The sequence below is a fragment of the Hemitrygon akajei genome, unplaced genomic scaffold, assembly GCF_048418815.1.
Source record: "Hemitrygon akajei unplaced genomic scaffold, sHemAka1.3 Scf000087, whole genome shotgun sequence".
Lineage (NCBI taxonomy): Eukaryota > Metazoa > Chordata > Chondrichthyes > Myliobatiformes > Dasyatidae > Hemitrygon > Hemitrygon akajei.
The window spans coordinates 893,779-1,180,834 of record NW_027331973.1 but is presented as its reverse complement, the minus strand read 5'-3'; positions in this window follow the sequence as shown (position 1 = coordinate 1,180,834).

Sequence of the window (287,056 nt, the reverse complement as noted above, 5' to 3'; positions counted from 1 at the left end):
TTCCAGTGAGACAGGGAGGTTATGGAGGGGTACAGGTTCAGGGCATATTTGTGTGGAGTTCTGCAGTGGGACGTTCCAGTGAGACATGAGGTTATGGACCAGTACAGGTTCAGGGCACATTTGTGTGGAGTTCTGCATTGGTACGTTCCAGTGAGACTGGGAGGTTATGGAGGGGTACAGGTTCAGGGCATATTTGTGTGGAGCTCTGCATTGGTACGTTCCAGTGAGACAGGGAGGTTATGGAGGGGTACAGGTTCAGGGCAAATTTGTGTGGAGTTCTGCATTGGTAATTTCCAGTGAGAAAGGGAGGTTATGGAGGGGTACAGGTTCAGGGCATATTTGTGTGGAGTTCTGCATTGGTACGTTCCAGTGAGACAGGGAGGTTATGGAGGGGTACAGGTACAGGGCATATTTGTGTGGTGTTCTGAAATGGTACGTACCAGTGAGACAGTGAGGTTATGGAGGGTACAGGTTCAGGGCATATTTGTGTGGAGTTCTGCATTGGTACGTTACAGTGACACAGGGAGGTTATGGAGGGGTACAGGTTCAGGGCATATTTGTGTAGAGTTCTGCATTGGTACGTTCCAGTGAGACAGGGAGGTTATGGAGGGTAGAAGTTCAGGGCATATTTGTGTGGAATTCTGCAGTGGGACGTTCCAGTGAGACAGGGAGTTTATGGACGTGTACCGGTTCAGGGCATATTTGTGTGGAATACTGCATTGGTACGTTCCAGTGAGACAGGGAGGTTTTGGACGGGTACAGGTTCAGTGCATATTTGTGTGGTGTTCTGCAATGGTACGTTCCAGTGAGACAGGGAGGTTATGCACGGTACAGGTTCAGGGCATATTTGTGTGAATTTCTGCTTTGGTACGTTCCAGTGAGACAGGGAGGTTATGGAGAGGTACAGGTTCAGGGCATATTTGTGTGGAATTCTGCATTGGTACGTTCCGGTGAGACAGGGAGGTTATGGAGGGTACAGTTTCAGGGCATATTTGTGTGGAGTTCTGCATTGGTTCGTTCCAGTGAGACAGGGAGGTTATGGAGGGTACAGGTTCAGGGCAAATTTGAGTGTAGTTCTGCATTGGTACGTTCCAGTGAGACAGGGAGGTTATGGTGGACTACAGCTTCAGGGCATATTTTTGTGGATTTCTGCATTGGTACGTTCCAGTGAGACAGGGAGGTTATGGAGGGGTACAGGTTCAGGGCATATTTGTGTGGAGTTCTGCAATGGTACGTTCCAGTGAGACAGGGAGGTTAAGGTGGAGTACAGGTTCAGGGCATATTTGTGTGGATTTCTGCATTGGTACGTTCCAGTGAGACAGGGAGGTTATGGAGGGGTACAGGTTCAGGGCAAATTTGTGTGGAGTTCTGCATTGGTACATTCCAGTGAGACAAGGAGGTTCTGGGTGTGTACAGGTCCAGGGCATATTTGTGTGGAATTCTGCATTGGTACGTTCCAGTGAGACAGGGAGTTTATGGAGGGTTCAGGTTCAGGGCATATTTGTGTGGAGTTCTGCATTGGTACGTTCCAGTGAGACAGGGAGGTTATGGAGGGGTACAGGTTCAGTGTATATTTGTGTGGAGTTCTGCGTTGGTACGTTCCAGTGAGACAGGGAGGTTATGGAGGGGTACAGGTTCAGGGCATATTTGTGTGGAGTTCTGCAGTGGGACGTTCCAGTGAGACATGAGGTTATGGACCAGTACAGGTTCAGGGCACATTTGTGTGGAGTTCTGCATTGGTACGTTCCAGTGAGACTGGGAGGTTATGGAGGGGTACAGGTTCAGGGCATATTTGTGTGGAGCTCTGCATTGGTACGTTCCAGTTAGACAGGGAGGTTATGGAGGGGTACAGGTTCAGGGCAAATTTGTGTGGAGTTCTGCATTGGTAATTTCCAGTGAGACAGGGAGGTTATGGAGGGTACAGGTTCATGGCATAATTGTGTGGAGTTCTGCAGTGGGACGTTCCAGTGAGACAGGGAGGTTATGGACGGGTACAGGTTCAGGGCATATTTGTGTGGAGTTCTGCATTGGTACGTTCCAGTGAGACAGGGAAGTTATGGAGGGGTACAGGTTCAGGGCATATTTGTGTGGAGTTCTGCATTGGTACGTTCCAGTGAGACAGGGAGGTTATGGAGGGGTACAGGTACAGGGCATATTTGTGTGGTGTTCTGAAATGGTACGTACCAGTGAGACAGTGAGGTTATGGAGGGTACAGGTTCAGGGCATATTTGTGTGGAGTTCTGCGTTGGGACGTTCCAGTGACACAGGGAGGTTATGGAGGGGTACAGGTTCAGGGCATATTTGTGTAGAGTTCTGCATTGGTACGTTCCAGTGAGACAGGGAGGTTATGGAGGGTAGAAGTTCAGGGCATATTTGTGTGGAATTCTGCAGTGGAACGTTCCAGTGAGACAGGGAGTTTATGGACGTGTACCGGTTCAGGGCATATTTGTGTGGAATACTGCATTGGTACGTTCCAGTGAGACAGGGAGGTTTTGGACGGGTACAGGTTCAGTGCATATTTGTGTGGTGTTCTGCAATGGTACGTTCCAGTGAGACAGGGAGGTTATGCACGGTACAGGTTCAGGGCATATTTGTGTGAATTTCTGCTTTGGTACGTTCCAGTGAGACAGGGAGGTTATGGAGAGGTACAGGTTCAGGGCATATTTGTGTGGAATTCTGCATTGGTACGTTCCGGTGAGACAGGGAGGTTATGGAGGGTACAGGTTCAGGGCATATTTGTGTGGAGTTCTGCATTGGTTCGTTCCAGTGAGACAGGGAGTTTATGGCGGGTACAGGTTCAGGGCATATTTGTGCGGAGTTCTGCATTGGTACGTTCCAGTGAGACAGGGAGGTTTTGGAGGGGTACAGGTTTCAGGGTATATTTGTTTGGAGTTCTGCGTTGGTACGTTCCAGTGTGACTGGGAGGTTATGGAGGGGTACAGGTTCAGGGCATATTTGTGTGGTGTTCTGCAATGGTACGTTCCAGTGAGACAGGGAGGTTATGCACGGTACAGGTTCAGGGCATATTTGTGTGAATTTCTGCTTTGGTACGTTCCAGTGAGACAGGGAAGTTATGGAGGGTACAGGTTCAGGGCATATTTGTGTGGAGTTCTGCATTGGTTCGTTCCAGTGAGACAGGGAGTTTATGGCGGGTACAGGTTCAGGGCATATTTGTGCGGAGTTCTGCATTGGTACGTTCCAGTGAGACAGGGAGGTTTTGGAGGGGTACAGGTTTCAGGGTATATTTGTTTGGAGTTCTGCGTTGGTACGTTCCAGTGTGACTGGGAGGTTATGGAGCGGTACAGGTTCAGGGCATATTTGTTTGGAGTTCTGCATTGGTACGTTCCAGTGTGACTGGGAGGTTATGGAGCTTACACGTTCAGGGCATATTTGTGTGGAATACTGCATTGGTACGTTCCAGTGAGACAGGGAGGTTTTGGACGGGTACAGGTTCAGTGCATATTTGTGTGGTGTTCTGCAATGGTACGTTCCAGTGAGACCGGGAGGTTATGCACGGTACAGGTTCAGGGCATATTTGTGTGAATTTCTGCTTTGGTACGTTCCAGTGAGACAGGGAGGTTATGGAGGGTACAGGTTCAGGGCATATTTGTGTGGAGTTCTGCATTGGTTCGTTCCAGTGAGACAGGGAGTTTATGGCGGGTACAGGTTCAGGGCATATTTGTGCGGAGTTCTGCATTGGTACGTTCCAGTGAGACAGGGAGGTTTTGGAGGGGTACAGGTTTCAGGGTATATTTGTTTGGAGTTCTGCGTTGGTACGTTCCAGTGTGACTGGGAGGTTATGGAGGGGTACAGGTTCAGGGCATATTTGTTTGGAGTTCTGCATTGGTACGTTCCAGTGTGACTGGGAGGTTATGCACGGTACAGGTTCAGGGCATATTTGTGTGAATTTCTGCTTTGGTACGTTCCAGTGAGACAGGGAGGTTATGGAGGGTACAGGTTCAGGGCATATTTGTGTGGAGTTCTGCATTGGTTCGTTCCAGTGAGACAGGGAGTTTATGGCGGGTACAGGTTCAGGGCATATTTGTGCGGAGTTCTGCATTGGTACGTTCCAGTGAGACAGGGAGGTTTTGGAGGGGTACAGGTTTCAGGGTATATTTGTTTGGAGTTCTGCGTTGGTACGTTCCAGTGTGACTGGGAGGTTATGGAGGGGTACAGGTTCAGGGCATATTTGTTTGGAGTTCTGCATTGGTACGTTCCAGTGTGACTGGGAGGTTATGGAGCTTACACGTTCAGGGCATATTTGTGTGGAATACTGCATTGGTACGTTCCAGTGAGACAGGGAGGTTTTGGACGGGTACAGGTTCAGTGCATATTTGTGTGGTGTTCTGCAATGGTACGTTCCAGTGAGACAGGGAGGTTATGCACGGTACAGGTTCAGGGCATATTTGTGTGAATTTCTGCTTTGGTACGTTCCAGTGAGACAGGGAGGTTATGGAGGGTACAGGTTCAGGGCATATTTGTGTGGAGTTCTGCATTGGTTCGTTCCAGTGAGACAGGGAGTTTATGGCGGGTACAGGTTCAGGGCATATTTGTGCGGAGTTCTGCATTGGTACGTTCCAGTGAGACAGGGAGGTTTTGGAGGGGTACAGGTTTCAGGGTATATTTGTTTGGAGTTCTGCGTTGGTACGTTCCAGTGTGACTGGGAGGTTATGGAGGGGTACAGGTTCAGGGCATATTTGTTTGGAGTTCTGCATTGGTACGTTCCAGTGTGACTGGGAGGTTATGGAGCTTACACGTTCAGGGCATATTTGTGTGGAGTTCTGCAGTGGGACGTTCCAGTGAGACAAGGAGGTTATGGACGTGTACCGGTTCAGGGCATATTTGTGTGGAATACTGCATTGGTACGTTCCAGTGAGACAGGGAGGTTTTGGACGGGTACAGGTTCAGTGCATATTTGTGTGGTGTTCTGCAATGGTACGTTCCAGTGAGACAGGGAGGTTATGCACGGTACAGGTTCAGGGCATATTTGTGTGAATTTCTGCTTTGGTACGTTCCAGTGAGACAGGGAGGTTATGGAGGGTACAGGTTCAGGGCATATTTGTGTGGAGTTCTGCATTGGTTCGTTCCAGTGAGACAGGGAGTTTATGGCGGGTACAGGTTCAGGGCATATTTGTGCGGAGTTCTGCATTGGTACGTTCCAGTGAGACAGGGAGGTTTTGGAGGGGTACAGGTTTCAGGGTATATTTGTTTGGAGTTCTGCGTTGGTACGTTCCAGTGTGACTGGGAGGTTATGGAGGGGTACAGGTTCAGGGCATATTTGTTTGGAGTTCTGCATTGGTACGTTCCAGTGTGACTGGGAGGTTATGGAGCTTACACGTTCAGGGCATATTTGTGTGGAGTTCTGCAGTGGGACGTTCCAGTGAGACAAGGAGGTTATGGACGGGTAGAGGTTCAGGGCACATTTGTGTGGAGTTCTGCATTGGTACGATCCAGTGAGACAGGGAGGTTATGGAGGGGTACAGGTTTAGGGCATATTTGTCTGGAGTTCTGCATTGCTACGTTCCTGTGAGACAGGGAGGTTATGGAGGGGTACAGGTTCAGGGCATATTTGTGTGGAGTTCTGAATTGGTACGTTCCAGTGAGACAGTCAGGTTATGGTGGAGTACAGGTTCAGGGCATATTTTTGTGGACTTCTGCATTGGTACGTTCCAGTGAGACCGGGAGGTTATGGAGGGGTACAGGTTCAGGGCATATTTGTGTGGAGTTCTGCATTTGTATGTTCCAGTGAGACAGGGAGGTAATGGAGGGGTACAGGTTCAGGGCAAATTTGTGTGTAGTTCTGCATTGGTACGTTCCAGTGAGACAGGGACTTTATGGAGGGTACAGGTTCAGGGCATATTTCTGTGGGGTTCTGCAGTTGTACGTTCCAGTGAGACAGGGAGGTTATGGACGGGTACAGGTTCAGGGCATATCTGTGTGGAGTTCTGCAGTGGGACGTTCCAGTGAGACAGGGAGGTTATTGACGTGTACAGGTTCACGGCATATTTGTGTGGAGTTCTGCATTGGTACGTTCCAGTGAGACAGTGAGGTTATGGAGGGTGCAGGTTCAGGGCATATTTTTGTGGAGTTCTGCATTGGTACGATCCAGTGAGACAAGGACTTTCTGGGTGGGTACAGGTTCAGGGCATATTTGTGTGGAATTCTGCATTGGTACTTTCCAGTGAGATAGGGAGTTTATGGAGGGGTACAGGTTCAGGGCATATTTGTGTGGAGTTCTGCATTGGTACGTTCCAGTGAGACAGGGAGGTTATGGAGGGGTACAGGTTCAGGGCATATTTGTGTGAGTTCTGCAATGGTACGTTCCAGTGAGACAGTGAGGCTATGGAGGGTACAGGTTCAGGGCATATTTGTGTGGAGTTCTGCGTTGGGACGTTCCAGTGAGACAGGGAGGTTATGGACGGGTACAGGTTCAGGGCATATTTGTGTGGAGTTCAGCATTGGGTCGTTCCAGTGACACAGGGAGGTTATGGAGGGGTACAGGTACAGGGCATATTTGTGTGGAGTTCTGTATTGGTAAGTTCCAGTGAGACAGGGAGATTATGGAGGGGTACAGGCTCAGGGCATATTTGTTTGGAGTTCTGCATTGGTACGTTCCAGTATGACTGGGAGGTTATGGAGGTTACACGTTCAGGGCATATTTGTGTGGAGTTCTGCAGTGGGACGTTCCAGTGAGACAGGGAGGTTATGGACGGGTACAGGATCAGGGCACATTTGTGTGGAGTTCTGCAGTGGTACGTTACAGTGAGACAGGGAAGTTATGGAGGGGTACAGGTTCAGGGCATATTTGTGTGAATTTCTGCTTTGGTACGTTCCAGTGAGACAGGGAGGTTATGGAGGGGTAAAGGTTCAGGGCATATTTCTGTGGAGTTCTGCATTGGTACGTTCCACTGAGACAGGGAGGTTATGGAGGGGTACAGGTTCAGGGCATATTTGTTTGGAGTTCTGCATTGGTACGTTCCAGTGTGACTGGGAGGTTATGGAGGGTACACGTTCAGGGCTTATTTGTGTGGAGTTCTGCAGTGGGACGTTCCAGTGAGAAAGGAAGGTTATGCACGGGTACAGGTTCAGGGGACATTTGTGTGGAGTTCTGCATTGGTACGTTCCAGTGAGACAGGGAGGTTATGGAGGGGTACAGGTTCAGGGCATATTTGTGTGGAGTTCTGCATTGGTACGTTCCTGTGAGACAGGGAGGTTATGGAGGGGTACAGGTTCAGGGCATATTTGTGTGGCTTCTGCATTGCTACGTTCCAGTGAGACAGGGAGGTTATGGAGGGTACAGGTTCAGGGCAAATTTGAGTGTAGTTCTGCATTGGTACGTTCCAGTGAGACAGGGAGGTTATGGTGGAGTACAGCTTCAGGGCATATTTTTGTGGATTTCTGCATTGGTACGTTCCAGTGAGACAGGGAGGTTATGGAGGGGTACAGGTTCAGGGCATATTTGTGTTGAGTTCTGCAGTGGTACGTTCCAGTGAGACAGGGAGGTTAAGGTGGAGTACAGGTTCAGGGCATATTTGTGTGGATTTCTGCATTGGTACGTTCCAGTGAGACAGGGAGGTTATGGAGGGGTACAGGTTCAGGGCAAATTTGTGTGGAGTTCTGCATTGGTACATTCCAGTGAGACAAGGAGGTTCTGGGTGTGTACAGGTCCAGGGCATATTTGTGTGGAATTCTGCATTGGTACGTTCCAGAGAGACAGGGAGTTTATGGAGGGTTCAGGTTCAGGGCATATTTGTGTGGAGTTCTGCATTGGTACGTTCCAGTGAGACAGGGAGGTTATGGAGGGGTACAGGTTCAGTGTATATTTGTGTGGAGTTCTGCGTTGGTACGTTCCAGTGAGACAGGGAGGTTATGGAGGGGTACAGGTTCAGGGCATATTTGTGTGGAGTTCTGCAGTGGGACGTTCCAGTGAGACATGAGGTTATGGACCAGTACAGGTTCAGGGCACATTTGTGTGGAGTTCTGCATTGGTACGTTCCAGTGAGACTGGGAGGTTATGGAGGGGTACAGGTTCAGGGCATATTTGTGTGGAGCTCTGCATTGGTACGTTCCAGTGAGACTGGGAGGTTATGGAGGGGTACAGGTTCAGGGCAAATTTGTGTGGAGTTCTGCATTGGTAATTTCCAGTGAGACAGGGAGGTTATGGAGGGTACAGGTTCATGGCATATTTGTGTGGAGTTCTGCAGTGGGACGTTCCAGTGAGACAGGGAGGTTATGGACGGGTACAGGTTCAGGGCATATTTGTGTGGAGTTCTGCATTGGTACGTTCCAGTGAGACAGGGAAGTTATGGAGGGGTACAGGTTCAGGGCATATTTGTGTGGAGTTCTGCATTGGTACGTTCCAGTGAGACAGGGAGGTTATGGAGGGGTACAGGTACAGGGCATATTTGTGTGGTGTTCTGAAATGGTACGTACCAGTGAGACAGTGAGGTTATGGAGGGTACAGGTTCAGGGCATATTTGTGTGGAGTTCTGCGTTGGGACGTTCCAGTGAGACAGGGAGGTTATGGACGGGTACAGGTTCAGGGCTTATTTGTGTGGAGTTCTGCATTGGTACGTTACAGTGACACAGGGAGGTTATGGAGGGGTACAGGTTCAGGGCAAATTTGTGTGGAGTTCTGCATTGGTACATTCCAGTGAGACAAGGAGGTTCTGGGTGTGTACAGGTCCAGGGCATATTTGTGTGGAATACTGCATTGGTACGTTCCAGTGAGACAGGGAGGTTTTGGACGGGTACAGGTTCAGTGCATATTTGTGTGGTGTTCTGCAATGGTACGTTCCAGTGAGACAGGGAGGTTATGCACGGTACAGGTTCAGGGCATATTTGTGTGAATTTCTGCTTTGGTACGTTCCAGTGAGACAGGGAGGTTATGGAGAGGTACAGGTTCAGGGCATATTTGTGTGGAATTCTGCATTGGTACGTTCCGGTGAGACAGGGAGGTTATGGAGGGTACAGGTTCAGGGCATATTTGTGTGGAGTTCTGCATTGGTTCGTTCCAGTGAGACAGGGAGGTTATGGCGGGTACAGGTTCAGGGCATATTTGTGCGGAGTTCTGCATTGGTACGTTCCAGTGAGACAGGGAGGTTTTGGAGGGGTACAGGTTTCAGGGTATATTTGTTTGGAGTTCTGCGTTGGTACGTTCCAGTGTGACTGGGAGATTATGGAGGGGTACAGGTTCAGGGCATATTTGTTTGGAGTTCTGCATTGGTACGTTCCAGTGTGACTGGGAGGTTATGGAGCTTACACGTTCAGGGCATATTTGTGTGGAGTTCTGCAGTAGGACGTTCCAGTGAGACAAGGAGGTTATGGACGGGTACAGGTTCAGGGCACATTTGTGTGGAGTTCTGCATTGGTACGATCCAGTGAGACAGGGAGGTTATGGAGGGGTACAGGTTTAGGGCATATTTGTCTGGAGTTCTGCATTGCTACGTTCCTGTGAGACAGGGAGGTTATGGAGGGGTACAGGTTCAGGGCATATTTGTGTGGAGTTCTGCATTGGTACGTTCCAGTGAGACAGTCAGGTTATGGTGGAGTACAGGTTCAGGGCATATTTTTGTGGACTTCTGCATTGGTACGTTCCAGTGAGACCGGGAGGTTATGGAGGGGTACAGGTTCAGGGCATATTTGTGTGGAGTTCTGCATTTGTATGTTCCAGTGAGACAGGGAGGTACTGGAGGGGTACAGGTTCAGGGCAAATTTGTGTGTAGTTCTGCATTGGTACGTTCCAGTGAGACAGGGACGTTATGGAGGGTACAGGTTCAGGGCATATTTCTGTGGGGTTCTGCAGTTGTACGTTCCAGTGAGACAGGGAGGTTATGGACGGGTACAGGTTCAGGGCATATCTGTGTGGAGTTCTGCAGTGGGACGTTCCAGTGAGACAGGGAGGTTATTGACGTGTACAGGTTCACGGCATATTTGTGTGGAGTTCTGCATTGGTACGTTCCAGTGAGACAGTGAGGTTATGGAGGGTACAGGTTCAGGGTATATTTTTGTGGAGTTCTGCGTTGGGACGTTCCAGTGAGACTGGGAGGTTAAGGTGGAGTACAGGTTCAGGGCATATTTGTGTGGATTTCTGCATTGGTACGGTCCAGTGAGACAAGGACTTTCTGGGTGGGTACAGGTTCAGGGCATATTTGTGTGGAATTCTGCATTGGTACATTCCAGTGAGATAGGGAGTTTATGGAGGGGTACAGGTTCAGGGCATATTTGTGTGGAGTTCTGCATTGGTACGTTCCAGTGAGACAGGGAGGTTATGGAGGGGTACAGGTTCAGGGCATATTTGTGTGGAGTTCTGCAATGGTACGTTCCAGTGAGACAGTGAGGTTATGGAGGGTACAGTTTCAGGGCATATTTGTGTGGAGTTCTGCGTTGGGACGTTCCAGTGAGACAGGGAGGTTATGGACGGGTACAGGTTCAGGGCATATTTGTGTGGAGTTCAGCATTGGGTCGTTCCAGTGACACAGGGAGGTTATGGAGGGGTACAGGTACAGGGCATATTTGTGTGGAGTTCTGCATTGGTAAGTTCCAGTGAGACAGGGAGGTTATGGAGGGGTACAGGCTCAGGGCATATTTGTTTGGAGTTCTGCATTGGTACGTTCCAGTATGACTGGGAGGTTATGGAGGTTACACGTTCAGGGCATATTTGTGTGGAGTTCTGCAGTGGGACGTTCCAGTGAGACAGGGAGGTTATGGACGGGTACAGGTTCAGGGCACATTTGTGTGGAGTTCTGCAGTGGTACGTTCCAGTGAGACAGGGAAGTTATGGAGGAGTACAGGTTTAGGCCATATTTGTGTGGAGTTCTGCATTGGTACGTTCCAGTGAGACAGGGAGGTTATGGAGGGGTACAGGTTTAGGGCATATTTGTCTGGAGATCTGCATTGCTACGTTCCTGTGAGACAGGGAGGTTATGGAGGGGTACAGGTTCAGGGCATATTTGTGTGGAGTTCTGCATTGGTACGTTCCAGTGAGACAGTCAGGTTATGGTGGAGTACAGGTTCAGGGCATATTTTTGTGGACTTCTGCATTGGTACGTTCCAGTGAGACGGGGAGGTTATGGAGGGGTACAGGTTCAGGGCATATTTGTGTGGAGTTCTGCATTTGTATGTTCCAGTGAGACAGGGAGGTAATGGAGGGGTACAGGTTCAGGGCAAATTTGTGTGTAGTTCTGCATTGGTACGTTCCAGTGAGACAGGGACGTTATGGAGGGTACAGGTTCAGGGCTTATTTCTGTGGAGTTCTGCAGTTGTACGTTCCAGTGAGACAGGGAGGTTATGGACGGGTACAGGTTCAGGGCATATCTGTGTGGAGTTCTGCAGTGGGACGTTCCAGTGAGACAGGGAGGTTATGGACGGGTACAGGTTCAGGGCAAATTTGTGTGTAGTTCTGCATTGGTACGTTCCAGTGAGACAGGGACGTTATGGAGGGTACAGATTCAGGGCATATTTCTGTGGAGTTCTGCAGTTGTACGTTCCAGTGAGACGGGGAGGTTATGGACGGGTACAGGTTCAGGGCATATCTGTGTGGAGTTCTGCAGTGGGACGTTCCAGTGAGACAGGGAGGTTATGGACGTGTACAGGTTCAGGGCATATTTGTGTGGAGTTCTGCATTGGTACGTTCCAGTGAGACAGGGAAGTTATGGCGGGGTACAGGTTCAGGGCATATTTGTGTGGAGTTCTGCATTGGTACGTTCCAGTGAGACAGGGAGGTTATGGAGGGGTACAGGTTCAGGGCATATTTGTGTGGTGTTCTGCAATGGTACGTTCCAGTGAGACAGTGAGGTTATGGAGGGTACAGGTTCAGGGCATATTTTTGTGGAGTTCTGCGTTGGGACGTTCCAGTGAGACTGGGAGGTTAAGGTGGAGTACAGGTTCAGGGCATATTTGTGTTGATTTCTGCATTGGTACGGTCCAGTGAGACAAGGACTTTCTGGGTGGGTACAGGTTCAGGGCATATTTCTGTGGAGTTCTGCAGTTGTACGTTCCAGTGAGACAGGGAGGTTATGGACGGGTACAGGTTCAGGGCATATCTGTGTGGAGTTCTGCAGTGGGACGTTCCAGTGAGACAGGGAGGTTATTGACGTGTACAGGTTCAGGGCATATTTGTGTGGAGTTCTGCATTGGTACGTTCCAGTGAGACAGGGAGGTTATGGAGGGGTACAGGTTCAGGGCATATTTGTGTGGAGTTCTGCAATGGTACGTTCCAGTGAGACAGTGAGGTTATGGAGGGTACAGGTTCAGGGCATATTTGTGTGGAGTTCTGCGTTGGGACGTTCCAGTGAGACAGGGAGGTTATGGACGGGTACAGGTTCAGGGCATATTTGTGTGGAGTTCAGCATTGGGTCGTTCCAGTGACACAGGGAGTTTATGGAGGGGTACAGGTACAGGGCATATTTGTGTGGAGTTCTGCATTGGTAAGTTCCAGTGAGACAGGGAGGTTATGGAGGGGTACAGGCTCAGGGCATATTTGTTTGGAGTTCTGCATTGGTACGTTCCAGTATGACTGGGAGGTTATGGAGGTTACACGTTCAGGGCATATTTGTGTGGAGTTCTGCAGTGGGACGTTCCAGTGAGACAGGGAGGTTATGGACGGGTACAGGTTCAGGGCACATTTGTGTGGAGTTCTGCAGTGGTACGTTCCAGTGAGACAGGGAAGTTATGGAGGAGTACAGGTTTAGGCCATATTTGTGTGGAGTTCTGCATTGGTACGTTCCAGTGAGACAGGGAGGTTATGGAGGGGTACAGGTTTAGGGCATATTTGTCTGGAGATCTGCATTGCTACGTTCCTGTGAGACAGGGAGGTTATGGACGGGTACAGGTTCAGGGCATATCTGTGTGGAGTTCTGCAGTGGGACGTTCCAGTGAGACAGGGAGGTTATGGACGGGTACAGGTTCAGGGCAAATTTGTGTGTAGTTCTGCATTGGTACGTTCCAGTGAGACAGGGACGTTATGGAGGGTACAGATTCAGGGCATATTTCTGTGGAGTTCTGCAGTTGTACGTTCCAGTGAGACGGGGAGGTTATGGACGGGTATAGGTTCAGGGCATATCTGTTTGGAGTTCTGCAGTGGGACGTTCCAGTGAGACAGGGAGGTTATGGACGTGTACAGGTTCAGGGCATATTTGTGTGGAGTTCTGCATTGGTACGTTCCAGTGAGACAGGGAAGTTATGGCGGGGTACAGGTTCAGGGCATATTTGTGTGGAGTTCTGCATTGGTACGTTCCAGTGAGACAGGGTGGTTATGGAGGGGTACAGGTTCAGGGCATATTTGTGTGGTGTTCTGCAATGGTACGTTCCAGTGAGACAGTGAGGTTATGGAGGGTACAGGTTCAGGGCATATTTTTGTGGAGTTCTGCGTTGGGACGTTCCAGTGAGACTGGGAGGTTAAGGTGGAGTACAGGTTCAGGGCATATTTGTGTGGATTTCTGCATTGGTACGGTCCAGTGAGACAAGGACTTTCTGGGTGGGTACAGGTTCAGGGCATATTTCTGTGGAGTTCTGCAGTTGTACGTTCCAGTGAGACAGGGAGGTTATGGACGGGTACAGGTTCAGGGCATATCTGTGTGGAGTTCTGCAGTGGGACGTTCCAGTGAGACAAGGAGGTTATTGACGTGTACAGGTTCAGGGCATATTTGTGTGGAGTTCTGCATTGGTACGTTCCAGTGAGACAGGGAGGTTATGGAGGGGTACAGGTTCAGGGCATATTTGTGTGGAGTTCTGCAATGGTACGTTCCAGTGAGACAGTGAGGTTATGGAGGGTACAGGTTCAGGGCATATTTGTGTGGAGTTCTGCGTTGGGACGTTCCAGTGAGACAGGGAGGTTATGGACGGGTACAGGTTCAGGGCATATTTGTGTGGAGTTCAGCATTGGGTCGTTCCAGTGACACAGGGAGGTTATGGAGGGGTACAGGTACAGGGCATATTTGTGTGGAGTTCTGCATTGGTAAGTTCCAGTGAGACAGGGAGGTTATGGAGGGGTACAGGCTCAGGGCATATTTGTTTGGAGTTCTGCATTGGTACGTTCCAGTATGACTGGGAGGTTATGGAGGTTACACGTTCAGGGCATATTTGTGTGGAGTTCTGCAGTGGGACGTTCCAGTGAGACAGGGAGGTTATGGACGGGTACAGGTTCAGGGCACATTTGTGTGGAGTTCTGCAGTGGTACGTTCCAGTGAGACAGGGAAGTTATGGAGGAGTACAGGTTTAGGCCATATTTGTGTGGAGTTCTGCATTGGTACGTTCCAGTGAGACAGGGAGGTTATGGAGGGGTACAGGTTTAGGGCATATTTGTCTGGAGATCTGCATTGCTACGTTCCTGTGAGACAGGGAGGTTATGGAGGGGTACAGGTTCAGGGCATATTTGTGTGGAGTTCTGCATTGGTACGTTCCAGTGAGACAGTCAGGTTATGGTGGAGTACAGGTTCAGGGCATATTTTTGTGGACTTCTGCATTGGTACGTTCCAGTGAGACCGGGAGGTTATGGAGGGGTACAGGTTCAGGGCATATTTGTGTGGAGTTCTGCATTTGTATGTTCCAGTGAGACAGGGAGGTAATGGAGGGGTACAGGTTCAGGGCAAATTTGTGTGTAGTTCTGCATTGGTACGTTCCAGTGAGACAGGGACGTTATGGAGGGTACAGGTTCAGGGCATATTTCTGTGGAGTTCTGCAGTTGTACGTTCCAGTGAGACAGGGAGGTTATGGACGGGTACAGGTTCAGGGCATATCTGTGTGGAGTTCTGCAGTGGGACGTTCCAGTGAGACAGGGAGGTTATGGACGTGTACAGGTTCAGGGCATATTTGTGTGGAGTTCTGCATTGGTACGTTCCAGTGAGACAGTGAGGTTATGGAGGGTACAGGTTCAGGGCATATTTTTGTGGAGTTCTGCGTTGGGACGTTCCAGTGAGACTGGGAGGTTAAGGTGGAGTACAGTTTCAGGGCATATTTGTGTGGATTTCTGCATTGGTACGGTCCAGTGAGACAAGGACTTTCTGGGTGGGTACAGGTTCAGGGCATATTTGTGTGGAATTCTGCATTGGTACTTTCCAGTGAGATAGGGAGGTTATGGAGGGTACAGGTTCAGGGCATATTTGTGTGGAGTTCTGCAGTGGTACGTTCCAGTGAGACATGGAAGTTATGGAGGGGTACAGGTTCAGGGCATATTTGTGTGGAGTTCTGCATTGGTACGTTCCAGTGAGACAGGGAGGTTATGGAGGGGTACAGGTTCAGGGCATAATTGTGTGGAGTTCTGCAATGGTACGTTCCAGTGAGACAGTGAGGTTATGGAGGGTACAGGTTCAGGGCATATTTGTGTGGAGTTCTGCGTTGGGACGTTCCAGTGAGACAGGGAGGTTATGGACGGGTACAGGTTCAGGGCATATTTGTGTGGAGTTCTGCATTGGGTCGTTCCAGTGACACAGGGAGGTTATGGAGGGGTACAGGTACAGGGCATATTTGTGTGGAGTTCTGCATTGGTAAGTTCCAGTGAGACAGGGAGGTTATGGAGGGGTACAGTTTCAGGGCATATTTGTTTGGAGTTCTGCATTGGTACGTTCCAGTGTGACTGGGAGGTTATGGAGTTTACACGCTCAGGGCATATTTGTGTGGAGTTCTGCAGTGGGACGTTCCAGTGAGACAGGGAGGTTATGGACGGGTACAGGTTCAGGGCACATTTGTGTGGAGTTCTGCAGTGGTACGTTCCAGTGAGACAGGGAAGTTATGGAGGAGTACAGGTTTAGGCCATATTTGTGTGGAGTTCTGCATTGGTACGTTCCAGTGAGACAGGGAGGTTATGGACGGGTACAGGTTCAGGGCATATTTGTGTGGAGTTCAGCATTGGGTCGTTCCTGTGACACAGGGAGGTTATGGAGGGGTACAGGTACAGGGCATATTTGTGTGGAGTTCTGCATTGGTAAGTTCCAGTGAGACAGGGAGGTTATGGAGGGGTACAGGCTCAGGGCATATTTGTTTGGAGTTCTGCATTGGTACGTTCCAGTATGACTGGGAGGTTATGGAGGTTACACGTTCAGGGCATATTTGTGTGGAGTTCTGCAGTGGGACGTTCCAGTGAGACAGGGAGGTTATGGACGGGTACAGGTTCAGGGCACATTTGTGTGGAGTTCTGCAGTGGTACGTTCCAGTGAGACAGGGAAGTTATGGAGGAGTACAGGTTTAGGCCATATTTGTGTGGAGTTCTGCATTGGTACGTTCCAGTGAGACAGGGAGGTTATGGAGGGGTACAGGTTTAGGGCATATTTGTCTGGAGATCTGCATTGCTACGTTCCTGTGAGACAGGGAGGTTATGGAGGGGTACAGGTTCAGGGCATATTTGTGTGGAGTTCTGCATTGGTACGTTCCAGTGAGACAGTCAGGTTATGGTGGAGTACAGGTTCAGGGCATATTTTTGTGGACTTCTGCATTGGTACGTTCCAGTGAGACCGGGAGGTTATGGAGGGGTACAGGTTCAGGGCATATTTGTGTGGAGTTCTGCATTTGTATGTTCCAGTGAGACAGGGAGGTAATGGAGGGGTATAGTTTCAGGGCAAATTTGTGTGTAGTTCTGCATTGGTACGTTCCAGTGAGACAGGGACGTTATGGAGGGTACAGGTTCAGGGCATATTTCTGTGGAGTTCTGCAGTTGTACGTTCCAGTGAGACAGGGAGGTTATGGACGTGTACAGGTTCAGGGCATATTTGTGTGGAGTTCTGCATTGGTACGTTCCAGTGAGACAGTGAGGTTATGGAGGGTACAGGTTCAGGGCATATTTTTGTGGAGTTCTGCGTTGGGACGTTCCAGTGAGACTGGGAGGTTAAGGTGGAGTACAGTTTCAGGGCATATTTGTGTGGATTTCTGCATTGGTACGGTCCAGTGAGACAAGGACTTTCTGGGTGGGTACAGGTTCAGGGCATATTTGTGTGGAATTCTGCATTGGTACTTTCCAGTGAGATAGGGAGGTTATGGAGGGTACAGGTTCAGGTCATATTTGTGTGGAGTTCTGCAGTGGTACGTTCCAGTGAGACATGGAAGTTATGGAGGGGTACAGGTTCAGGGCATATTTGTGTGGAGTTCTGCATTGGTACGTTCCAGTGAGACAGGGAGGTTATGGAGGGGTACAGGTTCAGGGCATAATTGTGTGGAGTTCTGCAATGGTACGTTCCAGTGAGACAGTGAGGTTATGGAGGGTACAGGTTCAGGGCATATTTGTGTGGAGTTCTGCGTTGGGACGTTCCAGTGAGACAGGGAGGTTATGGACGGGTACAGGTTCAGGGCATATTTGTGTGGAGTTCTGCATTGGGTCGTTCCAGTGACACAGGGAGGTTATGGAGGGGTACAGGTACAGGGCATATTTGTGTGGAGTTCTGCATTGGTAAGTTCCAGTGAGACAGGGAGGTTATGGAGGGGTACAGTTTCAGGGCATATTTGTTTGGAGTTCTGCATTGGTACGTTCCAGTGTGACTGGGAGGTTATGGAGGTTACACGTTCAGGGCATATTTGTGTGGAGTTCTGCAGTGGGACGTTCCAGTGAGACAGGGAGGTTATGGACGGGTACAGGTTCAGGGCACATTTGTGTGGAGTTCTGCAGTGGTACGTTCCAGTGAGACAGGGAAGTTATGGAGGAGTACAGGTTTAGGCCATATTTGTGTGGAGTTCTGCATTGGTACGTTCCAGCGAGACAGGGAGGTTATGGAGGGGTACAGGTTTAGGGCATATTTGTCTGGAGATCTGCATTGCTACGTTCCTGTGAGACAGGGAGGTTATGGAGGGGTACAGGTTCAGGGCATATTTGTGTGGAGTTCTGCATTGGTACGTTCCAGTGAGACAGTCAGGTTATGGTGGAGTACAGGTTCAGGGCATATTTTTGTGGACTTCTGCATTGGTACGTTCCAGTGAGACCGGGAGGTTATGGAGGGGTACAGGTTCACGGCATATTTGTGTGGAGTTCTGCATTTGTATGTTCCAGTGAGACAGGGAGGTAATGGAGGGGTACAGGTTCAGGGCATATTTCTGTGGAGTTCTGCAGTTGTACGTTCCAGTGAGACAGGGAGGTTATGGACGGGTACAGGTTCAGGGCATATCTGTGTGGAGTTCTGCAGTGGGACGTTCCAGTGAGACAGCGAGGTTATGGACGTGTACAGGTTCAGGGCATATTTGTGTGGAGTTCTGCATTGGTACGTTCCAGTGAGACAGTGAGGTTATGGAGGGTACAGGTTCAGGGCATATTTTTGTGGAGTTCTGCGTTGGGACGTTCCAGTGAGACTGGGAGGTTAAGGTGGAGTACAGGTTCAGGGCATATTTGTGTGGATTTCTGCATTGGTACGGTCCAGTTAGACAAGGACTTTCTGGGTGGGTACAGGTTCAGGGCATATTGGTGTGGAATTCTGCATTGGTACTTTCCAGTGAGACAGGGAGGTAATGGAGGGGTACAGGTTCAGGGCATATTTGTGTGGAGTTCTGCAGTGGTACGTTCCAGTGAGACATGGAAGTTATGGAGGGGTACAGGTTCAGGGCATATTTGTGTGGAGTTCTGCATTGGTACGTTCCAGTGAGACAGGGAGGTTATGGAGGGGTACAGGTTCAGGGCATAATTGTGTGGAGTTCTGCAATGGTACGTTCCAGTGTGACAGTGAGGTTATGGAGGGTACAGGTTCAGGGCATATTTGTGTGGAGTTCTGCGTTGGGACGTTCCAGTGAGACAGGGAGGTTATGGACGGGTACAGGTTCAGGGCATATTTGTGTGGAGTTCTGCATTGGGTCGCTCCAGTGACACAGGGAGGTTATGGAGGGGTACAGGTACAGGGCATATTTGTGTGGAGTTCTGCATTGGTAAGTTCCAGTGAGACAGGGAGGTTATGGAGGGGTACAGTTTCAGGGCATATTTGTTTGGAGTTCTGCATTGGTACGTTCCAGTGTGACTGGGAGGTTATGGAGGTTACACGTTCAGGGCATATTTGTGTGGAGTTCTGCAGTGGGACGTTCCAGTGAGACAGGGAGGTTATGGACGGGTACAGGTTCAGGGCACATTTGAGTGGAGTTCTGCAGTGGTACGTTCCAGTGAGACAGGGAAGTTATGGAGGAGTACAGGTTCAGGCCATATTTGTGTGGAGTTCTGCATTGGTACGTTCCAGTGAGACAGGGTTATGGAGGGGTACAGGTTCAGGGCATATTTGTGTGGAATTCTGCATTGGTACGTTCCAGTGAGATAGGGAGGTTATGGAGGGTACAGGTTCAGGGCATATTTGTGTGGAGTTCTGCAGTGGTACGTTCCAGTGAGACAGGGAAGTTATGGAGGGGTACAGGTTCAGGGCATATTTGTGTGGAGTTCTGCATTGGTACGTTCCAGTGAAACAGGGAGGTTATGGAGGGGTACAGGTTCAGGGCATATTTGTGTGGAGTTCTGCAATGGTACGTTCCAGTGAGACAGTGAGGTTATGGATGGGTACAGGTTCAGAGCATATTTGTGTGGAGTTCTGCATTGGTATTTTACAGTGGGACAGGGAGGTTATGGAGAGTACCGGTTCATGGCATATTTGTGTGGAATTCTGCAGTGGGACGTTCCAGTGAGACAGGGAGTTTATGGACGTGAACAGGTTCAGGGCATATTTGTGTGGAATTCTGCATTGGTACGTTCCAGTGAGACAGGGAGGTTTTGGAGGGGTACAGGTTCAGGGCATATTTGTGTGGTGTTCTGTAATGGTTCGTTCCAGTGAGACAGGGAGGTTATGCACGGTACAGGATCAGGGCATATTTGAGTAGAGTTCGGCATTGGTGCGTTCCAGTGAGACAGGGAGGTTATGGAGGGGTACAGGTTCAGGGCATATTTGTGTGAATTTCTGCTTTGGTACGTTCCAGTGAGACAGGGAGGTTATGGAGGGGTAAAGGTTCAGGGCATATTTCTGTGGAGTTCTGCATTGGTACGTTCCAGTGAGACAGGGAGGTTATGGAGGGTACAGGTTCAGGGCATATTTGTTTGGAGTTCTGCGTTGGTACGTTCCAGTGTAACTGGGAGGTTATGGAGTGGTACAGGTTCAGGGCATATTTGTTTGGAGTTCTGCATTTGTACGTTCCAGTGTGACTGGGAGGTTATGGAGGGTACACGTTCAGGGCATATTTGTGTGGAGTTCTGCAGTGGGACGTTCCAGTGAGACAGGAAGGTTATGGACGGGTACAGGTTCAGGGCACATTTGTGTGGAGTTCTGCAGTGGTACGTTCCAGTGAGACATGGAAGTTATGGAGGGGTACAGGTTCAGGGCATATTTGTGTGGAATTCTGCATTGGTACTTTCCAGTGAGATAGGGAGGTTATGGAGGGTACAGGTTCAGGGCATATTTGTGTGGAGTTCTGCAGTGGTACGTTCCAGTGAGACATGGAAGTTTTGGAGCGGTACAGGTTCAGGGCATATTTGTGTGGAGTTCTGCATTGGTACGTTCCAGTGAGACAGGGAGTTTATGGATGGGTACAGGTTCAGGGCATATTTGTGTGGAGTTCTGCAATGGTACGTTCCAGTGAGACAGTGAGGTTATGGTGGGTACAGGTTCAGGGCATATTTGTGTGGAGTTCTGCATTGGGTCGTTCCAGTGACACAGGGAGGTTATGGAGTTGTACAGGTACAGGGCATGTTTGTGTGGAGTTCTGCATTGGTAAGTTCCAGTGAGACAGGGAGGTTATGGAGGGGTACAGTTTCAGGGCATATTTGTTTGGAGTTCTGCATTGGTACGTTCCAGTGTGACAGGGAAGTTATGGAGGAGTACAGGTTCAGGCCATATTTGTGTGGAGTTCTGCATTGTTACGTTCCAGTGAGACAGGGAGGTTATGGAGGGGTACAGGTTCAGGGCATATTTGTGTGGAATTCTGCATTGGTACGTTCCAGTGAGATAGGGAGGTTATGGAGGGTACAGGTTCAGGGCATATTTGTGTGGAGTTCTGCAGTGGTACGTTCCAGTGAGACAGGAGAGTTATAGAGGGGTACAGGTTCAGGGCATATTTGTGTGGAGTTCTGCATTGGTACGTTCCAGTGAAACAGGGAGGTTATGGAGGGGTACAGGTTCAGGGCATATTTGTGTGGAGTTCTGCAATGGTACGTTCCAGTGAGACAGTGAGGTTTTGGATGGGTACAGGTTCAGAGCATATTTGTGTGGAGTTCTGCTTTGGTACTTTACAGTGGGACAGGGAGGTTATGGAGAGTACCGGTTCATGGCATATTTGTGTGGAATTCTGCAGTGGGACGTTCCAGTGAGACAGGGAGTTTATGGACGTGAACAGGTTCAGGGCATATTTGTGTGGAATTCTGCATTGGTACGTTCCAGTGAGACAGGGAGGTTATGGACGGGTACAGGTTCAGGGCACATTTGTGTGGAGTTCTACATTGGTACGTTCCAGTGAGACAGGGAGGTTATGGAGGGGTACAGGTTCAGGGCATATTTGTGTGGAGTTCTGCATTGGTACGTTCCTGTGAGACAGGGAGGTTATGGAGGGGTACAGGTTCAGGGCATATTTGTGTGGCTTCTGCATTGGTACGTTCCAGTGAGACAGGGAGGTTATGGAGGGTACAGGTTCAGGGCAAATTTGAGTGTAGTTCTGCATTGGTACGTTCCAGTGAGACAGGGAGGTTATGGAGTTTACAGGTTCAGGGCATATTTGTGTGGAGTACTGCAGTGGTACGTTCCAGTGAGACAGGGAGGTTATGGTGGAGTACAGCTTCAGGGCATATTTTTGTGGATTTCTGCATTGGTACGTTCTAGTGAGACAGGGAGGTTATGGAGGGGTACAGGTTCAGGGCATATTTGTGTTGAGTTCTGCAGTGGTACGTTCCAGTGAGACAGGGAGGTTAAAGGTGGAGTACAGGTTCAGGGCATATTTGTGTGGATTTCTGCTTTGGTAGGTTCCAGTGAGACTGGGAGGTTATGGAGGGGTACAGGTTCAGGGCAAATTTGTGTGGAGTTCTGCATTGGTACGTTCCAGTGAGACAGGGAGGTTATGGAGGGGTACAGGTTCAGGGTATATTTTTGTGGAGTTCTGCGTTGGTACGTTCCAGTGAGACAGGGAGGTTATGGAGGGGTACAGGTTCAGGGCATATTTGTGTGGAGTTCTGCAGTGGGACGTTCCAGTGAGACATGAGGTTATGGACCAGTACAGGTTCAGGGCACATTTGTGTGGAGTTCTGCATTGGTACGTTCCAGTTAGACTGGGAGGTTATGGAGGGGAATAGGTTCAGGGCATATTTGTGTGGAGCTCTGCATTGGTACGTTCCAGTGAGACAGGGAGGTTATGGAGCGGTACAGGTTCAGGGCACATTTGTGTGGAGTTCTGCAGTGGTACGTTCCAGTGAGACAGGGAAGTTATGGAGGAGTACAGGTTTAGGCCATATTTGTGTGGAGTTCTGCATTGGTACGTTCCAGTGAGACAGGGAGGTTATGGAGGGGTACAGGTTTAGGGCATATTTGTCTGGAGATCTGCATTGCTACGTTCCTGTGAGACAGGGAGGTTATGGAGGGGTACAGGTTCAGGGCATATTTGTGTGGAGTTCTGCATTGGTACGTTCCAGTGAGACAGTCAGGTTATGGTGGAGTACAGGTTCAGGGCATATTTTTGTGGACTTCTGCATTGGTACGTTCCAGTGAGACCGGGAGGTTATGGAGGGGTACAGGTTCAGGGCATATTTGTGTGGAGTTCTGCATTTGTATGTTCCAGTGAGACAGGGAGGTAATGGAGGGGTATAGGTTCAGGGCAAATTTGTGTGTAGTTCTGCATTGGTACGTTCCAGTGAGACAGGGACGTTATGGAGGGTACAGGTTCAGGGCATATTTCTGTGGAGTTCTGCAGTTGTACGTTCCAGTGAGACAGGGAGGTTATGGACGTGTACAGGTTCAGGGCATATTTGTGTGGAGTTCTGCATTGGTACGTTCCAGTGAGACAGTGAGGTTATGGAGGGTACAGGTTCAGGGCATATTTTTGTGGAGTTCTGCGTTGGGACGTTCCAGTGAGACTGGGAGGTTAAGGTGGAGTACAGTTTCAGGGCATATTTGTGTGGATTTCTGCAGTGGTACGTTCCAGTGAGACATGGAAGTTATGGAGGGGTACAGGTTCAGGGCATATTTGTGTGGAGTTCTGCATTGGTACTTTCCAGTGAGATAGGGAGGTTATGGAGGGTACAGGTTCAGGTCATATTTGTGTGGAGTTCTGCAGTGGTACGTTCCAGTGAGACATGGAAGTTATGGAGGGGTACAGGTTCAGGGCATATTTGTGTGGAGTTCTGCATTGGTACGTTCCAGTGAGACAGGGAGGTTATGGAGGGGTACAGGTTCAGGGCATAATTGTGTGGAGTTCTGCAATGGTACGTTCCAGTGAGACAGTGAGGTTATGGAGGGTACAGGTTCAGGGCATATTTGTGTGGAGTTCTGCGTTGGGACGTTCCAGTGAGACAGGGAGGTTATGGACGGGTACAGGTTCAGGGCATATTTGTGTGGAGTTCTGCATTGGGTCGTTCCAGTGACACAGGGAGGTTATGGAGGGGTACAGGTACAGGGCATATTTGTGTGGAGTTCTGCATTGGTAAGTTCCAGTGAGACAGGGAGGTTATGGAGGGGTACAGTTTCAGGGCATATTTGTTTGGAGTTCTGCATTGGTACGTTCCAGTGTGACTGGGAGGTTATGGAGGTTACACGTTCAGGGCATATTTGTGTGGAGTTCTGCAGTGGGACGTTCCAGTGAGACAGGGAGGTTATGGACGGGTACAGGTTCAGGGCACATTTGTGTGGAGTTCTGCAGTGGTACGTTCCAGTGAGACAGGGAAGTTATGGAGGAGTACAGGTTTAGGCCATATTTGTGTGGAGTTCTGCATTGGTACGTTCCAGTGAGACAGGGAGGTTATGGAGGGGTACAGGTTTAGGGCATATTTGTCTGGAGATCTGCATTGCTACGTTCCTGTGAGACAGGGAGGTTATGGAGGGGTACAGGTTCAGGGCATATTTGTGTGGAGTTCTGCATTGGTACGTTCCAGTGAGACAGTCAGGTTATGGTGGAGTACAGGTTCAGGGCATATTTTTGTGGACTTCTGCATTGGTACGTTCCAGTGAGACCGGGAGGTTATGGAGGGGTACAGGTTCACGGCATATTTGTGTGGAGTTCTGCATTTGTATGTTCCAGTGAGACAGGGAGGTAATGGAGGGGTACAGGTTCAGGGCATATTTCTGTGGAGTTCTGCAGTTGTACGTTCCAGTGAGACAGGGAGGTTATGGACGGGTACAGGTTCAGGGCATATCTGTGTGGAGTTCTGCAGTGGGACGTTCCAGTGAGACAGCGAGGTTATGGACGTGTACAGGTTCAGGGCATATTTGTGTGGAGTTCTGCATTGGTACGTTCCAGTGAGACAGTGAGGTTATGGAGGGTACAGGTTCAGGGCATATTTTTGTGGAGTTCTGCGTTGGGACGTTCCAGTGAGACTGGGAGGTTAAGGTGGAGTACAGGTTCAGGGCATATTTGTGTGGATTTCTGCATTGGTACCGTCCAGTTAGACAAGGACTTTCTGGGTGGGTACAGGTTCAGGGCATATTGGTGTGGAATTCTGCATTGGTACTTTCCAGTGAGACAGGGAGGTAATGGAGGGGTACAGGTTCAGGGCATATTTGTGTGGAGTTCTGCAGTGGTACGTTCCAGTGAGACATGGAAGTTATGGAGGGGTACAGGTTCAGGGCATATTTGTGTGGAGTTCTGCATTGGTACGTTCCAGTGAGACAGGGAGGTTATGGAGGGGTACAGGTTCAGGGCATAATTGTGTGGAGTTCTGCAATGGTACGTTCCAGTGTGACAGTGAGGTTATGGAGGGTACAGGTTCAGGGCATATTTGTGTGGAGTTCTGCGTTGGGACGTTCCAGTGAGACAGGGAGGTTATGGACGGGTACAGGTTCAGGGCATATTTGTGTGGAGTTCTGCATTGGGTCGCTCCAGTGACACAGGGAGGTTATGGAGGGGTACAGGTACAGGGCATATTTGTGTGGAGTTCTGCATTGGTAAGTTCCAGTGAGACAGGGAGGTTATGGAGGGGTACAGTTTCAGGGCATATTTGTTTGGAGTTCTGCATTGGTACGTTCCAGTGTGACTGGGAGGTTATGGAGGTTACACGTTCAGGGCATATTTGTGTGGAGTTCTGCAGTGGGACGTTCCAGTGAGACAGGGAGGTTATGGACGGGTACAGGTTCAGGGCACATTTGAGTGGAGTTCTGCAGTGGTACGTTCCAGTGAGACAGGGAAGTTATGGAGGAGTACAGGTTCAGGCCATATTTGTGTGGAGTTCTGCATTGGTACGTTCCAGTGAGACAGGGTTATGGAGGGGTACAGGTTCAGGGCATATTTGTGTGGAATTCTGCATTGGTACGTTCCAGTGAGATAGGGAGGTTATGGAGGGTACAGGTTCAGGGCATATTTGTGTGGAGTTCTGCAGTGGTACGTTCCAGTGAGACAGGGAAGTTATGGAGGGGTACAGGTTCAGGGCATATTTGTGTGGAGTTCTGCATTGGTACGTTCCAGTGAAACAGGGAGGTTATGGAGGGGTACAGGTTCAGGGCATATTTGTGTGGAGTTCTGCAATGGTACGTTCCAGTGAGACAGTGAGGTTATGGATGGGTACAGGTTCAGAGCATATTTGTGTGGAGTTCTGCATTGGTGTTTTACAGTGGGACAGGGAGGTTATGGAGAGTACCGGTTCATGGCATATTTGTGTGGAATTCTGCAGTGGGACGTTCCAGTGAGACAGGGAGTTTATGGACGTGAACAGGTTCAGGGCATATTTGTGTGGAATTCTGCATTGGTACGTTCCAGTGAGACAGGGAGGTTTTGGAGGGGTACAGGTTCAGGGCATATTTGTGTGGTGTTCTGTAATGGTTCGTTCCAGTGAGACAGGGAGGTTATGCACGGTACAGGATCAGGGCATATTTGAGTAGAGTTCGGCATTGGTGCGTTCCAGTGAGACAGGGAGGTTATGGAGGGGTACAGGTTCAGGGCATATTTGTGTGAATTTCTGCTTTGGTACGTTCCAGTGAGACAGGGAGGTTATGGAGGGGTAAAGGTTCAGGGCATATTTCTGTGGAGTTCTGCATTGGTACGTTCCAGTGAGACAGGGAGGTTATGGAGGGTACAGGTTCAGGGCATATTTGTTTGGAGTTCTGCGTTGGTACGTTCCAGTGTAACTGGGAGGTTATGGAGTGGTACAGGTTCAGGGCATATTTGTTTGGAGTTCTGCATTTGTACGTTCCAGTGTGACTGGGAGGTTATGGAGGGTACACGTTCAGGGCATATTTGTGTGGAGTTCTGCAGTGGGACGTTCCAGTGAGACAGGAAGGTTATGGACGGGTACAGGTTCAGGGCACATTTGTGTGGAGTTCTGCAGTGGTACGTTCCAGTGAGACATGGAAGTTATGGAGGGGTACAGGTTCAGGGCATATTTGTGTGGAATTCTGCATTGGTACTTTCCAGTGAGATAGGGAGGTTATGGAGGGTACAGGTTCAGGGCATATTTGTGTGGAGTTCTGCAGTGGTACGTTCCAGTGAGACATGGAAGTTTTGGAGCGGTACAGGTTCAGGGCATATTTGTGTGGAGTTCTGCATTGGTACGTTCCAGTGAGACAGGGAGTTTATGGATGGGTACAGGTTCAGGGCATATTTGTGTGGAGTTCTGCAATGGTACGTTCCAGTGAGACAGTGAGGTTATGGTGGGTACAGGTTCAGGGCATATTTGTGTGGAGTTCTGCATTGGGTCGTTCCAGTGACACAGGGAGGTTATGGAGTTGTACAGGTACAGGGCATGTTTGTGTGGAGTTCTGCATTGGTAAGTTCCAGTGAGACAGGGAGGTTATGGAGGGGTACAGTTTCAGGGCATATTTGTTTGGAGTTCTGCATTGGTACGTTCCAGTGTGACAGGGAAGTTATGGAGGAGTACAGGTTCAGGCCATATTTGTGTGGAGTTCTGCATTGTTACGTTCCAGTGAGACAGGGAGGTTATGGAGGGGTACAGGTTCAGGGCATATTTGTGTGGAATTCTGCATTGGTACGTTCCAGTGAGATAGGGAGGTTATGGAGGGTACAGGTTCAGGGCATATTTGTGTGGAGTTCTGCAGTGGTACGTTCCAGTGAGACAGGAGAGTTATAGAGGGGTACAGGTTCAGGGCATATTTGTGTGGAGTTCTGCATTGGTACGTTCCAGTGAAACAGGGAGGTTATGGAGGGGTACAGGTTCAGGGCATATTTGTGTGGAGTTCTGCAATGGTACGTTCCAGTGAGACAGTGAGGTTATGGATGGGTACAGGTTCAGAGCATATTTGTGTGGAGTTCTGCTTTGGTACTTTACAGTGGGACAGGGAGGTTATGGAGAGTACCGGTTCATGGCATATTTGTGTGGAATTCTGCAGTGGGACGTTCCAGTGAGACAGGGAGTTTATGGACGTGAACAGGTTCAGGGCATATTTGTGTGGAATTCTGCATTGGTACGTTCCAGTGAGACAGGGAGGTTATGGACGGGTACAGGTTCAGGGCACATTTGTGTGGAGTTCTACATTGGTACGTTCCAGTGAGACAGGGAGGTTATGGAGGGGTACAGGTTCAGGGCATATTTGTGTGGAGTTCTGCATTGGTACGTTCCTGTGAGACAGGGAGGCTATGGAGGGGTACAGGTTCAGGGCATATTTGTGTGGCTTCTGCATTGGTACGTTCCAGTGAGACAGGGAGGTTATGGAGGGTACAGGTTCAGGGCAAATTTGAGTGTAGTTCTGCATTGGTACGTTCCAGTGAGACAGGGAGGTTATGGAGTTTACAGGTTCAGGGCATATTTGTGTGGAGTACTGCAGTGGTACGTTCCAGTGAGACAGGGAGGTTATGGTGGAGTACAGCTTCAGGGCATATTTTTGTGGATTTCTGCATTGGTACGTTCTAGTGAGACAGGGAGGTTATGGAGGGGTACAGGTTCAGGGCATATTTGTGTTGAGTTCTGCAGTGGTACGTTCCAGTGAGACAGGGAGGTTAAGGTGGAGTACAGGTTCAGGGCATATTTGTGTGGATTTCTGCTTTGGTAGGTTCCAGTGAGACTGGGAGGTTATGGAGGGGTACAGGTTCAGGGCAAATTTGTGTGGAGTTCTGCATTGGTACGTTCCAGTGAGACAGGGAGGTTATGGAGGGGTACAGGTTCAGGGTATATTTGTGTGGAGTTCTGCGTTGGTACGTTCCAGTGAGACAGGGAGGTTATGGAGGGGTACAGGTTCAGGGCATATTTGTGTGGAGTTCTGCAGTGGGACGTTCCAGTGAGACATGAGGTTATGGACCAGTACAGGTTCAGGGCACATTTGTGTGGAGTTCTGCATTGGTACGTTCCAGTTAGACTGGGAGGTTATGGAGGGGAATAGGTTCAGGGCATATTTGTGTGGAGCTCTGCATTGGTACGTTCCAGTGAGACAGGGAGGTTATGGAGCGGTACAGGTTCAGGGCAAATTTGTGTGGAGTTCTGCATTGGTAATTTCCAGTGAGACAGGGAGGTTATGGAGGGTACAGGTTCATGGCATATTTGTGTGGAGTTCTGCAGTGGGACGTTCCAGTGAGACAGGGAGTTATGGACGGGTACAGGTTCAGGGCATATTTGTGTGGAGTTCTGCATTGGTAAGTTCCAGTGAGACAGGGAGGTTATGGAGGGGTACAGGTTCAGGGCATATTTGTTTGGAGTTCTGCATTGGTACGTTCCAGTGTGACTGGGAGGTTATGGAGGTTAGACGTTCAGGGCATATTTGTGTGGAGTTCTGCAGTGGGACGTTCCAGTGAGACAGGGAGGTTGTGGACGGGTACAGGTTCAGGGCACATTTGTGTGGAGTTCTGCAGTGGTACGTTCCAGTGAGACAGGGAAGTTATGGAGGAGTACAGGTTCAGGCCATATTTGTGTGGAGTTCTGCATTGGTACGTTCCAGTGAGACAGGGAGGTTATGGAGGGGTACAGGATCAGGGCATATTTGTGTGGAATTCTGCATTGGTACGTTCCAGTGAGATAGGGAGGTTATGGAGGGTACAGGTTCAGGGCATATTTGTGTGGAGTTCTGCAGTGGTACGTTCCAGTGAGACAGGGAAGTTATGGAGGGGTACAGGTTCAGGGCATATTTGTGTGGAGTTCTGCATTGGTACGTTCCAGTGAAACAGGGAGGTTATGGAGGGGTACAGGTTCAGGGCTTATTTGTGTGGAGTTCTGCAATGGTACGTTCCAGTGAGACAGTGAGGATATGGATGGGTACAGGTTCAGAGCATATTTGTGTGGAGTTCTGCATTGGTACTTTACAGTGGGACAGGGAGGTTATGGAGAGTACCGGTTCATGGCATATTTGTGTGGAATTCTGCAGTGGGACGTTCCAGTGAGACAGGGTGTTTATGGACGTGAACAGGTTCAGGGCATATTTGTGTGGAATTCTGCATTGGTACGTTCCAGTGAGACAGGGAGGTTTTGGAGGGGTACAGGTTCAGGGCATATTTGTGTGGTGTTCTGTAATGGTTCGTTCCAGTGAGACAGGGAGGTTATGCACGGTACAGGATCAGGGCATATTTGAGTAGAGTTCGGCATTGGTGCGTTCCAGTGAGACAGGGAGGTTATGGAGGGGTACAGGTTCAGGTCATATTTGTGTGAATTTCTGCTTTGGTACGTTCCAGTGAGACAGGGAGGTTATGGAGGGGTAAAGGTTCAGGGCATATTTCTGTGGAGTTCTGCATTGGTACGTTCCAGTGAGACAGGGAGGTTATTGAGGGTACAGGTTCAGGGCATATTTGTTTAGAGTTCTGCGTTGGTACGTTCCAGTGTGACTGGGAGGTTATGGAGGGGTACAGGTTCAGGGCATATTTGTTTGGAGTTCTGCATTGGTACGTTCCAGTGTGACTGGGAGGTTATGGAGGGTACACTTTCAGGGCATATTTGTGTGGAGTTCTGCAGTGGGACGTTCCAGTGAGACAGGAAGGTTATTGACGGGTACAGGTTCAAGGCACATTTGTGTGGAGTTCTGCATTGGTACGTTCCAGTGAGACAGGGAGGTTATGGAGGGGTACAGGTTCAGGGCATATTTGTGTGGAGTTCTGCATTGGTACGTTCCTGTGAGACAGGGAGGTTATGGAGGGGTACAGGTTCAGGGCATATTTGTGTGGCTTCTGCATTGGTACGTTCCAGTGAGACAGGGAGGTTATGGAGGGTACAGGTTCAGGGCAAATTTGAGTGTAGTTCTGCATTGGTACGTTCCAGTGAGACAGGGAGGTTATGGAGTTTACAGGTTCAGGGCATATTTGTGTGGAGTTCTGCAGTGGTACGTTCCAGTGAGACAGGGAGGTTATGGTGGAGTACAGCTTCAGGGCATATTTTTGTGGATTTCTGCATTGGTACGTTCCAGTGAGACAGGGAGGTTATGGAGGGGTACAGGTTCCGGGCATATTTGTGTGGATTTCTGCTTTGGTACCTTCCAGTGAGACAGGGAGGTTATGGAGGGGTACAGGTTCAGGGCAAATTTGTGTGGAGTTCTGCATTGGTACATTCCAGTGAGACAAGGAGGTTCTGGGTGTGTACAGGTCCAGGGCATATTTGTGTGGAATTCTGCATTGGTACGTTCCAGTGAGACAGGGAGTTTATGGAGGGTTCAGGTTCAGGGCATATTTGTGTGGAGTTCTGCATTGGTACGTTCCACTGAGACAGGGAGGTTATGGAGGGGTACAGGTTCAGGGCATATTTGTGTGGAGTTCTGCAGTGGGACGTTCCAGTGAGACATGAGGTTATGGACCAGTACAGGTTCAGGGCACATTTGTGTGGAGTTCTGCATTGGTACGTTCCAGTGAGACTGGGAGGTTATGGAGGGGTACAGGTTCAGGGCATATTTGTTTGGAGTTCTGCGTTGGTACGTTCCACTGAGACAGGGAGGTTATGGAGGGGTACAGGTTCAGGGCATATTTGTGTGGAGTTCTGCAGTGGGACGTTCCAGTGAGACATGAGGTTATGGACCAGTACAGGTTCAGGGCACATTTGTGTGGAGTTCTGCGTTGGTACGTTCCAGTGTGACTGGGAGGTTATGGAGGGGTACAGGTTCAGGGCATATTTGTTTGGAGTTCTGCATTGGTACGTTCCAGTGTGACTGGGAGGTTATGGAGGGTACACGTTCAGGGCATATTTGTGTGGAGTTCTGCAGTGGGACGTTCCAGTGAGACAGGAAGGTTATGGACGGGTACAGGTTCAGGGCACATTTGTGTGGAGTTCTGCATTGGTACGTTCCAGTGAGACAGGGAGGTTATGGAGGGGTACAGGTTCAGGGCATATTTGTGTGGAGTTCTGCATTGGTACGTTCCTGTGAGACAGGGAGGTTATGGAGGGGTACAGGTTCAGGGCATATTTGTGTGGCTTCTGCATTGGTACGTTCCAGTGAGACAGGGAGGTTATGGAGGGTACAGGTTCAGGGCAAATTTGAGTGTAGTTCTGCATTGGTACGTTCCAGTGAGACAGGGAGGTTATGGAGTTTACAGGTTCAGGGCATATTTGTGTGGAGTTCTGCAGTGGTACGTTCCAGTGAGACAGGGAGGTTATGGTGGAGTACAGCTTCAGGGCATATTTTTGTGGATTTCTGCATTGGTACGTTCCAGTGAGACAGGGAGGTTATGGAGGGGTACAGGTTCAGGGCATATTTGTGTTGAGTTCTGCAGTGGTACGTTCCAGTGAGACAGGGAGGTTAAGGTGGAGTACAGGTTCAGGGCATATTTGTGTGGATTTCTGCTTTGGTACCTTCCAGTGAGACAGGGAGGTTATGGAGGGGTACAGGTTCAGGGCAAATTTGTGTGGAGTTCTGCATTGGTACATTCCAGTGAGACAAGGAGGTTCTGGGTGTGTACAGGTCCAGGGCATATTTGTGTGGAGTTCTGCATTGGTAAGTTCCAGTGAGACAGGGAGGTTATGGAGGGGTACAGGTTCAGGGCATATTTGTTTGGAGTTCTGCATTGGTACGTTCCAGTGTGACTGGGAGATTATGGAGGTTAGACGTTCAGGGCATATTTGTGTGGAGTTCTGCAGTGGGACGTTCCAGTGAGACAGGGAGGTTATGGACGGGTACAGGTTCAGGGCACATTTGTGTGGAGTTCTGCAGTGGTACGTTCCAGTGAGACAGGGAAGTTATGGAGGAGTACAGGTTCAGGCCATATTTGTGTGGAGTTCTGCATTGGTACGTTCCAGTGAGACAGGGAGGTTATGGAGGGGTACAGGATCAGGGCATATTTGTGTGGAATTCTGCATTGGTACGTTCCAGTGAGATAGGGAGGTTATGGAGGGTACAGGTTCAGGGCATATTTGTGTGGAGTTCTGCAGTGGTACGTTCCAGTGAGACAGGGAAGTTATGGAGGGGTACAGGTTCAGGGCATATTTGTGTGGAGTTCTGCATTGGTACGTTCCAGTGAAACAGGGAGGTTATGGAGGGGTACAGGTTCAGGGCTTATTTGTGTGGAGTTCTGCAATGGTACGTTCCAGTGAGACAGTGAGGATATGGATGGGTACAGGTTCAGAGCATATTTGTGTGGAGTTCTGCATTGGTACTTTACAGTGGGACAGGGAGGTTATGGAGAGTACCGGTTCATGGCATATTTGTGTGGAATTCTGCAGTGGGACGTTCCAGTGAGACAGGGTGTTTATGGACGTGAACAGGTTCACGGCATATTTGTGTGGAATTCTGCATTGGTACGTTCCAGTGAGACAGGGAGGTTTTGGAGGGGTACAGGTTCAGGGCATATTTGTGTGGTGTTCTGTAATGGTTCGTTCCAGTGAGACAGGGAGGTTATGCACGGTACAGGATCAGGGCATATTTGAGTAGAGTTCGGCATTGGTGCGTTCCAGTGAGACAGGGAGGTTATGGAGGGGTACAGGTTCAGGTCATATTTGTGTGAATTTCTGCTTTGGTACGTTCCAGTGAGACAGGGAGGTTATGGAGGGGTAAAGGTTCAGGGCATATTTCTGTGGAGTTCTGCATTGGTACGTTCCAGTGAGACAGGGAGGTTATTGAGGGTACAGGTTCAGGGCATATTTGTTTAGAGTTCTGCGTTGGTACGTTCCAGTGTGACTGGGAGGTTATGGAGGGGTACAGGTTCAGGGCATATTTGTTTGGAGTTCTGCATTGGTACGTTCCAGTGTGACTGGGAGGTTATGGAGGGTACACTTTCAGGGCATATTTGTGTGGAGTTCTGCAGTGGGACGTTCCAGTGAGACAGGAAGGTTATTGACGGGTACAGGTTCAGGGCACATTTGTGTGGAGTTCTGCATTGGTACGTTCCAGTGAGACAGGGAGGTTATGGAGGGGTACAGGTTCAGGGCATATTTGTGTGGAGTTCTGCATTGGTACGTTCCTGTGAGACAGGGAGGTTATGGAGGGGTACAGGTTCAGGGCATATTTGTGTGGCTTCTGCATTGGTACGTTCCAGTGAGACAGGGAGGTTATGGAGGGTACAGGTTCAGGGCAAATTTGAGTGTAGTTCTGCATTGGTACGTTCCAGTGAGACAGGGAGGTTATGGAGTTTACAGGTTCAGGGCATATTTGTGTGGAGTTCTGCAGTGGTACGTTCCAGTGAGACAGGGAGGTTATGGTGGAGTACAGCTTCAGGGCATATTTTTGTGGATTTCTGCATTGGTACGTTCCAGTGAGACAGGGAGGTTATGGAGGGGTACAGGTTCAGGGCATATTTGTGTGGATTTCTGCTTTGGTACCTTCCAGTGAGACAGGGAGGTTATGGAGGGGTACAGGTTCAGGGCAAATTTGTGTGGAGTTCTGCATTGGTACATTCCAGTGAGACAAGGAGGTTCTGGGTGTGTACAGGTCCAGGGCATATTTGTGTGGAATTCTGCATTGGTACGTTCCAGTGAGACAGGGAGTTTATGGAGGGTTCAGGTTCAGGGCATATTTGTGTGGAGTTCTGCATTGGTACGTTCCAGTGAGACATGGAGGTTATGGAGGGGTACAGGTTCAGGGTATATTTGTGTGGAGTTCTGCGTTGGTACGTTCCACTGAGACAGGGAGGTTATGGAGGGGTACAGGTTCAGGGCATATTTGTGTGGAGTTCTGCAGTGGGACGTTCCAGTGAGACATGAGGTTATGGACCAGTACAGGTTCAGGGCACATTTGTGTGGAGTTCTGCATTGGTACGTTCCAGTGAGACTGGGAGGTTATGGAGGGGTACAGGTTCAGGGCATATTTGTTTGGAGTTCTGCGTTGGTACGTTCCACTGAGACAGGGAGGTTATGGAGGGGTACAGGTTCAGGGCATATTTGTGTGGAGTTCTGCAGTGGGACGTTCCAGTGAGACATGAGGTTATGGACCAGTACAGGTTCAGGGCACATTTGTGTGGAGTTCTGCGTTGGTACGTTCCAGTGTGACTGGGAGGTTATGGAGGGGTACAGGTTCAGGGCATATTTGTTTGGAGTTCTGCATTGGTACGTTCCAGTGTGACTGGGAGGTTATGGAGGGTACACGTTCAGGGCATATTTGTGTGGAGTTCTGCAGTGGGACGTTCCAGTGAGACAGGAAGGTTATGGACGGGTACAGGTTCAGGGCACATTTGTGTGGAGTTCTGCATTGGTACGTTCCAGTGAGACAGGGAGGTTATGGAGGGGTACAGGTTCAGGGCATATTTGTGTGGAGTTCTGCATTGGTACGTTCCTGTGAGACAGGGAGGTTATGGAGGGGTACAGGTTCAGGGCATATTTGTGTGGCTTCTGCATTGGTACGTTCCAGTGAGACAGGGAGGTTATGGAGGGTACAGGTTCAGGGCAAATTTGAGTGTAGTTCTGCATTGGTACGTTCCAGTGAGACAGGGAGGTTATGGAGTTTACAGGTTCAGGGCATATTTGTGTGGAGTTCTGCAGTGGTACGTTCCAGTGAGACAGGGAGGTTATGGTGGAGTACAGCTTCAGGGCATATTTTTGTGGATTTCTGCATTGGTACGTTCCAGTGAGACAGGGAGGTTATGGAGGGGTACAGGTTCAGGGCATATTTGTGTTGAGTTCTGCAGTGGTACGTTCCAGTGAGACAGGGAGGTTAAGGTGGAGTACAGGTTCAGGGCATATTTGTGTGGATTTCTGCTTTGGTACCTTCCAGTGAGACAGGGAGGTTATGGAGGGGTACAGGTTCAGGGCAAATTTGTGTGGAGTTCTGCATTGGTACATTCCAGTGAGACAAGGAGGTTCTGGGTGTGTACAGGTCCAGGGCATATTTGTGTGGAATTCTGCATTGGTACGTTCCAGTGAGACAGGGAGTTTATGGAGGGTTCAGGTTCAGGGCATATTTGTGTGGAGTTCTGCATTGGTACGTTCCAGTGAGACATGGAGGTTATGGAGGGGTACAGGTTCAGGGTATATTTGTGTGGAGTTCTGCGTTGGTACGTTCCACTGAGACAGGGAGGTTATGGAGGGGTACAGGTTCAGGGCATATTTGTGGGGAGTTCTGCAGTGGGACGTTCCAGTGAGACATGAGGTTATGGACCAGTACAGGTTCAGGGCACATTTGTGTGGAGTTCTGCATTGGTACGTTCCAGTGAGACTGGGAGGTTATGGAGGGTACAGGTTCAGGGCATATTTGTGTGGAGTTCTGCAATGGTACGTTCCAGTGAGACAGTGAGGTTATGGATGGGTACAGGTTCAGAGCATATTTGTGTGGAGTTCTGCAATGGTACTTTACAGTGGGACAGGGAGGTTATGGAGAGTACCGGTTCATGGCATATTTGTGTGGAATTCTGCAGTGGGACGTTCCAGTGAGACAGGGAGTTTATGGACGTGAATATGTTCAGGGCATATTTGTGTAGAATTCTGCATTGGTACGTTCCAGTGAGACAGGGAGGTTTTGGAGGGGTACAGGTTCAGGGCATATTTGTGTGGTGTTCTGTAATGGTTCGTTCCAGTGAGACAGGGAGGTTATGCACGGTACAGGATCAGGGCATATTTGAGTAGAGTTCGGCATTGGTGCGTTCCAGTGAGACAGGGAGGTTATGGAGGGGTACAGGTTCAGGGCATATTTGTGTGAATTTCTGCTTTGGTATGTTCCAGTGAGACAGGGAGGTTATGTAGGGGTAAAGGTTCAGGGCATATTTCTGTGGAGTTCTGCATTGGTACGTTCCAGTGAGACAGGGAGGTTATGGAGGGTACAGGTTCAGGGCATATTTGTTTGGAGTTCTGCATTGGTACGTTCCAGTGACACAGGGAGGTTATGGAGTTGTACAGGTACAGGGCATGTTTGTGTGGAGTTCTGCATTGGTACGTTCCAGTGAGACAGGGAGTTTATGGAGGGGTACAGGTTCAGGGCATATTTGTGTGGAGTTCTGCAATGGTACGTTCCAGTGAGACAGTGAGGTTATGGTGGGTACAGGTTCAGGGCATATTTGTGTGGAGTTCTGCATTGCGTCGTTCCAGTGACACAGGGAGGTTATGGAGTTGTACAGGTACAGGGCATGTTTGTGTGGAGTTCTGCATTGGTAAGTTCCAGTGAGATAGGGAGGTTATGGAGGGTACAGGTTCAGGGCATATTTGTGTGGAGTTCTGCAGTGGTACGTTCCAGTGAGACAGGAGAGTTATAGAGGGGTACAGGTTCAGGGCATATTTGTGTGGAGTTCTGCATTGGTACGTTCCAGTGAAACAGGGAGGTTATGGAGGGGTACAGGTTCAGGGCATATTTGTGTGGAGTTCTGCAATGGTACGTTCCAGTGAGACAGTGAGGTTATGGATGGGTACAGGTTCAGAGCATATTTGTGTGGAGTTCTGCTTTGGTACTTTACAGTGGGACAGGGAGGTTATGGAGAGTACCGGTTCATGGCATATTTGTGTGGAATTCTGCAGTGGGACGTTCCAGTGAGACAGGGAGTTTATGGACGTGAACAGGTTCAGGGCATATTTGTGTGGAATTCTGCATTGGTACGTTCCAGTGAGACAGGGAGGTTATGGACGGGTACAGGTTCAGGGCACATTTGTGTGGAGTTCTACATTGGTACGTTCCAGTGAGACAGGGAGGTTATGGAGGGGTACAGGTTCAGGGCATATTTGTGTGGAGTTCTGCATTGGTACGTTCCTGTGAGACAGGGAGGCTATGGAGGGGTACAGGTTCAGGGCATATTTGTGTGGCTTCTGCATTGGTACGTTCCAGTGAGACAGGGAGGTTATGGAGGGTACAGGTTCAGGGCAAATTTGAGTGTAGTTCTGCATTGGTACGTTCCAGTGAGACAGGGAGGTTATGGAGTTTACAGGTTCAGGGCATATTTGTGTGGAGTACTGCAGTGGTACGTTCCAGTGAGACAGGGAGGTTATGGTGGAGTACAGCTTCAGGGCATATTTTTGTGGATTTCTGCATTGGTACGTTCTAGTGAGACAGGGAGGTTATGGAGGGGTACAGGTTCAGGGCATATTTGTGTTGAGTTCTGCAGTGGTACGTTCCAGTGAGACAGGGAGGTTAAGGTGGAGTACAGGTTCAGGGCATATTTGTGTGGATTTCTGCTTTGGTAGGTTCCAGTGAGACTGGGAGGTTATGGAGGGGTACAGGTTCAGGGCAAATTTGTGTGGAGTTCTGCATTGGTACGTTCCAGTGAGACAGGGAGGTTATGGAGGGGTACAGGTTCAGGGTATATTTGTGTGGAGTTCTGCGTTGGTACGTTCCAGTGAGACAGGGAGGTTATGGAGGGGTACAGGTTCAGGGCATATTTGTGTGGAGTTCTGCAGTGGGACGTTCCAGTGAGACATGAGGTTATGGACCAGTACAGGTTCAGGGCACATTTGTGTGGAGTTCTGCATTGGTACGTTCCAGTTAGACTGGGAGGTTATGGAGGGGAATAGGTTCAGGGCATATTTGTGTGGAGCTCTGCATTGGTACGTTCCAGTGAGACAGGGAGGTTATGGAGCGGTACAGGTTCAGGGCAAATTTGTGTGGAGTTCTGCATTGGTAATTTCCAGTGAGACAGGGAGGTTATGGAGGGTACAGGTTCATGGCATATTTGTGTGGAGTTCTGCAGTGGGACGTTCCAGTGAGACAGGGAGTTATGGACGGGTACAGGTTCAGGGCATATTTGTGTGGAGTTCTGCATTGGTAAGTTCCAGTGAGACAGGGAGGTTATGGAGGGGTACAGGTTCAGGGCATATTTGTTTGGAGTTCTGCATTGGTACGTTCCAGTGTGACTGGGAGGTTATGGAGGTTAGACGTTCAGGGCATATTTGTGTGGAGTTCTGCAGTGGGACGTTCCAGTGAGACCGGGAGGTTGTGGACGGGTACAGGTTCAGGGCACATTTGTGTGGAGTTCTGCAGTGGTACGTTCCAGTGAGACAGGGAAGTTATGGAGGAGTACAGGTTCAGGCCATATTTGTGTGGAGTTCTGCATTGGTACGTTCCAGTGAGACAGGGAGGTTATGGAGGGGTACAGGATCAGGGCATATTTGTGTGGAATTCTGCATTGGTACGTTCCAGTGAGATAGGGAGGTTATGGAGGGTACAGGTTCAGGGCATATTTGTGTGGAGTTCTGCAGTGGTACGTTCCAGTGAGACAGGGAAGTTATGGAGGGGTACAGGTTCAGGGCATATTTGTGTGGAGTTCTGCATTGGTACGTTCCAGTGAAACAGGGAGGTTATGGAGGGGTACAGGTTCAGGGCTTATTTGTGTGGAGTTCTGCAATGGTACGTTCCAGTGAGACAGTGAGGATATGGATGGGTACAGGTTCAGAGCATATTTGTGTGGAGTTCTGCATTGGTACTTTACAGTGGGACAGGGAGGTTATGGAGAGTACCGGTTCATGGCATATTTGTGTGGAATTCTGCAGTGGGACGTTCCAGTGAGACAGGGTGTTTATGGACGTGAACAGGTTCAGGGCATATTTGTGTGGAATTCTGCATTGGTACGTTCCAGTGAGACAGGGAGGTTTTGGAGGGGTACAGGTTCAGGGCATATTTGTGTGGTGTTCTGTAATGGTTCGTTCCAGTGAGACAGGGAGGTTATGCACGGTACAGGATCAGGGCATATTTGAGTAGAGTTCGGCATTGGTGCGTTCCAGTGAGACAGGGAGGTTATGGAGGGGTACAGGTTCAGGTCATATTTGTGTGAATTTCTGCTTTGGTACGTTCCAGTGAGACAGGGAGGTTATGGAGGGGTAAAGGTTCAGGGCATCTTTCTGTGGAGTTCTGCATTGGTACGTTCCAGTGAGACAGGGAGGTTATTGAGGGTACAGGTTCAGGGCATATTTGTTTAGAGTTCTGCGTTGGTACGTTCCAGTGTGACTGGGAGGTTATGGAGGGGTACAGGTTCAGGGCATATTTGTTTGGAGTTCTGCATTGGTACGTTCCAGTGTGACTGGGAGGTTATGGAGGGTACACTTTCAGGGCATATTTGTGTGGAGTTCTGCAGTGGGACGTTCCAGTGAGACAGGAAGGTTATTGACGGGTACAGGTTCAGGGCACATTTGTGTGGAGTTCTGCATTGGTACGTTCCAGTGAGACAGGGAGGTTATGGAGGGGTACAGGTTCAGGGCATATTTGTTTGGAGTTCTGCATTGGTACGTTCCAGTGTGACTGGGAGGTTATGGAGGTTAGACGTTCAGGGCATATTTGTGTGGAGTTCTGCAGTGGGACGTTCCAGTGAGACCGGGAGGTTGTGGACGGGTACAGGTTCAGGGCACATTTGTGTGGAGTTCTGCAGTGGTACGTTCCAGTGAGACAGGGAAGTTATGGAGGAGTACTGGTTCAGGCCATATTTGTGTGGAGTTCTGCATTGGTACGTTCCAGTGAGACAGGGAGGTTATGGAGGGGTACAGGATCAGGGCATATTTGTGTGGAATTCTGCATTGGTACGTTCCAGTGAGATAGGGAGGTTATGGAGGGTACAGGTTCAGGGCATATTTGTGTGGAGTTCTGCAGTGGTACGTTCCAGTGAGACAGGGAAGTTATGGAGGGGTACAGGTTCAGGGCATATTTGTGTGGAGTTCTGCATTGGTACGTTCCAGTGAAACAGGGAGGTTATGGAGGGGTACAGGTTCAGGGCTTATTTGTGTGGAGTTCTGCAATGGTACGTTCCAGTGAGACAGTGAGGATATGGATGGGTACAGGTTCAGAGCATATTTGTGTGGAGTTCTGCATTGGTACTTTACAGTGGGACAGGGAGGTTATGGAGAGTACCGGTTCATGGCATATTTGTGTGGAATTCTGCAGTGGGACGTTCCAGTGAGACAGGGTGTTTATGGACGTGAACAGGTTCAGGGCATATTTGTGTGGAATTCTGCATTGGTACGTTCCAGTGAGACAGGGAGGTTTTGGAGGGGTACAGGTTCAGGGCATATTTGTGTGGTGTTCTGTAATGGTTCGTTCCAGTGAGACAGGGAGGTTATGCACGGTACAGGATCAGGGCATATTTGAGTAGAGTTCGGCATTGGTGCGTTCCAGTGAGACAGGGAGGTTATGGAGGGGTACAGGTTCAGGTCATATTTGTGTGAATTTCTGCTTTGGTACGTTCCAGTGAGACAGGGAGGTTATGGAGGGGTAAAGGTTCAGGGCATCTTTCTGTGGAGTTCTGCATTGGTACGTTCCAGTGAGACAGGGAGGTTATTGAGGGTACAGGTTCAGGGCATATTTGTTTAGAGTTCTGCGTTGGTACGTTCCAGTGTGACTGGGAGGTTATGGAGGGGTACAGGTTCAGGGCATATTTGTTTGGAGTTCTGCATTGGTACGTTCCAGTGTGACTGGGAGGTTATGGAGGGTACACTTTCAGGGCATATTTGTGTGGAGTTCTGCAGTGGGACGTTCCAGTGAGACAGGAAGGTTATTGACGGGTACAGGTTCAGGGCACATTTGTGTGGAGTTCTGCATTGGTACGTTCCAGTGAGACAGGGAGGTTATGGAGGGGTACAGGTTCAGGGCATATTTGTGTGGAGTTCTGCATTGGTACGTTCCTGTGAGACAGGGAGGTTATGGAGGGGTACAGGTTCAGGGCATATTTGTGTGGCTTCTGCATTGGTACGTTCCAGTGAGACAGGGAGGTTATGGAGGGTACAGGTTCAGGGCAAATTTGAGTGTAGTTCTGCATTGGTACGTTCCAGTGAGACAGGGAGGTTATGGAGTTTACAGGTTCAGGGCATATTTGTGTGGAGTTCTGCAGTGGTACGTTCCAGTGAGACAGGGAGGTTATGGTGGAGTACAGCTTCAGGGCATATTTTTGTGGATTTCTGCATTGGTACGTTCCAGTGAGACAGGGAGGTTATGGAGGGGTACAGGTTCAGGGCATATTTGTGTTGAGTTCTGCAGTGGTACGTTCCAGTGAGACAGGGAGTTTATGGAGGGGTACAGGTTCAGGGCATATTTGTGTGGAGTTCTGCAATGGTACGTTCCAGTGAGACAGTGAGGTTATGGTGGGTACAGGTTCAGGGCATATTTGTGTGGAGTTCTGCATTGCGTCGTTCCAGTGACACAGGGAGGTTATGGAGTTGTACAGGTACAGGGCATGTTTGTGTGGAGTTCTGCATTGGTAAGTTCCAGTGAGACAGGGAGGTTATGGAGGGGTACAGTTTCAGGGCATATTTGTTTGGAGTTCTGCATTGGTACGTTCCAGTGTGACAGGGAAGTTATGGAGGAGTACAGGTTCAGGCCATATTTGTGTGGAGTTCTGCATTGTTACGTTCCAGTGAGACAGGGAGGTTATGGAGGGGTACAGGTTCAGGGCATATTTGTGTGGAATTCTGCATTGGTACGTTCCAGTGAGATAGGGAGGTTATGGAGGGTACAGGTTCAGGGCATATTTGTGTGGAGTTCTGCAGTGGTACGTTCCAGTGAGACAGGAGAGTTATAGAGGGGTACAGGTTCAGGGCATATTTGTGTGGAGTTCTGCATTGGTACGTTCCAGTGAAACAGGGAGGTTATGGAGGGGTACAGGTTCAGGGCATATTTGTGTGGAGTTCTGCAATGGTACGTTCCAGTGAGACAGTGAGGTTATGGATGGGTACAGGTTCAGAGCATATTTGTGTGGAGTTCTGCTTTGGTACTTTACAGTGGGACAGGGAGGTTATGGAGAGTACCGGTTCATGGCATATTTGTGTGGAATTCTGCAGTGGGACGTTCCAGTGAGACAGGGAGTTTATGGACGTGAACAGGTTCAGGGCATATTTGTGTGGAATTCTGCATTGGTACGTTCCAGTGAGACAGGGAGGTTATGGACGGGTACAGGTTCAGGGCACATTTGTGTGGAGTTCTACATTGGTACGTTCCAGTGAGACAGGGAGGTTATGGAGGGGTACAGGTTCAGGGCATATTTGTGTGGAGTTCTGCATTGGTACGTTCCTGTGAGACAGGGAGGTTATGGAGGGGTACAGGTTCAGGGCATATTTGTGTGGCTTCTGCATTGGTACGTTCCAGTGAGACAGGGAGGTTATGGAGGGTACAGGTTCAGGGCAAATTTGAGTGTAGTTCTGCATTGGTACTTTCCAGTGAGACAGGGAGGTTATGGAGTTTACAGGTTCAGGGCATATTTGTGTGGAGTACTGCAGTGGTACGTTCCAGTGAGACAGGGAGGTTATGGTGGAGTACAGCTTCAGGGCATATTTTTGTGGATTTCTGCATTGGTACGTTCTAGTGAGACAGGGAGGTTATGGAGGGGTACAGGTTCAGGGCATATTTGTGTTGAGTTCTGCAGTGGTACGTTCCAGTGAGACAGGGAGGTTAAGGTGGAGTACAGGTTCAGGGCATATTTGTGTGGATTTCTGCTTTGGTAGGTTCCAGTGAGACTGGGAGGTTATGGAGGGGTACAGGTTCAGGGCAAATTTGTGTGGAGTTCTGCATTGGTACGTTCCAGTGAGACAGGGAGGTTATGGAGGGGTACAGGTTCAGGGTATATTTGTGTGGAGTTCTGCGTTGGTACGTTCCAGTGAGACAGGGAGGTTATGGAGGGGTACAGGTTCAGGGCATATTTGTGTGGAGTTCTGCAGTGGGACGTTCCAGTGAGACATGAGGTTATGGACCAGTACAGGTTCAGGGCACATTTGTGTGGAGTTCTGCATTGGTACGTTCCAGTTAGACTGGGAGGTTATGGAGGGGAATAGGTTCAGGGCATATTTGTGTGGAGCTCTGCATTGGTACGTTCCAGTGAGACAGGGAGGTTATGGAGCGGTACAGGTTCAGGGCAAATTTGTGTGGAGTTCTGCATTGGTAATTTCCAGTGAGACAGGGAGGTTATGGAGGGTACAGGTTCATGGCATATTTGTGTGGAGTTCTGCAGTGGGACGTTCCAGTGAGACAGGGAGTTATGGACGGGTACAGGTTCAGGGCATATTTGTGTGGAGTTCTGCATTGGTAAGTTCCAGTGAGACAGGGAGGTTATGGAGGGGTACAGGTTCAGGGCATATTTGTTTGGAGTTCTGCATTGGTACGTTCCAGTGTGACTGGGAGGTTATGGAGGTTAGACGTTCAGGGCATATTTGTGTGGAGTTCTGCAGTGGGACGTTCCAGTGAGACAGGGAGGTTGTGGACGGGTACAGGTTCAGGGCACATTTGTGTGGAGTTCTGCAGTGGTACGTTCCAGTGAGACAGGGAAGTTATGGAGGAGTACAGGTTCAGGCCATATTTGTGTGGAGTTCTGCATTGGTACGTTCCAGTGAGACAGGGAGGTTATGGAGGGGTACAGGATCAGGGCATATTTGTGTGGAATTCTGCATTGGTACGTTCCAGTGAGATAGGGAGGTTATGGAGGGTACAGGTTCAGGGCATATTTGTGTGGAGTTCTGCAGTGGTACGTTCCAGTGAGACAGGGAAGTTATGGAGGGGTACAGGTTCAGGGCATATTTGTGTGGAGTTCTGCATTGGTACGTTCCAGTGAAACAGGGAGGTTATGGAGGGGTACAGGTTCAGGGCTTATTTGTGTGGAGTTCTGCAATGGTACGTTCCAGTGAGACAGTGAGGATATGGATGGGTACAGGTTCAGAGCATATTTGTGTGGAGTTCTGCATTGGTACTTTACAGTGGGACAGGGAGGTTATGGAGAGTACCGGTTCATGGCATATTTGTGTGGAATTCTGCAGTGGGACGTTCCAGTGAGACAGGGTGTTTATGGACGTGAACAGGTTCAGGGCATATTTGTGTGGAATTCTGCATTGGTACGTTCCAGTGAGACAGGGAGGTTTTGGAGGGGTACAGGTTCAGGGCATATTTGTGTGGTGTTCTGTAATGGTTCGTTCCAGTGAGACAGGGAGGTTATGCACGGTACAGGATCAGGGCATATTTGAGTAGAGTTCGGCATTGGTGCGTTCCAGTGAGACAGGGAGGTTATGGAGGGGTACAGGTTCAGGTCATATTTGTGTGAATTTCTGCTTTGGTACGTTCCAGTGAGACAGGGAGGTTATGGAGGGGTAAAGGTTCAGGGCATCTTTCTGTGGAGTTCTGCATTGGTACGTTCCAGTGAGACAGGGAGGTTATTGAGGGTACAGGTTCAGGGCATATTTGTTTAGAGTTCTGCGTTGGTACGTTCCAGTGTGACTGGGAGGTTATGGAGGGGTACAGGTTCAGGGCATATTTGTTTGGAGTTCTGCATTGGTACGTTCCAGTGTGACTGGGAGGTTATGGAGGGTACACTTTCAGGGCATATTTGTGTGGAGTTCTGCAGTGGGACGTTCCAGTGAGACAGGAAGGTTATTGACGGGTACAGGTTCAGGGCACATTTGTGTGGAGTTCTGCATTGGTACGTTCCAGTGAGACAGGGAGGTTATGGAGGGGTACAGGTTCAGGGCATATTTGTGTGGAGTTCTGCATTGGTACGTTCCTGTGAGACAGGGAGGTTATGGAGGGGTACAGGTTCAGGGCATATTTGTGTGGCTTCTGCATTGGTACGTTCCAGTGAGACAGGGAGGTTATGGAGGGTACAGGTTCAGGGCAAATTTGAGTGTAGTTCTGCATTGGTACGTTCCAGTGAGACAGGGAGGTTATGGAGTTTACAGGTTCAGGGCATATTTGTGTGGAGTTCTGCAGTGGTACGTTCCAGTGAGACAGGGAGGTTATGGTGGAGTACAGCTTCAGGGCATATTTTTGTGGATTTCTGCATTGGTACGTTCCAGTGAGACAGGGAGGTTATGGAGGGGTACAGGTTCAGGGCATATTTGTGTTGAGTTCTGCAGTGGTACGTTCCAGTGAGACAGGGAGGTTAAGGTGGAGTACAGGTTCAGGGCATATTTGTGTGGATTTCTGCTTTGGTACCTTCCAGTGAGACAGGGAGGTTATGGAGGGGTACAGGTTCAGGGCAAATTTGTGTGGAGTTCTGCATTGGTACATTCCAGTGAGACAAGGAGGTTCTGGGTGTGTACAGGTCCAGGGCATATTTGTGTGGAATTCTGCATTGGTACGTTCCAGTGAGACAGGGAGTTTATGGAGGGTTCAGGTTCAGGGCATATTTGTGTGGAGTTCTGCATTGGTACGTTCCAGTGAGACAGGGAGGTTATGGAGGGGTACAGGATCAGGGCATATTTGTGTGGAATTCTGCATTGGTACGTTCCAGTGAGATAGGGAGGTTATGGAGGGTACAGGTTCAGGGCATATTTGTGTGGAGTTCTGCAGTGGTACGTTCCAGTGAGACAGGGAAGTTATGGAGGGGTACAGGTTCAGGGCATATTTGTGTGGAGTTCTGCATTGGTACGTTCCAGTGAAACAGGGAGGTTATGGAGGGGTACAGGTTCAGGGCTTATTTGTGTGGAGTTCTGCAATGGTACGTTCCAGTGAGACAGTGAGGATATGGATGGGTACAGGTTCAGAGCATATTTGTGTGGAGTTCTGCATTGGTACTTTACAGTGGGACAGGGAGGTTATGGAGAGTACCGGTTCATGGCATATTTGTGTGGAATTCTGCAGTGGGACGTTCCAGTGAGACAGGGTGTTTATGGACGTGAACAGGTTCAGGGCATATTTGTGTGGAATTCTGCATTGGTACGTTCCAGTGAGACAGGGAGGTTTTGGAGGGGTACAGGTTCAGGGCATATTTGTGTGGTGTTCTGTAATGGTTCGTTCCAGTGAGACAGGGAGGTTATGCACGGTACAGGATCAGGGCATATTTGAGTAGAGTTCGGCATTGGTGCGTTCCAGTGAGACAGGGAGGTTATGGAGGGGTACAGGTTCAGGTCATATTTGTGTGAATTTCTGCTTTGGTACGTTCCAGTGAGACAGGGAGGTTATGGAGGGGTAAAGGTTCAGGGCATCTTTCTGTGGAGTTCTGCATTGGTACGTTCCAGTGAGACAGGGAGGTTATTGAGGGTACAGGTTCAGGGCATATTTGTTTAGAGTTCTGCGTTGGTACGTTCCAGTGTGACTGGGAGGTTATGGAGGGGTACAGGTTCAGGGCATATTTGTTTGGAGTTCTGCATTGGTACGTTCCAGTGTGACTGGGAGGTTATGGAGGGTACACTTTCAGGGCATATTTGTGTGGAGTTCTGCAGTGGGACGTTCCAGTGAGACAGGAAGGTTATTGACGGGTACAGGTTCAGGGCACATTTGTGTGGAGTTCTGCATTGGTACGTTCCAGTGAGACAGGGAGGTTATGGAGGGGTACAGGTTCAGGGCATATTTGTGTGGAGTTCTGCATTGGTACGTTCCTGTGAGACAGGGAGGTTATGGAGGGGTACAGGTTCAGGGCATATTTGTGTGGCTTCTGCATTGGTACGTTCCAGTGAGACAGGGAGGTTATGGAGGGTACAGGTTCAGGGCAAATTTGAGTGTAGTTCTGCATTGGTACGTTCCAGTGAGACAGGGAGGTTATGGAGTTTACAGGTTCAGGGCATATTTGTGTGGAGTTCTGCAGTGGTACGTTCCAGTGAGACAGGGAGGTTATGGTGGAGTACAGCTTCAGGGCATATTTTTGTGGATTTCTGCATTGGTACGTTCCAGTGAGACAGGGAGGTTATGGAGGGGTACAGGTTCAGGGCATATTTGTGTTGAGTTCTGCAGTGGTACGTTCCAGTGAGACAGGGAGGTTAAGGTGGAGTACAGGTTCAGGGCATATTTGTGTGGATTTCTGCTTTGGTACCTTCCAGTGAGACAGGGAGGTTATGGAGGGGTACAGGTTCAGGGCAAATTTGTGTGGAGTTCTGCATTGGTACATTCCAGTGAGACAAGGAGGTTCTGGGTGTGTACAGGTCCAGGGCATATTTGTGTGGAATTCTGCATTGGTACGTTCCAGTGAGACAGGGAGTTTATGGAGGGTTCAGGTTCAGGGCATATTTGTGTGGAGTTCTGCATTGGTACGTTCCAGTGAGACATGGAGGTTATGGAGGGGTACAGGTTCAGGGTATATTTGTGTGGAGTTCTGCGTTGGTACGTTCCACTGAGACAGGGAGGTTATGGAGGGGTACAGGTTCAGGGCATATTTGTGTGGAGTTCTGCAGTGGGACGTTCCAGTGAGACATGAGGTTATGGACCAGTACAGGTTCAGGGCACATTTGTGTGGAGTTCTGCATTGGTACGTTCCAGTGAGACTGGGAGGTTATGGAGGGGTACAGGTTCAGGGCATATTTGTTTGGAGTTCTGCGTTGGTACGTTCCACTGAGACAGGGAGGTTATGGAGGGGTACAGGTTCAGGGCATATTTGTGTGGAGTTCTGCAGTGGGACGTTCCAGTGAGACATGAGGTTATGGACCAGTACAGGTTCAGGGCACATTTGTGTGGAGTTCTGCGTTGGTACGTTCCAGTGTGACTGGGAGGTTATGGAGGGGTACAGGTTCAGGGCATATTTGTTTGGAGTTCTGCATTGGTACGTTCCAGTGTGACTGGGAGGTTATGGAGGGTACACGTTCAGGGCATATTTGTGTGGAGTTCTGCAGTGGGACGTTCCAGTGAGACAGGAAGGTTATGGACGGGTACAGGTTCAGGGCACATTTGTGTGGAGTTCTGCATTGGTACGTTCCAGTGAGACAGGGAGGTTATGGAGGGGTACAGGTTCAGGGCATATTTGTGTGGAGTTCTGCATTGGTACGTTCCTGTGAGACAGGGAGGTTATGGAGGGGTACAGGTTCAGGGCATATTTGTGTGGCTTCTGCATTGGTACGTTCCAGTGAGACAGGGAGGTTATGGAGGGTACAGGTTCAGGGCAAATTTGAGTGTAGTTCTGCATTGGTACGTTCCAGTGAGACAGGGAGGTTATGGAGTTTACAGGTTCAGGGCATATTTGTGTGGAGTTCTGCAGTGGTACGTTCCAGTGAGACAGGGAGGTTATGGTGGAGTACAGCTTCAGGGCATATTTTTGTGGATTTCTGCATTGGTACGTTCCAGTGAGACAGGGAGGTTATGGAGGGGTACAGGTTCAGGGCATATTTGTGATGAGTTCTGCAGTGGTACGTTCCAGTGAGACAGGGAGGTTAAGGTGGAGTACAGGTTCAGGGCATATTTGTGTGGATTTCTGCTTTGGTAGGTTCCAGTGAGACTGGGAGGTTATGGAGGGGTACAGGTTCAGGGCAAATTTGTGTGGAGTTCTGCATTGGTACGTTCCAGTGAGACAGGGAGGTTATGGAGGGGTACAGGTTCAGGGTATATTTGTGTGGAGTTCTGCGTTGGTACGTTCCAGTGAGACAGGGAGGTTATGGAGGGGTACAGGTTCAGGGCATATTTGTGTGGAGTTCTGCAGTGGGACGTTCCAGTGAGACATGAGGTTATGGACCAGTACAGGTTCAGGGCACATTTGTGTGGAGTTCTGCATTGGTACGTTCCAGTTAGACTGGGAGGTTATGGAGGGGAATAGGTTCAGGGCATATTTGTGTGGAGCTCTGCATTGGTACGTTCCAGTGAGACAGGGAGGTTATGGAGCGGTACAGGTTCAGGGCAAATTTGTGTGGAGTTCTGCATTGGTAATTTCCAGTGAGACAGGGAGGTTATGGAGGGTACAGGTTCATGGCATATTTGTGTGGAGTTCTGCAGTGGGACGTTCCAGTGAGACAGGGAGTTATGGACGGGTACAGGTTCAGGGCATATTTGTGTGGAGTTCTGCATTGGTAAGTTCCAGTGAGACAGGGAGGTTATGGAGGGGTACAGGTTCAGGGCATATTTGTTTGGAGTTCTGCATTGGTACGTTCCAGTGTGACTGGGAGATTATGGAGGTTAGACGTTCAGGGCATATTTGTGTGGAGTTCTGCAGTGGGACGTTCCAGTGAGACAGGGAGGTTATGGACGGGTACAGGTTCAGGGCACATTTGTGTGGAGTTCTGCAGTGGTACGTTCCAGTGAGACAGGGAAGTTATGGAGGAGTACAGGTTCAGGCCATATTTGTGTGGAGTTCTGCATTGGTACGTTCCAGTGAGACAGGGAGGTTATGGAGGGGTACAGGATCAGGGCATATTTGTGTGGAATTCTGCATTGGTACGTTCCAGTGAGATAGGGAGGTTATGGAGGGTACAGGTTCAGGGCATATTTGTGTGGAGTTCTGCAGTGGTACGTTCCAGTGAGACAGGGAAGTTATGGAGGGGTACAGGTTCAGGGCATATTTGTGTGGAGTTCTGCATTGGTACGTTCCAGTGAAACAGGGAGGTTATGGAGGGGTACAGGTTCAGGGCTTATTTGTGTGGAGTTCTGCAATGGTACGTTCCAGTGAGACAGTGAGGATATGGATGGGTACAGGTTCAGAGCATATTTGTGTGGAGTTCTGCATTGGTACTTTACAGTGGGACAGGGAGGTTATGGAGAGTACCGGTTCATGGCATATTTGTGTGGAATTCTGCAGTGGGACGTTCCAGTGAGACAGGGTGTTTATGGACGTGAACAGGTTCAGGGCATATTTGTGTGGAATTCTGCATTGGTACGTTCCAGTGAGACAGGGAGGTTTTGGAGGGGTACAGGTTCAGGGCATATTTGTGTGGTGTTCTGTAATGGTTCGTTCCAGTGAGACAGGGAGGTTATGCACGGTACAGGATCAGGGCATATTTGAGTAGAGTTCGGCATTGGTGCGTTCCAGTGAGACAGGGAGGTTATGGAGGGGTACAGGTTCAGGTCATATTTGTGTGAATTTCTGCTTTGGTACGTTCCAGTGAGACAGGGAGGTTATGGAGGGGTAAAGGTTCAGGGCATATTTCTGTGGAGTTCTGCATTGGTACGTTCCAGTGAGACAGGGAGGTTATTGAGGGTACAGGTTCAGGGCATATTTGTTTAGAGTTCTGCGTTGGTACGTTCCAGTGTGACTGGGAGGTTATGGAGGGGTACAGGTTCAGGGCATATTTGTTTGGAGTTCTGCATTGGTACGTTCCAGTGTGACTGGGAGGTTATGGAGGGTACACTTTCAGGGCATATTTGTGTGGAGTTCTGCAGTGGGACGTTCCAGTGAGACAGGAAGGTTATTGACGGGTACAGGTTCAGGGCACATTTGTGTGGAGTTCTGCATTGGTACGTTCCAGTGAGACAGGGAGGTTATGGAGGGGTACAGGTTCAGGGCATATTTGTGTGGAGTTCTGCATTGGTACGTTCCTGTGAGACAGGGAGGTTATGGAGGGGTACAGGTTCAGGGCATATTTGTGTGGCTTCTGCATTGGTACGTTCCAGTGAGACAGGGAGGTTATGGAGGGTACAGGTTCAGGGCAAATTTGAGTGTAGTTCTGCATTGGTACGTTCCAGTGAGACAGGGAGGTTATGGAGTTTACAGGTTCAGGGCATATTTGTGTGGAGTTCTGCAGTGGTACGTTCCAGTGAGACAGGGAGGTTATGGTGGAGTACAGCTTCAGGGCATATTTTTGTGGATTTCTGCATTGGTACGTTCCAGTGAGACAGGGAGGTTATGGAGGGGTACAGGTTCAGGGCATATTTGTGTGGATTTCTGCTTTGGTACCTTCCAGTGAGACAGGGAGGTTATGGAGGGGTACAGGTTCAGGGCAAATTTGTGTGGAGTTCTGCATTGGTACATTCCAGTGAGACAAGGAGGTTCTGGGTGTGTACAGGTCCAGGGCATATTTGTGTGGAATTCTGCATTGGTACGTTCCAGTGAGACAGGGAGTTTATGGAGGGTTCAGGTTCAGGGCATATTTGTGTGGAGTTCTGCATTGGTACGTTCCAGTGAGACATGGAGGTTATGGAGGGGTACAGGTTCAGGGTATATTTGTGTGGAGTTCTGCGTTGGTACGTTCCACTGAGACAGGGAGGTTATGGAGGGGTACAGGTTCAGGGCATATTTGTGTGGAGTTCTGCAGTGGGACGTTCCAGTGAGACATGAGGTTATGGACCAGTACAGGTTCAGGGCACATTTGTGTGGAGTTCTGCATTGGTACGTTCCAGTGAGACTGGGAGGTTATGGAGGGGTACAGGTTCAGGGCATATTTGTTTGGAGTTCTGCGTTGGTACGTTCCACTGAGACAGGGAGGATATGGAGGGGTACAGGTTCAGGGCATATTTGTGTGGAGTTCTGCAGTGGGACGTTCCAGTGAGACATGAGGTTATGGACCAGTACAGGTTCAGGGCACATTTGTGTGGAGTTCTGCGTTGGTACGTTCCAGTGTGACTGGGAGGTTATGGAGGGGTACAGGTTCAGGGCATATTTGTTTGGAGTTCTGCATTGGTACGTTCCAGTGTGACTGGGAGGTTATGGAGGGTACACGTTCAGGGCATATTTGTGTGGAGTTCTGCAGTGGGACGTTCCAGTGAGACAGGAAGGTTATGGACGGGTACAGGTTCAGGGCACATTTGTGTGGAGTTCTGCATTGGTACGTTCCAGTGAGACAGGGAGGTTATGGAGGGGTACAGGTTCAGGGCATATTTGTGTGGAGTTCTGCATTGGTACGTTCCTGTGAGACAGGGAGGTTATGGAGGGGTACAGGTTCAGGGCATATTTGTGTGGCTTCTGCATTGGTACGTTCCAGTGAGACAGTGAGGTTATGGAGGGTACAGGTTCAGGGCAAATTTGAGTGTAGTTCTGCATTGGTACGTTCCAGTGAGACAGGGAGGTTATGGAGTTTACAGGTTCAGGGCATATTTGTGTGGAGTTCTGCAGTGGTACGTTCCAGTGAGACAGGGAGTTTATGGTGGAGTAAAGCTTCAGGGCATATTTTTGTGGATTTCTGCATTGGTACGTTCCAGTGAGACAGGGAGGTTATGGAGGGGTACAGGTTCAGGGCATATTTGTGTTGAGTTCTGCAGTGGTACGTTCCAGTGAGACCGGGAGGTTAAGGTGGAGTACAGGTTCAGGGCATATTTGTGTGGAATTCTGCATTGGTACGTTCCAGTGAGACAGGGAGTTTATGGAGGGTTCAGGTTCAGGGCATATTTGTGTGGAGTTCTGCATTGGTACGTTCCAGTGAGACATGGAGGTTATGGAGGGGTACAGGTTCACTGTATATTTGTGTGGAGTTCTGCGTTGGTACGTTCCACTGAGACAGGGAGGTTATGGAGGGGTACAGGTTCAGGGCATATTTGTGTGGAGTTCTGCAGTGGGACGTTCCAGTGAGACATGAGGTTATGGACCAGTACAGGTTCAGGGCACATTTGTGTGGAGTTCTGCATTGGTACGTTCCAGTGAGACTGGGAGGTTATGGAGGGGTACAGGTTCAGGGCATATTTGTGTGGAGCTCTGCATTGGTACGTTCCAGTGAGACAGGGAGGTTATGGAGGGGTACAGGTTCAGGGCAAATTTGTGTGGAGTTCTGCATTGGTAATTTCCAGTGAGACAGGGAGGTTATGGAGGGTACAGGTTCATGGCATATTTGTGTGGAGTTCTGCAGTGGGACGTTCCAGTGAGACAGGGAGTTATGGACGGGTACAGGTTCAGGGCATATTTGTGTGGAGTTCTGCATTGGTACGTTCCAGTGAGACAGGGAAGTTATGGAGGGGTACAGGTTCAGGGCATATTTGTGTGGAGTTCTGCATTGGTACGTTCCAATGAGACAGGGAGGTTATGGAGGGGTACAGGTACAGGGCATATTTGTGTGGTGTTCTGAAATGGTACGTACCAGTGAGACAGTGAGGTTATGGAGGGTACAGGTTCAGGGCATATTTGTGTGGAGTTCTGCATTGGTACGTTACAGTGACACAGGGAGGCTATGGAGGGGTACAGGTTCAGGGCATATTTGTGTAGAGTTCTGCATTGGTACGTTCCAGTGAGACAGGGAGGTTATGGAGGGTAGAAGTTCAGGGCATATTTGTGTGGACTTCTGCAGTGGGACGTTCCAGTGAGACAGGGAGTTTATGGACGTGTACCGGTTCAGGGCATATTTGTGTGGAATACTGCATTGGTACGTTCCAGTGAGACAGGGAGGTTTTGGACGGGTACAGGTTCAGTGCATATTTGTGTGGTGTTCTGCAATGGTACGTTCCAGTGAGACAGGGATGTTATGCACGGTACAGGATCAGGGCATATTTGAGTGGTGTTCGGTATTGGTACGTTCCGGTGAGACAGGGAGGTTATGGAGGGTACAAGTTCAGGGCATATTTGTGTGGAGTTCTGCATTGGTTCGTTCCAGTGAGACAGGGAGGTTATGGAGGGTACAGGTTCAGGGCATATTTGTGTGGAGTTCTGCATTGGTACGTTCCAGTGAGACATGGAGGTTTTGGAGGGGTACAGGTTCAGGGTATATTTGTTTGGAGTTCTGCGTTGGTACGTTCCAGTGTGACTGGGAGGTTATGGAGGGGTACAGGTTCAGGGCATATTTGTTTGGAGTTTCGCATTGGTACGTTCCAGTGTGACTGGGAGGTTATGGAGCTTACACGTTCAGGGCATATTTCTGTGGAGTTCTGCTGTGGGACGTTCCAGTGAGACAAGGAGGTTACGGACGGGTACAGGTTCAGGGCACATTTGTGTGGAGTTCTGCATTGGTACGATCCAGTGAGACAGGGAGGTTATGGAGGGGTACAGGTTTAGGGCATATTTGTCTGGAGTTCTGCATTGCTACGTTCCTGTGAGACAGGGAGGTTATGGAGGGGTACAGGTTCAGGGCATATTTGTGTTGAGTTCTGCATTGGTACGTTCAGTGAGACAGTCAGGTTATGGTGGAGTACAGGTTCAGGGCATATTTTTGTGGACTTCTGCATTGGTACGTTCCAGTGTGACTGGGAGGTTATGGAGGGTACACGTTCAGGGCATATTTGTGTGGAGTTCTGCAGTGGGACGTTCCAGTGAGACAGGAAGGTTATGGACGGGTACAGGTTCAGGGCACATTTGTGTGGAGTTCTGCATTGGTACGTTCCAGTGAGACAGGGAGGTTATGGAGGGGTACAGGTTCAGGGCATATTTGTGTGGAGTTCTGCATTGGTACGTTCCTGTGAGACAGGGAGGATATGGAGGGGTACAGGTTCAGGGCATATTTGTGTGGCTTCTGCATTGGTACGTTCCAGTGAGACAGGGAGGTTATGGAGGGTACAGGTTCAGGGCAAATTTGAGTGTAGTTCTGCAATGGTACGTTCCAGTGAGACAGTGAGGTTATGGAGGGTACAGGTTCAGGGCATATTTGTGTGGAGTTCTGCGTTGGGACGTTCCAGTGAGACAGGGAGGTTATGGAAGGGTACAGGTTCAGGGCATATTTGTGTGGAGTTCAGCATTGGGTCGTTCCAGTGACACAGGGAGGTTATGGAGGGTATAGGTACAGGGCATATTTGTGTTGAGTTCTGCATTGGTAAGTTCCAGTGAGACAGGGAGGTTATGGAGGGGTACAGGCTCAGGGCATATTTGTTTGGAGTTCTGCATTGGTACGTTCCAGTATGACTGGGAGGTTATGGAGGTTACACGTTCAGGGCATATTTGTGTGGAGTTCTGCAGTGGGACGTTCCAGTGAGACAGGGAGTTATGGACGGGTACAGGTTCAGGGCATATTTGTGTGGAGTTCTGCATTGGTACGTTCCAGTGAGACATGGAGGTTTTGGAGGGGTACAGGTTCAGGGTATATTTGTTTGGAGTTCTGCGTTGGTACGTTCCAGTGTGACTGGGAGGTTATGGAGGGGTACAGGTTCAGGGCATATTTGTTTGGAGTTTCGCATTGGTACGTTCCAGTGTGACTGGGAGGTTATGGAGCTTACACGTTCAGGGCATATTTCTGTCGAGTTCTGCTGTGGGACGTTCCAGTGAGACAAGGAGGTTACGGACGGGTACAGGTTCAGGGCACATTTGTGTGGAGTTCTGCATTGGTACGATCCAGTGAGACAGGGAGGTTATGGAGGGGTACAGGTTTAGGGCATATTTGTCTGGAGTTCTGCATTGCTACGTTCCTGTGAGACAGGGAGGTTATGGAGGGGTACAGGTTCAGGGCATATTTGTGTTGAGTTCTGCATTGGTACGTTCAGTGAGACAGTCAGGTTATGGTGGAGTACAGGTTCAGGGCATATTTTTGTGGACTTCTGCATTGGTACGTTCCAGTGTGACTGGGAGGTTATGGAGGGTACACGTTCAGGGCATATTTGTGTGGAGTTCTGCAGTGGGACGTTCCAGTGAGACAGGAAGGTTATGGACGGGTACAGGTTCAGGGCACATTTGTGTGGAGTTCTGCATTGGTACGTTCCAGTGAGACAGGGAGGTTATGGAGGGGTACAGGTTCAGGGCATATTTGTGTGGAGTTCTGCATTGGTACGTTCCTGTGAGACAGGGAGGATATGGAGGGGTACAGGTTCAGGGCATATTTGTGTGGCTTCTGCATTGGTACGTTCCAGTGAGACAGGGAGGTTATGGAGGGTACAGGTTCAGGGCAAATTTGAGTGTAGTTCTGCAATGGTACGTTCCAGTGAGACAGTGAGGTTATGGAGGGTACAGGTTCAGGGCATATTTGTGTGGAGTTCTGCGTTGGGACGTTCCAGTGAGACAGGGAGGTTATGGAAGGGTACAGGTTCAGGGCATATTTGTGTGGAGTTCAGCATTGGGTCGTTCCAGTGACACAGGGAGGTTATGGAGGGTATAGGTACAGGGCATATTTGTGTTGAGTTCTGCATTGGTAAGTTCCAGTGAGACAGGGAGGTTATGGAGGGGTACAGGCTCAGGGCATATTTGTTTGGAGTTCTGCATTGGTACGTTCCAGTATGACTGGGAGGTTATGGAGGTTACACGTTCAGGGCATATTTGTGTGGAGTTCTGCAGTGGGACGTTCCAGTGAGACAGGGAGTTATGGACGGGTACAGGTTCAGGGCATATTTGTGTGGAGTTCTGCATTGGTACGTTCCAGTGAGACAGGGAAGTTATGGAGCGGTACAGGTTCAGGGCATATTTGTGTGGAGTTCTGCATTGGTACGTTCCAATGAGACAGGGAGGTTATGGAGGGGTACAGGTACAGGGCATATTTGTGTGGTGTTCTGAAATGGTACGTACCAGTGAGACAGTGAGGTTATGGAGGGTACAGGTTCAGGGCATATTTGTGTGGAGTTCTGCATTGGTACGTTACAGTGACACAGGGAGGCTATGGAGGGGTACAGGTTCAGGGCATATTTGTGTAGAGTTCTGCATTGGTACGTTCCAGTGAGACAGGGAGGTTATGGAGGGTAGAAGTTCAGGGCATATTTGTGTGGACTTCTGCAGTGGGACGTTCCAGTGAGACAGGGAGTTTATGGACGTGTACCGGTTCAGGGCATATTTGTGTGGAATACTGCATTGGTACGTTCCAGTGAGACAGGGAGGTTTTGGACGGGTACAGGTTCAGTGCATATTTGTGAGGTGTTCTGCAATGGTACGTTCCAGTGAGACAGGGATGTTATGCACGGTACAGGATCAGGGCATATTTGAGTGGAGTTCGGTATTGGTACGTTCCGGTGAGACAGGGAGGTTATGGAGGGTACAGGTTCAGGGCATATTTGTGTGGAGTTCTGCATTGGTTCGTTCCAGTGAGACAGGGAGGTTATGGAGGGTACAGGTTCAGGGCATATTTGTGTGGAGTTCTGCATTGGTACGTTCCAGTGAGACATGGAGGTTTTGGAGGGGTACAGGTTCAGGGTATATTTGTTTGGAGTTCTGCGTTGGTACGTTCCAGTGTGACTGGGAGGTTATGGAGGGGTACAGGTTCAGAGCATATTTGTTTGGAGTTTCGCATTGGTACGTTCCAGTGTGACTGGGAGGTTATGGAGCTTACACGTTCAGGGCATATTTCTGTGGAGTTCTGCTGTGGGACGTTCCAGTGAGACAAGGAGGTCATGGACGGGTACAGGTTCAGGGCACATTTGTGTGGAGTTCTGCATTGGTACGATCCAGTGAGACAGGGAGGTTATGGAGGGGTACAGGTTCAGGGCATATTTGTGTGGAGCTCTGCATTGGTACGTTCCAGTGAGACAGGGAGGTTATGGAAGGGTACAGGTTCAGGGCAAATTTGTGTGGAGTTCTGCATTGGTAATTTCCAGTGAGACAGGGAGGTTATGGAGGGTACAGGTTCATGGCATATTTGTGTGGAGTTCTGCAATGGTACGTTCCAGTGAGACAGGGAAGTTATGGAGGGGTACAGGTTCAGGGCATATTTGTGTGGAGTTCTGCATTGGTACGTTCCAGTGAAACAGGGAGGTTATGGAGGGGTACAGGTTCAGGGCTTATTTGTGTGGAGTTCTGCAATGGTACGTTCCAGTGAGACAGTGAGGTTATGGATGGGTACAGGTTCAGGGCATATTTGTGTGGAGTTCTGCATTGGTACGTTCCAGTGAAACAGGGAGGTTATGGAGAGTACCGGTTCATGGCATATTTGTGTGGAATTCTGCAGTGGGAAGTTCCAGTGAGACAGGGAGTTTATGGACGTGAACATGTTCAGGGCATATTTGTGTGGAATTCTGCATTGGTACGTTCCAGTGAGACAGGGAGGTTTTGGAGGGGTACAGGTTCAGGGCATATTTGTGTGGTGTTCTGTAATGGTTCGTTCCAGTGAGACAGGGAGGTTATGCACGGTACAGGATCAGGGCATATTTGAGTAGAGTTCGGCATTGGTGCGTTCCAGTGAGACAGGGAGGTTATGGAGGGGTACAGGTTCAGGGCATATTTGTGTGAATTTCTGCTTTGGTATGTTCCAGTGAGACGGGGAGGTTATGGAGGGGTAAAGGTTCAGGGCATATTTCTGTGGAGTTCTGCATTGGTACGTTCCAGTGAGACAGGGAGGTTATGGAGGGTACAGGTTCAGGGCATATTTGTTTGGAGTTCTGCGTTGGTACGTTCCAGTGTGACTGGGAGGTTATGGAGGTGTACAGGTTCAGGGCATATTTGTTTGGAGTTCTGCATTGGTACGTTCCAGTGTGACTGGGAGGTTATGGAGGGTACACGTTCAGGGCATATTTGTGTGGAGTTCTGCAGTGGGACGTTCCAGTGAGACAGGAAGGTTATGGACGGGTACAGGTTCAGGGCACATTTGTGTGGAGTTCTGCATTGGTACGTTCCAGTGAGACAGGGAGGTTATGGAGGGGTACAGGTTCAGGGCATATTTGTGTGGAGTTCTGCATTGGTACGTTCCTGTGAGACAGGGAGGTTATGGAGGGGTACAGGTTCAGGGCATATTTGTGTGGCTTCTGCATTGGTACGTTCCAGTGAGACAGGGAGGTTATGGAGGGTACAGGTTCAGGGCAAATTTGAGTGTAGTTCTGCATTGGTACGTTCCAGTGAGACAGGGAGGTTATGGAGTTTACAGGTTCAGGGCATATTTGTGTGGAGTTCTGCAGTGGTACGTTCCAGTGAGACAGGGAGTTTATGGTGGAGTAAAGCTTCAGGGCATATTTTTGTGGATTTCTGCATTGGTACGTTCCAGTGAGACAGGGAGGTTATGGAGGGGTACAGGTTCAGGGCATATTTGTGTTGAGTTCTGCAGTGGTACGTTCCAGTGAGACAGGGAGGTTAAGGTGGAGTACAGGTTCAGGGCATATTTGTGTGGAATTCTGCATTGGTACGTTCCAGTGAGACAGGGAGTTTATGGAGGGTTCAGGTTCAGGGCATATTTGTGTGGAGTTCTGCATTGGTACGTTCCAGTGAGACATGGAGGTTATGGAGGGGTACAGGTTCAGGGTATATTTGTGTGGAGTTCTGCGTTGGTACGTTCCACTGAGACAGGGAGGTTATGGAGGGGTACAGGTTCAGGGCATATTTGTGTGGAGTTCTGCAGTGGGACGTTCCAGTGAGACATGAGGTTTCTGGACCAGTACAGGTTCAGGGCACATTTGTGTGGAGTTCTGCATTGGTACGTTCCAGTGAGACTGGGAGGTTATGGAGGGGTACAGGTTCAGGGCATATTTGTGTGGAGCTCTGCATTGGTACGTTCCAGTGAGACAGGGAGGTTATGGAGGGGTACAGGTTCAGGGCAAATTTGTGTGGAGTTCTGCATTGGTAATTTCCAGTGAGACAGGGAGGTTATGGAGGGTACAGGTTCATGGCATATTTGTGTGGAGTTCTGCAGTGGGACGTTCCAGTGAGACAGGGAGTTATGGACGGGTACAGGTTCAGGGCATATTTGTGTGGAGTTCTGCATTGGTACGTTCCAGTGAGACAGGGAAGTTATGGAGGGGTACAGGTTCAGGGCATATTTGTGTGGAGTTCTGCATTGGTACGTTCCAATGAGACAGGGAGGTTATGGAGGGGTACAGGTACAGGGCATATTTGTGTGGTGTTCTGAAATGGTACGTACCAGTGAGACAGTGAGGTTATGGAGGGTACAGGTTCAGGGCATATTTGTGTGGAGTTCTGCATTGGTACGTTACAGTGACACAGGGAGGCTATGGAGGGGTACAGGATCAGGGCATATTTGTGTAGAGTTCTGCATTGGTACGTTCCAGTGAGACAGGGAGGTTATGGAGGGTAGAAGTTCAGGGCATATTTGTGTGGTGTTCTGCAATGGTACGTTCCAGTGAGACAGGGATGTTATGCACGGTACAGGATCAGGGCATATTTGAGTGGAGTTCGGTATTGGTACGTTCCGGTGAGACAGGGAGGTTATGGAGGGTACAGGTTCAGGGCATATTTGTGTGGAGTTCTGCATTGGTTCGTTCCAGTGAGACAGGGAGGTTATGGAGGGTACAGGTTCAGGGCATATTTGTGTGGAGTTCTGCATTGGTACGTTCCAGTGAGACATGGAGGTTTTGGAGGGGTACAGGTTCAGGGTATATTTGTTTGGAGTTCTGCGTTGGTACGTTCCAGTGTGACTGGGAGGTTATGGAGGGGTACAGGTTCAGAGCATATTTGTTTGGAGTTTCGCATTGGTACGTTCCAGTGTGACTGGGAGGTTATGGAGCTTACACGTTCAGGGCATATTTCTGTGGAGTTCTGATGTGGGACGTTCCAGTGAGACAAGGAGGTTATGGACGGGTACAGGTTCAGGGCACATTTGTGTGGAGTTCTGCATTGGTACGATCCAGTGAGACAGGGAGGTTATGGAGGGGTACAGGTTCAGGGCATATTTGTGTGGAGCTCTGCATTGGTACGTTCCAGTGAGACAGGGAGGTTATGGAGGGGTACAGGTTCAGGGCAAATTTGTGTGGAGTTCTGCATTGGTAATTTCCAGTGAGACAGGGAGGTTATGGAGGGTACAGGTTCATGGCATATTTGTGTGGAGTTCTGCAATGGTACGTTCCAGTGAGACAGGGAAGTTATGGAGGGGTACAGGTTCAGGGCATATTTGTGTGGAGTTCTGCATTGGTACGTTCCAGTGAAACAGGGAGGTTATGGAGGGGTTCAGGTTCAGGGCTTATTTGTGTGGAGTTCTGCAATGGTACGTTCCAGTGAGACAGTGAGGTTATGGATGGGTACAGGTTCAGAGCATATTTGTGTGGAGTTCTGCATTGGTACTTTACAGTGGGACAGGGAGGTTATGGAGAGTACCGGTTCATGGCATATTTGTGTGGAATTCTGCAGTGGGAAGTTCCAGTGAGACAGGGAGTTTATGGACGTGAACATGTTCAGGGCATATTTGTGTGGAATTCTGCATTGGTACGTTCCAGTGAGACAGGGAGGTTTTGGAGGGGTACAGGTTCAGGGCATATTTGTGTGGTGTTCTGTAATGGTTCGTTCCAGTGAGACAGGGAGGTTATGCACGGTACAGGATCAGGGCATATTTGAGTAGAGTTCGGCATTGGTGCGTTCCAGTGAGACAGGGAGGTTATGGAGGGGTACAGGTTCAGGGCATATTTGTGTGAATTTCTGCTTTGGTATGTTCCAGTGAGACAGGGAGGTTATGGAGGGGTAAAGGTTCAGGGCATATTTCTGTGGAGTTCTGCATTGGTACGTTCCAGTGAGACAGGGAGGTTATGGAGGGTACAGGTTCAGGGCATATTTGTTTGGAGTTCTGCGTTGGTACGTTCCAGTGTGACTGGGAGGTTATGGAGGGGTACAGGTTCAGGGCATATTTGTTTGGAGTTCTGCATTGGTACGTTCCAGTGTGACTGGGAGGTTATGGAGGGTACACGTTCAGGGCATATTTGTGTGGAGTTCTGCAGTGGGACGTTCCAGTGAGACAGGAAGGTTATGGACGGGTACAGGTTCAGGGCACATTTGTGTGGAGTTCTGCATTGGTACGTTCCAGTGAGACAGGGAGGTTATGGAGGGGTACAGGTTCAGGGCATATTTGTGTGGAGTTCTGCATTGGTACGTTCCTGTGAGACAGGGAGGTTATGGAGGGGTACAGGTTCAGGGCATATTTGTGTGGCTTCTGCATTGGTACGTTCCAGTGAGACAGGGAGGTTATGGAGGGTACAGGTTCAGGGCAAATTTGAGTGTAGTTCTGCATTGGTACGTTCCAGTGAGACAGGGAGGTTATGGAGTTTACAGGTTCAGGGCATATTTGTGTGGAGTTCTGCAGTGGTACGTTCCAGTGAGACAGGGAGTTTATGGTGGAGTAAAGCTTCAGGGCATATTTTTGTGGATTTCTGCATTGGTACGTTCCAGTGAGACAGGGAGGTTATGGAGGGGTACAGGTTCAGGGCATATTTGTGTTGAGTTCTGCAGTGGTACGTTCCAGTGAGACCGGGAGGTTAAGGTGGAGTACAGGTTCAGGGCATATTTGTGTGGAATTCTGCATTGGTACGTTCCAGTGAGACAGGGAGTTTATGGAGGGTTCAGGTTCAGGGCATATTTGTGTGGAGTTCTGCATTGGTACGTTCCAGTGAGACATGGAGGTTATGGAGGGGTACAGGTTCAGGGTATATTTGTGTGGAGTTCTGCGTTGGTACGTTCCACTGAGACAGGGAGGTTATGGAGGGGTACAGGTTCAGGGCATATTTGTGTGGAGTTCTGCAGTGGGACGTTCCAGTGAGACATGAGGTTATGGACCAGTACAGGTTCAGGGCACATTTGTGTGGAGTTCTGCATTGGTACGTTCCAGTGAGACTGGGAGGTTATGGAGGGGTACAGGTTCAGGGCATATTTGTGTGGAGCTCTGCATTGGTACGTTCCAGTGAGACAGGGAGGTTATGGAGGGGTACAGGTTCAGGGCAAATTTGTGTGGAGTTCTGCATTGGTAATTTCCAGTGAGACAGGGAGGTTATGGAGGGTACAGGTTCATGGCATATTTGTGTGGAGTTCTGCAGTGGGACGTTCCAGTGAGACAGGGAGTTATGGACGGGTACAGGTTCAGGGCATATTTGTGTGGAGTTCTGCATTGGTACGTTCCAGTGAGACAGGGAAGTTATGGAGGGGTACAGGTTCAGGGCATATTTGTGTGGAGTTCTGCATTGGTACGTTCCAATGAGACAGGGAGGTTATGGAGGGGTACAGGTACAGGGCATATTTGTGTGGTGTTCTGAAATGGTACGTACCAGTGAGACAGTGAGGTTATGGAGGGTACAGGTTCAGGGCATATTTGTGTGGAGTTCTGCATTGGTACGTTACAGTGACACAGGGAGGCTATGGAGGGGTACAGGTTCAGGGCATATTTGTGTAGAGTTCTGCATTGGTACGTTCCAGTGAGACAGGGAGGTTATGGAGGGTAGAAGTTCAGGGCATATTTGTGTGGACTTCTGCAGTGGGACGTTCCAGTGAGACAGGGAGGTTAAGGTGGAGTACAGGTTCAGGGCATATTTGTGTGGAATTCTGCATTGGTACGTTCCAGTGAGACAGGGAGTTTATGGAGGGTTCAGGTTCAGGGCATATTTGTGTGGAGTTCTGCATTGGTACGTTCCAGTGAGACATGGAGGTTATGGAGGGGTACAGGTTCAGGGTATATTTGTGTGGAGTTCTGCGTTGGTACGTTCCACTGAGACAGGGAGGTTATGGAGGGGTACAGGTTCAGGGCATATTTGTGTGGAGTTCTGCAGTGGGACGTTCCAGTGAGACATGAGGTTTCTGGACCAGTACAGGTTCAGGGCACATTTGTGTGGAGTTCTGCATTGGTACGTTCCAGTGAGACTGGGAGGTTATGGAGGGGTACAGGTTCAGGGCATATTTGTGTGGAGCTCTGCATTGGTACGTTCCAGTGAGACAGGGAGGTTATGGAGGGGTACAGGTTCAGGGCAAATTTGTGTGGAGTTCTGCATTGGTAATTTCCAGTGAGACAGGGAGGTTATGGAGGGTACAGGTTCATGGCATATTTGTGTGGAGTTCTGCAGTGGGACGTTCCAGTGAGACAGGGAGTTATGGACGGGTACAGGTTCAGGGCATATTTGTGTGGAGTTCTGCATTGGTACGTTCCAGTGAGACAGGGAAGTTATGGAGGGGTACAGGTTCAGGGCATATTTGTGTGGAGTTCTGCATTGGTACGTTCCAATGAGACAGGGAGGTTATGGAGGGGTACAGGTACAGGGCATATTTGTGTGGTGTTCTGAAATGGTACGTACCAGTGAGACAGTGAGGTTATGGAGGGTACAGGTTCAGGGCATATTTGTGTGGAGTTCTGCATTGGTACGTTACAGTGACACAGGGAGGCTATGGAGGGGTACAGGATCAGGGCATATTTGTGTAGAGTTCTGCATTGGTACGTTCCAGTGAGACAGGGAGGTTATGGAGGGTAGAAGTTCAGGGCATATTTGTGTGGTGTTCTGCAATGGTACGTTCCAGTGAGACAGGGATGTTATGCACGGTACAGGATCAGGGCATATTTGAGTGGAGTTCGGTATTGGTACGTTCCGGTGAGACAGGGAGGTTATGGAGGGTACAGGTTCAGGGCATATTTGTGTGGAGTTCTGCATTGGTTCGTTCCAGTGAGACAGGGAGGTTATGGAGGGTACAGGTTCAGGGCATATTTGTGTGGAGTTCTGCATTGGTACGTTCCAGTGAGACATGGAGGTTTTGGAGGGGTACAGGTTCAGGGTATATTTGTTTGGAGTTCTGCGTTGGTACGTTCCAGTGTGACTGGGAGGTTATGGAGGGGTACAGGTTCAGAGCATATTTGTTTGGAGTTTCGCATTGGTACGTTCCAGTGTGACTGGGAGGTTATGGAGCTTACACGTTCAGGGCATATTTCTGTGGAGTTCTGATGTGGGACGTTCCAGTGAGACAAGGAGGTTATGGACGGGTACAGGTTCAGGGCACATTTGTGTGGAGTTCTGCATTGGTACGATCCAGTGAGACAGGGAGGTTATGGAGGGGTACAGGTTCAGGGCATATTTGTGTGGAGCTCTGCATTGGTACGTTCCAGTGAGACAGGGAGGTTATGGAGGGGTACAGGTTCAGGGCAAATTTGTGTGGAGTTCTGCATTGGTAATTTCCAGTGAGACAGGGAGGTTATGGAGGGTACAGGTTCATGGCATATTTGTGTGGAGTTCTGCAATGGTACGTTCCAGTGAGACAGGGAAGTTATGGAGGGGTACAGGTTCAGGGCATATTTGTGTGGAGTTCTGCATTGGTACGTTCCAGTGAAACAGGGAGGTTATGGAGGGGTTCAGGTTCAGGGCTTATTTGTGTGGAGTTCTGCAATGGTACGTTCCAGTGAGACAGTGAGGTTATGGATGGGTACAGGTTCAGAGCATATTTGTGTGGAGTTCTGCATTGGTACTTTACAGTGGGACAGGGAGGTTATGGAGAGTACCGGTTCATGGCATATTTGTGTGGAATTCTGCAGTGGGAAGTTCCAGTGAGACAGGGAGTTTATGGACGTGAACATGTTCAGGGCATATTTGTGTGGAATTCTGCATTGGTACGTTCCAGTGAGACAGGGAGGTTTTGGAGGGGTACAGGTTCAGGGCATATTTGTGTGGTGTTCTGTAATGGTTCGTTCCAGTGAGACAGGGAGGTTATGCACGGTACAGGATCAGGGCATATTTGAGTAGAGTTCGGCATTGGTGCGTTCCAGTGAGACAGGGAGGTTATGGAGGGGTACAGGTTCAGGGCATATTTGTGTGAATTTCTGCTTTGGTATGTTCCAGTGAGACAGGGAGGTTATGGAGGGGTAAAGGTTCAGGGCATATTTCTGTGGAGTTCTGCATTGGTACGTTCCAGTGAGACAGGGAGGTTATGGAGGGTACAGGTTCAGGGCATATTTGTTTGGAGTTCTGCGTTGGTACGTTCCAGTGTGACTGGGAGGTTATGGAGGGGTACAGGTTCAGGGCATATTTGTTTGGAGTTCTGCATTGGTACGTTCCAGTGTGACTGGGAGGTTATGGAGGGTACACGTTCAGGGCATATTTGTGTGGAGTTCTGCAGTGGGACGTTCCAGTGAGACAGGAAGGTTATGGACGGGTACAGGTTCAGGGCACATTTGTGTGGAGTTCTGCATTGGTACGTTCCAGTGAGACAGGGAGGTTATGGAGGGGTACAGGTTCAGGGCATATTTGTGTGGAGTTCTGCATTGGTACGTTCCTGTGAGACAGGGAGGTTATGGAGGGGTACAGGTTCAGGGCATATTTGTGTGGCTTCTGCATTGGTACGTTCCAGTGAGACAGGGAGGTTATGGAGGGTACAGGTTCAGGGCAAATTTGAGTGTAGTTCTGCATTGGTACGTTCCAGTGAGACAGGGAGGTTATGGAGTTTACAGGTTCAGGGCATATTTGTGTGGAGTTCTGCAGTGGTACGTTCCAGTGAGACAGGGAGTTTATGGTGGAGTAAAGCTTCAGGGCATATTTTTGTGGATTTCTGCATTGGTACGTTCCAGTGAGACAGGGAGGTTATGGAGGGGTACAGGTTCAGGGCATATTTGTGTTGAGTTCTGCAGTGGTACGTTCCAGTGAGACCGGGAGGTTAAGGTGGAGTACAGGTTCAGGGCATATTTGTGTGGAATTCTGCATTGGTACGTTCCAGTGAGACAGGGAGTTTATGGAGGGTTCAGGTTCAGGGCATATTTGTGTGGAGTTCTGCATTGGTACGTTCCAGTGAGACATGGAGGTTATGGAGGGGTACAGGTTCAGGGTATATTTGTGTGGAGTTCTGCGTTGGTACGTTCCACTGAGACAGGGAGGTTATGGAGGGGTACAGGTTCAGGGCATATTTGTGTGGAGTTCTGCAGTGGGACGTTCCAGTGAGACATGAGGTTATGGACCAGTACAGGTTCAGGGCACATTTGTGTGGAGTTCTGCATTGGTACGTTCCAGTGAGACTGGGAGGTTATGGAGGGGTACAGGTTCAGGGCATATTTGTGTGGAGCTCTGCATTGGTACGTTCCAGTGAGACAGGGAGGTTATGGAGGGGTACAGGTTCAGGGCAAATTTGTGTGGAGTTCTGCATTGGTAATTTCCAGTGAGACAGGGAGGTTATGGAGGGTACAGGTTCATGGCATATTTGTGTGGAGTTCTGCAGTGGGACGTTCCAGTGAGACAGGGAGTTATGGACGGGTACAGGTTCAGGGCATATTTGTGTGGAGTTCTGCATTGGTACGTTCCAGTGAGACAGGGAAGTTATGGAGGGGTACAGGTTCAGGGCATATTTGTGTGGAGTTCTGCATTGGTACGTTCCAATGAGACAGGGAGGTTATGGAGGGGTACAGGTACAGGGCATATTTGTGTGGTGTTCTGAAATGGTACGTACCAGTGAGACAGTGAGGTTATGGAGGGTACAGGTTCAGGGCATATTTGTGTGGAGTTCTGCATTGGTACGTTACAGTGACACAGGGAGGCTATGGAGGGGTACAGGTTCAGGGCATATTTGTGTAGAGTTCTGCATTGGTACGTTCCAGTGAGACAGGGAGGTTATGGAGGGTAGAAGTTCAGGGCATATTTGTGTGGACTTCTGCAGTGGGACGTTCCAGTGAGACAGGGAGTTTATGGACGTGTACCGGTTCAGGGCATATTTGTGTGGAATACTGCATTGGTACGTTCCAGTGAGACAGGGAGGTTTTGGACGGGTACAGGTTCAGTGCATATTTGTGTGGTGTTCTGCAATGGTACGTTCCAGTGAGACAGGGATGTTATGCACGGTACAGGATCAGGGCATATTTGAGTGGTGTTCGGTATTGGTACGTTCCGGTGAGACAGGGAGGTTATGGAGGGTACAGGTTCAGGGCATATTTGTGTGGAGTTCTGCATTGGTTCGTTCCAGTGAGACAGGGAGGTTATGGAGGGTACAGGTTCAGGGCATATTTGTGTGGAGTTCTGCATTGGTACGTTCCAGTGAGACATGGAGGTTTTGGAGGGGTACAGGTTCAGGGTATATTTGTTTGGAGTTCTGCGTTGGTACGTTCCAGTGTGACTGGGAGGTTATGGAGGGGTACAGGTTCAGGGCATATTTGTTTGGAGTTTCGCATTGGTACGTTCCAGTGTGACTGGGAGGTTATGGAGCTTACACGTTCAGGGCATATTTCTGTGGAGTTCTGCTGTGGGACGTTCCAGTGAGACAAGGAGGTTACGGACGGGTACAGGTTCAGGGCACATTTGTGTGGAGTTCTGCATTGGTACGATCCAGTGAGACAGGGAGGTTATGGAGGGGTACAGGTTTAGGGCATATTTGTCTGGAGTTCTGCATTGCTACGTTCCTGTGAGACAGGGAGGTTATGGAGGGGTACAGGTTCAGGGCATATTTGTGTTGAGTTCTGCATTGGTACGTTCCAGTGAGACAGTCAGGTTATGGTGGAGTACAGGTTCAGGGCATATTTTTGTGGACTTCTGCATTGGTACGTTCCAGTGTGACTGGGAGGTTATGGAGGGTACACGTTCAGGGCATATTTGTGTGGAGTTCTGCAGTGGGACGTTCCAGTGAGACAGGAAGGTTATGGACGGGTACAGGTTCAGGGCACATTTGTGTGGAGTTCTGCATTGGTACGTTCCAGTGAGACAGGGAGGTTATGGAGGGGTACAGGTTCAGGGCATATTTGTGTGGAGTTCTGCATTGGTACGTTCCTGTGAGACAGGGAGGATATGGAGGGGTACAGGTTCAGGGCATATTTGTGTGGCTTCTGCATTGGTACGTTCCAGTGAGACAGGGAGGTTATGGAGGGTACAGGTTCAGGGCAAATTTGAGTGTAGTTCTGCAATGGTACGTTCCAGTGAGACAGTGAGGTTATGGAGGGTACAGGTTCAGGGCATATTTGTGTGGAGTTCTGCGTTGGGACGTTCCAGTGAGACAGGGAGGTTATGGAAGGGTACAGGTTCAGGGCATATTTGTGTGGAGTTCAGCATTGGGTCGTTCCAGTGACACAGGGAGGTTATGGAGGGTATAGGTACAGGGCATATTTGTGTGGAGTTCTGCATTGGTAAGTTCCAGTGAGACAGGGAGGTTATGGAGGGGTACAGGCTCAGGGCATATTTGTTTGGTGTTCTGCATTGGTACGTTCCAGTATGACTGGGAGGTTATGGAGGTTACACGTTCAGGGCATATTTGTGTGGAGTTCTGCAGTGGGACGTTCCAGTGAGACAGGGAGGTTATGGACGGGTACATGTTCAGGGCACATTTGTGTGGAGTTCTGCAGTGGTACGTTCCAGTGAGACAGGGAAGTTATGGAGGAGTACAGGTTTAGGCCATATTTGTGTGGAGTTCTGCATTGGTACGTTCCAGTGAGACAGGGAGGTTATGGAGGGTTACAGGTTTAGGGCATGTTTGTCTGGAGATCTGCATTGCTACGTTCCTGTGAGACAGGGAGGTTATGGAGGGGTACAGGTTCAGGGCATATTTGTGTGGAGTTCTGCATTGGTACGTTCCAGTGAGACAGTCAGGTTATGGTGGAGTACAGGTTCAGGGCATATTTTTGTGGACTTCTGCATTGGTACGTTCCAGTGAGACCGGGAGGTTATGGAGGGGTACAGGTTCAGGGCAAATTTGTGTGTAGTTCTGCATTGGTACGTTCCAGTGAGACAGGGACGTTATGGAGGGTACAGGTTCAGGGCATATTTCTGTGGAGTTCTGCAGTTGTACGTTCCAGTGAGACAGGGAGGTTATGGACGGGTACAGGTTCAGGGCATATCTGTGTGGAGTTCTGCAGTGGGACGTTCCAGTGAGACAGGGAGGTTATGGACGGGTACAGGTTCAGGGCAAATTTGTGTGTAGTTCTGCATTGGTACGTTCCAGTGAGACAGGGACGTTATGGAGGGTACAGATTCAGGGCATATTTCTGTGGAGTTCTGCAGTTGTACGTTCCAGTGAGACAGGGAGGTTATGGACGGGTACAGGTTCAGGGCATATCTGTGTGGAGTTCTGCAGTGGGACGTTCCAGTGAGACAGGGAGGTTATGGACGTGTACAGGTTCAGGGCATATTTGTGTGGAGTTCTGCATTGGTACGTTCCAGTGAGACAGGGAAGTTATGGCGGGGTACAGGTTCAGGGCATATTTGTGTGGAGTTCTGCATTGGTACGTTCCAGTGAGACAGGGAGGTTATGGAGGGGTACAGGTTCAGGGCATATTTGTGTAGTGTTCTGCAATGGTACGTTCCAGTGAGACAGTGAGGTTATGGAGGGTACAGGTTCAGGGCATATTTTTGTGGAGTTCTGCGTTGGGACGTTCCAGTGAGACTGGGAGGTTAAGGTGGAGTACAGGTTCAGGGCATATTTGTGTGGATTTCTGCATTGGTACGGTCCAGTGAGACAAGGACTTTCTGGGTGGGTACAGGTTCAGGGCATATTTCTGTGGAGTTCTGCAGTTGTACGTTCCAGTGAGACAGGGAGGTTATGGACGGGTACAGGTTCAGGGCATATCTGTGTGGAGTTCTGCAGTGGGACGTTCCAGTGAGACAGGGAGGTTATTGACGTGTACAGGTTCAGGGCATATTTGTGTGGAGTTCTGCAATGGTACGTTCCAGTGAGACAGTGAGGTTATGGAGAGTACAGGTTCAGGGCATATTTGTGTGGAGTTCTGCGTTGGGACGTTCCAGTGAGACAGGGAGGTTATGGACGGGTACAGCTTCAGGGCATATTTGTGTGGAGTTCAGCATTGGGTCGTTCCAGTGGCACAGGGAGGTTATGGAGGGGTACAGGTACAGGGCATATTTGTGTGGAGTTCTGCATTGGTAAGTTCCAGTGAGACAGGGAGGTTATGGAGGGGTACAGGCTCAGGGCATATTTGTTTGGAGTTCTGCATTGGTACGTTCCAGTATGACTGGGAGGTTATGGAGGTTACACGTTCAGGGCATATTTGTGTGGAGTTCTGCAGTGGGACGTTCCAGTGAGACAGGGAGGTTATGGACGGGTACAGGTTCAGGGCATATTTGTGTGGAGTTCTGCAGTGGTACGTTCCAGTGAGACAGGGAAGTTATGGAGGAGTACAGGTTTAGGCCATATTTGTGTGGAGTTCTGCATTGGTACGTTCCAGTGAGACAGGGAGGTTATGGAGGGGTACAGGTTTAGGGCATATTTGTCTGGAGATCTGCATTGCTACGTTCCTGTGAGACAGGGAGGTTATGGAGGGGTACAGGTTCAGGGCATATTTGTGTGGAGTTCTGCATTGGTACGTTCCAGTGAGACATTCAGGTTATGGTGGAGTACAGGTTCAGGGCATATTTTTGTGGACTTCTGCATTGGTACGTTCCAGTGAGACCGGGAGGTTATGGAGGGGTACAGGTTCAGGGCATATTTGTGTGGAGTTCTGCATTTGTATGTTCCAGTGAGACAGGGACGTTATGGAGGGTACAGGTTCAGCGCATATTTCTGTGGAGTTCTGCAGTTGTACGTTCCAGTGAGACAGGGAGGTTATGGACGGGTACAGGTTCAGGGCATATCTGTGTGGAGTTCTGCAGTTGAACGTTCCCGTGAGACAGGGAGGTTATGGACGTGTACAGGTTCAGGGCATATTTGTGTGGAGTTCTGCATTGGTACGTTCCTGTGAGACAGGGAGGATATGGAGGGGTACAGGTTCAGGGCATATTTGTGTGGCTTCTGCATTGGTACATTCCAGTGAGACAGGGAGGTTATGGAGGGTACAGGTTCAGGGCAAATTTGAGTGTAGTTCTGCAATGGTACGTTCCAGTGAGACAGTGAGGTTATGGACGGGTACAGGTTCAGGGCATATTTGTGTGGAGTTCAGCATTGGGTCGTTCCAGTGACACAGGGAGGTTATGGAGGGGTACAGGTACAGGGCATATTTGTGTGGAGTTCTGCATTGGTAAGTTCCAGTGAGACAGGGAAGTTATGGAGGGGTACAGGCTCAGGGCATATTTGTTTGGAGTTCTGCATTGGTACGTTCCAGTATGACTGGGAGGTTATGGAGGTTACACGTTCAGGGCATATTTGTGTGGAGTTCTGCAGTGGGACGTTCCAGTGAGACAGGGAGGTTATGGACGGGTACATGTTCAGGGCACATTTGTGTGGAGTTCTGCAGTGGTACGTTCCAGTGAGACAGGGAAGTTATGGAGGAGTACAGGTTTAGGCCATATTTGTGTGGAGTTCTGCATTGGTACGTTCCAGTGAGACAGGGAGGTTATGGAGGGGTACAGGTTTAGGGCATGTTTGTCTGGATTTCTGCATTGCTACGTTCCTTTGAGACAGGGAGGTTATGGAGGGGTACAGGTTCAGGGCATATTTGTGTGGAGTTCTGCATTGGTACGTTCCAGTGAGACAGTCAGGTTATGGTGGAGTACAGGTTCAGGGCATATTTTTGTGGACTTCTGCATTGGTACGTTACAGTGAGACCGGGAGGTTATGGAGGGGTACAGGTTCAGGGCATATTTGTGTGGAGTTCTGCATTTGTATGTTCCAGTGAGACAGGGAGGTAACGGAGGGGTACAGGTTCAGGGCAAATTTGTGTGTAGTTCTGCATTGGTACGTTCCAGTGAGACAGGGACGTTATGGAGGGTACAGGTTCAGGGCATATTTCTGTGGAGTTCTGCAGTTGTACGTTCCAGTGAGACAGGGAGGTTATGGACGGGTACAGGTTCAGGGCATATCTGTGTGGAGTTCTGCAGTGGGACGTTCCAGTGAGACAGGGAGGTTATGGACGGGTACAGGTTCAGGGCAAATTTGTGTGTAGTTCTGCATTGGTACGTTCCAGTGAGACAGGGACGTTATGGAGGGTACAGATTCAGGGCATATTTCTGTGGAGTTCTGCAGTTGTACGTTCCAGTGAGACAGGGAGGTTATGGACGGGTACAGGTTCAGGGCATATCTGTGTGGAGTTCTGCAGTGGGACGTTCCAGTGAGACAGGGAGGTTATGGACGTGTACAGGTTCAGGGCATATTTGTGTGGAGTTCTGCATTGGTACGTTCCAGTGAGACAGGGAAGTTATGGCGGGGTACAGGTTCAGGGCATATTTGTGTGGAGTTCTGCATTGGTACGTTCCAGTGAGACAGGGAGGTTATGGAGGGGTACAGGTTCAGGGCATATTTGTGTGGTGTTCTGCAATGGTACGTTCCAGTGAGACAGTGAGGTTATGGAGGGTACAGGTTCAGGGCATATTTTTGTGGAGTTCTGCGTTGGGACGTTCCAGTGAGACTGGGAGGTTAAGGTGGAGTACAGGTTCAGGGCATATTTGTGTGGATTTCTGCATTGGTACGGTCCAGTGAGACAAGGACTTTCTGGGTGGGTACAGGTTCAGGGCATATTTCTGTGGAGTTCTGCAGTTGTACGTTCCAGTGAGACAGGGAGGTTATGGACGGGTACAGGTTCAGGGCATATCTGTGTGGAGTTCTGCAGTGGGACGTTCCAGTGAGACAGGGAGGTTATTGACGTGTACAGGTTCAGGGCATATTTGTGTGGAGTTCTGCATTGGTACGTTCCAGTGAGACAGGGAGGTTATGGAGGGGTACAGGTTCAGGGCATATTTGTGTGGAGTTCTGCAATGGTACGTTCCAGTGAGACAGTGAGGTTATGGAGAGTACAGGTTCAGGGCATATTTGTGTGGAGTTCTGCGTTGGGACGTTCCAGTGAGACAGGGAGGTTATGGACGGGTACAGCTTCAGGGCATATTTGTGTGGAGTTCTGCATTGGTAAGTTCCAGTGAGACAGGGAGGTTATGGAGGGGTACAGGCTCAGGGCATATTTGTTTGGAGTTCTGCATTGGTACGTTCCAGTATGACTGGGAGGTTATGGAGGTTACACGTTCAGGGCATATTTGTGTGGAGTTCTGCAGTGGGACGTTCCAGTGAGACAGGGAGGTTATGGACGGGTACAGGTTCAGGGCACATTTGTGTGGAGTTCTGCAGTGGTACGTTCCAGTGAGACAGTCAGGTTATGGTGGAGTACAGGTTCAGGGCATATTTTTGTGGACTTCTGCATTGGTACGTTCCAGTGAGACCGGGAGGTTATGGAGGGGTACAGGTTCAGGGCATATTTGTGTGGAGTTCTGCATTTGTATGTTCCAGTGAGACAGGGACGTTATGGAGGGTACAGGTTCAGGGCATATTTCTGTGGAGTTCTGCAGTTGTACGTTCCAGTGAGACAGGGAATTTATGGACGGGTACAGGTTCAGGGCATATCTGTGTGGAGTTCTGCATTGGTACGTTCCAGTGAGACAGTGAGGTTATGGAGGGTACAGGTTCAGGGCATATTTTTGTGGAGTTCTGCGTTGGGACGTTCCAGTGAGACTGGGAGGTTAAGGCGGAGTACAGGTTCAGGGCATATTTGTGTGGATTTCTGCATTGGTACGGTCCAGTGATACAAGGACTTTCTGGGTGGGTACAGGTTCAGGGCATATTTGTGTGGAATTCTGCATTGGTACTTTCCAGTGAGATAGGGAGGTTATGGAGGGTACAGGTTCAGGGCATATTTGTGTAGAGTTCTGCAGTGGTACGTTCCAGTGAGACATTGAAGTTATGGAGGGGTACAGGTTCAGGGCATATTTGTGTGGAGTTCTGCATTGGTACGTTCCAGTGAGACAGGGAGGTTATGGAGGGGTACAGGTTCAGGGCATAATTGTGTGGAGTTCTGCAATGGTACGTTCCAGTGAGACAGTGAGGTTATGGAGGGTACAGGTTCAGGGCATATTTGTGTGGAGTTCTGGGTTGGGACGTTCCAGTGAGACACGGAGGTTATGGACGGGTACAGGTTCAGGGCATATTTGTGTGGAGTTCTGCATTGGGTCGTTCCAGTGACACAGGGAGGTTATGGAGGGGTACAGGTACAGGGCATATTTGTGTGGAGTTCTGCATTGGTAAGTTCCAGTGAGACAGGGAGGTTATGGAGGGGTACAGTTTCAGGGCATATTTGTTTGGAGTTCTGCATTGGTACGTTCCAGTGTGACTGGGAGGTTATGGAGGTTACACGTTCAGGGCATATTTGTGTGGAGTTCTGCAGTGGGACGTTCCAGTGAGACAGGGAGGTTATGGACGGGTACAGGTTCAGGGCACATTTGAGTGGAGTTCTGCAGTGGTACGTTCCAGTGAGACAGGGAAGTTATGGAGGAGTACAGGTTCAGGCCATATTTGTGTGGAGTTCTGCATTGGTACGTTCCAGTGAGACAGGGAGGTTATGGAGGGGTACAGGTTCAGGGCATATTTGTGTGGAATTCTGCATTGGTACGTTCCAGTGAGATAGGGAGGTTATGGAGGGTACAGGTTCAGGGCATATTTGTGTGGAGTTCTGCAGTGGTACGTTCCAGTGAGACAGGGAAGTTATGGAGGGGTACAGGTTCAGGGCATATTTGTGTGGAGTTCTGCATTGGTACGTTCCAGTGAAACAGGGAGGTTATGGAGGGGTACAGGTTCAGGGCATATTTGTGTGGAGTTCTGCAATGGTACGTTCCAGTGAGACAGTGAGGTTATGGATGGGTACAGGTTCAGAGCATATTTGTGTGGAGTTCTGCATTGGTACTTTACAGTGGGACAGGGAGGTTATGGAGAGTACCGGTTCATGGCATATTTGTGTGGAATTCTGCAGTGGGACGTTCCAGTGAGACAGGGAGTTTATGGACGTGAACAGGTTCAGGGCATATTTGTGTGGAATTCTGCATTGGTACGTTCCAGTGAGACAGGGAGGTTATGGAGGGGTAAAGGTTCAGGGCATATTTCTGTGGAGTTCTGCATTGGTACGTTCCAGTGAGACAGGGAGGTTATGGAGGGTACAGGTTCAGGGCATATTTGTTTGGAGTTCTGCGTTGGTACGTTCCAGTGTGACTGGGAGGTTATGGAGGGGTACAGGTTCAGGGCATATTTGTTTGGAGTTCTGCATTTGTACGTTCCAGTGTGACTGGGAGGTTATGGAGGGTACACGTTCAGGGCATATTTGTGTGGAGTTCTGCAGTGGGACGTTCCAGTGAGACAGGAAGGTTATGGACGGGTACAGGTTCAGGGCACATTTGTGTGGAGTTCTGCAGTGGTACGTTCCAGTGAGACATGGAAGTTATGGAGGGGTACAGGTTCAGGGCATATCTGTGTGGAGTTCTGCAGTTGAACGTTCCAGTGAGACAGGGAGGTTATGGACGTGTACAGGTTCAGGGCATATTTGTGTGGAGTTCTGCATTGGTACGTTCCTGTGAGACAGGGAGGATATGGAGGGGTACAGGTTCAGGGCATATTTGTGTGGCTTCTGCATTGGTACATTCCAGTGAGACAGGGAGGTTATGGAGGGTACAGGTTCAGGGCAAATTTGTGTGTAGTTCTGCATTGGTACGTTCCAGTGAGACAGGGACGTTATGGAGGGTACAGATTCAGGGCATATTTCTGTGGAGTTCTGCAGTTGTACGTTCCAGTGAGACAGGGAGGTTATGGACGGGTACAGGTTCAGGGCATATCTGTGTGGAGTTCTGCAGTGGGACGTTCCAGTGAGACAGGGAGGTTATGGACGTGTACAGGTTCAGGGCATATTTGTGTGGAGTTCTGCATTGGTACGTTCCAGTGAGACAGGGAAGTTATGGCGGGGTACAGGTTCAGGGCATATTTGTGTGGAGTTCTGCATTGGTACGTTCCAGTGAGACAGGGAGGTTATGGAGGGGTACAGGTTCAGGGCATATTTGTGTAGTGTTCTGCAATGGTACGTTCCAGTGAGACAGTGAGGTTATGGAGGGTACAGGTTCAGGGCATATTTTTGTGGAGTTCTGCGTTGGGACGTTCCAGTGAGACTGGGAGGTTAAGGTGGAGTACAGGTTCAGGGCATATTTGTGTGGATTTCTGCATTGGTACGGTCCAGTGAGACAAGGACTTTCTGGGTGGGTACAGGTTCAGGGCATATTTCTGTGGAGTTCTGCAGTTGTACGTTCCAGTGAGACAGGGAGGTTATGGACGGGTACAGGTTCAGGGCATATCTGTGTGGAGTTCTGCAGTGGGACGTTCCAGTGAGACAGGGAGGTTATTGACGTGTACAGGTTCAGGGCATATTTGTGTGGAGTTCTGCAATGGTACGTTCCAGTGAGACAGTGAGGTTATGGAGAGTACAGGTTCAGGGCATATTTGTGTGGAGTTCTGCGTTGGGACGTTCCAGTGAGACAGGGAGGTTATGGACGGGTACAGCTTCAGGGCATATTTGTGTGGAGTTCAGCATTGGGTCGTTCCAGTGGCACAGGGAGGTTATGGAGGGGTACAGGTACAGGGCATATTTGTGTGGAGTTCTGCATTGGTAAGTTCCAGTGAGACAGGGAGGTTATGGAGGGGTACAGGCTCAGGGCATATTTGTTTGGAGTTCTGCATTGGTACGTTCCAGTATGACTGGGAGGTTATGGAGGTTACACGTTCAGGGCATATTTGTGTGGAGTTCTGCAGTGGGACGTTCCAGTGAGACAGGGAGGTTATGGACGGGTACAGGTTCAGGGCATATTTGTGTGGAGTTCTGCAGTGGTACGTTCCAGTGAGACAGGGAAGTTATGGAGGAGTACAGGTTTAGGCCATATTTGTGTGGAGTTCTGCATTGGTACGTTCCAGTGTGACAGGGAGGTTATGGAGGGGTACAGGTTTAGGGCATATTTGTCTGGAGATCTGCATTGCTACGTTCCTGTGAGACAGGGAGGTTATGGAGGGGTACAGGTTCAGGGCATATTTGTGTGGAGTTCTGCATTGGTACGTTCCAGTGAGACAGTCAGGTTATGGTGGAGTACAGGTTCAGGGCATATTTTTGTGGACTTCTGCATTGGTACGTTCCAGTGAGACCGGGAGGTTATGGAGGGGTACAGGTTCAGGGCATATTTGTGTGGAGTTCTGCATTTGTATGTTCCAGTGAGACAGGGACGTTATGGAGGGTACAGGTTCAGCGCATATTTCTGTGGAGTTCTGCAGTTGTACGTTCCAGTGAGACAGGGAGGTTATGGACGGGTACAGGTTCAGGGCATATCTGTGTGGAGTTCTGCAGTTGAACGTTCCCGTGAGACAGGGAGGTTATGGACGTGTACAGGTTCAGGGCATATTTGTGTGGAGTTCTGCATTGGTACGTTCCTGTGAGACAGGGAGGATATGGAGGGGTACAGGTTCAGGGCATATTTGTGTGGCTTCTGCATTGGTACATTCCAGTGAGACAGGGAGGTTATGGAGGGTACAGGTTCAGGGCAAATTTGAGTGTAGTTCTGCAATGGTACGTTCCAGTGAGACAGTGAGGTTATGGACGGGTACAGGTTCAGGGCATATTTGTGTGGAGTTCAGCATTGGGTCGTTCCAGTGACACAGGGAGGTTATGGAGGGGTACAGGTACAGGGCATATTTGTGTGGAGTTCTGCATTGGTAAGTTCCAGTGAGACAGGGAAGTTATGGAGGGGTACAGGCTCAGGGCATATTTGTTTGGAGTTCTGCATTGGTACGTTCCAGTATGACTGGGAGGTTATGGAGGTTACACGTTCAGGGCATATTTGTGTGGAGTTCTGCAGTGGGACGTTCCAGTGAGACAGGGAGGTTATGGACGGGTACATGTTCAGGGCACATTTGTGTGGAGTTCTGCAGTGGTACGTTCCAGTGAGACAGGGAAGTTATGGAGGAGTACAGGTTTAGGCCATATTTGTGTGGAGTTCTGCATTGGTACGTTCCAGTGAGACAGGGAGGTTATGGAGGGGTACAGGTTTAGGGCATGTTTGTCTGGATTTCTGCATTGCTACGTTCCTTTGAGACAGGGAGGTTATGGAGGGGTACAGGTTCAGGGCATATTTGTGTGGAGTTCTGCATTGGTACGTTCCAGTGAGACAGTCAGGTTATGGTGGAGTACAGGTTCAGGGCATATTTTTGTGGACTTCTGCATTGGTACGTTACAGTGAGACCGGGAGGTTATGGAGGGGTACAGGTTCAGGGCATATTTGTGTGGAGTTCTGCATTTGTATGTTCCAGTGAGACAGGGAGGTAACGGAGGGGTACAGGTTCAGGGCAAATTTGTGTGTAGTTCTGCATTGGTACGTTCCAGTGAGACAGGGACGTTATGGAGGGTACAGGTTCAGGGCATATTTCTGTGGAGTTCTGCAGTTGTACGTTCCAGTGAGACAGGGAGGTTATGGACGGGTACAGGTTCAGGGCATATCTGTGTGGAGTTCTGCAGTGGGACGTTCCAGTGAGACAGGGAGGTTATGGACGGGTACAGGTTCAGGGCAAATTTGTGTGTAGTTCTGCATTGGTACGTTCCAGTGAGACAGGGACGTTATGGAGGGTACAGATTCAGGGCATATTTCTGTGGAGTTCTGCAGTTGTACGTTCCAGTGAGACAGGGAGGTTATGGACGGGTACAGGTTCAGGGCATATCTGTGTGGAGTTCTGCAGTGGGACGTTCCAGTGAGACAGGGAGGTTATGGACGTGTACAGGTTCAGGGCATATTTGTGTGGAGTTCTGCATTGGTACGTTCCAGTGAGACAGGGAAGTTATGGCGGGGTACAGGTTCAGGGCATATTTGTGTGGAGTTCTGCATTGGTACGTTCCAGTGAGACAGGGAGGTTATGGAGGGGTACAGGTTCAGGGCATATTTGTGTGGTGTTCTGCAATGGTACGTTCCAGTGAGACAGTGAGGTTATGGAGGGTACAGGTTCAGGGCATATTTTTGTGGAGTTCTGCGTTGGGACGTTCCAGTGAGACTGGGAGGTTAAGGTGGAGTACAGGTTCAGGGCATATTTGTATGGATTTCTGCATTGGTACGGTCCAGTGAGACAAGGACTTTCTGGGTGGGTACAGGTTCAGGGCATATTTCTGTGGAGTTCTGCAGTTGTACGTTCCAGTGAGACAGGGAGGTTATGGACGGGTACAGGTTCAGGGCATATCTGTGTGGAGTTCTGCAGTGGGACGTTCCAGTGAGACAGGGAGGTTATTGACGTGTACAGGTTCAGGGCATATTTGTGTGGAGTTCTGCATTGGTACGTTCCAGTGAGACAGGGAGGTTATGGAGGGGTACAGGTTCAGGGCATATTTGTGTGGAGTTCTGCAATGGTACGTTCCAGTGAGACAGTGAGGTTATGGAGAGTACAGGTTCAGGGCATATTTGTGTGGAGTTCTGCGTTGGGACGTTCCAGTGAGACAGGGAGGTTATGGACGGGTACAGCTTCAGGGCATATTTGTGTGGAGTTCAGCATTGGGTCGTTCCAGTGACACAGGGAGGTTATGGAGGGGTACAGGTACAGGGCATATTTGTGTGGAGTTCTGCATTGGTAAGTTCCAGTGAGACAGGGAGGTTATGGAGGGGTACAGGCTCAGGGCATATTTGTTTGGAGTTCTGCATTGGTACGTTCCAGTATGACTGGGAGGTTATGGAGGTTACACGTTCAGGGCATATTTGTGTGGAGTTCTGCAGTGGGACGTTCCAGTGAGACAGGGAGGTTATGGACGGGTACAGGTTCAGGGCACATTTGTGTGGAGTTCTGCAGTGGTACGTTCCAGTGAGACAGTCAGGTTATGGTGGAGTACAGGTTCAGGGCATATTTTTGTGGACTTCTGCATTGGTACGTTCCAGTGAGACCGGGAGGTTATGGAGGGGTACAGGTTCAGGGCATATTTGTGTGGAGTTCTGCATTTGTATGTTCCAGTGAGACAGGGACGTTATGGAGGGTACAGGTTCAGGGCATATTTCTGTGGAGTTCTGCAGTTGTACGTTCCAGTGAGACAGGGAGTTTATGGACGGGTACAGGTTCAGGGCATATCTGTGTGGAGTTCTGCATTGGTACGTTCCAGTGAGACAGTGAGGTTATGGAGGGTACAGGTTCAGGGCATATTTTTGTGGAGTTCTGCGTTGGGACGTTCCAGTGAGACTGGGAGGTTAAGGCGGAGTACAGGTTCAGGGCATATTTGTGTGGATTTCTGCATTGGTACGGTCCAGTGATACAAGGACTTTCTGGGTGGGTACAGGTTCAGGGCATATTTGTGTGGAATTCTGCATTGGTACTTTCCAGTGAGATAGGGAGGTTATGGAGGGTACAGGTTCAGGGCATATTTGTGTAGAGTTCTGCAGTGGTACGTTCCAGTGAGACATTGAAGTTATGGAGGGGTACAGGTTCAGGGCATATTTGTGTGGAGTTCTGCATTGGTACGTTCCAGTGAGACAGGGAGGTTATGGAGGGGTACAGGTTCAGGGCATAATTGTGTGGAGTTCTGCAATGGTACGTTCCAGTGAGACAGTGAGGTTATGGAGGGTACAGGTTCAGGGCATATTTGTGTGGAGTTCTGGGTTGGGACGTTCCAGTGAGACACGGAGGTTATGGACGGGTACAGGTTCAGGGCATATTTGTGTGGAGTTCTGCATTGGGTCGTTCCAGTGACACAGGGAGGTTATGGAGGGGTACAGGTACAGGGCATATTTGTGTGGAGTTCTGCATTGGTAAGTTCCAGTGAGACAGGGAGGTTATGGAGGGGTACAGTTTCAGGGCACATTTGAGTGGAGTTCTGCAGTGGTACGTTCCAGTGAGACAGGGAAGTTATGGAGGAGTACAGGTTCAGGCCATATTTGTGTGGAGTTCTGCATTGGTACGTTCCAGTGAGACAGGGAGGTTATGGAGGGGTACAGGTTCAGGGCATATTTGTGTGGAATTCTGCATTGGTACGTTCCAGTGAGATAGGGAGGTTATGGAGGGTACAGGTTCAGGGCATATTTGTGTGGAGTTCTGCAGTGGTACGTTCCAGTGAGACAGGGAAGTTATGGAGGGGTACAGGTTCAGGGCATATTTGTGTGGAGTTCTGCATTGGTACGTTCCAGTGAAACAGGGAGGTTATGGAGGGGTACAGGTTCAGGGCATATTTGTGTGGAGTTCTGCAATGGTACGTTCCAGTGAGACAGTGAGGTTATGGATGGGTACAGGTTCAGAGCATATTTGTGTGGAGTTCTGCATTGGTACTTTACAGTGGGACAGGGAGGTTATGGAGAGTACCGGTTCATGGCATATTTGTGTGGAATTCTGCAGTGGGACGTTCCAGTGAGACAGGGAGTTTATGGACGTGAACAGGTTCAGGGCATATTTGTGTGGAATTCTGCATTGGTACGTTCCAGTGAGACAGGGAGGTTATGGAGGGGTAAAGGTTCAGGGCATATTTCTGTGGAGTTCTGCATTGGTACGTTCCAGTGAGACAGGGAGGTTATGGAGGGTACAGGTTCAGGGCATATTTGTTTGGAGTTCTGCGTTGGTACGTTCCAGTGTGACTGGGAGGTTATGGAGGGGTACAGGTTCAGGGCATATTTGTTTGGAGTTCTGCATTTGTACGTTCCAGTGTGACTGGGAGGTTATGGAGGGTACACGTTCAGGGCATATTTGTGTGGAGTTCTGCAGTGGGACGTTCCAGTGAGACAGGAAGGTTATGGACGGGTACAGGTTCAGGGCACATTTGTGTGGAGTTCTGCAGTGGTACGTTCCAGTGAGACATGGAAGTTATGGAGGGGTACAGGTTCAGGGCATATCTGTGTGGAGTTCTGCAGTTGAACGTTCCAGTGAGACAGGGAGGTTATGGACGTGTACAGGTTCAGGGCATATTTGTGTGGAGTTCTGCATTGGTACGTTCCTGTGAGACAGGGAGGATATGGAGGGGTACAGGTTCAGGGCATATTTGTGTGGCTTCTGCATTGGTACATTCCAGTGAGACAGGGAGGTTATGGAGGGTACAGGTTCAGGGCAAATTTGAGTGTAGTTCTGCATTGGTACGTTCCAGTGAGACAGGGAGGTTATGGAGTTTACAGGTTCAGGGCATATTTGTATGGAGTTCTGCAGTGGTACGTTCCAGTGAGACAGGGAGTTTATGGTGGAGTAAAGCTTCAGGGCATATTTTTGTGGATTTCTGCATTGGTACGTTCCAGTGAGACAGGGAGGTTATGGAGGGGTACATGTTCAGGGCATATTTGTGTTGAGTTCTGCAGTGGTACGTTCCAGTGAGACCGGGAGGTTAAGGTGGAGTACAGGTTCAGGGCATATTTGTGTGGAATTCTGCATTGGTACGTTCCTGTGAGACAGGGAGTTTATGGAGGGTTCAGGTTCAGGGCATATTTGTGTGGAGTTCTGCATTGGTACGTTCCAGTGAGACATGGTGGTTATGGAGGGGTACAGGTTCAGGGTATATTTGTGTGGAGTTCTGCGTTGGTACGTTCCACTGAGACAGGGAGTTTATGGAGGGGTACAGGTTCAGGGCATATTTGTGTGGAGTTCTGCAGTGGGACGTTCCAGTGAGACATGAGGTTATGGACCAGTACAGGTTCAGGGCACATTTGTGTGGAGTTCTGCATTGGTACGTTCCAGTGAGACTGGGAGGTTATGGAGGGGTACAGGTTCAGGGCATATTTGTGTGGAGCTCTGCATTGGTACGTTCCAGTGAGACAGGGAGGTTATGGAGGGGTACAGGTTCAGGGCAAATTTGTGTGGAGTTCTGCATTGGTAATTTCCAGTGAGACAGGGAGGTTATGGAGGGTACAGGTTCATGGCATATTTGTGTGGAGTTCTGCAGTGGGACGTTCCAGTGAGACAGGGAGTTATGGACGGGTACAGGTTCAGGGCATATTTGTGTGGAGTTCTGCATTGGTACGTTCCAGTGAGACAGGGAAGTTATGGAGGGGTACAGGTTCAGGGCATATTTGTGTGGAGTTCTGCATTGGTACGTTCCAATGAGACAGGGAGGTTATGGAGGGGTACAGGTACAGGGCATATTTGTGTGGTGTTCTGAAATGGTACGTACCAGTGAGACAGTGAGGTTATGGAGGGTACAGGTTCAGGGCATATTTGTGTGGAGTTCTGCATTGGTACGTTACAGTGACACAGGGAGGCTATGGAGGGGTACAGGTTCAGGGCATATTTGTGTAGAGTTCTGCATTGGTACGTTCCAGTGAGACAGGGAGGTTATGGAGGGTAGAAGTTCAGGGCATATTTGTGTGGACTTCTGCAGTGGGACGTTCCAGTGAGACAGGGAGTTTATGGACGTGTACCGGTTCAGGGCATATTTGTGTGGAATACTGCATTGGTACGTTCCAGTGAGACAGGGAGGTTTTGGACGGGTACAGGTTCAGAGCATATTTGTGTGGTGTTCTGCAATGGTACGTTCCAGTGAGACAGGGATGTTATGCACGGTACAGGATCAGGGCATATTTGAGTGGTGTTCGGTATTGGTACGTTCCGGTGAGACAGGGAGGTTATGGAAGGTACAGGTTCAGGGCATATTTGTGTGGAGTTCTGCATTGGTTCGTTCCAGTGAGACAGGGAGGTTATGGAGGGTACAGGTTCAGGGCATATTTGTGTGGAGTTCTGCATTGGTACGTTCCAGTGAGACATGGAGGTTTTGGAGGGGTACAGGTTCAGGGTATATTTGTTTGGAGTTCTGCGTTGGTACTTTCCAGTGTGACTGGGAGGTTATGGAGGGGTACAGGTTCAGGGCATATTTGTTTGGAGTTTCGCATTGGTACGTTCCAGTGTGACTGGGAGGTTATGGAGCTTACACGTTCAGGGCATATTTCTGTGGAGTTCTGCTGTGGGACGTTCCAGTGAGACAAGGAGGTTACGGACGGGTACAGGTTCAGGGCACATTTGTGTGGAGTTCTGCATTGGTACGATCCAGTGAGACAGGGAGGTTATGGAGGGGTACAGGTTTAGGGCATATTTGTCTGGAGTTCTGCATTGCTACGTTCCTGTGAGACAGGGAGGTTATGGAGGGGTACAGGTTCAGGGCATATTTGTGTTGAGTTCTGCATTGGTACGTTCCAGTGAGACAGTCAGGTTATGGTGGAGTACAGGTTCAGGGCATATTTTTGTGGACTTCTGCATTGGTACGTTCCAGTGTGACTGGGAGGTTATGGAGGGTACACGTTCAGGGCATATTTGTGTGGAGTTCTGCAGTGGGACGTTCCAGTGAGACAGGATGGTTATGGACGGGTACAGGTTCAGGGCACATTTGTGTGGAGTTCTGCATTGGTACGTTCTAGTGAGACAGGGAGGTTATGGAGGTGTACAGGTTCAGGGCATATTTGTGTGGAGTTCTGCATTGGTACGTTCCTGTGAGACAGGGAGGATATGGAGGGGTACAGGTTCAGGGCATATTTGTGTGGCTTCTGCATTGGTACGTTCCAGTGAGACAGGGAGGTTATGGAGGGTACAGGTTCAGTGCAAATTTGAGTGTAGTTCTGCAATGGTACGTTCCAGTGAGACAGTGAGGTTATGGAGGGTACATGTTCAGGGCATATTTGTGTGGAGTTCTGCGTTGGGACGTTCCAGTGAGACAGGGAGGTTATGGAAGGGTACAGGTTCAGGGCATATTTGTGTGGAGTTCAGCATTGGGTCGTTCCAGTGACACAGGGAGGTTATGGAGGGTATAGGTACAGGGCATATTTGTGTGGAGTTCTGCATTGGTAAGTTCCAGTGAGACAGGGAGGTTATGGAGGGGTACAGGCTCAGGGCATATTTGTTTGGAGTTCTGCATTGGTACGTTCCAGTATGACTGGGAGGTTATGGAGGTTACACGTTCAGGGCATATTTGTGTGGAGTTCTGCAGTGGGACGTTCCAGTGAGACAGGGAGGTTATGGACGGGTACATGTTCAGGGCACATTTGTGTGGAGTTCTGCAGTGGTACGTTCCAGTGAGACAGGGAAGTTATGGAGGAGTACAGGTTTAGGCCATATTTGTGTGGAGTTCTGCATTGGTACGTTCCAGTGAGACAGGGAGGTTATGGAGGGTTACAGGTTTAGGGCATGTTTGTCTGGAGATCTGCATTGCTACGTTCCTGTGAGACAGGGAGGTTATGGAGGGGTACAGGTTCAGGGCATATTTGTGTGGAGTTCTGCATTGGTACGTTCCAGTGAGACAGTCAGGTTATGGTGGAGTACAGGTTCAGGGCATATTTTTGTGGACTTCTGCATTGGTACGTTCCAGTGAGACAGGGACGTTATGGAGGGTACAGGTTCAGGGCATATTTCTGTGGAGTTCTGCAGTTGTACGTTCCAGTGAGACAGGGAGGTTATGGACGGGTACAGGTTCAGGGCATATCTGTGTGGAGTTCTGCAGTGGGACGTTCCAGTGAGACAGGGAGGTTATGGACGGGTACAGGTTCAGGGCAAATTTGTGTGTAGTTCTGCATTGGTACGTTCCAGTGAGACAGGGACGTTATGGAGGGTACAGATTCAGGGCATATTTCTGTGGAGTTCTGCAGTTGTACGTTCCAGTGAGACAGGGAGGTTATGGACGGGTACAGGTTCAGGGCATATCTGTGTGGAGTTCTGCAGTGGGACGTTCCAGTGAGACAGGGAGGTTATGGACGTGTACAGGTTCAGGGCATATTTGTGTGGAGTTCTGCATTGGTACGTTCCAGTGAGACAGGGAAGTTATGGCGGGGTACAGGTTCAGGGCATATTTGTGTGGAGTTCTGCATTGGTACGTTCCAGTGAGACAGGGAGGTTATGGAGGGGTACAGGTTCAGGGCATATTTGTGTGGTGTTCTGCAATGGTACGTTCCAGTGAGACAGTGAGGTTATGGAGGGTACAGGTTCAGGGCATATTTTTGTGGAGTTCTGCGTTGGGACGTTCCAGTGAGACTGGGAGGTTAAGGTGGAGTACAGGTTCAGGGCATATTTGTGTGGATTTCTGCATTGGTACGGTCCAGTGAGACAAGGACTTTCTGGGTGGGTACAGGTTCAGGGCATATTTCTGTGGAGTTCTGCAGTTGTACGTTCCAGTGAGACAGGGAGGTTATGGACGGGTACAGGTTCAGGGCATATCTGTGTGGAGTTCTGCAGTGGGACGTTCCAGTGAGACAGGGAGGTTATGGACGGGTACAGCTTCAGGGCATATTTGTGTGGAGTTCAGCATTGGGTCGTTCCAGTGGCACAGGGAGGTTATGGAGGGGTACAGGTACAGGGCATATTTGTGTGGAGTTCTGCATTGGTAAGTTCCAGTGAGACAGGGAGGTTATGGAGGGGTACAGGTTCAGGGCATATTTGTGTGGATTTCTGCATTGGTACGGTCCAGTGAGACAAGGACTTTCTGGGTGGGTACAGGTTCAGGGCATATTTCTGTGGAGTTCTGCAGTTGTACGTTCCAGTGAGACAGGGAGGTTATGGACGGGTACAGGTTCAGGGCATATCTGTGTGGAGTTCTGCAGTGGGACGTTCCAGTGAGACTGGGAGGTTATTGACGTGTACAGGTTCAGGGCATATTTGTGTGGAGTTCTGCAATGGTACGTTCCAGTGAGACAGTGAGGTTATGGAGAGTACAGGTTCAGGGCATATTTGTGTGGAGTTCTGCGTTGGGACGTTCCAGTGAGACAGGGAGGTTATGGACGGGTACAGCTTCAGGGCATATTTGTGTGGAGTTCAGCATTGGGTCGTTCCAGTGGCACAGGGAGGTTATGGAGGGGTACAGGTACAGGGCATATTTGTGTGGAGTTCTGCATTGGTAAGTTCCAGTGAGACAGGGAGGTTAAGGAGGGGTACAGGCTCAGGGCATATTTGTTTGGAGTTCTGCATTGGTACGTTCCAGTATGACTGGGAGGTTATGGAGGTTACACGTTCAGGGCATATTTGTGTGGAGTTCTGCAGTGGGACGTTCCAGTGAGACAGGGAGGTTATGGACGGGTACAGGTTCAGGGCACATTTGTGTGGAGTTTTGCAGTGGTACGTTCCAGTGAGACAGGGAAGTTATGGAGGAGTACAGGTTTAGGCCATATTTGTGTGGAGTTCTGCATTGGTACGTTCCAGTGAGACAGGGAGGTTATGGAGGGGTACAGGTTTAGGGCATATTTGTCTGGAGATCTGCATTGCTACGTTCCTGTGAGACAGGGAGGTTATGGAGGGGTACAGGTTCAGGGCATATTTGTGTGGAGTTCTGCATTGGTACGTTCCAGTGAGACAGTCAGGTTATGGTGGAGTACAGGTTCAGGGCATATTTTTGTGGACTTCTGCATTGGTACGTTCCAGTGAGACCGGGAGGTTATGGAGGGGTACAGGTTCAGGGCATATTTGTGTGGAGTTCTGCATTTGTATGTTCCAGTGAGACAGGGACGTTATGGAGGGTACAGGTTCAGCGCATATTTCTGTGGAGTTCTGCAGTTGTACGTTCCAGTGAGACAGGGAGGTTATGGACGGGTACAGGTTCAGGGCATATCTGTGTGGAGTTCTGCAGTTGAACGTTCCCGTGAGACAGGGAGGTTATGGACGTGTACAGGTTCAGGGCATATTTGTGTGGAGTTCTGCATTGGTACGTTCCTGTGAGACAGGGAGGATATGGAGGGGTACAGGTTCAGGGCATATTTGTGTGGCTTCTGCATTAGTACATTCCAGTGAGACAGGGAGGTTATGGAGGGTACAGGTTCAGGGCAAATTTGAGTGTAGTTCTGCAATGGTACGTTCCAGTGAGACAGTGAGGTTATGGAGGGTACAGGTTCAGGGCATATTTGTGTGGAGTTCTGCGTTGGGACGTTCCAGTGAGACAGGGAGGTTATGGACGGGTACAGGTTCAGGGCATATTTGTGTGGAGTTCAGCATTGGGTCGTTCCAGTGACACAGGGAGGTTATGGAGGGGTACAGGTACAGGGCATATTTGTGTGGAGTTCTGCATTGGTAAGTTCCAGTGAGACAGGGAGGTTATGGAGGGGTACAGGCTCAGGGCATATTTGTTTGGAGTTCTGCATTGGTACGTTCCAGTATGACTGGGAGGTTATGGAGGGTACAGGTTCAGGGCATATTTGTGTGGAGTTCTGCAGTGGGACGTTCCAGTGAGACAGGGAGGTTATGGACGGGTACATGTTCAGGGCACATTTGTGTGGAGTTCTGCAGTGGTACGTTCCAGTGAGACAGGGAAGTTATGGAGGAGTACAGGTTTAGGCCATATTTGTGTGGAGTTCTGCATTGGTACGTTCCAGTGAGACAGGGAGGTTATGGAGGGGTACAGGTTTAGGGCATGTTTGTCTGGATTTCTGCATTGCTACGTTCCTGTGAGACAGGGAGGTTATGGAGGGGTACAGGTTCAGGGCATATTTGTGTGGAGTTCTGCATTGGTACGTTCCAGTGAGACAGTCAGGTTATGGTGGAGTACAGGTTCAGGGCATATTTTTGTGGACTTCTGCATTGGTACGTTACAGTGAGACCGGGAGGTTATGGAGGGGTACAGGTTCAGGGCATATTTGTGTGGAGTTCTGCATTTGTATGTTCCAGTGAGACAGGGAGGTAATGGAGGGGTACAGGTTCAGGGCAAATTTGTGTGTAGTTCTGCATTGGTACGTTCCAGTGAGACAGGGACGTTATGGAGGGTACAGGTTCAGGGCATATTTCTGTGGAGTTCTGCAGTTGTACGTTCCAGTGAGACAGGGAGGTTAATGACGGGTACAGGTTCAGGGCATATCTGTGTGGAGTTCTGCAGTGGGACGTTCCAGTGAGACAGGGAGGTTATGGACGGGTACAGGTTCAGGGCAAATTTGTGTGTAGTTCTGCATTGGTACGTTCCAGTGAGACAGGGACGTTATGGAGGGTACAGATTCAGGGCATATTTCTGTGGAGTTCTGCAGTTGTACGTTCCAGTGAGACAGGGAGGTTATGGACGGGTACAGGTTCAGGGCATATTTGTGTGGTGTTCTGCAATGGTACGTTCCGGTGAGACAGTGAGGTTATGGAGGGTACAGGTTCAGGGCATATTTTTGTGGAGTTCTGCGTTGGGACGTTCCAGTGAGACTGGGAGGTTAAGGTGGAGTACAGGTTCAGGGCATATTTGTGTGGATTTCTGCATTGGTACGGTCCAGTGAGACAAGGACTTTCTGGGTGGGTACAGGTTCAGGGCATATTTCTGTGGAGTTCTGCAGTTGTACGTTCCAGTGAGACAGGGAGGTTATGGACGGGTACAGGTTCAGGGCATATCTGTGTGGAGTTCTGCAGTGGGACGTTCCAGTGAGACAGGGAGGTTATTGACGTGTACAGGTTCAGGGCATATTTGTGTGGAGTTCTGCATTGGTACGTTCCAGTGAGACAGGGAGGTTATGGAGGGGTACAGGTTCAGGGCATATTTGTGTGGAGTTCTGCAATGGTACGTTCCAGTGAGACAGTGAGGTTATGGAGAGTACAGGTTCAGGGCATATTTGTGTGGAGTTCTGCGTTGGGACGTTCCAGTGAGACAGGGAGGTTATGGACGGGTACAGCTTCAGGGCATATTTGTGTGGAGTTCAGCATTGGGTCGTTCCAGTGACACAGGGAGGTTATGGAGGGGTACAGGTACAGGGCATATTTGTGTGGAGTTCTGCATTGGTAAGTTCCAGTGAGACAGGGAGGTTATGGAGGGGTACAGGCTCAGGGCATATTTGTTTGGAGTTCTGCATTGGTACGTTCCAGTATGACTGGGAGGTTATGGAGGTTACACGTTCAGGGCATATTTGTGTGGAGTTCTGCAGTGGGACGTTCCAGTGAGACAGGGAGGTTATGGACGGGTACAGGTTCAGGGCACATTTGTGTGGAGTTCTGCAGTGGTACGTTCCAGTGAGACAGGGAGGTTATGGAGGAGTACAGGTTTAGGCCATATTTGTGTGGAGTTCTGCATTGGTACGTTCCAGTGAGACAGGGAGGTAATGGAGGGGTACAGGTTTAGGGCATATTTGTCTGTAGATCTGCATTGCTACGTTCCTGTGAGACAGGGAGGTTATGGAGGGGTACAGGTTCAGGGCATATTTGTGTGGAGTTCTGCATTGGTACGTTCCAGTGAGACAGTCAGGTTATGGTGGAGTACAGGTTCAAGGCATATTTTTGTGGACTTCTGCATTGGTACGTTCCAGTGAGACCGGGAGGTTATGGAGGGGTACAGGTTCAGGGCATATTTGTGTGGAGTTCTGCATTTGTATGTTCCAGTGAGACAGGGACGTTATGGAGGGTACAGGTTCAGGGCATATTTCTGTGGAGTTCTGCAGTTGTACGTTCCAGTGAGACAGGGAGTTTATGGACGGGTACAGGTTCAGGGCATATCTGTGTGGAGTTCTGCAGTGGAACGTTCCAGTGAGACAGGGAGGTTATGGACGTGTACAGGTTCAGGGCATATTTGTGTGGAGTTCTGCATTGGTACGTTCCAGTGAGACAGTGAGGTTATGGAGGGTACAGGTTCAGGGCATATTTTTGTGGAGTTCTGCTTTGGGACGTTCCAGTGAGACTGGGAGGTTAAGGTGGAGTACAGGTTCAGGGCATATTTGTGTGGATTTCTGCATTGGTACGGTCCAGTGATACAAGGACATTCTGGGTGGGTACAGGTTCAGGGCATATTTGTGTGGAATTCTGCATTGGTACTTTCCAGTGAGATAGGGAGGTTATGGAGGGTACAGGTTCAGGGCATATTTGTGTAGAGTTCTGCAGTGGTACGTTCCAGTGAGACATTGAAGTTATGGAGGGGTACAGGTTCAGGGCATATTTGTGTGGAGTTCTGCATTGGTACGTTCCAGTGAGACAGGGAGGTTATGGAGGGGTACAGGTTCAGGGCATAATTGTGTGGAGTTCTGCAATGGTACGTTCCAGTGAGACAGTGAGGTTATGGAGGGTACAGGTTCAGGGCATATTTGTGTGGAGTTCTGGGTTGGGACGTTCCAGTGAGACACGGAGGTTATGGACGGGTACAGGTTCAGGGCATATTTGTGTGGAGTTCTGCATTGGGTCGTTCCAGTGACACAGGGAGGTTATGGAGGGGTACAGGTACAGGGCATATTTGTGTGGAGTTCTGCATTGGTAAGCTCCAGTGAGACAGGGAGGTTATGGAGGGGTACAGTTTCAGGGCATATTTGTGTGGAGTTCTGCATTGGTACGTTCCAGTGAGACAGGGAGGTTATGGAGGGGTACAGGTTCAGGGCATATTTGTGTGGAATTCTGCATTGGTACGTTCCAGTGAGATAGGGAGGTTATGGAGGGTACAGGTTCAGGGCATATTTGTGTGGAGTTCTGCAGTGGTACGTTCCAGTGAGACAGGGAAGTTATGGAGGGGTACAGGTTCAGGGCATATTTGTGTGGAGTTCTGCATTGGTACGTTCCAGTGAGACAGGGAGGTTATGGAGGGGTACAGGTTCAGGGCATATTTGTGTGGAATTCTGCATTGGTACGTTCCAGTGAGATAGGGAGGTTATGGTGGGTACAGGTTCAGGGCATATTTGTGTGGAGTTCTGCAGTGGTACGTTCCAGTGAGACAGGGAAGTTATGGAGGGGTACAGGTTCAGGGCATATTTGTGTGGAGTTCTGCATTGGTACGTTCCAGTGAAACAGGGAGGTTATGGAGGGGTACAGGTTCAGGGCATATTTGTGTGGAGTTCTGCAATGGTACGTTCCAGTGAGACAGTGAGGTTATGGATGGGTACAGGTTCAGAGCATATTTGTGTGGAGTTCTGCATTGGTACTTTACAGTGGGACAGGGAGGTTATGGAGAGTACCGGTTCATGGCATATTTGTGTGGAATTCTGCAGTGGGACGTTCCAGTGAGACAGGGAGTTTATGGACGTGAACAGGTTCAGGGCATATTTGTGTGGAATTCTGCATTGGTACGTTCCAGTGAGACAGGGAGGTTATGGAGGGGTAAAGGTTCAGGGCATATTTCTGTGGAGTTCTGCATTGGTACGTTCCAGTGAGACAGGGAGGTTATGGAGGGTACAGGTTCAGGGCATATTTGTTTGGAGTTCTGCGTTGGTACGTTCCAGTGTGACTGGGAGGTTATGGAGGGGTACAGGTTCAGGGCATATTTGTTTGGAGTTCTGCATTTGTACGTTCCAGTGTGACTGGGAGGTTATGGAGGTTACACGTTCAGGGCATATTTGTGTGGAGTTCTGCAGTGGGACGTTCCAGTGAGACAGGAAGGTTATGGACGGGTACAGGTTCAGGGCACATTTGTGTGGAGTTCTGCAGTGGTACGTTCCAGTGAGACATGGAAGTTATGGAGGGGTACAGGTTCAGGGCATATCTGTGTGGAGTTCTGCAGTTGAACGTTCCAGTGAGACAGGGAGGTTATGGACGTGTACAGGTTCAGGGCATATTTGTGTGGAGTTCTGCATTGGTACGTTCCTGTGAGACAGGGAGGATATGGAGGGGTACAGGTTCAGGGCATATTTGTGTGGCTTCTGCATTGGTACATTCCAGTGAGACAGGGAGGTTATGGAGGGTACAGGTTCAGGGCAAATTTGAGTGTAGTTCTGCAATGGTACGTTCCAGTGAGACAGTGAGGTTATGGAGGATACAGGTTCAGGGCATATTTGTGCGGAGTTCTGCGTTGGGACGTTCCAGTGAGACAGGGAGGTTATGGACGGGTACAGGTTCAGGGCATATTTGTGTGGAGTTCAGCATTGGGTCGTTCCAGTGACACAGGGAGGTTATGGAGGGGTACAGGTACAGGGCATATTTGTGTGGAGTTCTGCATTGGTAAGTTCCAGTGAGACAGGGAGGTTATGGAGGGGTACAGGCTCAGGGCATATTTGTTTGGAGTTCTGCATTGGTACGTTCCAGTATGACTGGGAGGTTATGGAGGTTACACGTTCAGGGCATATTTGTGTGGAGTTCTGCAGTGGGAAGTTCCAGTGAGACAGGGAGGTTATGGACGGGTACATGTTCAGGGCACATTTGTGTGGAGTTCTGCAGTGGTACGTTCCAGTGAGACAGGGAAGTTATGGAGGAGTACAGGTTTAGGCCATATTTGTGTGGAGTTCTGCATTGGTACGTTCCAGTGAGACAGGGAGGTTATGGAGGGGTACAGGTTTAGGGCATGTTTGTCTGGAGATCTGCATTGCTACGTTCCTGTGAGACAGGGAGGTTATGGAGGGGTACAGGTTCAGGGCATATTTGTGTGGAGTTCTGCATTGGTACGTTCCAGTGAGACAGTCAGGTTATGGTGGAGTACAGGTTCAGGGCATATTTTTGTGGACTTCTGCATTGGTACGTTCCAGTGAGACCGGGAGGTTATGGAGGGGTACAGGTTCAGGGCATATTTGTATGTAGTTCTGCATTGGTACGTTCCAGTGAGACAGGGACGTTTTGAAGGGTACAGGTTCAGGGCATATTTCTGTGGAGTTCTGCAGTTGTACGTTCCAGTGAGACAGGGAGGTTATGGACGGGTACAGGTTCAGGGCATATCTGTGTGGAGTTCTGCAGTGGGACGTTCCAGTGAGACAGGGAGGTTATGGACGGGTACAGGTTCAGGGCAAATTTGTGTGTAGTTCTGCATTGGTACGTTCCAGTGAGACAGGGACGTTATGGAGGGTACAGATTCAGGGCATATTTCTGTGGAGTTCTGCAGTTGTACGTTCCAGTGAGACAGGGAGGTTATGGACGGGTACAGGTTCAGGGCATATCTGTGTGGAGTTCTGCAGTGGGACGTTCCAGTGAGACAGGGAGGTTATGGACGTGAACAGGTTCAGGGCATATTTGTGTGGAGTTCTGCATTGGTACGTTCCAGTGAGACAGGGAAGTTATGGCGGGGTACAGGTTCAGGGCATATTTGTGTGGAGTTCTGCATTGGTACGTTCCAGTGAGACAGGGAGGTTATGGAGGGGTACAGGTTCAGGGCATATTTGTGTGGTGTTCTGCAATGGTACGTTCCAGTGAGACAGTGAGGTTATGGAGGGTACAGGTTCAGGGCATATTTTTGTGGAGTTCTGCGTTGGGACGTTCCAGTGAGACTGGGAGGTTAAGGTGGAGTACAGGTTCAGGGCATATTTGTGTGGATTTCTGCATTGGTACGGTCCAGTGAGACAAGGACTTTCTGGGTGGGTACAGGTTCAGGGCATATTTCTGTGGAGTTCTGCAGTTGTACGTTCCAGTGAGACAGGGAGGTTATGGACGGGTACAGGTTCAGGGCATATCTGTGTGGAGTTCTGCAGTGGGACGTTCCAGTGAGACAGGGAGGTTATTGACGTGTACAGGTTCAGGGCATATTTGTGTGGAGTTCTGCATTGGTACGTTCCAGTGAGACAGGGAGGTTATGGAGGGGTACAGGTTCAGGGCATATTTGTGTGGAGTTCTGCAATGGTACGTTCCAGTGAGACAGTGAGGTTATGGAGAGTACAGGTTCAGGGCATATTTGTGTGGAGTTCTGCGTTGGGACGTTCCAGTGAGACAGGGAGGTTATGGACGGGTACAGCTTCAGGGCATATTTGTGTGGAGTTCAGCATTGGGTCGTTCCAGTGACACAGGGAGGTTATGGAGGGGTACAGGTACAGGGCATATTTGTGTGGAGTTCTGCATTGGTAAGTTCCAGTGAGACAGGGAGGTTATGGAGGGGTACAGGCTCAGGGCATATTTGTTTGGAGTCCTGCATTGGTACGTTCCAGTATGACTGGGAGGTTATGGAGGTTACACGTTCAGGGCATATTTGTGTGGAGTTCTGCAGTGGGACGTTCCAGTGAGACAGGGAGGTTATGGACGGGTACAGGTTCAGGGCACATTTGTGTGGAGTTCTGCAGTGGTACGTTCCAGTGAGACTGGGAAGTTATGGAGGAGTACAGGTTTAGGCCATATTTGTGTGGAGTTCTGCATTGGTACGTTCCAGTGAGACAGGGAGGTAATGGAGGGGTACAGGTTTAGGGCATATTTGTCTGGAGATCTGCATTGCTACGTTCCTGTGAGACAGGGAGGTTATTGAGGGGTACAGGTTCAGGGCATATTTGTGTGGAGTTCTGCATTGGTACGTTCCAGTGAGACAGTCAGGTTATGGTGGAGTACAGGTTCAGGGCATATTTTTGTGGACTTCTGCATTGGTACGTTCCAGTGAGACCGGGAGGTTATGGAGGGGTACAGGTTCAGGGCATATTTGTGTGGAGTTCTGCATTTGTATGTTCCAGTGAGACAGGGACGTTATGGAGGGTACAGGTTCAGGGCATATTTCTGTGGAGTTCTGCAGTTGTACGTTCCAGTGAGACAGGGAGTTTATGGACGGGTACAGGTTCAGGGCATATCTGTGTGGAGTTCTGCAGTGGAACGTTCCAGTGAGACAGGGAGGTTATGGACGTGTACAGGTTCAGGGCATATTTGTGTGGAGTTCTGCATTGGTACGTTCCAGTGAGACAGTGAGGTTATGGAGGGTACAGGTTCAGGGCATATTTTTGTGGAGTTCTGCGTTGGGACGTTCCAGTGAGACTGGGAGGTTAAGGTGGAGTACAGGTTCAGGGCATATTTGTGTGGATTTCTGCATTGGTACGGTCCAGTGAGACAAGGACTTTCTGGGTGGGTACAGGTTCAGGGCATATTTGTGTGGAATTCTGCATTGGTACTTTCCAGTGAGATAGGGAGGTTATGGAGGGTACAGGTTCAGGGCATATTTGTGTAGAGTTCTGCAGTGGTACGTTCCAGTGAGACATTGAAGTTATGGAGGGGTACAGGTTCAGGGCATATTTGTGTGGAGTTCTGCATTGGTACGTTCCAGTGAGACAGGGAGGTTATGGAGGGGTACAGGTTCAGGGCATAATTGTGTGGAGTTCTGCAATGGTACGTTCCAGTGAGACAGTGAGGTTATGGAGTGTACAGGTTCAGGGCATATTTGTGTGGAGTTCTGCGTTGGGACGTTCCAGTGAGACACGCAGGTTATGGACGGGTACAGGTTCAGGGCATATTTGTGTGGAGTTCTGCATTGGGTCGTTCCAGTGACACAGGGAGGTTATGGAGGGGTACAGGTACAGGGCATATTTGTGTGGAGTTCTGCATTGGTAAGTTCCAGTGAGACAGGGAGGTTATGGAGGGGTACAGTTTCAGGGCATATTTGTTTGGAGTTCTGCATTGGTACGTTCAAGTGTGACTGGGAGGTTATGGAGGTTACACGTTCAGGGCATATTTGTGTGGAGTTCTGCAGTGGGACGTTCCAGTGAGACAGGGAGGTTATGGACGGGTACAGGTTCAGGGCACATTTGAGTGGAGTTCTGCAGTGGTACGTTCCAGTGAGACAGGGAAGTTATGGAGGAGTACAGGTTCAGGCCATATTTGTGTGGAGTTCTGCATTGGTACGTTCCAGTGAGACAGGGAGGTTATGGAGGGGTACAGGTTCAGGGCATATTTGTGTGGAATTCTGCATTGGTACGTTCCAGTGAGATAGGGAGGTTATGGAGGGTACAGGTTCAGGGCATATTTGTGTGGAGTTCTGCAGTGGTACGTTCCAGTGAGACAGGGAAGTTATGGAGGGGTACAGGTTCAGGGCATATTTGTGTGGAGTTCTGCATTGGTACGTTCCAGTGAAACAGGGAGGTTATGGAGGGGTACAGGTTCAGGGCATATTTGTGTGGAGTTCTGCAATGGTACGTTCCAGTGAGACAGTGAGGTTATGGATGGGTACAGGTTCAGAGCATATTTGTGTGGAGTTCTGCATTGGTACTTTACAGTGGGACAGGGAGGTTATGGAGAGTACCGGTTCATGGCATATTTGTGTGGAATTCTGCAGTGGGACGTTCCAGTGAGACAGGGAGTTTATGGACGTGAACAGGTTCAGGGCATATTTGTGTGGAATTCTGCATTGGTACGTTCCAGTGAGACAGGGAGGTTTTGGAGGGGTGCAGGTTCAGGGCATATTTGTGTGGTGTTCTGTAATGGTTCGTTCCAGTGAGACAGGGAGGTTATGCACGGTACAGGATCAGGGCATATTTGAGTAGAGTTCGGCATTGGTGCGTTCCAGTGAGACAGGGAGGTTATGGAGGGGTACAGGTTCAGGGCATATTTGTGTGAATTTCTGCTTTGGTACGTTCCAGTGAGACAGGGAGGTTATGGAGGGGTAAAGGTTCAGGGCATATTTCTGTGGAGTTCTGCATTGGTACGTTCCAGTGAGACAGGGAGGTTATGGAGGGTACAGGTTCAGGGCATATTTGTTTGGAGTTCTGCGTTGGTACGTTCCAGTGTGACTGGGAGGTTATGGAGGGGTACAGGTTCAGTGCATATTTGTTTGGAGTTCTGCATTTGTACGTTCCAGTGTGACTGGGAGGTTATGGAGGGTACACGTTCAGGGCATATTTGTGTGGAGTTCTGCAGTGGGACGTTCCAGTGAGACAGGAAGGTTATGGACGGGTACAGGTTCAGGGCACATTTGTGTGGAGTTCTGCAGTGGTACGTTCCAGTGAGACATGGAAGTTATGGAGGGGTACAGGTTCAGGGCATATCTGTGTGGAGTTCTGCAGTTGAACGTTCCAGTGAGACAGGGAGGTTATGGACGTGTACAGGTTCAGGGCATATTTGTGTGGAGTTCTGCATTGGTACGTTCCTGTGAGACAGGGAGGATATGGAGGGGTACAGGTTCAGGGCATATTTGTGTGGCTTCTGCATTGGTACATTCCAGTGAGACAGGGAGGTTATGGAGGGTACAGGTTCAGGGCAAATTTGAGTGTAGTTCTGCAATGGTACGTTCCAGTGAGACAGTGAGGTTATGGAGGATACAGGTTCAGGGCATATTTGTGTGGAGTTCTGCGTTGGGACGTTCCAGTGAGACAGGGAGGTTATGGACGGGTACAGGTTCAGGGCATATTTGTGTGGAGTTCAGCATTGGGTCGTTCCAGTGACACAGGGAGGTTATGGAGGGGTACAGGTACAGGGCATATTTGTGTGGAGTTCTGCATTGGTAAGTTCCAGTGAGACAGGGAGGTTATGGAGGGGTACAGGCTCAGGGCATATTTGTTTGGAGTTCTGCATTGGTACGTTCCAGTATGACTGGGAGGTTATGGAGGTTACACGTTCAGGGCATATTTGTGTGGAGTTCTGCAGTGGGACGTTCCAGTGAGACAGGGAGGTTATGGACGGGTACATGTTCAGGGCACATTTGTGTGGAGTTCTGCAGTGGTACGTTCCAGTGAGACAGGGAAGTTATGGAGGAGTACAGGTTTAGGCCATATTTGTGTGGAGTTCTGCATTGGTACGTTCCAGTGAGACAGGGAGGTTATGGAGGGGTACAGGTTTAGGGCATGTTTGTCTGGAGATCTGCATTGCTACGTTCCTGTGAGACAGGGAGGTTATGGAGGGGTACAGGTTCAGGGCATATTTGTGTGGAGTTCTGCATTGGTACGTTCCAGTGAGACAGTCAGGTTATGGTGGAGTACAGGTTCAGGGCATATTTTTGTGGACTTCTGCATTGGTACGTTCCAGTGAGACCGGGAGGTTATGGAGGGGTACAGGTTCAGGGCATATTTGTATGTAGTTCTGCATTGGTACGTTCCAGTGAGACAGGGACGTTATGAAGGGTACAGGTTCAGGGCATATTTCTGTGGAGTTCTGCAGTTGTACGTTCCAGTGAGACAGGGAGGTTATGGACGGGTACAGGTTCAGGGCATATCTGTGTGGAGTTCTGCAGTGGGACGTTCCAGTGAGACAGGGAGGTTATGGACGGGTACAGGTTCAGGGCAAATTTGTGTGTAGTTCTGCATTGGTACGTTCCAGTGAGACAGGGACGTTATGGAGGGTACAGATTCAGGGCATATTTCTGTGGAGTTCTGCAGTTGTACGTTCCAGTGAGACAGGGAGGTTATGGACGGGTACAGGTTCAGGGCATATCTGTGTGGAGTTCTGCAGTGGGACGTTCCAGTGAGACAGGGAGGTTATGGAAGTGTACAGGTTCAGGGCATATTTGTGTGGAGTTCTGCATTGGTACGTTCCAGTGAGACAGGGAAGTTATGGCGGGGTACAGGTTCAGGGCATATTTGTGTGGAGTTCTGCATTGGTACGTTCCAGTGAGACAGGGAGGTTATGGAGGGGTACAGGTTCAGGGCATATTTGTGTGGTGTTCTGCAATGGTACGTTCCAGTGAGACAGTGAGGTTATGGAGGGTACAGGTTCAGGGCATATTTTTGTGGAGTTCTGCGTTGGGACGTTCCAGTGAGACTGGGAGGTTAAGGTGGAGTACAGGTTCAGGGCATATTTGTGTGGATTTCTGCATTGGTACGATCCAGTGAGACAAGGACTTTCTGGGTGGGTACAGGTTCAGGGCATATTTCTGTGGAGTTCTGCAGTTGTACGTTCCAGTGAGACAGGGAGGTTATGGACGGGTACAGGTTCAGGGCATATCTGTGTGGAGTTCTGCAGTGGGACGTTCCAGTGAGACAGGGAGGTTATTGACGTGTACAGGTTCAGGGCATATTTGTGTGGAGTTCTGCAATGGTACGTTCCAGTGAGACAGTGAGGTTATGGAGAGTACAGGTTCAGGGCATATTTGTGTGGAGTTCTGCGTTGGGACGTTCCAGTGAGACAGGGAGGTTATGGACGGGTACAGCTTCAGGGCATATTTGTGTGGAGTTCAGCATTGGGTCGTTCCAGTGACACAGGGAGGTTATGGAGGGGTACAGGTACAGGGCATATTTGTGTGGAGTTCTGCATTGGTAAGTTCCAGTGAGACAGGGAGGTTATGGAGGGGTACAGGCTCAGGGCATATTTGTTTGGAGTTCTGCATTGGTACGTTCCAGTATGACTGGGAGGTTATGGAGGTTACACGTTCAGGGCATATTTGTGTGGAGTTCTGCAGTGGGACGTTCCAGTGAGACAGTGAGGTTATGGAGGGTACAGGTTCAGGGCATATTTTTGTGGAGTTCTGCGTTGGGACGTTCCAGTGAGACTGGGAGGTTAAGGTGGAGTACAGGTTCAGGGCATATTTGTGTGGATTTCTGCATTGGTACGGTCCAGTGAGACAAGGACTTTCTGGGTGGGTACAGGTTCAGGGCATATTTGTGTGGAATTCTGCATTGGTACTTTCCAGTGAGATAGGGAGGTTATGGAGGGTACAGGTTCAGGGCATATTTGTGTAGAGTTCTGCAGTGGTACGTTCCAGTGAGACATTGAAGTTATGGAGGGGTACAGGTTCAGGGCATATTTGTGTGGAGTTCTGCATTGGTACGTTCCAGTGAGACAGGGAGGTTATGGAGGGGTACAGGTTCAGGGCATAATTGTGTGGAGTTCTGCAATGGTACGTTCCAGTGAGACAGTGAGGTTATGGAGTGTACAGGTTCAGGGCATATTTGTGTGGAGTTCTGCGTTGGGACGTTCCAGTGAGACACGGAGGTTATGGACGGGTACAGGTTCAGGGCATATTTGTGTGGAGTTCTGCATTGGGTCGTTCCAGTGACACAGGGAGGTTATGGAGGGGTACAGGTACAGGGCATATTTGTGTGGAGTTCTGCATTGGTAAGTTCCAGTGAGACAGGGAGGTTATGGAGGGGTACAGTTTCAGGGCATATTTGTTTGGAGTTCTGCATTGGTACGTTCAAGTGTGACTGGGAGGTTATGGAGGTTACACGTTCAGGGCATATTTGTGTGGAGTTCTGCAGTGGGACGTTCCAGTGAGACAGGGAGGTTATGGACGGGTACAGGTTCAGGGCACATTTGAGTGGAGTTCTGCAGTGGTACGTTCCAGTGAGACAGGGAAGTTATGGAGGAGTACAGGTTCAGGCCATATTTGTGTGGAGTTCTGCATTGGTACGTTCCAGTGAGACAGGGAGGTTATGGAGGGGTACAGGTTCAGGGCATATTTGTGTGGAATTCTGCATTGGTACGTTCCAGTGAGATAGGGAGGTTATGGAGGGTACAGGTTCAGGGCATATTTGTGTGGAGTTCTGCAGTGGTACGTTCCAGTGAGACAGGGAAGTTATGGAGGGGTACAGGTTCAGGGCATATTTGTGTGGAGTTCTGCATTGGTACGTTCCAGTGAAACAGGGAGGTTATGGAGGGGTACAGGTTCAGGGCATATTTGTGTGGAGTTCTGCAATGGTACGTTCCAGTGAGACAGTGAGGTTATGGATGGGTACAGGTTCAGAGCATATTTGTGTGGAGTTCTGCATTGGTACTTTACAGTGGGACAGGGAGGTTATGGAGAGTACCGGTTCATGGCATATTTGTGTGGAATTCTGCAGTGGGACGTTCCAGTGAGACAGGGAGTTTATGGACGTGAACAGGTTCAGGGCATATTTGTGTGGAATTCTGCATTGGTACGTTCCAGTGAGACAGGGAGGTTTTGGAGGGGTACAGGTTCAGGGCATATTTGTGTGGTGTTCTGTAATGGTTCGTTCCAGTGAGACAGGGAGGTTATGCACGGTACAGGATCAGGGCATATTTGAGTAGAGTTCGGCATTGGTGCGTTCCAGTGAGACAGGGAGGTTATGGAGGGGTACAGGTTCAGGGCATATTTGTGTGAATTTCTGCTTTGGTACGTTCCAGTGAGACAGGGAGGTTATGGAGGGGTAAAGGTTCAGGGCATATTTCTGTGGAGTTCTGCATTGGTACGTTCCAGTGAGACAGGGAGGTTATGGAGGGTACAGGTTCAGGGCATATTTGTTTGGAGTTCTGCGTTGGTACGTTCCAGTGTGACTGGGAGGTTATGGAGGGGTACAGGTTCAGTGCATATTTGTTTGGAGTTCTGCATTTGTACGTTCCAGTGTGACTGGGAGGTTATGGAGGGTACACGTTCAGGGCATATTTGTGTGGAGTTCTGCAGTGGGACGTTCCAGTGAGACAGGAAGGTTATGGACGGGTACAGGTTCAGGGCACATTTGTGTGGAGTTCTGCAGTGGTACGTTCCAGTGAGACATGGAAGTTATGGAGGGGTACAGGTTCAGGGCATATCTGTGTGGAGTTCTGCAGTTGAACGTTCCAGTGAGACAGGGAGGTTATGGACGTGTACAGGTTCAGGGCATATTTGTGTGGAGTTCTGCATTGGTACGTTCCTGTGAGACAGGGAGGATATGGAGGGGTACAGGTTCAGGGCATATTTGTGTGGCTTCTGCATTGGTACATTCCAGTGAGACAGGGAGGTTATGGAGGGTACAGGTTCAGGGCAAATTTGAGTGTAGTTCTGCAATGGTACGTTCCAGTGAGACAGTGAGGTTATGGAGGATACAGGTTCAGGGCATATTTGTGTGGAGTTCTGCGTTGGGACGTTCCAGTGAGACAGGGAGGTTATGGACGGGTACAGGTTCAGGGCATATTTGTGTGGAGTTCAGCATTGGGTCGTTCCAGTGACACAGGGAGGTTATGGAGGGGTACAGGTACAGGGCATATTTGTGTGGAGTTCTGCATTGGTAAGTTCCAGTGAGACAGGGAGGTTATGGAGGGGTACAGGCTCAGGGCATATTTGTTTGGAGTTCTGCAGTGGTACGTTCCAGTGAGACAGGGAAGTTATGGAGGAGTACAGGTTTAGGCCATATTTGTGTGGAGTTCTGCATTGGTACGTTCCAGTGAGACAGGGAGGTTATGGAGGGGTACAGGTTTAGGGCATGTTTGTCTGGAGATCTGCATTGCTACGTTCCTGTGAGACAGGGAGGTTATGGAGGGGTACAGGTTCAGGGCATATTTGTGTGGAGTTCTGCATTGGTACGTTCCAGTGAGACAGTCAGGTTATGGTGGAGTACAGGTTCAGGGCATATTTTTGTGGACTTCTGCATTGGTACGTTCCAGTGAGACCGGGAGGTTATGGAGGGGTACAGGTTCAGGGCATATTTGTATGTAGTTCTGCATTGGTACGTTCCAGTGAGACAGGGACGTTATGAAGGGTACAGGTTCAGGGCATATTTCTGTGGAGTTCTGCAGTTGTACGTTCCAGTGAGACAGGGAGGTTATGGACGGGTACAGGTTCAGGGCATATCTGTGTGGAGTTCTGCAGTGGGACGTTCCAGTGAGACAGGGAGGTTATGGACGGGTACAGGTTCAGGGCAAATTTGTGTGTAGTTCTGCATTGGTACGTTCCAGTGAGACAGGGACGTTATGGAGGGTACAGATTCAGGGCATATTTCTGTGGAGTTCTGCAGTTGTACGTTCCAGTGAGACAGGGAGGTTATGGACGGGTACAGGTTCAGGGCATATCTGTGTGGAGTTCTGCAGTGGGACGTTCCAGTGAGACAGGGAGGTTATGGAAGTGTACAGGTTCAGGGCATATTTGTGTGGAGTTCTGCATTGGTACGTTCCAGTGAGACAGGGAAGTTATGGCGGGGTACAGGTTCAGGGCATATTTGTGTGGAGTTCTGCATTGGTACGTTCCAGTGAGACAGGGAGGTTATGGAGGGGTACAGGTTCAGGGCATATTTGTGTGGTGTTCTGCAATGGTACGTTCCAGTGAGACAGTGAGGTTATGGAGGGTACAGGTTCAGGGCATATTTTTGTGGAGTTCTGCGTTGGGACGTTCCAGTGAGACTGGGAGGTTAAGGTGGAGTACAGGTTCAGGGCATATTTGTGTGGATTTCTGCATTGGTACGGTCCAGTGAGACAAGGACTTTCTGGGTGGGTACAGGTTCAGGGCATATTTCTGTGGAGTTCTGCAGTTGTACGTTCCAGTGAGACAGGGAGGTTATGGACGGGTACAGGTTCAGGGCATATCTGTGTGGAGTTCTGCAGTGGGACGTTCCAGTGAGACAGGGAGGTTATTGACGTGTACAGGTTCAGGGCATATTTGTGTGGAGTTCTGCATTGGTACGTTCCAGTGAGACAGGGAGGTTATGGAGGGGTACAGGTTCAGGGCATATTTGTGTGGAGTTCTGCAATGGTACGTTCCAGTGAGACAGTGAGGTTATGGAGAGTACAGGTTCAGGGCATATTTGTGTGGAGTTCTGCGTTGGGACGTTCCAGTGAGACAGGGAGGTTATGGACGGGTACAGCTTCAGGGCATATTTGTGTGGAGTTCAGCATTGGGTCGTTCCAGTGACACAGGGAGGTTATGGAGGGGTACAGGTACAGGGCATATTTGTGTGGAGTTCTGCATTGGTAAGTTCCAGTGAGACAGGGAGGTTATGGAGGGGTACAGGCTCAGGGCATATTTGTTTGGAGTTCTGCATTGGTACGTTCCAGTATGACTGGGAGGTTATGGAGGTTACACGTTCAGGGCATATTTGTGTGGAGTTCTGCAGTGGGACGTTCCAGTGAGACAGGGAGGTTATGGACGGGTACAGGTTCAGGGCACATTTGTGTGGAGTTCTGCAGTGGTACGTTCCAGTGAGACAGGGAAGTTATGGAGGAGTACAGGTTTAGGCCATATTTGTGTGGAGTTCTGCATTGGTACGTTCCAGTGAGACAGGGAGGTAATGGAGGGGTACAGGTTTAGGGCATATTTGTCTGGAGATCTGCATTGCTACGTTCTTGTGAGACAGGGAGGTTATGGAGGGGTACAGGTTCAGGGCATATTTGTGTGGAGTTCTGCATTGGTACGTTCCAGTGAGACAGTCAGGTTATGGTGGAGTACAGGTTCAGGGCATATTTTTGTGGACTTCTGCATTGGTACGTTCCAGTGAGACCGGGAGGTTATGGAGGGGTACAGGTTCAGGGCATATTTGTGTGGAGTTCTGCATTTGTATGTTCCAGTGAGACAGGGACGTTATGGAGGGTACAGGTTCAGGGCATATTTCTGTGGAGTTCTGCAGTTGTACGTTCCAGTGAGACAGGGAGTTTATGGACGGGTACAGGTTCAGGGCATATCTGTGTGGAGTTCTGCAGTGGAACGTTCCAGTGAGACAGGGAGGTTATGGACGTGTACAGGTTCAGGGCATATTTGTGTGGAGTTCTGCATTGGTACGTTCCAGTGAGACAGTGAGGTTATGGAGGGTACAGGTTCAGGGCATATTTTTGTGGAGTTCTGCGTTGGGACGTTCCAGTGAGACTGGGAGGTTAAGGTGGAGTACAGGTTCAGGGCATATTTGTGTGGATTTCTGCATTGGTACGGTCCAGTGAGACAAGGACTTTCTGGGTGGGTACAGGTTCAGGGCATATTTGTGTGGAATTCTGCATTGGTACTTTCCAGTGAGATAGGGAGGTTATGGAGGGTACAGGTTCAGGGCATATTTGTGTAGAGTTCTGCAGTGGTACGTTCCAGTGAGACATTGAAGTTATGGAGGGGTACAGGTTCAGGGCATATTTGTGTGGAGTTCTGCATTGGTACGTTCCAGTGAGACAGGGAGGTTATGGAGGGGTACAGGTTCAGGGCATAATTGTGTGGAGTTCTGCAATGGTACGTTCCAGTGAGACAGTGAGGTTATGGAGGGTACAGGTTCAGGGCATATTTGTGTGGAGTTCTGCGTTGGGACGTTCCAGTGAGACACGGAGGTTATGGACGGGTACAGGTTCAGGGCATATTTGTGTGGAGTTCTGCATTGGGTCGTTCCAGTGACACAGGGAGGTTATGGAGGGGTACAGGTACAGGGCATATTTGTGTGGAGTTCTGCATTGGTAAGTTCCAGTGAGACAGGGAGGTTATGGAGGGGTACAGTTTCAGGGCATATTTGTTTGGAGTTCTGCATTGGTACGTTCCAGTGTGACTGGGAGGTTATGGAGGTTACACGTTCAGGGCATATTTGTGTGGAGTTCTGCAGTGGGACGTTCCAGTGAGACAGGGAGGTTATGGACGGGTACAGGTTCAGGGCACATTTGAGTGGAGCTCTGCAGTGGTACGTTCCAGTGAGACAGGGAAGTTATGGAGGAGTACAGGTTCAGGCCATATTTGTGTGGAGTTCTGCATTGGTACGTTCCAGTGAGACAGGGAGGTTATGGAGGGGTACAGGTTCAGGGCATATTTGTGTGGAATTCTGCATTGGTACGTTCCAGTGAGATAGGGAGGTTATGGAGGGTACAGGTTCAGGGCATATTTGTGTGGAGTTCTGCAGTGGTACGTTCCAGTGAGACAGGGAAGTTATGGAGGGGTACAGGTTCAGGGCATATTTGTGTGGAGTTCTGCATTGGTACGTTCCAGTGAAACAGGGAGGTTATGGAGGGGTACAGGTTCAGGGCATATTTGTGTGGAGTTCTGCAATGGTACGTTCCAGTGAGACAGTGAGGTTATGGATGGGTACAGGTTCAGAGCATATTTGTGTGGAGTTCTGCATTGGTACTTTACAGTGGGACAGGGAGGTTATGGAGAGTACCGGTTCATGGCATATTTGTGTGGAATTCTGCAGTGGGACGTTCCAGTGAGACAGGGAGGTTTTGGAGGGGTACAGGTTCAGGGCATATTTGTGTGGTGTTCTGTAATGGTTCGTTCCAGTGAGACAGGGAGGTTATGCACGGTACAGGATCAGGGCATATTTGAGTAGAGTTCGGCATTGGTGCGTTCCAGTGAGACAGGGAGGTTATGGAGGGGTACAGGTTCAGGGCATATTTGTGTGAATTTCTGCTTTGGTACGTTCCAGTGAGACAGGGAGGTTATGGAGGGGTAAAGGTTCAGGGCATATTTCTGTGGAGTTCTGCATTGGTACGTTCCAGTGAGACAAGGAGGTTATGGAGGGTACAGGTTCAGGGCACATTTGTGTGGAGTTCTGCAGTGGTACGTTCCAGTGAGACTGGGAAGTTATGGAGGAGTACAGGTTTAGGCCATATTTGTGTGGAGTTCTGCATTGGTACGTTCCAGTGAGACAGGGAGGTAATGGAGGGGTACAGGTTTAGGGCATATTTGTCTGGAGATCTGCATTGCTACGTTCCTGTGAGACAGGGAGGTTATGGAGGGGTACAGGTTCAGGGCATATTTGTGTGGAGTTCTGCATTGGTACGTTCTAGTGAGACAGTCAGGTTATGGTGGAGTACAGGTTCAGGGCATATTTTTGTGGACTTCTGCATTGGTACGTTCCAGTGAGACCGGGAGGTTATGGAGGGGTACAGGTTCAGGGCATATTTGTGTGGAGTTCTGCATTTGTATGTTCCAGTGAGACAGGGACGTTATGGAGGGTACAGGTTCAGGGCATATTTCTGTGGAGTTCTGCAGTTGTACGTTCCAGTGAGACAGGGAGTTTATGGACGGGTACAGGTTCAGGGCATATCTGTGTGGAGTTCTGCAGTGGAACGTTCCAGTGAGACAGGGAGGTTATGGACGTGTACAGGTTCAGGGCATATTTGTGTGGAGTTCTGCATTGGTACGTTCCAGTGAGACAGTGAGGTTATGGAGGGTACAGGTTCAGGGCATATTTTTGTGGAGTTCTGCGTTGGGACGTTCCAGTGAGACTGGGAGGTTAAGGTGGAGTACAGGTTCAGGGCATATTTGTGTGGATTTCTGCATTGGTACGGTCCAGTGAGACAAGGACTTTCTGGGTGGGTACAGGTTCAGGGCATATTTGTGTGGAATTCTGCATTGGTACTTTCCAGTGAGATAGGGAGGTTATGGAGGGTACAGGTTCAGGGCATATTTGTGTAGAGTTCTGCAGTGGTACGTTCCAGTGAGACATTGAAGTTATGGAGGGGTACAGGTTCAGGGCATATTTGTGTGGAGTTCTGCATTGGTACGTTCCAGTGAGACAGGGAGGTTATGGAGGGGTACAGGTTCAGGGCATAATTGTGTGGAGTTCTGCAATGGTACGTTCCAGTGAGACAGTGAGGTTATGGAGTGTACAGGTTCAGGGCATATTTGTGTGGAGTTCTGCGTTGGGACGTTCCAGTGAGACACGGAGGTTATGGACGGGTACAGGTTCAGGGCATATTTGTGTGGAGTTCTGCATTGGGTCGTTCCAGTGACACAGGGAGGTTATGGAGGGGTACAGGTACAGGGCATATTTGTGTGGAGTTCTGCATTGGTAAGTTCCAGTGAGACAGGGAGGTTATGGAGGGGTACAGTTTCAGGGCATATTTGTTTGGAGTTCTGCATTGGTACGTTCAAGTGTGACTGGGAGGTTATGGAGGTTACACGTTCAGGGCATATTTGTGTGGAGTTCTGCAGTGGGACGTTCCAGTGAGACAGGGAGGTTATGGACGGGTACAGGTTCAGGGCACATTTGAGTGGAGTTCTGCAGTGGTACGTTCCAGTGAGACAGGGAAGTTATGGAGGAGTACAGGTTCAGGCCATATTTGTGTGGAGTTCTGCATTGGTACGTTCCAGTGAGACAGGGAGGTTATGGAGGGGTACAGGTTCAGGGCATATTTGTGTGGAATTCTGCATTGGTACGTTCCAGTGAGATAGGGAGGTTATGGAGGGTACAGGTTCAGGGCATATTTGTGTGGAGTTCTGCAGTGGTACGTTCCAGTGAGACAGGGAAGTTATGGAGGGGTACAGGTTCAGGGCATATTTGTGTGGAGTTCTGCATTGGTACGTTCCAGTGAAACAGGGAGGTTATGGAGGGGTACAGGTTCAGGGCATATTTGTGTGGAGTTCTGCAATGGTACGTTCCAGTGAGACAGTGAGGTTATGGATGGGTACAGGTTCAGAGCATATTTGTGTGGAGTTCTGCATTGGTACTTTACAGTGGGACAGGGAGGTTATGGAGAGTACCGGTTCATGGCATATTTGTGTGGAATTCTGCAGTGGGACGTTCCAGTGAGACAGGGAGTTTATGGACGTGAACAGGGTCAGGGCATATTTGTGTGGAATTCTGCATTGGTACGTTCCAGTGAGACAGGGAGGTTTTGGAGGGGTACAGGTTCAGGGCATATTTGTGTGGTGTTCTGTAATGGTTCGTTCCAGTGAGACAGGGAGGTTATGCACGGTACAGGATCAGGGCATATTTGAGTAGAGTTCGGCATTGGTGCGTTCCAGTGAGACAGGGAGGTTATGGAGGGGTACAGGTTCAGGGCATATTTGTGTGAATTTCTGCTTTGGTACGTTCCAGTGAGACAGGGAGGTTATGGAGGGGTAAAGGTTCAGGGCATATTTCTGTGGAGTTCTGCATTGGTACGTTCCAGTGAGACAGGGAGGTTATGGAGGGTACAGGTTCAGGGCATATTTGTTTGGAGTTCTGCGTTGGTACGTTCCAGTGTGACTGGGAGGTTATGGAGGGGTACAGGTTCAGGGCATATTTGTTTGGAGTTCTGCATTTGTACGTTCCAGTGTGACTGGGAGGTTATGGAGGGTACACGTTCAGGGCATATTTGTGTGGAGTTCTGCAGTGGGACGTTCCAGTGAGACAGGAAGGTTATGGACGGGTACAGGTTCAGGGCACATTTGTGTGGAGTTCTGCAGTGGTACGTTCCAGTGAGACATGGAAGTTATGGAGGGGTACAGGTTCAGGTCATATCTGTGTGGAGTTCTGCAGTTGAACGTTCCAGTGAGACAGGGAGGTTATGGACGTGTACAGGTTCAGGGCATATTTGTGTGGAGTTCTGCATTGGTACGTTCCTGTGAGACAGGGAGGATATGGAGGGGTACAGGTTCAGGGCATATTTGTGTGGCTTCTGCATTGGTACATTCCAGTGAGACAGGGAGGTTATGGAGGGTACAGGTTCAGGGCAAATTTGAGTGTAGTTCTGCAATGGTACGTTCCAGTGAGACAGTGAGGTTATGGAGGATACAGGTTCAGGGCATATTTGTGTGGAGTTCTGCGTTGGGACGTTCCAGTGAGACAGGGAGGTTATGGGCGGGTACAGGTTCAGGGCATATTTGTGTGGAGTTCAGCATTGGGTCGTTCCAGTGACACAGGGAGGTTATGGAGGGGTACAGGTACAGGGCATATTTGTGTGGAGTTCTGCATTGGTAAGTTCCAGTGAGACAGGGAGGTTATGGAGGGGTACAGGCTCAGGGCATATTTGTTTGGAGTTCTGCATTGGTACGTTCCAGTATGACTGGGAGGTTATGGAGGTTACACGTTCAGGGCATATTTGTGTGGAGTTCTGCAGTGGGACGTTCCAGTGAGACAGGGAGGTTATGGACGGGTACATGTTCAGGGCACATTTGTGTGGAGTTCTGCAGTGGTACGTTCCAGTGAGACAGGGAAGTTATGGAGGAGTACAGGTTTAGGCCATATTTGTGTGGAGTTCTGCATTGGTACGTTCCAGTGAGACAGGGAGGTTATGGAGGGGTACAGGTTTAGGGCATGTTTGTCTGGAGATCTGCATTGCTACGTTCCTGTGAGACAGGGAGGTTATGGAGGGGTACAGGTTCAGGGCATATTTGTGTGGAGTTCTGCATTGGTACGTTCCAGTGAGACAGTCAGGTTATGGTGGAGTACAGGTTCAGGGCATATTTTTGTGGACTTCTGCATTGGTACGTTCCAGTGAGACCGGGAGGTTATGGAGGGGTACAGGTTCAGGGCATATTTGTATGTAGTTCTGCATTGGTACGTTCCAGTGAGACAGGGACGTTATGAAGGGTACAGGTTCAGGGCATATTTCTGTGGAGTTCTGCAGTTGTACGTTCCAGTGAGACAGGGAGGTTATGGACGGGTACAGGTTCAGGGCATATCTGTGTGGAGTTCTGCAGTGGGACGTTCCAGTGAGACAGGGAGGTTATGGACGGGTACAGGTTCAGGGCAAATTTGTGTGTAGTTCTGCATTGGTACGTTCCAGTGAGACAGGGACGTTATGGAGGGTACAGATTCAGGGCATATTTCTGTGGAGTTCTGCAGTTGTACGTTCCAGTGAGACAGGGAGGTTATGGACGGGTACAGGTTCAGGGCATATCTGTGTGGAGTTCTGCAGTGGGACGTTCCAGTGAGACAGGGAGGTTATGGAAGTGTACAGGTTCAGGGCATATTTGTGTGGAGTTCTGCATTGGTACGTTCCAGTGAGACAGGGAAGTTATGGCGGGGTACAGGTTCAGGGCATATTTGTGTGGAGTTCTGCATTGGTACGTTCCAGTGAGACAGGGAGGTTATGGAGGGGTACAGGTTCAGGGCATATTTGTGTGGTGTTCTGCAATGGTACGTTCCAGTGAGACAGTGAGGTTATGGAGGGTACAGGTTCAGGGCATATTTTTGTGGAGTTCTGCGTTGGGACGTTCCAGTGAGACTGGGAGGTTAAGGTGGAGTACAGGTTCAGGGCATATTTGTGTGGATTTCTGCATTGGTACGGTCCAGTGAGACAAGGACTTTCTGGGTGGGTACAGGTTCAGGGCATATTTCTGTGGAGTTCTGCAGTTGTACGTTCCAGTGAGACAGGGAGGTTATGGACGGGTACAGGTTCAGGGCATATCTGTGTGGAGTTCTGCAGTGGGACGTTCCAGTGAGACAGGGAGGTTATTGACGTGTACAGGTTCAGGGCATATTTGTGTGGAGTTCTGCATTGGTACGTTCCAGTGAGACAGGGAGGTTATGGAGGGGTACAGGTTCAGGGCATATTTGTGTGGAGTTCTGCAATGGTACGTTCCAGTGAGACAGTGAGGTTATGGAGAGTACAGGTTCAGGGCATATTTGTGTGGAGTTCTGCGTTGGGACGTTCCAGTGAGACAGGGAGGTTATGGACGGGTACAGCTTCAGGGCATATTTGTGTGGAGTTCAGCATTGGGTCGTTCCAGTGACACAGGGAGGTTATGGAGGGGTACAGGTACAGGGCATATTTGTGTGGAGTTCTGCATTGGTAAGTTCCAGTGAGACAGGGAGGTTATGGAGGGGTACAGGCTCAGGGCATATTTGTTTGGAGTTCTGCATTGGTACGTTCCAGTATGACTGGGAGGTTATGGAGGTTACACGTTCAGGGCATATTTGTGTGGAGTTCTGCAGTGGGACGTTCCAGTGAGACAGGGAGGTTATGGACGGGTACAGGTTCAGGGCACATTTGTGTGGAGTTCTGCAGTGGTACGTTCCAGTGAGACAGGGAAGTTATGGAGGAGTACAGGTTTAGGCCATATTTGTGTGGAGTTCTGCATTGGTACGTTCCAGTGAGACAGGGAGGTAATGGAGGGGTACAGGTTTAGGGCATATTTGTCTGGAGATCTGCATTGCTACGTTCTTGTGAGACAGGGAGGTTATGGAGGGGTACAGGTTCAGGGCATATTTGTGTGGAGTTCTGCATTGGTACGTTCCAGTGAGACAGTCAGGTTATGGTGGAGTACAGGTTCAGGGCATATTTTTGTGGACTTCTGCATTGGTACGTTCCAGTGAGACCGGGAGGTTATGGAGGGGTACAGGTTCAGGGCATATTTGTGTGGAGTTCTGCATTTGTATGTTCCAGTGAGACAGGGACGTTATGGAGGGTACAGGTTCAGGGCATATTTCTGTGGAGTTCTGCAGTTGTACGTTCCAGTGAGACAGGGAGTTTATGGACGGGTACAGGTTCAGGGCATATCTGTGTGGAGTTCTGCAGTGGAACGTTCCAGTGAGACAGGGAGGTTATGGACGTGTACAGGTTCAGGGCATATTTGTGTGGAGTTCTGCATTGGTACGTTCCAGTGAGACAGTGAGGTTATGGAGGGTACAGGTTCAGGGCATATTTTTGTGGAGTTCTGCGTTGGGACGTTCCAGTGAGACTGGGAGGTTAAGGTGGAGTACAGGTTCAGGGCATATTTGTGTGGATTTCTGCATTGGTACGGTCCAGTGAGACAAGGACTTTCTGGGTGGGTACAGGTTCAGGGCATATTTGTGTGGAATTCTGCATTGGTACTTTCCAGTGAGATAGGGAGGTTATGGAGGGTACAGGTTCAGGGCATATTTGTGTAGAGTTCTGCAGTGGTACGTTCCAGTGAGACATTGAAGTTATGGAGGGGTACAGGTTCAGGGCATATTTGTGTGGAGTTCTGCATTGGTACGTTCCAGTGAGACAGGGAGGTTATGGAGGGGTACAGGTTCAGGGCATAATTGTGTGGAGTTCTGCAATGGTACGTTCCAGTGAGACAGTGAGGTTATGGAGGGTACAGGTTCAGGGCATATTTGTGTGGAGTTCTGCGTTGGGACGTTCCAGTGAGACACGGAGGTTATGGACGGGTACAGGTTCAGGGCATATTTGTGTGGAGTTCTGCATTGGGTCGTTCCAGTGACACAGGGAGGTTATGGAGGGGTACAGGTACAGGGCATATTTGTGTGGAGTTCTGCATTGGTAAGTTCCAGTGAGACAGGGAGGTTATGGAGGGGTACAGTTTCAGGGCATATTTGTTTGGAGTTCTGCATTGGTACGTTCCAGTGTGACTGGGAGGTTATGGAGGTTACACGTTCAGGGCATATTTGTGTGGAGTTCTGCAGTGGGACGTTCCAGTGAGACAGGGAGGTTATGGACGGGTACAGGTTCAGGGCACATTTGAGTGGAGTTCTGCAGTGGTACGTTCCAGTGAGACAGGGAAGTTATGGAGGAGTACAGGTTCAGGCCATATTTGTGTGGAGTTCTGCATTGGTACGTTCCAGTGAGACAGGGAGGTTATGGAGGGGTACAGGTTCAGGGCATATTTGTGTGGAATTCTGCATTGGTACGTTCCAGTGAGATAGGGAGGTTATGGAGGGTACAGGTTCAGGGCATATTTGTGTGGAGTTCTGCAGTGGTACGTTCCAGTGAGACAGGGAAGTTATGGAGGGGTACAGGTTCAGGGCATATTTGTGTGGAGTTCTGCATTGGTACGTTCCAGTGAAACAGGGAGGTTATGGAGGGGTACAGGTTCAGGGCATATTTGTGTGGAGTTCTGCAATGGTACGTTCCAGTGAGACAGTGAGGTTATGGATGGGTACAGGTTCAGAGCATATTTGTGTGGAGTTCTGCATTGGTACTTTACAGTGGGACAGGGAGGTTATGGAGAGTACCGGTTCATGGCATATTTGTGTGGAATTCTGCAGTGGGACGTTCCAGTGAGACAGGGAGTTTATGGACGTGAACAGGTTCAGGGCATATTTGTGTGGAATTCTGCATTGGTACGTTCCAGTGAGACAGGGAGGTTTTGGAGGGGTACAGGTTCAGGGCATATTTGTGTGGTGTTCTGTAATGGTTCGTTCCAGTGAGACAGGGAGGTTATGCACGGTACAGGATCAGGGCATATTTGAGTAGAGTTCGGCATTGGTGCGTTCCAGTGAGACAGGGAGGTTATGGAGGGGTACAGGTTCAGGGCATATTTGTGTGAATTTCTGCTTTGGTACGTTCCAGTGAGACAGGGAGGTTATGGAGGGGTAAAGGTTCAGGGCCTATTTCTGTGGAGTTCTGCATTGGTACGTTCCAGTGAGACAAGGAGGTTATGGAGGGTACAGGTTCAGGGCATATTTGTTTGGAGTTCTGCGTTGGTACGTTCCAGTGTGACTGGGAGGTTATGGAGGGGTACAGGTTCAGGGCATATTTGTTTGGAGTTCTGCATTTGTACGTTCCAGTGTGACTGGGAGGTTATGGAGGGTACACGTTCAGGGCATATTTGTGTGGAGTTCTGCAGTGGGACGTTCCAGTGAGACAGGAAGGTTATGGACGGGTACAGGTTCAGGGCACATTTGTGTGGAGTTCTGCAGTGGTACGTTCCAGTGAGACATGGAAGTTATGGAGGGGTACAGGTTCAGGGCATATTTGTGTGGAATTCTGCATTGGTACTTTCCAGTGAGACAGGGAGGTTATGGAGGGGTACAGGTTCAGGGCATATTTGTGTGGAGTTCTGCAATGGTACGTTCCAGTGAGACAGTGAGGTTATGGAGGGTACAGGTTCAGGGCATATTTGTGTGGAGTTCTGCATTGGGTCGTTCCAGTGACACAGGGAGGTTATGGAGGGGTACAGGTACAGGGCATATTTGTGTGGAGTTCTGCATTGGTAAGTTCCAGTGAGACAGGGAGGTTATGGAGGGGTACAGTTTCAGGGCATATTTGTTTGGAGTTCTGCATTGGTACGTTCCAGTGTGACAGGGAAGTTATGGAGGAGTACAGGTTCAGGCCATATTTGTGTGGAGTTCTGCATTGGTACGTTCCAGTGAGACAGGGAGGTTATGGAGGGGTACAGGTTCAGGGCATATTTGTGTGGAATTCTGCATTGGTACGTTCCAGTGAGATAGGGAGGTTATGGAGGGTACAGGTTCAGGGCATATTTGTGTGGAGTTCTGCAGTGGTACGTTCCAGTGAGACAGGAGAGTTATGGAGGGGTACAGGTTCAGGGCATATTTGTGTGGAGTTCTGCATTGGTACGTTCCAGTGAAACAGGGAGGTTATGGAGGGGTACAGGTTCAGGGCATATTTGTGTGGACTTCTGCAATGGTACGTTCCAGTGAGACAGTGAGGTTATGGATGGGTACAGGTTCAGAGCATATTTGTGTGGAGTTCTGCATTGGTACTTTACAGTGGGACAGGGAGGTTATGGAGAGCACCAGTTCATGGCATATTTGTGTGGAATTCTGCAGTGGGACGTTCCAGTGAGACAGGGATGTTTTGGAGGGGTACAGGTTCAGGGCATATTTGTGTGGTGTTCTGTAATGGTTCGTTCCAGTGAGACAGGGAGGTTATGCACGGTACAGGATCAGGGCATATTTGAGTAGAGTTCGGCATTGGTGCGTTCCAGTGAGACAGGGAGGTTATGGAGGGGTACAGGTTCAGGGCATATTTCTGTGGAGTTCTGCATTGGTACGTTCCAGTGAGACAGGGAGGTTATGGAGAGTACAGGTTCAGGGCATATTTGTTTGGAGTTCTGCGTTGGTACGTTCCAGTGTGACTGGGAGGTTATGGAGGGGTACAGGTTCAGGGCATATTTGTTTGGAGTTCTGCATTTGTACGTTCCAGTGTGACTGGGAGGTTATGGAGGGTACACGTTCAGGGCATATTTGTGTGGAGTTCTGCAGTGGGACGTTCCAGTGAGACAGGAAGGTTATGGACGGGTACAGGTTCAGGGCACATTTGTGTGGAGTTCTACATTGGTACGTTCCAGTGAGACAGGGAGGTTATGGAGGGGTACAGGTTCAGGGCATATTTGTGTGGAGTTCTGCATTGGTACGTTCCTGTGAGACAGGGAGGTTATGGAGGGGTACAGGTTCAGGGCATATTTGTGTGGCTTCTGCATTGGTACGTTCCAGTGAGACAGGGAGGTTATGGAGGGTACAGGTTCAGGGCAAATTTGAGTGTAGTTCTGCATTGGTACGTTCCAGTGAGACAGGGAGGTTATGGAGTTTACAGGTTCAGGGCATATTTGTGTGGAGTTCTGCAGTGGTACGTTCCAGTGAGACAGGGAGGTTATGGTGGAGTACAGCTTCAGGGCATATTTTTGTGGATTTCTGCATTGGTACGTTCCAGTGAGACAGGGAGGTTATGGAGGGGTACAGGTTCAGGGCATATTTGTGTTGAGTTCTGCAGTGGTACGTTCCAGTGAGACAGTGAGGTTATGGAGGGTACAGGTTCAGGGCATATTTGTGTGGAGTTCTGCATTGGGTCGTTCCAGTGACACAGGGAGGTTATGGAGGGGTACAGGTACAGGGCATATTTGTGTGGAGTTCTGCATTGGTAAGTTCCAGTGAGACAGGGAGGTTATGGAGGGGTACAGTTTCAGGGCATATTTGTTTGGAGTTCTGCATTGGTACGTTCCAGTGTGACAGGGAAGTTATGGAGGAGTACAGGTCCAGGCCATATTTGTGTGGAGTTCTGCATTGGTACGTTCCAGTGAGACAGGGAGGTTATGGAGGGGTACAGGTTCAGGGCATATTTGTGTGGAATTCTGCATTGGTACGTTCCAGTGAGATAGGGAGGTTATGGAGGGTACAGGTTCAGGGCATATTTGTGTGGAGTTCTGCAGTGGTACGTTCCAGTGAGACAGGAGAGTTATGGAGGAGTACAGCTTCAGGGCATATTTTTGTGGATTTCTGCATTGGTACGTTCCAGTGAGACAGGGAGGTTATGGAGGGGTACAGGTTCAGGGCATATTTGTGTTGAGTTCTGCAGTGGTACGTTCCAGTGAGACAGGGAAGTTATGGAGGAGTACAGGTTCAGGCCATATTTGTGTGGAGTTCTGCATTGGTACGTTCCAGTGAGACAGGGAGGTTATGGAGTTTACAGGTTCAGGGCATATTTGTGTGGAGTTCTGCAGTGGTACGTTCCAGTGAGACAGGGAGGTTATGGTGGAGTACAGCTTCAGGGCATATTTTTGTGGATTTCTGCATTGGTACGTTCCAGTGAGACAGGGAGGTTATGGAGGGGTACAGGTTCAGGGCATATTTGTGTTGAGTTCTGCAGTGGTACGTTCCAGTGAGACAGTGAGGTTATGGAGGGTACAGGTTCAGGGCATATTTGTGTGGAGTTCTGCATTGGGTCGTTCCAGTGACACAGGGAGGTTATGGAGGGGTACAGGTACAGGGCATATTTGTGTGGAGTTCTGCATTGGTAAGTTCCAGTGAGACAGGGAGGTTATGGAGGGGTACAGTTTCAGGGCATATTTGTTTGGAGTTCTGCATTGGTACGTTCCAGTGTGACAGGGAAGTTATGGAGGAGTACAGGTCCAGGCCATATTTGTGTGGAGTTCTGCATTGGTACGTTCCAGTGAGACAGGGAGGTTATGGAGGGGTACAGGTTCAGGGCATATTTGTGTGGAATTCTGCATTGGTACGTTCCAGTGAGATAGGGAGGTTATGGAGGGTACAGGTTCAGGGCATATTTGTGTGGAGTTCTGCAGTGGTACGTTCCAGTGAGACAGGAGAGTTATGCAGGGGTACAGGTTCAGGGCATATTTGTGTGGAGTTCTGCATTGGTACGTTCCAGTGAAACAGGGAGGTTATGGAGGGGTACAGGTTCAGGGCATATTTGTGTGGAGTTCTGCAATGGTACGTTCCAGTGAGACAGTGAGGTTATGGATGGGTACAGGTTCAGAGCATATTTGTGTGGAGTTCTGCATTGGTACTTTACAGTGGGACAGGGAGGTTATGGAGAGTACCGGTTCATGGCATATTTGTGTGGAATTCTGCAGTGGGACGTTCCAGTGAGACAGGGAGTTTATGGACGTGAACAGGTTCAGGGCATATTTGTGTGGAATTCTGCATTGGTACGTTCCAGTGAGACAGGGAGGTTTTGGAGGGGTACAGGTTCAGGGCATATTTGTGTGGTGTTCTGTAATGGTTCGTTCCAGTGAGACAGGGAGGTTATGCACGGTACAGGATCAGGGCATATTTGAGTAGAGTTCGGCATTGGTGCGTTACAGTGAGACAGGGAGGTTATGGAGGGGTACAGGTTCATGGCATATTTCTGTGGAGTTCTGCATTGGTACGTTCCAGTGAGACAGGGAGGTTATGGAGAGTACAGGTTCAGGGCATATTTGTTTGGAGTTCTGCGTTGGTACGTTCCAGTGTGACTGGGAGGTTATGGAGGGGTACAGTTTCAGGGCATATTTGTTTGGAGTTCTGTATTGGTACGTTCCAGTGTGACAGGGAAGTTATGGAGGAGTACAGGTTCAGGCCATATTTGTGTGGAGTTCTGCATTGGTACGTTCCAGTGAGACAGGGAGGTTATGGAGGGGTACAGGTTCAGGGCATATTTGTGTGGAATTCTGCATTGGTACGTTCCAGTGAGACAGGGAGGTTATGGAGAGTACAGGTTCAGGGCATATTTGTTTGGAGTTCTGCGTTGGTACGTTCCAGTGTGACAGGGAAGTTATGGAGGAGTACAGGTTCAGGCCATATTTGTGTGGAGTTCTGCATTGGTACGTTCCAGTGAGACAGGGAGGTTATGGAGTTTACAGGTTCAGGGCATATTTGTGTGGAGTTCTGCAGTGGTACGTTCCAGTGAGACAGGGAGGTTATGGTGGAGTACAGCTTCAGGGCATATTTTTGTGGATTTCTGCATTGGTACGTTCCAGTGAGACAGGGAGGTTATGGAGGGGTACAGGTTCAGGGCATATTTGTGTTGAGTTCTGCAGTGGTACGTTCCAGTGAGACAGTGAGGTTATGGAGGGTACAGGTTCAGGGCATATTTGTGTGGAGTTCTGCATTGGGTCGTTCCAGTGACACAGGGAGGTTATGGAGGGGTACAGGAACAGGGCATATTTGTGTGGAGTTCTGCATTGGTAAGTTCCAGTGAGACAGGGAGGTTATGGAGGGGTACAGTTTCAGGGCATATTTGTTTGGAGTTCTGCATTGGTACGTTCCAGTGTGACAGGGAAGTTATGGAGGAGTACAGGTCCAGGCCATATTTGTGTGGAGTTCTGCATTGGTACGTTCCAGTGAGACAGGGAGGTTATGGAGGGGTACAGGTTCAGGGCATATTTGTGTGGAATTCTGCATTGGTACGTTCCAGTGAGATAGGGAGGTTATGGAGGGTACAGGTTCAGGGCATATTTGTGTGGAGTTCTGCAGTGGTACGTTCCAGTGAGACAGGAGAGTTATGCAGGGGTACAGGTTCAGGGCATATTTGTGTGGAGTTCTGCATTGGTACGTTCCAGTGAAACAGGGAGGTTATGGAGGGGTACAGGTTCAGGGCATATTTGTGTGGATTTCTGCAATGGTACGTTCCAGTGAGACAGTGAGGTTATGGATGGGTACAGGTTCAGAGCATATTTGTGTGGAGTTCTGCATTGGTACTTTACAGTGGGACAGGGAGGTTATGGAGAGTACCGGTTCATGGCATATTTGTGTGGAATTCTGCAGTGGGACGTTCCAGTGAGACAGGGAGGTTTTGGAGGGGTACAGGTTCAGGGCATATTTGTGTGGTGTTCTGTAATGGTTCGTTCCAGTGAGACAGGGAGGTTATGCACGGTACAGGATCAGGGCATATTTGAGTAGAGTTCGGCATTGGTGCGTTCCAGTGAGACAGGGAGGTTATGGAGGGGTACAGGTTCAGGGCATATTTCTGTGGAGTTCTGCATTGGTACGTTCCAGTGAGACAGGGAGGTTATGGAGAGTACAGGTTCAGGGCATATTTGTTTGGAGTTCTGCGTTGGTACGTTCCAGTGTGACTGGGAGGTTATGGAGGGGTACAGGTTCAGGCCATATTTGTGTGGAGTTCTGCATTGGTACGTTCCAGTGAGACAGGGAGGTTATGGAGGGGTACAGGTTCAGGGCATATTTGTGTGGAATTCTGCATTGGTACGTTCCAGTGAGATAGGGAGGTTATGGAGGGTACAGGTTCAGGGCATATTTGTGTGGAGTTCTGCAGTGGTACGTTCCAGTGAGACAGGGAAGTTATGGAGGGGTACAGGTTCAGGGCATATTTGTGTGGAGTTCTGCATTGGTACGTTCCAGTGAAACAGGGAGGTTATGGAGGGGTACAGGTTCAGGGCATATTTGTGTGGAGTTCTGCAATGGTACGTTCCAGTGAGACAGTGAGGTTATGGATGGGTACAGGTTCAGAGCATATTTGTGTGGAGTTCTGCATTGGTACTTTACAGTGGGACAGGGAGGTTATGGAGAGTACCGGTTCATGGCATATTTGTGTGGAATTCTGCAGTGGGACGTTCCAGTGAGACAGGGAGTTTATGGACGTGAACAGGTTCAGGGCATATTTGTGTGGAATTCTGCATTGGTACGTTCCAGTGAGACAGGGAGGTTTTGGAGGGGTACAGGTTCAGGGCATATTTGTGTGGTGTTCTGTAATGGTTCGTTCCAGTGAGACAGGGAGGTTATGCACGGTACAGGATCAGGGCATATTTGAGTAGAGTTCGGCATTGGTGCGTTCCAGTGAGACAGGGAGGTTATGGAGGGGTACAGGTTCAGGGCATATTTGTGTGAATTTCTGCTTTGGTACGTTCCAGTGAGACAGGGAGGTTATGGAGGGGTAAAGGTTCAGGGCCTATTTCTGTGGAGTTCTGCATTGGTACGTTCCAGTGAGACAAGGAGGTTATGGAGGGTACAGGTTCAGGGCATATTTGTTTGGAGTTCTGCGTTGGTACGTTCCAGTGTGACTGGGAGGTTATGGAGGGGTACAGGTTCAGGGCATATTTGTTTGGAGTTCTGCATTTGTACGTTCCAGTGTGACTGGGAGGTTATGGAGGGTACACGTTCAGGGCATATTTGTGTGGAGTTCTGCAGTGGGACGTTCCAGTGAGACAGGAAGGTTATGGACGGGTACAGGTTCAGGGCACATTTGTGTGGAGTTCTGCAGTGGTACGTTCCAGTGAGACATGGAAGTTATGGAGGGGTACAGGTTCAGGGCATATTTGTGTGGAATTCTGCATTGGTACTTTCCAGTGAGACAGGGAGGTTATGGAGGGGTACAGGTTCAGGGCATATTTGTGTGGAGTTCTGCAATGGTACGTTCCAGTGAGACAGTGAGGTTATGGAGGGTACAGGTTCAGGGCATATTTGTGTGGAGTTCTGCATTGGGTCGTTCCAGTGACACAGGGAGGTTATGGAGGGGTACAGGTACAGGGCATATTTGTGTGGAGTTCTGCATTGGTAAGTTCCAGTGAGACAGGGAGGTTATGGAGGGGTACAGTTTCAGGGCATATTTGTTTGGAGTTCTGCATTGGTACGTTCCAGTGTGACAGGGAAGTTATGGAGGAGTACAGGTTCAGGCCATATTTGTGTGGAGTTCTGCATTGGTACGTTCCAGTGAGACAGGGAGGTTATGGAGGGGTACAGGTTCAGGGCATATTTGTGTGGAATTCTGCATTGGTACGTTCCAGTGAGATAGGGAGGTTATGGAGGGTACAGGTTCAGGGCATATTTGTGTGGAGTTCTGCAGTGGTACGTTCCAGTGAGACAGGAGAGTTATGGAGGGGTACAGGTTCAGGGCATATTTGTGTGGAGTTCTGCATTGGTACGTTCCAGTGAAACAGGGAGGTTATGGAGGGGTACAGGTTCAGGGCATATTTGTGTGGAGTTCTGCAATGGTACGTTCCAGTGAGACAGTGAGGTTATGGATGGGTACAGGTTCAGAGCATATTTGTGTGGAGTTCTGCATTGGTACTTTACAGTGGGACAGGGAGGTTATGGAGAGCACCAGTTCATGGCATATTTGTGTGGAATTCTGCAGTGGGACGTTCCAGTGAGACAGGGATGTTTTGGAGGGGTACAGGTTCAGGGCATATTTGTGTGGTGTTCTGTAATGGTTCGTTCCAGTGAGACAGGGAGGTTATGCACGGTACAGGATCAGGGCATATTTGAGTAGAGTTCGGCATTGGTGCGTTCCAGTGAGACAGGGAGGTTATGGAGGGGTACAGGTTCAGGGCATATTTGTGTGGCTTCTGCATTGGTACGTTCCAGTGAGACAGGGAGGTTATGGAGGGTACAGGTTCAGGGCAAATTTGAGTGTAGTTCTGCATTGGTACGTTCCAGTGAGACAGGGAGGTTATGGAGTTTACAGGTTCAGGGCATATTTGTGTGGAGTTCTGCAGTGGTACGTTCCAGTGAGACAGGGAGGTTATGGTGGAGTACAGCTTCAGGGCATATTTTTGTGGATTTCTGCATTGGTACGTTCCAGTGAGACAGGGAGGTTATGGAGGGGTACAGGTTCAGGGCATATTTGTGTTGAGTTCTGCAGTGGTACGTTCCAGTGAGACAGTGAGGTTATGGAGGGTACAGGTTCAGGGCATATTTGTGTGGAGTTCTGCATTGGGTCGTTCCAGTGACACAGGGAGGTTATGGAGGGGTACAGGTACAGGGCATATTTGTGTGGAGTTCTGCATTGGTAAGTTCCAGTGAGACAGGGAGGTTATGGAGGGGTACAGTTTCAGGGCATATTTGTTTGGAGTTCTGCATTGGTACGTTCCAGTGTGACAGGGAAGTTATGGAGGAGTACAGGTCCAGGCCATATTTGTGTGGAGTTCTGCATTGGTACGTTCCAGTGAGACAGGGAGGTTATGGAGGGGTACAGGTTCAGGGCATATTTGTGTGGAATTCTGCATTGGTACGTTCCAGTGAGATAGGGAGGTTATGGAGGGTACAGGTTCAGGGCATATTTGTGTGGAGTTCTGCAGTGGTACGTTCCAGTGAGACAGGAGAGTTATGGAGGAGTACAGCTTCAGGGCATATTTTTGTGGATTTCTGCATTGGTACGTTCCAGTGAGACAGGGAGGTTATGGAGGGGTACAGGTTCAGGGCATATTTGTGTTGAGTTCTGCAGTGGTACGTTCCAGTGAGACAGGGAAGTTATGGAGGAGTACAGGTTCAGGCCATATTTGTGTGGAGTTCTGCATTGGTACGTTCCAGTGAGACAGGGAGGTTATGGAGTTTACAGGTTCAGGGCATATTTGTGTGGAGTTCTGCAGTGGTACGTTCCAGTGAGACAGGGAGGTTATGGTGGAGTACAGCTTCAGGGCATATTTTTGTGGATTTCTGCATTGGTACGTTCCAGTGAGACAGGGAGGTTATGGAGGGGTACAGGTTCAGGGCATATTTGTGTTGAGTTCTGCAGTGGTACGTTCCAGTGAGACAGTGAGGTTATGGAGGGTACAGGTTCAGGGCATATTTGTGTGGAGTTCTGCATTGGGTCGTTCCAGTGACACAGGGAGGTTATGGAGGGGTACAGGTACAGGGCATATTTGTGTGGAGTTCTGCATTGGTAAGTTCCAGTGAGACAGGGAGGTTATGGAGGGGTACAGTTTCAGGGCATATTTGTTTGGAGTTCTGCATTGGTACGTTCCAGTGTGACAGGGAAGTTATGGAGGAGTACAGGTCCAGGCCATATTTGTGTGGAGTTCTGCATTGGTACGTTCCAGTGAGACAGGGAGGTTATGGAGGGGTACAGGTTCAGGGCATATTTGTGTGGAATTCTGCATTGGTACGTTCCAGTGAGATAGGGAGGTTATGGAGGGTACAGGTTCAGGGCATATTTGTGTGGAGTTCTGCAGTGGTACGTTCCAGTGAGACAGGAGAGTTATGCAGGGGTACAGGTTCAGGGCATATTTGTGTGGAGTTCTGCATTGGTACGTTCCAGTGAAACAGGGAGGTTATGGAGGGGTACAGGTTCAGGGCATATTTGTGTGGAGTTCTGCAATGGTACGTTCCAGTGAGACAGTGAGGTTATGGATGGGTACAGGTTCAGAGCATATTTGTGTGGAGTTCTGCATTGGTACTTTACAGTGGGACAGGGAGGTTATGGAGAGTACCGGTTCATGGCATATTTGTGTGGAATTCTGCAGTGGGACGTTCCAGTGAGACAGGGAGTTTATGGACGTGAACAGGTTCAGGGCATATTTGTGTGGAATTCTGCATTGGTACGTTCCAGTGAGACAGGGAGGTTTTGGAGGGGTACAGGTTCAGGGCATATTTGTGTGGTGTTCTGTAATGGTTCGTTCCAGTGAGACAGGGAGGTTATGCACGGTACAGGATCAGGGCATATTTGAGTAGAGTTCGGCATTGGTGCGTTACAGTGAGACAGGGAGGTTATGGAGGGGTACAGGTTCATGGCATATTTCTGTGGAGTTCTGCATTGGTACGTTCCAGTGAGACAGGGAGGTTATGGAGAGTACAGGTTCAGGGCATATTTGTTTGGAGTTCTGCGTTGGTACGTTCCAGTGTGACTGGGAGGTTATGGAGGGGTACAGTTTCAGGGCATATTTGTTTGGAGTTCTGTATTGGTACGTTCCAGTGTGACAGGGAAGTTATGGAGGAGTACAGGTTCAGGCCATATTTGTGTGGAGTTCTGCATTGGTACGTTCCAGTGAGACAGGGAGGTTATGGAGGGGTACAGGTTCAGGGCATATTTGTGTGGAATTCTGCATTGGTACGTTCCAGTGAGACAGGGAGGTTATGGAGAGTACAGGTTCAGGGCATATTTGTTTGGAGTTCTGCGTTGGTACGTTCCAGTGTGACAGGGAAGTTATGGAGGAGTACAGGTTCAGGCCATATTTGTGTGGAGTTCTGCATTGGTACGTTCCAGTGAGACAGGGAGGTTATGGAGTTTACAGGTTCAGGGCATATTTGTGTGGAGTTCTGCAGTGGTACGTTCCAGTGAGACAGGGAGGTTATGGTGGAGTACAGCTTCAGGGCATATTTTTGTGGATTTCTGCATTGGTACGTTCCAGTGAGACAGGGAGGTTATGGAGGGGTACAGGTTCAGGGCATATTTGTGTTGAGTTCTGCAGTGGTACGTTCCAGTGAGACAGTGAGGTTATGGAGGGTACAGGTTCAGGGCATATTTGTGTGGAGTTCTGCATTGGGTCGTTCCAGTGACACAGGGAGGTTATGGAGGGGTACAGGAACAGGGCATATTTGTGTGGAGTTCTGCATTGGTAAGTTCCAGTGAGACAGGGAGGTTATGGAGGGGTACAGTTTCAGGGCATATTTGTTTGGAGTTCTGCATTGGTACGTTCCAGTGTGACAGGGAAGTTATGGAGGAGTACAGGTCCAGGCCATATTTGTGTGGAGTTCTGCATTGGTACGTTCCAGTGAGACAGGGAGGTTATGGAGGGGTACAGGTTCAGGGCATATTTGTGTGGAATTCTGCATTGGTACGTTCCAGTGAGATAGGGAGGTTATGGAGGGTACAGGTTCAGGGCATATTTGTGTGGAGTTCTGCAGTGGTACGTTCCAGTGAGACAGGAGAGTTATGCAGGGGTACAGGTTCAGGGCATATTTGTGTGGAGTTCTGCATTGGTACGTTCCAGTGAAACAGGGAGGTTATGGAGGGGTACAGGTTCAGGGCATATTTGTGTGGATTTCTGCAATGGTACGTTCCAGTGAGACAGTGAGGTTATGGATGGGTACAGGTTCAGAGCATATTTGTGTGGAGTTCTGCATTGGTACTTTACAGTGGGACAGGGAGGTTATGGAGAGTACCGGTTCATGGCATATTTGTGTGGAATTCTGCAGTGGGACGTTCCAGTGAGACAGGGAGTTTATGGACGTGAACAGGTTCAGGGCATATTTGTGTGGAATTCTGCATTGGTACGTTCCAGTGAGACAGGGAGGTTTTGGAGGGGTACAGGTTCAGGGCATATTTGTGTGGTGTTCTGTAATGGTTCGTTCCAGTGAGACAGGGAGGTTATGCACGGTACAGGATCAGGGCATATTTGAGTAGAGTTCGGCATTGGTGCGTTACAGTGAGACAGGGAGGTTATGGAGGGGTACAGGTTCATGGCATATTTCTGTGGAGTTCTGCATTGGTACGTTCCAGTGAGACAGGGAGGTTATGGAGAGTACAGGTTCAGGGCGTATTTGTTTGGAGTTCTGCGTTGGTACGTTCCAGTGTGACTGGGAGGTTATGGAGGGGTACAGTTTCAGGGCATATTTGTTTGGAGTTCTGCATTGGTACGTTCCAGTGTGACAGGGAAGTTATGGAGGAGTACAGGTTCAGGGCATATTTGTGTGGAATTCTGCATTGGTACGTTCCAGTGAGATAGGCTAGGTTATGGAGGGTACAGGTTCAGGGCATATTTGTGTGGAGTTCTGCAGTGGTACGTTCCAGTGAGACAGGAGAGTTATGGAGGGGTACAGGTTCAGGGCATATTTGTGTGGAGTTCTGCATTGGTACGTTCCAGTGAAACAGGGAGGTTATGGAGGGGTACAGGTTCAGGGCATATTTGTGTGGAGTTCTGCAATGGTACGTTCCAGTGAGACAGTGAGGTTATGGATGGGTACAGGTTCAGAGCATATTTGTGTGGAGTTCTGCATTGGTACTTTACAGTGGGACAGGGAGGTTATGGAGAGTACCGGTTCATGGCATATTTGTGTGGAATTCTGCAGTGGGACGTTCCAGTGAGACAGGGAGGTTTTGGAGGGGTACAGGTTCAGGGCATATTTGTGTGGTGTTCTGTAATGGTTCGTTCCAGTGAGACAGGGAGGTTATGCACGGTACAGGATCAGGGCATATTTGAGTAGAGTTCGGCATTGGTGCGTTCCAGTGAGACAGGGAGGTTATGGAGGGGTACAGGTTCAGGGCATATTTCTGTGGAGTTCTGCATTGGTACGTTCCAGTGAGACAGGGAGGTTATGGAGAGTACAGGTTCAGGGCATATTTGTTTGGAGTTCTGCGTTGGTACGTTCCAGTGTGACTGGGAGGTTATGGAGGGGTACAGGTTCAGGGCATATTTGTTTGGAGTTCTGCATTTGTACGTTCCAGTGTGACTGGGAGGTTATGGAGGGTACACGTTCAGGGCATATTTGTGTGGAGTTCTGCAGTGGGACGTTCCAGTGAGACAGGAAGGTTATGGACGGGTACAGGTTCAGGGCACATTTGTGTGGAGTTCTACATTGGTACGTTCCAGTGAGACAGGGAGGTTATGGAGGGGTACAGGTTCAGGGCATATTTGTGTGGAGTTCTGCATTGGTACGTTCCTGTGAGACAGGGAGGTTATGGAGGGGTACAGGTTCAGGGCATATTTGTGTGGCTTCTGCATTGGTACGTTCCAGTGAGACAGGGAGGTTATGGAGGGTACAGGTTCAGGGCAAATTTGAGTGTAGTTCTGCATTGGTACGTTCCAGTGAGACAGGGAGGTTATGGAGTTTACAGGTTCAGGGCATATTTGTGTGGAGTTCTGCAGTGGTACGTTCCAGTGAGACAGGGAGGTTATGGTGGAGTACAGCTTCAGGGCATATTTTTGTGGATTTCTGCATTGGTACGTTCCAGTGAGACAGGGAGGTTATGGAGGGGTACAGGTACAGGGCATATTTGTGTTGAGTTCTGCAGTGGTACGTTCCAGTGAGACAGTGAGGTTATGGAGGGTACAGGTTCAGGGCATATTTGTGTGGAGTTCTGCATTGGGTCGTTCCAGTGACACAGGGAGGTTATGGAGGGGTACAGGTACAGGGCATATTTGTGTGGAGTTCTGCATTGGTAAGTTCCAGTGAGACAGGGAGGTTATGGAGGGGTACAGTTTCAGGGCATATTTGTTTGGAGTTCTGCATTGGTACGTTCCAGTGTGACAGGGAAGTTATGGAGGAGTACAGGTCCAGGCCATATTTGTGTGGAGTTCTGCATTGGTACGTTCCAGTGAGACAGGGAGGTTATGGAGGGGTACAGGTTCAGGGCATATTTGTGTGGAATTCTGCATTGGTACGTTCCAGTGAGATAGGGAGGTTATGGAGGGTACAGGTTCAGGGCATATTTGTGTGGAGTTCTGCAGTGGTACGTTCCAGTGAGACAGGAGAGTTATGGAGGGGTACAGGTTCAGGGCATATTTGTGTGGAGTTCTGCATTGGTACGTTCCAGTGAAACAGGGAGGTTATGGAGGGGTACAGGTTCAGGGCATATTTGTGTGGAGTTCTGCAATGGTACGTTCCAGTGAGACAGTGAGGTTATGGATGGGTACAGGTTCAGAGCATATTTGTGTGGAGTTCTGCATTGGTACTTTACAGTGGGGCAGGGAGGTTATGGAGAGTACCGGTTCATGGCATATTTGTGTGGAATTCTGCAGTGGGACGTTCCAGTGAGACAGGGAGTTTATGGACGTGAACAGGTTCAGGGCATATTTGTGTGGAATTCTGCATTGGTACGTTCCAGTGAGACAGGGAGGTTTTGGAGGGGTACAGGTTCAGGGCATATTTGTGTGGTGTTCTGTAATGGTTCGTTCCAGTGAGACAGGGAGGTTATGCACGGTACAGGATCAGGGCATATTTGTTTGGAGTTCTGCGTCGGTACGTTCCAGTGTGACTGGGAGGTTATGGAGGGGTACAGGTTCAGGGCATATTTGTGTTGAGTTCTGCAATGGTACGTTCCAGTGAGACAATTAGGTTATGGATGGGTACAGGTTCAGAGCATATTTGTGTGGAGTTCTGCATTGGTACTTTACAGTGGGACAGGGAGGTTATGGAGAGTACCGGTTCATGGCATATTTGTGTGGAATTCTGCAGTGGGACGTTCCAGTGAGACAGGGAGTTTATGGACGTGAACAGGTTCAGGGCATATTTGTGTGGAGTTCTGCATTGGTACGTTCCTGTGAGACAGGGAGGTTATGGAGGGGTACAGGTTCAGGGCATATTTGTGTGGCTTCTGCATTGGTACGTTCCAGTGAGACAGGGAGGTTATGGAGGGTACAGGTTCAGGGCAAATTTGAGTGTAGTTCTGCATTGGTACGTTCCAGTGAGACAGGGAGGTTATGGAGTTTACAGGTTCAGGGCATATTTGTGTGGAGTTCTGCAGTGGTACGTTCCAGTGAGACAGGGAGGTTATGGTGGAGTACAGCTTCAGGGCATATTTTTGTGGATTTCTGCATTGGTACGTTCCAGTGAGACAGGGAGGTTATGGAGGGGTACAGGTTCAGGGCATATTTGTGTTGAGTTCTGCAGTGGTACGTTCCAGTGAGACAGTGAGGTTATGGAGGGTACAGGTTCAGGGCATATTTGTGTGGAGTTCTGCATTGGGTCGTTCCAGTGACACAGGGAGGTTATGGAGGGGTACAGGTACAGGGCATATTTGTGTGGAGTTCTGCATTGGTAAGTTCCAGTGAGACAGGGAGGTTATGGAGGGGTACAGTTTCAGGGCATATTTGTTTGGAGTTCTGCATTGGTACGTTCCAGTGTGACAGGGAAGTTATGGAGGAGTACAGGTTCAGGCCATATTTGTGTGGAGTTCTGCATTGGTACGTTCCAGTGAGACAGGGAGGTTATGGAGCGGTACAGGTTCAGGGCATATTTGTGTGGAATTCTGCATTGGTACGTTCCAGTGAGATAGGGAGGTTATGGCGAGTACCGGTTCATGGCATATTTGTGTGGAATTCTGCAGTGGGACGTTCCAGTGAGACAGGGAGTTTATGGACGTGAACAGGTTCGGGGCATATTTGTGTGGAATTCTGCATTGGTACGTTCCATTGAGACAGGGAGGTTTTGGAGGGGTACAGGTTCAGGGCATATTTGTGTGGTTTTCTGTAATGGTTCGTTCCAGTGAAACAGGGAGGTTATGCACGGTACAGGATCAGGGCATATTTGAGTAGAGTTCGGCATTGGTGCGTTCCAGTGAGACAGGGAGGTTATGGAGGGGTACAGGTTCAGGGCATATTTCTGTGGAGTTCTGCATTGGTACGTTCCAGTGAGACAGGGAGGTTATGGAGAGTACAGGTTCAGGGCATATTTGTTTGGAGTTCTGCGTTGGTACGTTCCAGTGTGACTGGGAGGTTATGGAGGGGTACAGGTTCAGGGCATATTTGTTTGGAGTTCTGCATTTGTACGTTCCAGTGTGACTGGGAGGTTATGGAGGGTACACGTTCAGGGCATATTTGTGTGGAGTTCTGCAGTGGGACGTTCCAGTGAGACAGGAAGGTTATGGACGGGTACAGGTTCAGGGCACATTTGTGTGGAGTTCTACATTGGTACGTTCCAGTGAGACAGGGAGGTTATGGAGGGGTACAGGTTCAGGGCATATTTGTGTGGAGTTCTGCATTGGTACGTTCCTGTGAGACAGGGAGGTTATGGAGGGGTACAGGTTCAGGGCATATTTGTGTGGCTTCTGCATTGGTACGTTCCAGTGAGACAGGGAGGTTATGGAGGGTACAGGTTCAGGGCAAATTTGAGTGTAGTTCTGCATTGGTACGTTCCAGTGAGACAGGGAGGTTATGGAGTTTACAGGTTCAGGGCATATTTGTGTGGAGTTCTGCAGTGGTACGTTCCAGTGAGACAGGAAGGTTATGGACGGGTACAGGTTCAGGGCACATTTGTGTGGAGTTCTACATTGGTACGTTCCAGTGAGACAGGAAGTTTATGGACGTGAACAGGTTCAGGGAATATTTGTGTGGAATTCTGCATTGGTACGTTCCAGTGAGACAGGGAGGTTTTGGAGGGGTACAGGTTCAGGGCATATTTGTGTGGTGTTCTGTAATGGTTCGTTCCAGTGAGACAGGGAGGTTATGCACGGTACAGGATCAGGGCATATTTGAGTAGAGTTCGGCATTGGTGCGTTCCAGTGAGACAGGGAGGTTATGGAGGGGTACAGGTTCAGGGCATATTTCTGTGGAGTTCTGCATTGGTACGTTCCAGTGAGACAGGGAGGTTATGGAGAGTACAGGTTCAGGGCATATTTGTTTGGAGTTCTGCGTTGGTACGTTCCAGTGTGACTGGGAGGTTATGGAGGGGTACAGGTTCAGGGCATATTTGTTTGGAGTTCTGCATTTGTACGTTCCAGTGTGACTGGGAGGTTATGGAGGGTACACGTTCAGGGCATATTTGTGTGGAGTTCTGCAGTGGGACGTTCCAGTGAGACAGGAAGGTTTTGGACGGGTACAGGTTCAGGGCACATTTGTGTGGAGTTCTACATTGGTACGTTCCAGTGAGACAGGGAGGTTATGGAGGGGTACAGGTTCAGGGCATATTTGTGTGGAGTTCTGCATTGGTACGTTCCTGTGAGACAGGGAGGTTATGGAGGGGTACAGGTTCAGGGCATATTTGTGTGGCTTCTGCATTGGTACGTTCCAGTGAGACAGGAAGGTTATGGAGGGTACAGGTTCAGGGCAAATTTGAGTGTAGTTCTGCATTGGTACGTTCCAGTGAGACAGGGAGGTTATGGAGTTTACAGGTTCAGGGCATATTTGTGTGGAGTTCTGCAGTGGTACGTTCCAGTGAGACAGGGAGGTTATGGTGGAGTACAGCTTCAGGGCATATTTTTGTGGGTTTCTGCATTGGTACGTTCCAGTGAGACAGGGAGGTTATGGAGGGGTACAGGTTCAGGGCATATTTGTGTTGAGTTCTGCAGTGGTACGTTCCAGTGAGACAGGGAGGTTAAGGTGGAGTACAGGTTCAGGGCATATTTGTGTGGATTTCTGCTTTGGTACGTTCCAGTGAGACAGGGAGGTTATGGAGGTGTACAGGTTCAGGGCAAATTTGTGTGCAGTTCTGCATTGGTACGTTCCAGTGAGACAGGGAGGTTATGGAGGGGTACAGGTTCAGGGTATATTTGTGTGGAGTTCTGCGTTGGTACGTTCCAGTGAGACAGGGAGGTTATGGAGGGGTACAGGTTCAGGGCATATTTGTGTGGAGTTCTGCAGTGGGACGTTCCAGTGAGACATGAGGTTATGGACCAGTACAGGTTCAGGGCACATTTGTGTGGAGTTCTGCATTGGTACGTTCCAGTGAGACTGGGAGGTTATGGAGGGGAATAGGTTAAGGGCATATTTGTGTGGAGCTCTGCATTGGTACGTTCCAGTGAGACAGGGAGGTTATGGAGGGGTACAGGTTCAGGGCAAATTTGTGTGGAGTTCTGCATTGGTAATTTCCAGTGAGACAGGGAGGTTATGGAGGGTACAGATTCATGGCATATTTGTGTGGAGTTCTGCAGTGGGACGTTCCAGTGAGACAGGGAGTTATGGACGGGTACAGGTTCAGGGCATATTTGTGTGGAGTTCTGCATTGGTAAGTTCCAGTGAGACAGGGAGGTTATGGAGGGGTACAGGTTCAGGGCATATTTGTTTGGAGTTCTGCATTGGTACGTTCCAGTGTGACTGGGAGGTTATGGAGGTTAGACGTTCAGGGCATATTTGTGTGGAGTTCTGCAGTGGGACGTTCCAGTGAGACAGGGAGGTTATGGACGGGTACAGGTTCAGGGCACATTTGTGTGGAGTTCTGCAGTGGTACGTTCCAGTGAGACATGAAGTTATGGAGGGGTACAGGTTCAGGGCATATTTGTGTGGAATTCTGCATTGGTACGTTCCAGTGAGATAGGGAGGTTATGGAGGGTACAGGTTCAGGGCATATTTGTGTGGAGTTCTGCAGTGGTACGTTCCAGTGAGACAGGGAAGATATGGAGGGGTACAGGTTCAGGGCATATTTGTGTGGAGTTCTGCATTGGTACGTTCCAGTGAAACAGGGAGGTTATGGAGGGGTACAGGTTCAGGGCTTATTTGTGTGGAGTTCTGCAATGGTACGTTCCAGTGAGACAGTGAGGATATGGATGGGTACAGGTTCAGAGCATATTTGTGTGGAGTTCTGCATTGGTACTTTACAGTGGGACAGGGAGGTTATGGAGAGTACCGGTTCATGGCATATTTGTGTGGAATTCTGCAGTGGGACGTTCCAGTGAGACAGGGAGTTTATGGACGTGAACAGGGTCAGGGCATATTTGTGTGGAATTCTGCATTGGTACGTTCCAGTGAGACAGGGAGGTTTTGGAGGGGTACAGGTTCAGGGCATATTTGTGTGGTGTTCTGTAATGGTTCGTTCCAGTGAGACAGGGAGGTTATGCACGGTACAGGATCAGGGCATATTTGAGTAGAGTTCGGCATTGGTGCGTTCCAGTGAGACAGGGAGGTTATGGAGGGGTACAGGTTCAGGTCATATTTGTGTGAATTTCTGCTTTGGTACGTTCCAGTGAGACAGGGAGGTTATGGAGGGGTAAAGGTTCAGGGCATATTTCTGTGGAGTTCTGCATTGGTACGTTCCAGTGAGACAGGGAGGTTATGGAGGGTACAGGTTCAGGGCATATTTGTTTGGAGTTCTGCGTTGGTACGTTCCAGTGTGACTGGGAGGTTATGGAGGGGTACAGGTTCAGGGCATATTTGTTTGGAGTTCTGCATTGGTACGTTCCAGTGTGACTGGGAGGTTATGGAGGGTACACGTTCAGGGCATATTTGTGTGGAGTTCTGCAGTGGGACGTTCCAGTGAGACAGGAAGGTTATGGACGGGTACAGGTTCAGGGCACATTTGTGTGGAGTTCTGCATTGGTACGTTCCAGTGAGACAGGGAGGTTATGGAGGGGTACAGGTTCAGGGCATATTTGTGTGGAGTTCTGCATTGGTACGTTCCTGTGAGACAGGGAGGTTATGGAGGGGTACAGGTTCAGGGCATATTTGTGTGGCTTCTGCATTGGTACGTTCCAGTGAGACAGGGAGGTTATGGAGGGTACAGGTTCAGGGCAAATTTGAGTGTATTTCTGCATTGGTACGTTCCAGTGAGACAGGGAGGTTATGGAGTTTACAGGTTCAGGGCATATTTGTGTGGAGTTCTGCAGTGGTACGTTCCAGTGAGACAGGGAGGTTATGGTGGAGTACAGCTTCAGGGCATATTTTTGTGGATTTCTGCATTGGTACGTTCCAGTGAGACAGGGAGGTTATGGAGGGGTACAGGTTCAGGGCATATTTGTGTTGAGTTCTGCAGTGGTACGTTCCAGTGAGACAGGGAGGTTAAGGAGGAGTACAGGTTCAGGGCAAATTTGTGTGGATTTCTGCTTTGGTACCTTCCAGTGAGACAGGGAGGTTATGGAGGGGTACAGGTTCAGGGCAAATTTGTGTGGAGTTCTGCATTGGTACATTCCAGTGAGACAAGGAGGTTCTGGGTGGGTACAGGTCCAGGGCATATTTGTGTGGAATTCTGCATTGGTACGTTCCAGTGAGACAGGGAGTTTATGGAGGGTTCAGGTTCAGGGCATATTTGTGTGGAGTTCTGCATTGGTAAGTTCCAGTGAGACAGGGAGGTTATGGAGGGGTACAGGCTCAGGGCATATTTGTTTGGAGTTCTGCATTGGTACGTTCCAGTATGACTGGGAGGTTATGGAGGTTACACGTTCAGGGCATATTTGTGTGGAGTTCTGCAGTGGGACGTTCCAGTGAGACAGGGAGGTTATGGACGGGTACAGGTTCAGGGCACATTTGTGTGGAGTTCTGCAGTGGTACGTTCCAGTGAGACAGGGAAGTTATGGAGGAGTACAGGTTTAGGCCATATTTGTGTGGAGTTCTGCATTGGTACGTTCCAGAGAGACAGGGAGGTTATGGAGGGGTACAGGTTCAGGGCATATTTGTGTGGAGTTCTGCATTGGTACGTTCCAGTGAGACAGTCAGGTTATGGTGGAGTACAGGTTCAGGGCATATTTTTGTGGACTTCTGCATTGGTACGTTCCAGTGAGACCGGGAGGTTATGGAGGGGTACAGGTTCAGGGCATATTTGTGTGGAGTTCTGCATTTGTATGTTCCAGTGAGACAGGGACGTTATGGAGGGTACAGGTTCAGGGCATATTTCTGTGGAGTTCTGCAGTTGTACGTTCCAGTGAGACAGGGAGTTTATGGACGGGTACAGGTTCAGGGCATATCTGTGTGGAGTTCTGCAGTGGAACGTTCCAGTGAGACAGGGAGGTTATGGACGTGTAAAGGTTCAGGGCATATTTGTGTGGAGTTCTGCATTGGTACGTTCCAGTGAGACAGTGAGGTTATGGAGGGTACAGGTTCAGGGCATATTTTTGTGGAGTTCTGCGTTGGGACGTTCCAGTGAGACTGGGAGGTTAAGGTGGAGTACAGGTTCAGGGCATATTTGTGTGGATTTCTGCATTGGTACGGTCCAGTGAGACAAGGACTTTCTGGGTGGGTACAGGTTCAGGGCATATTTGTGTGGAATTCTGCATTGGTACTTTCCAATGAGATAGGGAGGTTATGGAGGGTACAGGTTCAGGGCATATTTGTGTGGAGTTCTGCAGTGGTACGTTCCAGTGAGACATTGAAGTTATGGAGGGGTACAGGTTCAGGGCATATTTGTGTGGAGTTCTGCATTGGTACGTTCCAGTGAGACAGGGAGGTTATGGAGGGGTACAGGTTCAGGGCATAATTGTGTGGAGTTCTGCAATGGTACGTTCCAGTGAGACAGGGAGGTTATGGACGGGTACAGGTTCAGGGCATATTTGTGTGGAGTTCTGCATTGGGTCGTTCCAGTGACACAGGGAGGTTATGGAGGGGTACAGGTACAGGGCATATTTGTGTGGAGTTCTGCATTGGTAAGTTCCAGTGAGACAGGGAGGTTATGGAGGGGTACAGTTTCAGGGCATATTTGTTTGGAGTTCTGCATTGGTACGTTCCATTGTGACTGGGAGGTTATGGAGGTTACACGTTCAGGGCATATTTGTGTGGAGTTCTGCAGTGGGACGTTCCAGTGAGACAGGGAGGTTATGGACGGGTACAGGTTCAGGGCACATTTGAGTGGAGTTCTGCAGTGGTACGTTCCAGTGAGACAGGGAAGTTATGGAGGAGTACAGGTTCAGGCCATATTTGTGTGGAGTTCTGCATTGGTACGTTCCTGTGAGACAGGGAGGTTATGGAGGGGTACAGGTTCAGGGCATATTTGTGTGGAATTCTGCATTGGTACGTTCCAGTGAGATAGGGAGGTTATGGAGGGTACAGGTTCAGGGCATATTTGTGTGGAGTTCTGCAGTGGTACGTTCCAGTGAGACAGGGAAGTTATGGAGGGGTACAGGTTCAGGGCATATTTGTGTGGAGTTCTGCATTGGTACGTTCCAGTGAAACAGGGAGGTTATGGAGGGGTACAGGTTCAGGGCATATTTGTGTGGAGTTCTGCAATGGTACGTTCCAGTGAGACAGTGAGGTTATGGATGGGTACAGGTTCAGAGCATATTTGTGTGGAGTTCTGCATTGGTACTTTACAGTGCGACAGGGAGGTTATGGAGAGTACCGGTTCATGGCATATTTGTGTGGAATTCTGCAGTGGGACGTTCCAGTGAGACAGGGAGTTTATGGACGTGAACAGGTTCAGGGCGTATTTGTGTGGAATTCTGCATTGGTACGTTCCAGTGAGACAGGGAGGTTTTGGAGGGGTACAGGTTCAGGGCATATTTGTGTGGTGTTCTGTAATGGTTCGTTCCAGTGAGACAGGGAGGTTATGCACGGTACAGGATCAGGGCATATTTGAGTAGAGTTCGGCATTGGTGCGTTCCAGTGAGACAGGGAGGTTATGGAGGGGTACAGGTTCAGGGCATATTTGTGTGAATTTCTGCTTTGGTACGTTCCAGTGAGACAGGGAGGTTATGGAGGGGTAAAGGTTCAGGGCATATTTCTGTGGAGTTCTGCATTGGTACGTTCCAGTGAGACAGGGAGGTTATGGAGGGTACAGGTTCAGGGCATATTTGTTTGGAGTTCTGCGTTGGTACGTTCCAGTGTGACTGGGAGGTTATGGAGGGGTACAGGTTCAGGGCATATTTGTGTGGAGTTCTGCATTGGTACGTTCCAGTGAAACAGGGAGGTTATGGAGGGGTACAGGTTCAGGGCATATTTGTGTGGAGTTCTGCAATGGTACGTTCCAGTGAGACAGTGAGGTTATGGATGGGTACAGGTTCAGAGCATATTTGTGTGGAGTTCTGCATTGGTACTTTACAGTGCGACAGGGAGGTTATGGAGAGTACCGGTTCATGGCATATTTGTGTGGAATTCTGCAGTGGGACGTTCCAGTGAGACAGGGAGTTTATGGACGTGAACAGGTTCAGGGCGTATTTGTGTGGAATTCTGCATTGGTACGTTCCAGTGAGACAGGGAGGTTTTGGAGGGGTACAGGTTCAGGGCATATTTGTGTGGTGTTCTGTAATGGTTCGTTCCAGTGAGACAGGGAGGTTATGCACGGTACAGGATCAGGGCATATTTGAGTAGAGTTCGGCATTGGTGCGTTCCAGTGAGACAGGGAGGTTATGGAGGGGTACAGGTTCAGGGCATATTTGTGTGAATTTCTGCTTTGGTACGTTCCAGTGAGACAGGGAGGTTATGGAGGGGTAAAGGTTCAGGGCATATTTCTGTGGAGTTCTGCATTGGTACGTTCCAGTGAGACAGGGAGGTTATGGAGGGTACAGGTTCAGGGCATATTTGTTTGGAGTTCTGCGTTGATACGTTCCAGTGTGACTGGGAGGTTATGGAGGGGTACAGGTTCAGGGCATATTTGTTTGGAGTTCTGCATTTGTACGTTCCAGTGTGACTGGGAGGTTATGGAGGGTACACGTTCAGGGCATATTTGTGTGGAGTTCTGCAGTGGGACGTTCCAGTGAGACAGGAAGGTTATGGACGGGTACAGGTTCAGGGCACATTTGTGTGGAGTTCTGCAGTGGTACGTTCCAGTGAGACATGGAAGTTATGGAGGGGTACAGGTTCAGGGCATATTTGTGTGGAATTCTGCATTGGTACTTTCCAGTGAGATAGGGAGGTTATGGAGCGTACAGGTTCAGGGCATATTTGTGTGGAGTTCTGCAGTGGTACGTTCCAGTGAGACATGGAAGTTATGGAGGGGTACAGGTTCAGGGCATATTTGTGTGGAGTTCTGCATTGGTACGTTCCAGTGAGACAGGGAGGTTATGGAGGGGTACAGGTTCAGGGCATATTTGTGTGGAGTTCTGCAATGGTACGTTCCAGTGAGACAGTGAGGTTATGGAGGGCACAGGTTCAGGGCATATTTGTGTGGAGTTCTGCATTGGGTCGTTCCAGTGACACAGGGAGGTTATGGAGGGGTACAGGTACAGGGCATATTTGTGTGGAGTTCTGCATTGGTAAGTTCCAGTGAGACAGGGAGGTTATGGAGGGGTACAGTTTCAGGGCATATTTGTTTGGAGTTCTGCATTGGTACGTTCCAGTGTGACAGGGAAGTTATGGAGGAGTACAGGTTCAGGCCATATTTGTGTGGAGTTCTGCATTGGTACGTTCCAGTGAGACAGGGAGGTTATGGAGGGGTACAGGTTCAGGGCATATTTGTGTCGAATTCTGCATTGGTACGTTCCAGTGAGATAGGGAGTTTATGGAGGGTACAGGTTCAGGGCATATTTGTGTGGAGTTCTGCAGTGGTACGTTCCAGTGAGACAGGAGAGTTATGGAGGGGTACAGGTTCAGGGCATATTTGTGTGGAGTTCTGCATTGGTACGTTCCAGTGAAACAGGGAGGTTATGGAGGGGTACAGGTTCAGGGCATATTTGTGTGGAGTTCTGCAATGGTACGTTCCAGTGAGACAGTGAGGTTATGGAAGGGTACAGGTTCAGAGCATATTTGTGTGGAGTTCTGCATTGGTACTTTACAGTGGGACAGGGAGGTTATGGAGAGTACCGGTTCATGGCATATTTGTGTGGAATTCTGCAGTGGGACGTTCCAGTGAGACAGGGAGTTTATGGACGTGAACAGGTTCAGGGCATATTTGTGTGGAATTCTGCATTGGTACGTTCCAGTGAGACAGGGAGGTTTTGGAGGGGTACAGGTTCAGGGCATATTTGTGTGGTGTTCTGTAATGGTTCGTTCCAGTGATACAGGGAGGTTATGCACGGTACAGGATCAGGGCATATTTGAGTAGAGTTCGGCATTGGTGCGTTCCAGTGAGACAGGGAGGTTATGGAGGGGTACAGGTTCAGGGCATATTTCTGTGGAGTTCTGCATTGGTACGTTCCAGTGAGACAGGGAGGTTATGGAGAGTACAGGTTCAGGGCATATTTGTTTGGAGTTCTGCGTTGGTACGTTCCAGTGTGACTGGGAGGTTATGGAGGGGTACAGGTTCAGGGCATATTTGTTTGGAGTTCTGCATTTGTACGTTCCAGTGTGACTGGGAGGTTATGGAGGGTACACGTTCAGGGCATATTTGTGTGGAGTTCTGCAGTGGTACGTTCCAGTGAGACAGGGAAGTTATGGAGGAGTACAGGTTTAGGCCATATTTGTGTGGAGTTCTGCATTGGTACGTTCCAGAGAGACAGGGAGGTTATGGAGGTGTACAGGTTCAGGGCATATTTGTGTGGAGTTCTGCATTGGTACGTTCCAGTGAGACAGTCAGGTTATGGTGGATTACAGGTTCAGGGCATATTTTTGTGGACTTCTGCATTGGTACGTTCCAGTGAGACCGGGAGGTTATGGAGGGGTACAGGTTCAGGGCATATTTGTGTGGAGTTCTGCATTTGTATGTTCCAGTGAGACAGGGACGTTATGGAGGGTACAGGTTCAGGGCATATTTCTGTGGAGTTCTGCAGTTGTACGTTCCAGTGAGACAGGGAGTTTATGGACGGGTACAGGTTCAGGGCATATCTGTGTGGAGTTCTGCAGTGGAACGTTCCAGTGAGACAGGGAGGTTATGGACGTGTAAAGGTTCAGGGCATATTTGTGTGGAGTTCTGCATTGGTACGTTCCAGTGAGACAGTGAGGTTATGGAGGGTACAGGTTCAGGGCATATTTTTGTGGAGTTCTGCGTTGGGACGTTCCAGTGAGACTGGGAGGTTAAGGTGGAGTACAGGTTCAGGGCATATTTGTGTGGATTTCTGCATTGGTACGGTCCAGTGAGACAAGGACTTTCTGGGTGGGTACAGGTTCAGGGCATATTTGTGTGGAATTCTGCATTGGTACTTTCCAATGAGATAGGGAGGTTATGGAGGGTACAGGTTCAGGGCATATTTGTGTGGAGTTCTGCAGTGGTACGTTCCAGTGAGACATTGAAGTTATGGAGGGGTACAGGTTCAGGGCATATTTGTGTGGAGTTCTGCATTGGTACGTTCCAGTGAGACAGGGAGGTTATGGAGGGGTACAGGTTCAGGGCATAATTGTGTGGAGTTCTGCAATGGTACGTTCCAGTGAGACAGGGAGGTTATGGACGGGTACAGGTTCAGGGCATATTTGTGTGGAGTTCTGCATTGGGTCGTTCCAGTGACACAGGGAGGTTATGGAGGGGTACAGGTACAGGGCATATTTGTGTGGAGTTCTGCATTGGTAAGTTCCAGTGAGACAGGGAGGTTATGGAGGGGTACAGTTTCAGGGCATATTTGTTTGGAGTTCTGCATTGGTACGTTCCATTGTGACTGGGAGGTTATGGAGGTTACACGTTCAGGGCATATTTGTGTGGAGTTCTGCAGTGGGACGTTCCAGTGAGACAGGGAGGTTATGGACGGGTACAGGTTCAGGGCACATTTGAGTGGAGTTCTGCAGTGGTACGTTCCAGTGAGACAGGGAAGTTATGGAGGAGTACAGGTTCAGGCCATATTTGTGTGGAGTTCTGCATTGGTACGTTCCTGTGAGACAGGGAGGTTATGGAGGGGTACAGGTTCAGGGCATATTTGTGTGGAATTCTGCATTGGTACGTTCCAGTGAGATAGGGAGGTTATGGAGGGTACAGGTTCAGGGCATATTTGTGTGGAGTTCTGCAGTGGTACGTTCCAGTGAGACAGGGAAGTTATGGAGGGGTACAGGTTCAGGGCATATTTGTGTGGAGTTCTGCATTGGTACGTTCCAGTGAAACAGGGAGGTTATGGAGGGGTACAGGTTCAGGGCATATTTGTGTGGAGTTCTGCAATGGTACGTTCCAGTGAGACAGTGAGGTTATGGATGGGTACAGGTTCAGAGCATATTTGTGTGGAGTTCTGCATTGGTACTTTACAGTGCGACAGGGAGGTTATGGAGAGTACCGGTTCATGGCATATTTGTGTGGAATTCTGCAGTGGGACGTTCCAGTGAGACAGGGAGTTTATGGACGTGAACAGGTTCAGGGCGTATTTGTGTGGAATTCTGCATTGGTACGTTCCAGTGAGACAGGGAGGTTTTGGAGGGGTACAGGTTCAGGGCATATTTGTGTGGTGTTCTGTAATGGTTCGTTCCAGTGAGACAGGGAGGTTATGCACGGTACAGGATCAGGGCATATTTGAGTAGAGTTCGGCATTGGTGCGTTCCAGTGAGACAGGGAGGTTATGGAGGGGTACAGGTTCAGGGCATATTTGTGTGAATTTCTGCTTTGGTACGTTCCAGTGAGACAGGGAGGTTATGGAGGGGTAAAGGTTCAGGGCATATTTCTGTGGAGTTCTGCATTGGTACGTTCCAGTGAGACAGGGAGGTTATGGAGGTTACAGGTTCAGGGCATATTTGTTTGGAGTTCTGCGTTGGTACGTTCCAGTGTGACTGGGAGGTTATGGAGGGGTACAGGTTCAGGGCATATTTGTTTGGAGTTCTGCATTTGTACGTTCCAGTGTGACTGGGAGGTTATGGAGGGTACACGTTCAGGGCATATTTGTGTGGAGTTCTGCAGTGGGACGTTCCAGTGAGACAGGAAGGTTATGGACGGGTACAGGTTCAGGGCACATTTGTGTGGAGTTCTGCAGTGGTACGTTCCAGTGAGACATGGAAGTTATGGAGGGGTACAGGTTCAGGGCATATTTGTGTGGAATTCTGCATTGGTACTTTCCAGTGAGATAGGGAGGTTATGGAACGTACAGGTTCAGGGCATATTTGTGTGGAGTTCTGCAGTGGTACGTTCCAGTGAGACATGGAAGTTATGGAGGTGTACAGGTTCAGGGCATATTTGTGTGGAGTTCTGCATTGGTACGTTCCAGTGAGACAGGGAGGTTATGGAGGGGTACAGGTTCAGGGCATATTTGTGTGGAGTTCTGCAATGGTACGTTCCAGTGAGACAGTGAGGTTATGGAGGGCACAGGTTCAGGGCATATTTGTGTGGAGTTCTGCATTGGGTCGTTCCAGTGACACAGGGAGGTTATGGAGGGGTACAGGTACAGGGCATATTTGTGTGGAGTTCTGCATTGGTAAGTTCCAGTGAGACAGGGAGGATATGGAGGGGTACAGTTTCAGGGCATATTTGTTTGGAGTTCTGCATTGGTACGTTCCAGTGTGACAGGGAAGTTATGGAGGAGTACAGGTTCAGGCCATATTTGTGTGGAGTTCTGCATTGGTACGTTCCAGTGAGACAGGGAGGTTATGGAGGGGTACAGGTTCAGGGCATATTTGTGTCGAATTCTGCATTGGTACGTTCCAGTGAGATAGGGAGTTTATGGAGGGTACAGGTTCAGGGCATATTTGTGTGGAGTTCTGCAGTGGTACGTTCCAGTGAGACAGGAGAGTTATGGAGGGGTACAGGTTCAGGGCATATTTGTGTGGAGTTCTGCATTGGTACGTTCCAGTGAAACAGGGAGGTTATGGAGGGGTACAGGTTCAGGGCATATTTGTGTGGAGTTCTGCAATGGTACGTTCCAGTGAGACAGTGAGGTTATGGAAGGGTACAGGTTCAGAGCATATTTGTGTGGAGTTCTGCATTGGTACTTTACAGTGGGACAGGGAGGTTATGGAGAGTACCGGTTCATGGCATATTTGTGTGGAATTCTGCAGTGGGACGTTCCAGTGAGACAGGGAGTTTATGGACGTGAACAGGTTCAGGGCATATTTGTGTGGAATTCTGCATTGGTACGTTCCAGTGAGACAGGGAGGTTTTGGAGGGGTACAGGTTCAGGGCATATTTGTGTGGTGTTCTGTAATGGTTCGTTCCAGTGATACAGGGAGGTTATGCACGGTACAGGATCAGGGCATATTTGAGTAGAGTTCGGCATTGGTGCGTTCCAGTGAGACAGGGAGGTTATGGAGGGGTACAGGTTCAGGGCATATTTCTGTGGAGTTCTGCATTGGTACGTTCCAGTGAGACAGGGAGGTTATGGAGAGTACAGGTTCAGGGCATATTTGTTTGGAGTTCTGCATTTGTACGTTCCAGTGTGACTGGGAGGTTATGGAGGGTACACGTTCAGGGCATATTTGTGTGGAGTTCTGCAGTGGGACGTTCCAGTGAGACAGGAAGGTTATGGACGGGTACAGGTTCAGGGCACATTTGTGTGGAGTTCTACATTGGTACGTTCCAGTGAGACAGGGAGGTTTTGGAGGGGTACAGGTTCAGGGCATATTTGTGTGGAGTTCTGCATTGGTACGTTCCTGTGAGACAGGGTGGTTATGGAGGGGTACAGGTTCAGGGCATATTTGTGTGGCTTCTGCATTGGTACGTTCCAGTGAGACAGGGAGGTTATGGAGGGTACAGGTTCAGGGCAAATTTGAGTGTAGTTCTGCATTGGTACGTTCCAGTGAGACAGGGAGGTTATGGAGTTTACAGGTTCAGGGCATATTTGTGTGGAGCTCTGCAGTGGTACGTTCCAGTGAGACAGGGAGGTTATGGTGGAGTACAGCTTCAGGGCATATTTTTGTGGATTTCTGCATTGGTACGTTCCAGTGAGACTGGGAGGTTATGGAGGGGTACAGGTTCAGGGCATATTTGTGTTGAGTTCTGCAGTGGTACGTTCCAGTGAGACAGTGAGGTTATGGAGGGTACAGGTTCAGGGCATATTTGTGTGGAGTTCTGCATTGGGTCGTTCCAGTGACACAGGGAGGTTATGGAGGGGTACAGGTACAGGGCATATTTGTGTGGAGTTCTGCATTGGTAAGTTCCAGTGAGACAGGGAGGTTATGGAGGGGTACAGTTTCAGGGCATATTTGTTTGGAGTTCTGCATTGGTACGTTCCAGTGTGACAGGGAAGTTATGGAGGAGTACAGGTTCAGGCCATATTTGTGTGGAGTTCTGCATTGGTACGTTCCAGTGAGACAGGGAGGATATGGAGGGGTACAGGTTCAGGGCATATTTGTGTGGAATTCTGCATTGGTACGTTCCAGTGAGATAGGGAGGTTATGGAGGGTACAGGTTCAGGGCATATTTGTGTGGAGTTCTGCAGTGGTACGTTCCATTGAGACAGGAGAGTTATGGAGGGGTACAGGTTCAGGGCATATTTGTGTGGAGTTCTGCAATGGTACGTTCCAGTGAGACAGTGAGGTTATGGATGGGTACAGGTTCAGAGCATATTTGTGTGGAGTTCTGCATTGGTACTTTACAGTGGGACAGGGAGGTTATGGAGAGTACCGGTTCATGGCATATTTGTGTGGAATTCTGCAGTGGGACGTTCCAGTGAGACAGGGAGTTTATGGACGTGAACAGGTTCAGGGCATATTTGTGTGGAATTCTGCATTGGTACGTTCCAGTGAGACAGGGAGGTTTTGGAGGGGTACAGGTTCAGGGCATATTTGTGTGGTGTTCTGTAATGGTACGTTCCAGTGAGACAGGGAGGCTATGGAGAGTACAGGTTCAGGGCATATTTGTTTGGAGTTCTGCGTTGGTACGTTCCAGTGTGACTGGGAGGTTATGGAGGGGTACAGGTTCAGGGCATATTTGTTTGGAGTTCTGCATTTGTACGTTCCAGTGTGACTGGGAGGTTATGGAGGGTACACGTTCAGGGCATATTTGTGTGGAGTTCTGCAGTGGGACGTTCCAGTGAGACAGGAAGGTTATGGACGGGTACAGGTTCAGGGCACATTTGTGTGGAGTTCTACATTGGTACGTTCCAGTGAGACAGGGAGGTTATGGAGGGGTACAGGTTCAGGGCATATTTGTGTGGAGTTCTGCATTGGTACGTTCCTGTGAGACAGGGAGGTTATGGAGGGGTACAGGTTCAGGGCATATTTGTGTGGCTTCTGCATTGGTACGTTCCAGTGAGACAGGGAGGTTATGGACGGTACAGGTTCAGGGCAAATTTGAGTGTAGTTCTGCATTGGTACGTTCCAGTGAGACAGGGAGGTTATGGAGTTTACAGGTTCAGGGCATATTTGTGTGGAGTTCTGCAGTGGTACGTTCCAGTGAGACAGGAAGGTTATGGACGGGTACAGGTTCAGGGCACATTTGTGTGGAGTTCTACATTGGTACGTTCCAGTGAGACAGGAAGTTTATGGACGTGAACAGGTTCAGGGCATATTTGTGTGGAATTCTGCATTGGTACGTTCCAGTGAGACAGGGAGGTTTTGGAGGGGTACAGGTTCAGGGCATATTTGTGTGGTGTTCTGTAATGGTTCGTTCCAGTGAGACAGGGAGGTTATGCACGGTACAGGATCAGGGCATATTTGAGTAGAGTTCGGCATTGGTGCGTTCCAGTGAGACAGGGAGGTTATGGAGGGGTACAGGTTCAGGGCATATTTCTGTGGAGTTCTGCATTGGTTCGTTCCAGTGAGACAGGGAGGTTATGGAGAGTACAGGTTCAGGGCATATTTGTTTGGAGTTCTGCGTTGGTACGTTCCAGTGTGACTGGGAGGTTATGGAGGGGTACAGGTTCAGGGCATATTTGTTTGGAGTTCTGCATTTGTACGTTCCAGTGTGACTGGGAGGTTATGGAGGGTACACGTTCAGGGCATATTTGTGTGGAGTTCTGCAGTGGGACGTTCCAGTGAGACAGGAAGGTTATGGACGGGTACAGGTTCAGGGCACATTTGTGTGGAGTTCTACATTGGTACGTTCCAGTGAGACAGGGAGGTTATGGAGGGGTACAGGTTCAGGGCATATTTGTGTGGAGTTCTGCATTGGTACGTTCCTGTGAGACAGGGAGGTTATGGAGGGGTACAGTTTCAGGGCATATTTGTGTGGCTTCTGCATTGGTACGTTCCAGTGAGACAGGGAGGTTATGGAGGGTACAGGTTCAGGGCAAATTTGAGTGTAGTTCTGCATTGGTACGTTCCAGTGAGACAGGGAGGTTATGGTGGAGTACAGCTTCAGGGCATATTTTTGTGGATTTCTGCATTGGTACGTTCCAGTGAGACAGGGAGGTTATGGAGGGGTACAGGTTCAGGGCATATTTGTGTTGAGTTCTGCAGTGGTACGTTCCAGTGAGACAGGGAGGTTAAGGTGGAGTACAGGTTCAGGGCATATTTGTGTGGATTTCTGCTTTGGTACGTTCCAGTGAGACAGGGAGGTTATGGAGGGGTGCAGGTTCAGGGCAAATTTGTGTGGAGTTCTGCATTGGTACGTTCCAGTGAGACAGGGAGGTTATGGAGGGGTACAGGTTCAGGGTATATTTGTGTGGAGTTCTGCGTTGGTACGTTCCAGTGAGACAGGGAGGTTATGGAGGGGTACAGGTTCAGGGCATATTTGTGTGGAGTTCTGCAGTGGGACGTTCCAGTGAGACATGAGGTTATGGACCAGTACAGGTTCAGGGCACATTTGTGTGGAGTTCTGCATTGGTACGTTCCAGTGAGACTGGGAGGTTATGGAGGGGAATAGGTTAAGGGCATTTTTGTGTGGAGCTCTGCATTGGTACGTTCCAGTGAGACAGGGAGGTTATGGAGGGGTACAGGTTCAGGGCAAATTTGTGTGGAGTTCTGCATTGGTAATTTCCAGTGAGACAGGGAGGTTATGGAGGGTACAGGTTCATGGCATATTTGTGTGGAGTTCTGCAGTGGGACGTTCCAGTGAGACAGGGAGTTATGGACGGGTACAGGTTCAGGGCATATTTGTGTGGAGTTCTGCATTGGTAAGTTCCAGTGAGACAGGGAGGTTATGGAGGGGTACAGGTTCAGGGCATATTTGTTTGGAGTTCTGCATTGGTACGTTCCAGTGTGACTGGGAGGTTATGGAGGTTAGACGTTCAGGGCATATTTGTGTGGAGTTCTGCAGTGGGACGTTCCAGTGAGACAGGGAGGTTATGGACGGGTACAGGTTCAGGGCACATTTGTGTGGAGTTCTGCAGTGGTACGTTCCAGTGAGACATGAAGTTATGGAGGGGTACAGGTTCAGGGCATATTTTTGTGGAATTCTGCATTTGTACGTTCCAGTGAGATAGGGAGGTTATGGAGGGTACAGGTTCAGGGCATATTTGTGTGGAGTTCTGCAGTGGTACGTTCCAGTGAGACAGGGAAGTTATGGAGGGGTACAGGTTCAGGGCATATTTGTGTGGAGTTCTGCATTGGTACGTTCCAGTGAAACAGGGAGGTTATGGAGGGGTACAGGTTCAGGGCTTATTTGTGTGGAGTTCTGCAATGGTACGTTCCAGTGAGACAGTGAGGATATGGATGGGTACAGGTTCAGAGCATATTTGTGTGGAGTTCTGCATTGGTACTTTACAGTGGGACAGGGAGGTTATGGAGAGTACCGGTTCATGGCATATTTGTGTGGAATTCTGCAGTGGGACGTTCCAGTGAGACAGGGAGTTTATGGACGTGAACAGGGTCAAGGCATATTTGTGTGGAATTCTGCATTGGTACGTTCCAGTGAGACAGGGAGGTTTTGGAGGGGTACAGGTTCAGGGCATATTTGTGTGGTGTTCTGTAATGGTTCGTTCCAGTGAGACAGGGAGGTTATGCACGGTACAGGATCAGGGCATATTTGAGTAGAGTTCGGCATTGGTGCGTTCCAGTCAGACAGGGAGGTTATGGAGGGGTACAGGTTCAGGTCATATTTGTGTGATTTTCTGCTTTGGTACGTTCCAGTGAGACAGGGAGGTTATGGAGGGGTAAAGGTTCAGGGCATATTTCTGTGGAGTTCTGCATTGGTACGTTCCAGTGAGACAGGGAGGTTATGGAGGGTACAGGTTCAGGGCATATTTGTTTGGAGTTCTGCGTTGGTACGTTCCAGTGTGACTGGGAGGTTATGGAGGGGTACAGGTTCAGGGCATATTTGTTTGGAGTTCTGCATTGGTACGTTCCAGTGTGACTGGGAGGTTATGGAGGGTACACGTTCAGGGCATATTTGTGTGGAGTTCTGCAGTGGGACGTTCCAGTGAGACAGGAAGGTTATGGACGGGTACAGGATCAGGGCACATTTGTGTGGAGTTCTGCATTGGTACGTTCCAGTGAGACAGGGAGGTTATGGAGGGGTACAGGTTCAGGGCATATTTGTGTGGAGTTCTGCATTGGTACGTTCCTCTGAGACAGGGAGGTTATGGAGGGGTACAGGTTCAGGGCATATTTGTGTGGCTTCTGCATTGGTACGTTCCAGTGAGACAGGGAGGTTATGGAGGGTACAGGTTCAGGGCAAATTTGAGTGTATTTCTGCATTGGTACGTTCCAGTGAGACAGGGAGGTTATGGAGTTTACAGGTTCAGGGCATATTTGTGTGGAGTTCTGCAGTGGTACGTTCCAGTGAGACAGGGAGGTTATGGTGGAGTACAGCTTCAGGGCATATTTTTGTGGATTTCTGCATTGGTACGTTCCAGTGAGACAGGGAAGTTATGGAGGGGTACAGGTTCAGAGCATATTTGTGTTGAGTTCTGCAGTGGTACGTTCCAGTGAGACAGGGAGGTTAAGGTGGAGTACAGGTTCAGGGCATATTTGTGTGGATTTCTGCTTTGGTACCTTCCAGTGAGACAGGGAGGTTATGGAGGGGTACAGGTTCAGGGCAAATTTGTGTGGAGTTCTGCATTGGTACATTCCAGTGAGACAAGGAGGTTCTGGGTGGGTACAGGTCCAGGGCATATTTGTGTGGAATTCTGCATTGGTACGTTCCAGTGAGACAGGGAGTTTATGGAGGGTTCAGGTTCAGGGCATATTTGTGTGGAGTTCTGCATTGGTACGTTCCAGTGAGACATGGAGGTTATGGAGGGGTACAGGTTCAGGGTATATTTGTGTGGAGTTCTGCGTTGGTACTTTCCACTGAGACAGGGAGGTTATGGAGGAGTACAGGTTCAGGGCATATTTGTGTGGAGTTCTGCAGTGGGACGTTCCAGTGAGACATGAGGTTATGGACCAGTACAGGTTCAGGGTACATTTGTGTGGAGTTCTGCATTGGTACGTTCCAGTGAGACTGGGAGGTTATGGAGGGGTACAGGTTCAGGGCATATTTGTGTGGAGCTCTGCATTGGTACGTTCCAGTGAGACAGGGAGGTTATGGAGGGGTACAGGTTCAGGGCAAATTTGTGTGGAGTTCTGCATTGGTAATTTCCAGTGAGACAGGGAGGTTATGGAGGGTACAGGTTCATGGCATATTTGTGTGGAGTTCTGCAGTGGTACGTTCCAGTGAGACAGGGAAGTTATGGAGGGGTACAGGTTCAGGGCATATTTGTGTGGAGTTCTGCATTGGTACGTTCCAGTGAAACAGGGAGGTTATGGAGGGGTACAGGTTCAGAGCATATTTGTGTGGAGTTCTGCATTGGTACTTTACAGTGGGACAGGGAGGTTATGGAGAGTACCGGTTCATGGCATATTTGTGTGGAATTCTGCAGTGGGACGTTCCAGTGAGACAGGGAGTTTATGGACGTGAACAGGTTCAGGGCATATTTGTGTGGAATTCTGCATTGGTACGTTCCAGTGAGACAGGGAGGTTTTGGAGGGGTACAGGTTCAGGGCATATTTGTGTGGTGTTCTGTAATGGTTCGTTCCAGTGAGACAGGCAGGTTATGCACGGTACAGGATCAGGGCATATTTGAGTAGAGTTCGGCATTGGTGCGTTCCAGTGAGACAGGGAGGTTATGGAGGGGTACAGGTTCAGGGAATATTTGTGTGAATTTCTGCTTTGGTATGTTCCAGTGAGACAGGGAGGTTATGGAGGGGTAAAGGTTCAGGGCATATTTCTGTGGAGTTCTGCATTGGTACGTACCAGTGAGACAGGGAGGTTATGGAGGGTACAGGTTCAGGGCATATTTGTTTGGAGTTCTGCGTTGGTACGTTCCAGTGTGACTGGGAGGTTATGGAGGGGTACAGGTTCAGGGCATATTTGTTTGGAGTTCTGCATTGGTACGTTCCAGTGAGACAGGGAGGTTATGGAGGGGTACAGGTTCAGGGCATATTTGTGTGGCTTCTGCATTGGTACGTTCCAGTGAGACAGGGAGGTTATGGAGGGTACAGGTTCAGGGCAAATTTGAGTGTAGTTCTGCATTGGTACGTTCCAGTGAGACAGGGAGGTTATGGAGTTTACAGGTTCAGGGCATATTTGTGTGGAGTTCTGCAGTGGTACGTTCCAGTGAGACAGGGAGGTTATGGTGGAGTACAGCTTCAGGGCATATTTTTGTGGATTTCTGCATTGGTACGTTCCAGTGAGACAGGGAGGTTATGGAGGGTACAGGTTCATGGCATATTTGTGTGGAGTTCTGCAGTGGTACGTTCCAGTGAGACAGGGAAGTTATGGAGGGGTACAGGTTCAGGGCATATTTGTGTGGAGTTCTGCATTGGTACGTTCCAGTGAAACAGGGAGGTTATGGAGGGGTACAGGTTCAGAGCATATTTGTGTGGAGTTCTGCATTGGTACTTTACAGTGGGACAGGGAGGTTATGGAGAGTACCGGTTCATGGCATATTTGTGTGGAATTCTGCAGTGGGACGTTCCAGTGAGACAGGGAGTTTATGGACGTGAACAGGTTCAGGGCATATTTGTGTGGAATTCTGCATTGGTACGTTCCAGTGAGACAGGGAGGTTTTGGAGGGGTACAGGTTCAGGGCATATTTGTGTGGTGTTCTGTAATGGTTCGTTCCAGTGAGACAGGCAGGTTATGCACGGTACAGGATCAGGGCATATTTGAGTAGAGTTCGGCATTGGTGCGTTCCAGTGAGACAGGGAGGTTATGGAGGGGTACAGGTTCAGGGAATATTTGTGTGAATTTCTGCTTTGGTATGTTCCAGTGAGACAGGGAGGTTATGGAGGGGTAAAGGTTCAGGGCATATTTCTGTGGAGTTCTGCATTGGTACGTACCAGTGAGACAGGGAGGTTATGGAGGGTACAGGTTCAGGGCATATTTGTTTGGAGTTCTGCGTTGGTACGTTCCAGTGTGACTGGGAGGTTATGGAGGGGTACAGGTTCAGGGCATATTTGTTTGGAGTTCTGCATTGGTACGTTCCAGTGAGACAGGGAGGTTATGGAGGGGTACAGGTTCAGGGCATATTTGTGTGGCTTCTGCATTGGTACGTTCCAGTGAGACAGGGAGGTTATGGAGGGTACAGGTTCAGGGCAAATTTGAGTGTAGTTCTGCATTGGTACGTTCCAGTGAGACAGGGAGGTTATGGAGTTTACAGGTTCAGGGCATATTTGTGTGGAGTTCTGCAGTGGTACGTTCCAGTGAGACAGGGAGGTTATGGTGGAGTACAGCTTCAGGGCATATTTTTGTGGATTTCTGCATTGGTACGTTCCAGTGAGACAGGGAGGTTATGGAGGGGTACAGGTTCAGGGCATATTTGTGTTGAGTTCTGCAGTGGTACGTTCCAGTGAGACAGGGAGGTTAAGGTGGAGTACAGGTTCAGGGCATATTTGTGTGGATTTCTGCTTTGGTACCTTCCAGTGAGACAGGGAGGTTATGGAGGGGTACAGGTTCAGGGCAAATTTGTGTGGAGTTTTGCATTGGTACATTCCAGTGAGACAAGGAGGTTCTGGGTGGGTACAGGTCCAGGGCATATTTGTGTGGAATTCTGCATTGGTACGTTCCAGTGAGACAGGGAGTTTATGGAGGGTTCAGGTTCAGGGCATATTTGTGTGGAGTTCTGCATTGGTACGTTCCAGTGAGACATGGAGGTTATGGAGGGGTACAGGTTCAGGGTATATTTGTGTGGAGTTCTGCGTTGGTACGTTCCACTGAGACAGGGAGGTTATGGAGGGGTACAGGTTCAGGGCATATTTGTGTGGAGTTCTGCAGTGGGACGTTCCAGTGAGACATGAGGTTATGGACCAGTACAGGTTCAGGGCACATTTGTGTGGAGTTCTGCATTGGTACGTTCCAGTGAGACTGGGAGGTTATGGAGGGTACAGGTTCAGGGCATATTTGTGTGGAGTTCTGCATTGGTTCGTTCCAGTGAGACAGGGATGTTATGCACGGTACAGGATCAGGGCATATTTGAGTGGAGTTCGGTATTGGTACGTTCCGGTGAGACAGGGAGGTTATGGAGGGTACAGGTTCAGGGCATATTTGTGTGGAGTTCTGCATTGGTTCGTTCCAGTGAGACAGGGAGGTTATGGAGGGTACAGGTTCAGGGCATATTTGTGTGGAGTTCTGCATTGGTACGTTCCAGTGAGACATGGAGGTTTTGGAGGGGTACAGGTTCAGGGTATATTTGTTTGGAGTTCTGCGTTGGTACGTTCCAGTGTGACTGGGAGGTTATGGAGGGGTACAGGTTCAGGGCATATTTGTTTGGAGTTCTGCATTGGTACGTTCCAGTGTGACTGGGAGGTTATGGAGATTACACGTTCAGGGCATATTTCTGTGGAGTTCTGCTGTGGGACGTTCCAGTGAGACAAGGAGGTTATGGACGGGTACAGGTTCAGGGCACATTTGTGTGGAGTTCTGCATTGGTACGATCCAGTGAGACAGGTAGGTTATGGAGGGGTACAGGTTTAGGGCATATTTGTCTGGAGTTCTGCATTGCTACGTTCCTGTGAGACAGGGAGGTTATGGAGGGGTACAGGTTCAGGGCATATTTGTGTGGAGTTCTGCATTGGTACGTTCCAGTGAGACAGTCAGCTTATGGTGGAGTACAGGTTCAGGGCATATTTTTGTGGACTTCTGCATTGGTACGTTCCAGTGTGACTGGGAGGTTATGGAGGGTACACGTTCAGGGCATATTTGTGTGGAGTTCTGCAGTGGGACGTTCCAGTGAGACAGGAAGGTTATGGACGGGTACAGGTTCAGGGCATATTTGTGTGGAGTTCTGCATTGGTACGTTCCTGTGAGACAGGGAGGATATGGAGGGGTACAGGTTCAGGGCATATTTGTGTGGCTTCTGCATTGGTACGTTCCAGTGAGACAGGGATGTTATGGAGGGTACAGGTTCAGGGCAAATTTGAGTGTAGTTCTGCATTGGTACGTTCCAGTGAGACAGGGAGGTTATGGAGTTTACAGGTTCAGGGCATATTTGTGTGGAGTTCTGCAGTGGTACGTTCCAGTGAGACAGGGAGGTTATGGTGGAGTACAGCTTCAGGGCATATTTTTGTGGATTTCTGCATTGGTACGTTCCAGTGAGACAGGGAGGTTATGGAGGGGTACAGGTTCAGGGCATATTTGTGTTGAGTTCTGCAGTGGTACGTTCCAGTGAGACAGGGATGTTAAGGTGGAGTACAGGTTCAGGGCATATTTGTGTGGATTTCTGCTTTGGTACGTTCCAGTGAGACAGGGAGGTTATGGAGGGGTACAGGTTCAGGGCAAATTTGTGTGGAGTTCTGCATTGGTACTTTCCAGTGAGACAAGGAGGTTCTGGGTGGGTACAGGTCCAGGGCATATTTGAGTGGAGTTCGGTATTGGTGGGTTTCAGTGAGACAGGGAGGTTATGCAGGGGTACAGGTTCAGGGCATATTTGTGTGAATTTCTGCTTTGGTACGTTCCAGTGAGACAGGGAGGTTATGGAGAGGTACAGGTTCAGGGCAAATTTGTGTGGATTTCGGCATTGGTACGTTCCAGTGAGACAAGCAGGTTATGGGCGGGTACAGTTTCAGGGCATATTTGTGTGGAATTCTGCATTGGTACGTTCCGGTGAGACAGGGAGGTTATGGAGGGTACAGGTTCAGGGCATATTTGTGTGGAGTTCTGCATTGGTTCGTTCCAGTGAGACAGGGAGGTTATGGAGGGTACAGGTTCAGGGCATATTTGTGTGGAGTTCTGCATTGGTACGTTCCAGTGAGACATGGAGGTTTTGGAGGGGTACAGGTTCAGGGTATATTTGTTTGGAGTTCTGCGTTGGTACGTTCCAGTGTGACTGGGAGGTTATGGAGGGGTACAGGTTCAGGGCATATTTGTTTGGAGTTCTGCATTGGTACGTTCCAGTGTGACTGGGAGGTTATGGAGCTTACACGTTCAGGGCATATTTCTGTGGAGTTCTGCTGTGGTACGTTCCAGTGAGACAAGGAGGTTATGGACGGGTACAGGTTCAGGGCACATTTGTGTGGAGTTCTGCATTGGTACGATCCAGTGAGACAGGGAGGTTATGGAGGGGTACAGGTTTAGGGCATATTTGTCTGGAGTTCTGCATTGCTACGTTCCTGTGAGACAGGGAGGTTATGGAGGGGTACAGGTTCAGGGCATATTTGTGTGGAGTTCTGCATTGGTACGTTCCAGTGAGACAGTCAGGTTATGGTGGAGTACAGGTTCAGGGCATATTTTTGTGGACTTCTGCATTGGTACGTTCCAGTGTGACTGGGAGGTTATGGAGGGTACACGTTGAAGGCATATTTGTGTGGAGTTCTGCAGTGGGACGTTCCAGTGAGACAGGAAGGTTATGGACGGGTACAGGTTCAGGGAACATTTGTGTGGAGTTCTGCATTGGTACGTTCCAGTGTGACAGGGAGGTTATGGAGGGGTACAGGTTCAGGGCATATTTGTGTGGAGTTCTGCATTGGTACGTTCCTGTGAGACAGGGAGGATATGGAGGGGTACAGGTTCAGGGCATATTTGTGTGGCTTCTGCATTGGTACGTTCCAGTGAGACAGGGAGGTTATGGAGGGTACAGGTTCAGGGCAAATTTGAGTGTAGTTCTGCATTGGTACGTTCCAGTGAGACAGGGAGGTTATGGAGGGTTCAGGTTCAGGGCATATTTGTGTGGAGTTCTGCATTGGTACGTTCCAGTGAGACAGGGAGGTTATGGAGGGGTACAGGTTCAGGGTATATTTGTGTGTAGTTCTGCGTTGGTACGTTCCACTGAGACAGGGAGGTTATGGAGGGGTACAGGTTCAGGGCATATTTGTGTGGAGTTCTGCAGTGGGACGTTCCAGTGAGACATGAGGTTATGGACCAGTACAGGTTCAGGGCACATTTGTGTGGAGTTCTGCATTGGTACGTTCCAGTGAGACTGGGAGGTTATGGAGGGGTACAGGTTCAGGGCATATTTGTGTGGAGCTCTGCATTGGTACGTTCCAGTAAGACAGGGAGGTTATGGAGGGGTACAGGTTCAGGGCAAATTTGTGTGGAGTTCTGCATTGGTAATTTCCAGTGAGACAGGGAGGTTATGGAGGGTACAGGTTCATGGCATATTTGTGTGGAGTTCTGCAGTGGGACGTTCCAGTGAGACAGGGAGTTATGGACGGGTACAGGTTCAGGGCATATTTGTGTGGAGTTCTGCATTGGTACGTTCCAGTGAGACAGGGAAGTTATGGAGGGGTACAGGTTCAGGGCATATTTGTGTGGAGTTCTGCATTGGTACGTTCCAGTGAGACAGGGAGGTTATGGAGGGGTACAGGTACAGGGCATATTTGTGTGGTGTTCTGAAATGGTAGTACCAATGAGAAAGTGAGGTTATGGAGGGTACAGGTTCAGGGCATATTTGTGTGGAGTTCTGCATTGGTACGTTACAGTGACACAGGGAGTTTATGGAGGGGTACAGGTTCAGGGCATATTTGTGTGGATTTCGGCATTGGTACGTTCCAGTGAGACAAGCAGGTTATGGGCGGGTACAGTTTCAGGGCATATTTGTGTGGAATTCTGCATTGGTACGTTCCGGTGAGACAGGGAGGTTATGGAGGGTACAGGTTCAGGGCATATTTGTGTGGAGTTCTGCATTGGTTCGTTCCAGTGAGACAGGGAGGTTATGGAGGGTACAGGTTCAGGGCATATTTGTGTGGAGTTCTGCATTGGTACGTTCCAGTGAGACATGGAGGTTTTGGAGGGGTACAGGTTCAGGGTATATTTGTTTGGAGTTCTGCGTTGGTACGTTCCAGTGTGACTGGGAGGTTATGGAGGGGTACAGGTTCAGGGCATATTTGTTTGGAGTTCTGCATTGGTACGTTCCAGTGTGACTGGGAGGTTATGGAGCTTACACGTTCAGGGCATATTTCTGTGGAGTTCTGCTGTGGTACGTTCCAGTGAGACAAGGAGGTTATGGACGGGTACAGGTTCAGGGCACATTTGTGTGGAGTTCTGCATTGGTACGATCCAGTGAGACAGGGAGGTTATGGAGGGGTACAGGTTTAGGGCATATTTGTCTGGAGTTCTGCATTGCTACGTTCCTGTGAGACAGGGAGGTTATGGAGGGGTACAGGTTCAGGGCATATTTGTGTGGAGTTCTGCATTGGTACGTTCCAGTGAGACAGTCAGGTTATGGTGGAGTACAGGTTCAGGGCATATTTTTGTGGACTTCTGCATTGGTACGTTCCAGTGTGACTGGGAGGTTATGGAGGGTACACGTTGAAGGCATATTTGTGTGGAGTTCTGCAGTGGGACGTTCCAGTGAGACAGGAAGGTTATGGACGGGTACAGGTTCAGGGAACATTTGTGTGGAGTTCTGCATTGGTACGTTCCAGTGTGACAGGGAGGTTATGGAGGGGTACAGGTTCAGGGCATATTTGTGTGGAGTTCTGCATTGGTACGTTCCTGTGAGACAGGGAGGATATGGAGGGGTACAGGTTCAGGGCATATTTGTGTGGCTTCTGCATTGGTACGTTCCAGTGAGACAGGGAGGTTATGGAGGGTACAGGTTCAGGGCAAATTTGAGTGTAGTTCTGCATTGGTACGTTCCAGTGAGACAGGGAGGTTATGGAGGGTTCAGGTTCAGGGCATATTTGTGTGGAGTTCTGCATTGGTACGTTCCAGTGAGACAGGGAGGTTATGGAGGGGTACAGGTTCAGGGTATATTTGTGTGTAGTTCTGCGTTGGTACGTTCCACTGAGACAGGGAGGTTATGGAGGGGTACAGGTTCAGGGCATATTTGTGTGGAGTTCTGCAGTGGGACGTTCCAGTGAGACATGAGGTTATGGACCAGTACAGGTTCAGGGCACATTTGTGTGGAGTTCTGCATTGGTACGTTCCAGTGAGACTGGGAGGTTATGGAGGGGTACAGGTTCAGGGCATATTTGTGTGGAGCTCTGCATTGGTACGTTCCAGTAAGACAGGGAGGTTATGGAGGGGTACAGGTTCAGGGCAAATTTGTGTGGAGTTCTGCATTGGTAATTTCCAGTGAGACAGGGAGGTTATGGAGGGTACAGGTTCATGGCATATTTGTGTGGAGTTCTGCAGTGGGACGTTCCAGTGAGACAGGGAGTTATGGACGGGTACAGGTTCAGGGCATATTTGTGTGGAGTTCTGCATTGGTACGTTCCAGTGAGACAGGGAAGTTATGGAGGGGTACAGGTTCAGGGCATATTTGTGTGGAGTTCTGCATTGGTACGTTCCAGTGAGACAGGGAGGTTATGGAGGGGTACAGGTACAGGGCATATTTGTGTGGTGTTCTGAAATGGTAGTACCAATGAGAAAGTGAGGTTATGGAGGGTACAGGTTCAGGGCATATTTGTGTGGAGTTCTGCATTGGTACGTTACAGTGACACAGGGAGTTTATGGAGGGGTACAGGTTCAGGGCATATTTGTGTAGAGTTCTGCATTGGTACGTTCCAGTGAGACAGGGAGGTTATGGAGGGTAGAAGTTCAGGGCATATTTGTGTGGTGTTCTGCAATGGTACGTTCCAGTGAGACAGGGAGGTTATGCACGGTACAGGATCAGGGCATATTTGAGTGGAGTTCGGTATTGGTGGGTTTCAGTGAGACAGGGAGGTTATGCAGGGGTACAGGTTCAGGGCATATTTGTGTGAATTTCTGCTTTGGTACGTTCCAGTGAGACAGGGAGGTTATGGAGAGGTACAGGTTCAGGGCAAATTTGTGTGGAGTTCGGCATTGGTACGTTCCAGTGAGACAAGGAGGTTATGGGCGGGTACAGGTTCAGGGCATATTTGTGTGGAATTCTGCATTGGTACGTTCCGGTGAGACAGGGAGGTTATGGAGGGGTACAGGTTTAGGGCATATTTGTCTGGAGTTCTGCATTGCTACGTTCCTGTGAGACAGGGAGGTTATGGAGGGGTACAGGTTCAGGGCATATTTGTGTGGAATTCTGCATTGGTACGTTCCGGTGAGACAGGGAGGTTATGGAGGGGTACAGGTTTAGGGCATATTTGTCTGGAGTTCTGCATTGGTACGTTCCAGTGAGACAGTCAGGTTATGGTGGAGTACAGGTTCAGGGCATATTTTTGTGGACTTCTGCATTGGTACGTTCCAGTGTGACTGGGAGGTTATGGAGGGTACACGTTCAAGGCATATTTGTGTGGAGTTCTGCAGTGGGACGTTCCAGTGAGACAGGAAGGTTATGGTGGAGTACAGGTTCAGGGCATATTTTTGTGGACTTCTGCATTGGTACGTTCCAGTGTGACTGGGTGGTTATGGAGGGTACACGTTCAAGGCATATTTGTGTGGAGTTCTGCAGTGGGACGTTCCAGTGAGACAGGAAGGTTATGGACGGGTACAGGTTCAGGGCACATTTGTGTGGAGTTCTGCATTGGTACGTTCCAGTGAGACAGGGAGGTTATGGAGGGGTACAGGTTCAGGGCATATTTGTGTGGAGTTCTGCATTGGTACGTTCCTGTGAGACAGGGAGGATATGGAGGGGTACAGGTTCAGGGCATATTTGTGTGGCTTCTGCATTGGTACGTTCCAGTGAGACAGGGAGGTTATGGAGGGTACAGGTTCAGGGCAAATTTGAGTGTAGTTCTGCATTGGTACGTTCCAGTGAGACAGGGAGGTTATGGAGGGTTCAGGTTCAGGGCATATTTGTGTGGAGTTCTGCATTGGTACGTTCCAGTGAGACAGGGAGGTTATGGAGGGGTACAGGTTCAGGGTATATTTGTGTGTAGTTCTGCGTTGGTACGTTCCACTGAGACAGGGAGGTTATGGAGGGGTACAGGTTCAGGGCATATTTGTGTGGAGTTCTGCAGTGGGACGTTCCAGTGAGACATGAGGTTATGGACCAGTACAGGTTCAGGTCACATTTGTGTGGAGTTCTGCATTGGTACGTTCCAGTGAGACTGGGAGGTTATGGAGGGGTACAGGTTCAGGGCATATTTGTGTGGAGCTCTGCATTGGTACGTTCCAGTGAGACAGGGAGGTTATGGGGGGGTACAGGTTCAGGGCAAATTTGTGTGGAGGTCTGCATTGGTAATTTCCAGTGAGACAGGGAGGTTATGGAGGGTACAGGTTCATGGCATATTTGTGTGGAGTTCTGCAGTCGACGTTCCAGTGAGACAGGGAGTTATGGACGGGTACAGGTTCAGGGCATATTTGTGTGGAGTTCTGCATTGGTACGTTCCAGTGAGACAGGGAAGTTATGGAGGGGTACAGGTTCAGGGCATATTTGTGTGGAGTTCTGCATTGGTACGTTCCAGTGAGACAGGGAGGTTATGGAGGGGTACAGGTACAGGGCATATTTGTGTGGTGTTCTGAAATGGTACGTACCAATGAGACAGTGAGGTTATGGAGGGTACAGGTTCAGGGCATATTTGTGTGGAGTTCTGCATTGGTACGTTACAGTGACACAGGGAGGTTATGGAGGGGTACAGGTTCAGGGCATATTTGTGTAGTGTTCTGCATTGGTACGTTCCAGTGAGACAGGGAGGTTATGGAGGGTAGAAGTTCAGGGCATATTTGTGTGGTGTTCTGCAATGGTACGTTCCAGTGAGACAGGGAGGTTATGCACGGTACAGGATCAGGGCATATTTGAGTGGAGTTCGGTATTGGTGGGTTTCAGTGAGACAGGGAGGTTATGCAGGGGTACAGGTTCAGGGCATATTTGTGTGAATTTCTGCTTTGGTACGTTCCAGTGAGACAGGGAGGTTATGGAGAGGTACAGGTTCAGGGCAAATTTGTGTGGAGTTCGGCATTGGTACGTTCCAGTGAGACAAGGAGGTTATGGGCGGGTACAGGTTCAGGGCATATTTGTGTGGAATTCTGCATTGGTACGTTCCGGTGAGACAGGGAGGTTATGGAGGGTACAGGTTCAGGGCATATTTGTGTGGAGTTCTGCATTGGTTCGTTCCAGTGAGACAGGGAGGTTATGGAGGGTACAGGTTCAGGGCATATTTGTGTGGAGTTCTGCATTGGTACGTTCCAGTGAGACATGGAGGTTTTGGAGGGGTACAGGTTCAGGGTATATTTGTTTGGAGTTCTGCGTTGGTACGTTCCAGTGTGACTGGGAGTTTATGGAGGGGTACAGGTTCAGGGCATATTTGTTTGGAGTTCTGCATTGGTACGTTCCAGTGTGACTGGGAGGTTATGGAGCTTACACGTTCAGGGCATATTTGTGTGGAGTTCTGCAGTGGGACGTTCCAGTGAGACAAGGAGGTTATGGACGTGTACAGGTTCAGGGCACATTTGTGTGGAGTTCTGCATTGGTACGATCCAGTGAGACAGGGAGGTTATGGAGGGGTACAGGTTTAGGGCATATTTGTCTGGAGTTCTGCATTGCTACGTTCCTGTGAGACAGGGAGGTTATGGAGGGGTACAGGTTCAGGGCATATTTGTGTGGAGTTCTGCATTGGTACGTTCCAGTGAGACAGTCAGGTTATGGTGGAGTACAGGTTCAGGGCATATTTTTGTGGATTTCTGCATTGGTACGTTCCAGTGAGACCGGGAGGTTATGGAGGGGTACAGGTTCAGGGCATATTTGTGTGGAGTTCTGCATTGGTACGTTCCAGTGAGACAGTCAGGTTATGGTGGAGTACAGGTTCAGGGCATATTTTTGTGGACTTCTGCATTGGTACGTTCCAGTGTGACTGGGAGGTTATGGAGGGTACACGTTCAAGGCATATTTGTGTGGAGTTCTGCAGTGGGACGTTCCAGTGAGACAGGAAGGTTATGGACGGGTACAGGTTCAGGGCACATTTGTGTGGAGTTCTGCATTGGTACGTTCCAGTGAGACAGGGAGGTTATGGAGGGTTACAGGTTCAGGGCATATTTGTGTGGAGTTCTGCATTGGTACGTTCCTGTGAGACAGGGAGGATATGGAGGGGTACAGGTTCAGGGCATTTTTGTGTGGCTTCTGCATTGGTACGTTCCAGTGAGACAGGGAGGTTATGGAGGGTACAGGTTCAGGGCAAATTTGAGTGTAGTTCTGCATTGGTACGTTCCAGTGAGACAGGGAGGTTATGGAGGGTTCAGGTTCAGGGCATATTTGTGTGGAGTTCTGCATTGGTACGTTCCAGTGAGACAGGGAGGTTATGGAGGGGTACAGGTTCAGGGTATATTTGTGTGGAGTTCTGCGTTGGTACGTTCCACTGAGACAGGGAGGTTATGGAGGGGTACAGGTTCAGGGCATATTTGTGTGGAGTTCTGCAGTGGGACGTTCCAATGAGACATGAGGTTATGGACCAGTACAGGTTCAGGGCACATTTGTGTGGAGTTCTGCATTGGTACGTTCCAGTGAGACTGGGAGGTTATGGAGGGGTACAGGTTCAGGGCATATTTGTGTGGAGCTCTGCATTGGTACGTTCCAGTGAGACAGGGAGGTTATGGAGGGGTACAGGTTCAGGGCAAATTTGTGTGGAGTTCTGCATTGGTAATTTCCAGTGAGACAGGGAGGTTATGGAGGGTACAGGTTCATGGCATATTTGTGTGGAGTTCTGCAGTGGGACGTTCCAGTGAGACAGGGAGTTATGGACGGGTACAGGTTCAGGGCATATTTGTGTGGAGTTCTGCATTGGTACGTTCCAGTGAGACAGGGAAGTTATGGAGGGGTACAGGTTCAGGGCATATTTGTGTGGAGTTCTGCATTGGTACGTTCCAGTGAGACAGGGAGGTTACGGAGGGGTACAGGTACAGGGCATATTTGTGTGGTGTTCTGAAATGGTACGTACCAATGAGACAGTGAGGTTATGGAGGGTACAGGTTCAGGGCATATTTGTGTGGAGTTCTGCATTGGTACGTTACAGTGACACAGGGAGGTTATGGAGGGGTACAGCTTCAGGGCATATTTGTGTAGAGTTCTGCATTGGTACGTTCCAGTGAGACAGGGAGGTTATGGAGGGTAGAAGTTCAGGGCATATTTGTGTGGTGTTCTGCAATGGTACGTTCCAGTGAGACAGGGAGTTTATGCACGGTACAGGATCAGGGCATATTTGAGTGGAGTTTGGTATTGGTGGGTTTCAGTGAGACAGGGAGGTTATGCAGGGGTACAGGTTCAGGGCATATTTGTGTGAATTTCTGCTTTGGTACGTTCCAGTGAGACAGGGAGGTTATGGAGAGGTACAGGTTCAGGGCAAATTTGTGTGGAGTTCGGCATTGGTACGTTCCAGTGAGACAAGGAGGTTATGGGCGGGTACAGGTTCAGGGCATATTTGTGTGGAATTCTGCATTGGTACGTTCCGGTGAGACAGGGAGGTTATGGAGGGTACAGGTTCAGGGCATATTTGTGTGGAGTTCTGCATTGGTTCGTTCCAGTGAGACAGGGAGGTTATGGAGGGTACAGGTTCAGGGCATATTTGTGTGGAGTTCTGCATTGGTACGTTCCAGTGAGACATGGAGGTTTTGGAGGGGTACAGGTTCAGGGTATATTTGTTTGGAGTTCTGCGTTGGTACGTTCCAGTGTGACTGGGAGGTTATGGAGGGGTACAGGTTCAGGGCATATTTGTTTGGAGTTCTGCATTGGTACGTTCCAGTGTGACTGGGAGGTTATGGAGCTTACACGTTCAGGGCATATTTGTGTGGAGTTCTGCAGTGGGACGTTCCAGTGAGACAAGGAGGTTATGGACGGGTACAGGTTCAGGGCACATTTGTGTGGAGTTCTGCATTGGTACGATCCAGTGAGACAGGGAGGTTATGGAGGGGTACAGGTTTAGGGCATATTTGTCTGGAGTTCTGCATTGCTACGTTCCTGTGAGACAGGGAGGTTATGGAGGGGTACAGGTTCAGGTCATATTTGTGTGGAGTTCTGCATTGGTACGTTCCAGTGAGACAGTCAGGTTATGGTGGAGTACAGGTTCAGGGCATATTTTTGTGGATTTCTGCATTGGTACGTTCCAGTGAGACTGGGAGGTTATGGAGGGGTACAGGTTCAGGGCATATTTGTGTGGAGTTCTGCATTTGTATGTTCCAGTGAGACAGGGAGGTTATGGACGGGTACAGGTTCAGGGCATATTTGTGTGGAGTTCTGCATTGGGTCGTTCCAGTGACACAGGGAGGTTATGGAGGGTACAGGTTCATGGCATATTTGTGTGGAGTTCTGCAGTGGGACGTTCCAGTGAGACAGGGAGTTATGGACGGGTACAGGTTCAGGGCATATTTTTGTGGACTTCTGCATTGGTACGTTCCAGTGAGACCGGGAGGTTATGGAGGGTACAGGTTCATGGCATATTTGTGTGGAGTTCTGCATTGGTACGTTCCAGTGAGACAGGGAAGTTATGGAGGGGTACAGGTTCAGGGCATATTTGTGTGGAGTTCTGCATTGGTACGTTCCAGTGAGACAGGGAGGTTATGGAGGGGTACAGGTACAGGGCATATTTGTGTGGTGTTGTGAAATGGTACGTACCAATGAGACAGTGAGGTTATGGAGGGTACAGGTTCAGGGCATATTTGTGTGGAGTTCTGCATTGGTACGTTACAGTGACACAGGGAGGTTATGGAGGGGTACAGGTTCAGGGCATATTTGTGTAGAGTTCTGCATTGGTACGTTCCAGTGAGACAGGGAGGTTATGGAGGGTAGAAGTTCAGGGCATATTTGTGTGGACTTCTGCAGTGGGACGTTCCAGTGAGACAGGGAGTTTATGGACGTGTACCGGTTCAGGGCATATTTGTGTGGAATACTGCATTCGTACGTTCCAGTGAGACAGGGAGGTTTTGGACGGGTACAGGTTCAGTGCATATTTGTGTGGTGTTCTGCAATGGTACGTACCAGTGAGACAGGGAGGTTATGCACGGTACAGGATCAGGGCATATTTGAGTGGAGTTCGGTATTGGTGGGTTTCAGTGAGACAGGGAGGTTATGCAGGGGTACAGGTTCAGGGCATACTTGTGTGGCTTCTGCATTGGTACGTTCCAGTGAGACAGGGAGGTTATGGAGGGTACAGGTTCAGGGCAAATTTGAGTGTAGTTCTGCATTGGTACGTTCCAGTGAGACAGGGAGGTTATGGAGGGTTCAGGTTCAGGGCATATTTGTGTGGATTTCTGCATTGGTACGTTCCAGTGAGACAGGGAGGTTATGGAGGGGTACAGGTTCAGGGTATATTTGTGTGTAGTTCTGCGTTGGTACGTTCCACTGAGACAGGGAGGTTATGGAGGGGTACAGGTTCAGGGCATATTTGTGTGGAGTTCTGCAGTGGGACGTTCCAGTGAGACATGAGGTTATGGACCAGTACAGGTTCAGGTCACATTTGTGTGGAGTTCTGCATTGGTACGTTCCAGTGAGACTGGGAGGTTATGGAGGGGTACAGGTTCAGGGCATATTTGTGTGGAGCTCTGCATTGGTAATTTCCAGTGAGACAGGGAGGTTATGGAGGGTACAGGTTCATGGCATATTTGTGTGGAGTTCTGCAGTGGGACGTTCCAGTGAGACAGGGAGTTATGGACGGGTACAGGTTCAGGGCATATTTGTGTGGAGTTCTGCATTGGTACGTTCCAGTGAGACAGGGAAGTTATGGAGGGGTACAGGTTCAGGGCATATTTGTGTGGAGTTCTGCATTGGTACGTTCCAGTGAGACAGGGAGGTTATGGAGGGGTACAGGTTCAGGGCATATTTGTGTGGAGTTCTGCATTGGTACGTTCCAGTGAGACAGGGAAGTTATGGAGGGGTACAGGTTCAGGGCATATTTGTGTGGAGTTCTGCATTGGTACGTTCCAGTGAGACAGGGAGGTTATGGAGGGGTACAGGTACAGGGCTTATTTGTGTGGTGTTCTGAAATGGTACGTACCAATGAGAGAGTGAGGTTATGGAGGGTACAGGTTCAGGGCATATTTGTGTGGAGTTCTGCATTGGTACGTTACAGTGACACAGGGAGGTTATGGAGGGGTACAGGTTCAGGGCATATTTGTGTAGTGTTCTGCATTGGTACGTTCCAGTGAGACAGGGAGGTTATGGAGGGGTACAGGTACAGGGCATATTTGTGTGGTGTTCTGAAATGGTACGTACCAATGAGACAGTGAGGTTATGGAGGGTACAGGTTCAGGGCATATTTGTGTGGAGTTCTGCATTGGTACGTTACAGTGACACAGGGAGGTTATGGAGGGGTACAGGTTCAGGGCATATTTGTGTAGTGTTCTGCATTGGTACGTTCCAGTGAGACAGGGAGGTTATGGAGGGTAGAAGTTCAGGGCATATTTGTGTGGTGTTCTGCAATGGTACGTTCCAGTGAGACAGGGAGGTTATGCACGGTACAGGATCAGGGCATATTTGAGTGGAGTTCGGTATTGGTGGGTTTCAGTGAGACAGGGAGGTTATGCAGGGGTACAGGTTCAGGGCATATTTGTGTGAATTTCTGCTTTGGTACGTTCCAGTGAGACAGGGATGTTATGGAGAGGTACAGGTTCAGGGCAAATTTGTGTGGAGTTCGGCATTGGTACGTTCCAGTGAGACAAGGAGGTTATGGGCGTGTACAGGTTCAGGGCATATTTGTGTGGAATTCTGCATTGGTACGTTCCGGTGAGACAGGGAGGTTATGGAGGGTACAGGTTCAGGGCATATTTGTGTGGAGTTCTGCATTGGTTCGTTCCAGTGAGACAGGGAGGTTATGGAGGGTACAGGTTCAGGGCATATTTGTGTGGAGTTCTGCATTGGTACGTTCCAGTGAGACATGGAGGTTTTGGAGGGGTACAGGTTCAGGGTATATTTGTTTGGAGTTCTGCGTTGGTACGTTCCAGTGTGACTGGGAGTTTATGGAGGGGTACAGGTTCAGGGCATATTTGTTTGGAGTTCTGCATTGGTACGTTCCAGTGTGACTGGGAGGTTATGGAGCTTACACGTTCAGGGCATATTTGTGTGGAGTTCTGCGTTGGTACGTTCCAGTGAGACAAGGAGGTTATGGACGGGTACAGGTTCAGGGCACATTTGTGTGGAGTTCTGCATTGGTACGATCCAGTGAGACAGGGAGGTTATGGAGGGGTACAGGTTTAGGGCATATTTGTCTGGAGTTCTGCATTGCTACGTTCCTGTGAGACAGGGAGGTTATGGAGGGGTACAGGTTCAGGGCATATTTGTGTGGAGTTCTGCATTGGTACGTTCCAGTGAGACAGTCAGGTTATGGTGGAGTACAGGTTCAGGGCATATTTTTGTGGATTTCTGCATTGGTACGTTCCAGTGAGACCGGGAGGTTATGGAGGGGTACAGGTTCAGGGCATATTTGTGTGGAGTTCTGCATTGGTACGTTCCAGTGAGACAGTCAGGTTATGGTGGAGTACAGGTTCAGGGCATATTTTTGTGGACTTCTGCATTGGTACGTTCCAGTGTGACTGGGAGGTTATGGAGGGTACACGTTCAAGGCATATTTGTGTGGAGTTCTGCAGTGGGACGTTCCAGTGAGACAGGAAGGTTATGGACGGGTACAGGTTCAGGGCACATTTGTGTGGAGTTCTGCATTGGTACGTTCCAGTGAGACAGGGAGGTTATGTAGGGGTACAGGTTCAGGGCATATTTGTGTGGTGTTCTGCATTGGTACGTTCCTGTGAGACAGGGAGGATATGGAGGGGTACAGGTTCAGGGCATATTTGTGTGGCTTCTGCATTGGTACGTTCCAGTGAGACAGGGAGGTTATGGAGGGTACAGGTTCAGGGCAAATTTGAGTGTAGTTCTGCATTGGTACGTTCCAGTGAGACAGGGAGGTTATGGAGGGTTCAGGTTCAGGGCATATTTGTGTGGAGTTCTGCATTGGTACGTTCCAGTGAGACAGGGAGGTTATGGAGGGGTACAGGTTCAGGGTATATTTGTGTGGAGTTCTGCGTTGGTACGTTCCACTGAGACAGGGAGGTTATGGAGGGGTACAGGTTCAGGGCATATTTGTGTGGAGTTCTGCAGTGGGACGTTCCAGTGAGACATGAGGTTATGGACCAGTACAGGTTCAGGGCACATTTGTGTGGAGTTCTGCATTGGTACGTTCCAGTGAGACTGGGAGGTTATGGAGGGGTACAGGTTCAGGGCATATTTGTGTGGAGCTCTGCATTGGTACGTTCCAGTGAGACAGGGAGGTTATGGAGGGGTACAGGTTCAGGGCAAATTTGTGTGGAGTTCTGCATTGGTAATTTCCAGTGAGACAGGGAGGTTATGGAGGGTACAGGTTCATGGCATATTTGTGTGGAGTTCTGCAGTGGGACGTTCCAGTGAGACAGGGAGTTATGGACGGGTACAGGTTCAGGGCATATTTGTGTGGAGTTCTGCATTGGTACGTTCCAGTGAGACAGGGAAGATATGGAGGGGTACAGGTTCAGGGCATATTTGTGTGGAGTTCTGCATTGGTACGTTCCAGTGAGACAGGGAGGTTACGGAGGGGTACAGGTACAGGGCATATTTGTGTGGTGTTCTGAAATGGTACGTACCAATGAGACAGTGAGGTTATGGAGGGTACAGGTTCAGGGCATATTTGTGTGGAGTTCTGCATTGGTACGTTACAGTGACACAGGGAGGTTATGGAGGGGTACAGGTTCAGGGCATATTTGTGTAGAGTTCTGCATTGGTACGTTCCAGTGAGACAGGGAGGTTATGGAGGGTAGAAGTTCAGGGCATATTTGTGTGGTGTTCTGCAATGGTACGTTCCAGTGAGACAGGGAGGTTATGCACGGTACAGGATCAGGGCATATTTGTGTGGAGTTTGGTATTGGTGGGTTTCAGTGAGACAGGGAGGTTATGCAGGGGTACAGGTTCAGGGCATATTTGTGTGAATTTCTGCTTTGGTACGTTCCAGTGAGACAGGGAGGTTATGGAGAGGTACAGGTTCAGGGCAAATTTGTGTGGAGTTCGGAATTGGTACGTTCCAGTGAGACAAGGAGGTTATGGGCGGGTACAGGTTCAGGGCATATTTGTGTGGAGTTCTGCATTGGTACGTTCCAGTGAGACATGGAGGTTTTGGAGGGGTACAGGTTCAGGGTATATTTGTTTGGAGTTCTGCGTTGGTACGTTCCAGTGTGACTGGGAGGTTATGGAGGGGTACAGGTTCAGGGCATATTTGTTTGGAGTTCTGCATTGGTACGTTCCAGTGTGACTGGGAGGTTATGGAGCTTACACGTTCAGGGCATATTTGTGTGGAGTTCTGCAGTGGGACGTTCCAGTGAGACAAGGAGGTTATGGACGGGTACAGGTTCAGGGCACATTTGTGTGGAGTTCTGCATTGGTACGATCCAGTGAGACAGGGAGGTTATGGAGGGGTACAGGTTTAGGGCATATTTGTCTGGAGTTCTGCATTGCTACGTTCCTGTGAGACAGGGAGGTTATGGAGGGGTACAGGTTCAGGGCATATTTGTGTGGAGTTCTGCATTGGTACGTTCCAGTGAGACAGTCAGGTTATGGTGGAGTACAGGTTCAGGGCATATTTTTGTGGATTTCTGCATTTGTACGTTCCAGTGAGACCGGGAGGTTATGGAGGGGTACAGGTTCAGGGCATATTTGTGTGGAGTTCTGCATTTGTATGTTCCAGTGAGACAGGGAGGTTATGGACGGGTACAGGTTCAGGGCATATTTGTGTGGAGTTCTGCATTGGGTCGTTCCAGTGACACAGGGAGGTTATGGAGGGTACAGGTTCATGGCATATTTGTGTGGAGTTCTGCAGTGGGACGTTCCAGTGAGACAGGGAGTTATGGACGGGTACAGGTTCAGGGCATATTTTTGTGGACTTCTGCATTGGTACGTTCCAGTGAGACCGGGAGGTTATGGAGGGTACAGGTTCATGGCATATTTGTGTGGAGTTCTGCATTGGTACGTGCCAGTGAGACAGGGAAGTTATGGAGGGGTACAGGTTCAGGGCATATTTGTGTGGAGTTCTGCATTGGTACGTTCCAGTGAGACAGGGAGGTTATGGAGGGGTACAGGTACAGGGCATATTTGTGTGGTGTTGTGAAATGGTACGTACCAATGAGACAGTGAGGTTATGGAGGGTACAGGTTCAGGGCATATTTGTGTGGAGTTCTGCATTGGTACGTTACAGTGACACAGGGAGGTTATGGAGGGGTACAGGTTCAGGGCATATTTGTGTAGAGTTCTGCATTGGTACGTTCCAGTGAGACAGGGAGGTTATGGAGGGTAGAAGTTCAGGGCATATTTGTGTGGACTTCTGCAGTGGGACGTTCCAGTGAGACAGGGAGTTTATGGACGTGTACCGGTTCAGGGCATATTTGTGTGGAATACTGCATTCGTACGTTCCAGTGAGACAGGGAGGTTTTGGACGGGTACAGGTTCAGTGCATATTTGTGTGGTGTTCTGCAATGGTACGTTCCAGTGAGACAGGGAGGTTATGCACGGTACAGGATCAGGGCATATTTGAGTGGAGTTCGGTATTGGTGGGTTTCAGTGAGACAGGGAGGTTATGCAGGGGTACAGGTTCAGGGCATATTTGTGTGAATATCTGCTTTGGTACGTTCCAGTGAGACAGGGAGGTTATGGAGAGGTACAGGTTCAGGGCAAATTTGTGTGGAGTTCGGCATTGGTACGTTCCAGTGAGACAAGGAGGTTATGGAGGGTACAGGTTCAGGGCATATTTGTGTGGAGTTCTGCATTGGTTTGTTCCAGTGAGACAGGGAGTTTATGGAGGGTACAGGTTCAGGGCATATTTGTGTGGAGTTCTGCATTGGTACGTTCCAGTGAGACATGGAGGTTTTGGAGGGGTACAGGTTCAGGGTATATTTGTTTGGAGTTCTGCGTTGGTACGTTCCAGTGTGACTGGGAGGTTATGGACGGGTACAGGTTCAGGGCATATCTGTGTGGAGTTCTGCAGTGGGACTTTCCAGTGAGACAGGGAGGTTATGGACGTGTACATGTTCAGGGCATATTTGTGTGGAGTTCTGCATTGGTACGTTCCAGTGAGACAGTGAGGTTATGGAGGGTACAGGTTCAGGGCATATTTTTGTGGAGTTCTGAGTTGGGACGTTCCAGTGAGACTGGGAGGTTATGGAGTTTACAGGTTCAGGGCATATTTGTGTGGAGTTCTGCAGTGGTACGTTCCAGTGAGAAAGGGATGTTATGGTGGAGTACAGCTTCAGGGCATATTTTTTGGATTTCTGCATTGGTACGTTCCAGTGAGACAGGGAGGTTATGGAGGGGTACAGGTTCAGGGCATATTTGTGTTGAGTTCTGCAGTGGTACGTTCCAGTGAGACAGGGAGGTTAAGGTGGAGTACAGGTTCAGGGCATATTTGTGTGGATTTCTGCTTTGGTACGTTCCAGTGAGACAGGGAGGTTATGGAGGGGTACAGGTTCAGGGCAAATTTGTGTGGAGTTCTGCATTGGTGCATTCCAGTGAGACAAGGAGGTTCTGGGTGGGTACAGGTCCAGGGCATATTTGTGTGGAATTCTGCATTGGTACGTTCCAGTGAGACAGGGAGTTTATGGAGGGTTCAGGTTCAGGGCATATTTGTGTGGAGTTCTGCATTGGTACGTTCCAGTGAGACAGGGAGGTTATGGAGGGGTACAGGTTCAGGGTATATTTGTGTGGAGTTCTGCGTTGGTACGTTCCACTGAGACAGGGAGGTTATGGAGGGGTACAGGTTCAGGGCATATTTGTGTGGAGTTCTGCAGTGGGACGTTCCAGTGAGACATGAGGTTATGGACCAGTACAGGTTCAGGGCACATTTGTGTGGAGTTCTGCATTGGTACGTTCCAGTGAGACTGGGAGGTTATGGAGGGGTACAGGTTCAGGGCATATTTGTGTGGAGCTCTGCATTGGTACGTTCCAGTGAGACAGGGAGGTTATGGAGGGGTACAGGTTCAGGGCAAATTTGTGTGGAGTTCTGCATTGGTAATTTCCAGTGAGACAGGGAGTTTATGGAGGGTACAGGTTCATGGCATATTTGTGTGGAGTTCTGCAGTGGGACGTTCCAGTGAGACAGGGAGTTATGGACGGGTACAGGTTCAGGGCATATTTGTGTGGAGTTCTGCATTGGTACGTTCCAGTGAGACAGGGAAGTTATGGAGGGGTACAGGTTCAGGGCATATTTGTGTAGAGTTCTGCATTGGTACGTTCCAGTGAGACAGGGAGGTTATGGAGGGTAGAAGTTCAGGGCATATTTGTGTGGACTTCTGCAGTGGGACGTTCCAGTGAGACAGGGAGTTTATGGACGTGTACCGGTTCAGGGCATATTTGTGTGGAATACTGCATTGGTACGTTCCAGTGAGACAGGGAGGTTTTGGATGGGTACAGGTTCAGTGCATATTTGTGTGGTGTTCTGCAATGGTACGTTCCAGTGAGACAGGGAGGTTATGCACGGTACAGGATCAGGGCATATTTGAGTGGAGTTCGGTATTGGTGGGTTTCAGTGAGACAGGGAGGTTATGCAGGGGTACAGGTTCAGGGCATATTTGTGTGAATTTCTGCTTTGGTACGTTCCAGTGAGACAGGGAGGTTATGGAGAGGTACAGGTTCAGGGCAAATTTGAGTGGAGTTCGGCATTGGTACGTTCCAGTGAGACAAGGAGGTTATGGGCGGGTACAGGTTCAGGGCCTATTTGTGTGGAATTCTGCATTGGTACGTTCCGGTGAGACAGGGAGGTTATGGAGGATACAGGTTCAGGGCATATTTGTGTGGAGTTCTGCATTGGTTCGTTCCAGTGAGACAGGGAGGTTATGGAGGGTACAGGTTCAGGGCATATTTGTGTGGAGTTCTGCATTGGTACGTTACAGTGACACAGGGAGGTTATGGAGGGGTACAGGTTCAGGGCATATTTGTGTAGAGTTCTGCATTGGTACGTTCCAGTGAGACAGGGAGGTTATGGAGGGTAGAAGTTCAGGGCATATTTGTGTGGACTTCTGCAGTGGGACGTTCCAGTGAGACAGGGAGTTTATGGACGTGTACCGGTTCAGGGCATATTTGTGTGGAATACTGCATTCGTACGTTCCAGTGAGACAGGGAGGTTTTGGACGGGTACAGGTTCAGTGCATATTTGTGTGGTGTTCTGCAATGGTACGTTCCAGTGAGACAGGGAGGTTATGCACGGTACAGGATCAGGGCATATTTGAGTGGAGTTCGGTATTGGTGGGTTTCAGTGAGACAGGGAGGTTATGCAGGGGTACAGGTTCAGTGCATATTTGTGTGAATTTCTGCTTTGGTACGTTCCAGTGAGACAGGGAGGTTATGGAGAGGTACAGGTTCAGGGCAAATTTGTGTGGAGTTCGGCATTGGTACGTTCCAGTGAGACAAGGAGGTTATGGGCGGGTACAGGTTCAGGGCATATTTGTGTGGAATTCTGCATTGGTACGTTCCGGTGAGACAGGGAGGTTATGGAGGGTACAGGTTCAGGGCATATTTGTGTGGAGTTCTGCATTGGTTTGTTCCAGTGAGACAGGGAGGTTATGGAGGGTACAGGTTCAGGGCATATTTGTGTGGAGTTCTGCATTGGTACGTTCCAGTGAGACATGGAGGTTTTGGAGGGGTACAGGTTCAGGGTATATTTGTTTGGAGTTCTGCGTTGGTACGTTCCAGTGTGACTGGGAGGTTATGGACGGGTACAGGTTCAGGGCATATTTGTGTGGAGTTCTGCATTGGGTCGTTCCAGTGACACAGGGAGGTTATGGAGGGTACAGGTTCATGGCATATTTGTGTGGAGTTCTGCAGTGGGACGTTCCAGTGAGACAGGGAGTTATGGACGGGTACAGGTTCAGGGCATATTTTTGTGGACTTCTGCATTGGTACGTTCCAGTGAGACCGGGAGGTTATGGAGGGTACAGGTTCATGGCATATTTGTGTGGAGTTCTGCATTGGTACGTGCCAGTGAGACAGGGAAGTTATGGAGGGGTACAGGTTCAGGGCATATTTGTGTGGAGTTCTGCATTGGTACGTTCCAGTGAGACAGGGAGGTTATGGAGGGGTACAGGTACAGGGCATATTTGTGTGGTGTTGTGAAATGGTACGTACCAATGAGACAGTGAGGTTATGGAGGGTACAGGTTCAGGGCATATTTGTGTGGAGTTCTGCATTGGTACGTTACAGTGACACAGGGAGGTTATGGAGGGGTACAGGTTCAGGGCATATTTGTGTAGAGTTCTGCATTGGTACGTTCCAGTGAGACAGGGAGGTTATGGAGGGTAGAAGTTCAGGGCATATTTGTGTGGACTTCTGCAGTGGGACGTTCCAGTGAGACAGGGAGTTTATGGACGTGTACCGGTTCAGGGCATATTTGTGTGGAATACTGCATTCGTACGTTCCAGTGAGACAGGGAGGTTTTGGACGGGTACAGGTTCAGTGCATATTTGTGTGGTGTTCTGCAATGGTACGTTCCAGTGAGACAGGGAGGTTATGCACGGTACAGGATCAGGGCATATTTGAGTGGAGTTCGGTATTGGTGGGTTTCAGTGAGACAGGGAGGTTATGCAGGGGTACAGGTTCAGGGCATATTTGTGTGAATTTCTGCTTTGGTACGTTCCAGTGAGACAGGGAGGTTATGGAGAGGTACAGGTTCAGGGCAAATTTGTGTGGAGTTCGGCATTGGTACGTTCCAGTGAGACAAGGAGGTTATGGAGGGTACAGGTTCAGGGCATATTTGTGTGGAGTTCTGCATTGGTTTGTTCCAGTGAGACAGGGAGTTTATGGAGGGTACAGGTTCAGGGCATATTTGTGTGGAGTTCTGCATTGGTACGTTCCAGTGAGACATGGAGGTTTTGGAGGGGTACAGGTTCAGGGTATATTTGTTTGGAGTTCTGCGTTGGTACGTTCCAGTGTGACTGGGAGGTTATGGACGGGTACAGGTTCAGGGCATATCTGTGTGGAGTTCTGCAGTGGGACTTTCCAGTGAGACAGGGAGGTTATGGACGTGTACATGTTCAGGGCATATTTGTGTGGAGTTCTGCATTGGTACGTTCCAGTGAGACAGTGAGGTTATGGAGGGTACAGGTTCAGGGCATATTTTTGTGGAGTTCTGAGTTGGGACGTTCCAGTGAGACTGGGAGGTTATGGAGTTTACAGGTTCAGGGCATATTTGTGTGGAGTTCTGCAGTGGTACGTTCCAGTGAGAAAGGGATGTTATGGTGGAGTACAGCTTCAGGGCATATTTTTTGGATTTCTGCATTGGTACGTTCCAGTGAGACAGGGAGGTTATGGAGGGGTACAGGTTCAGGGCATATTTGTGTTGAGTTCTGCAGTGGTACGTTCCAGTGAGACAGGGAGGTTAAGGTGGAGTACAGGTTCAGGGCATATTTGTGTGGATTTCTGCTTTGGTACGTTCCAGTGAGACAGGGAGGTTATGGAGGGGTACAGGTTCAGGGCAAATTTGTGTGGAGTTCTGCATTGGTGCATTCCAGTGAGACAAGGAGGTTCTGGGTGGGTACAGGTCCAGGGCATATTTGTGTGGAATTCTGCATTGGTACGTTCCAGTGAGACAGGGAGTTTATGGAGGGTTCAGGTTCAGGGCATATTTGTGTGGAGTTCTGCATTGGTACGTTCCAGTGAGACAGGGAGGTTATGGAGGGGTACAGGTTCAGGGTATATTTGTGTGGAGTTCTGCGTTGGTACGTTCCACTGAGACAGGGAGGTTATGGAGGGGTACAGGTTCAGGGCATATTTGTGTGGAGTTCTGCAGTGGGACGTTCCAGTGAGACATGAGGTTATGGACCAGTACAGGTTCAGGGCACATTTGTGTGGAGTTCTGCATTGGTACGTTCCAGTGAGACTGGGAGGTTATGGAGGGGTACAGGTTCAGGGCATATTTGTGTGGAGCTCTGCATTGGTACGTTCCAGTGAGACAGGGAGGTTATGGAGGGGTACAGGTTCAGGGCAAATTTGTGTGGAGTTCTGCATTGGTAATTTCCAGTGAGACAGGGAGTTTATGGAGGGTACAGGTTCATGGCATATTTGTGTGGAGTTCTGCAGTGGGACGTTCCAGTGAGACAGGGAGTTATGGACGGGTACAGGTTCAGGGCATATTTGTGTGGAGTTCTGCATTGGTACGTTCCAGTGAGACAGGGAAGTTATGGAGGGGTACAGGTTCAGGGCATATTTGTGTAGAGTTCTGCATTGGTACGTTCCAGTGAGACAGGGAGGTTATGGAGGGTAGAAGTTCAGGGCATATTTGTGTGGACTTCTGCAGTGGGACGTTCCAGTGAGACAGGGAGTTTATGGACGTGTACCGGTTCAGGGCATATTTGTGTGGAATACTGCATTGGTACGTTCCAGTGAGACAGGGAGGTTTTGGATGGGTACAGGTTCAGTGCATATTTGTGTGGTGTTCTGCAATGGTACGTTCCAGTGAGACAGGGAGGTTATGCACGGTACAGGATCAGGGCATATTTGAGTGGAGTTCGGTATTGGTGGGTTTCAGTGAGACAGGGAGGTTATGCAGGGGTACAGGTTCAGGGCATATTTGTGTGAATTTCTGCTTTGGTACGTTCCAGTGAGACAGGGAGGTTATGGAGAGGTACAGGTTCAGGGCAAATTTGAGTGGAGTTCGGCATTGGTACGTTCCAGTGAGACAAGGAGGTTATGGGCGGGTACAGGTTCAGGGCATATTTGTGTGGAATTCTGCATTGGTACGTTCCGGTGAGACAGGGAGGTTATGGAGGATACAGGTTCAGGGCATATTTGTGTGGAGTTCTGCATTGGTTCGTTCCAGTGAGACAGGGAGGTTATGGAGGGTACAGGTTCAGGGCATATTTGTGTGGAGTTCTGCATTGGTACGTTACAGTGACACAGGGAGGTTATGGAGGGGTACAGGTTCAGGGCATATTTGTGTAGAGTTCTGCATTGGTACGTTCCAGTGAGACAGGGAGGTTATGGAGGGTAGAAGTTCAGGGCATATTTGTGTGGACTTCTGCAGTGGGACGTTCCAGTGAGACAGGGAGTTTATGGACGTGTACCGGTTCAGGGCATATTTGTGTGGAATACTGCATTCGTACGTTCCAGTGAGACAGGGAGGTTTTGGACGGGTACAGGTTCAGTGCATATTTGTGTGGTGTTCTGCAATGGTACGTTCCAGTGAGACAGGGAGGTTATGCACGGTACAGGATCAGGGCATATTTGAGTGGAGTTCGGTATTGGTGGGTTTCAGTGAGACAGGGAGGTTATGCAGGGGTACAGGTTCAGTGCATATTTGTGTGAATTTCTGCTTTGGTACGTTCCAGTGAGACAGGGAGGTTATGGAGAGGTACAGGTTCAGGGCAAATTTGTGTGGAGTTCGGCATTGGTACGTTCCAGTGAGACAAGGAGGTTATGGGCGGGTACAGGTTCAGGGCATATTTGTGTGGAATTCTGCATTGGTACGTTCCGGTGAGACAGGGAGGTTATGGAGGGTACAGGTTCAGGGCATATTTGTGTGGAGTTCTGCATTGGTTTGTTCCAGTGAGACAGGGAGGTTATGGAGGGTACAGGTTCAGGGCATATTTGTGTGGAGTTCTGCATTGGTACGTTCCAGTGAGACATGGAGGTTTTGGAGGGGTACAGGTTCAGGGTATATTTGTTTGGAGTTCTGCGTTGGTACGTTCCAGTGTGACTGGGAGGTTATGGACGGGTACAGGTTCAGGGCATATCTGTGTGGAGTTCTGCAGTGGGACGTTCCAGTGAGACAGGGAGGTTATGGACGTGTACATGTTCAGGGCATATTTGTGTGGAGTTCTGCATTGGTACGTTCCAGTGAGACAGTGAGGTTATGGAGGGTACAGGTTCAGGGCATATTTTTGTGGAGTTCTGCGTTGGGACGTTCCAGTGAGACTGGGAGGTTATGGAGTTTACAGGTTCAGGGCATATTTGTGTGGAGTTCTGCAGTGGTACGTTCCAGTGAGACAGGGATGTTATGGTGGAGTACAGCTTCAGGGCATATTTTTTGGATTTCTGCATTGGTACGTTCCAGTGAGACAGGGAGTTTATGGAGGGGTACAGGTTCAGGGCATATTTGTGTTGAGTTCTGCAGTGGTACGTTCCAGTGAGACAGGGAGGTTAAGGTGGAGTACAGGTTCAGGGCATATTTGTGTGGATTTCTGCTTTGGTACGTTCCAGTGAGACAGGGAGGTTATGGAGGGGTACAGGTTCAGGGCAAATTTGTGTGGAGTTCTGCATTGGTACATTCCAGTGAGACAAGGAGGTTCTGGGTGGGTACAGGTCCAGGGCATATTTGTGTGGAATTCTGCATTGGTACGTTCCAGTGAGACAGGGAGTTTATGGAGGGTTCAGGTTCAGGGCATATTTGTGTGGAGTTCTGCATTGGTACGTTCCAGTGAGACAGGGAGGTTATGGAGGGGTACAGGTTCAGGGTATATTTGTGTGGAGTTCTGCGTTGGTACGTTCCACTGAGACAGGGAGGTTATGGAGGGGTACAGGTTCAGGGCATATTTGTGTGGAGTTCTGCAGTGGGACGTTCCAGTGAGACATGAGGTTATGGACCAGTACAGGTTCAGGGCACATTTGTGTGGAGTTCTGCATTGGTACGTTCCAGTGAGACTGGGAGGTTATGGAGGGGTACAGGTTCAGGGCATATTTGTGTGGAGCTCTGCATTGGTACGTTCCAGTGAGACAGGGAGGTTATGGAGGGGTACAGGTTCAGGGCAAATTTGTGTGGAGTTCTGCATTGGTAATTTCCAGTGAGACAGGGAGTTTATGGAGGGTACAGGTTCATGGCATATTTGTGTGGAGTTCTGCAGTGGGACGTTCCAGTGAGACAGGGAGTTATGGACGGGTACAGGTTCAGGGCATATTTGTGTGGAGTTCTGCATTGGTACGTTCCAGTGAGACAGGGAGTTTATGGACGTGTACCGGTTCAGGGCATATTTGTGTGGAATACTGCATTCGTACGTTCCAGTGAGACAGGGAGGTTTTGGACGGGTACAGGTTCAGTGCATATTTGTGTGGTGTTCTGCAATGGTACGTACCAGTGAGACAGGGAGGTTATGCACGGTACAGGATCAGGGCATATTTGAGTGGAGTTCGGTATTGGTGGGTTTCAGTGAGACAGGGAGGTTATGCAGGGGTACAGGTTCAGGGCATACTTGTGTGGCTTCTGCATTGGTACGTTCCAGTGAGACAGGGAGGTTATGGAGGGTACAGGTTCAGGGTATATTTGTGTGTAGTTCTGCGTTGGTACGTTCCACTGAGACAGGGAGGTTATGGAGGGGTACAGGTTCAGGGCATATTTGTGTGGAGTTCTGCAGTGGGACGTTCCAGTGAGACATGAGGTTATGGACCAGTACAGGTTCAGGTCACATTTGTGTGGAGTTCTGCATTGGTACGTTCCAGTGAGACTGGGAGGTTATGGAGGGGTACAGGTTCAGGGCATATTTGTGTGGAGCTCTGCATTGGTAATTTCCAGTGAGACAGGGAGGTTATGGAGGGTACAGGTTCATGGCATATTTGTGTGGAGTTCTGCAGTGGGACGTTCCAGTGAGACAGGGAGTTATGGACGGGTACAGGTTCAGGGCATATTTGTGTGGAGTTCTGCATTGGTACGTTCCAGTGAGACAGGGAAGTTATGGAGGGGTACAGGTTCAGGGCATATTTGTGTGGAGTTCTGCATTGGTACGTTCCAGTGAGACAGGGAGGTTATGGAGGGGTACAGGTTCAGGGCATATTTGTGTGGAGTTCTGCATTGGTACGTTCCAGTGAGACAGGGAAGTTATGGAGGGGTACAGGTTCAGGGCATATTTGTGTGGAGTTCTGCATTGGTACGTTCCAGTGAGACAGGGAGGTTATGGAGGGGTACAGGTACAGGGCATATTTGTGTGGTGTTCTGAAATGGTACGTACCAATGAGAGAGTGAGGTTATGGAGGGTACAGGTTCAGGGCATATTTGTGTGGAGTTCTGCATTGGTACGTTACAGTGACACAGGGAGGTTATGGAGGGGTACAGGTTCAGGGCATATTTGTGTAGTGTTCTGCATTGGTACGTTCCAGTGAGACAGGGAGGTTATGGAGGGGTACAGGTACAGGGCATATTTGTGTGGTGTTCTGAAATGGTACGTACCAATGAGACAGTGAGGTTATGGAGGGTACAGGTTCAGGGCATATTTGTGTGGAGTTCTGCATTGGTACGTTACAGTGACACAGGGAGGTTATGGAGGGGTACAGGTTCAGGGCATATTTGTGTAGTGTTCTGCATTGGTACGTTCCAGTGAGACAGGGAGGTTATGGAGGGTAGAAGTTCAGGGCATATTTGTGTGGTGTTCTGCAATGGTACGTTCCAGTGAGACAGGGAGGTTATGCACGGTACAGGATCAGGGCATATTTGAGTGGAGTTCGGTATTGGTGGGTTTCAGTGAGACAGGGAGGTTATGCAGGGGTACAGGTTCAGGGCATATTTGTGTGAATTTCTGCTTTGGTACGTTCCAGTGAGACAGGGATGTTATGGAGAGGTACAGGTTCAGGGCAAATTTGTGTGGAGTTCGGCATTGGTACGTTCCAGTGAGACATGGAGGTTATGGGCGGGTACAGGTTCAGGGCATATTTGTGTGGAATTCTGCATTGGTACGTTCCGGTGAGACAGGGAGGTTATGGAGGGTACAGGTTCAGGGCATATTTGTGTGGAGTTCTGCATTGGTTCGTTCCAGTGAGACAGGGAGGTTATGGAGGGTACAGGTTCAGGGCATATTTGTGTGGAGTTCTGCATTGGTACGTTCCAGTGAGACATGGAGGTTTTGGAGGGGTACAGGTTCAGGGTATATTTGTTTGGAGTTCTGCGTTGGTACGTTCCAGTGTGACTGGGAGTTTATGGAGGGGTACAGGTTCAGGGCATATTTGTTTGGAGTTCTGCATTGGTACGTTCCAGTGTGACTGGGAGGTTATGGAGCTTACACGTTCAGGGCATATTTGTGTGGAGTTCTGCGTTGGTACGTTCCAGTGAGACAAGGAGGTTATGGACGGGTACAGGTTCAGGGCACATTTGTGTGGAGTTCTGCATTGGTACGATCCAGTGAGACAGGGAGGTTATGGAGGGGTACAGGTTTAGGGCATATTTGTCTGGAGTTCTGCATTGCTACGTTCCTGTGAGACAGGGAGGTTATGGAGGGGTACAGGTTCAGGGCATATTTGTGTGGAGTTCTGCATTGGTACGTTCCAGTGAGACAGTCAGGTTATGGTGGAGTACAGGTTCAGGGCATATTTTTGTGGATTTCTGCATTGGTACGTTCCAGTGAGACCGGGAGGTTATGGAGGGGTACAGGTTCAGGGCATATTTGTGTGGAGTTCTGCATTGGTACGTTCCAGTGAGACAGTCAGGTTATGGTGGAGTACAGGTTCAGGGCATATTTTTGTGGACTTCTGCATTGGTACGTTCCAGTGTGACTGGGAGGTTATGGAGGGTACACGTTCAAGGCATATTTGTGTGGAGTTCTGCAGTGGGACGTTCCAGTGAGACAGGAAGGTTATGGACGGGTACAGGTTCAGGGCACATTTGTGTGGAGTTCTGCATTGGTACGTTCCAGTGAGACAGGGAGGTTATGTAGGGGTACAGGTTCAGGGCATATTTGTGTGGTGTTCTGCATTGGTACGTTCCTGTGAGACAGGGAGGATATGGAGGGGTACAGGTTCAGGGCATATTTGTGTGGCTTCTGCATTGGTACGTTCCAGTGAGACAGGGAGGTTATGGAGGGTACAGGTTCAGGGCAAATTTGAGTGTAGTTCTGCATTGGTACGTTCCAGTGAGACAGGGAGGTTATGGAGGGTTCAGGTTCAGGGCATATTTGTGTGGAGTTCTGCATTGGTACGTTCCAGTGAGACAGGGAGGTTATGGAGGGGTACAGGTTCAGGGTATATTTGTGTGGAGTTCTGCGTTGGTACGTTCCACTGAGACAGGGAGGTTATGGAGGGGTACAGGTTCAGGGCATATTTGTGTGGAGTTCTGCAGTGGGACGTTCCAGTGAGACATGAGGTTATGGACCAGTACAGGTTCAGGGCATATTTGTGTGGAGTTCTGCATTGGTACGTTCCAGTGAGACTGGGAGGTTATGGAGGGGTACAGGTTCAGGGCATATTTGTGTGGAGCTCTGCATTGGTACGTTCCAGTGAGACAGGGAGGTTATGGAGGGGTACAGGTTCAGGGCAAATTTGTGTGGAGTTCTGCATTGGTAATTTCCAGTGAGACAGGGAGGTTATGGAGGGTACAGGTTCATGGCATATTTGTGTGGAGTTCTGCAGTGGGACGTTCCAGTGAGACAGGGAGTTATGGACGGGTACAGGTTCAGGGCATATTTGTGTGGAGTTCTGCATTGGTACGTTCCAGTGAGACAGGGAAGATATGGAGGGGTACAGGTTCAGGGCATATTTGTGTGGAGTTCTGCATTGGTACGTTCCAGTGAGACAGGGAGGTTACGGAGGGGTACAGGTACAGGGCATATTTGTGTGGTGTTCTGAAATGGTACGTACCAATGAGACAGTGAGGTTATGGAGGGTACAGGTTCAGGGCATATTTGTGTGGAGTTCTGCATTGGTACGTTACAGTGACACAGGGAGGTTATGGAGGGGTACAGGTTCAGGGCATATTTGTGTAGAGTTCTGCATTGGTACGTTCCAGTGAGACAGGGAGGTTATGGAGGGTAGAAGTTCAGGGCATATTTGTGTGGTGTTCTGCAATGGTACGTTCCAGTGAGACAGGGAGGTTATGCACGGTACAGGATCAGGGCATATTTGAGTGGAGTTTGGTATTGGTGGGTTTCAGTGAGACAGGGAGGTTATGCAGGGGTACAGGTTCAGGGCATATTTGTGTGAATTTCTGCTTTGGTACGTTCCAGTGAGACAGGGAGGTTATGGAGAGGTACAGGTTCAGGGCAAATTTGTGTGGAGTTCGGAATTGGTACGTTCCAGTGAGACAAGGAGGTTATGGGCGGGTACAGGTTCAGGGCATATTTGTGTGGAGTTCTGCATTGGTACGTTCCAGTGAGACATGGAGGTTTTGGAGGGGTACAGGTTCAGGGTATATTTGTTTGGAGTTCTGCGTTGGTACGTTCCAGTGTGACTGGGAGGTTATGGAGGGGTACAGGTTCAGGGCATATTTGTTTGGAGTTCTGCATTGGTACGTTCCAGTGTGACTGGGAGGTTATGGAGCTTACACGTTCAGGGCATATTTGTGTGGAGTTCTGCAGTGGGACGTTCCAGTGAGACAAGGAGGTTATGGACGGGTACAGGTTCAGGGCACATTTGTGTGGAGTTCTGCATTGGTACGATCCAGTGAGACAGGGAGGTTATGGAGGGGTACAGGTTTAGGGCATATTTGTCTGGAGTTCTGCATTGCTACGTTCCTGTGAGACAGGGAGGTTATGGAGGGGTACAGGTTCAGGGCATATTTGTGTGGAGTTCTGCATTGGTACGTTCCAGTGAGACAGTCAGGTTATGGTGGAGTACAGGTTCAGGGCATATTTTTGTGGATTTCTGCATTTGTACGTTCCAGTGAGACCGGGAGGTTATGGAGGGGTACAGGTTCAGGGCATATTTGTGTGGAGTTCTGCATTTGTATGTTCCAGTGAGACAGGGAGGTTATGGACGGGTACAGGTTCAGGGCATATTTGTGTGGAGTTCTGCATTGGGTCGTTCCAGTGACACAGGGAGGTTATGGAGGGTACAGGTTCATGGCATATTTGTGTGGAGTTCTGCAGTGGGACGTTCCAGTGAGACAGGGAGTTATGGACGGGTACAGGTTCAGGGCATATTTTTGTGGACTTCTGCATTGGTACGTTCCAGTGAGACCGGGAGGTTATGGAGGGTACAGGTTCATGGCATATTTGTGTGGAGTTCTGCATTGGTACGTGCCAGTGAGACAGGGAAGTTATGGAGGGGTACAGGTTCAGGGCATATTTGTGTGGAGTTCTGCATTGGTACGTTCCAGTGAGACAGGGAGGTTATGGAGGGGTACAGGTACAGGGCATATTTGTGTGGTGTTGTGAAATGGTACGTACCAATGAGACAGTGAGGTTATGGAGGGTACAGGTTCAGGGCATATTTGTGTGGAGTTCTGCATTGGTACGTTACAGTGACACAGGGAGGTTATGGAGGGGTACAGGTTCAGGGCATATTTGTGTAGAGTTCTGCATTGGTACGTTCCAGTGAGACAGGGAGGTTATGGAGGGTAGAAGTTCAGGGCATATTTGTGTGGACTTCTGCAGTGGGACGTTCCAGTGAGACAGGGAGTTTATGGACGTGTACCGGTTCAGGGCATATTTGTGTGGAATACTGCATTCGTACGTTCCAGTGAGACAGGGAGGTTTTGGACGGGTACAGGTTCAGTGCATATTTGTGTGGTGTTCTGCAATGGTACGTTCCAGTGAGACAGGGAGGTTATGCACGGTACAGGATCAGGGCATATTTGAGTGGAGTTCGGTATTGGTGGGTTTCAGTGAGACAGGGAGGTTATGCAGGGGTACAGGTTCAGGGCATATTTGTGTGAATTTCTGCTTTGGTACGTTCCAGTGAGACAGGGAGGTTATGGAGAGGTACAGGTTCAGGGCAAATTTGTGTGGAGTTCGGCATTGGTACGTTCCAGTGAGACAAGGAGGTTATGGAGGGTACAGGTTCAGGGCATATTTGTGTGGAGTTCTGCATTGGTTTTTTCCAGTGAGACAGGGAGTTTATGGAGGGTACAGGTTCAGGGCATATTTGTGTGGAGTTCTGCATTGGTACGTTCCAGTGAGACATGGAGGTTTTGGAGGGGTACAGGTTCAGGGTATATTTGTTTGGAGTTCTGCGTTGGTACGTTCCAGTGTGACTGGGAGGTTATGGACGGGTACAGGTTCAGGGCATATCTGTGTGGAGTTCTGCAGTGGGACGTTCCAGTGAGACAGGGAGGTTATGGACGTGTACATGTTCAGGGCATATTTGTGTGGAGTTCTGCATTGGTACGTTCCAGTGAGACAGTGAGGTTATGGAGGGTACAGGTTCAGGGCATATTTTTGTGGAGTTCTGAGTTGGGACGTTCCAGTGAGACTGGGAGGTTATGGAGTTTACAGGTTCAGGGCATATTTGTGTGGAGTTCTGCAGTGGTACGTTCCAGTGAGAAAGGGATGTTATGGTGGAGTACAGCTTCAGGGCATATTTTTTGGATTTCTGCATTGGTACGTTCCAGTGAGACAGGGAGGTTATGGAGGGGTACAGGTTCAGGGCATATTTGTGTTGAGTTCTGCAGTGGTACGTTCCAGTGAGACAGGGAGGTTAAGGTGGAGTACAGGTTCAGGGCATATTTGTGTGGATTTCTGCTTTGGTACGTTCCAGTGAGACAGGGAGGTTATGGAGGGGTACAGGTTCAGGGCAAATTTGTGTGGAGTTCTGCATTGGTGCATTCCAGTGAGACAAGGAGGTTCTGGGTGGGTACAGGTCCAGGGCATATTTGTGTGGAATTCTGCATTGGTACGTTCCAGTGAGACAGGGAGTTTATGGAGGGTTCAGGTTCAGGGCATATTTGTGTGGAGTTCTGCATTGGTACGTTCCAGTGAGACAGGGAGGTTATGGAGGGGTACAGGTTCAGGGTATATTTGTGTGGAGTTCTGCGTTGGTACGTTCCACTGAGACAGGGAGGTTATGGAGGGGTACAGGTTCAGGGCATATTTGTGTGGAGTTCTGCAGTGGGACGTTCCAGTGAGACATGAGGTTATGGACCAGTACAGGTTCAGGGCACATTTGTGTGGAGTTCTGCATTGGTACGTTCCAGTGAGACTGGGAGGTTATGGAGGGGTACAGGTTCAGGGCATATTTGTGTGGAGCTCTGCATTGGTACGTTCCAGTGAGACAGGGAGGTTATGGAGGGGTACAGGTTCAGGGCAAATTTGTGTGGAGTTCTGCATTGGTAATTTCCAGTGAGACAGGGAGTTTATGGAGGGTACAGGTTCATGGCATATTTGTGTGGAGTTCTGCAGTGGGACGTTCCAGTGAGACAGGGAGTTATGGACGGGTACAGGTTCAGGGCATATTTGTGTGGAGTTCTGCATTGGTACGTTCCAGTGAGACAGGGAAGTTATGGAGGGGTACAGGTTCAGGGCATATTTGTGTAGAGTTCTGCATTGGTACGTTCCAGTGAGACAGGGAGGTTATGGAGGGTAGAAGTTCAGGGCATATTTGTGTGGACTTCTGCAGTGGGACGTTCCAGTGAGACAGGGAGTTTATGGACGTGTACCGGTTCAGGGCATATTTGTGTGGAATACTGCATTGGTACGTTCCAGTGAGACAGGGAGGTTTTGGATGGGTACAGGTTCAGTGCATATTTGTGTGGTGTTCTGCAATGGTACGTTCCAGTGAGACAGGGAGGTTATGCACGGTACAGGATCAGGGCATATTTGAGTGGAGTTCGGTATTGGTGGGTTTCAGTGAGACAGGGAGGTTATGCAGGGGTACAGGTTCAGGGCATATTTGTGTGAATTTCTGCTTTGGTACGTTCCAGTGAGACAGGGAGGTTATGGAGAGGTACAGGTTCAGGGCAAATTTGAGTGGAGTTCGGCATTGGTACGTTCCAGTGAGACAAGGAGGTTATGGGCGGGTACAGGTTCAGGGCATATTTGTGTGGAATTCTGCATTGGTACGTTCCGGTGAGACAGGGAGGTTATGGAGGATACAGGTTCAGGGCATATTTGTGTGGAGTTCTGCATTGGTTCGTTCCAGTGAGACAGGGAGGTTATGGAGGGTACAGGTTCAGGGCATATTTGTGTGGAGTTCTGCATTGGTACGTTACAGTGACACAGGGAGGTTATGGAGGGGTACAGGTTCAGGGCATATTTGTGTAGAGTTCTGCATTGGTACGTTCCAGTGAGACAGGGAGGTTATGGAGGGTAGAAGTTCAGGGCATATTTGTGTGGACTTCTGCAGTGGGACGTTCCAGTGAGACAGGGAGTTTATGGACGTGTACCGGTTCAGGGCATATTTGTGTGGAATACTGCATTCGTACGTTCCAGTGAGACAGGGAGGTTTTGGACGGGTACAGGTTCAGTGCATATTTGTGTGGTGTTCTGCAATGGTACGTTCCAGTGAGACAGGGAGGTTATGCACGGTACAGGATCAGGGCATATTTGAGTGGAGTTCGGTATTGGTGGGTTTCAGTGAGACAGGGAGGTTATGCAGGGGTACAGGTTCAGTGCATATTTGTGTGAATTTCTGCTTTGGTACGTTCCAGTGAGACAGGGAGGTTATGGAGAGGTACAGGTTCAGGGCAAATTTGTGTGGAGTTCGGCATTGGTACGTTCCAGTGAGACAAGGAGGTTATGGGCGGGTACAGGTTCAGGGCATATTTGTGTGGAATTCTGCATTGGTACGTTCCGGTGAGACAGGGAGGTTATGGAGGGTACAGGTTCAGGGCATATTTGTGTGGAGTTCTGCATTGGTTTGTTCCAGTGAGACAGGGAGGTTATGGAGGGTACAGGTTCCGGGCATATTTGTGTGGAGTTCTGCATTGGTACGTTCCAGTGAGACATGGAGGTTTTGGAGGGGTACAGGTTCAGGGTATATTTGTTTGGAGTTCTGCGTTGGTACGTTCCAGTGTGACTGGGAGGTTATGGACGGGTACAGGTTCAGGGCATATCTGTGTGGAGTTCTGCAGTGGGACGTTCCAGTGAGACAGGGAGGTTATGGACGTGTACATGTTCAGGGCATATTTGTGTGGAGTTCTGCATTGGTACGTTCCAGTGAGACAGTGAGGTTATGGAGGGTACAGGTTCAGGGCATATTTTTGTGGAGTTCTGCGTTGGGACGTTCCAGTGAGACTGGGAGGTTATGGAGTTTACAGGTTCAGGGCATATTTGTGTGGAGTTCTGCAGTGGTACGTTCCAGTGAGACAGGGATGTTATGGTGGAGTACAGCTTCAGGGCATATTTTTTGGATTTCTGCATTGGTACGTTCCAGTGAGACAGGGAGTTTATGGAGGGGTACAGGTTCAGGGCATATTTGTGTTGAGTTCTGCAGTGGTACGTTCCAGTGAGACAGGGAGGTTAAGGTGGAGTACAGGTTCAGGGCATATTTGTGTGGATTTCTGCTTTGGTACGTTCCAGTGAGACAGGGAGGTTATGGAGGGGTACAGGTTCAGGGCAAATTTGTGTGGAGTTCTGCATTGGTACATTCCAGTGAGACAAGGAGGTTCTGGGTGGGTACAGGTCCAGGGCATATTTGTGTGGAATTCTGCATTGGTACGTTCCAGTGAGACAGGGAGTTTATGGAGGGTTCAGGTTCAGGGCATATTTGTGTGGAGTTCTGCATTGGTACGTTCCAGTGAGACAGGGAGGTTATGGAGGGGTACAGGTTCAGGGTATATTTGTGTGGAGTTCTGCGTTGGTACGTTCCACTGAGACAGGGAGGTTATGGAGGGGTACAGGTTCAGGGCATATTTGTGTGGAGTTCTGCAGTGGGACGTTCCAGTGAGACATGAGGTTATGGACCAGTACAGGTTCAGGGCACATTTGTGTGGAGTTCTGCATTGGTACGTTCCAGTGAGACTGGGAGGTTATGGAGGGGTACAGGTTCAGGGCATATTTGTGTGGAGCTCTGCATTGGTACGTTCCAGTGAGACAGGGAGGTTATGGAGGGGTACAGGTTCAGGGCAAATTTGTGTGGAGTTCTGCATTGGTAATTTCCAGTGAGACAGGGAGTTTATGGAGGGTACAGGTTCATGGCATATTTGTGTGGAGTTCTGCAGTGGGACGTTCCAGTGAGACAGGGAGTTATGGACGGGTACAGGTTCAGGGCATATTTGTGTGGAGTTCTGCATTGGTACGTTCCAGTGAGACAGGGAAGTTATGGAGGGGTACAGGTTCAGGGCATATTTGTGTAGAGTTCTGCATTGGTACGTTCCAGTGAGACAGGGAGGTTATGGAGGGTAGAAGTTCAGGGCATATTTGTGTGGACTTCTGCAGTGGGACGTTCCAGTGAGACAGGGAGTTTATGGACGTGTACCGGTTCAGGGCATATTTGTGTGGAATACTGCATTGGTACGTTCCAGTGAGACAGGGAGGTTTTGGATGGGTACAGGTTCAGTGCATATTTGTGTGGTGTTCTGCAATGGTACGTTCCAGTGAGACAGGGAGGTTATGCACGGTACAGGATCAGGGCATATTTGAGTGGAGTTCGGTATTGGTGGGTTTCAGTGAGACAGGGAGGTTATGCAGGGGTACAGGTTCAGGGCATATTTGTGTGAATTTCTGCTTTGGTACGTTCCAGTGAGACAGGGAGGTTATGGAGAGGTACAGGTTCAGGGCAAATTTGAGTGGAGTTCGGCATTGGTACGTTCCAGTGAGACAAGGAGGTTATGGGCGGGTACAGGTTCAGGGCATATTTGTGTGGAATTCTGCATTGGTACGTTCCGGTGAGACAGGGAGGTTATGGAGGATACAGGTTCAGGGCATATTTGTGTGGAGTTCTGCATTGGTTCGTTCCAGTGAGACAGGGAGGTTATGGAGGGTACAGGTTCAGGGCATATTTGTGTGGAGTTCTGCATTGGTACGTTCCAGTGAGACATGGAGGTTTTGGAGGGGTACAGGTTCAGGGTATATTTGTTTGGAGTTCTGCGTTGGTACGTTCCAGTGTGACTGGGAGGTTATGGAGGGGTACAGGTTCAGGGCATATTTGTTTGGAGTTCTGCATTGGTACGTTCCAGTGTGACTGGGAGGTTATGGAGCTTACACGTTCAGGGCATATTTGTGTGGAGTTCTGCAGTGGGACGTTCCAGTGAGACAAGGAGGTTATGGACGGGTACAGGTTCAGGGCACATTTGTGTGGAGTTCTGCATTGGTACGATCCAGTGAGACAGGGAGGTTATGGAGGGGTACAGGTTTAGGGCATATTTGTCTGGAGTTCTGCATTGCTACGTTCCTGTGAGACAGGGAGGTTATGGAGGGGTACAGGTTCAGGGCATATTTGTGTGGAGTTCTGCATTGGTACGTTCCAGTGAGACAGTCAGGTTATGGTGGAGTACAGGTTCAGGGCATATTTTTGTGGACTTCTGCATTGGTACGTTCCAGTGAGACCGGGAGGTTATGGAGGGGTACAGGTTCAGGGCATATTTGTGTGGAGTTCTGCATTTGTATGTTCCAGTGTGACAGGGAGGTAATGGAGGGGTACAGGTTAAGGGCAAATTTGTGTGTAGTTCTGCATTGGTACGTTCCAGTGAGACAGGGACGTTATGGAGGGTACAGGTTCAGGGCATATTTCTGTGGAGTTCTGCAGTTGTACGTTCCAGTGAGACAGGGAGGTTATGGACGGGTACAGGTTCAGGGCATATCTGTGTGGAGTTCTGCAGTGGGACGTTCCAGTGAGACAGGGAGTTTATGGACGTGTACAGGTTCAGGGCATATTTGTGTGGAGTTCTGCATTGGTACGTTCCAGTGAGACAGTGAGGTTATGGAGGGTACATGTTCAGGGCATATTTTTGTGGAGTTCTGCGTTGGGACGTTCCAGTGAGTCTGGGAGGTTATGGAGTTTACAGGTTCAGGGCATATTTGTGTGGAGTTCTGCAGTGGTACGTTCCAGTGAGACAGGGATGTTATGGTGGTGTACAGCTTCAGGGCATATTTTTTTGGATTTCTGCATTGGTACGTTGCAGTGAGACAGGGAGGTTATGGAGGGGTACAGGTTCAGGGCATATTTGTGTTGAGTTCTGCAGTGGTACGTTCCAGTGAGACAGGGAGGTTAAGGTGGAGTACAGGTTCAGGGCATATTTGTGTGGATTTCTGCTTTGGTACGTTCCAGTGAGACAGGGAGGTTATGGAGGGGTACAGGTTCAGGGCAAATTTGTGTGGAGTTCTGCATTGGTACATTCCAGTGAGACAAGGAGGTTCTGGGTGGGTACAGGTCCAGGTCATATTTGTGTGGAATTCTGCATTGGTACGTTCCAGTGAGACAGGGAGTTTATGGAGGGTTCAGGTTCAGGGCATATTTGTGTGGAGTTCTGCATTGGTACGTTCCAGTGAGACAGGGAGGTTATGGAGGGGTACAGGTTCAGGGCATATTTGTGTGGAGTTCTGCAGTGGGACGTTCCAGTGAGACATGAGGTTATGGACCAGTACAGGTTCAGGGCACATTTGTGTGGAGTTCTGCATTGGTACGTTCCAGTGAGACTGGGAGGTTATGGAGGGGTACAGGTTCAGGGCATATTTGTGTGGAGCTCTGCATTGGTACGTTCCAGTGAGACAGGGAGGTTATGGAGGGGTACAGGTACAGGGCATATTTGTGTGGTGTTCTGAAATGGTTCGTACCAATGAGACAGTGAGGTTATGGAGGGTACAGGTTCAGGGCATATTTGTGTGCAGTTCTGCATTGGTACGTTACAGTGACACAGGGAGGTTATGGAGGGGTACAGGTTCAGGGCATATTTGTGTAGAGTTCTGCATTGGTACGTTCCAGTGAGACAGGTAGGTTATGGACGTGTACCGGTTCAGGGCATATTTGTGTGGAATACTGCATTGGTACGTTCCAGTGAGACAGGGAGGTTTTGGACGGGTACAGGTTCAGTGCATATTTGTGTGGTGTTCTGCAATGGTACGTTCCAGTGAGACAGGGAGGTTATGCACGGTACAGGATCAGGGCATATTTGAGTGGAGTTCGGTATTGGTGGGTTTCAGTGAGACAGGGAGGTTATGCAGGGGTACAGGTTCAGGGCATATTTGTGTGAATTTCTGCTTTGGTACGTTCCAGTGAGACAGGGAGGTTATGGAGAGGTACAGGTTCAGGGCAAATTTGTGTGGAGTTCGGCATTGGTACGTTCCAGTGAGACAAGGAGGTTATGGGCGGGTACAGGTTGAGGGCATATTTGTGTGGAATTCTGCATTGGTACGTTCGGGTGAGACAGGGAGGTTATGGAGGGTACAGGTTCAGGGCATATTTGTGTGGAGTTCTGCATTGGTTCGTTCCAGTGAGACAGGGAGGTTATGGAGGGTACAGGTTCAGGGCATATTTGTGTGGAGTTCTGCATTGGTACGTTCCAATTAGACATGGAGTTTTGGAGGGGTACAGGTTCAGGGTATATTTGTTTGGAGTTCTGCGTTGGTACGTTCCAGTGTGACTGGGAGGTTATGGAGGGGTACAGGTTCAGGGCATATTTGTTTGGAGTTCTGCATTGTTACGTTCCAGTGTGACTGGGAGGTTATGGAGCTTACACGTTCAGGGCATATTTGTGTGGAGTTCTGCAGTGGGACGTTCCAGTGAGACAAGGAGGTTATGGACGGGTACAGGTTCAGGGCACATTTGTGTGGAGTTCTGCATTGGTACGATCCAGTGAGACAGGGAGGTTATGGAGGGGTACAGGTTTAGGGCATATTTGTCTGGAGTTCTGCATTGCTACGTTCCTGTGAGACAGGGAGGTTATGGAGGGGTACAGGTTCAGGGCATATTTGTGTGGAGTTCTGCATTGGTACGTTCCAGTGAGACAGTCAGGTTATGGTGGAGTACAGGTTCAGGGCATATTTTTGTGGACTTCTGCATTGGTACGTTCCAGTGAGACCGGGAGGTTATGGAGGGGTACAGGTTCAGGGCATATTTGTGTGGAGTTCTGCATTTGTATGTTCCAGTGAGACAGGGAGGTAATGGAGGGGTACAGGTTCAGGGCAAATTTGTGTGTAGTTCTGCATTGGTACGTTCCAGTGAGACAGGGACGTTATGGAGGGTACAGGTTCAGGGCATATTTCTGTGGAGTTCTGCAGTTGTACGTTCCAGTGAGACAGGGAGGTTATGGACGGGTACAGGTTCAGGGCATATCTGTGTGGAGTTCTGCATTGGTACGTTACAGTGACACAGGGAGGTTATGGAGGGGTACAGGTTCAGGGCATATTTGTTTGGAGTGCTGCGTTGGTACGTTCCAGTGTGACTGGGAGTTTATGGAGGGGTACAGGTTCAGAGCATATTTGTTTGGAGTTCTGCATTGGTACGTCCCAGTGTGACTGGGAGGTTATGGAGGGTACACGTTCAGGGCATATTTGTGTGGAGTTCTGCAGTGGGACGTTCCAGTGAGACAGAGAGGTTATGGACGGGTGCAGGTTCACGGCACATTTGTGTGGAGTTCTGCATTGGTACGTTCCAGTGAGACATGGAGGTTATGGAGGGTACAGGTTCAGGGCATATTTGTGTGGAATTCTGCATTGGTACGTTCCAGTGAGACAGGGAGTTTATGGAGGGTTCAGGTTCAGGGCATATTTGTGTGGAGTTCTGCATTGGTACGTTCCAGTGAGACAGGGAGGTTATGGAGGGGTACAGGTTCAGGGTATATTTGTGTTGAGTTCTGCGTTGGTACGTTCCACTGAGACAGGGAGGTTATGGAGGGGTACAGGTTCAGGGCATATTTGTGTGGAGTTCTGCAGTGGGACGTTCCAGTGAGACATGAGGTTATGGACCAGTACAGGTTCAGGGCACATTTGTGTGGAGTTCTGCATTGGTACGTTCCAGTGAGGACTGGGAGGTTATGGAGGGGTACAGGTTCAGGGCATATTTGTGTGGAGCTCTGCATTGGTACGTTCCAGTGAGACAGGGAGGTTATGGAGGGGTACAGGTTCAGGGCAAATTTGTGTGGAGTTCTGCATTGGTAATTTCCATTGAGACAAGGAGGTTATGGAGGGTACAGGTTCAGGGCATATTTGTGTGAATTTCTGCTTTGATACGTTCCAGTGAGACAGGGAGGTTATGGAGAGGTACAGGTTCAGGGCAAATTTGAGTGGAGTTCGGCATTGGTACGTTCCAGTGAAACAAGGAGGTTATGGGCGGGTACAGGTTCAGGGCATATTTGTGTGGAATTCTGCATTGGTACGTTCCGGTGAGACAGGGAGGTTATGGAGGAGTACAGCTTCAGGGCATATTTTTGTGGAGCTCTGCATTGGTACGTTCCAGTGAGACAGGGAGGTTATGGAGGGGTACAGGTTCAGGGCAAATTTGTGTGGAGTTCTGCATTGGTAATTTCCAGTGAGACAGGGAGGTTATGGAGGGTACAGGTTCATGGCATATTTGTGTGGAGTTCTGCAGTGGGACGTTCCTGTGAGACAGGGAGTTATGGACGGGTACAGGTTCAGGGCATATTTGTGTGGAGTTCTGCATTGGTACGTTCCAGTGAGACAGGGAAGTTATGGAGGGGTACAGGTTCAGGGCATATTTGTGTGGAGTTCTGCATTGGTACGTTCCAGTGAGACAGGGAGGTTATGGAGGGGTACAGGTACAGGGCATATTTGTGTGGTGTTCTGAAATGGTACGTACCAGTGAGACAGTGAGGTTATGGAGGGTACAGGTTCAGGGCATATTTGTGTGGAGTTCTGCATTGGTACGTTACAGTGACACAGGGAGGTTATGGAGGGGTACAGGTTCAGGGCATATTTGTGTAGAGTTCTGCATTGGTACGTTCCAGTGAGACAGGGAGGTTATGGAGGGTAGAAGTTCAGGGCATATTTGTGTGGACTTCTGCAGTGGGACGTTCCAGTGAGACAGGGAGTTTATGGACGTGTACCGGTTCAGGGCATATTTGTGTGGAATACTGCATTGGTACGTTCCAGTGAGACAGGGAGCTTTTGGACGGGTACAGGTTCAGTGCATATTTGTGTGGTGTTCTGCAATGGTACGTTCCAGTGAGACAGGGAGGTTATGCACGGTACAGGATCAGGGCGTATTTGAGTGGAGTTCGGTATTGGTGGGTTTCAGTGAGACAGGGAGGTTATGGAGGGTACAGGTTCAGGGCATATTTGTGTGGAGTTCTGCATTGGTACGTTCCAGTGAGACATGGAGGTTTTGGAGGGGTACAGGTTCAGGGTATATTTGTTTGGAGTTCTGCGTTGGTACGTTCCAGTGTGACTGGGAGGTTATGGAGCTTACACGTTCAGGGCATATTTGTGTGGAGTTCTGCAGTGGGACGTTCCAGTGAGACAAGGAGGTTATGGACGGGTACAGGTTCAGGGCACATTTGTGTGGAGTTCTGCATTGGTACGATCCAGTGAGACAGGGAGGTTATGGAGGGGTACAGGTTTAGGGCATATTTGTCTGGAGTTCTGCATTGCTACGTTCCAGTGAGAAAGTCAGGTTATGGTGGAGTACAGGTTCAGGGCATATTTTTGTGGACTTCTGCATTGGTACGTTCCAGTGAGACCGGGAGGTTATGGAGGGGTACAGGTTCAGGGCATATTTGTGTGTTTTTCTGCATTTGTATGTTCCAGTGAGACAGGGAGGTTATGGAGGGGTACAGGTTCAGGGCATATTTGTGTAGAGTTCTGCAGTGGGACGTTCCTGTGAGACAGGGAGTTATGGACGGGTACAGGTTCAGGGCATATTTGTGTGGAGTTCTGCATTGGTACGTTCCCGTGAGACAGGGAAGTTATGGAGGGGTACAGGATCAGGGCATATTTGTGTGGAGTTCTGCATTGGTACGTTCCAGTGAGACAGGGAGGTTATGGAGGGGTACAGGTACAGGGCATATTTGTGTGGTGTTCTGAAATGGTACGTACCAGTGAGACAGTGAGGTTATGGAGGGTACAGGTTCAGGGCATATTTGTGTGGAGTTCTGCATTGGTACGTTACAGTGACACAGGGAGGTTATGGAGTGGTACAGGTTCAGGGCATATTTGAGTAGAGTTCTGCATTGGTACGTTCCAGTGAGACAGGGAGGTTATGGAGGGTAGAAGTTCAGGGCATATTTGTGTGGACTTCTGCAGTGGGACGTTCCAGTGAGACAGGGAGTTTATGGACGTGTACCGGTTCAGGGCATATTTGTGTGGAATACTGCATTGGTACGTTCCAGTGAGACAGGGAGGTTTTGGACGGGTACAGGTTCAGTGCATATTTGTGTGGTGTTCTGCAATGGTACGTTCCAGTGAGACCGGGAGGTTATGCACGGTACAGGATCAGGGCATATTTGAGTGGAGTTCGGTATTGGTGGGTTTCAGTGAGACAGGGAGGTTATGCAGGGGTACAGGTTCAGGGCATATTTGTGTGAATTTCTGCTTTGGTACGTTCCAGTGAGACAGGGAGGTTATGGAGAGGTACAGGTTCAGGGCAAATTTGAGTGGAGTTCGGCATTGGTACGTTCCAGTGAAACAAGGAGGTTATGGGCGGGTACAGGTTCAGGGCATATTTGTGTGGAATTCTGCATTGGTACGTTCCGGTGAGACAGGGAGGTTATGGAGGGTACAGGTTCAGGGCATATTTGTGTGGAGTTCTGCATTGGTTCGTTCCAGTGAGACAGGGAGGTTATGGAGGGTACAGGTTCAGGGCATATTTGTGTGGAGTTCTGCATTGGTACGTTCCAGTGAGACATGGAGGTTTTGGAGGGGTACAGGTTCAGGGTATATTTGTTTGGAGTTCTGCGTTGGTACGTTCCAGTGTGACTGGGAGGTTATGGAGGGGTACAGGTTCAGGGCATATTTGTTTGGAGTTCTGCATTGGTACGTTCCAGTGTGACTGGGAGGTTATGGAGCTTACACGTTCAGGGCATATTTGTGTGGAGTTCTGCAGTGGGACGTTCCAGTGAGACAAGGAGGTTATGGACGGGTACAGGTTCAGGGCACATTTGTCTGGAGTTCTGCATTGGTACGATCCAGTGAGACAGGGAGGTTATGGAGGGGTACAGGTTTAGGGCATATTTGTCTGGAGATCTGCATTGCTACGTTCCTGTGAGACAGGGAGGTTATGGAGGGGTACAGGTTCAGGGCATATTTGTGTGGAGTTCTGCATTGGTACGTTCCAGTGAGACAGTCAGGTTATGGTGGAGTACAGGTTCAGGGCATATTTTTGTGGACTTCTGCATTGGTACGTTCCAGTGAGACCGGGAGGTTATGGAGGGGTACAGGTTCAGGGCATATTTGTGTGGATTTCTGCATTTGTATGTTCCAGTGAGACAGGGAGGTAATGGAGGGGTACAGGTTCAGGACAAATTTGTGTGTAGTTCTGCATTGGTACGTTCCATTGAGACAGGGACGTTATGGAGGGTACAGGTTCAGGGCATATTTCTGTGGAGTTCTGCAGTTGTACGTTCCAGTGAGACAGGGAGGTTATGGACGGGTACAGGTTCAGGGCATATCTGTGTGGAGTTCTGCAGTGGGACGTTCCAGTGAGACAGGGAGGTTATGGACGTGTACAGGTTCAGGGCATATTTGTGTGGAGTTCTGCATTGGTACGTTCCAGTGAGACAGTGAGGTTATGGAGGGTACAGGTTCAGGGCATATTTTTGTGGAGTTCTGCGTTGGGACGTTCCAGTGAGACTGGGAGGTTATGGAGTTTACAGGTTCAGGGCATATTTGTGTGGAGTTCTGCAGTGGTACGTTCCAGTGAGACAGGGATGTTATGGTGGAGTACAGCTTCAGGGCATATTTTTGTTGATTTCTGCATTGGTACGTTCCAGTGAGACAGGGAGGTTATGGAGGGGTACAGGTTCAGGGCATATTTGTGTTGAGTTCTGCAGTGGTACGTTCCAGTGAGACAGGGAGGTTAAGGTGGAGTACAGGTTCAGGGCATATTTGTGTGGATTTCTGCTTTGGTACGTTCCAGTGAGACAGGGAGGTTATGGAGGGGTACAGGTTCAGGGCAAATTTGTGTGGAGTTCTGCATTGGTACATTCCAGTGAGACAAGGAGGTTCTGGGTGGGTACAGGTCCAGGGCATATTTGTGTGGAATTCTGCATTGGTACGTTCCAGTGAGACAGGGAGTTTATGGAGGGTTCAGGTTCAGGGCATATTTGTGTGGAGTTCTGCATTGGTACGTTCCAGTGAGACAGGGAGGTTATGGAGGGGTACAGGTTCAGGGTATATTTGTGTGGAGTTCTGCGTTGGTACGTTCCACTGAGACAGGGAGGTTATGGAGGGGTACAGGTTCAGGGCATATTTGTGTGGAGTTCTGCAGTGGGACGTTCCAGTGAGACATGAGGTTATGGACCAGTACAGGTTCAGGGCACATTTGTGTGGAGTTCTGCATTGGTACGTTCCAGTGAGACTGGGAGGTTATGGAGGGGTACAGGTTCAGGGCACATTTGTGTGGAGCTCTGCATTGGTACGTTCCAGTGAGACAGGGAGGTTATGGAGGGGTACAGTTTCAGGGCAAATTTGTGTGGAGTTCTGCATTGGTAATTTCCAGTGAGACAGGGAGGTTATGGAGGGTACAGGTTCATGGCATATTTGTGTGGAGTTCTGCAGTGGGACGTTCCAGTGAGACAGGGAGTTATGGACGGGTACAGGTTCAGGGCATATTTGTGTGGAGTTCTGCATTGGTACGTTCCAGTGAGACAGGGAAGTTATGGAGGGGTACAGGTTCAGGGCATATTTGTGTGGAGTTCTGCATTGGTACGTTCCAGTGAGACAGGGAGGTTATGGAGGGGTACAGGTACAGGGCATATTTGTGTGGTGTTGTGAAATGGTACGTACCAATGAGACAGTGAGGTTATGGAGGGTACAGGTTCAGGGCATATTTGTGTGGAGTTCTGCATTGGTACGTTACAGTGACACAGGGAGGTTATGGAGGGGTACAGGTTCAGGGCATATTTGTGTAGAGTTCAGCATTGGTACGTTCCAGTGAGACAGGGAGGTTATGGAGGGTAGAAGTTCAGGGCATATTTGTGTGGACTTCTGCAGTGGGACGTTCCAGTGAGACAGGGAGTTTATGGACGTGTACCGGTTCAGGGCATATTTGTGTGGAATACTGCATTCGTAAGTTCCAGTGAGACAGGGAGGTTTTGGACGGGTACAGGTTCAGTGCATATTTGTGTGGTGTTCTGCAATGGTACGTTCCAGTGAGACAGGGAGGTTATGCACGGTACAGGATCAGGGCATATTTGAGTGGATTTCGGTATTGGTGGGTTTCAGTGAGACAGGCAGGTTATGCAGGGGTACAGGTTCAGGGCATATTTGTGTGAATTTCTGCTTTGGTACGTTCCAGTGAGACAGGGAGGTTATGGAGAGGTACAGGTTCAGGGCAAATTTGTGTGGAGTTCGGCATTGGTACGTTCCAGTGAGACAAGGAGGTTATGGGCGGGTACAGGTTCAGGGCATATTTGTGTGGAATTCTGCATTGGTACGTTCCGGTGAGACAGGGAGGTTATGGAGGAGTACAGCTTCAGGGCATATTTTTGTGGAGCTCTGCATTGGTACGTTCCAGTGAGACAGGGAGGTTATGGAGGGGTACAGGTTCAGGGCATATTTGTTTGGAGTTCTGCATTGGTACGTTCCAGTGTGACTGGGAGGTTATGGAGCTTACACGTTCAGGGCATATTTGTGTGGAGTTCTGCAGTGGGACGTTCCAGTGAGACAGGGAGGTTATGGACGGGTACAGGTTCAGGGCATATCTGTGTGGAGTTCTGCATTGGTACGTTACAGTGACACAGGGAGGTTATGGAGGGGTACAGGTTCAGGGCATATTTGTTTGGAGTGCTGCGTTGGTACGTTCCAGTGTGACTGGGAGTTTATGGAGGGGTACAGGTTCAGAGCATATTTGTTTGGAGTTCTGCATTGGTACGTTCCAGTGTGACTGGGAGGTTATGGAGGGTACACGTTCAGGGCATATTTGTGTGGAGTTCTGCAGTGGGACGTTCCAGTGAGACAGAGAGGTTATGGACGGGTACAGGTTCACGGCACATTTGTGTGGAGTTCTGCATTGGTATGTTCCAGTGAGACATGGAGGTTATGGAGGGGTACAGGTTCAGGGCATATTTGTGTGGAGTTCTGCATTGGTACGTTCCTGTGAGACAGGGAGGTTATGGAGGGGTACAGGTTCAGGGCATATTTGTGTAGAGTTCTGCATTGGTACGTTCCAGTGAGACAGGGAGGTTATGGAGGGTACAGGTTCAGGGCATATTTGTGTGGAATTCTGCATTGGTACGTTCCAGTGAGACAGGGAGTTTATGGAGGGTTCAGGTTCAGGGCATATTTGTGTGGAGTTCTGCATTGGTACGTTCCAGTGAGACAGGGAGGTTATGGAGGGGTACAGGTTCAGGGTATATTTGTGTTGAGTTCTGCGTTGGTACGTTCCACTGAGACAGGGAGGTTATGGAGGGGTACAGGTTCAGGACAAATTTGTGTGTAGTTCTGCATTGGTACGTTCCAGTGAGACAGGGACGTTATGGAGGGTACAGGTTCAGGGCATATTTCTGTGGAGTTCTGCAGTTGTACGTTCCAGTGAGACAGGGAGGTTATGGACGGGTACAGGTTCAGGGCATATCTGTGTGGAGTTCTGCAGTGGGACGTTCCAGTGAGACAGGGAGGTTATGGACGTGTACAGGTTCAGGGCATATTTGTGTGGAGTTCTGCATTGGTACGTTCCAGTGAGACAGTGAGGTTATGGAGGGTACAGGTTCAGGGCATATTTTTGTGGAGTTCTGCGTTGGGACGTTCCAGTGAGACTGGGAGGTTATGGAGTTTACAGGTTCAGGGCATATTTGTGTGGAGTTCTGCAGTGGTACGTTCCAGTGAGACAGGGATGTTATGGTGGAGTACAGCTTCAGGGCATATTTTTGTTGATTTCTGCATTGGTACGTTCCAGTGAGACAGGGAGGTTATGGAGGGGTACAGGTTCAGGGCATATTTGTGTTGAGTTCTGCAGTGGTACGTTCCAGTGAGACAGGGAGGTTAAGGTGGAGTACAGGTTCAGGGCATATTTGTGTGGATTTCTGCTTTGGTACGTTCCAGTGAGACAGGGAGGTTATGGAGGGGTACAGGTTCAGGGCAAATTTGTGTGGAGTTCTGCATTGGTACATTCCAGTGAGACAAGGAGGTTCTGGGTGGGTACAGGTCCAGGGCATATTTGTGTGGAATTCTGCATTGGTACGTTCCAGTGAGACAGGGAGTTTATGGAGGGTTCAGGTTCAGGGCATATTTGTGTGGAGTTCTGCATTGGTACGTTCCAGTGAGACAGGGAGGTTATGGAGGGGTACAGGTTCAGGGTATATTTGTGTGGAGTTCTGCGTTGGTACGTTCCACTGAGACAGGGAGGTTATGGAGGGGTACAGGTTCAGGGCATATTTGTGTGGAGTTCTGCAGTGGGACGTTCCAGTGAGACATGAGGTTATGGACCAGTACAGGTTCAGGGCACATTTGTGTGGAGTTCTGCATTGGTACGTTCCAGTGAGACTGGGAGGTTATGGAGGGGTACAGGTTCAGGGCACATTTGTGTGGAGCTCTGCATTGGTACGTTCCAGTGAGACAGGGAGGTTATGGAGGGGTACAGTTTCAGGGCAAATTTGTGTGGAGTTCTGCATTGGTAATTTCCAGTGAGACAGGGAGGTTATGGAGGGTACAGGTTCATGGCATATTTGTGTGGAGTTCTGCAGTGGGACGTTCCAGTGAGACAGGGAGTTATGGACGGGTACAGGTTCAGGGCATATTTGTGTGGAGTTCTGCATTGGTACGTTCCAGTGAGACAGGGAAGTTATGGAGGGGTACAGGTTCAGGGCATATTTGTGTGGAGTTCTGCATTGGTACGTTCCAGTGAGACAGGGAGGTTATGGAGGGGTACAGGTACAGGGCATATTTGTGTGGTGTTGTGAAATGGTACGTACCAATGAGACAGTGAGGTTATGGAGGGTACAGGTTCAGGGCATATTTCTGTGGAGTTCTGCATTGGTACGTTACAGTGACACAGGGAGGTTATGGAGGGGTACAGGTTCAGGGCATATTTGTGTAGAGTTCAGCATTGGTACGTTCCAGTGAGACAGGGAGGTTATGGAGGGTAGAAGTTCAGGGCATATTTGTGTGGACTTCTGCAGTGGGACGTTCCAGTGAGACAGGGAGTTTATGGACGTGTACCGGTTCAGGGCATATTTGTGTGGAATACTGCATTCGTAAGTTCCAGTGAGACAGGGAGGTTTTGGACGGGTACAGGTTCAGTGCATATTTGTGTGGTGTTCTGCAATGGTACGTTCCAGTGAGACAGGGAGGTTATGCACGGTACAGGATCAGGGCATATTTGAGTGGATTTCGGTATTGGTGGGTTTCAGTGAGACAGGCAGGTTATGCAGGGGTACAGGTTCAGGGCATATTTGTGTGAATTTCTGCTTTGGTACGTTCCAGTGAGACAGGGAGGTTATGGAGAGGTACAGGTTCAGGGCAAATTTGTGTGGAGTTCGGCATTGGTACGTTCCAGTGAGACAAGGAGGTTATGGGCGGGTACAGGTTCAGGGCATATTTGTGTGGAATTCTGCATTGGTACGTTCCGGTGAGATAGGGAGGTTATGGAGGAGTACAGCTTCAGGGCATATTTTTGTGGAGCTCTGCATTGGTACGTTCCAGTGAGACAGGGAGGTTATGGAGGGGTACAGGTTCAGGGCATATTTGTTTGGAGTTCTGCATTGGTACGTTCCAGTGTGACTGGGAGGTTATGGAGCTTACACGTTCAGGGCATATTTGTGTGGAGTTCTGCAGTGGGACGTTCCAGTGAGACAGGGAGGTTATGGACGGGTACAGGTTCAGGGCATATCTGTGTGGAGTTCTGCATTGGTACGTTACAGTGACACAGGGAGGTTATGGAGGGGTACAGGTTCAGGGCATATTTGTTTGGAGTGCTGCGTTGGTACGTTCCAGTGTGACTGGGAGTTTATGGAGGGGTACAGGTTCAGAGCATATTTGTTTGGAGTTCTGCATTGGTACGTTCCAGTGTGACTGGGAGGTTATGGAGGGTACACGTTCAGGGCATATTTGTGTGGAGTTCTGCAGTGGGACGTTCCAGTGAGACAGAGAGGTTATGGACGGGTACAGGTTCACGGCACATTTGTGTGGAGTTCTGCATTGGTATGTTCCAGTGAGACATGGAGGTTATGGAGGGGTACAGGTTCAGGGCATATTTGTGTGGAGTTCTGCATTGGTACTTTCCTGTGAGACAGGGAGGTTATGGAGGGGTACAGGTTCAGGGCATATTTGTGTAGAGTTCTGCATTGGTACGTTCCAGTGAGACAGGGAGGTTATGGAGGGTACAGGTTCAGGGCATATTTGTGTGGAATTCTGCATTGGTACGTTCCAGTGAGACAGGGAGTTTATGGAGGGTTCAGGTTCAGGGCATATTTGTGTGGAGTTCTGCATTGGTACGTTCCAGTGAGACAGGGAGGTTATGGAGGGGTACAGGTTCAGGGTATATTTGTGTTGAGTTCTGCGTTGGTACGTTCCACTGAGACAGGGAGGTTATGGAGGGGTACAGGTTCAGGGCATATTTGTGTGGAGTTCTGCAGTGGGACTTTCCAGTGAGACATGATGTTATGGACCAGTACAGGTTCAGGGCACATTTGTGTGGAGTTCTGCATTGGTACGTTCCAGTGAGGACTGGGAGGTTATGGAGGGGTACAGGTTCAGGGCATATTTGTGTGGAGCTCTGCATTGGTACGTTCCAGTGAGACAGGGAGGTTATGGAGGGGTACAGGTTCAGGGCAAATTTGTGTGGAGTTCTGCATTGGTAATTTCCAGTGAGACAAGGAGGTTATGGAGGGTACAGGTTCAGGGCATATTTGTGTGGAGTTCTGCATTGGTACGTTCCAGTGAGACAGGGAGGTTATGGAGGGGTACAGGTACAGGGCATATTTGTGTGTTGTTCTGAAATGGTACGTACCAGTGAGACAGTGAGGTTATGGAGGGTACAGGTTCAGGGCATATTTGTGTGGAGTTCTGCATTGGTACGTTACAGTGACACAGGGAGGTTATGGAGGGGTACAGGTTCAGGGCATATTTGTGTAGAGTTCTGCATTGGTACGTTCCAGTGAGACAGGGAGGTTATGGAGGGTAGAAGTTCAGGGCATATTTGTGTGGACTTCTGCAGTGGGACGTTCCAGTGAGACAGGGAGTTTATGGACGTGTACCGGTTCAGGGCATATTTGTGTGGAATACTGCATTGGTACGTTCCAGTGAGAGAGGGAGGTTTTGGACGGGTACAGGTTCAGTGCATATTTGTGTGGTGTTCTGCAATGGTACGTTCCAGTGAGACAGGGAGGTTATGCACGGTACAGGATCAGGGCATATTTGAGTGGAGTTCGGTATTGGTGGGTTTCAGTGAGACAGGGAGGTTATGCAGGGGTACAGGTTCAGGGCATATTTGTGTGAATTTCTGCTTTGATACGTTCCAGTGAGACAGGGAGGTTATGGAGAGGTACAGGTTCAGGGCAAATTTGAGTGGAGTTCGGCATTGGTACGTTCCAGTGAAACAAGGAGGTTATGGGCGGGTACAGGTTCAGGGCATATTTGTGTGGAGTTCTGCATTGGTACGTTCCAGTGAGACATGGAGGTTTTGGAGGGGTACAGGTTCAGGGTATATTTGTTTGGAGTTCTGCGTTGGTACGTTCCAGTGTGACTGGGAGGTTATGGAGGAGTACAGCTTCAGGGCATATTTTTGTGGAGCTCTGCATTGGTACGTTCCAGTGAGACAGGGAGGTTATGGAGGGGTACAGGTTCAGGGCAAATTTGTGTGGAGTTCTGCATTGGTAATTTCCAGTGAGACAGGGAGGTTATGGAGGGTACAGGTTCATGGCATATTTGTGTGGAGTTCTGCAGTGGGACGTTCCTGTGAGACAGGGAGTTATGGACGGGTACAGGTTCAGGGCATATTTGTGTGGAGTTCTGCATTGGTACGTTCCAGTGAGACAGGGAAGTTATGGAGGGGTACAGGTTCAGGGCATATTTGTGTGGAGTTCTGCATTGGTACGTTCCAGTGAGACAGGGAGGTTATGGAGGGGTACAGGTACAGGGCATATTTGTGTGGTGTTCTGAAATGGTACGTACCAGTGAGACAGTGAGGTTATGGAGGGTACAGGTTCAGGGCATATTTGTGTGGAGTTCTGCATTGGTACGTTACAGTGACACAGGGAGGTTATGGAGGGGTACAGGTTCAGGGCATATTTGTGTAGAGTTCTGCATTGGTACGTTCCAGTGAGACAGGGAGGTTATGGAGGGTAGAAGTTCAGGGCATATTTGTGTGGACTTCTGCAGTGGGACGTTCCAGTGAGACAGGGAGTTTATGGACGTGTACCGGTTCAGGGCATATTTGTGTGGAATACTGCATTGGTACGTTCCAGTGAGACAGGGAGGTTTTGGACGGGTACAGGTTCAGTGCATATTTGTGTGGTGTTCTGCAATGGTACGTTCCAGTGAGACAGGGAGGTTATGCACGGTACAGGATCAGGGCGTATTTGAGTGGAGTTCGGTATTGGTGGGTTTCAGTGAGACAGGGAGGTTATGCAGGGGTACAGGTTCAGGGCATATTTGTGTGAATTTCTGCTTTGATACGTTCCAGTGAGACAGGGAGGTTATGGAGAGGTACAGGTTCAGGGCAAATTTGAGTGGAGTTCGGCATTGGTACGTTCCAGTGAAACAAGGAGGTTATGGGCGGGTACACGTTCAGGGCATATTTGTGTGGAATTCTGCATTGGTACGTTCCGGTGAGACAGGGAGGTTATGGAGGGTACAGGTTCAGGGCATATTTGTGTGGAGTTCTGCATTGGTTCGTTCCAGTGAGACAGGGAGGTTATGGAGGGTACAGGTTCAGGGCATATTTGTGTGGAGTTCTGCATTGGTACGTTCCAGTGAGACATGGAGGTTTTGGAGGGGTACAGGTTCAGGGTATATTTGTTTGGAGTTCTGCGTTGGTACGTTCCAGTGTGACTGGGAGGTTATGGAGCTTACACGTTCAGGGCATATTTGTGTGGAGTTCTGCAGTGGGACGTTCCAGTGAGACAAGGAGGTTATGGACGGGTACAGGTTCAGGGCATATTTGTGTGGAGTTCTGCATTGGTACGATCCAGTGAGACAGGGAGGTTATGGAGGGGTACAGGTTTAGGGCATATTTGTCTGGAGTTCTGCATTGCTACGTTCCTGTGAGACAGGGAGGTTATGGAGGGGTACAGGTTCAGGGTATATTTGTTTGGAGTTCTGCGTTGGTACGTTCCAGTGTGACTGGGAGGTTATGGAGGAGTACAGCTTCAGGGCATATTTTTGTGGAGCTCTGCATTGGTACGTTCCAGTGAGACAGGGAGGTTATGGAGGGGTACAGGTTCAGGGCATATTTGTGTGTTTTTCTGCATTTGTATGTTCCAGTGAGACAGGGAGGTTATGGAGGGGTACAGGTTCAGGGCATATTTGTGTAGAGTTCTGCAGTGGGACGTTCCTGTGAGACAGGGAGTTATGGACGGGTACAGGTTCAGGGCATATTTGTGTGGAGTTCTGCATTGGTACGTTCCAGTGAGACAGGGAAGTTATGGAGGGGTACAGGTTCAGGGCATATTTGTGTGGAGTTCTGCATTGGTACGTTCCAGTGAGACAGGGAGGTTATGGAGGAGTACAGGTACAGGGCATATTTGTGTGGTGTTCTGAAATGGTACGTACCAGTGAGACAGTGAGGTTATGGATGGTACAGGTTCAGGGCATATTTGTGTGGAGTTCTGCATTGGTACGTTACAGTGACACAGGGAGGTTATGGAGGGGTACACGTTCAGGGCATATTTGTGTAGAGTTCTGCATTGGTACGTTCCAGTGAGACAGGGAGGTTATGGAGGGTAGAAGTTCAGGGCATATTTGTGTGGACTTCTGCAGTGGGACGTTCCAGTGAGACAGGGAGTTTATGGACGTGTACCGGTTCAGGGCATATTTGTGTGGAATACTGCATTGGTACGTTCCAGTGAGACAGGGAGGTTTTGGACGGGTACAGGTTCAGTGCATATTTGTGTGGTGTTCTGCAATGGTACGTTCCAGTGAGACAGGGAGGTTATGCACGGTACAGGATCAGGGCATATTTGAGTGGAGTTCGGTATTGGTGGGTTTCAGTGAGACAGGGAGGTTATGCAGGGGTACAGGTTCAGGGCATATTTGTGTGAATTTCTGCTTTGGTACGTTCCAGTGAGACAGGGAGGTTATGGAGAGGTACAGGTTCAGGGCAAATTTGAGTGGAGTTCGGCATTGGTACGTTCCAGTGAAACAAGGAGGTTATGGGCGGGTACAGGTTCAGGGCATATTTGTGTGGAATTCTGCATTGGTACGTTCCGGTGAGACAGGGAGGTTATGGAGGGTACAGGTTCAGGGCATATTTGTGTGGAGTTCTGCATTGGTTCGTTCCAGTGAGACAGGGAGGTTATGGAGGGTACAGGTTCAGGGCATATTTGTGTGGAGTTCTGCATTGGTACGTTCCAGTGAGACATGGAGGTTTTGGAGGGGTACAGGTTCAGGGTATATTTGTTTGGAGTTCTGCGTTGGTACGTTCCAGTGTGACTGGGAGGTTATGGAGGGGTACAGGTTCAGGGCATATTTGTTTGGAGTTCTGCATTGGTACGTTCCAGTGTGACTGGGAGGTTATGGAGCTTACACGTTCAGGGCATATTTGTGTGGAGTTCTGCAGTGGGACGTTCCAGTGAGACAAGGAGGTTATGGACGGGTACAGGTTCAGGGCACATTAGTGTGGAGTTCTGCATTGGTAAGATCCAGTGAGACAGGGAGGTTATGGAGGGGTACAGGTTTAGGGCATATTTGTCTGGAGTTCTGCATTGCTACGTTCCTGTGAGACAGGGAGGTTATGGAGGGGTACAGGTTCAGGGCATATTTGTGTGGAGTTCTGCATTGGTACGTTCCAGTGAGACAGTCAGGTTATGGTGGAGTACAGGTTCAGGGCATATTTTTGTGGACTTCTGCATTGGTACGTTCCAGTGAGACCGGGAGGTTATGGAGGGGTACAGGTTCAGGGCATATTTGTGTGGATTTCTGCATTTGTATGTTCCAGTGAGACAGGGAGGTAATGGAGGGGTACAGGTTCAGGGCAAATTTGTGTGTAGTTCTGCATTGGTACGTTCCAGTGAGACAGGGACGTTATGGAGGGTACAGGTTCAGGGCATATTTCTGTGGAGTTCTGCAGTTGTACGTTCCAGTGAGACAGGGACGTTATGGACGGGTACAGGTTCAGGGCATATCTGTGTGGAGTTCTGCAGTGGGACGTTCCAGTGAGACAGGGAGGTTATGGACGTGTACAGGTTCAGGGCATATTTGTGTGGAGTTCTGCATTGGTACGTTCCAGTGAGACAGTGAGGTTATGGAGGGTACAGGTTCAGGGCATATTTTTGTGGAGTTCTGCGTTGGGACGTTCCAGTGAGACTGGGAGGTTATGGAGTTTACAGGTTCAGGGCATATTTGTGTGGAGTTCTGCAGTGGTACGTTCCAGTGAGACAGGGATGTTATGGTGGAGTACAGCTTCAGGGCATATTTTTGTTGATTTCTGCATTGGTACGTTCCAGTGAGACAGGGAGGTTATGGAGGGGTACAGGTTCAGGGCATATTTGTGTTGAGTTCTGCAGTGGTACGTTCCAGTGAGACAGGGAGGTTAAGGTGGAGTACAGGTTCAGGGCATATTTGTGTGGATTTCTGCTTTGGTACGTTCCAGTGAGACAGGGAGGTTATGGAGGGGTACAGGTTCAGGGCAAATTTGTGTGGAGTTCTGCATTGGTACATTCCAGTGAGACAAGGAGGTTCTGGGTGGGTACAGGTCCAGGGCATATTTGTGTGGAATTCTGCATTGGTACGTTCCAGTGAGACAGGGAGTTTATGGAGGGTTCAGGTTCAGGGCATATTTGTGTGGAGTTCTGCATTGGTACGTTCCAGTGAGACAGGGAGGTTATGGAGGGGTACAGGTTCAGGGTATATTTGTGTGGAGTTCTGCGTTGGTACGTTCCGCTGAGACAGGGAGGTTATGGAGGGGTACAGGATCAGGGCATATTTGTGTGGAGTTCTGCAGTGGGACGTTCCAGTGAGACATGAGGTTATGGACCAGTACAGGTTCAGGGCACATTTGTGTGGAGTTCTGCATTGGTACGTTCCAGTGAGACTGGGAGGTTATGGAGGGGTACAGGTTCAGGGCATATTTGTGTGGAGCTCTGCATTGGTACGTTCCAGTGAGACAGGGAGGTTATGGAGGTGTACAGGTTCAGGGCAAATTTGTCTGGAGTTCTGCATTGGTAATTTCCAGTGAGACAGGGAGGTTATGGAGGGTACAGGTTCATGGCATATTTGTGTGGAGTTCTGCAGTGGGACGTTCCAGTGAGACAGGGAGTTATGGACGGGTACAGGTTCAGGGCATATTTGTGTGGAGTTCTGCATTGGTACGTTCCAGTGAGACAGGGAAGTTATGGAGGGGTACAGGTTCAGGGCATATTTGTGTAGAGTTCTGCATTGGTACGTTCCAGTGAGACAGGGAGGTTATGGAGGGAATAAGTTCAGGGCATATTTGTGTGGACTTCTGCAGTGGGACGTTCCAGTGAGACAGGGAGTTTATGGACGTGTACCGGTTCAGGGCATATTTGTGTGGCATACTGCATTGGTACGTTCCAGTGAGACAGGGAGGTTTTGGACGGGTACAGGTTCAGTGCATATTTGTGTGGTGTTCTGCAATGGTACGTTCCAGTGAGACAGGGAGGTTATGCACGGTACAGGATCAGGGCATATTTGAGTGGAGTTCGGTATTGGTGGGTTTCAGTGAGACAGGGAGGTTATGCAGGGGTACAGGTTCAGGGCATATTTGTGTGAATTTCTGCTTTGGTACGTTCCAGTGAGACAGGGAGGTTATGGAGAGGTACAGGTTCAGGGCAAATTTGAGTGGAGTTCGGCATTGGTACGTTCCAGTGAGACAAGGAGGTTATGGGCGGGTACAGGTTCAGGGCATATTTGTGTGGAATTCTGCATTGGTACGTTCCGGTGAGACAGGGAGGTTATGGAGGGTACAGGTTCAGGGCATATTTGTGTGGAGTTCTGCATTGGTTCGTTCCAGTGAGACAGGGAGGTTATGGAGGGTACAGGTTCAGGGCATATTTGTGTGGAGTTCTGCATTGGTACGTTCCAGTGAGACATGGAGGTTTTGGAGGGGTACAGGTTCAGGGTATATTTGTTTGGAGTCCTGCGTTGGTACTTTCCAGTGTGACTGGGAGGTTATGGAGGGGTACAGGTTCAGGGCATATTTGTTTGGAGTTCTGCATTGGTACGTACCAGTGTGACTGGGAGGTTAAGGAGCTTACACGTTCAGGGCATATTTGTGTGGAGTTCTGCAGTGGGACGTTCCAGTGAGACCAGGAGTTTATGGACGGGTACAGGTTCAGGGCACATTTGTGTGGAGTTCTGCATTGGTACGATCCAGTGAGACAGGGAGGTTATGGAGGGGTACAGGTTTAGGGCATATTTGTCTGGAGGTCTGCATTGCTACGTTACTGTGAGACAGGGAGGTTATGGAGGGGTACAGGTTCAGGGCATATTTGTGTGGAGTTCTGCATTGGTACGTTCCAGTGAGACAGTCAGGTTATGGTGGAGTACAGGTTCAGGGCATATTTTTGTGGACTTCTGCATTGGTACGTTCCAGTGAGACCGGGAGGTTATGGAGGGGTACAGGTTCAGGGCATATTTGTGTGGAGTTCTGCATTTGTATGTTCCAGTGAGACAGGGAGGTAATGGAGGGGTACAGGTTCAGGGCAAATTTGTGTGTAGTTCTGCATTGGTACGTTCCAGTGAGACAGGGACGTTATGGAGGGTACAGGTTCAGGGCATATTTCTGTGGAGTTCTGCAGTTGTACGTTCCAGTGAGACAGGGAGGTTATGGACGGGTACAGGTTCAGGGCATATCTGTGTGGAGTTCTGCAGTGGGACGTTCCAGTGAGACAGGGAGGTTATGGACGTGTACAGGTTCAGGGCATATTTGTGTGGAGTTCTGCATTGGTACGTTCCAGTGAGACAGTGAGGTTATGGAGGTTACAGGTTCAGGGCATATTTTTGTGGAGTTCTGCGTTGGGACGTTCCAGTGAGTCTGGGAGGTTATGGAGTTTACAGGTTCAGGGCATATTTGTGTGGAGTTCTGCAGTGGTACGTTCCAGTGAGACAGGGATGTTATGGTGGAGTACAGCTTCAGGGCATATTTTTGTGGATTTCTGCATTGGTACGTTCCAGTGAGACAGGGAGGTTATGGAGGGGTACAGGTTCAGGGCATATTTGTGTTGAGTTCTGCAGTGGTACGTTCCAGTGAGACAGGGAGGTTAAGGTGGAGTATAGGTTCAGGGCATATTTGTGTGGATTTCTGCTTTGGTACGTTCCAGTGAGACAGGGAGGTTATGGAGGGGTACAGGTTCAGGGCAAATTTGTGTGGAGTTCTGCATTGGTACATTCCAGTGAGACAAGGAGGTTCTGGGTGGGTACAGGTCCAGGGCATATTTGTGTGGATTTCTGCTTTGGTACGTTCCAGTGAGACAGGGAGTTTAAGGAGGGTTCAGGTTCAGGGCATATTTGTGTGGAGTTCTGCATTGGTACGTTCCAGTGAGACAGGGAGGTTATGGAGGGGTACAGGTTCAGGGCATATTTGTGTGGAGTTCTGCAGTGGGATGTTCCAGTGAGACATGAGGTTATGGACCAGTACAGGTTCAGGGCACATTTGTGTGGAGTTCTGCATTGGTACGTTCCAGTGAGACTGGGAGGTTATGGAGGGGTACAGGTTCAGGGCATATTTGTGTGGAGCTCTGCATTGGTACGTTCCAGTTAGACAGGGTTGTTATGGAGGGGTACAGGTTCAGGGCAAATTTGTGTGGAGTTCTGCATTGGTAATTTCCAGTGAGACAGGGAGGTTATGGAGGGTACAGGTTCATGGCATATTTGTGTGGAGTTCTGCAGTGGGACGTTCCAGTGAGACAGGGAGTTATGGACGGGTACAGGTTCAGGGCATATTTGTGTGGAGTTCTGCATTGGTACGTTCCAGTGAGACAGGGAAGTTATGGAGGGGTACAGGTTCAGGGCATATTTGTGTGGAGTTCTGCATTGGTACGTTCCAGTGAGACAGGGAGGTTATGGAGGGGTACAGGTACAGGGCATATTTGTGTGGTGTTCTGAAATGGTACGTACCAATGAGACAGTGAGGTTATGGAGGTTACAGGTTCAGGGCATATTTTTGTGGAGTTCTGCGTTGGGACGTTCCAGTGAGTCTGGGAGGTTATGGAGTTTACAGGTTCAGGGCATATTTGTGTGGAGTTCTGCAGTGGTACGTTCCAGTGAGACAGGGATGTTATGGTGGAGTACAGCTTCAGGGCATATTTTTGTGGATTTCTGCATTGGTACGTTCCAGTGAGACAGGGAGGTTATGGAGGTGTACAGGTTCAGGGCATATTTGTGTTGAGTTCTGCAGTGGTACGTTACAGTGAGACAGGGAGGTTAAGGTGGAGTACAGGTTCAGGGCATATTTGTGTGGATTTCTGCTTTGGTACGTTCCAGTGAGACAGGGAGGTTATGGAGGGGTACAGGTTCAGGGCAAATTTGTGTGGAGTTCTGCATTGGTACATTCCAGTGAGACAAGGAGGTTCTGGGTGGGTACAGGTCCAGGGCATATTTGTGTGGAATTCTGCATTGGTACGTTCCAGTGAGACAGGGAGTTTATGGAGGGTTCAGGTTCAGGGCATATTTGTGTGGAGTTCTGCATTGGTACGTTCCAGTGAGACAGGGAGGTTATGGAGGGGTACAGGTTCAGGGCATATTTGTGTGGAGTTCTGCAGTGGGACGTTCCTGTGAGACAGGGAGTTATGGACGGGTACAGGTTCAGGGCATATTTGTGTGGAGTTCTGCATTGGTACGTTCCAGTGAGACAGGGAAGTTATGGAGGGGTACAGGTTCAGGGCATATTTGTGTGGAGTTCTGCATTGGTACGTTCCAGTGAGACAGGGAGGTTATGGAGGGGTACAGGTACAGGGCATATTTGTGTGGTGTTCTGAAATGGTACGTACCAGTGAGACAGTGAGGTTATGGAGGGTACAGGTTCAGGGCATATTTGTGTGGAGTTCTGCATTGGTACGTTACAGTGACACAGGGAGGTTATGGAGGGGTACAGGTTCAGGGCATATTTGTGTAGAGTTCTGCATTGGTACGTTCCAGTGAGACAGGGAGGTTATGGAGGGTAGAAGTTCAGGGCATATTTGTGTGGACTTCTGCAGTGGGACGTTCCAGTGAGACAGGGAGTTTATGGACGTGTACCGGTTCAGGGCATATTTGTGTGGAATACTGCATTGGTACGTTCCAGTGAGACAGGGAGGTTTTGGACGGGTACAGGTTCAGTGCATATTTGTGTGGTGTTCTGCAATGGTACGTTCCAGTGAGACAGGGAGGTTATGCACGGTACAGGATCAGGGCGTATTTGAGTGGAGTTCGGTATTGGTGGGTTTCAGTGAGACAGGGAGGTTATGCAGGGGTACAGGTTCAGGGCATATTTGTGTGAATTTCTGCTTTGATACGTTCCAGTGAGACAGGGAGGTTATGGAGAGGTACAGGTTCAGGGCAAATTTGAGTGGAGTTCGGCATTGGTACGTTCCAGTGAAACAAGGAGGTTATGGGCGGGTACAGGTTCAGGGCATATTTGTGTGGAATTCTGCATTGGTACGTTCCGGTGAGACAGGGAGTTTATGGAGGGTACAGGTTCAGGGCATATTTGTGTGGAGTTCTGCATTGGTTCGTTCCAGTGAGACAGGGAGGTTATGGAGGGTACAGGTTCAGGGCATATTTGTGTGGAGTTCTGCATTGGTACGTTCCAGTGAGACATGGAGGTTTTGGAGGGGTACAGGTTCAGGGTATATTTGTTTGGAGTTCTGCGTTGGTACGTTCCAGTGTGACTGGGAGGTTATGGATCTTACACGTTCAGGGCATATTTGTGTGGAGTTCTGCAGTGGGACGTTCCAGTGAGACAAGGAGGTTATGGACGGGTACAGGTTCAGGGCACATTTGTGTGGAGTTCTGCATTGTTACGATCCAGTGAGACAGGGAGGTTATGGAGGGCTACAGGTTTAGGGCATATTTGTCTGGAGTTCTGCATTGCTACGTTCCTGTGAGACAGGGAGGTTATGGAGGGGTACAGGTTCAGGGCATATTTGTGTGGAGTTCTGCATTGGTACGTTCCAGTGAGACAGTCAGGTTATGGTGGAGTACAGGTTCAGGGCATATTTTTGTGGACTTCTGCATTGGTACGTTCCAGTGAGACCGGGAGGTTATGGAGGGGTACAGGTTCAGGGCATATTTGTGTGTTTTTCTGCATTTGTATGTTCCAGTGAGACAGGGAGGTTATGGAGGGGTACAGGTTCAGGGCATATTTGTGTAGAGTTCTGCAGTGGGACGTTCCTGTGAGACAGGGAGTTATGGACGGGTACAGGTTCAGGGCATATTTGTGTGGAGTTCTGCATTGGTACGTTCCAGTGAGACAGGGAAGTTATGGAGGGGTACAGGTTCAGGGCATATTTGTGTGGAGTTCTGCATTGGTACGTTCCAGTGAGACAGGGAGGTTATGGAGGGGTACAGGTACAGGGCATATTTGTGTGGTGTTCTGAAATGGTACGTACCAGTGAGACAGTGAGGTTATGGAGGGTACAGGTTCAGGGCATATTTGTGTGGAGTTCTGCATTGGTACGTTACAGTGACACAGGGAGGTTATGGAGGGGTACAGGTTCAGGGCATATTTGTGTAGAGTTCTGCATTGGTACGTTCCAGTGAGACAGGGAGGTTATGGAGGGTAGAAGTTCAGGGCATATTTGTGTGGACTTCTGCAGTGGGACGTTCCAGTGAGACAGGGAGTTTATGGACGTGTACCGGTTCAGGGCATATTTGTGTGGAATACTGCATTGGTACGTTCCAGTGAGACAGGGAGGTTTTGGACGGGTACAGGTTCAGTGCATATTTGTGTGGTGTTCTGCAATGGTACGTTCCAGTGAGACAGGGAGGTTATGCACGGTACAGGATCAGGGCATATTTGAGTGGAGTTCGGTATTGGTGGGTTTCAGTGAGACAGGGAGGTTATGCAGGGGTACAGGTTCAGGGCATATTTGTGTGAATTTCTGCTTTGGTACGTTCCAGTGAGACAGGGAGGTTATGGAGAGGTACAGGTTCAGGGCAAATTTGAGTGGAGTTCTGCATTGGTACGTTCCAGTGAAACAAGGAGGTTATGGGCGGGTACAGGTTCAGGGCATATTTGTGTGGAATTCTGCATTGGTACGTTCCGGTGAGACAGGGAGGTTATGGAGGGTACAGGTTCAGGGCATATTTGTGTGGAGTTCTGCATTGGTTCGTTCCAGTGAGACAGGGAGGTTATGGAGGGTACAGGTTCAGGGCATATTTGTGTGGAGTTCTGCATTGGTACGTTCCAGTGAGACATGGAGGTTTTGGAGGGGTACAGGTTCAGGGTATATTTGTTTGGAGTTCTGCGTTGGTACGTTCCAGTGTGACTGGGAGGTTATGGAGGGGTACAGGTTCAGGGCATATTTGTTTGGAGTTCTGCATTGGTACGTTCCAGTGTGACTGGGAGGTTATGGAGCTTACACGTTCAGGGCATATTTGTGTGGAGTTCTGCAGTGGGACGTTCCAGTGAGACAAGGAGGTTATGGACGGGTACAGGTTCAGGGCACATTTGTGTGGAGTTCTGCATTGGTACGATCCAGTGAGACAGGGAGGTTATGGAGGGGTACAGGTTTAGGGCATATTTGTCTGGAGTTCTGCATTGCTACGTTCCTGTGAGACAGGGAGGTTATGGAGGGGTACAGGTTCAGGGCATATTTGTGTGGAGTTCTGCATTGGTACGTTCCAGTGAGACAGTCAGGTTATGGTGGAGTACAGGTTCAGGGCATATTTTTGTGGACTTCTGCATTGGTACGTTCCAGTGAGACCGGGAGGTTATGGAGGGGTACAGGTTCAGGGCATATTTGTGTGGATTTCTGCATTTGTATGTTCCAGTGAGACAGGGAGGTAATGGAGGGGTACAGGTTCAGGGCAAATTTGTGTGTAGTTCTGCATTGGTACGTTCCAGTGAGACAGGGACGTTATGGAGGGTACAGGTTCAGGGCATATTTCTGTGGAGTTCTGCAGTTGTACGTTCCAGTGAGACAGGGAGGTTATGGACGGGTACAGGTTCAGGGCATATCTGTGTGGAGTTCTGCAGTGGGACGTTCCAGTGAGACAGGGAGGTTATGGACGTGTACAGGTTCAGGGCATATTTGTGTGGAGTTCTGCATTGGTACGTTCCAGTGAGACAGTGAGGTTATGGAGGGTACAGGTTCAGGGCATATTTTTGTGGAGTTCTGCGTTGGGACGTTCCAGTGAGACTGGGAGGTTATGGAGTTTACAGGTTCAGGGCATATTTGTGTGGAGTTCTGCAGTGGTACGTTCCAGTGAGACAGGGATGTTATGGTGGAGTACAGCTTCAGGGCATATTTTTGTTGATTTCTGCATTGGTACGTTCCAGTGAGACAGGGAGGTTATGGAGGGGTACAGGTTCAGGGCATATTTGTGTTGAGTTCTGCAGTGGTACGTTCCAGTGAGACAGGGAGGTTAAGGTGGAGTACAGGTTCAGGGCATATTTGTGTGGATTTCTGCTTTGGTACGTTCCAGTGAGACAGGGAGGTTATGGAGGGGTACAGGTTCAGGGCAAATTTGTGTGGAGTTCTGCATTGGTACATTCCAGTGAGACAAGGAGGTTCTGGGTGGGTACAGGTCCAGGGCATATTTGTGTGGAATTCTGCATTGGTACGTTCCAGTGAGACAGGGAGTTTATGGAGGGTTCAGGTTCAGGGCATATTTGTGTGGAGTTCTGCATTGGTACGTTCCAGTGAGACAGGGAGGTTATGGAGGGGTACAGGTTCAGGGTATATTTGTGTGGAGTTCTGCGTTGGTACGTTCCACTGAGACAGGGAGGTTATGGAGGGGTACAGGTTCAGGGCATATTTGTGTGGAGTTCTGCAGTGGGACGTTCCAGTGAGACATGAGGTTATGGACCAGTACAGTTTCAGGGCACATTTGTGTGGAGTTCTGCATTGGTACGTTCCAGTGAGACTGGGAGGTTATGGAGGGGTACAGGTTCAGCGCACATTTGTGTGGAGCTCTGCATTGGTACGTTCCAGTGAGACAGGGAGGTTATGGAGGGGTACAGTTTCAGGGCAAATTTGTGTGGAGTTCTGCATTGGTAATTTCCAGTGAGACAGGGAGGTTATGGAGGGTACAGGTTCATGGCATATTTGTGTGGAGTTCTGCAGTGGGACGTTCCAGTGAGACAGGGAGTTATGGACGGGTACAGGTTCAGGGCATATTTGTGTGGAGTTCTGCATTGGTACGTTCCAGTGAGACAGGGAAGTTATGGAGGGGTACAGGTTCAGGGCATATTTGTGTGGAGTTCTGCATTGGTACGTTCCAGTGAGACAGGGAGGTTATGGAGGGGTACAGGTACAGGGCATATTTGTGTGGTGTTGTGAAATGGTACGTACCAATGAGACAGTGAGGTTATGGAGGGTACAGGTTCAGGGCATATTTGTGTGGAGTTCTGCATTGGTACGTTACAGTGACACAGGGAGGTTATGGAGGGGTACAGGTTCAGGGCATATTTGTGTAGAGTTCTGCATTGGTACGTTCCAGTGAGACAGGGAGGTTATGGAGGGTAGAAGTTCAGGGCATATTTGTGTGGACTTCTGCAGTGGGACGTTCCAGTGAGACAGGGAGTTTATGGACGTGTACCGGTTCAGGGCATATTTGTGTGGAATACTGCATTCGTAAGTTCCAGTGAGACAGGGAGGTTTTGGACGGGTACAGGTTCAGTGCATATTTGTGTGGTGTTCTGCAATGGTACGTTCCAGTGAGACAGGGAGGTTATGCACGGTACAGGATCAGGGCATATTTGAGTGGATTTCGGTATTGGTGGGTTTCAGTGAGACAGGCAGGTTATGCAGGGGTACAGGTTCAGGGCATATTTGTGTGAATTTCTGCTTTGGTACGTTCCAGTGAGACAGGGAGGTTATGGAGAGGTACAGGTTCAGGGCAAATTTGTGTGGAGTTCGGCATTGGTACGTTCCAGTGAGACAAGGAGGTTATGGGCGGGTACAGGTTCAGGGCATATTTGTGTGGAATTCTGCATTGGTACGTTCCGGTGAGACAGGGAGGTTATGGAGGGTACAGGTTCAGGGCATATTTGTGTGGAGTTCTGCATTGGTTCGTTCCAGTGAGACAGGGAGGTTATGGAGGGTACAGGTTCAGGGCATATTTGTGTGGAGTTCTGCATTGGTACGTTCCAGTGAGACATGGAGGTTTTGGAGGGGTACAGGTTCAGGGTATATTTGTTTGGAGTTCTGCGTTGGTACGTTCCAGTGTGACTGGGAGGTTATGGAGGGGTACAGGTTCAGGGCATATTTGTTTGGAGTTCTGCATTGGTACGTTCCAGTGTGACTGGGAGGTTATGGAGCTTACACGTTCAGGGCATATTTGTGTGGAGTTCTGCAGTGGGACGTTCCAGTGAGACATGGAGGTTATGGACGGGTACAGGTTCAGGGCACATTTGTGTGGAGTTCTGCATTGGTACGATCCAGTGAGACAGGGAGGTTATGGAGGGGTACAGGTTTAGGGCATATTTGTCTGGAGTTCTGCATTGCTACGTTCCTGTGAGACAGGGAGGTTATGGAGGGGTACAGGTTCAGGGCATATTTGTGTGGAGTTCTGCATTGGTACGTTCCAGTGAGACAGTCAGGTTATGGTGGAGTACAGGTTCAGGGCATATTTTTGTGGACTTCTGCATTGGTACGTTCCAGTGAGACCGGGAGGTTATGGAGGGGTACAGGTTCAGGGCATATTTGTGTGGAGTTCTGCATTTGTATGTTCCAGTGAGACAGGGAGGTAATGGAGGGGTACAGGTTCAGGGCAAATTTGTGTGTAGTTCTGCATTGGTACGTTCCAGTGAGACAGGGACGTTATGGAGGGTACAGGTTCAGGGCATATTTCTGTGGAGTTCTGCAGTTGTACGTTCCAGTGAGACAGGGAGGTTATGGACGGGTACAGGTTCAGGGCATATCTGTGTGGAGTTCTGCAGTGGGACGTTCCAGTGAGACAGGGAGGTTATGGACGTGTACAGGTTCAGGGCATATTTGTGTGGAGTTCTGCATTGGTACGTTCCAGTGAGACAGTGAGGTTATGGAGGGTACAGGTTCAGGGCATATTTTTGTGGAGTTCTGCGTTGGGACGTTCCAGTGAGACTGGGAGGTTATGGAGTTTACAGGTTCAGGGCATATTTGTGTGGAGTTCTGCAGTGGTACGTTCCAGTGAGACAGGGATGTTATGGTGGAGTACAGCTTCAGGGCATATTTTTGTTGATTTCTGCATTGGTACGTTCCAGTGAGACAGGGAGGTTATGGAGGGGTACAGGTTCAGGGCATATTTGTGTTGAGTTCTGCAGTGGTACGTTCCAGTGAGACAGGGAGGTTAAGGTGGAGTACAGGTTCAGGGCATATTTGTGTGGATTTCTGCTTTGGTACGTTCCAGTGAGACAGGGAGGTTATGGAGGGGTACAGGTTCAGGGCAAATTTGTGTGGAGTTCTGCATTGGTACATTCCAGTGAGACAAGGAGGTTCTGGGTGGGTACAGGTCCAGGGCATATTTGTGTGGAATTCTGCATTGGTACGTTCCAGTGAGACAGGGAGTTTATGGAGGGTTCAGGTTCAGGGCATATTTGTGTGGAGTTCTGCATTGGTACGTTCCAGTGAGACAGGGAGGTTATGGAGGGGTACAGGTTCAGGGTATATTTGTGTGGAGTTCTGCGTTGGTACGTTCCACTGAGACAGGGAGGTTTTGGAGGGGTACGGGTTCAGGGCATATTTGTGTGGAGTTCTGCAGTGGGACGTTCCAGTGAGACATGAGGTTATGGACCAGTACAGGTTCAGGGCACATTTGTGTGGAGTTCTGCATTGGTACGTTCCAGTGAGACTGGGAGGTTATGGAGGGGTACAGGTTCAGGGCATATTTGTGTGGAGCTCTGCATTGGTACGTTCCAGTGAGACAGGGAGGTTATGGAGGGGTACAGGTTCAGGGCAAATTTGTCTGGAGTTCTGCATTGGTAATTTCCAGTGAGACAGGGAGGTTATGGAGGGTACAGGTTCATGGCATATTTGTGTGGAGTTCTGCAGTGGGACGTTCCAGTGAGACAGGGAGTTATGGACGGGTACAGGTTCAGGGCATATTTGTGTGGAGTTCTGCATTGGTACGTTCCAGTGAGACAGGGAAGTTATGGAGGGGTACAGGTTCAGGGCATATTTGTGTAGAGTTCTGCATTGGTACGTTCCAGTGAGACAGGGAGGTTATGGAGGGAAGAAGTTCAGGGCATATTTGTGTGGACTTCTGCAGTGGGACGTTCTAGTGAGACAGGGAGTTTATGGACGTGTACCGGTTCAGGGCATATTTGTGTGGCATACTGCATTGGTACGTTCCAGTGAGACAGGGAGGTTTTGGACGGGTACAGGTTCAGTGCATATTTGTGTGGTGTTCTGCAATGGTACGTTCCAGTGAGACAGGGAGGTTATGCACGGTACAGGATCAGGGCATATTTGAGTGGAGTTCGGTATTGGTGGGTTTCAGTGAGACAGGGAGGTTATGCAGGGGTACAGGTTCAGGGCATATTTGTGTGAATTTCTGCTTTGGTACGTTCCAGTGAGACAGGGAGGTTATGGAGAGGTACAGGTTCAGGGCAAATTTGAGTGGAGTTCGGCATTGGTACGTTCCAGTGAGACAAGGAGGTTATGGGCGGGTACAGGTTCAGGGCATATTTGTGTGGAATTCTGCATTGGTACGTTCCAGTGAGACAGGGAGGTTATGGAGGGTACAGGTTCAGGGCATATTTGTGTGGAGTTCTGCATTGGTTCGTTCCAGTGAGACAGGGAGGTTATGGAGGGTACAGGTTCAGGGCATATTTGTGTGGAGTTCTGCATTGGTACGTTCCAGTGAGACATGGAGGTTTTGGAGGGGTACAGGTTCAGGGTATATTTGTTTGGAGTTCTGCGTTGGTACGTTCCAGTGTGACTGGGAGGTTATGGAGGGGTACAGGTTCAGGGCATATTTGTTTGGAGTTCTGCATTGGTACGTTCCAGTGCGACTGGGAGGTTATGGAGCTTACACGTTCAGGGCATATTTGTGTGGAGTTCTGCAGTGGGACGTTCCAGTGAGACAAGGAGGTTATGGACGGGTACAGGTTCAGGGCACATTTGTGTGGAGTTCTGCATTGGTACGATCCAGTGAGACAGGGAGGTTATGGAGGGGTACAGGTTTAGGGCATATTTGTCTGGAGGTCTGCATTGCTACGTTCCTGTGAGACAGGGAGGTTATGGAGGGGTACAGGTTCAGGGCATATTTGTGTGGAGTTCTGCATTGGTACGTTCCAGTGAGACAGTCAGGTTATGGTGGAGTACAGGTTCAGGGCATATTTTTGTGGACTTCTGCATTGGTACGTTCCAGTGAGACCGGGAGGTTATGGAGGGGTACAGGTTCAGGGCATATTTGTGTGGAGTTCTGCATTTGTATTTTCCAGTGAGACAGGGAGGTAATGGAGGGGTACAGGTTCAGGGCAAATTTGTGTGTAGTTCTGCATTGGTACGTTCCAGTGAGACAGGGACGTTATGGAGGGTACAGGTTCAGGGCATATTTCTGTGGAGTTCTGCAGTTGTACGTTCCAGTGAGACAGGGAGGTTATGGACGGGTACAGGTTCAGGGCATATCTGTGTGGAGTTCTGCAGTGGGACGTTCCAGTGAGACAGGGAGGTTATGGACGTGTACAGGTACAGGGCATATTTGTGTGGAGTTCTGCATTGGTACGTTCCAGTGAGACAGTGAGGTTATGGAGGTTACAGGTTCAGGGCATATTTTTGTGGAGTTCTGCGTTGGGACGTTCCAGTGAGTCTGGGAGGTTATGGAGTTTACAGGTTCAGGGCATATTTGTGTGGAGTTCTGCAGTGGTACGTTCCAGTGAGACAGGGATGTTATGGTGGAGTACAGCTGCAGGGCATATTTTTGTGGATTTCTGCATTGGTACGTTCCAGTGAGACAGGGAGGTTATGGAGGGGTACAGGTTCAGGGCATATTTGTGTTGAGTTCTGCAGTGGTACGTTCCAGTGAGACAGGGAGGTTAAGGTGGAGTACAGGTTCAGGGCATATTTGTGTGGATTTCTGCTTTGGTACGTTCCAGTGAGACAGGGAGGTTATGGAGGGGTACAGGTTCAGGGAAAATTTGTGTGGAGTTCTGCATTGGTACATTCCAGTGAGACAAGGAGGTTCTGGGTGGGTACAGGTCCAGGGCATATTTGTGTGGAATTCTGCATTGGTACGTTCCAGTGAGACAGGGAGTTTAAGGAGGGTTCAGGTTCAGGGCATATTTGTGTGGAGTTCTGCATTGGTACGTTCCAGTGAGACAGGGAGGTTATGGAGGGGTACAGGTTCAGGGCATATTTGTGTGGAGTTCTGCAGTGGGATGTTCCAGTGAGACATGAGGTTATGGACCAGTACAGGTTCAGGGCACATTTGTGTGGAGTTCTGCATTGGTACGTTCCAGTGAGACTGGGAGGTTATGGAGGGGTACAGGTTCAGGACATATTTGTGTGGAGCTCTGCATTGGTACGTTCCAGTTAGACAGGGTTGTTATGGAGGGGTACAGGTTCAGGGCAAATTTGTGTGGAGTTCTGCATTGGTAATTTCCAGTGAGACAGGGAGGTTATGGAGGGTACAGGTTCATGGCATATTTGTGTGGAGTTCTGCAGTGGGACGTTCCAGTGAGACAGGGAGTTATGGACGGGTACAGGTTCAGGGCATATTTGTGTGGAGTTCTGCATTGGTACGTTCCAGTGAGACAGGGAAGTTATGGAGGGGTACAGGTTCAGGGCATATTTGTGTGGAGTTCTGCATTGGTACGTTCCAGTGAGACAGGGAGGTTATGGAGGGGTACAGGTACAGGGCATATTCGTGTGGTGTTCTGAAATGGTACGTACCAATGAGACAGTGAGGTTATGGAGGTTACAGGTTCAGGGCATATTTTTGTGGAGTTCTGCGTTGGGACGTTCCAGTGAGTCTGGGAGGTTATGGAGTTTACAGGTTCAGGGCATATTTGTGTGGAGTTCTGCAGTGGTACGTTCCAGTGAGACAGGGATGTTATGGTGGAGTACAGCTTCAGGGCATATTTTTGTGGATTTCTGCATTGGTACGTTCCAGTGAGACAGGGAGGTTATGGAGGGGTACAGGTTCAGGGCATATTTGTGTTGAGTTCTGCAGTGGTACGTTCCAGTGAGACAGGGAGGTTAAGGTGGAGTACAGGTTCAGGGCATATTTGTGTGGATTTCTGCTTTGGTACGTTCCAGTGAGACAGGGAGGTTATGGAGGGGTACAGGTTCAGGGCATATTTGTGTGGTGTTCTGAAATGGTACGTACCAATGAGACAGTGAGGTTATGGAGGTTACAGGTTCAGGGCATATTTTTGTGGAGTTCTGCGTTGGGACGTTCCAGTGAGTCTGGGAGGTTATGGAGTTTACAGGTTCAGGGCATATTTGTGTGGAGTTCTGCAGTGGTACGTTCCAGTGAGACAGGGATGTTATGGTGGAGTACAGGTTCAGGGCATATTTGTGTGGATTTCTGCTTTGGTACGTTCCAGTGAGACAGGGAGGTTATGGAGGGGTACAGGTTCAGGGCAAATTTGTGTGGAGTTCTGCATTGGTACATTCCAGTGAGACAAGGAGGTTCTGGGTGGGTACAGGTCCAGGGCATATTTGTGTGGAATTCTGCATTGGTACGTTCCAGTGAGACAGGGAGTTTATGGAGGGTTCAGGTTCAGGGCATATTTGTGTGGAGTTCTGCATTGGTACGTTCCAGTGAGACAGGGAGGTTATGGAGGGGTACAGGTTCAGGGTATATTTGTGTGGAGTTCTGCGTTGGTACGTTCCACTGAGACAGGGAGGTTATGGAGGGGTACAGGTTCAGGGCATATTTGTGTGGAGTTCTGCAGTGGGACGTTCCAGTGAGACATGAGGTTATGGACCAGTACAGGTTCAGGGCACATTTGTGTGGAGTTCTGCATTGGTACGTTCCAGTGAGACTGGGAGGTTATGGAGGGGTACAGGTTCAGGGCATATTTGTGTGGAGCTCTGCATTGGTACGTTCCAGTGAGACAGGGAGGTTATGGAGGGGTACAGGTTCAGGGCAAATTTGTCTGGAGTTCTGCATTGTTAATTTCCAGTGAGACAGGGAGGTTATGGAGGGTACAGGTTCATGGCATATTTGTGTGGAGTTCTGCAGTGGGACGTTCCAGTGAGACAGGGAGTTATGGACGGGTACAGGTTCAGGGCATATTTGTGTGGAGTTCTGCATTGGTACGTTCCAGTGAGACAGGGAAGTTATGGAGGGGTACAGGTTCAGGGCATATTTGTGTAGAGTTCTGCATTGGTACGTTCCAGTGAGACAGGGAGGTTATGGAGGGAAGAAGTTCAGGGCATATTTGTGTGGACTTCTGCAGTGGGACGTTCCAGTGAGACAGGGAGTTTATGGACGTGTACCGGTTCAGGGCATATTTGTGTGGCATACTGCATTGGTACGTTCCAGTGAGACAGGGAGGTTTTGGACGGGTACAGGTTCAGTGCATATTTGTGTGGTGTTCTGCAATGGTACGTTCCAGTGAGACAGGGAGGTTATGCACGGTACAGGATCAGGGCATATTTGAGTGGAGTTCGGTATTGGTGGGTTTCAGTGAGACAGGGAGGTTATGCAGGGGTACAGGTTCAGGGCATATTTGTGTGAATTTCTGCTTTGGTACGTTCCAGTGAGACAGGGAGGTTATGGAGAGGTACAGGTTCAGGGCAAATTTGAGTGGAGTTCGGCATTGGTACGTTCCAGTGAGACAAGGAGGTTATGGGCGGGTACAGGTTCAGGGCATATTTGTGTGGAATTCTGCATTGGTACGTTCCGGTGAGACAGGGAGGTTATGGAGGGTACAGGTTCAGGGCATATTTGTGTGGAGTTCTGCATTGGTTCGTTCCAGTGAGACAGGGAGGTTATGGAGGGTACAGGTTCAGGGCATATTTGTGTGGAGTTCTGCATTGGTACGTTCCAGTGAGACAGGGAGGTTATGGAGGGAAGAAGTTCAGGGCATATTTGTGTGGACTTCTGCAGTGGGACGTTCCAGTGAGACAGGGAGTTTATGGACGTGTACCGGTTCAGGGCATATTTGTGTGGCATACTGCATTGGTACGTTCCAGTGAGACAGGGAGGTTTTGGACGGGTACAGGTTCAGTGCATATTTGTGTGGTGTTCTGCAATGGTACGTTCCAGTGAGACAGGGAGGTTATGCACGGTACAGGATCAGGGCATATTTGAGTGGAGTTCGGTATTGGTGGGTTTCAGTGAGACAGGGAGGTTATGCAGGGGTACAGGTTCAGGGCATATTTGTGTGAATTTCTGCTTTGGTACGTTCCAGTGAGACAGGGAGGTTATGGAGAGGTACAGGTTCAGGGCAAATTTGAGTGGAGTTCGGCATTGGTACGTTCCAGTGAGACAAGGAGGTTATGGGCGGGTACAGGTTCAGGGCATATTTGTGTGGAATTCTGCATTGGTACGTTCCGGTGAGACAGGGAGGTTATGGAGGGTACAGGTTCAGGGCATATTTGTGTGGAGTTCTGCATTGGTTCGTTCCAGTGAGACAGGGAGGTTATGGAGGGTACAGGATCAGGGCATATTTGTGTGGAGTTCTGCATTGGTACGTTCCAGTGAGACATGGAGGTTTTGGAGGGGTACAGGTTCAGGGTATATTTGTTTGGAGTTCTGCGTTGGTACGTTCCAGTGTGACTGGGAGGTTATGGAGGGGTACAGGTTCAGGGCATATTTGTTTGGAGTTCTGCATTGGTACGTTCCAGTGTGACTGGGAGGTTATGGAGCTTACACGTTCAGGGCATATTTGTGTGGAGTTCTGCAGTGGGACGTTCCAGTGAGACAAGGAGGTTATGGACGGGTACAGGTTCAGGGCACATTTGTGTGGAGTTCTGCATTGGTACGATCCAGTGAGACAGGGAGGTTATGGAGGGGTACAGGTTTAGGGCATATTTGTCTGGAGGTCTGCATTGCTACGTTCCTGTGAGACAGGGAGGTTATGGAGGGGTACAGGTTCAGGGCATATTTGTGTGGAGTTCTGCATTGGTACGTTCCAGTGAGACAGTCAGGTTATGGTGGAGTACAGGTTCAGGGCATATTTTTGTGGACTTCTGCATTGGTACGTTCCAGTGAGACCGGGAGGGTATGGAGGGGTACAGGTTCAGGGCATATTTGTGTGGAGTTCTGCATTTGTATGTTCCAGTGAGACAGGGAGGTAATGGAGGGGTACAGGTTCAGGGCAAATTTGTGTATAGTTCTGCATTGGTACGTTCCAGTGAGACAGGGACGTTATGGAGGGTACAGGTTCAGGGCATATTTCTGTGGAGTTCTGCAGTTGTACGTTCCAGTGAGACAGGGAGGTTATGGACGGGTACAGGTTCAGGGCATATCTGTGTGGAGTTCTGCAGTGGGACGTTCCAGTGAGACTGGGAGGTTATGGACGTGTACAGGTTCAGGGCATATTTGTGTGGAGTTCTGCATTGGTTCGTTCCAGTGAGACAGGGAGGTTATGGAGGGGTACAGGTTCAGGGCATATTTGTGTGGAGTTCTGCAGTGGGACGTTCCAGTGAGACATGAGGTTATGGACCAGTACAGGTTCAGGGCACATTTGTGTGGAGTTCTGCATTGGTACGTTCCAGTGAGACTGGGAGGTTATGGAGGGGTACAGGTTCAGGGCATATTTGTGTGGAGCTCTGCATTGGTACGTTCCAGTGAGACAGGGAGGTTATGGAGGGGTACAGGTTCAGGGCAAATTTGTCTGGAGTTCTGCATTGGTAATTTCCAGTGAGACAGGGAGGTTATGGAGGGTACAGGTTCATGGCATATTTGTGTGGAGTTCTGCAGTGGGACGTTCCAGTGAGACAGGGAGTTATGGACGGGTACAGGTTCAGGGCATATTTGTGTGGAGTTCTGCATTGGTACGTTCCAGTGAGACAGGGAAGTTATGGAGGGGTACAGGTTCAGGGCATATTTGTGTAGAGTTCTGCATTGGTACGTTCCAGTGAGACAGGGAGGTTATGGAGGGAAGAAGTTCAGGGCATATTTGTGTGGACTTCTGCAGTAGGACGTTCCAGTGAGACAGGGAGTTTATGGACGTGTACCGGTTCAGGGCATATTTGTGTGGCATACTGCATTGGTACGTTCCAGTGAGACAGGGAGGTTTTGGACGGGTACAGGTTCAGTGCATATTTGTGTGGTGTTCTGCAATGGTACGTTCCAGTGAGACAGGGAGGTTATGCACGGTACAGGATCAGGGCATATTTGAGTGGAGTTCGGTATTGGTGGGTTTCAGTGAGACAGGGAGGTTATGCAGGGATACAGGTTCAGGGCATATTTGTGTGAATTTCTGCTTTGGTACGTTCCAGTGAGACAGGGAGGTTATGGAGAGGTACAGGTTCAGGGCAAATTTGAGTGGAGTTCGGCATTGGTACGTTCCAGTGAGACAAGGAGGTTATGGGCGGGTACAGGTTCAGGGCATATTTGTGTGGAATTCTGCATTGGTACGTTCCGGTGAGACAGGGAGGTTATGGAGGGTACAGGTTCAGGGCATATTTGTGTGGAGTTCTGCATTGGTTCGTTCCAGTGAGACAGGGAGGTTATGGAGGGTACAGGTTCAGGGCATATTTGTGTGGAGTTCTGCATTGGTACGTTCCAGTGAGACAGGGAGGTTATGGAGGGAAGAAGTTCAGGGCATATTTGTGTGGACTTCTGCAGTGGGACGTTCCAGTGAGACAGGGAGTTTATGGACGTGTACCGGTTCAGGGCATATTTGTGTGGCATACTGCATTGGTACGTTCCAGTGAGACAGGGAGGTTTTGGACGGGTACAGGTTCAGTGCATATTTGTGTGGTGTTCTGCAATGGTACGTTCCAGTGAGACAGGGAGGTTATGCACGGTACAGGATCAGGGCATATTTGAGTGGAGTTCGGTATTGGTGGGTTTCAGTGAGACAGGGAGGTTATGCAGGGGTACAGGTTCAGGGCATATTTGTGTGAATTTCTGCTTTGGTACGTTCCAGTGAGACAGGGAGGTTATGGAGAGGTACAGGTTCAGGGCAAATTTGAGTGGAGTTCGGCATTGGTACGTTCCAGTGAGACAAGGAGGTTATGGGCGGGTACAGGTTCAGGGCATATTTGTGTGGAATTCTGCATTGGTACGTTCCGGTGAGACAGGGAGGTTATGGAGGGTACAGGTTCAGGGCATATTTGTGTGGAGTTCTGCATTGGTTCGTTCCAGTGAGACAGGGAGGTTATGGAGGGTACAGGTTCAGGGCATATTTGTGTGGAGTTCTGCATTGGTACGTTCCAGTGAGACATGGAGGTTTTGGAGGGGTACAGGTTCAGGGTATATTTGTTTGGAGTTCTGCGTTGGTACGTTCCAGTGTGACTGGGAGGTTATGGAGGGGTACAGGTTCAGGGCATATTTGTTTGGAGTTCTGCATTGGTACGTTCCAGTGTGACTGGGAGGTTATGGAGCTTACACGTTCAGGGCATATTTGTGTGGAGTTCTGCAGTGGGACGTTCCAGTGAGACAAGGAGGTTATGGACGGGTACAGGTTCAGGGCACATTTGTGTGGAGTTCTGCATTGGTACGATCCAGTGAGACAGGGAGGTTATGGAGGGGTACAGGTTTAGGGCATATTTGTCTGGAGGTCTGCATTGCTACGTTCCTGTGAGACAGGGAGGTTATGGAGGGGTACAGGTTCAGGGCATATTTGTGTGGAGTTCTGCATTGGTACGTTCCAGTGAGACAGTCAGGTTATGGTGGAGTACAGGTTCAGGGCATATTTTTGTGGACTTCTGCATTGGTACGTTCCAGTGAGACCGGGAGGTTATGGAGGGGTACAGGTTCAGGGCATATTTGTGTGGAGTTCTGCATTTGTATGTTCCAGTGAGACAGGGAGGTAATGGAGGGGTACAGGTTCAGGGCAAATTTGTGTGTAGTTCTGCATTGGTACGTTCCAGTGAGACAGGGACGTTATGGAGGGTACAGGTTCAGGGCATATTTCTGTGGAGTTCTGCAGTTGTACGTTCCAGTGAGACAGGGAGGTTATGGACGGGTACAGGTTCAGGGCATAACTGTGTGGAGTTCTGCAGTGGGACGTTCCAGTGAGACAGGGAGGTTATGGACGTGTACAGGTTCAGGGCATATTTGTGTGGAGTTCTGCATTGGTACGTTCCAGTGAGACAGTGAGGTTATGGAGGTTACAGGTTCAGGGCATATTTTTGTGGAGTTCTGCGTTGGGACGTTCCAGTGAGTCTGGGAGGTTATGGAGTTTACAGGTTCAGGGCATATTTGTGTGGAGTTCTGCAGTGGTACGTTCCAGTGAGACAGGGATGTTATGGTGGAGTACAGCTTCAGGGCATATTTTTGTGGATTTCTGCATTGGTACGTTCCAGTGAGACAGGGAGGTTATGGAGGGGTACAGGTTCAGGGCATATTTGTGTTGAGTTCTGCAGTGGTACGTTCCAGTGAGACAGGGAGGTTAAGGTGGAGTACAGGTTCAGGGCATATTTGTGTGGATTTCTGCTTTGGTACGTTCCAGTGAGACAGGGAGGTTATGGAGGGGTACAGGTTCAGGGTAAATTTGTGTGGAGTTCTGCATTGGTACATTCCAGTGAGACAAGGAGGTTCTGGGTGGGTACAGGTCCAGGGCATATTTGTGTGGAATTCTGCATTGGTACGTTCCAGTGAGACAGGGAGGTTATGGAGGGGTACAGGTTCAGGGCATATTTGTGTGGAGTTCTGCAGTGGGATGTTCCAGTGAGACATGAGGTTATGGACCAGTACAGGTTCAGGGCACATTTGTGTGGAGTTCTGCATTGGTACGTTCCAGTGAGACTGGGAGGTTATGGAGGGGTACAGGTTCAGGGCATATTTGTGTGGAGCTCTGCATTGGTACGTTCCAGTTAGACAGGGTTGTTATGGAGGGGTACAGGTTCAGGGCAAATTTGTGTGGAGTTCTGCATTGGTAATTTCCAGTGAGACTGGGAGGTTATGGAGTGTACAGGTTCATGGCATATTTGTGTGGAGTTCTGCAGTGGGACGTTCCAGTGAGACAGGGAGTTATGGACGGCTACAGGTTCAGGGCATATTTGTGTGGAGTTCTGCATTGGTACGTTCCAGTGAGACAGGGAAGTTATGGAGGGGTACAGGTTCAGGGCATATTTGTGTGGAGTTCTGCATTGGTACGTTCCAGTGAGACAGGGAGGTTATGGAGGGGTACAGGTACAGGGCATATTTGTGTGGTGTTCTGAAATGGTACGTACCAATGAGACAGTGAGGTTATGGAGGGGTACAGGTTCAGGGCATATTTGTGTTGAGTTCTGCAGTGGTACGTTCCAGTGAGACAGGGAGGTTAAGGTGGAGTACAGGTTCAGGGCATATTTGTGTGGATTTCTGCTTTGGTACGTTCCAGTCAGACAGGGAGGTTATGGAGGGGTACAGGTTCAGGGCAAATTTGTGTGGAGTTCTGCATTGGTACATTCCAGTGAGACAAGGAGGTTCTGGGTGGGTACAGGTCCAGGGCATATTTGTGTGGAATTCTGCATTGGTACGTTCCAGTGAGACAGGGAGTTTATGGAGGGTTCAGGTTCAGGGCATATTTGTGTGGAGTTCTGCATTGGTACGTTCCAGTGAGACAGGGAGGTTATGGAGGGGTACAGGTTCAGGGCATATTTGTGTGGAGTTCTGCAGTGGGATGTTCCAGTGAGACATGAGGTTATGGACCAGTACAGGTTCAGGGCACATTTGTGTGGAGTTCTGCATTGGTACGTTCCAGTGAGACTGGGAGGTTATGGAGGGGTACAGGTTCAGGGCATATTTGTGTGGAGCTCTGCATTGGTACGTTCCAGTGAGACAGGGAGGTTATGGAGGGGTACAGGTTCAGGGCAAATTTGTGTGGAGTTCTGCATTGGTAATTTCCAGTGAGACAGGGAGGTTATGGAGGGTACAGGTTCATGGCATATTTGTGTGGAGTTCTGCAGTGGGACGTTCCAGTGAGACAGGGAGTTATGGACGGGTACAGGTTCAGGGCATATTTGTGTGGAGTTCTGCATTGGTACGTTCCAGTGAGACAGGGAAGTTATGGAGGGGTACAGGTTCAGGGCATATTTGTGTGGAGTTCTGCATTGGTACGTTCCAGTGAGACAGGGAGGTTATGGAGGGGTACAGGTACAGGGCATATTTGTGTGGTGTTCTGAAATGGTACGTACCAATGAGACAGTGAGGTTATGGAGGGTACAGGTTCAGGGCATATTTGTGTGGAGTTCTGCATTGGTACGTTACAGTGACACAGGGAGGTTATGGAGGGGTACAGGTTCAGGGCATATTTGTGTAGAGTTCTGCATTGGTACGTTCCAGTGAGACAGGGAGGTTATGCAGGGGTACAGGTTCAGGGCATATTTGTGTGAATTTCTGCTTTGGTACTTTCCAGTGAGACAGGGAGGTTATGGAGAGGTACAGGTTCAGGGCAAATTTGTGTGGAGTTCGGCATTGGTACGTTCCAGTGAGACAAGGAGGTTATGGGCGGGTACAGGTTCAGGGCATATTTGTGTGGAATTCTGCATTGGTACGTTCGGATGAGACAGGGAGGTTATGGAGGGTACAGGTTCAGGGCATATTTGTGTGGAGTTCTGCATTGGTTCGTTCCAGTGAGACAGGGAGGTTATGGAGGGTACAGGTTCAGGGCATATTTGTGTGGAGTTCTGCATTGGTACGTTCCAGTTAGACATGGAGTTTTGGAGGGGTACAGGTTCAGGGTATATTTGTTTGGAGTTCTGCTTTGGTACGTTCCAGTGTGACTGGGAGGTTATGGAGGGGTACAGGTTCAGGGCATATTTGTTTGGAGTTCTGCATTGGTACGTTCCAGTGTGACTGGGAGGTTATGGAGCTTACACGTTCAGGGCATATTTGTGTGGAGTTCTGCAGTGGGACGTTCCAGTGAGACAAGGAGGTTATGGACGGGTACAGGTTCAGGGCACATTTGTGTGGAGTTCTGCATTGGTACGATCCAGTGAGACAGGGAGGTTATGGAGGGGTACAGGTTTAGGGCATATTTGTCTGGAGTTCTGCATTGCTACGTTCCTGTGAGACAGGGAGGTTATGGAGGGTTACAGGTTCAGGGCATATTTGTGTGGAGTTCTGCATTGGTACGTTCCAGTGAGACAGTCAGGTTATGGTGGAGTACAGGTTCAGGGCATATTTTTGTGGACTTCTGCATTGGTACGTTCCAGTGAGACCGGGAGGTTATGGAGGGGTACAGGTTCAGGGCATATTTGTGTGGAGTTCTGCATTTGTATGTTCCAGAGAGACAGGGAGGTAATGGAGGGGTACAGGTTCAGGGCAAATTTGTGTGTAGTTCTGCATTGGTACGTTCCAGTGAGACAGGGACGTTATGGAGGGTACAGGTTCAGGGCATATTTCTGTGGAGTTCTGCAGTTGTACGTTCCAGTGAGACAGGGAGGTTATGGACGGGTACAGGTTCAGGGCATATCTGTGTGGAGTTCTGCATTGGTACGTTACAGTGACACAGGGAGGTTATGGAGGGGTACAGGTTCAGAGCATATTTGTGTAGAGTTCTGCATTGGTACGTTCCAGTGAGACAGGGAGGTTATGGAGTGTAGAAGTTCAGGGCATATTGTGTGGACTTCTGCAGTGGGACGTTCCAGTGAGACAGGGAGTTTATGGACGTGTACCGGTTCAGGGCATATTTGTGTGGAATACTGCATTGATACGTTCCAGTGAGACAGGGAGGTTTTGGACGGGTACAGGTTCAGTGCATATTTGTGTTGTGTTCTGCAATGGTACGTTCCAGTGAGACAGGGAGGTTATGCACGGTACAGGATCAGGGCATATTTGAGTGGAGTTCGGTATTGGTGGGTTTCAGTGAGACAGGGAGGTTATGCAGGGGTACAGGTTCAGGGCATATTTGTGTGAATTTCTGATTTGGTACGTTCCAGTGAGACAGGGAGGTTATGGAGAGGTACAGGTTCAGGGCAAATTTGAGTGGAGTTCGGCATTGGTACGTTCCAGTGAGACAAGGAGGTTATGGGCGGGTACAGGTTCAGGGCATATTTGTGTGGAATTCTGCATTGGTACGTTCCGGTGAGACAGGGAGGTTATGGAGGGTACAGGTTCAGGGCATATTTGTGTGGAGTTCTGCATTGGTTCGTTCCAGTGAGACAGGGAGGTTATGGAGGGTACAGGTTCAGGGCATATTTGTGTGGAGTTCTGCATTGGTACGTTCCAGTGATTCATGGAGGTTTTGGAGGGGTACAGGTTCAGGGTATATTTGTTTGGAGTTCTGCGTTGGTACGTTCCAGTGTGACTGGGAGGTTATGGAGGGGTACAGGTTCAGGGCATATTTGTTTGGAGTTCTGCATTGGTACGTTCCAGTGTGACTGGGAGGTTATGGAGCTTACACGTTCAGGGCATATTTGAGTGGAGTTCGGTATTGGTGGGTTTCAGTGAGACAGGGAGGTTATGCAGGGGTACAGGTTCAGGGCATATTTGTGTGAATTTCTGCTTTGGTACGTTCCAGTGAGACAGGGAGGTTATGGAGAGGTACAGGTTCAGGGCAAATTTGAGTGGAGTTCGGCATTGGTACGTTCCAGTGAGACAAGGAGGTTATGGGCGGGTACAGGTTCAGGGCATATTTGTGTGGAATTCTGCATTGGTACGTTCCGGTGAGACAGGGAGGTTATGGAGGGTACAGGTTCAGGGCATATTTGTGTGGAGTTCTGCATTGGTTCGTTCCAGTGAGACAGGGAGGTTATGGAGGGTACAGGTTCAGGGCATATTTGTGTGGAGTTCTGCATTGGTACGTTCCAGTGAGACATGGAGGTTTTGGAGGGGTACAGGTTCAGGGTATATTTGTTTGGAGTTCTGCGTTGGTACGTTCCAGTGTGACTGGGAGGTTATGGAGGGGTACAGGTTCAGGGCATATTTGTTTGGAGTTCTGCATTGGTACGTTCCAGTGTGACTGGGAGGTTATGGAGCTTACACGTTCAGGGCATATTTGTGTGGAGTTCTGCAGTGGGACGTTCCAGTGAGACAAGGAGGTTATGGACGGGTACAGGTTCAGGGCACATTTGTGTGGAGTTCTGCATTGGTACGATCCAGTGAGACAGGGAGGTTATGGAGGGGTACAGGTTTAGGGCATATTTGTCTGGAGGTCTGCATTGCTACGTTCCTGTGAGACAGGGAGGTTATGGAGGGGTACAGGTTCAGGGCATATTTGTGTGGAGTTCTGCATTGGTACGTTCCAGTGAGACAGTCAGGTTATGGTGGAGTACAGGTTCAGGGCATATTTTTGTGGACTTCTGCATTGGTACGTTCCAGTGAGACCGGGAGGTTATGGAGGGGTACAGGTTCAGGGCATATTTGTGTGGAGTTCTGCATTTGTATGTTCCAGTGAGACAGGGAGGTAATGGAGGGGTACAGGTTCAGGGCAAATTTGTGTGTAGTTCTGCATTGGTACGTTCCAGTGAGACAGGGACGTTATGGAGGGTACAGGTTCAGGGCATATTTCTGTGGAGTTCTGCAGTTGTACGTTCCAGTGAGACAGGGAGGTTATGGACGGGTACAGGTTCAGGGCATAACTGTGTGGAGTTCTGCAGTGGGACGTTCCAGTGAGACAGGGAGGTTATGGACGTGTACAGGTTCAGGGCATATTTGTGTGGAGTTCTGCATTGGTACGTTCCAGTGAGACAGTGAGGTTATGGAGGTTACAGGTTCAGGGCATATTTTTGTGGAGTTCTGCGTTGGGACGTTCCAGTGAGTCTGGGAGGTTATGGAGTTTACAGGTTCAGGGCATATTTGTGTGGAGTTCTGCAGTGGTACGTTCCAGTGAGACAGGGATGTTATGGTGGAGTACAGCTTCAGGGCATATTTTTGTGGATTTCTGCATTGGTACGTTCCAGTGAGACAGGGAGGTTATGGAGGGGTACAGGTTCAGGGCATATTTGTGTTGAGTTCTGCAGTGGTACGTTCCAGTGAGACAGGGAGGTTAAGGTGGAGTACAGGTTCAGGGCATATTTGTGTGGATTTCTGCTTTGGTACGTTCCAGTGAGACAGGGAGGTTATGGAGGGGTACAGGTTCAGGGTAAATTTGTGTGGAGTTCTGCATTGGTACATTCCAGTGAGACAAGGAGGTTCTGGGTGGGTACAGGTCCAGGGCATATTTGTGTGGAATTCTGCATTGGTACGTTCCAGTGAGACAGGGAGGTTATGGAGGGGTACAGGTTCAGGGCATATTTGTGTGGAGTTCTGCAGTGGGATGTTCCAGTGAGACATGAGGTTATGGACCAGTACAGGTTCAGGGCACATTTGTGTGGAGTTCTGCATTGGTACGTTCCAGTGAGACTGGGAGGTTATGGAGGGGTACAGGTTCAGGGCATATTTGTGTGGAGCTCTGCATTGGTACGTTCCAGTTAGACAGGGTTGTTATGGAGGGGTACAGGTTCAGGGCAAATTTGTGTGGAGTTCTGCATTGGTAATTTCCAGTGAGACTGGGAGGTTATGGAGTGTACAGGTTCATGGCATATTTGTGTGGAGTTCTGCAGTGGGACGTTCCAGTGAGACAGGGAGTTATGGACGGCTACAGGTTCAGGGCATATTTGTGTGGAGTTCTGCATTGGTACGTTCCAGTGAGACAGGGAAGTTATGGAGGGGTACAGGTTCAGGGCATATTTGTGTGGAGTTCTGCATTGGTACGTTCCAGTGAGACAGGGAGGTTATGGAGGGGTACAGGTACAGGGCATATTTGTGTGGTGTTCTGAAATGGTACGTACCAATGAGACAGTGAGGTTATGGAGGGGTACAGGTTCAGGGCATATTTGTGTTGAGTTCTGCAGTGGTACGTTCCAGTGAGACAGGGAGGTTAAGGTGGAGTACAGGTTCAGGGCATATTTGTGTGGATTTCTGCTTTGGTACGTTCCAGTCAGACAGGGAGGTTATGGAGGGGTACAGGTTCAGGGCAAATTTGTGTGGAGTTCTGCATTGGTACATTCCAGTGAGACAAGGAGGTTCTGGGTGGGTACAGGTCCAGGGCATATTTGTGTGGAATTCTGCATTGGTACGTTCCAGTGAGACAGGGAGTTTATGGAGGGTTCAGGTTCAGGGCATATTTGTGTGGAGTTCTGCATTGGTACGTTCCAGTGAGACAGGGAGGTTATGGAGGGGTACAGGTTCAGGGCATATTTGTGTGGAGTTCTGCAGTGGGATGTTCCAGTGAGACATGAGGTTATGGACCAGTACAGGTTCAGGGCACATTTGTGTGGAGTTCTGCATTGGTACGTTCCAGTGAGACTGGGAGGTTATGGAGGGGTACAGGTTCAGGGCATATTTGTGTGGAGCTCTGCATTGGTACGTTCCAGTGAGACAGGGAGGTTATGGAGGGGTACAGGTTCAGGGCAAATTTGTGTGGAGTTCTGCATTGGTAATTTCCAGTGAGACAGGGAGGTTATGGAGGGTACAGGTTCATGGCATATTTGTGTGGAGTTCTGCAGTGGGACGTTCCAGTGAGACAGGGAGTTATGGACGGGTACAGGTTCAGGGCATATTTGTGTGGAGTTCTGCATTGGTACGTTCCAGTGAGACAGGGAAGTTATGGAGGGGTACAGGTTCAGGGCATATTTGTGTGGAGTTCTGCATTGGTACGTTCCAGTGAGACAGGGAGGTTATGGAGGGGTACAGGTACAGGGCATATTTGTGTGGTGTTCTGAAATGGTACGTACCAATGAGACAGTGAGGTTATGGAGGGTACAGGTTCAGGGCATATTTGTGTGGAGTTCTGCATTGGTACGTTACAGTGACACAGGGAGGTTATGGAGGGGTACAGGTTCAGGGCATATTTGTGTAGAGTTCTGCATTGGTACGTTCCAGTGAGACAGGGAGGTTATGCAGGGGTACAGGTTCAGGGCATATTTGTGTGAATTTCTGCTTTGGTACTTTCCAGTGAGACAGGGAGGTTATGGAGAGGTACAGGTTCAGGGCAAATTTGTGTGGAGTTCGGCATTGGTACGTTCCAGTGAGACAAGGAGGTTATGGGCGGGTACAGGTTCAGGGCATATTTGTGTGGAATTCTGCATTGGTACGTTCGGATGAGACAGGGAGGTTATGGAGGGTACAGGTTCAGGGCATATTTGTGTGGAGTTCTGCATTGGTTCGTTCCAGTGAGACAGGGAGGTTATGGAGGGTACAGGTTCAGGGCATATTTGTGTGGAGTTCTGCATTGGTACGTTCCAGTTAGACATGGAGTTTTGGAGGGGTACAGGTTCAGGGTATATTTGTTTGGAGTTCTGCTTTGGTACGTTCCAGTGTGACTGGGAGGTTATGGAGGGGTACAGGTTCAGGGCATATTTGTTTGGAGTTCTGCATTGGTACGTTCCAGTGTGACTGGGAGGTTATGGAGCTTACACGTTCAGGGCATATTTGTGTGGAGTTCTGCAGTGGGACGTTCCAGTGAGACAAGGAGGTTATGGACGGGTACAGGTTCAGGGCACATTTGTGTGGAGTTCTGCATTGGTACGATCCAGTGAGACAGGGAGGTTATGGAGGGGTACAGGTTTAGGGCATATTTGTCTGGAGTTCTGCATTGCTACGTTCCTGTGAGACAGGGAGGTTATGGAGGGTTACAGGTTCAGGGCATATTTGTGTGGAGTTCTGCATTGGTACGTTCCAGTGAGACAGTCAGGTTATGGTGGAGTACAGGTTCAGGGCATATTTTTGTGGACTTCTGCATTGGTACGTTCCAGTGAGACCGGGAGGTTATGGAGGGGTACAGGTTCAGGGCATATTTGTGTGGAGTTCTGCATTTGTATGTTCCAGAGAGACAGGGAGGTAATGGAGGGGTACAGGTTCAGGGCAAATTTGTGTGTAGTTCTGCATTGGTACGTTCCAGTGAGACAGGGACGTTATGGAGGGTACAGGTTCAGGGCATATTTCTGTGGAGTTCTGCAGTTGTACGTTCCAGTGAGACAGGGAGGTTATGGACGGGTACAGGTTCAGGGCATATCTGTGTGGAGTTCTGCATTGGTACGTTACAGTGACACAGGGAGGTTATGGAGGGGTACAGGTTCAGAGCATATTTGTGTAGAGTTCTGCATTGGTACGTTCCAGTGAGACAGGGAGGTTATGGAGGGTAGAAGTTCAGGGCATATTGTGTGGACTTCTGCAGTGGGACGTTCCAGTGAGACAGGGAGTTTATGGACGTGTACCGGTTCAGGGCATATTTGTGTGGAATACTGCATTGATACGTTCCAGTGAGACAGGGAGGTTTTGGACGGGTACAGGTTCAGTGCATATTTGTGTTGTGTTCTGCAATGGTACGTTCCAGTGAGACAGGGAGGTTATGCACGGTACAGGATCAGGGCATATTTGAGTGGAGTTCGGTATTGGTGGGTTTCAGTGAGACAGGGAGGTTATGCAGGGGTACAGGTTCAGGGCATATTTGTGTGAATTTCTGATTTGGTACGTTCCAGTGAGACAGGGAGGTTATGGAGAGGTACAGGTTCAGGGCAAATTTGAGTGGAGTTCGGCATTGGTACGTTCCAGTGAGACAAGGAGGTTATGGGCGGGTACAGGTTCAGGGCATATTTGTGTGGAATTCTGCATTGGTACGTTCCGGTGAGACAGGGAGGTTATGGAGGGTACAGGTTCAGGGCATATTTGTGTGGAGTTCTGCATTGGTTCGTTCCAGTGAGACAGGGAGGTTATGGAGGGTACAGGTTCAGGGCATATTTGTGTGGAGTTCTGCATTGGTACGTTCCAGTGATTCATGGAGGTTTTGGAGGGGTACAGGTTCAGGGTATATTTGTTTGGAGTTCTGCGTTGGTACGTTCCAGTGTGACTGGGAGGTTATGGAGGGGTACAGGTTCAGGGCATATTTGTTTGGAGTTCTGCATTGGTACGTTCCAGTGTGACTGGGAGGTTATGGAGCTTACACGTTCAGGGCATATTTGTGTGGATTTCTGCAGTGGGACGTTCCAGTGAGACAAGGAGGTTATGGACGGGTACAGGTTCAGGGCACATTTGTGTGGAGTTCTGCATTGGTACGATCCAGTGAGACAGGGAGGTTATGGAGGGGTACAGGTTTAGGGCATATTTGTCTGGAGTTCTGCATTGCTACGTTCCTGTGAGACAGGGAGGTTATGGAGGGGTACAGGTTCAGGGCATATTTGTGTGGAGTTCTGCATTGGTACGTTCCAGTGAGACAGTCAGGTTATGGTGGAGTACAGGTTCAGGGCATATTTTTGTGGACTTCTGCATTGGTACGTTACAGTGAGACCGGGAGGTTATGGAGGGGTACAGGTTCAGGGCATATTTGTGTGGAGTTCTGCATTTGTATGTTCCAGTGAGACAGGGAGGTAATGGAGGGGTACAGGTTCAGGGCAAATTTGTGTGTAGTTCTGCAATGGTACGTTCCAGTGAGACAGGGACGTTATGGAGGGTACAGGTTCAGGGCATATTTCTGTGGAGTTCTGCAGTTGTACGTTCCAGTGAGACAGGGAGGTTATGGACGGGTACAGGTTCAGGGCATATCTGTGTGGAGTTCTGCAGTGGGACGTTCCAGTGAGACAGGGAGGTTATGGACGTGTACAGGTTCAGGGCATATTTGTGTGGAGTTCTGCATTGGTACGTTCCAGTGAGACAGTGAGGTTATGGAGGGTACAGGTTCAGGGCATATTTTTGTGGAGTTCTGCGTTGGGACGTTCCAGTGAGACAGGGATGTTATGGTGGAGTGCAGCTTCAGGGCATATTTTTGTGGATTTCTGCATTGGTACGTTCCAGTGAGACAGGGAGGTTATGGAGGGGTACAGGTTCAGGGCATATTTGTGTTGAGTTCTGCAGTGGTACGTTCCAGTGAGACAAGGAGGTTATGGGCGGGTACAGGTTCAGGGCATATTTGTGTGGAATTCTGCATTGGTACGTTCGGGTGAGACAGGGAGGTTATGGAGGGTACAGGTTCAGGGCATATTTGTATGGAGTTCTGCATTGGTTCGTTCCAGTGAGACAGGGAGGTTATGGAGGGTACAGGTTCAGGGCATATTTGTGTGGAGTTCTGCATTGGTACGTTCCAGTTAGACATGGAGTTTTGGAGGGGTACAGGTTCAGGGTATATTTGTTTGGAGTTCTGCTTTGGTACGTTCCAGTGTGACTGGGAGGTTATGGAGGGGTACAGGTTCAGGGCATATTTGTTTGGAGTTCTGCATTGGTACGTTCCAGTGTGACTGGGAGGTTATGGAGCTTACACGTTCAGGGCATATTTGTGTGGAGTTCTGCAGTGGGACGTTCCAGTGAGACAAGGAGGTTATGGACGGGTACAGGTTTAGGGCATATTTGTCTGGAGTTCTGCATTGCTACGTTCCTGTGAGACAGGGAGGTTATGGAGGGGTACAGGTTCAGGGCATATTTGTGTGGAGTTCTGCATTGGTACGTTCCAGTGAGACAGTCAGGTTATGGTGGAGTACAGGTTCAGGGCATATTTTTGTGGACTTCTGCATTGGTACGTTCCAGTGAGACCGGGAGGTTATGGAGGGGTACAGGTTCAGGGCATATTTGTGTGGAGTTCTGCATTTGTATGTTCCAGTGAGACAGCGAGGTAATGGAGGGGTACAGGTTCAGGGCAAATTTGTGTGTAGTTCTGCATTGGTACGTTCCAGTGAGACTGGGACGTTATGGAGGGTAGAAGTTCAGGGCATATTGTGTGGACTTCTGCAGTGGGACGTTCCAGTGAGACAGGGAGTTTATGGACGTGTACCGGTTCAGGGCATATTTGTGTGGAATACTGCATTGGTACGTTCCAGTGAGACAGGGAGGTTTTGGACGGGTACAGGTTCAGTGCATATTTGTGTGGTGTTCTGCAATGGTACGTTCCAGTGAGACAGGGAGGTTATGCACGGTACAGGATCAGGGCATATTTGAGTGGAGTTCGGTATTGGTGGGTTTCAGTGAGACAGGGAGGTTATGCAGGGGTACAGGTTCAGGGCATATTTGTGTGAATTTCTGCTTTGGTACGTTCCAGTGAGACAGGGAGGTTATGGAGAGGTACAGGTTCAGGGCAAATTTGAGTGGAGTTCGGCATTGGTACGTTCCAGTGAGACAAGGAGGTTATGGGCGGGTACAGGTTCAGGGCATATTTGTGTGGAATTCTGCATTGGTACGTTCCGGTGAGACAGGGAGGTTATGGAGGGTACAGGTTCAGGGCATATTTGTGTGGAGTTCTGCATTGGTTCGTTCCAGTGAGACAGGGAGGTTATGGAGGGTACAGGTTCAGGGCATATTTGTGTGGAGTTCTGCATTGGTACGTTCCAGTGATTCATGGAGGTTTTGGAGGGGTACAGGTTCAGGGTATATTTGTTTGGAGTTCTGCGTTGGTACGTTCCAGTGTGACTGGGAGGTTATGGAGGGGTACAGGTTCAGGGCATATTTGTTTGGAGTTCTGCATTGGTACGTTCCAGTGTGACTGGGAGGTTATGGAGCTTACACGTTCAGGGCATATTTGTGTGGAGTTCTGCAGTGGGACGTTCCAGTGAGACAAGGAGGTTATGGACGGGTACAGGTTCAGGGCACATTTGTGTGGAGTTCTGCATTGGTACGATCCAGTGAGACAGGGAGGTTATGGAGGGGTACAGGTTTAGGGCATATTTGTCTGGAGTTCTGCATGGCTACGTTCCTGTGAGACAGGGAGGTTATGGAGGGGTACAGGTTCAGGGCATATTTGTGTGGAGTTCTGCATTGGTACGTTCCAGTGATTCATGGAGGTTTTGGAGGGGTACAGGTTCAGGGTATATTTGTTTGGAGTTCTGCGTTGGTACGTTCCAGTGTGACTGGGAGGTTATGGAGGGGTACAGGTTCAGGGCATATTTGTTTGGAGTTCTGCATTGGTACGTTCCAGTGTGACTGGGAGGTTATGAAGCTTACACGTTCAGGGCATATTTGTGTGGAGTTCTGCAGTGGGACGTTCCAGTGAGACAAGGAGGTTATGGACGGGTACAGGTTCAGGGCACATTTGTGTGGAGTTCTGCATTGGTACGATCCAGTGAGACAGGGAGGTTATGGAGGGGTACAGGTTTAGGGCATATTTGTCTGGAGTTCTGCATGGCTACGTTCCTGTGAGACAGGGAGGTTATGGAGGGGTACAGGTTCAGGGCATATTTGTGTGGAGTTCTGCATTTGTATGTTCCAGTGAGGCAGGGAGGTAATGGAGGGGTACAGGTTCAGGGCAAATTTGTGTGTAGTTCTGCATTGGTACGTTCCAGTGAGACAGGGACGTTATGGAGGGTACAGGTTCAGGGTATATTTGTGTGGAGTTCTGCATTGGTACGTTCCAGTGAGACAGGGAGGTTATGGAGGGGTACAGGTTCAGGGTATATTTGTGTGGAGTTCTGCATTGGTACGTTCCAGTGAGACAGGGAGGTTATGGAGGGTACAGGTTCAGGGCATATTTCTGTGGAGTTCTGCAGTTGTACGTTCCAGTGAGACAGGGAGGTTATGGACGGGTACAGGTTCAGGGCATATCTGTGTGGAGTTCTGCAGTGGGACGTTCCAGTGAGACACGGAGGTTATGGACGTGTACAGGTTCAGGGCATATTTGTGTGGAGTTCTGCATTGGTACGTTCCAGTGAGACAGTGAGGTTATGGAGGGTACAGGTTCAGGGCATTTTTTTGTGGAGTTCTGCGTTGGGACGTTCCAGTGAGACAGGGATGTTATGGTGGAGTACAGCTTCAGGGCATATTTTTGTGGATTTCTGCATTGGTACGTTCCAGTGAGACAGGGAGGTTATGGAGGGGTACAGGTTCAGGGCATATTTGTGTTGAGTTCTGCAGTGGTACGTTCCAGTGAGACAGGGAGGTTAAGGTGGAGTACAGGTTCAGGGCATATTTCTGTGGATTTCTGCTTTGGTACGTTCCAGTGAGACAGGGAGGTTATGGAGGGGTACAGGTTCAGGGCAAATTTGTGTGGAGTTCTGCATTGGTACATTCCAGTGAGACAAGGAGGTTCTGGGTGGGTACAGGTCCAGGGCATATTTGTGTGGAATTCTGCATTGGTACGTTCCAGTGAGACAGGGAGTTTATGGAGGGTTCAGGTTCAGGGCATATTTGTGTCGAGTTCTGCATTGGAACGTTCCAGTGAGACAGGGAGGTTATGGAGGGGTACAGGTTCAGGGTATATTTGTGTGGAGTTCTGCGTTGGTACGTTCCACTGAGACAGGGAGGTTATGGAGGGGTACAGGTTCAGGGCATATTTGTGTGGAGTTCTGCAGTGGGACGTTCCAGTGAGACATGAGGTTATGGACCAGTACAGGTTCAGGGCACATTTGTGTGGAGTTCTGCATTGGTACGTTCCAGTGAGACTGGGAGATTATGGAGGGGTACAGGTTCAGGGCATATTTGTGTGGAGCTCTGCATTGGTACGTTCCAGTGAGACAGGGAGGTTATGGAGGGGTACAGGTTCAGGGCAAATTTGTGTGGAGTTCTGCATTGGTAATTTCCAGTGAGACAGGGAGGTTATGGAGGGTACAGGTTCATGGCATATTTGTGTGGAGTTCTGCAGTGGGACGTTCCAGTGAGACAGGGAGTTATGGACGGGTACAGGTTCAGGGCATATTTGTGTGGAGTTCTGCATTGGTACGTTCCAGTGAGACAGGGAAGTTATGGAGGGGTACAGGTTCAGGGCATATTTGTGTGGAGTTCTGCATTGGTACGTTCCAGTGAGACAGGGAGGTTATGGAGGGGTACAGGTTCAGGGCATATTTGTGTGGTGTTCTGAAATGGTACGTACCAATGAGAGAGTGAGGTAATGGAGGGTACAGGTTCAGGGCATATTTGTGTGGAGTTCTGCATTGGTACGTTACAGTGACACAGGGAGGTTATGGAGGGGTACAGGTTCAGGGCATATTTGTGTAGAGTTCTGCATTGGTACGTTCCAGTGAGACAGGGAGGTTATGGAGGGTAGAAGTTCAGGGCATATTTGTGTGGACTTCTGCAGTGGGACGTTCCAGTGAGACAGGGAGTTTATGGACGTGTACCGGTTCAGGGCATATTTGTGTGGAATACTGCATTCGTACGTTCCAGTGAGACAGGGAGGTTTTGGACGGGTACAGGTTCAGTGCATATTTGTGTGGTGTTCTGCAATGGTACGTTCCAATGAGACAGGGAGGTTATGCACGGTACAGGATCAGGGCATATTTGAGTGGAGTTCGGTATTGGTGGGTTTCAGTGAGACAGGGAGGTTATGCAGGGGTACAGGTTCAGGGCATATTTGTGTGAATTTCTGCTTTGGTACGTTCCAGTGAGACAGGGAGGTTATGGAGAGGTACAGGTTCAGGGCAAATTTGTGTGGAGTTCGGCATTGGTACGTTCCAGTGAGACAAGGAGGTTATGGGCGGGTACAGGTTCAGGGCATATTTGTGTGGAATTCTGCATTGGTACGTTCGCGTGAGACAGGGAGGTTATGGAGGGTACAGGTTCAGGGCATATTTGTGTGGAGTTCTGCATTGGTTCGTTCCAGTGAGACAGGGAGGTTATGGAGGGTACAGGTTCAGGGCATATTTGTGTGGAGTTCTGCATTGGTACGTTCCAGTTAGACATGGAGTTTTGGAGGGGTACAGGTTCAGGGTATATTTGTTTGGAGTTCTGCGTTGGTACGTTCCAGTGTGACTGGGAGGTTATGGAGGGGTACAGGTTCAGGGCATATTTGTTTGGAGTTCTGCATTGGTACGTTCCAGTGTGACTGGGAGATTATGGAGCTTGCACGTTCAGGGCATATTTGTGTGGAGTTCTGCAGTGGGACGTTCCAGTGAGACAAGGAGGTTATGGACGGGTACAGGTTCAGGGCACATTTGTGTGGAGTTCTGCATTGGTACGATCCAGTGAGACAGGGAGGTTATGGAGGGGTACAGGTTTAGGGCATATTTGTCTGGAGTTCTGCATTGCTACGTTCCTGTGAGACAGGGAGGTTATGGAGGGGTACAGGTTCAGGGCATATTTGTGTGGAGTTCTGCATTGGTACGTTCCAGTGAGACAGTCAGGTTATGGTGGAGTACAGGTTCAGGGCATATTTTTGTGGACTTCTGCATTGGTACGTTCCAGTGAGACCGGGAGGTTATGGAGGGGTACAGGTTCAGGGCATATTTGTGTGGAGTTCTGCATTTGTATGTTCCAGTGAGACAGGGAGGTAATGGAGGGGTACAGGTTCAGGGCAAATTTGTGTGTAGTTCTGCATTGGTACGTTCCTGTGAGACAGGGACGTTATGGAGGGTACAGGTTCAGGGCATATTTCTGTGGAGTTCTGCAGTTGTACGTTCCAGTGAGACAGGGAGGTTATGGACGGGTACAGGTTCAGGGCATATCTGTGTGGAGTTCTGCAGTGGGACGTTCCAGTGAGACAGGGAGGTTATGGACGTGTACAGGTTCAGGGCATATTTGTGTGGAGTTCTGCATTGGTACGTTCCAGTGAGACAGTGAGGTTATGGAGGGTACAGGTTCAGGGCATATTTTTGTGGAGTTCTGCGTTGGGACGTTCCAGTGAGACTGGGAGGTTAAGGTGGAGTACAGGTTCAGGGCATATTTGTGTGGATTTCTGCATTGGTACGGTCCAGTGAGACAAGGACTTTCTGGGTGGGTACAGGTTCAGGGCATATTTATGTGGAAATTTGCATTGGTACTTTCCAGTGAGATAGGGAGGTTATGGAGGGTACAGGTTCAGGGCATATTTGTGTGGAGTTCTGCAGTGGTACGTTCCAGTGAGACATGGAAGTTATGGAGGGGTACAGGTTCAGTGCATATTTGTGTGGAGTTCTGCATTGGTACGTTCCAGTGAGGCAGGGAGGTTATGGAGGGGTACAGGTTCAGGGCATATTTGTGTGGAGTTCTGCAATGGTACGTTCCAGTGAGACAGTGAGGTTATGGAGGGTACATGTTCAGGGCATATTTGTGTGGAGTTCTGCGTTGGGACGTTCCAGTGAGACAGGGAGGTTATGGACGGGTACAGGTTCAGGGCATATTTGTGTGGAGTTCTGCATTGGGTCGTTCCAGTGACACAGGGAGGTTATGGAGGGGTACAGGTACAGGGCATATTTGTGTGGAGTTCTGCATTGGTAAGTTCCAGTGAGACAGGGAGGTTATGGAGGGTACAAGTTCAGGGCATATTTGTGTGGAGTTCTGCATTGGTACGTTCCAGTGAGACAGGGAGGTTATGGATGGGTACAGGTTCAGAGCATATTTGTGTGCAGTTCTGCATTGGTACTTTACAGTGGGACAGGGAGGTTATGGAGAGTACCGGTTCAAGGCATATTTGTGTGGAATTCTGCAGTGGGACGTTCCAGTGAGACAGGGAGTTTATGGACGTGAACAGGTTCAGGGCATATTTGTGTGGAATTCTGCATTGGTACGTTCCAGTGAGACAGGGAGGTTTTGCAGGGGTACAGGTTCAGGGTATATTTGTTTGGAGTTCTGCGTTGGTACGTTCCAGTGTGACTGGGAGGTTATGGAGGGGTACAGGTTCAGGGCATATTTGTTTGGAGTTCTGCATTGGTACGTTCCAGTGTGACTGGGAGGTTATGGAGGTTACACGTTCAGGGCATATTTGTGTGGAGTTCTGCAGTGGGACGTTCCAGTTAGACAGGGAGGTTATGGACGGGTACAGGTTCAGGGCACATTTGTGTGGAGTTCTGCAGTGGTACGTTCCAGTGAGACAGGGAAGTTATGGAGGAGTACAGGTTCAGGCCATATTTGTGTGGAGTTCTGATTTGGTACGTTCCAGTGAGACAGGGAGGTTATGGAGTGGTACAGGTTCAGGGCATATTTGTGTGGAATTCTGCATTGGTACGTTCCAGTGAGATAGGGAGGTTATGGAGGGTACAGGTTCAGGGCATATTTGTGTGGAGTTCTGCAGTGGTACGTTCCAGTGAGACAGGGAAGTTATGGAGGGGTACAGGTTCAGGGCATATTTGTGTGGAGTTCTGCATTGGTACGTTCCAGTGAGGCAGGGAGGTTATGGAGGGGTACAGGTTCAGAGCATATTTGTGTGCAGTTCTGCATTGGTACTTTACAGTGGGACAGGGAGGTTATGGAGAGTACCGGTTCATGGCATATTTGTGTGGAATTCTGCAGTGGGACGTTCCAGTGAGACAGGGAGTTTATGGACGTGAACAGGTTCAGGGCATATTTGTGTGGAATTCTGCATTGGTACTTTCCGGTGAGACAGGGAGGTTTTCGAGGGGTACAGGTTCAGGGTATATTTGTTTGTAGTTCTGCGTTGGTACGTTCCAGTGTGACTGGGAGGTTATGGAGGTTACACGTTCAGGGCATATTTGTGTGGAGTTCTGCAGTGGGACGTTCCAGTGAGACAGGGAGGTTATGGATGGGTACAGGTTCAGGGCACATTTGTGTGGAGTTCTGCAGTGGTACGTTCCAGTGAGACAGGGAAGTTATGGAGGAGTACAGGTTCAGGCCATATTTGTGTGGAGTTCTGCATTGGTACGTTCCAGTGAGACAGGGAGGTTATGGAGGGGTACAGGTTCAGGGCATATTTGTGTGGAATTCTGCATTGGTACGTTCCAGTGAGATAGGGAGGTTATGGAGGGTACAGGTTCAGGGCATATTTGTGTGGAGTTCTGCAGTGGTACGTTCCAGTGAGACAGGGAAGTTATGGAGGGGTACAGGTTCAGGGCATATTTGTGTGGAGTTCTGCATTGGTACGTTCCAGTGAGACAGGGAGGTTATGGAGGGGTACAGGTTCCGGGCATATTTGTGTGGAGTTCTGCATTGGTACGTTCCAGTGAGACAGGGAGGTTTTGGAGGGGAACAGGTTCAGGGCATATTTGTTTGGAGTGCTGCGTTGGTACGTTCCAGTGTGACTGGGAGTTTATGGAGGGGTACAGGTTCAGGGCATATTTGTTTGGAGTTCTGCATTGGTACGTTCCAGTGTGACTGGGAGGTTATGGAGGGTACACGTTCAGGGCATATTTGTGTGGAGTTCTGCAGTGGGACGTTCCAGTGAGACAGGGAGGTTATGGACGGGTACAGGTTCACGGCACATTTGTGTGGAGTTCTGCATTGGTACGTTCCAGTGAGACATGGAGGTTATGGAGGGGTACAGGTTCAGGGCATATTTGTGTGGAGTTCTGCATTGGTACGTTCCTGTGAGACAGGGAGGTTATGGAGGGGTACAGGTTCAGGGCATATTTGTGTGGAGTTCTGCATTGGTACCTTCCTGTGAGACAGGGAGGTTATGGAGGGTACAGGTTCAGGGCATATTTGTGTGGAATTCTGCATTGGTACGTTCCAGTGAGACAGGGAGTTTATGGAGGGTTCAGGTTCAGGGCATATTTTTGTGGAGTTCTGCATTGGTACGTTCCAGTGAGACAGGGAGGTTATGGAGGGGTACAGGTTCAGGGTATATTTGTGTGGAGTTCTGCGTTGGTACGTTCCACTGAGACAGGGAGGTTATGGAGGGGTACAGGTTCAGGGCATATTTGTGTGGAGTTCTGCAGTGGGACGTTCCAGTGAGACATGAGGTTATGGACCAGTACAGGTTCAGGGCACATTTGTGTGGAGTTCTGCATTGGTACGTTCCAGTGAGACTGGGAGGTTATGGAGGGGTACAGGTTCAGGGCAAATTTGTGTGGAGTTCTGCATTGGTAATTTCCAGTGAGACAGGGAGGTTATGGAGGGTACAGGTTCATGGCATATTTGTGTGGAGTTCTGCAGTGGGACGTTCCTGTGAGACAGGGAGTTATGGACGGGTACAGGTTCAGGGCATATTTGTGTGGAGTTCTGCATTGGTACGTTCCAGTGAGACAGGGAAGTTATGGAGGGGTACAGGTACAGGGCATATTTGTGTGGTGTTCTGAAATGGTACGTACCAGTGAGACAGTGAGGTTATGGAGGGTACAGGTTCAGGGCATATTTGTGTGGAGTTCTGCATTGGTACGTTACAGTGACACAGGGAGGTTATGGAGGGGTACAGGTTCAGGGCATATTTGTGTAGAGTTCTGCATTGGTACGTTCCAGTGAGACAGGGAGGTTATGGAGGGTAGAAGTTCAGGGCATATTTGTGTGGACTTCTGCAGTGGGACGTTCCAGTGAGACAGGGAGTTTATGGACGTGTACCGGTTCAGGGCATATTTGTGTGGAGTTCTGCATTGGTACGTTCCAGTGAGACAGTGAGGTTATGGAGGGTACAGGTTCAGGGCATATTTTTGTGGAGTTCTGCGTTGGGACGTTCCAGTGAGACAGGGATGTTATGGTGGAGTACAGCTTCAGGGCATATTTTTGTGGATTTCTGCATTGGTACGTTCCAGTGAGACAGGGAGGTTATGGAGGGGTACAGGTTCAGGGCATATTTGTGTTGAGTTCTGCAGTGGTACGTTCCAGTGAGACAGGGAGGTTAAGGTGGAGTACAGGTTCAGGGCATATTTCTGTGGATTTCTGCTTTGGTGCGTTCCAGTGAGACAGGGAGGTTATGGAGGGGTACAGGTTCAGGGCAAATTTGTGTGGAGTTCTGCATTGGTACATTCCAGTGAGACAAGGAGGTTCTGGGTGGGTACAGGTCCAGGGCATATTTGTGTGGAATTCTGCATTGGTACGTTCCAGTGAGACAGGGAGTTTATGGAGGGTTCAGGTTCAGGGCATATTTGTGTCGAGTTCTGCATTGGTACGTTCCAGTGAGACAGGGAGGTTATGGAGGGGTACAGGTTCAGGGTATATTTGTGTGGAGTTCTGCGTTGGTACGTTCCACTGAGACAGGGAGGTTATGGAGGGGTACAGGTTCAGGGCATATTTGTGTGGAGTTCTGCAGTGGGACGTTCCAGTGAGACATGAGGTTATGGACCAGTACAGGTTCAGGGCACATTTGTGTGGAGTTCTGCATTGGTACGTTCCAGTGAGACTGGGAGATTATGGAGGGGTACAGGTTCAGGGCATATTTGTGTGGAGCTCTGCATTGGTACGTTCCAGTGAGACAGGGAGGTTATGGAGGGGTACAGGTTCAGGGCAAATTTGTGTGGAGTTCTGCATTGGTAATTTCCAGTGAGACAGGGAGGTTATGGAGGGTACAGGTTCATGGCATATTTGTGTGGAGTTCTGCAGTGGGACGTTCCAGTGAGACAGGGAGTTATGGACGGGTACAGGTTCAGGGCATATTTGTGTGGAGTTCTGCATTGGTACGTTCCAGTGAGACAGGGAAGTTATGGAGGGGTACAGGTTCAGGGCATATTTGTGTGGAGTTCTGCATTGGTACGTTCCAGTGAGACAGGGAGGTTATGGAGGGGTACAGGTACAGGGCATATTTGTGTGGTGTTCTGAAATGGTACGTACCAGTGAGACAGTGAGGTTATGGAGGGTACAGGTTCAGGGCATATTTGTGTGGAGTTCTGCATTGGTACGTTACAGTGACACAGGGAGGTTATGGAGGGGTACAGGTTCAGGGCATATTTGTGTAGAGTTCTGCATTGGTACGTTCCAGTGAGACAGGGAGGTTATGGAGGGTAGAAGTTCAGGGCATATTTGTGTGGACTTCTGCAGTGGGACGTTCCAGTGAGACAGGGAGTTTATGGACGTGTACCGGTTCAGGGCATATTTGTGTGGAGTTCTGCATTGGTACGTTCCAGTGAGACAGTGAGGTTATGGAGGGTACAGGTTCAGGGCATATTTTTGTGGAGTTCTGCGTTGGGACGTTCCAGTGAGACAGGGATGTTATGGTGGAGTACAGCTTCAGGGCATATTTTTGTGGATTTCTGCATTGGTACGTTCCAGTGAGACAGGGAGGTTATGGAGGGGTACAGGTTCAGGGCATATTTGTGTTGAGTTCTGCAGTGGTACGTTCCAGTGAGACAGGGAGGTTAAGGTGGAGTACAGGTTCAGGGCATATTTCTGTGGATTTCTGCTTTGGTGCGTTCCAGTGAGACAGGGAGGTTATGGAGGGGTACAGGTTCAGGGCAAATTTGTGTGGAGTTCTGCATTGGTACATTCCAGTGAGACAAGGAGGTTCTGGGTGGGTACAGGTCCAGGGCATATTTGTGTGGAATTCTGCATTGGTACGTTCCAGTGAGACAGGGAGTTTATGGAGGGTTCAGGTTCAGGGCATATTTGTGTCGAGTTCTGCATTGGTACGTTCCAGTGAGACAGGGAGGTTATGGAGGGGTACAGGTTCAGGGTATATTTGTGTGGAGTTCTGCGTTGGTACGTTCCACTGAGACAGGGAGGTTATGGAGGGGTACAGATTCAGGGCATATTTGTGTGGAGTTCTGCAGTGGGACGTTCCAGTGAGACATGAGGTTATGGACCAGTACAGGTTCAGGGCACATTTGTGTGGAGTTCTGCATTGGTACGTTCCAGTGAGACTGGGAGATTATGGAGGGGTACAGGTTCAGGGCATATTTGTGTGGAGCTCTGCATTGGTACGTTCCAGTGAGACAGGGAGGTTATGGAGGGGTACAGGTTCAGGGCAAATTTGTGTGGAGTTCTGCATTGGTAATTTCCAGTGAGACAGGGAGGTTATGGAGGGTACAGGTTCATGGCATATTTGTGTGGAGTTCTGCAGTGGGACGTTCCAGTGAGACAGGGAGTTATGGACGGGTACAGGTTCAGGGCATATTTGTGTGGAGTTCTGCATTGGTACGTTCCAGTGAGACAGGGAGGTTATGGAGGGGTACAGGTACAGGGCATATTTGTGTGGTGTTCTGAAATGGTACGTACCAATGAGAGAGTGAGGTTATGGAGGGTACAGGTTCAGGGCATATTTGTGTGGAGTTCTGCATTGGTACGTTCCAGTGAGACAGGGAGGTTATGGAGGGTAGAAGTTCAGGGCATATTTGTGTGGACTTCTGCAGTGGGACGTTCCAGTGAGACAGGGAGTTTATGGACGTGTACCGGTTCAGGGCATATTTGTGTGGAATACTGCATTCGTACGTTCCAGTGAGACAGGGAGGTTTTGGACGGGTACAGGTTCAGTGCATATTTGTGTGGTGTTCTGCAATGGTACGTTCCAATGAGACAGGGAGGTTATGCACGGTACAGGATCAGGGCATATTTGAGTGGAGTTCGGTATTGGTGGGTTTCAGTGAGACAGGGAGGTTATGCAGGGGTACAGGTTCAGGGCATATTTGTGTGAATTTCTGCTTTGGTACGTTCCAGTGAGACAGGGAGGTTATGGAGAGGTACAGGTTCAGGGCAAATTTGTGTGGAGTTCGGCATTGGTACGTTCCAGTGAGACAAGGAGGTTATGGGCGGGTACAGGTTCAGGGCATATTTGTGTGGAATTCTGCATTGGTACGTTCGGGTGAGACAGGGAGGTTATGGAGGGTACTGGTTCAGGGCATATTTGTGTGGAGTTCTGCATTGGTTCGTTCCAGTTAGACATGGAGTTTTGGAGGGGTACAGGTTCAGGGTATATTTGTTTGGAGTTCTGCGTTGGTACGTTCCAGTGTGACTGGGAGGTTATGGAGGGGTACAGGTTCAGGGCATATTTGTTTGGAGTTCTGCATTGGTACGTTCCAGTGTGACTGGGAGATTATGGAGCTTACACGTTCAGGGCATATTTGTGTGGAGTTCTGCAGTGGGACGTTCCAGTGAGACAAGGAGGTTATGGACGGGTACAGGTTCAGGGCACATTTGTGTGGAGTTCTGCATTGGTACGATCCAGTGAGACAGGGAGATTATGGAGGGGTACAGGTTTAGGGCATATTTGTCTGGAGTTCTGCATTGCTACGTTCCTGTGAGACAGGGAGGTTATGGAGGGGTACAGGTTCAGGGCATATTTGTGTGGAGTTCTGCATTGGTACGTTCCAGTGAGACAGTCAGGTTATGGTGGAGTACAGGTTCAGGGCATATTTTTGTGGACTTCTGCATTGGTACGTTCCAGTGAGACCGGGAGGTTATGGAGGGGTACAGGTTCAGGGCATATTTGTGTGGAGTTCTGCATTTGTATGTTCCAGTGAGACAGGGAGGTAATGGAGGGGTACAGGTTCAGGGCAAATTTGTGTGTAGTTCTGCATTGGTACGTTCCAGTGAGACAGGGACGTTATGGAGGGTACAGGTTCAGGGCATATTTCTGTGGAGTTCTGCAGTTGTACGTTCCAGTGAGACAGGGAGGTTATGGACGGGTACAGGTTCAGGGCATATCTGTGTGGATTTCTGCAGTGGGACGTTCCAGTGAGACTGGGAGGTTATGGACGTGTACAGGTTCAGGGCATATTTGTGTGGAGTTCTGCATTGGTACGTTCCAGTGAGACAGTGAGGTTATGGAGGGTACAGGTTCAGGGCATATTTTTGTGGAGTTCTGCGTTGGGACGTTCCAGTGAGACTGGGAGGTTAAGGTGGAGTACAGGTTCAGGGCATATTTGTGTGGATTTCTGCATTGGTACGGTCCAGTGAGACAAGGACTTTCTGGGTGGGTACAGGTTCAGGGCATATTTGTGTGGAAATTTGCAGTGGTACGTTCCAGTGAGACATGGAAGTTATGGAGGGGTACAGGTTCAGTGCATATTTGTGTGGAGTTCTGCATTGGTACGTTCCAGTGAGGCAGGGAGGTTATGGAGGGGTACAGGTTCAGGGCATATTTGTGTGGAGTTCTGCAATGGTACGTTCCAGTGAGACAGTGAGGTTATGGAGGGTACATGTTCAGGGCATATTTGTGTGGAGTTCTGCGTTGGGACGTTCCAGTGAGACAGGGAGGTTATGGACGGGTACAGGTTCAGGGCATATTTGTGTGGAGTTCTGCATTGGGTCGTTCCAGTGACACAGGGAGGTTATGGAGGGGTACAGGTACAGGGCATATTTGTGTGGAGTTCTGCATTGGTAAGTTCCAGTGAGACAGGGAGGTTATGGAGGGTACAAGTTCAGGGCATATTTGTGTGGAGTTCTGCATTGGTACGTTCCAGTGAGACAGGGAGGTTATGGATGGGTACAGGTTCAGAGCATATTTGTGTGCAGTTCTGCATTGGTACTTTACAGTGGGACAGGGAGGTTATGGAGAGTACCGGTTCATGGCATATTTGTGTGGAATTCTGCAGTGGGACGTTCCAGTGAGACAGGGAGTTTATGGACGTGAACAGGTTCAGGGCATATTTGTGTGGAATTCTGCATTGGTACGTTCCAGTGAGACAGGGAGGTTTTGCAGGGGTACAGGTTCAGGGTATATTTGTTTGGAGTTCTGCGTTGGTACGTTCCAGTGTGACTGGGAGGTTATGGAGGGGTACAGGTTCAGGGCATATTTGTTTGGAGTTCTGCATTGGTACGTTCCAGTGTGACTGGGAGGTTATGGAGGTTACACGTTCAGGGCATATTTGTGTGGAGTTCTGCAGTGGGACGTTCCAGTGAGACAGGGAGGTTATGGACGGGTACAGGTTCAGGGCACATTTGTGTGGAGTTCTGCAGTGGTACGTTCCAGTGAGACAGGGAAGTTATGGAGGAGTACAGGTTCAGGCCATATTTGTGTGGAGTTCTGCATTGGTACGTTCCAGTGAGACAGGGAGGTTATGGAGGGGTACAGGTTCAGGGCATATTTGTGTGGAATTCTGCATTGGTACGTTCCAGTGAGATAGGGAGGTTATGGAGGGTACAGGTTCAGGGCATATTTGTGTGGAGTTCTGCAGTGGTACGTTCCAGTGAGACAGGGAAGTTATGGAGGGGTACAGGTTCAGGGCATATTTGTGTGGAGTTCTGCATTGGTACGTTCCAGTGAGGCAGGGAGGTTATGGAGGGGTACAGTTTCAGAGCATATTTGTGTGCAGTTCTGCATTGGTACTTTACAGTGGGACAGGGAGGTTATGGAGAGTACCGGTTCATGGCATATTTGTGTGGAATTCTGCAGTGGGACGTTCCAGTGAGACAGGGAGTTTATGGACGTGAACAGGTTCAGGGCATATTTGTGTGGAATTCTGCATTGGTACTTTCCGGTGAGACAGGGAGGTTTTGGAGGGGTACAGGTTCAGGGTATATTTGTTTGGAGTTCTGCGTTGGTACGTTCCAGTGTGACTGGGAGGTTATGGAGGGGTACAGGTTCAGGGCATATTTGTTTGGAGTTCTGCATTGGTACGTTCCAGTGTGACTGGGAGGTTATGGAGGTTACACGTTCAGGGCATATTTGTGTGGAGTTCTGCAGTGGGACGTTCCAGTGAGACAGGGAGGTTATGGACGGGTACAGGTTCAGGGCACATTTGTGTGGAGTTCTGCAGTGGTACGTTCCAGTGAGACAGGGAAGTTATGGAGGAGTACAGGTTCAGGCCATATTTGTGTGGAGTTTTGCATTGGTACGTTCCAGTGAGACAGGGAGGTTATGGAGGGGTACAGGTTCAGGGCATATTTGTGTGGAATTCTGCATTGGTACGTTCCAGTGAGATAGGGAGGTTATGGAGGGTACTGGTTCAGGGCATATTTGTGTGGAGTTCTGCAGTGGTACGTTCCAGTGAGACAGGGAAGTTATGGAGGGGTACAGGTTCAGGGCATATTTGTGTGGAGTTCTGCATTGGTACGTTCCAGTGAGACAGGGAGGTTATGGAGGGGTACAGGTTCCGGGCATATTTGTGTGGAGTTCTGCATTGGTACGTTCCAGTGAGACAGGGAGGTTTTGGAGGGGTACAGGTTCAGGGCATATTTGTTTGGAGTGCTGCGTTGGTACGTTCCAGTGTGACTGGGAGTTTATGGAGGGGTACAGGTTCAGGGCATATTTGTTTGGAGTTCTGCATTGGTACGTTCCAGTGTGACTGGGAGGTTATGGAGGGTACACGTTCAGGGCATATTTGTGTGGAGTTCTGCAGTGGGACGTTCCAGTGAGACAGGGAGGTTATGGACGGGTACAGGTTCACGGCACATTTGTGTGGAGTTCTGCATTGGTACGTTCCAGTGAGACATGGAGGTTATGGAGGGGTACAGGTTCAGGGCATATTTGTGTGGAGTTCTGCATTGGTACGTTCCTGTGAGACAGGGAGGTTATGGAGGGGTACAGGTTCAGGGCATATTTGTGTGGAGTTCTGCATTGGTACGTTCCAGTGAGACAGGGAGGTTATGGAGGGTACAGGTTCAGGGCATATTTGTGTGGAATTCTGCATTGGTACGTTCCAGTGAGACAGGGAGTTTATGGAGGGTTCAGGTTCAGGGCATATTTGTGTGGAGTTCTGCATTGGTACGTTCCAGTGAGACAGGGAGGTTATGGAGGGGTACAGGTTCAGGGTATATTTGTGTGGAGTTCTGCGTTGGTACGTTCCACTGAGACAGGGAGGTTATGGAGGGGTACAGGTTCAGGGCATATTTGTGTGGAGTTCTGCAGTGGGACGTTCCAGTGAGACATGAGGTTATGGACCAGTACAGGTTCAGGGCACATTTGTGTGGAGTTCTGCATTGGTACGTTCCAGTGAGACTGGGAGGTTATGGAGGGGTACAGGTTCAGGGCAAATTTGTGTGGAGTTCTGCATTGGTAATTTCCAGTGAGACAGGGAGGTTATGGAGGGTACAGGTTCATGGCATATTTGTGTGGAGTTCTGCAGTGGGACGTTCCTGTGAGACAGGGAGTTATGGACGGGTACAGGTTCAGGGCATATTTGTGTGGAGTTCTGCATTGGTACGTTCCAGTAAGACAGGGAAGTTATGGAGGGGTACAGGTACAGGGCATATTTGTGTGGTGTTCTGAAATGGTACGTACCAGTGAGACAGTGAGGTTATGGAGGGTACAGGTTCAGGGCATATTTGTGTGGAGTTCTGCATTGGTACGTTACAGTGACACAGGGAGGTTATGGAGGGGTACAGGTTCAGGGCATATTTGTGTAGAGTTCTGCATTGGTACGTTCCAGTGAGACAGGGAGGTTATGGAGGGTAGAAGTTCAGGGCATATTTGTGTGGACTTCTGCAGTGGGACGTTCCAGTGAGACAGGGAGTTTATGGACGTGTACCGGTTCAGGGCATATTTGTGTGAAATACTGCATTGGTACGTTCCAGTGAGACAGGGAGGTTTTGGACGGGTACAGGTTCAGTGCATATTTGTGTGGTGTTCTGCAATGGTACGTTCCAGTGAGACAGGGAGGTTATGCACGGTACAGGATCAGGGCATATTTGAGTGGATTTCGGTATTGGTGGGTTTCAGTGAGACAGGGAGGTTATGCAGGGGTACAGGTTCAGGGCATATTTGTGTGAATTTCAGCTTTGGTACGTTCCAGTGATACAGGGAGGTTATGGAGAGGTACAGGTTCAGGGCAAATTTGAGTGGAGTTCGGCATTGGTACGTTCCAGTGAGACAAGGAGGTTATGGGCGGGTACAGGTTCAGGGCACATTTGTGTGGAATTCTGCATTGGTACGTTCCGGTGAGACAGGGAGGTTATAGAGGGTACAGGTTCAGGGCATATTTGTGTGGAGTTCTGCATTGGTTCGTTCCAGTGAGACAGGGAGGTTATGGAGGGTACAGGTTCAGGGCATATTTGTGTGGAGTTCTGCAGTGGGACGTCCCAGTGAGACAAGGAGGTTATGGACGGGTACAGGTTCAGGGCACATTTGTGTGGAGTTCTGCATTGGTACGATCCAGTGAGACAGGGAGGTTATGGAGGGGTACAGGTTTAGGGCATATTTGTCTGGAGTTCTGCATTGCCAGGTTCCTGTGAGACAGGGAGGTTATGGAGGGGTACAGGTTCAGGGCATATTTGTGTGGAGTTCTGCATTGGTACGTTCCAGTGAGACAGTCAGGTTATGGTGGAGTACAGGTTCAGGGCATATTTTTGTGGACTTCTGCATTGGTACGTTCCAGTGAGACAGGGAGGTAATGGAGGGGTACAGGTTCAGGGCAAATTTGTGTGTAGTTCTGCATTGGTACGTTCCAGTGAGACAGGGACGTTATGGAGGGTACAGGTTCAGGGCATATTTCTGTGGAGTTCTGCAATTGTACGTTCCAGTGAGACAGGGAGGTTATGGACGGGTACAGGTTCAGGGCATATCTGTATGGAGTTCTTCAGTGGGACGTTCCAGTGAGACAGGGAGGTTATGGACGTGAACAGGTTCAGGGCATATTTGTGTGGAGTTCTGCATTGGTACGTTCCAGTGAGACAGTGAGGTTATGGAGGGTACAGGTTCAGGGCATATTTTTGTGGAGTTCTGCGTTGGGACGTTCCAGTGAGACTGGGAGGTTAAGGTGGAGTACAGGTTCAGGGCATATTTGTGTGGATTTCTGCATTGGTACGGTCCAGTGAGACAAGGACTTTCTGGGTGGGTACAGGTTCAGGGCATATTTGTGTGGAATTTTGCATTGGTACTTTCCAGTGAGATAGGGAGGTTATGGAGGGTACAGGTTCAGGGCATATTTGTGTGGAGTTCTGCAGTGGTACGTTCCAGTGAGACATGGAAGTTATGGAGGGGTACAGGTTCAGGGAATATTTGTGTGGAGTTCTGCATTGGTACGTTCCAGTGAGACAGGGAGGTTATGGAGGGGTACAGGTTCAGGGCATATTTGTGTGGAGTTCTGCAATGGTACGTTCCAGTGAGACAGTGAGGTTATGGAGGGTACATGTTCAGGGCATATTTGTGTGCAGTTCTGCATTGGTACTTTACAGTGGGACAGGGAGGTTATGGAGAGTACCGGTTCAAGGCATATTTGTGTGGAATTCTGCAGTGGGACGTTCCAGTGAGACAGGGAGTTTATGGACGTGAACAGGTTCAGGGCATATTTGTGTGGAATTCTGCATTGGTACGTTCCAGTGAGACAGGGAGGTTTTTCAGGGGTACAGGTTCAGGGTATATTTGTTTGGAGTTCTGCGTTGGTACGTTCCAGTGTGACTGGGAGGTTATGGAGGGGTACAGGTTCAGGGCATATTTATTTGGAGTTCTGCATTGGTACGTTCCAGTGTGACTGGGAGGTTATGGAGGTTACACGTTCAGGGCATATTTGTGTGGAGTTCTGCAGTGGGACGTTCCAGTTAGACAGGGAGGTTATGGACGGGTACAGGTTCAGGGCACATTTGTGTGGAGTTCTGCAGTGGTACGTTCCAGTGAGACTGGGAAGTTATGGAGGAGTACAGGTTCAGGCCATATTTGTGTGGAGTTCTGATTTGGTACGTTCCAGTGAGACAGGGATGTTATGGAGGGGTACAGGTTCAGGGCATATTTGTGTGGAATTCTGCATTGGTACGTTCCAGTGAGATAGGGAGGTTATGGAGGGTACAGGTTCAGGGCATATTTGTGTGGAGTTCTGCAGTGGTACGTTCCAGTGAGACAGGGAAGTTATGGAGGGGTACAGGTTCAGGGCATATTTGTGTGGAGTTCTGCATTGGTACGTTCCAGTGAGGCAGGGAGGTTATGGAGGGGTACAGGTTCAGAGCATATTTGTGTGCAGTTCTGCATTGGTACTTTACAGTGGGACAGGGAGGTTATGGAGAGTACCGGTTCATGGCATATTTGTGTGGAATTCTGCAGTGGGACGTTCCAGTGAGACAGGGAGTTTATGGACGTGAACAGGTTCAGGGCATATTTGTGTGGAATTCTGCATTGGTACTTTCCCGTGAGACAGGGAGGTTTTGGAGGGGTACAGGTTCAGGGTATATTTGTTTGGAGTTCTGCGTTGGTACGTTCCAGTGTGACTGGGAGGTTATGGAGGGGTACAGGTTCAGGGCATATTTGTTTGGAGTTCTGCATTGGTACGTTCCAGTGTGACTGGGAGGTTATGGAGGTTACACGTTCAGGGCATATTTGTGTGGAGTTCTGCAGTGGGACGTTCCAGAGAGACAGGGAGGTTATGGACGGGTACAGGTTCAGGGCACATTTGTGTGGAGTTCTGCAGTGGTACGTTCCAGTGAGACAGGGAAGTTATGGAGGAGTACAGGTTCAGGCCATATTTGTGTGGAGTTCTGCATTGGTACGTTCCAGTGAGACAGGGAGGTTATGGAGGGGTACAGGTTCAGGGCATATTTGTGTGGAATTCTGCATTGGTACGTTCCAGTGAGATAGGGAGGTTATGGAGGGTACAGGTTCAGGGCATATTTGTGTGGAGTTCTGCAGTGGTACGTTCCAGTGAGACAGGGAAGTTATGGAGGGGTACAGGTTCAGGGCATATTTGTGTGGAGTTCTGCATTGGTACGTTCCAGTGAGACAGGGAGGTTATGGAGGGGTACAGGTTCCGGGCATATTTGTGTGGAGTTCTGCATTGGTACGTTCCAGTGAGACAGGGAGGTTTTGGAGGGGAACAGGTTCAGGGCATATTTGTTTGGAGTGCTGCGTTGGTACGTTCGAGTGTGACTGGGAGTTTATGGAGGGGTACAGGTTCAGGGCATATTTGTTTGGAGTTCTGCATTGGTACGTTCCAGTGTGACTGGGAGGTTATGGAGGGTACACGTTCAGGGCATATTTGTGTGGAGTTCTGCAGTGGGACGTTCCAGTGAGACAGGGAGGTTATGGACGGGTACAGGTTCACGGCACATTTGTGTGGAGTTCTGCATTGGTACGTTCCAGTGAGACATGGAGGTTATGGAGGGGTACAGGTTCAGGGCATATTTGTGTGGAGTTCTGCATTGGTACGTTCCTGTGAGACAGGGAGGTTATGGAGGGGTACAGGTTCAGGGCATATTTGTGTGGAGTTCTGCATTGGTACGTTCCAGTGAGACAGGGAGGTTATGGAGGGTACAGGTTCAGGGCATATTTGTGTGGAATTCTGCATTGGTACGTTCCAGTGAGACAGGGAGTTTATGGAGGGTTCAGGTTCAGGGCATATTTTTGTGGAGTTCTGCATTGGTACGTTCCAGTGAGACAGGGAGGTTATGGAGGGGTACAGGTTCAGGGTATATTTGTGTGGAGTTCTGCGTTGGTACGTTCCACTGAGACAGGGAGGTTATGGAGGGGTACAGGTTCAGGGCATATTTGTGTGGAGTTCTGCAGTGGGACGTTCCAGTGAGACATGAGGTTATGGACCAGTACAGGTTCAGGGCACATTTGTGTGGAGTTCTGCATTGGTACGTTCCAGTGAGACTGGGAGGTTATGGAGGGGTACAGGTTCAGGGCAAATTTGTGTGGAGTTCTGCATTGGTAATTTCCAGTGAGACAGGGAAGTTATGGAGGGGTACAGGTACAGGGCATATTTGTGTGGTGTTCTGAAATGGTACGTACCAGTGAGACAGTGAGGTTATGGAGGGTACAGGTTCAGGGCATATTTGTGTGGAGTTCTGCATTGGTACGTTACAGTGACACAGGGAGGTTATGGAGGGGTACAGGTTCAGGGCATATTTGTGTAGAGTTCTGCATTGGTACGTTCCAGTGAGACAGGGAGGTTATGGAGGGTAGAAGTTCAGGGCATATTTGTGTGGACTTCTGCAGTGGGACGTTCCAGTGAGACAGGGAGTTTATGGACGTGTACCGGTTCAGGGCATATTTGTGTGGAGTTCTGCATTGGTACGTTCCAGTGAGACAGTGAGGTTATGGAGGGTACAGGTTCAGGGCATATTTTTGTGGAGTTCTGCGTTGGGACGTTCCAGTGAGACAGGGATGTTATGGTGGAGTACAGCTTCAGGGCATATTTTTGTGGATTTCTGCATTGGTACGTTCCAGTGAGACAGGGAGGTTATGGAGGGGTACAGGTTCAGGGCATATTTGTGTTGAGTTCTGCAGTGGTACGTTCCAGTGAGACAGGGAGGTTAAGGTGGAGTACAGGTTCAGGGCATATTTCTGTGGATTTCTGCTTTGGTGCGTTCCAGTGAGACAGGGAGGTTATGGAGGGGTACAGGTTCAGGGCAAATTTGTGTGGAGTTCTGCATTGGTACATTCCAGTGAGACAAGGAGGTTCTGGGTGGGTACAGGTCCAGGGCATATTTGTGTGGAATTCTGCATTGGTACGTTCCAGTGAGACAGGGAGTTTATGGAGGTTTCAGGTTCAGGGCATATTTGTGTCGAGTTCTGCATTGGTACGTTCCAGTGAGACAGGGAGGTTATGGAGGGGTACAGGTTCAGGGTATATTTGTGTGGAGTTCTGCGTTGGTACGTTCCACTGAGACAGGGAGGTTATGGAGGGGTACAGGTTCAGGGCATATTTGTGTGGAGTTCTGCTGTGGGACGTTCCAGTGAGACATGAGGTTATGGACCAGTACAGGTTCAGGGCACATTTGTGTGGAGTTCTGCATTGGTACGTTCCAGTGAGACTGGGAGATTATGGAGGGGTACAGGTTCAGGGCATATTTGTGTGGAGCTCTGCATTGGTACGTTCCAGTGAGACAGGGAGGTTATGGAGGGGTACAGGTTCAGGGCAAATTTGTGCGGAGTTCTGCATTGGTAATTTCCAGTGAGACAGGGAGGTTATGGAGGGTACAGGTTCATGGCATATTTGTGTGGAGTTCTGCAGTGGGACGTTCCAGTGAGACAGGGAGTTATGGACGGGTACAGGTTCAGGGCATATTTGTGTGGAGTTCTGCATTGGTACGTTCCAGTGAGACAGGGAGGTTTTGCAGGGGTACAGGTTCAGGGTATATTTGTTTGGAGTTCTGCGTTGGTACGTTCCAGTGTGACTGGGAGGTTATGGAGGGGTACAGGTTCAGGGCATATTTGTTTGGAGTTCTGCATTGGTACGTTCCAGTGTGACTGGGAGGTTATGGAGGTTACACGTTCAGGGCATATTTGTGTGGAGTTCTGCAGTGGGACGTTCCAGTGAGACAGGGAGGTTATGGACGGGTACAGGTTCAGGGCACATTTGTGTGGAGTTCTGCAGTGGTACGTTCCAGTGAGACAGGGAAGTTATGGAGGAGTACAGGTTCAGGCCATATTTGTGTGGAGTTCTGCATTGGTACGTTCCAGTGAGACAGGGAGGTTATGGAGGGGTACAGGTTCAGGGCATATTTGTGTGGAATTCTGCATTGGTACGTTCCAGTGAGATAGGGAGGTTATGGAGGGTACAGGTTCAGGGCATATTTGTGTGGAGTTCTGCAGTGGTACGTTCCAGTGAGACAGGGAAGTTATGGAGGGGTACAGGTTCAGGGCATATTTGTGTGGAGTTCTGCATTGGTACGTTCCAGTGAGGCAGGGAGGTTATGGAGGGGTACAGTTTCAGAGCATATTTGTGTGCAGTTCTGCATTGGTACTTTACAGTGGGACAGGGAGGTTATGGAGAGTACCGGTTCATGGCATATTTGTGTGGAATTCTGCAGTGGGACGTTCCAGTGAGACAGGGAGTTTATGGACGTGAACAGGTTCAGGGCATATTTGTGTGGAATTCTGCATTGGTACTTTCCGGTGAGACAGGGAGGTTTTGGAGGGGTACAGGTTCAGGGTATATTTGTTTGGAGTTCTGCGTTGGTACGTTCCAGTGTGACTGGGAGGTTATGGAGGGGTACAGGTTCAGGGCATATTTGTTTGGAGTTCTGCATTGGTACGTTCCAGTGTGACTGGGAGGTTATGGAGGTTACACGTTCAGGGCATATTTGTGTGGAGTTCTGCAGTGGGACGTTCCAGTGAGACAGGGAGGTTATGGACGGGTACAGGTTCAGGGCACATTTGTGTGGAGTTCTGCAGTGGTACGTTCCAGTGAGACAGGGAAGTTATGGAGGAGTACAGGTTCAGGCCATATTTGTGTGGAGTTCTGCATTGGTACGTTCCAGTGAGACAGGGAGGTTATGGAGGGGTACAGGTTCAGGGCATATTTGTGTGGAATTCTGCATTGGTACGTTCCAGTGAGATAGGGAGGTTATGGAGGGTACTGGTTCAGGGCATATTTGTGTGGAGTTCTGCAGTGGTACGTTCCAGTGAGACAGGGAAGTTATGGAGGGGTACAGGTTCAGGGCATATTTGTGTGGAGTTCTGCATTGGTACGTTCCAGTGAGACAGGGAGGTTATGGAGGGGTACAGGTTCCGGGCATATTTGTGTGGAGTTCTGCATTGGTACGTTCCAGTGAGACAGGGAGGTTTTGGAGGGGTACAGGTTCAGGGCATATTTGTTTGGAGTGCTGCGTTGGTACGTTCCAGTGTGACTGGGAGTTTATGGAGGGGTACAGGTTCAGGGCATATTTGTTTGGAGTTCTGCATTGGTACGTTCCAGTGAGACAGGGAGGTTATGGAGGGGTACAGGTTCAGGGTATATTTGTGTGGAGTTCTGCGTTGGTACGTTCCACTGAGACAGGGAGGTTATGGAGGGGTACAGGTTCAGGGCATATTTGTGTGGAGTTCTGCAGTGGGACGTTCCAGTGAGACATGAGGTTATGGACCAGTACAGGTTCAGGGCACATTTGTGTGGAGTTCTGCATTGGTACGTTCCAGTGAGACTGGGAGGTTATGGAGGGGTACAGGTTCAGGGCAAATTTGTGTGGAGTTCTGCATTGGTAATTTCCAGTGAGACAGGGAAGTTATGGAGGGGTACAGGTACAGGGCATATTTGTGTGGTGTTCTGAAATGGTACGTACCAGTGAGACAGTGAGGTTATGGAGGGTACAGGTTCAGGGCATATTTGTGTGGAGTTCTGCATTGGTACGTTACAGTGACACAGGGAGGTTATGGAGGGGTACAGGTTCAGGGCATATTTGTGTAGAGTTCTGCATTGGTACGTTCCAGTGAGACAGGGAGGTTATGGAGGGTAGAAGTTCAGGGCATATTTGTGTGGACTTCTGCAGTGGGACGTTCCAGTGAGACAGGGAGTTTATGGACGTGTACCGGTTCAGGGCATATTTGTGTGGAGTTCTGCATTGGTACGTTCCAGTGAGACAGTGAGGTTATGGAGGGTACAGGTTCAGGGCATATTTTTGTGGAGTTCTGCGTTGGGACGTTCCAGTGAGACAGGGATGTTATGGTGGAGTACAGCTTCAGGGCATATTTTTGTGGATTTCTGCATTGGTACGTTCCAGTGAGACAGGGAGGTTATGGAGGGGTACAGGTTCAGGGCATATTTGTGTTGAGTTCTGCAGTGGTACGTTCCAGTGAGACAGGGAGGTTAAGGTGGAGTACAGGTTCAGGGCATATTTCTGTGGATTTCTGCTTTGGTGCGTTCCAGTGAGACAGGGAGGTTATGGAGGGGTACAGGTTCAGGGCAAATTTGTGTGGAGTTCTGCATTGGTACATTCCAGTGAGACAAGGAGGTTCTGGGTGGGTACAGGTCCAGGGCATATTTGTGTGGAATTCTGCATTGGTACGTTCCAGTGAGACAGGGAGTTTATGGAGGTTTCAGGTTCAGGGCATATTTGTGTCGAGTTCTGCATTGGTACGTTCCAGTGAGACAGGGAGGTTATGGAGGGGTACAGGTTCAGGGTATATTTGTGTGGAGTTCTGCGTTGGTACGTTCCACTGAGACAGGGAGGTTATGGAGGGGTACAGGTTCAGGGCATATTTGTGTGGAGTTCTGCTGTGGGACGTTCCAGTGAGACATGAGGTTATGGACCAGTACAGGTTCAGGGCACATTTGTGTGGAGTTCTGCATTGGTACGTTCCAGTGAGACTGGGAGATTATGGAGGGGTACAGGTTCAGGGCATATTTGTGTGGAGCTCTGCATTGGTACGTTCCAGTGAGACAGGGAGGTTATGGAGGGGTACAGGTTCAGGGCAAATTTGTGCGGAGTTCTGCATTGGTAATTTCCAGTGAGACAGGGAGGTTATGGAGGGTACAGGTTCATGGCATATTTGTGTGGAGTTCTGCAGTGGGACGTTCCAGTGAGACAGGGAGTTATGGACGGGTACAGGTTCAGGGCATATTTGTGTGGAGTTCTGCATTGGTACGTTCCAGTGAGACAGGGAGGTTTTGCAGGGGTACAGGTTCAGGGTATATTTGTTTGGAGTTCTGCGTTGGTACGTTCCAGTGTGACTGGGAGGTTATGGAGGGGTACAGGTTCAGGGCATATTTGTTTGGAGTTCTGCATTGGTACGTTCCAGTGTGACTGGGAGGTTATGGAGGTTACACGTTCAGGGCATATTTGTGTGGAGTTCTGCAGTGGGACGTTCCAGTGAGACAGGGAGGTTATGGACGGGTACAGGTTCAGGGCACATTTGTGTGGAGTTCTGCAGTGGTACGTTCCAGTGAGACAGGGAAGTTATGGAGGAGTACAGGTTCAGGCCATATTTGTGTGGAGTTCTGCATTGGTACGTTCCAGTGAGACAGGGAGGTTATGGAGGGGTACAGGTTCAGGGCATATTTGTGTGGAATTCTGCATTGGTACGTTCCAGTGAGATAGGGAGGTTATGGAGGGTACAGGTTCAGGGCATATTTGTGTGGAGTTCTGCAGTGGTACGTTCCAGTGAGACAGGGAAGTTATGGAGGGGTACAGGTTCAGGGCATATTTGTGTGGAGTTCTGCATTGGTACGTTCCAGTGAGGCAGGGAGGTTATGGAGGGGTACAGTTTCAGAGCATATTTGTGTGCAGTTCTGCATTGGTACTTTACAGTGGGACAGGGAGGTTATGGAGAGTACCGGTTCATGGCATATTTGTGTGGAATTCTGCAGTGGGACGTTCCAGTGAGACAGGGAGTTTATGGACGTGAACAGGTTCAGGGCATATTTGTGTGGAATTCTGCATTGGTACTTTCCGGTGAGACAGGGAGGTTTTGGAGGGGTACAGGTTCAGGGTATATTTGTTTGGAGTTCTGCGTTGGTACGTTCCAGTGTGACTGGGAGGTTATGGAGGGGTACAGGTTCAGGGCATATTTGTTTGGAGTTCTGCATTGGTACGTTCCAGTGTGACTGGGAGGTTATGGAGGTTACACGTTCAGGGCATATTTGTGTGGAGTTCTGCAGTGGGACGTTCCAGTGAGACAGGGAGGTTATGGACGGGTACAGGTTCAGGGCACATTTGTGTGGAGTTCTGCAGTGGTACGTTCCAGTGAGACAGGGAAGTTATGGAGGAGTACAGGTTCAGGCCATATTTGTGTGGAGTTCTGCATTGGTACGTTCCAGTGAGACAGGGAGGTTATGGAGGGGTACAGGTTCAGGGCATATTTGTGTGGAATTCTGCATTGGTACGTTCCAGTGAGATAGGGAGGTTATGGAGGGTACTGGTTCAGGGCATATTTGTGTGGAGTTCTGCAGTGGTACGTTCCAGTGAGACAGGGAAGTTATGGAGGGGTACAGGTTCAGGGCATATTTGTGTGGAGTTCTGCATTGGTACGTTCCAGTGAGACAGGGAGGTTATGGAGGGGTACAGGTTCCGGGCATATTTGTGTGGAGTTCTGCATTGGTACGTTCCAGTGAGACAGGGAGGTTTTGGAGGGGTACAGGTTCAGGGCATATTTGTTTGGAGTGCTGCGTTGGTACGTTCCAGTGTGACTGGGAGTTTATGGAGGGGTACAGGTTCAGGGCATATTTGTTTGGAGTTCTGCATTGGTACGTTCCAGTGTGACTGGGAGGTTATGGAGGGTACACGTTCAGGGCATATTTGTGTGGAGTTCTGCAGTGGGACGTTCCAGTGAGACAGGGAGGTTATGGACGGGTACAGGTTCACGGCACATTTGTGTGGAGTTCTGCATTGGTACGTTCCAGTGAGACATGGAGGTTATGGAGGGGTACAGGTTCAGGGCATATTTGTGTGGAGTTCTGCATTGGTACGTTCCTGTGAGACAGGGAGGTTATGGAGGGGTACAGGTTCAGGGCATATTTGTGTGGAGTTCTGCATTGGTACGTTCCAGTGAGACAGGGAGGTTATGGAGGGTACAGGTTCAGGGCATATTTGTGTGGAATTCTGCATTGGTACGTTCCAGTGAGACAGGGAGTTTATGGAGGGTTCAGGTTCAGGGCATATTTGTGTGGAGTTCTGCATTGGTACGTTCCAGTGAGACAGGGAGGTTATGGAGGGGTACAGGTTCAGGGTATATTTGTGTGGAGTTCTGCGTTGGTACGTTCCACTGAGACAGGGAGGTTATGGAGGGGTACAGGTTCAGGGCATATTTGTGTGGAGTTCTGCAGTGGGACGTTCCAGTGAGACATGAGGTTATGGACCAGTACAGGTTCAGGGCACATTTGTGTGGAGTTCTGCATTGGTACGTTCCAGTGAGACTGGGAGGTTATGGAGGGGTACAGGTTCAGGGCAAATTTGTGTGGAGTTCTGCATTGGTAATTTCCAGTGAGACAGGGAGGTTATGGAGGGTACAGGTTCATGGCATATTTGTGTGGAGTTCTGCAGTGGGACGTTCCTGTGAGACAGGGAGTTATGGACGGGTACAGGTTCAGGGCATATTTGTGTGGAGTTCTGCATTGGTACGTTCCAGTAAGACAGGGAAGTTATGGAGGGGTACAGGTACAGGGCATATTTGTGTGGTGTTCTGAAATGGTACGTACCAGTGAGACAGTGAGGTTATGGAGGGTACAGGTTCAGGGCATATTTGTGTGGAGTTCTGCATTGGTACGTTACAGTGACACAGGGAGGTTATGGAGGGGTACAGGTTCAGGGCATATTTGTGTAGAGTTCTGCATTGGTACGTTCCAGTGAGACAGGGAGGTTATGGAGGGTAGAAGTTCAGGGCATATTTGTGTGGACTTCTGCAGTGGGACGTTCCAGTGAGACAGGGAGTTTATGGACGTGTACCGGTTCAGGGCATATTTGTGTGAAATACTGCATTGGTACGTTCCAGTGAGACAGGGAGGTTTTGGACGGGTACAGGTTCAGTGCATATTTGTGTGGTGTTCTGCAATGGTACGTTCCAGTGAGACAGGGAGGTTATGCACGGTACAGGATCAGGGCATATTTGAGTGGATTTCGGTATTGGTGGGTTTCAGTGAGACAGGGAGGTTATGCAGGGGTACAGGTTCAGGGCATATTTGTGTGAATTTCAGCTTTGGTACGTTCCAGTGATACAGGGAGGTTATGGAGAGGTACAGGTTCAGGGCAAATTTGAGTGGAGTTCGGCATTGGTACGTTCCAGTGAGACAAGGAGGTTATGGGCGGGTACAGGTTCAGGGCACATTTGTGTGGAATTCTGCATTGGTACGTTCCGGTGAGACAGGGAGGTTATAGAGGGTACAGGTTCAGGGCATATTTGTGTGGAGTTCTGCATTGGTTCGTTCCAGTGAGACAGGGAGGTTATGGAGGGTACAGGTTCAGGGCATATTTGTGTGGAGTTCTGCAGTGGGACGTCCCAGTGAGACAAGGAGGTTATGGACGGGTACAGGTTCAGGGCACATTTGTGTGGAGTTCTGCATTGGTACGATCCAGTGAGACAGGGAGGTTATGGAGGGGTACAGGTTTAGGGCATATTTGTCTGGAGTTCTGCATTGCCAGGTTCCTGTGAGACAGGGAGGTTATGGAGGGGTACAGGTTCAGGGCATATTTGTGTGGAGTTCTGCATTGGTACGTTCCAGTGAGACAGTCAGGTTATGGTGGAGTACAGGTTCAGGGCATATTTTTGTGGACTTCTGCATTGGTACGTTCCAGTGAGACAGGGAGGTAATGGAGGGGTACAGGTTCAGGGCAAATTTGTGTGTAGTTCTGCATTGGTACGTTCCAGTGAGACAGGGACGTTATGGAGGGTACAGGTTCAGGGCATATTTCTGTGGAGTTCTGCAATTGTACGTTCCAGTGAGACAGGGAGGTTATGGACGGGTACAGGTTCAGGGCATATCTGTATGGAGTTCTTCAGTGGGACGTTCCAGTGAGACAGGGAGGTTATGGACGTGAACAGGTTCAGGGCATATTTGTGTGGAGTTCTGCATTGGTACGTTCCAGTGAGACAGTGAGGTTATGGAGGGTACAGGTTCAGGGCATATTTTTGTGGAGTTCTGCGTTGGGACGTTCCAGTGAGACTGGGAGGTTAAGGTGGAGTACAGGTTCAGGGCATATTTGTGTGGATTTCTGCATTGGTACGGTCCAGTGAGACAAGGACTTTCTGGGTGGGTACAGGTTCAGGGCATATTTGTGTGGAATTTTGCATTGGTACTTTCCAGTGAGATAGGGAGGTTATGGAGGGTACAGGTTCAGGGCATATTTGTGTGGAGTTCTGCAGTGGTACGTTCCAGTGAGACATGGAAGTTATGGAGGGGTACAGGTTCAGGGAATATTTGTGTGGAGTTCTGCATTGGTACGTTCCAGTGAGACAGGGAGGTTATGGAGGGGTACAGGTTCAGGGCATATTTGTGTGGAGTTCTGCAATGGTACGTTCCAGTGAGACAGTGAGGTTATGGAGGGTACATGTTCAGGGCATATTTGTGTGCAGTTCTGCATTGGTACTTTACAGTGGGACAGGGAGGTTATGGAGAGTACCGGTTCAAGGCATATTTGTGTGGAATTCTGCAGTGGGACGTTCCAGTGAGACAGGGAGTTTATGGACGTGAACAGGTTCAGGGCATATTTGTGTGGAATTCTGCATTGGTACGTTCCAGTGAGACAGGGAGGTTTTTCAGGGGTACAGGTTCAGGGTATATTTGTTTGGAGTTCTGCGTTGGTACGTTCCAGTGTGACTGGGAGGTTATGGAGGGGTACAGGTTCAGGGCATATTTATTTGGAGTTCTGCATTGGTACGTTCCAGTGTGACTGGGAGGTTATGGAGGTTACACGTTCAGGGCATATTTGTGTGGAGTTCTGCAGTGGGACGTTCCAGTTAGACAGGGAGGTTATGGACGGGTACAGGTTCAGGGCACATTTGTGTGGAGTTCTGCAGTGGTACGTTCCAGTGAGACTGGGAAGTTATGGAGGAGTACAGGTTCAGGCCATATTTGTGTGGAGTTCTGATTTGGTACGTTCCAGTGAGACAGGGAGGTTATGGAGGGGTACAGGTTCAGGGCATATTTGTGTGGAATTCTGCATTGGTACGTTCCAGTGAGATAGGGAGGTTATGGAGGGTACAGGTTCAGGGCATATTTGTGTGGAGTTCTGCAGTGGTACGTTCCAGTGAGACAGGGAAGTTATGGAGGGGTACAGGTTCAGGGCATATTTGTGTGGAGTTCTGCATTGGTACGTTCCAGTGAGGCAGGGAGGTTATGGAGGGGTACAGGTTCAGAGCATATTTGTGTGCAGTTCTGCATTGGTACTTTACAGTGGGACAGGGAGGTTATGGAGAGTACCGGTTCATGGCATATTTGTGTGGAATTCTGCAGTGGGACGTTCCAGTGAGACAGGGAGTTTATGGACGTGAACAGGTTCAGGGCATATTTGTGTGGAATTCTGCATTGGTACTTTCCCGTGAGACAGGGAGGTTTTGGAGGGGTACAGGTTCAGGGTATATTTGTTTGGAGTTCTGCGTTGGTACGTTCCAGTGTGACTGGGAGGTTATGGAGGGGTACAGGTTCAGGGCATATTTGTTTGGAGTTCTGCATTGGTACGTTCCAGTGTGACTGGGAGGTTATGGAGGTTACACGTTCAGGGCATATTTGTGTGGAGTTCTGCAGTGGGACGTTCCAGAGAGACAGGGAGGTTATGGACGGGTACAGGTTCAGGGCACATTTGTGTGGAGTTCTGCAGTGGTACGTTCCAGTGAGACAGGGAAGTTATGGAGGAGTACAGGTTCAGGCCATATTTGTGTGGAGTTCTGCATTGGTACGTTCCAGTGAGACAGGGAGGTTATGGAGGGGTACAGGTTCAGGGCATATTTGTGTGGAATTCTGCATTGGTACGTTCCAGTGAGATAGGGAGGTTATGGAGGGTACAGGTTCAGGGCATATTTGTGTGGAGTTCTGCAGTGGTACGTTCCAGTGAGACAGGGAAGTTATGGAGGGGTACAGGTTCAGGGCATATTTGTGTGGAGTTCTGCATTGGTACGTTCCAGTGAGACAGGGAGGTTATGGAGGGGTACAGGTTCCGGGCATATTTGTGTGGAGTTCTGCATTGGTACGTTCCAGTGAGACAGGGAGGTTTTGGAGGGGAACAGGTTCAGGGCATATTTGTTTGGAGTGCTGCGTTGGTACGTTCGAGTGTGACTGGGAGTTTATGGAGGGGTACAGGTTCAGGGCATATTTGTTTGGAGTTCTGCATTGGTACGTTCCAGTGTGACTGGGAGGTTATGGAGGGTACACGTTCAGGGCATATTTGTGTGGAGTTCTGCAGTGGGACGTTCCAGTGAGACAGGGAGGTTATGGACGGGTACAGGTTCACGGCACATTTGTGTGGAGTTCTGCATTGGTACGTTCCAGTGAGACATGGAGGTTATGGAGGGGTACAGGTTCAGGGCATATTTGTGTGGAGTTCTGCATTGGTACGTTCCTGTGAGACAGGGAGGTTATGGAGGGGTACAGGTTCAGGGCATATTTGTGTGGAGTTCTGCATTGGTACGTTCCAGTGAGACAGGGAGGTTATGGAGGGTACAGGTTCAGGGCATATTTGTGTGGAATTCTGCATTGGTACGTTCCAGTGAGACAGGGAGTTTATGGAGGGTTCAGGTTCAGGGCATATTTTTGTGGAGTTCTGCATTGGTACGTTCCAGTGAGACAGGGAGGTTATGGAGGGGTACAGGTTCAGGGTATATTTGTGTGGAGTTCTGCGTTGGTACGTTCCACTGAGACAGGGAGGTTATGGAGGGGTACAGGTTCAGGGCATATTTGTGTGGAGTTCTGCAGTGGGACGTTCCAGTGAGACATGAGGTTATGGACCAGTACAGGTTCAGGGCACATTTGTGTGGAGTTCTGCATTGGTACGTTCCAGTGAGACTGGGAGGTTATGGAGGGGTACAGGTTCAGGGCAAATTTGTGTGGAGTTCTGCATTGGTAATTTCCAGTGAGACAGGGAAGTTATGGAGGGGTACAGGTACAGGGCATATTTGTGTGGTGTTCTGAAATGGTACGTACCAGTGAGACAGTGAGGTTATGGAGGGTACAGGTTCAGGGCATATTTGTGTGGAGTTCTGCATTGGTACGTTACAGTGACACAGGGAGGTTATGGAGGGGTACAGGTTCAGGGCATATTTGTGTAGAGTTCTGCATTGGTACGTTCCAGTGAGACAGGGAGGTTATGGAGGGTAGAAGTTCAGGGCATATTTGTGTGGACTTCTGCAGTGGGACGTTCCAGTGAGACAGGGAGTTTATGGACGTGTACCGGTTCAGGGCATATTTGTGTGGAGTTCTGCATTGGTACGTTCCAGTGAGACAGTGAGGTTATGGAGGGTACAGGTTCAGGGCATATTTTTGTGGAGTTCTGCGTTGGGACGTTCCAGTGAGACAGGGATGTTATGGTGGAGTACAGCTTCAGGGCATATTTTTGTGGATTTCTGCATTGGTACGTTCCAGTGAGACAGGGAGGTTATGGAGGGGTACAGGTTCAGGGCATATTTGTGTTGAGTTCTGCAGTGGTACGTTCCAGTGAGACAGGGAGGTTAAGGTGGAGTACAGGTTCAGGGCATATTTCTGTGGATTTCTGCTTTGGTGCGTTCCAGTGAGACAGGGAGGTTATGGAGGGGTACAGGTTCAGGGCAAATTTGTGTGGAGTTCTGCATTGGTACATTCCAGTGAGACAAGGAGGTTCTGGGTGGGTACAGGTCCAGGGCATATTTGTGTGGAATTCTGCATTGGTACGTTCCAGTGAGACAGGGAGTTTATGGAGGGTTCAGGTTCAGGGCATATTTGTGTCGAGTTCTGCATTGGTACGTTCCAGTGAGACAGGGAGGTTATGGAGGGGTACAGGTTCAGGGTATATTTGTGTGGAGTTCTGCGTTGGTACGTTCCACTGAGACAGGGAGGTTATGGAGGGGTACAGGTTCAGGGCATATTTGTGTGGAGTTCTGCTGTGGGACGTTCCAGTGAGACATGAGGTTATGGACCAGTACAGGTTCAGGGCACATTTGTGTGGAGTTCTGCATTGGTACGTTCCAGTGAGACTGGGAGATTATGGAGGGGTACAGGTTCAGGGCATATTTGTGTGGAGCTCTGCATTGGTACGTTCCAGTGAGACAGGGAGGTTATGGAGGGGTACAGGTTCAGGGCAAATTTGTGCGGAGTTCTGCATTGGTAATTTCCAGTGAGACAGGGAGGTTATGGAGGGTACAGGTTCATGGCATATTTGTGTGGAGTTCTGCAGTGGGACGTTCCAGTGAGACAGGGAGTTATGGACGGGTACAGGTTCAGGGCATATTTGTGTGGAGTTCTGCATTGGTACGTTCCAGTGAGACAGGGAAGTTATGGAGGGGTACAGGTTCAGGGCATATTTGTGTGGAGTTCTGCATTGGTACGTTCCAGTGAGACAGGGAGGTTATGGAGGGGTACAGGTACAGGGCATATTTGTTTGGTGTTCTGAAATGGTACGTACCAATGAGAGAGTGAGGTTATGGAGGGTACAGGTTCAGGGCATATTTGTGTGGAGTTCTGCATTGGTACGTTACAGTGACACAGGGAGGTTATGGAGGGGTACAGGTTCAGGGCATATTTGTGTAGAGTTCTGCATTGGTACGTTCCAGTGAGACAGGGAGGTTATGGAGGGTAGAAGTTCAGGGCATATTTGTGTGGACTTCTGCAGTGGGACGTTCCAGTGAGACAGGGAGTTTATGGACGTGTACCGGTTCAGGGCATATTTGTGTGGAGTTCTGCATTGGTACGTTCCAGTGAGACAGTGAGGTTATGGAGGGTACAGGTTCAGGGCATATTTTTGTGGAGTTCTGCGTTGGGACGTTCCAGTGAGACAGGGATGTTATGGTGGAGTACAGCTTCAGGGCATATTTTTGTGGATTTCTGCATTGGTACGTTCCAGTGAGACAGGGAGGTTATGGAGGGGTACAGGTTCAGGGCATATTTGTGTTGAGTTCTGCAGTGGTACGTTCCAGTGAGACAGGGAGGTTAAGGTGGAGTACAGGTTCAGGGCATATTTCTGTGGATTTCTGCTTTGGTGCGTTCCAGTGAGACAGGGAGGTTATGGAGGGGTACAGGTTCAGGGCAAATTTGTGTGGAGTTCTGCATTGGTACATTCCAGTGAGACAAGGAGGTTCTGGGTGGGTACAGGTCCAGGGCATATTTGTGTGGAATTCTGCATTGGTACGTTCCAGTGAGACAGGGAGTTTATGGAGGGTTCAGGTTCAGGGCATATTTGTGTCGAGTTCTGCATTGGTACGTTCCAGTGAGACAGGGAGGTTATGGAGGGGTACAGGTTCAGGGTATATTTGTGTGGAGTTCTGCGTTGGTACGTTCCACTGAGACAGGGAGGTTATGGAGGGGTACAGGTTCAGGGCATATTTGTGTGGAGTTCTGCAGTGGGACGTTCCAGTGAGACATGAGGTTATGGACCAGTACAGGTTCAGGGCACATTTGTGTGGAGTTCTGCATTGGTACGTTCCAGTGAGACTGGGAGATTATGGAGGGGTACAGGTTCAGGGCATATTTGTGTGGAGTTCTGCATTGGTACGTTCCAGTGAGACAGGGAGGTTATGGAGGGGTACAGGTACAGGGCATATTTGTGTGGTGTTCTGAAATGGTACGTACCAATGAGAGAGTGAGGTTATGGAGGGTACAGGTTCAGGGCATAGTTGTGTGGAGTTCTGCATTGGTACGTTACAGTGACACAGGGAGGTTATGGAGGGGTACAGGTTCAGGGCATATTTGTGTAGAGTTCTGCATTGGTACGTTCCAGTGAGACAGGGAGGTTATGGAGGGTAGAAGTTCAGGGCATATTTGTGTGGACTTCTGCAGTGGGACGTTCCAGTGAGACAGGGAGTTTATGGACGTGTACCGGTTCAGGGCATATTTGTGTGGAATACTGCATTCGTACGTTCCAGTGAGACAGGGAGGTTTTGGACGGGTACAGGTTCAGTGCATATTTGTGTGGTGTTCTGCAATGGTACGTTCCAATGAGACAGGGAGGTTATGCACGGTACAGGATCAGGGCATATTTGAGTGGAGTTCGGTATTGGTGGGTTTCAGTGAGACAGGGAGGTTATGCAGGGGTACAGGTTCAGGGCATATTTGTGTGAATTTCTGCTTTGGTACGTTCCAGTGAGACAGGGAGGTTATGGAGAGGTACAGGTTCAGGGCAAATTTGTGTGGAGTTCGGCATTGGTACGTTCCAGTGAGACAAGGAGGTTATGGGCGGGTACAGGTTCAGGGCATATTTGTGTGGAATTCTGCATTGGTACGTTCGGGTGAGACAGGGAGGTTATGGAGGGTACTGGTTCAGGGCATATTTGTGTGGAGTTCTGCATTGGTTCGTTCCAGTTAGACATGGAGTTTTGGAGGGGTACAGGTTCAGGGTATATTTGTTTGGAGTTCTGCGTTGGTACGTTCCAGTGTGACTGGGAGGTTATGGAGGGGTACAGGTTCAGGGCATATTTGTTTGGAGTTCTGCATTGGTACGTTCCAGTGTGACTGGGAGATTATGGAGCTTACACGTTCAGGGCATATTTGTGTGGAGTTCTGCAGTGGGACGTTCCAGTGAGACAAGGAGGTTATGGACGGGTACAGGTTCAGGGCACATTTGTGTGGAGTTCTGCATTGGTACGATCCAGTGAGACAGGGAGATTATGGAGGGGTACAGGTTTAGGGCATATTTGTCTGGAGTTCTGCATTGCTACGTTCCTGTGAGACAGGGAGGTTATGGAGGGGTACAGGTTCAGGGCATATTTGTGTGGAGTTCTGCATTGGTACGTTCCAGTGAGACAGTCAGGTTATGGTGGAGTACAGGTTCAGGGCATATTTTTGTGGACTTCTGCATTGGTACGTTCCAGTGAGACCGGGAGGTTATGGAGGGGTACAGGTTCAGGGCATATTTGTGTGGAGTTCTGCATTTGTATGTTCCAGTGAGACAGGGAGGTAATGGAGGGGTACAGGTTCAGGGCAAATTTGTGTGTAGTTCTGCATTGGTACGTTCCAGTGAGACAGGGACGTTATGGAGGGTACAGGTTCAGGGCATATTTCTGTGGAGTTCTGCAGTTGTACGTTCCAGTGAGACAGGGAGGTTATGGACGGGTACAGGTTCAGGGCATATCTGTGTGGATTTCTGCAGTGGGACGTTCCAGTGAGACATGAGGTTATGGACCAGTACAGGTTCAGGGCACATTTGTGTGGAGTTCTGCATTGGTACGTTCCAGTGAGACTGGGAGATTATGGAGGGGTACAGGTTCAGGGCATATTTGTGTGGAGCTCTGCATTGGTACGTTCCAGTGAGACAGGGAGGTTATGGAGGGGTACAGGTTCAGGGCAAATTTGTGCGGAGTTCTGCATTGGTAATTTCCAGTGAGACAGGGAGGTTATGGAGGGTACAGGTTCATGGCATATTTGTGTGGAGTTCTGCAGTGGGACGTTCCAGTGAGACAGGGAGTTATGGACGGGTACAGGTTCAGGGCATATTTGTGTGGAGTTCTGCATTGGTACGTTCCAGTGAGACAGGGAAGTTATGGAGGGGTACAGGTTCAGGGCATATTTGTGTGGAGTTCTGCATTGGTACGTTCCAGTGAGACAGGGAGGTTATGGAGGGGTACAGGTACAGGGCATATTTGTGTGGTGTTCTGAAATGGTACGTACCAATGAGAGAGTGAGGTTATGGAGGGTACAGGTTCAGGGCATATTTGTGTGGAGTTCTGCATTGGTACGTTACAGTGACACAGGGAGGTTATGGAGGGGTACAGGTTCAGGGCATATTTGTGTAGAGTTCTGCATTGGTACGTTCCAGTGAGACAGGGAGGTTATGGAGGGTAGAAGTTCAGGGCATATTTGTGTGGACTTCTGCAGTGGGACGTTCCAGTGAGACAGGGAGTTTATGGACGTGTACCGGTTCAGGGCATATTTGTGTGGAGTTCTGCATTGGTACGTTCCAGTGAGACAGTGAGGTTATGGAGGGTACAGGTTCAGGGCATATTTTTGTGGAGTTCTGCGTTGGGACGTTCCAGTGAGACAGGGATGTTATGGTGGAGTACAGCTTCAGGGCATATTTTTGTGGATTTCTGCATTGGTACGTTCCAGTGAGACAGGGAGGTTATGGAGGGGTACAGGTTCAGGGCATATTTGTGTTGAGTTCTGCAGTGGTACGTTCCAGTGAGACAGGGAGGTTAAGGTGGAGTACAGGTTCAGGGCATATTTCTGTGGATTTCTGCTTTGGTGCGTTCCAGTGAGACAGGGAGGTTATGGAGGGGTACAGGTTCAGGGCAAATTTGTGTGGAGTTCTGCATTGGTACGTTCCAGTGTGACTGGGAGATTATGGAGCTTACACGTTCAGGGCATATTTGTGTGGAGTTCTGCAGTGGGACGTTCCAGTGAGACAAGGAGGTTATGGACGGGTACAGGTTCAGGGCACATTTGTGTGGAGTTCTGCATTGGTACGATCCAGTGAGACAGGGAGATTATGGAGGGGTACAGGTTTAGGGCATATTTGTCTGGAGTTCTGCATTGGTACGTTCCAGTGAGACAGGGAGGTTATGGAGGGGTACAGGTTCAGGGCATATTTGTGTTGAGTTCTGCAGTGGTACGTTCCAGTGAGACAGGGAGGTTAAGGTGGAGTACAGGTTCAGGGCATATTTCTGTGGATTTCTGCTTTGGTGCGTTCCAGTGAGACAGGGAGGTTATGGAGGGGTACAGGTTCAGGGCAAATTTGTGTGGAGTTCTGCATTGGTACGTTCCAGTGTGACTGGGAGATTATGGAGCTTACACGTTCAGGGCATATTTGTGTGGAGTTCTGCAGTGGGACGTTCCAGTGAGACAAGGAGGTTATGGACGGGTACAGGTTCAGGGCACATTTGTGTGGAGTTCTGCATTGGTACGATCCAGTGAGACAGGGAGATTATGGAGGTGTACAGGTTTAGGGCATATTTGTCTGGAGTTCTGCATTGCTACGTTCCTGTGAGACAGGGAGGTTATGGAGGGGTACAGGTTCAGGGCATATTTGTGTGGAGTTCTGCATTGGTACGTTCCAGTGAGACAGTCAGGTTATGGTGGAGTACAGGTTCAGGGCATATTTTTGTGGACTTCTGCATTGGTACGTTCCAGTGAGACCGGGAGGTTATGGAGGGGTACAGGTTCAGGGCATATTTGTGTGGAGTTCTGCATTTGTATGTTCCAGTGAGACAGGGAGGTAATGGAGGGGTACAGGTTCAGGGCAAATTTGTGTGTAGTTCTGCATTGGTACGTTCCAGTGAGACAGGGACGTTATGGAGGGTACAGGTTCAGGGCATATTTCTGTGGAGTTCTGCAGTTGTACGTTCCAGTGAGACAGGGAGGTTATGGACGGGTACAGGTTCAGGGCATATCTGTGTGGATTTCTGCAGTGGGACGTTCCAGTGAGACATGAGGTTATGGACCAGTACAGGTTCAGGGCACATTTGTGTGGAGTTCTGCATTGGTACGTTCCAGTGAGACTGGGAGATTATGGAGGGGTACAGGTTCAGGGCATATTTGTGTGGAGCTCTGCATTGGTACGTTCCAGTGAGACAGGGAGGTTATGGAGGGGTACAGGTTCAGGGCAAATTTGTGCGGAGTTCTGCATTGGTAATTTCCAGTGAGACAGGGAGGTTATGGAGGGTACAGGTTCATGGCATATTTGTGTGGAGTTCTGCAGTGGGACGTTCCAGTGAGACAGGGAGTTATGGACGGGTACAGGTTCAGGGCATATTTGTGTGGAGTTCTGCATTGGTACGTTCCAGTGAGACAGGGAAGTTATGGAGGGGTACAGGTTCAGGGCATATTTGTGTGGAGTTCTGCATTGGTACGTTCCAGTGAGACAGGGAGGTTATGGAGGGGTACAGGTACAGGGCATATTTGTGTGGTGTTCTGAAATGGTACGTACCAATGAGAGAGTGAGGTTATGGAGGGTACAGGTTCAGGGCATATTTGTGTGGAGTTCTGCATTGGTACGTTACAGTGACACAGGGAGGTTATGGAGGGGTACAGGTTCAGGGCATATTTGTGTAGAGTTCTGCATTGGTACGTTCCAGTGAGACAGGGAGGTTATGGAGGGTAGAAGTTCAGGGCATATTTGTGTGGACTTCTGCAGTGGGACGTTCCAGTGAGACAGGGAGTTTATGGACGTGTACCGGTTCAGGGCATATTTGTGTGGAGTTCTGCATTGGTACGTTCCAGTGAGACAGTGAGGTTATGGAGGGTACAGGTTCAGGGCATATTTTTGTGGAGTTCTGCGTTGGGACGTTCCAGTGAGACAGGGATGTTATGGTGGAGTACAGCTTCAGGGCATATTTTTGTGGATTTCTGCATTGGTACGTTCCAGTGAGACAGGGAGGTTATGGAGGGGTACAGGTTCAGGGCATATTTGTGTTGAGTTCTGCAGTGGTACGTTCCAGTGAGACAGGGAGGTTAAGGTGGAGTACAGGTTCAGGGCATATTTCTGTGGATTTCTGCTTTGGTGCGTTCCAGTGAGACAAGGAGGTTCTGGGTGGGTACAGGTCCAGGGCATATTTGTGTGGAATTCTGCATTGGTACGTTCCAGTGAGACAGGGAGTTTATGGAGGGTTCAGGTTCAGGGCATATTTGTGTCGAGTTCTGCATTGGTACGTTCCAGTGAGACAGGGAGGTTATGGAGGGGTACAGGTTCAGGGTATATTTGTGTGGAGTTCTGCGTTGGTACGTTCCACTGAGACAGGGAGGTTATGGAGGGGTACAGGTTCAGGGCATATTTGTGTGGAGTTCTGCAGTGGGACGTTCCAGTGAGACATGAGGTTATGGACCAGTACAGGTTCAGGGCACATTTGTCTGGAGTTCTGCATTGGTACGTTCCAGTGAGACTGGGAGATTATGGAGGGGTACTGGTTCAGGGCATATTTGTGTGGAGCTCTGCATTGGTACGTTCCAGTGAGACAGGGAGGTTATGGAGGGGAACAGGTTCAGGGCAAATTTGTGTGGAGTTCTGCATTGGTAATTTCCAGTGAGACAGGGAGGTTATGGAGGGTACAGGTTCATGGCATATTTGTGTGGAGTTCTGCAGTGGGACGTTCCAGTGAGACAGGGAGTTATGGACGGGTACAGGTTCAGGGCATATTTGTGTGGAGTTCTGCATTGGTACGTTCCAGTGAGACAGGGAGGTTATGGAGGGGTACAGGTACAGGGCATATTTGTGTGGTGTTCTGAAATGGTACGTACCAATGAGAGAGTGAGGTTATGGAGGGTACAGGTTCAGGGCATATTTGTGTGGAGTTCTGCATTGGTACGTTACAGTGACACAGGGAGGTTATGGAGGGTTACAGGTTCAGGGCATATTTGTGTAGAGTTCTGCATTGGTACGTTCCAGTGAGACAGGGAGGTTATGGAGGGTAGAAGTTCAGGGCATATTTGTGTGGACTTCTGCAGTGGGACGTTCCAGTGAGACAGGGAGTTTATGGACGTGTACCGGTTCAGGGCATATTTGTGTGGAATACTGCATTCGTACGTTCCAGTGAGACAGGGAGGTTTTGGACGGGTACAGGTTCAGTGCATATTTGTGTGGTGTTCTGCAATGGTACGTTCCAATGAGACCGGGAGGTTATGCACGGTACAGGATCAGGGCATATTTGAGTGGAGTTCGGTATTGGTGGGTTTCAGTGAGACAGGGAGGTTATGTAGGGGTACAGGTTCAGGGCATATTTGTGTGAATTTCTGCTTTGGTACGTTCCAGTGAGACAGGGAGGTTATGGAGAGGTACAGGTTCAGGGCAAATTTGTGTGGAGTTCGGCATTGGTACGTTCCAGTGAGACAAGGAGGTTATGGGCGGGTACAGGTTCAGGGCATATTTGTGTGGAATTCTGCATTGGTACGTTCGGGTGAGACAGGGAGGTTATGGAGGGTACTGGTTCAGGGCATATTTGTGTGGAGTTCTGCATTGGTTCGTTCCAGTTAGACATGGAGTTTTGGAGGGGTACAGGTTCAGGGTATATTTGTTTGGAGTTCTGCGTTGGTACGTTCCAGTGTGACTGGGAGGTTATGGAGGGGTACAGGTTCAGGGCATATTTGTTTGGAGTTCTGCATTGGTACGTTCCAGTGTGACTGGGAGATTATGGAGCTTACACGTTCAGGGCATATTTGTGTGGAGTTCTGCAGTGGGACGTTCCAGTGAGACAAGGAGTTTATGGACGGGTACAGGTTCAGGGCACATTTGTGTGGAGTTCTGAATTGGTACGATCCAGTGAGACAGGGAGATTATGGAGGGGTACAGGTTTAGGGCATATTTGTCTGGAGTTCTGCATTGCTACGTTCCTGTGAGACAGGGAGGTTATGGAGGGGTACAGGTTCAGGGCATATTTGTGTGGAGTTCTGCATTGGTACGTTCCAGTGAGACAGTCAGGTTATGGTGGAGTACAGGTTCAGGGCATATTTTTGTGGACTTCTGCATTGGTACGTTCCAGTGAGACCGGGAGGTTATGGAGGGGTACAGGTTCAGGGCATATTTGTGTGGAGTTCTGCATTTGTATGTTCCAGTGAGACAGGGAGGTAATGGAGGGGTACAGGTTCAGGGCAAATTTGTGTGTAGTTCTGCATTGGTACGTTCCAGTGAGACAGGGACGTTATGGAGGGTACAGGTTCAGGGCATATTTCTGTGGAGTTCTGCAGTTGTACGTTCCAGTGAGACAGGGAGGTTATGGACGGGTACAGGTTCAGGGCATATCTGTGTGGATTTCTGCAGTGGGACGTTCCAGTGAGACTGGGAGGTTATGGACGTGTACAGGTTCAGGGCATATTTGTGTGGAGTTCTGCATTGGTACGTTCCAGTGAGACAGTGAGGTTATGGAGGGTACAGGTTCAGGGCATATTTTTGTGGAGTTCTGCGTTGGGACGTTCCAGTGAGACTGGGAGGTTAAGGTGGAGTACAGGTTCAGGGCATATTTGTGTGGATTTCTGCATTGGTACGGTCCAGTGAGACAAGGACTTTCTGGGTGGGTACAGGTTCAGGGCATATTTGTGTGGAAATTTGCAGTGGTACGTTCCAGTGAGACATGGAAGTTATGGAGGGGTACAGGTTCAGTGCATATTTGTGTGGAGTTCTGCATTGGTACGTTCCAGTGAGGCAGGGAGGTTATGGAGGGGTACAGGTTCAGGGCATATTTGTGTGGAGTTCTGCAATGGTACGTTCCAGTGAGACAGGGACGTTATGGACGGGTACAGGTTCAGGGCATATTTGTGTGGAGTTCTGCATTGGGTCGTTCCAGTGACACAGGGAGGTTATAGAGGGGTACAGGTACAGGGCATATTTGTGTGGAGTTCTGCATTGGTAAGTTCCAGTGAGACAGGGAGGTTATGGAGGGTACAAGTTCAGGGCATATTTGTGTGGAGTTCTGCATTGGTACGTTCCAGTGAGACAGGGAGGTTATGGATGGGTACAGGTTCAGAGCATATTTGTGTGCAGTACTGCATTGGTACTTTACAGTGGGACAGGGAGGTTATGGAGAGTACCGGTTCATGGCATATTTGTGTGGAATTCTGCAGTGGGACGTTCCAGTGAGACAGGGAGTTTATGGACGTGAACAGGTTCAGGGCATATTTGTGTGGAATTCTGCATTGGTACGTTCCAGTGAGACAGGGAGGTTTTGCAGGGGTACAGGTTCAGGGTATATTTGTTTGGAGTTCTGCGTTGGTACGTTCCAGTGTGACTGGGAGGTTATGGAGGGGTACAGGTTCAGGGCATATTTGTTTGGAGTTCTGCATTGGTACGTTCCAGTGTGACTGGGAGGTTATGGAGGTTACACGTTCAGGGCATATTTGTGTGGAGTTCTGCAGTGGGACGTTCCAGTGAGACAGGGAGGTTATGGACGGGTACAGGTTCAGGGCACATTTGTGTGGTGTTCTGCAGTGGTACGTTCCAGTGAGACAGGGAAGTTATGGAGGAGTACAGGTTCAGGCCATATTTGTGTGGAGTTCTGCATTGGTACGTTCCAGTGAGACAGGGAGGTTATGGAGGGGTACAGGTTCAGGGCATATTTGTGTGGAATTCTGCATTGGTACGTTCCAGTGAGATAGGGAGGTTATGGAGGGTACAGGTTCAGGGCATATTTGTGTGGAGTTCTGCAGTGGTACGTTCCAGTGAGACAGGGAAGTTATGGAGGGGTACAGGTTCAGGGCATATTTGTGTGGAGTTCTGCATTGGTACGTTCCAGTGAGGCAGGGAGGTTAAGGAGGGGTACAGGTTCAGAGCATATTTGTGTGCAGTTCTGCATTGGTACTTTACAGTGGGACAGGGAGGTTATGGAGAGTACCGGTTCATGGCATATTTGTGTGGAATTCTGCAGTGGGACGTTCCAGTGAGACAGGGAGTTTATGGACGTGAACAGGTTCAGGGCATATTTGTGTGGAATTCTGCATTGGTACTTTCCGGTGAGACAGGGAGGTTTTGGAGGGGTACAGGTTCAGGGTATATTTGTTTGGAGTTCTGCGTTGGTACGTTCCAGTGTGACTGGGAGGTTATGGAGGGGTACAGGTTCAGGGCATATTTGTTTGGAGTTCTGCATTGGTACGTTCCAGTGTGACTGGGAGGTTATGGAGGTTACACGTTCAGGGCATATTTGTGTGGAGTTCTGCAGTGGGACGTTCCAGTGAGACAGGGAGGTTATGGACGGGTACAGGTTCAGGGCACATTTGTGTGGAGTTCTGCAGTGGTACGTTCCAGTGAGACAGGGAAGTTATGGAGGAGTACAGGTTCAGGCCATATTTGTGTGGAGTTCTGCATTGGTACGTTCCAGTGAGACAGGGAGGTTATGGAGGGTACAGGTTCAGGGCATATTTGTGTGGAGTTCTGCAGTGGTACGTTCCAGTGAGACAGGGAAGTTATGGAGGGGTACAGGTTCAGGGCATATTTGTGTGGAGTTCTGCATTGGTACGTTCCAGTGAGACAGGGAGGTTATGGAGGGGTACAGGTTCCGGGCATATTTGTGTGGAGTTCTGCATTGGTACGTTCCATTGAGACAGGGAGGTTTTGGAGGGGTACAGGTTCAGGGCATATTTGTTTGGAGTGCTGCGTTGGTACGTTCCAGTGTGACTGGGAGTTTATGGAGGGGTACAGGTTCAGGGCATATTTGTTTGGAGTTCTGCATTGGTACGTTCCAGTGTGACTGGGAGGTTATGGAGGGTACACGTTCAGGGCATATTTGTGTGGAGTTCTGCAGTGGGACGTTCCAGTGAGACAGGGAGGTTATGGACGGGTACAGGTTCACGGCACATTTGTGTGGAGTTCTGCATTGGTACGTTCCAGTGAGACATGGAGGTTATGGAGGGGTACAGGTTCAGGGCATATTTGTGTGGAGTTCTGCATTGGTACGTTCCTGTGAGACAGGGAGGTTATGGAGGGGTACAGGTTCAGGGCATATTTGTGTGGAGTTCTGCATTGGTACGTTCCAGTGAGACAGGGAGGTTATGGAGGGTACAGGTTCAGGGCATATTTGTGTGGAATTCTGCATTGGTACGTTCCAGTGAGACAGGGAGTTTATGGAGGGTTCAGGTTCAGGGCATATTTGTGTGGAGTTCTGCATTGGTACGTTCCAGTGAGACAGGGAGGTTATGGAGGGGTACAGGTTCAGGGTATATTTGTGTGGAGTTCTGCGTTGGTACGTTCCACTGAGACAGGGAGGTTATGGAGGGGTACAGGTTCAGGGCATATTTGTGTGGAGTTCTGCAGTGGGACGTTCCAGTGAGACATGAGGTTATGGACCAGTACAGGTTCAGGGCACATTTGTGTGGAGTTCTGCATTGGTACGTTCCAGTGAGACTGGGAGGTTATGGAGGGGTACAGGTTCAGGGCAAATTTGTGTGGAGTTCTGCATTGGTAATTTCCAGTGAGACAGGGAGGTTATGGAGGGTACAGGTTCATGGCATATTTGTGTGGAGTTCTGCAGTGGGACGTTCCTGTGAGACAGGGAGTTATGGACGGGTACAGGTTCAGGGCATATTTGTGTGGAGTTCTGCATTGGTACGTTCCAGTAAGACAGGGAAGTTATGGAGGGGTACAGGTACAGGGCATATTTGTGTGGAGTTCTGCATTGGTACGTTACAGTGACACAGGGAGGTTATGGAGGGGTACAGGTTCAGGGCATATTTGTGTAGAGTTCTGCATTGGTACGTTCCAGTGAGACAGGGAGGTTATGGAGGGTAGAAGTTCAGGGCATATTTGTGTGGACTTCTGCAGTGGGACGTTCCAGTGAGACAGGGAGTTTATGGACGTGTACCGGTTCAGGGCATATTTGTGTGAAATACTGCATTGGTACGTTCCAGTGAGACAGGGAGGTTTTGGACGGGTACAGGTTCAGTGCATATTTGTGTGGTGTTCTGCAATGGTACGTTCCAGTGAGACAGGGAGGTTATGCACGGTACAGGATCAGGGCATATTTGAGTGGATTTCGGTATTGGTGGGTTTCAGTGAGACAGGGAGGTTATGCAGGGGTACAGGTTCAGGGCATATTTGTGTGAATTTCTGCTTTGGTACGTTCCAGTGATACAGGGAGGTTATGGAGAGGTACAGGTTCAGGGCAAATTTGAGTGGAGTTCGGCATTGGTACGTTCCAGTGAGACAAGGAGGTTATGGGCGGGTACAGGTTCAGGGCACATTTGTGTGGAATTCTGCATTGGTACGTTCCGGTGAGACAGGGAGGTTATGGAGGGTACAGGTTCAGGGCATATTTGTGTGGAGTTCTGCATTGGTTCGTTCCAGTGAGACAGGGAGGTTATGGAGGGTACAGGTTCAGGGCATATTTGTGTGGAGTTCTGCAGTGGGACGTTCCAGTGAGACAAGGAGGTTATGGACGGGTACAGGTTCAGGGCACATTTGTGTGGAGTTCTGCATTGGTACGATCCAGTGAGACAGGGAGGTTATGGAGGGGTACAGGTTTAGGGCATATTTGTCTGGAGTTCTGCATTGCCAGGTTCCTGTGAGACAGGGAGGTTATGGAGGGGTACAGGTTCAGGGCATATTTGTGTGGAGTTCTGCATTGGTACGTTCCAGTGAGACAGTCAGGTTATGGTGGAGTACAGGTTCAGGGCATATTTTTGTGGACTTCTGCATTGGTACGTTCCAGTGAGACCGGGAGGTTATGGAGGGGTACAGGTTCAGGGCATATTTGTGTGGAGTTCTGCATTTGTATGTTCCAGTGAGACAGGGAGGTAATGGAGGGGTACAGGTTCAGGGCAAATTTGTGTGTAGTTCTGCATTGGTACGTTCCAGTGAGACAGGGACGTTATGGAGGTTACAGGTTCAGGGCATATTTCTGTGGAGTTCTGCAGTTGTACGTTCCAGTGAGACAGGGAGGTTATGGACGGGTACAGGTTCAGGGCATATCTGTGTGGATTTCTGCAGTGGGACGTTCCAGTGAGACTGGGAGGTTATGGACGTGTACAGGTTCAGGGCATATTTGTGTGGAGTTCTGCATTGGTACGTTCCAGTGAGACAGTGAGGTTATGGAGGGTACAGGTTCAGGGCATATTTTTGTGGAGTTCTGCGTTGGGACGTTCCAGTGAGACTGGGAGGTTAAGGTGGAGTACAGGTTCAGGGCATATTTGTGTGGATTTCTGCATTGGTACGGTCCAGTGAGACAAGGACTTTCTGGGTGGGTACAGGTTCAGGGCATATTTGTGTGGAAATTTGCAGTGGTACGTTCCAGTGAGACATGGAAGTTATGGAGGGGTACAGGTTCAGTGCATATTTGTGTGGAGTTCTGCATTGGTACGTTCCAGTGAGGCAGGGAGGTTATGGAGGGGTACAGGTTCAGGGCATATTTGTGTGGAGTTCTGCAATGGTACGTTCCAGTGAGACAGGGAGGTTATGGACGGGTACAGGTTCAGGGCATATTTGTGTGGAGTTCTGCATTGGGTCGTTCCAGTGACACAGGGAGGTTATAGAGGGGTACAGGTACAGGGCATATTTGTGTGGAGTTCTGCATTGGTAAGTTCCAGTGAGACAGGGAGGTTATGGAGGGTACAAGTTCAGGGCATATTTGTGTGGAGTTCTGCATTGGTACGTTCCAGTGAGACAGGGAGGTTATGGATGGGTACAGGTTCAGAGCATATTTGTGTGCAGTACTGCATTGGTACTTTACAGTGGGACAGGGAGGTTATGGAGAGTACCGGTTCATGGCATATTTGTGTGGAATTCTGCAGTGGGACGTTCCAGTGAGACAGGGAGTTTATGGACGTGAACAGGTTCAGGGCATATTTGTGTGGAATTCTGCATTGGTACGTTCCAGTGAGACAGGGAGGTTTTGCAGGGGTACAGGTTCAGGGTATATTTGTTTGGAGTTCTGCGTTGGTACGTTCCAGTGTGACTGGGAGGTTATGGAGGGGTACAGGTTCAGGGCATATTTGTTTGGAGTTCTGCATTGGTACGTTCCAGTGTGACTGGGAGGTTATGGAGGTTACACGTTCAGGGCATATTTGTGTGGAGTTCTGCAGTGGGACGTTCCAGTGAGACAGGGAGGTTATGGACGGGTACAGGTTCAGGGCACATTTGTGTGGTGTTCTGCAGTGGTACGTTCCAGTGAGACAGGGAAGTTATGGAGGAGTACAGGTTCAGGCCATATTTGTGTGGAGTTCTGCATTGGTACGTTCCAGTGAGACAGGGAGGTTATGGAGGGGTACAGGTTCAGGGCATATTTGTGTGGAATTCTGCATTGGTACGTTCCAGTGAGATAGGGAGGTTATGGAGGGTACAGGTTCAGGGCATATTTGTGTGGAGTTCTGCAGTGGTACGTTCCAGTGAGACAGGGAAGTTATGGAGGGGTACAGGTTCAGGGCATATTTGTGTGGAGTTCTGCATTGGTACGTTCCAGTGAGGCAGGGAGGTTA